The sequence below is a fragment of the Choloepus didactylus genome, chromosome 4 (genome assembly GCF_015220235.1).
Source record: "Choloepus didactylus isolate mChoDid1 chromosome 4, mChoDid1.pri, whole genome shotgun sequence".
NCBI classification, from domain to species: domain Eukaryota; kingdom Metazoa; phylum Chordata; class Mammalia; order Pilosa; family Megalonychidae; genus Choloepus; species Choloepus didactylus.
The window spans coordinates 109,182,283-109,470,640 of NC_051310.1; the positions used below are offsets into that span (position 1 = coordinate 109,182,283).

Here is a 288,358-nt window from a genome sequence, read left to right on the forward strand (position 1 = left end):
CACCTCCACTGTACGCCTTAAGACGCGAGGCAGTATTTACGCCGCCAGCCTCCGGTAGCAGAAGTACGTCATAACTTCGGGCCCAGATGCTTGGAGCAGTGTCTCGAATATAAGTAAATAGAGGAGAAACTGAGAGTTACGATATCAGTAGCAGCTGAGCGTCTACAATGTCCCAGCCAAGTGAGGATTCGTGTAATTCTCACTCAATATAAGTGAGTAGTATTACCTCCGTTTTGCAAAAGGCAAAATTAAGGCGCGGACCAGGTGACAAGCCCAAGATTAAAGTTACTGCGCTGTAGAGCCTGGATTTGGAATCTAGAAGCCTAATTTTAGTGCCGTTTGCTTGTGTATGTGGAGAGGGCTGGGTTTGGGGAATTGTGGATAAATTATCTTCTCCTTTATGTTTGGTATTTCAAATTTTTTACAACTGGTATGCATTAATTACTATATTATCTGAAACTTAATTTTAGCTCGTCTTCAAAAACGGTAATCTTTATAACCCTCCTTAGGTTTTAATGTATTAGAATAGCTACAAGTAAATAACCTGAAATTGTCAAACGCCAACCCAGTAGCCTTGACTCTTGAAGATGAGTGTATAACAACGTAGCTTTCAAGGGGTGACAGTGTGATTGTGAAAACCTTGTGGATCGCACTCCCTTTATCCAGTATGTGGATGGATGAGTAGAAGAATGAGGACAAAAACTAAATGAAAAATAGGGTGGCAAGGGGGGGATGATCTGGGTGTTCTTTTTTACTTTTATTTTTTGTTCTTATTCTTTCTGGTGTAAGGAAAATGTTCAAAAATAGATTGGGGTGATGAATGCATAACTATATGATGGTACTGTGAACAGTTGATTGTACACCATGGATGACTGTATGATATGTGAGTATATCTCAATAAAACTGAATTTAATTTAAGAAGAATGGTAATCTTTACATTGCGTGTACTATTTCCCTCTTGGAATTTACCTAGTTTCCTAGAAAGATGGCTCAAGTTTTTTAGGGAATCCGCTTTATTCAGTCATTGCTATTATCTCATAATCATCCCTGACCAAACTCTGTCATCAGAATCCCCACTTTAGCATCCCAGTTGGGACAATGTTAGCCACAAACGTAAACACATTTTAATATCCCAAATTAAAAAAAAAAAAAGAAAAAAAATTTTTTAAAGCTATAAGGCTTTTTAAAAATAAACTGCTGTTTTGAGTTTTCATCCAAATCTAGGAAGCAATTATTGTGGCATTCTGGTGGAGAAAGGTAAAGCTGTTGAGATATCCAAACATTTACAAAGCCAGAACATATCAGTCCAAAACATTTATTCCCCCACCAGTATGTTTAACAAAAAACTGATCTAGCAAATAAAACTTAAACACAGATTTTTTAATTGCCTAATTATACTATATTAAGAAACCTTTTTAAGTCAAATTAATATTTTGTGCCCCAAATCATTTTATAGCTGTAATAACAAAAGGACCCTAAACTATAAGAAAGATAATTTATACATAAATGCAAAATGTAGACACAAAAGTCGAAAATAAAATGTTAATTAACTGAATCTAGAAATGTATATAAAAATATGTATCACAATTAAATGTTTCATTTATAAAATCTTTTAAAAATTACTCATTACATTAACAAAGAGGAAAACCTATAAGAAATTCTTAGTAGATTCAGAAAGACCAACCCCTTGATAAAATTTGAACACTGATCAAATAAACGCTTAGAAAACTGGCATAAAAGGTACTTTCCAAATCCTGATAAAGGCTATCTACCAAAATCTACAGCAAATTTCATGCCTAATGATGAAACTTAAGAAACATTCTCTTAAAATCAGTAACAAACAAGAATGTCCCCTTTCTCTGCTTCTATTCAATTCCTATTTTAGAGATTTTAGCCACTCCATAAAAGAAAAGTATTAAAATTGGAAAGGTATGAATTCACATTATTCATAGATATGATTATCTACCCAGAAATTCTAAGAGAATTTATGGACAATTCAGAGTAATAATTTGGCAAGGTTGCTGATATTAATATACAAAAATCGCCATTCCTGTGCTCATCAGCAGCCCACTAGAAAATGTAGTATTTTCTCAAAAATATACCTCAGACAACAGAAACAGAAACTACATGGTTTCTAGGGATAAATCTAACAAGATGTATATGGCTATTATATTTTTAATTATAAAACTTTATGGAGTGATATAAAAGGCAACCAAAATACTGATATGCCACGGAAAGACTCAATATCTTAAAAATGGGCAATTCTGTCTATGTAATTTCCATAAAAATTCCATTGGAATTTTCAGTGTAATTTGATAAACAGACTTTAAATTTTAAATGGAAGGATCAAAGGCCAATAGTAGTCAGGACAATTTTTAAAATAAGGGAGGATTTACTTCCCATAAGGACACCAACTTTAGTTTGCCACTGTATGTCTTGTGCCTAAAACAGTGCCTGACACGTAGCACTCAAACAAATACATAATGAAGTGTGGTATTGTCATGAAAATGGAAAAATAGAACAGAGAACTTAAAAATCTACTCTCATATATTTGGGAAACTGGTTATGTCATCTGGGGGAAGGGGTGGTCTCTTCAAAAAGAAAGGTACTAGGACAATTGGTTTCTTATCCATATGGTGGCTGGGAGTGGGGGAAATCTTTAATTCCTTCCTCACACCATACATAAAGTAAAAAGCAAAACTCTGTAAAAGTTTTAGAAGAAAATATAGGAGAATATTATGACATCAAGATATGGAAAAATTACTTAGGACACAAACATAAAGGAAAAAAAATTGATAAATTTGATTGCATCAAAATTTAAAACTTTAAGCAAAAGATACCATAACCAAAATCTTAGAAACTGTCACAGCCAAGAGGAGTCTAAGAAGACATGATAACTAAATGTAATTTGGTATCCTGGATGGGATCCTGGAACATTAAGGTCATTAAGTAAGAAGTAAGGTATGGCTCACACTCCCTTTATCCGGTATATGGAGAGATGAGTAGAAAAATGGGAGTAAATGAATAACAGGTGGGGGTGGTGGGGAGGAAGAGTATGAGATGTTTTGGGTATTCATTTTTACTTTGATTTTTATTCTTATTTTTATTTTTTGGAGTAATGAAAATGTTCAAAAATTGACTGTGGTGATGAATGCACAACTATATGATGGTACTGTGAACAACATAAAGTATGGACTTTAGTTAATATTATCAATATTCGTTCATTAACTGGAACAAGTATATATACTAATTTAAGATGTAATAGGGGAAATTAGGTGCAGGGTATGGGAACTCTGTATTATCGTCACAATTTTTCTGTAAATTCTAATGAGTTCTAAAAAAAAATATTTTTCTTTAAAAAATACTATAAAAAAAGTGAAAAGACCTCACAGATTGGGAGAAAAAAATGGGGCCCAAAATACCCAAGGGATATTAAAGAAGTCCTACATACCAGTGAGAAAAATACTAACTAGTTAAATAGCAAAGATACAAGCAGACAATTCAAAGGAAGAAACTAGAACTGCCAGGTAACACAGGAAAAGATACTGATGCTCACTACTAACAATCAGGAAGTTCAAATTAAACCACTGAGGTATCATTTCATATCCATCAGATTGGCAAAAGACTACAAGTATAGGAGAGAATGTGTGGAAATGTTAGGGAGAAACCACAAAAGGAGTAGAAATGTAAATTGGTAAAATCTGGCTGAAGTTGAAGATATCCATAGCCAAAACCCAGCAATTTTGTTCTGATCTCCCCTACAGAACTCTGAAACATGTGCATGAGGGTCCAAGTACAAGGCTGTTCCCTGCAGCACTATGGAAAATTGGCAGCTGCCTCAGTGTGGACATGCACTAGCATAAAATGGTGAACATGAGCTATGGATAAGTCTCAAAACCAAAGTTGAATGAAAAAATTGCATAAGAAATCCAGTTAGTCCTGGCTCCATCCCTATGTGACTTAGAAAGCAGCACTTTGCTTCTCTGGATCTGTTTCCTCTTCTATGTGGTACAAATGACTGCCGTATTTGCCTCTGGGTTGTACAGAAAATTATTGAAAAGTTTGGAAACCAAAACACTAAATGATGTAAGGTATAATGATCTCAACAGACAAGGCTGTTGAAAAACATCAGAAATTAACAACTAGGGATTAGAAAAATATTAAACTATAAAGATACAGCAAAGTAGTTAAGAGATCTGATGTCAGGCTTGAGCTTAAGTTATCAGCTCCACCATTTAGGACCTAGAGGTCCTTAAGGAGCATAACTCTTGCACCTATAAATTATAGATAATACCTTTACTGGGTACCAGACATACAGTAAGCACTCAACCACAGCTAGTCTTCATATTTATTTAAGAGAACTACTGAAGCAAAACATCAACTGCCCTTGTGTTTCTCTTAATTTTTTGTGGTTCAAGGATTTAGGGGATTCAACATCTTGTTACTTAAGGTAAATTCCATTACCCCAGCTTCCCCTACCATAGTAAAAACTTTCCACCTATTTATTTTCCAAACACCAAGCAATATGTCATTTTAAAAATTGCAAAATAGTCAAGAATTAGATCAATTAAACTCTACAATACCTGCTGAAACAGGATTTAACCTTTACAATGGTAGTCTGAAGCATTCTAAAAACATACCTATAAATATGACATTGCTTACTACTATACTACTACTGAAAAATAAGTGGAGTTTGCTTTTTCCTTAAGTTTTGAATCTATTTTTAGTTAGGACTAATATTACAATTTCACCATTAATAAATAAAGATTAAACTATCATTTTAGTCAAAAAAAAAAAGCTCAGCTTCAAAAGAAATCCAGATTTAGTCAGAGAAAAATGTTCACTCATGCAAAAATGGATCATTTTACCATGCTTGTCAATAGTACTTTTCCTAAATTATCCCAAACCATCTTTTTTCTATGAATGGCTAGAAGAATATACTTAACATGTATATATTACAGTTGTCACACACAAACAAGGTATTGTCCATTTAATATCAGATTACTTAATATTTTCTAGTGTTTTCCTTTTTAAATTTTTTTTCCCTAGTGCTTTCTTTTAATTTACCCCACAAATACTGAGTGTGAGCTAAATAGATGTAAGGTACTATGCTAGGTGCTGGCGTATGTATCGAATGACCATCACACAACCTTGTATTTTCTTAGTGCTTTTTATTTCAACTTTTTGACATATCTAAATGTCAGAAAATGAATATATACATACAAAATTCAAAACAACTTCCTAATATGGTTTGATGATTGGTCAGTCACTGACATCTTCATTTTAAAAGTCTGAATTGTCAAATATGTCTAAAGTGCATTCTTGCAGCTAATCAATAGCAGCATTTGTTTTGTATATAAAACCTTAAAGAAATATTCAGACCAGAGCTGGAAAAGTCACAATAAAAAAATAAAAAAAGCGTGATCTAAATATATTCGTCCATAATCACCCAAGACAAAAACTTGCATGAATTAGTTCATAAGTATACAAGAAATATACCAAAAATAGCATTATAAAAAAGTTCATACAGCAATAAGGAAAAGGGGTCTTTCTCTGCTATTAATATTAAATATGGCAAGAAATTTAATATTAAAAGAGTGTTGAATATTAGATGTCTTTGGAACCATAGGGAAGCTTTGATCTAGGCCAGTGTATTATGTATCCAAGGTCTGTGATGCTCAGCAAAGCTGGAGTTCTATAAGATGAATCAGAGTGCTTTTGGTGTGGCTTTGAAGAAATCAGCAACCCCAATGAAAATGTTCTTTTGTTACTGGGACTGTGTCAGTTCATGGCTTCTTGCGCCTGAAACATAAAAACCAGCTTTTAGGACTGAATTTGCAATTAGTGACACTCACAGCAACTAAATCTTAGGAGGGCTTTGAGAAGAATCCCTGTTTTATGGGAAAATTTAAATCCTTCGGAAAAAAAGCAAATAACTTTTATAAAATATGCTTATCTACCATTAAATTTAGAAAGTAGGACTTCCTTTCTTTGTCTATCTTGTTGCAAAAGTTTTCTATATTGCTCAGGAATACATGTCAAAAATGGACACACAGACCTATATAGATAGATCATGAAAAGAAGGGGTTTTACTAACTAAAATATGGAAAATAGGCCAGATTCCTAGGGATGTTTAAGGCCAGGGGAGGGGAGGGGGCGGCAGGGTGTGATTTCTTTCCTGACCATAAATTCTGCTATTCGGGTTTATTTATTTTATTGAACATTTATTTCTCTAGCAATACCAAGAAGCAAGTCCTAGAGCTGTCATCCCAGACTAAAGCCTTCAGCCTTCTCTCCCTATAGGTAATCTCGGTTCAGCCTCTGAAAGCTTTATGAACATTGGCAAAAAATGAACAATAGCAAACAATCTTCTATCAACTCCTGTTCTAGCAGCTTTAATTGCTCTTATCAAGCCTTCTCAAGTTCTCAGGACTCCTGCTGCCAACTAAAATCTGCCAGAAGGGCCCAGATATTTCAAGGGGTAAACAGAAATCCCATATTTTCTCTTAAAACAAGTAGATGGTAGGGAGAAGGGTGGTGGTGGACATACTAGAGGGAAAACATACACAGCAAAGCCCCAATTACAGTCAATTCTCACTTGGGTTGTGCATGATGCTGATATCCAGGTCCCAGCTGAGATCCTGCTTTCATCTCCACAGCCACAGAACACTGATAGGAAAAGGACAGGAAAGGAAAAGTCAGTGCCTTTCAGCAGTCTATAAAACAATTCTCTTTAAAAACTAGGCTCAACCCATGATGAAATCCAACATTGCTTTCTAGTTCAGCGAAGATATCTATGTTAAAATACCAGATTACTTGCAATTTATTTCTGACATAGGCCACAAACATTGGGAGATAACATGGTTTAAGAAATCATCCAGGTAGCTTTCCTGATTTTACATATGAAGAGGAGTTCTTGAGAAAATTAGTGGCCACTTTCCCACGCTCTTTCCCTCTGAGGAAAGAGGGAACAACACCAGTACTGAGGGAATTCCTGATAGGCGGCTTCTGAGAAGATTCCCATCCACTTGATGTGACTTCTTTTTATGATAAAGGGACACTCTGACTCAATTCCTGGGCCTTGTCCCTCTGCACTGAAAACTGGGTCTTTGAACTGAAGACCTAAGCAAACATCTTAATAGGACTGCTGTGAAGAGGCCTACAGGCTTCCCTGGCAACATGAGATTGTAACTCAGCTTCTTCAAGGAGCAAACAAAAAAGCTACAGCTGTGGGGTTTAAAACATGACACCCCTGATTTTTATTAAGCAGACAAATGTTTTAATTTTTCACCCCTACCCTTGTTTCTACATCGGTCCATTCACACTCTGTACCATCTGGCTGGGCAGCTGCCACAGTGGAAGATCTTCGTTTTCGACTACAGGAAAAGGGGAAACATGATGCAATAATTAATTTTGCATCTAAGAACAGGAAAAAAACTAGAAATAGGGAAATACCATCTATACCCTTTCAGAGAATTAATGATAAATCTTACAGGATCTTCTGTTCCTCAAGAATGAGCATTTAAGAAAATGACAGCCTCTAAAGAGACATCTTTGATGATCACTCACCCACTTGGTGATTCTTGCTTCAAAGTTTCAATATCGGTAAACTGAACAGATTGTCCGCCACCCCTTGTTTTAAAAACATCACCCTAAAGCCAAGAGAAAAGGTCATTGTTACACTTTAATAAACCCAAATGATAAACACACATATAGCATATTTCAAATTGATGTCAAGATAATACTGTTTTATGGAAGCTCCCACCCACAAAACCAGATGGTGTTTGGGACTGATGCGTCTGTACTATTCAAACACTTTAAAAATTTCAGTACATTAACTCTCACTAAACAAAAGACATCCAATACAATATAATTAGAAACATTCATAACTGAAAAATAAAAACCGTATTATTTCAACCTATAATTAAAAACTAAACTCTGCTAAGGATCAAGAAATCCACTGTAAGTTTTTATAAGTATTAAAGCATATACTTTATTGTCTGAGTAACCCGACCACCACCACCACCACCACCAATATTCCAATTACAGTATGGCCTTATTTGTCACTATAATTATAGTAAGAACTATCCTCTAAATTGAATTTGAAATGAAAAGCTTTTGTTTTGTTTTGTCTTGTCCTTTAACTTCCTTGATTATTCACTGACTCTGTGACCAAAAGAAAATCCTACAGGCAGGCAAGTCTCCTTCTGGGACAGGGCATTGGGTGGTTTGGTAACTGAGTAATTTTGACAGGTCAGATTTTAATGTGGGCTTTTTATCTTGAACTGATAGCAAAGTTAGGAATTCTTTGTTCAGGTTTACTTTTTAAGAAGGGGTTAAAACTAAATATACATTAATTAAAGAAACAGTATATTATAGCTCTGGAGTTCCTCTAACAACCCAAAAGAATCTAAGCCTCATACAGAGGAAAACAGCAGATTTAACCCCAGTTTAGCAGATTCACAACCTAAGAAGTTACTTTAGTTTTCTGCTAACAAACAAAAAGATTACATCAAACATTTGAATTCCAGTTGACACTGCCTGTGTGGCATCAAAGGAGTAGCAGGGTAAAGGGATGTTATGTTGACTTTTTATGTACTTGTTTCTCCTGTATAAATTTGTTTTACCTTAATTAGTTTAGTTTCAATCTCCCCATCGGAGGCTAGTTCCTGGTGGGTCAGCATGTACTTCTCACACTTAGCTAGTGCCTTTTCATTTGCAACAGAGACTGTGATGGCATGAGGGACATGTGGCTGCATGACTGTTTCAGTTTGCACGTTAGAGGCAGGCTTATGATCTACCCATCTGTCTCCTGCAGAGCGTGATCGTCTGTGTCGGAGACGAATTGGTGGTGCGTTCTGATCAGATTGAAAGAGCAATCAAGAAATAAGCATAATCCAGAATTAATGTAAAGGTGTTATTAGAAGTGCAGCAGGTTGACTATATTACTTGATGACAATATCAAAACAAATGCGTGAACCTTCTCAAAAGCTAACTATGTTACTCAAGAAATTTAAATGTTCTCTTTATATTTAAGCTTGAAACCCAAACCTCTTTTAATACCACCATATATATATATATTTTTTTTTCCTACCAAGGAACTTCCCTTTCAACAAAGAATGGAAGGAAAAACTCTGGTAGTGCTGCTAGTCCTTCCTGCTTAGCTGATGTTCAGGACAAATAATTCATATTTCATCTTTAGTCAAAAAACAACATTTGTGCCTGCTATTGTGAGGTTATCAATTAGGTCCACAACTCTTTTACAACTGTCAATAAAATCAATAAAAACCCTAAACATATCACAGGCCTCTAAGCAAAAGAGGCACTGACACCCCTATACAAAAATAAGGACAAAAAATAAAAGCTGATGCAGCTATACAGCATAAAATATTAAAGAACATAAGATACAATAACCAGCTATATAAAAAAGAATAAAAGGATAAAGTACTTCTGAACATTTTCAGTTAAGATTTTAAAATGTCATCACAGAACTTCATGAAAAGTTCAAGATACAATAATGGCTAAAACATACCAACTAATTTTTTTCCAAACATTTCATCAAGGTTTCAAGAACCAAAAAAAGAATGTTGTGTCAATCAGTCTCTAACATACAATAGAAAACTAGTTGCTTCCAGTCAAATGCCATATAATCTGGGGAAAGTTAAAATATTAGTATATTCAGCCTAAGAAAAAATATTTCATATCTAGCACATAGTTAATAGTTAGAAGCAATTAGTGATCTTTGAAATTTTGTGAACACTTTCTGTTTATAAAACAAAGTAAATGAAAAAGTCTGTCTCAGCGGCCAAATCCTTCAAAGCTGGTCAATTATCAAGACGCCAATTCCAAAATGCCTATCTGGATATAACTGAAGCATTTTTCCCTACATTAATTACAAGAAACAAATGAAGCACTAGTGACAGCACAAACCATTATTTTACAAAACACAGTCAATAGTTTGTCACTAAACAATGCCTGAAACTTTAAAGCAGAAACTTTCCATTCTTAAAGTGGTTCAATTAAAGTTAAGCAAGTCTGCCTCTTATGATTACCATTTAGCAAAGATGTCAGTCTTCTTTAACACATCTAGCAGTAAATACATTCTGAGACAAGCTTTGGAAAGATGGTAGTCCTTACAACATACTAATATTTATGAAATAAATGATATTTTAATTTCTTTTATAAATTCAGTCCACCTGATTTTTTTTTTTTTTTTACCAAAAAACCCTAAGTTTCTGCTGCACTTCTAAAGAGATTTTGATTTCAGATGAGAAGTTAAAGGATCTCCAGTAAATCCTCTTAAATATCTCATAGCCAATTTAGGCATTACAATAGTGTGGACCAGGCATAAGCAGGCTTTGAATAGTTTTCAATCTATAAACTATCATGAAATAAGGGGATTTACTAGAGTTGATCAGAAAGACCATTCAGCATAATTTGTTCCCTAAAAAGGTATATTAAGGCAAACTCTGGAAAGTAAAGTACATAAAAGATTTTAGAATAATCTGTTGCCTTGGTAAATACTTTGGGATTGATCACTATCCCCTAAAAATTAGGGATGTGGGCCAACTAAATGAACTTTTGTATGCAACCCTAAATTATACAGCAAAAAAATCTAAAGCAAACATTTACTATAAGATTAGAAGAAAACTTCTAAATGAACTGTTAAGATTTTTCTAAATGTAAATTCACAGTGTTACTTGGCCCATTTATCCATTTATCCAGATTCAAAGAAAAATTTCACCTTAATCCCCAAGAACAAAAATATTATAGTGAATATAATTAAAGCCCTTAATGAATGAGGCAGAGCCCTCATAAATTGATAAGAAGGCCTTGAAATTAAAAGCAACTTATTGTACATTCAAACCTTCAAAAGTTACAAAACAACTGGCCTGGTCTCTTCAAAAAGTCAATGTCATGAAAATCAGAAAAAGGTAGGAGGCCCATTTCATATTAAAAGAGATTAAAGAAACAATAATCAAATGGAATGCATGCACCTTGATGGATCATAGATTGAAAAAAAGAAACATTTCTGGGTCAAATGCAAAAATGTAAGGACTGTTTACTAGAGGACATTTACTGAATTAATGTTAACTTTCTTAGGTGGGCAAGGATGGAGATTATGTAGGAAAATGTCCTTTTTTCTAGAAGATAAATAATAAAAAATTTAGGGATAAAGTGTCACTTTTAAAAGATTCAGGGAAAAAACATTTACTTCTATACAGAGTAACAACTGGCAAATCGAGGTAAGGGAAAAAAGATGTTACATACTATTCTTTCAATTTTCTACAGGTTTGAAATTTTTCAAAATAAAACTTTGGGAAAAGCAATTAAAAAAAAAAAAGAAAGAAAGAAAGAAAGAAAAAAACGTTCAAAAGCAGAAAAAAATAATTTGGGGAAAGGGACCCAAAAGAAAAAAAATGGAAAGTGAACACTCATCTTTACTGATTTTGAGTAATGCACATTCGCTTATGCAATTGAAAAGGACACATTACTCTGGGATGCACCAAAATGACCTATGTTCATCGAACATATGAGGCATTATTTCCATTGCCAAACATGTTTTGGCTTTTTCAGATGAAGAGCCAGGCCTCAATTTCAGGGTGATTCAATCTTTCAAATTAACTAACAGAAAGATTAGATATTGTTTAGTTGGAGCCCATCCATCTTTCCATTGAACTTTCTGAACCAAAAAACACAAAGATAAAATCTGTTGCTTCAGCACTTTAAAACAATACTGGCACTAACCCTGCAGCAACGATCCTCTTCTATTTCTATCTCATTTCTGAATGTAGGAACCACCTCCCTGCCTTCAGTCCAGTACATCCCTCGCCTTCTGTCTGACACGACACAAGTTTTACTTTGTCCTGGCTCCTGCTGCCTACGCCTTGCAATAGATGTGACATTGAGAGGTGTGTTGTACGGAGGAATTTTCTGCTCCCATTCCGAAATACAGGAAGCTACAGAAATGCTGCTGCAAGAATTAGAGCGCCTATGGATCTGTGGCTGGCTCATGAGTTGCTGGCCGTTGGAAATCTGAGCAATATAGTTAGTAGAAAGCTAAAAAAATTGAAGAGAAATTAATGAGTAAGACTGAAAAACTGAGAGAAACAATTCATTATCGCTTATAATATATAGAAAATTATTTTTCTATAATTTTAGCACATGACTTAACAGTATAAGGAATTATTGGTACTAAATTACAAAATTTTTGTACTAAATTTATATTTATACTAAATTTTAAAATACTTTGAGGTTTAAGAAATACAATAAGTAGTATAAAACAAAAAAATTTATTTCATAGAACTAGTCCTTTAGAAAACATGTTTTCTCTAATACTGTAAAACTACAAAATAACTTACAGGTACTGGTAATGGAGAAACAGATCTTTGAGTAACTTTTTCTCGATCCCGCTCCCGAGATGGTCTCTCTGGCTTTTCAGTTTTGGGTTCAGTAACAATAGCCTTCAGCTGTTTCAGTTTCTCATCTTTGACCCAGAGTTTATTCTGCATCTCCAGCTGCTTGGCTGCTACTCGACGCTCCTACACATGATCAATGCCAATTGATATTCTAATTCAATCACAACAAATAAATGCACCAGATTACCTAGTCTCTTACATTTCCTGAAAATAAGAGATCTCCTGTTCTTCCTCAGAGTGAACTATGCTTTATAATACTAATTAACTTAGCATGGATTTGGAGGGAGAGAGAGAAAATAGGATAAACTGAATAGTGGCTACTACTGCCAACACCAAAACCCTACCCAAAGTACGAAAATTCAAAAATTTAAACTACAGTTTCAATAAATCATCCAACTCCAAGATAAGCACCACAAGAACGACACTCACACATTCCTTCTCCCACTTCATTGTTGTTTCTGTCACCATGCCTTGCAACCTGGCTTCTAATCTGCGTTTGTCAGAAAACTGTCGCTGAAGTTTCTGATTCTGGGTTTCAAGTTCCTGTTGCAGATTGCGCTTATCTTCTTCATAGATAGTAGTTGTTTTCTCTAAAATCTCAATCTAGGAAGGTAGATCATTACGCTCAATATTTCATATATAGACATTTCACACAGCTATAAAATAATGTCTTTTAATTAAGAATAGTTGTGAGAAGAAAAAAATCATGAAAAAAGCATATTCTCTGCTATAAATTTTCATCTGCATGCCCATCTCCATTCCTAGAAATGAGAAGTTGTTAAACAAGTTTCTCATTGAAAGACAAAGTTATACTTGACTTCAGAGAATTACTTTCCCCTAAAATTAAGGCCCCAAATTTTAACTTTTTAGGTTATTTTCAGAATAGACATGAATGTTTATTCCCCACCCCTCAACCTCTAAATGATCCTCTGTAAATGAGGGAGCAAACATATATTACAGAGTGCTGCAACATCCCCAACAAAACAGTATTTCCTTCTACCCCCATAGGAAAGGGTTAATCCTCAGTTTAATCCTCTTTTACAATCTGATAGATAATGGCAAATACAATCCAATTAACAATTATGGAGTATTTTACATCCACGACACCATGCTGGCATTTTATATTATCTCATTTAATCATTTATTTCATGTAATTACTGAGAAAACTATACTGAGGAAATATTTCTAATAAATTAAAAAGCAAATTTATAACCAAAGCAAAAAATCTAGAAAGTCCTCGAAAAGGCTCACTTATATCGGCAAGAAAACACTCTCTTCAATTGCTAGTCTAACTCATAATTGAAGAATATATTATCCTTTTCTCCCTTTTATGTGTTTCACTCACATTTCTTCTTCTTTGGGTGGGATGAAAATTAGTAAATTGCCAAGTAAAATTTTTAGTAAGCAGCAGTTACCAGCCCATAGAGCAGAATAAAATATACAGACAGCTAAAGCAGAGACCAGTGTTAAATGGTCAGCATACACATCCATTATGATAATGCCCAAAACAAACCTTATATTCTAAAGTTTTGTTTTTCTTTTCCAGCCGTTCTATTTCCAATTTCTGTCCTGAAATCAATTTTTCTTTTTCATTTAGCTTTCCTTGAATGTAGTTTTCCTTATTTAAAACAGCATTCTCAAATTCTTGTAACAAAGCTTTAAAAGTAATAGCTGAAAACAAAAGCACACAGGCCAAGTTTTACTACAATTCCAAAATAACCAATGAAATCAAATTTATTAGCAGATACTATATAAAATGTAGTTACTTAGCAAATTTCTCTTTGAGAATCAGTCTATCATCAGAAAACAAATTTGGAAGGAAATCAGTATTTGATTTTCAAATCAATAAGAGACATTCACAAAAACTTCCTGTTTATTACTGAAAAAATGTGAAGGCTTCCATTTTGCACAATGGCCTCCACTTCTCTATCCCTTATGATCCACTTATCTTCCAGTAAATGATTTGCTTTAGAATAACAAATGTAGAAATAGAAATAGCACTAGATTTGGGATCAGTTAGACACAAGTTGGAATCCCTGGTATACCACTTGCTAGTTATGTGACTCTGAACAGTTTCTTAATTTCTCTGATCATATTTCCTCATTTCAAAACGGGGATTTAAATACCACCTTCACCACAACTTTATTGTGAAGATTAAATTAAAATAGCAGATACACTGACCAAGCACTTATGTACCAGGCTGTTCACTGTTCTACATGGTCTTCATTCCTGATCTCATTTATCCTCCCAACACCCCGTAAGGTAGGGACAATTGCAGGGAGACTAAGGACTGGAGAGATTAAGTAATTTGCCCAAGGATGCAGTTATTAAGATGTAATATATGTCCAAGTGCCTTGCATATAAGTAAATAGTAGGAACTAAAAACAAAGTAGCTATTATTTCTGTATCCATCACTGATAGTCAAAAAAAAAGTGGGGGGGGGGACACCACTTTTTACCTTTGTTTTACTCTCTTGGAATATAAAAAAGGGCTATGGGAAAATATTCCTTGTCAGTGTAATTAAACAATGCCTTGAGCCTCATAAAGTATAGAGAAAAAGTAATCTTCCTTAAAGATGTGTCCCACTATAGAACTCAGATTCACTGCAATTCCTTTAATTTCTGAAGTTAAAATAACTGCAAACAATTTTTGCCCTTACCTTGTTTGTTAAACTCATCAATCATCATTTGTCGTAGGTGATGTCGTTTCTCTAAGGCTTCAATCAGCCTGGGAAGTGTCTGCTCATCATTGATATCCAAAATTTCACATGACGGTAAAGGTGGAAAACTCTGCAAAACCACTTCTGTAGTCAATGGTTCTGTATTGAATTATAAAAATATATATATATATATAAAGTTAAAAAGGAAAGTATGAGCTACTTAGTTATTTAAACAAGTTTAATACTGTAATTAAAGCCCCAGTCCAACCAACAATGTAATTTCTAGAGTCATCAATCAGACCTCCTTTAAAAATGAGTTCTAATAAGTAACAGGAGAAATTTCATTTATTTTTCAGTTCAAATTTTTTGTACTTGTTTCTTGAGGGAAAGGGAAGTAAACAGTTCTCTTATGTAGAAAGAGATTGAAAAAATAGGAAAACAGTCAGTGGGTAAATGACTAACACCAAATCATACCATCTCCAACTGGACCTCCCCGAGCATGGTTCCTATATCGCCGCCCAGGTGTTAAACCACATATTGCCTTGTCTATTGGTCTTGCTACTTCAACTTCTTGGGTCACTTCTGCAAACCTCATGACTTGCTGAGATACAAAACAAACAGACATTTTTTTTTAAAAAAGCATATCCAAGTCCTACAGAAATTATTAAATAAAGCAATATAGGTTGGTTATTAGTTCACAGTTTAATTATGTTTTCCCTACAGAAACCGATTCTTTAGAGGATAAATTAAAATTACCAAGCTTTCTTCATAGTCTTCAGCCTTTGGATTCACACATACAATCATGCGCACTTTTCCTTCCCCGTCAAAGTAGTTCTTGAACAGATGGGTTAACTTTGAATCTCGATATGGAACCATCTATAAATACATTCAAATCCAAATATATAAGGCAAAAAGTGCGCGCAAATGAAACTATACAAATGATTAAAAAAGGCAATTATTTACCTTGTTAGTTCCATACATTTGGTTTTCTCTAAGGACTTCCATACATGTTCTTAATGTCATTAGTGACTGATTAATGTTACCTGATAGAAAAACATATGCAGAAAAGATTTGAAAACAACAATTGAGTAGCTAAAGTATATTGTTTGCCTATAAAATTTATGCTTTATAGAACTAGCAGCTGGAGATTGCAAATTGCAGATTTTAGTTGCTCGATTCAAGAGCTGTCGATGCATGGTCCACGCTCTTTCAATAGCAGTATTTCAGGAGAGGTTAAATATTCATTTTTTAGAGATTCCATCAGAAGGATTCTCCACTGAATGAAATGTTGCACTTACTGACTTATAAGGTTCCTTCCAAATTCTAAATTCTTGAAAGAACATATTAGATGCAGCTGTTTAATAGCCTCATATTAAAATATTTTCTGTAAAGCATGACCACTTAGGGCTACAGTACCATCAAGAAAGATTAAAGTCTCCCCCTCCTCGGGGGGTGGGGGTGGGGGGCTATTGCTATTTCTAAAAGTCAAGTGTCTTAGCTATTTCTCACAGCTAACCTTGTCCCCTGTACATCTGAAAAAGGATTTCTTAGGAGGCAGGCTTGTTACTTCTGATCACCCTTGTATGGATTTCTGAGCCAAGGCAAAGTAGTTCTTGAACACACAGGTTAACTTTGAATCTCAATATGGAACCATCTATAAGCCTCCAATAATGTAGGAATTCTCCTGTGCATAGACCACAAAAGTACATAATACATAAGACTATTCATTTTGGAACCTTCAGCTAACTCTACCATACTTTCCTTCTTTGCCCCTCCTAAACTACAAAACTCATCTGCATCCCCATAGTTTTCCATGATTCATGCATGATTTCTCTTCCTTTACCCAAACTTCCAATGATCCCCTCCTCTCTCATTGTACTCTCAAAAGAATTAATTCCCCTTCAGCCCCAAACCTCTAACACAATGATCCATTCACCTCCCTTACTTAATGAGCTAACGGTTTTTAACCTGGGGTCCATGTTGTCCATGGGAGATTTCAGGGTGTGGTGGTTTGGAGCTATGTATCCCAGAAAAACATGTTGTTAAACTGAATCCATTCCTGTGGGTGTGAACCCATTTTAAGAAGGACCTTTTGGTGCAGTTACTTCAGTAAGGTATGGCTTTGGATAGGTCTTAACGAAACTCAGAGAGAAACCCATGGAAGCGAGAAGCTGAGGGTCTGCGGAACCTAGAAGAGAAGGGAGAGGCCAGGAGAGGCCACCATGGGCATTGCCATGTGACAGAGGAGCCAGGGACCAAGGATTATCGGCAGCCAGACCCAGAACACCAGTCTTGGGGAAGAAAGCATTGCCTTGATGATGGCTTGATTTGGACATTTTTTCTAAGCTCAAAACTGTGAGCTATATCAAACTTTATTATTCATCATTATGCTAGAAGTTCTAGCCAGAGCAACTCACCAAGACAAAGAAATAAAAGGTATCCAAACTGGAAAAGAAGAAGTGAAGCTGTCATTATTGGCAGATGATATGATCTTATATTTGGAAAATCCTGAGAAATTAAAGACAAAGCTAGTTGAGCAGAGTGGCGGGATACAAGATTAATGCACATAAGTCAGTAATGTTCCTATACACTAGTAATGACCTAACTGAAGAGGCAATTTAAAAAAAAAAAAATTCCATTCACAATAGCAACTAAAAAAATCCAAGTACCTAGGAATAAACTGATTAACCAAGGACGTAAAAGACCTCTACACAGAAAATTACAAACCTTTACCAAAAGAAATAAAGAAGGACCTAAATAGGTGGAAAGATATTCCATGCTCATGGATAGGAAGGCTAATCATTGTTAAGATGTCTATTCTACCCAAACTGATCTACAGATTCAATGCAACTCCAATCAAAACTCCAACAATCTACTTTGCAGACTTGGAAAATCTAGTTGTCAAATTTATTTGGAAGTAAAAGGGGCTTCAGACTGCCAAAAACATCCCAAAAAAGAATGAAGTAGGAGGACTTATACTTCCAGACTTTGAAGCCTACTATAAAACCACAGTGGTCAAAACAGCATGGTATGGCACAAAGATAGAGCTATTGATCAATGGAATCAAATTGAGAGTTCAGAAATAGATCCCCAGACCTACGGTCGACTGATTTTTGATACGGCCCCCAAATCTACTGAACTGGGATAGAAGAGTCTCTTCAACAGTGGGGGCTGGGAGAACTGGATATCCATTACCGAAAGAATGAAAGAGGGCCCCAACCTCACACCCATACAAAAATTAACTCAAAGTGGATCAAAGACCTCAATATAAAAGACAGCACAATAAAACTCTTAGAAGATAATATAGGGAAACATCTTCAAGACCTAGTATAGGAGGTAGCTTCTTAGACCTTACACCCAAAGCATAAGCAACAAAAGAAAAAACAGATAAATGGGAACTCCTCAAAATCAAAAGCTTCTGCGCCTCAGAAGACTTTTTCAAAAAGGTGAAGAGGCAGCCAAGTCAATGGGAGAAAATATTTGGAAACCATGTATCTGATAAGAGACTGATATCCTACATATATAAAGAAATTCTACAATACAGAAACAATAGTACAAACAGCCCAATTATAAAATGGGCAAAAGATGTGAAAAGGCATTTTTCTAAAGAGGAAACACAAATAGCTAAAAAACATATGAAAAAATGTCCATCTTACTAACTATTAGGGAAATGCAAATCAAAACCACAATGAAATAACATCTCACATCAATAAGAATGGCTGCCATTAAACAAACAGGAAACTACAAATGCTGGAGAGGATGTGGAGGAATTGGAACTCTTATTCATTGCTGGTGGGAACATATAATGGTACAGCTGTTGTGGAAGACAGTTTGGCAGTTTCTCAGAAAACTAGATATCGAACCTAAGATTCAGCAATTTCACTTCTCGATATATACCCAGATCTGAAAGCAGTGAGTGACACAGACATTTGCACACCAATGTTCATAGCAGCATTGTTCACAATTGCCAAGAGATGGAAACAATCCAAGTGTCCTTCAACAGATGAGTGGATAAACAAAATGTGGTATATACATACGATAGAATACTATGCAGTAGTAAGAAGTAACAAGGTCCTGAAACATATGGCAACACGGATGAACCTTGAAGATATAATGCTGAGTGAAATAAGTCAGACACAAAAGGAGAGATATTGTATGTTACCACTTCAATGAACTCCCTGAACAATGTAAAATCAATGTCTTATAATGTAGATTATTAGGGACATTGTGATAGAGGCTAGTGAAGGGGAAATGATAATTTAATATGTTCAGATATGTTAATGAGAGTGAATTCAAAGGTATGGAAATGGATAGGGGTGATGATTCTTAATGGGATTGTAAGTATCAGAGCTGTATTGAAGATGAATAAGAATGAAAGGGGTTGTTTAAAAGCATGTTTCCCACAGATCAGCACTACAAATAAAGACAGGTTCTTGCATGATATATTTCTAAGGCATGACACTGGTACAGAGAGTTGACAACAGAATGGTATATGCGAAAAATCTACCTATTGCATACTAGGGACTATAATTAATAGGAATACCTTACTAGTACCACACAAATACTAGGGACAAACAATTAAGGGCTGAAAAGAGCTATGGGGTGTTTTGAGTCATGAGAATTGTTTAAAATGAAGAGTGATAAGGATTGTACAACTAACTGATGATAATGTGAGACAGGGATGGATTATTGTGGACAGAACATAAGCTATGTGAACTTGGGAATTCCCTACTTTATAAGTCAAGCCCTTGCTCTTGAGGCTTGCTCTTGTGAAACTTATGGTTGTAAAGGGGAGGCTAAGCCCACCTATAATTATGCCTAGGAGTTACATTCAGAGAACTTCTTTTGTTGCTCAAATGCGGAGTTTCTCTCTCTCAACCCAACTCTGTGAATAAATTCATCACCCTCCCCCTGATGTGGGACAGGACCCCCCAGGTGAATGAGTCTCCCTGGTGACGTGGGACACACATTCTGACAATGAGCCTGACCCTGGCATCTAGGGGTTGAGAGTGCCTTTTTGACCAAAAGGGGGAAAAGAAAGGCAACAAAATAAGGTTTCAGTGGCCAAGAGATTTCAAATTGAGTCGAGAGGCTGTCCTGGAGGTTACTACTACACAAGCTTCAGCTAGACATGACAAATGGCCACAGTATGACAAGCCCAAGTCAACAGTAGTCCCGAAAACCCTAAAGAATACCCAGATCACTAACTGAGACTATAAAAGTTTCCCTCATTAAGTTTATTCTTCAGAAACTTAAATCCTCCAGAAAGCTATGTCAGACAAGTCCCAAAACCCAGAGGCAATAGCCTCTTCAAGAACATCAACCAGATGTGCCCCCTTTTCCCATAATGTCAACATTCCTTTTCAACATGAACAAGTTAGGATGGTCATTTCCTAGACATCCCTAAAGATGGGGAAAGTGATTAAACTAGAGGAAGGGGTAGCAACAGACAAGATGGAATTTAACAAAGGATTATGAATACTGAATATTTATATAATTTTCTTTTTCTTAGTTGCTGGGGTATTGGAAGAGCTAGAACAAAAGAACTGAAATGGGGGAACTATAACCCATAGCATTTTTTTAAATTTCCCCTATAGCTACTTGTTAAATTGTAATTTGAAAATTATTACCTTTTTTGTATATATTTTATTTATATTTCATAATAAGGAAATAACCGAAACTATGGTACTGTAACACATAATATTTTTGGAAATTGCCTATATAAGTACTTGTTAAATTATACTTTGACAGTTATTACCTTTTTGCATGTATGTTATATTTCACAATAAGGAAATAACTGAAACTGTGAAACTGTAACCTGTAACATTCTTTGAAATTTGCTAACTACTTATTAAATTGAACTCGGAAAGTTATCACCTCTATGAATATTATATTCCACAATAAAAAACATGTTTAAATTTAAAAACAAAAAAACTGTGAGCTAATAAATTCCCAATATTTAAGCCAACCCATTCATTGCATGGTATTTGCTTGAGCGGTCCAGGAACCTGAAACACAGTGAGTCTGCTTACTTGGATGGGAAATAAATTAAATCTTATTTTCACTGACCCCTAACTGAAATGTAGCAGTTCCTTCAATTATGAATATAGGCAAAAACCACAGTAGTAGTACCTGTAATTTTATCATCAATAGAAATCACAGAAATTTTGTAGTATATTACAGTTTATTGCAGATATCTCAAGATATTTATGTTCATCACTACTTGGAAATTATTATTAGATCTGCTGCCAAGTTTTTATTTAAGGCATTAATACAGAAGCACACAAATTAATTTAAAAAATATATTTCAACATAATTGGCTTCCTTTGCAATCCTATATATTTTATGTTATACATTAAAAAATTCTGAGAAGGGTCCACCAGCTTTACCTTACATCTATGGCACAAAAAAGGCTAAGAAGCTGGTCAATCTAACTCTACTTCCCAGAAAGAAAATGCTTTCCCCTGCAGCCCTGTAGCCTTTTAGAGTAAAAGCTGTCTGACATTCTACACGATGGTGAATACAGAGAGGCCGGCAACATTTTCCTAGTTCCTCCCTGCCGCCTTCAAATGTTGCTCCTACATGCCAGCCACTGGGTCATTCTGGTGACTATGAGGACAATCACTCTATCATGCCAGAATCAAAGGGCCCCAACCTCTGCCACTCCAGTAAATCATGATCCCTCTTCCATTTTAGCTGCACGACCATGCCCATACCCTTAACCTTGTCACTCAGAACTGCTCTGCCCCAGAAAGGCTGTCATACACTCCAACCACAATCTTCTCTTCTAGTCCCCTCACTCCCCAACTCTTGTCACATCTGTTTTTCAACCAAGTTACCACTGACAGTCCTTTCCATTTTTTCCCCTGATTTTTACTCTCCTCCCAATCCAGTTAAACCTTATTTCCCATCCAGGTTAAACCTTCCTCTTGTGATCTGGATCCCAGATTCCCATCTCTTCTAGGACCTTTCTCCACCAATAATCTTCGCCTTCATATTTATTAACCCCTATTAAGTGCTAGGCACTGGGTATATAATGAGAAACAGCACACATACAGTCCACTCTTAGAAGAGTCAAGTGATTCAGATAGAAAGAAAGAGTCCTTTAGCCCAGGCTGGAAGCAGATCTAATAGTCCTTATTTCCCACCTCTGGACTTCAACTTTCTCATCTCTCTTCAGCATTTAAACCCACTCAAGTCTTCACTCTCTCCGTACACTAAATCCTCAATAATTGTAACCATCATTATTCCTTCAAGACAAAGTTCAAACTTCTTAATATATAGATAAGGGTCTTCATGATCTTGCCTCACTATCCTGACTTAGTTCTCATGGTTCACCAACCCACACCCTCCACTTCAGCTATGTTGATCATGTCATATCTCTCAGGACCTGGTCTGTTTAAAGTGGCTTCTGCCTCTGGCAGGGATGATGTCCTTAATCCTATCCTTTTTCCTATAGTTCACTCCTACTCAATTCCAGTTTCAGCTCCATGAATTTCCCAACCCTACCTCCAGATTAAGTCAGACAGCCCTACTCTGTACTCCCACAGTACCTAAAGGTCACTTCCACCACACTCCTCTGAAATAGTCTAGTTACCTGCCTCTCTCACACACTAGTATGGGCTCTCAAGAGCAGGGCTTTGTCCTTTACAACTGTATTCAATTCCCAACACACAGTGGGTACTCGATAAATGTTTATAAAGTACAACATACACGGCTGTACTAAATGAAAAAATATTTTTAAAAACCACTAGAATTCCCTTCAATTGACCTTTGTGTTCAAAGAATTTTTTCCATCTCCAGAAACTGATTTTTTATCACTATGACAATTTGAATAACTGTTAAATCACTTAATTTCAAGGACCCAGTAATGACCTACAATACCACCAACAGATACAGCAGACTATTTTTTACAATTATTTTAGTCAACCTTCCTCATCAGGGCATTGTAATAGTTCAATATTAAAAAGGTATAGCCAAAGAAATAGAACTGGGCACTCAATTTAGTCTCTAAATTATCAAATTGCAAACAATTATGCTTCAACACTTATCAATAAACAGAAAACTAGCACTGCAATTTTTAAAAATTGTAGCAATAAATAAGTACTATGTTTTGCTCACCAGCTTCACGTAATCTGTTCCCTTCCGCTTTTGTCCGGTTGGTTCTTTCACTTCCAGCAAGATCTACCAAGGACAATTGGCTTATAATGATTTGTTCTTTTTCCTGAAAGGAAGATCATAATGCCAATAACCATAAAATGAGTTTTACTGGTTAAATGGTTCTTTAAATAGATTCAAATCAACAAATTATGCAGTACCTAGGACTTAGAAACCCAAGAAATATTTGCCGAATAAAGAGTCACTCTAGAACAGAGCTATCCTAAAATGTTCTGATACCAGAAATTTAATAATTTTATAATAATGTAGTAATTTCATAATACTCTAATAATTTCTATAAGAATTGAAAGTCAAGAAGTCCACTATTAATATATTAACAGTAGATGTGATTCAGAAGAAATCAAGTAAATAAGCAGAGGCTTGACTAAACCATTTTCTAGTTATTATTGAGTGCTTTCTATAAACCAAAGCACTTGACTAAGAACTTTAAATGTATTACCTCCTTTAATCCTCACAATCTTATGAAGAGGTTCTATTACAGTTAGATCAGACTGCTAATAAATAAAATTGAATCAGAATTCAAATCCTTGCTGTATTTACTCCAGTGGCTGAGTTTAAACTACCATGCTGTACCATCTCTTCCTGCCACCTGAAACCTTCATAATGCCACAATTTCATGATATAATTTACATGGAATTATACTTTAGTAGCTTAAAGTTATTAAATGATTTGTATTTGGCCTCCAGTGTTCTTACTAAGTAATGTAAGCCTTGTAGCATTACAAGGCCCAGGAGTAAATAATGATCAGTCAGAGATAAACAATTTAGAATGCTGGACATCTCTTGAATTGTACCTACCCAAGAAAGTTAATTGCTGAGATTTTAAAACCTTAAACTGAATTTCCATGTGCAAAATGAGTCTTCAGAGATAAAACAATGAAATCACACATTCTTCTCATTTTATCTACTCTATTGAAGAGATTAATAAAGACTTGTAAACCTTTTTCACAGAAAAATGCCCGGTTTTAAGATTCACTAGCCAACTTCCTAAAACTATACTAACTAATGGAACAATTTTTAAAAAGTGTCATCATTATATATCAATTAATTCTAGAGTATCTTTATTGCAATGAAACCTCCCTGATTTACCTCCAACTCCAAAAATTAAGAATTCAGTTTTTACCTGTAAGACATTGTCTCCATCTGCATCCAAGGGAGCCTGAACTAATTTAATATTGAACACACTATGGGAACGGCTGGACTCACGATTCAAATGGGTGTTAGCAATACGTCTCTTTTTCTGGCCTATGATGACAGAGAAATCATTGATAAAACCTGAACTCAGACATTTCATTATACATGCTCTCTACTATATCAAAAAAAAGGACTGCTGTCAAAGTATAGTAGCAACTGTCAAGATTATATTTATAATTTTATAGTTTTCCAATTCTAACTCTATTTCTCACCTCTCCAGAAAACTTCAAAAGCCTCCTCAGTAGACTTCACTTCTACTTCTGTACATCCTGCAACATACATGTTATGGTTCTTGTCTTCACGAAGCAATTTAGATTGTGGAGGTCTATAAGAAAGAAAAAAAACTTAGTTTCCTAAATTACTAATATCTTCCCTTAAGACAAAGACTAAAATGCTGGGTAACATGACATCTATTCTTGTAACAGAAATAAGCAAGTAAGATCCCAGAGAAATACTAAACTTGGATAAGATTATAAAGATATATACAATATTAGTCACCTAACAGGAAAACAGGAACCACTTTGTTTTCAAAGCTCTGCTCTAATTCACAAAGCACATTAAACGACACTTACTAAACAATCAGAGACCAAGGTGGTAAGTAGTATAGCTACATCACATGCACAGGTTAAGCATCAAAATCTAGAATTTTCCTAATTTTAAAAGACCATCAGATAGAGCTGGTTCTGACCTCAGAGACAGCAAAAAACAAATTCAGAAAGAGTGTGGTATATACCAGGAATGGCAATCTTTTCAAAGGTGGCTTTTCAAGTTTTAGTCCATATGATAGGACTCCGTCTTGTGACTGAAAAGAACATTTATCAGCCGTCATCACTCATAGCCAATGGCAGATTTTTCAGGAAGCAAGGAAGGGCTCAGAGGTAGTAGTTAGCCCAGTGCCAATGAGAACCACCTACATGCAAACATGCCACAGATGCCAACCACTAGTATAACTGCACCCTTCTCCTCAAGAAAAGAGCCAACATGATCACATACACAAAATCTGGGTTCCTCATGGGAGTGCTGCAACTGTTCCACCTAGCAAAGGAATAAGGCATGAGTTACTGTTTCTACAGCATCCATTGCACAGCAACAGGTTCAGTCCCGAGTATGGGACTGGGAACTGCACCCTTTTAAGTTCATTCAAAGGAGTTACCAGAAAAGTTACAAGGCACACAAGACACATTTCTTTAAAAATAATCTCATTTATAACAAACCAAACAAAAACCTGGCACATGTACAGAAATGAAATTATTTGGTAGCAATGAATAACATCACAAAAGTTTAGAAAAATGAGTAAAGACAAAAGTAGTCAAGACAACTGACACTTTGAAACAAATGGTAAAGTAGTGAGTTTGATATAAAAAAAACAATTGTTTCTTAAGTTCTCTGCTCCCATGTTATTTCCCTGTAACCTAAACCAAGTATTTCTTTCCTAATACCAACATTCCAAGGGTAAACATAGTTCACCCCAAAAACTCCCATAGAGTTCTCCTCTGAGAAAAGGCTAAATAGAACAGAAGCCCGAAAGGACATAGTCATCCTTCACATAAACTCCTAAATTTAATAGTTTTAAATTCTCTTTGCTTAGCAACTTTCTAATTGTTTTCCCAATCAGTGCAGATGTAAATGAAAGGAGTCTGAATGAAGATACCTGCATCAAATATGATTCTGTGAGAACCACAGAAATACTTTCAAGTATGACCCCAACCAGAATCTAATATTAAGTCCAGCTGTTTCTCTAATAAGATTCCATTAGATATACACACAAAGGTTTATTCTATAGAGATCACTAAGATACCCGATGGTTAGAGGTTACAAAACTTTCAACACTGAGTCTCAGGTTCTTCAAAGGTAGGCCCAGAGCACATTCATAGGGATACACCCTTATACTATTCAAGTCCTTCTCAAAACATAGCCCAAGGCCAAGAGTTTTCAAAAGTAATCCCCAAGATGAATACCTGAGTCACTCTTCTCCTTACAGGCCTTTATCCATTGGTTCCCTAATACAGCTGCATATCTAATGATTAATAATAAAACCACTTATTGAGCACCAACTACATGATATAGAAGTTTTATCATTTCAATCTGACAACAACCCCCAAAAGTAAGCATTATCCCCATTTATAGCCAAAGAAACTAATGCTAATTTAGGTGAGGTGAAACCTTTCCCAAGGTTAAGCAGTTAAGAAGGGGCTTTCTTCACTACTTACTTTGGCTTTATGGGATCAAATGGCACTTCTTCCAACAGATCATATATGTAATTATTATATATTTCAATATAAGAGACAAATACACCATAGACACTATCTTCATCAACCTCTTCTGCTTTACAAAATTCTTGTACATTTATCATATCTGCAAACTCTGGATCTACTTGGCGTCTGAATAAAAAAAAAAAGGCAAAAAGTCTGATTGTCTACATCATGAATCTGTATCACAAGCAAACAATCCCAGGAGAAAACTAAAAGATGTAACATAAATTATTGGCAATTACATGCAGAAATGCACAAAGCAACTTTATTCACAGTGACAGTACACCGAGAACACCCATCTTCAAGATACACAGCACAGCTTTTACACCTTCTCCCCACCCAGAGTGACACCTTCTATAAACAGTGATTCAAGGGCAAAATGCTCAAAACCAAAGAAAAATCTTGGCAAATAAAATTATTTAGAAACATTCCTCAACTTTGATCTCACTAAAGTCAACTGCCAGACCACCTCCCCACTTCCTACGCCTGAGGAAACCACTTTACAAAATCCCATGCCCTTTGGCCAGTATTATATACAAATACAATTACTCACTTGCTACCTGGAGTCTTGGGATTGGTCACAGCTTCTCTTTTCTGTCGTTCTAGTAAAGCATCAACCTCACATTGTATATCCATACTATTCCTATCATTAGATTTAAAAACCTGAAATGAGGGTGAAAATCAGACCATGTTTTTTCTAGAATTTGACTTAAATAGTAAGAAACCTATTTAAGAAATAAGAAAAATATTTCATATTCAAGCATATTTGAGGTTTTCAAAATAGATCCCCCTAAAACTACTGTATTCATAAGTTTCTTAGTCCCTGTATCCACAAGTGAAATGAAATGGTCACAACAAAAAATAATTACACTTACATATCGTTTAGCCTGAAAGGACCCAATACTGTTAAAGATCATGTGCAAACACCGAGGAAGCAACCCTCCTTCCCCTGGAGAACCCGTCATCGTGTAAGTTTTTCCACTTCCGGTAACACCATATGTAAAAAGAAGACCTACAAGGTAGCAAGTCACAATCAGTCATATCTAAAAAATCCTCCATTTGTAATATTTCTTCTTTGTATTAAAAAATACTAAAAATTAACCAGCTCAAAAAATGCAGGTTTAACATTGTTATTCTAACAAAGCAAATCTAATCTCAACTCCAAACATAAATCAAATATATAAATATCAAAGTTTTATCACAAGGGGAAAACAAGAAAAATCCAAGAATCAGACCATTTTTGCCATGAATGAGGTCATCTGCCAAAGGGTTAGCCACAACGTCAAACAGCTCCTTCTGGGTGGTGTGAGTACCAAATACTTGTTTAAATGAATACTGAGTCTGTGAAGAGGGAAAAAATAAAATGCCTCTAAATGGAATTTCCCTGTAACTAGGCTAGAAATACATCAGTTTAAACTTATTAAGAAGATTTTTATGAACACTTGAGATCAAACACACACACAAAAAAACATGAATGGTCTTTAATCCTGGAACCCTTTGTTTCTTAGTGGCACAGTAAAAAGTCATAACATACCTGAATTAAACTAATTGTAAGTTATATATAAATTTTAAATAATATTTACCTTATAAATATTTAATTGTAAGTTAACTATTTATAAGGTAAATATTTTCAGTCACAACTACTGAAGAGAAGGCCTAAAAGTCTTAAATCCACTAATGCTTCATAGTCTAAGACTGGTTTTATTTTAATTGACACTGAAGATCAAAAGGTATTATAATTAGTCATAGTAAAAGATATGTGAAAATCTTCAAGCATTATTTCATATACAATTTTACTGCTTTCTTTTTCATTGTCATTTAAAATGGCACAGCAACTATAAAACCAAGAATTCTGACATACCGTATTTTAAGACCAGAAAAAAAATCTCATCTCTTGAGTTCTAATACAAAATAAATTTTAAATAAATTGTGACCTTTAAGAAAGCAAGAACACTACAATTATTAAATCTCTTTCAAAATGTGATTATTGTAAAATATAACCATATCATCAAAAATATTACCAAACTCCTATTTGGAAAATGAGATTTGGCCATTTATTTAAGTTAAAATGTCTCCATTGCCAAAGGAGTGGAATTCTTTTATTTTAATTTTTGTTATATATTTTCTAGTTGTATTGGATTGCAGACATTGCAATTGTTTCTGCATGTTTCCTGAGTTTCTTGTGGTTTTTGCTTCGTGAATTTCAATGCTAGGTTACTTGGTATATGCATATTCATTAGAATTTATTATGGATTATAGCCTGTCATTGTAAAAAGTCCTCCTTTTTCTTGTTTTATGCCCTTTACTTTAAATTCAACCTACTCTGTTAGCAGTGTCATATATCTTAAGTTTTAGGAATTACCAGTTTTCTCCCTCAAATGGAGATGTATATAATATATATTATATAATAATGGCTATTATCTATTATATAATAGTTTATTATATATTATAATAGCAGTTAACACTTAGCATGCCCAAAGCACTGCCTAGACACAGTAATGTACCATTTCATTCTTACAACCTCTGATGTAGGTATTATTAATTATGCTTATCTTATAAATGAGGAAACAGAGAGATTAAATACCTTGTCCAAAATCACAGGCCTACTTCAGGCAGGCAAACACTCACCTCTGGGAAACTTTTTATTCTAATCCTATAAAACGGCTTCAGAGTTCACAAAAGAAACAAAGATTCTTAGAACTAAAAGGATACAGTAGATGGTGCACAGAGATTGGACCATCACCTGGAGTCCTCATGAACAAACCCTCCTTTCCAGATGAAGAAAACTGAAGCTCAGAGGAGGAACTTGCACAAGCCCAGAGTTAATTTCTAATCCACTGTTCTTCCCAATACACAATGTTGTCCGCAATCCCAAGGTAGTTAGAATTTTGAGTCCCCACCAAACTTTTTGTACCGTTCATGCATGCTCAAAATTAACACTAATGAAGTAAAATTCAGTAAATCAGTTTTAACTAGTTCACATCCTCAAAGGTCTGTTTTTTCATGAAGCCTCCCTGGACCTTTGATTCATATTCAATCCACATTTATTGAGCGTTTGGTGAAGAGGACAACAGGACAGACATGGTACATAGACCCCCGCCCTGGAAGCTTACATTATAACAGGGGAGAGAGACAATAAACAAACAAATGACTACAGATTGTGGAGCTATGGGTTAGAACAGGGGAGAAAGGAGTGGTTCTTATGGGGTGGTCAAGACAGGCCCTTTTGAGTAGAGAGAATGGCCTTGAGGCAAGATGCTGGCTCATCCATTGAACTCAAGGGATTGGATCAGTACTAAGAAATGAGGCTAGAGAGATAGACAGAAGGCAGATTATGCTGGGCATCCCTTTAAAGTCTTGATTCCTTGAAAGGTTTTAGAGAAAAATGATGAGTTCTGATTTATGCTTTAAAAGATCACTCTGGTTGTTCTGTGAAAAATGGATTAGAGAAAAAAATTCAGAGTAGAAGCAGGAAATCAGGCTATACTATGTCTTATCAGTGCTACGCAAAACAGTACCTGTCTGTGATGAGCTGATTACAGAAATTGAGAGTAAATGTTAAGAAATTTCTGTAGCCATTTGATATTGCTGCAACCCAGGACTAATGGACTTATCTCACTGAACTGATTACAAACCGGTTAGGTGTTGCCTAACTCACATGTTAATTCCATGTAGTACAAGCTGTATAACAGTATCAGTCTGTGATGCATTGAAAAAAAAATGCTGTTCCTTCACCACAGTTTGAGAAGCATTGGTCCCAGTAATTAATAATGAGGCTCAAAACTAGAGTGGTGGCAGTGGAGATAGAAATGAAAGGACAGTGTTAAGATGCATTTTGGAATCCTGGAATAGAACTGATAGTATCTGCTGATGAACTAGATATGAGGAGAAGAGGGAGAAAGGTAGGAATAAGGTTTCTGGCTTGAGCAATTTGTCATACCAGTTAATTTTTATTAAGATGAGGAAGTGATTTAAAGGGAAAAAAAAATAAAGAATTTCTTTTTAGACATGTAAAATTTGAGATGCTTATGTGCATCCAAGCAGAGATGGCAAGTAAATGGTTAGATGTTTGAGTTTAGAGCTAAAGAAAAGGTTTAGGCTGTAAATAGAAATTTCAGCATGTTTACCATATAATTGACATTTAAAGCCATGTGACAGTGAGAAGAAAGCCTAGAGAGGACTCCAACTTGGTATTCAGAGGTTGGAAAAGGAGGAGGAGCCAAGAGAGTGTGGTCAGTGAGAGAAGAGAACACTAAACCTTGGAAGAGGAGACAGCAGAAGCAGAGACAGAATACTTCAGGGGAGGAAGGTGGTGCTGAGAAATAGATCATAATGAGGACAAAAGAGTGTACATCAAATTTAGCAGCAAAGAGGCCACTGGTGACCTTTTGAAGGGCAATTTCATCAGAGTAGTGTGGACAAAGAAGTAAGTGAAAGTTAGAAATCTACACTCTCTAGCACACTTGTTTTTCTGCCTTATTTGTATGAGGGTTGCTTGTTTACCCATTGACCTCCCACCTATGTTGCAAGTTCCATAAAGGCAAGAACTGTATCTCACTCATTTTTTAAAATTTCCCTCCAACCTCCAACTACGAGCTGAGCACAAAATGTTTGTTGAAATTAATTCAACTCATTTTGTTCAGTATTTTACTAAAAATGAAAACACTTCCTATGAGGTTGATATAGGTTTACAATGCCTATTATTAAATGTGATTTTAATCTTTACACATAAAATTATATATATTGTAGATGGCTGGCTTATCATTCTGTATTAAAGTATCCCCAACATATACTTTAAAAAGCAATAAACACAAATACCCAGTACAAGAAATTATCCCCTAAAAGCAATCCACTAACCCCAGTACACCAAAGACGTGTCTATACACCCCGCAAATCAAAACCATTTTAGATCTGCTGGTTATAGTGAAATAAACCTTTAAAAAAACAGTGGAACCATACATGAACTTTGTTAAATTTAAAAATGAAAAGGCCATTTAGGAAACAACATTTTGACTAAAAACAACTTGGGTGAAATAGGCATTACCTCCTTATAGTCTCCATTTCGATTTAGTCTATAACCCTCAGGAGTATGAAGTTGAACAGTTGTATTATTGATCACTTCTATACAACACTCCTGATCACGAAAGCTCAATGGGCGCACCCTACAGTATACCTGAAAAGACAGAAAGATGTAAAGAATGAAGAATGAAGGTTGACCTTCTGCCTAATTTTTCACTTAAGCTTTCCCATTCATTCACTCAACATTTGGTGTCTCAGTTTAAGAGAGCTGTAAAACTCAGAGCTATGAAAACCAAAATCCACTACCTGAGATTGCAAACAGATAGATTAGATATGATAGAAAATTTTAAGTGTACATAAAATTCAAGTAAGTTTTGATAAAAAAGGATGAAATTGCACAGCTACTCTTTACTATTCTATGTACAAATAATAGTTATGTTACTAATAATACAAAAATCTGTCTAAAACTCAATATATCACACATTGAGAATTATTTTAAAAGCTGTTAGAATTCTTTGGAATTGGATGGCAAAACTTGCTAGCTTAACCTAACAGTTAACAAATAAGTAAGTACAAGTTCTGAAACTTGTGGTCTCCTTAATCAGCGACAGGGTTGAGGAAATCCTGGTTCAGCTGGTTTTCTCAATTCTGACCCAGGGACACAGACCAGTGCCAGTGAAAGTTGTAACATACTTCTTGACATTTTTTAAAAGCAAGTTCACAAGCCTGAAATTAATGAAGTTCCTGCAATTATAAGTAGGCATTAGACTGAATTAAGCTATTCTATACCAGAGTCTGTATAAAAATTGGCCCCAAGAAGCATAGTTTGGAGCCTTCCTTATTAAATTTGCCATCAGTTACTGTAAGCAGTCCTAAAATGGGAGAGGATGCTCACTCATCCAAGCAGAAAGTTTCCTCCCATCCCAGAGGGTATGAACCAGGTTGAAGAGTATTTTCTAATACTTCAAGTTATAATTAGTTATAGGAGGTATGCGATCAGTAACTGAAGATTTCATTTTACTAGACTAATGAATCCTACACAGAAACAAAATTCCCAACAGCTTAGAACCAGCCTTATGCAATTTGGTACAATCCTTTTAACAAACTAAATGTTCTTTGCCTCCACTTTCACATCTTTTCTCCCATTCCTTCCACATAAGAGAATTGGACTGAAGAATACACATAACAAATCCAAGGGCACCCTTACCCCAACTGGGTCTTTAAGGTTCGTTTGGGATCCTTTCTTCACTAGAGGTTTCCTGGGCGTCTTGGTTCTTCTGGTCACAGATAAAAAATGTTTCAGTTCAATACCAACATATAGAAACTTCAGCTTAATTGATACAAAGACAACCTTCCCAGGGTTTATAAAAGTATTCTTTAACAGTTCCAAAATACTGCCCCCTAAATAACATTAATAATAATAAACTGCATCAAAAGAATGTTTGGGCATGTATAATTAATCTTTGATTAAATCTATATTTAAAAGAGCTTGCATATTTTCTCCAACAACAATTTTAAAGAGCTACTACAAATTTGAAAAAGCTACAGATAACTGAACACACTTATCTTTAAAGGCATTTATATATGTGCATAAGCACTGTACAAACAACCACTGCCATGGAAAACTGACAAGTGATTAATGTCAATAAATTATTAAAATGCAGATGGAAGAATCCATTCTTTCATTAATATTTGTCTATACTTTCAAGGAAAAACTGATCATGAAATTCTCAATACCATCACCCTTTGTCCCAAAATGCAAATTTCTTACTCTCTTAACATAAGTACAATAGAAAAAGATACTTTGATTTACTTCACCATATCTCTAGCATACCACTTTTTCCCACATTTATCTCTAGACTAGATGAAAAACAAACATTAAAATTAAGTGAAATTATTGACTTGGACTATAGGTTATCAGATTTTCCTCAATATTTTCCCAGATGAAACAGAAGCAAATTAATCTTTTTAAGGGCAAAATATTGTGATAGGCTTACTTAAATTCACCTGTTTTTCAGATTTTGGTTTTGGCCTCTTAAAACAAGTTGCCTTCTACAAACGACTAGCTAATGAAGTACTTCCCCAGGAGTGGTCAAGAAATTACGCTCTTCCAAAACTATGTCACCTACTTAGTGAGAAACGTGGGCATGTGCGTTAGGGTATGTGGGCGGGGGTTGTCTGCGACCAAAGAAGAGAGCTAAAGTAACTGGCCCAAATAAGATGCTGGTCTAGGCCTCCGGGCAACGGAGCTAGGCTAAAAGAAACCACGCAGTGCTCTATAATGCCAGCGCTCTCCAGGGACTAAGAGCAATTAACCAATACTTGGCTTGACCTGCGAGAAGACCCTCGACGACAGTCGCCTCCTGACCCTCACTAACTCTGCAAAATGCAATGTTGGGTGCGGGCGGTGGGGGAGGGAAAAGCGTTGGGGGAGAAGGGTGAATGCCAACCCAGTTAACGGGAACCGGGGTCACGACATAACCCACCCAGCCACCCCCCGACTTCGGGCCGACCTTCCCGGCCGGGGCGGGGGCAACAGGCGCCCGGCTCCGGGGTGGTAGGAGCTGGGGGACACCGCGGAGGAAGTCTCCGCGCCCGGCCCTCATCCTAAGCGGCCCCACGTGAAGTCTCCCACTTGGGGGGCCGCAGCCCGAGCAGCACTGCGCCTCGGTCCAGTGGGTGCGGCCCGCGTAGGGCATGAGGAGACACGGGTCCGGGCCCCCTCCCAAACCTCCCGTCCCTCCTGCTCCCAGGCCAGGAACTCACGCTGGCTTCATGGCAGCCGGCTCCGCACTGCCCTAAAGGGAGCGCAGGACGCCGGGCTTGGTCCGGCGGGGCTGGCGTAGATGGCGGGACGCTGGGACGCGCCCGGGACACGGAAAGGACTCCGCGGCTCAGGCGCAGCACTCAGTAAAGCCCGACAGAGGGGCGGCGAGCGCATTTCAAATAGGCCAATCAGAGCCCTCCCGTAGGGAAGGGGCGGAGCCTCAGGGGAAGTGCGTTCTCTGCCGGAAGTGGCGCTCGTCTCCTAGGCGATCGACGCGGAGAGGTCGGAAGCAGTCTGAGTGTCAGAGCTGGAGGATTGGAGGAGAGACCTCACAGATTCTGAAATCCAGTCCCTTCCGATGAGGAAACTGAGGGTTTATTTTCCTACATCACAATAACTTCAATGGAGGGGCAATTCCGGGGTTGATTCACGGGTCTGCAACCCTCCTTAGAGTCTCCCTCTCTGGTTTCCATCTAACCACATCACCTTGGCGTCCTTTCTCTCTCTGATTCCCCTTTCCTGGCTTCCCCCTCTCTGGTTCCTTCAACTCTTTCCTATTTATCTATCTGTCTACGTTATTTTATCAAATTCTTAATTACGTTTGATCCTGGGCAAACAGAGATGAATAAAAGTTGGTCATTGCCCTTAAGGAACAACCTCCAGGACCTATTCTTTCTTTCTTTTTTTAATCTTCATTTTATTGAGATATATTCACATACCACGCAGTCATACAAAATAAATCGTACATTTGATTGTTCACAGTACCATTACATAGTTGTACATTCATCACCTAAATCAATCCCTGACACCTTCATTAGCACACACACAAAAATAACAAGAATAATAATTAAAGTGTAAAAGAGCAGTTGAAGTAAGAAAGAACACTGGGTACCTTTGTCTGTTTGTTTGTTTGTTTCCTTCCCCTATTCTTCTACTCATCCATCCATAAACTAGACAAAGTGGAGTGTGGTCCTTATGGCTTTCCCAATCCCATTGTCACCCCTCATAAGCTACATTTTTATACAATTGCCTTCGAGATTCATGGGTTCTGGGTTGTAGTTTGATAGTTTCAGGTATCCACCACCAGCTACCCCAATTCTTTAGAACCTAAAAAGGGTTGTCTAAATTGTGCGTAAGAGTGCCCACCAGAGTGACCTCTCGGCTCCTTTTGGAATCTCTCTGCCACTGAAGCTTATTCCATTTCCTTTCACATCCCCCTTTTGGTCAAGAAGATGTTCTCTGTCCCACGATGCCAGGTCTACATTCCTCCCCGGGAGTCATATCAGGACCTATTCTTAGATGAACTCATTCTATTTCACATTTTCGACTTTGGCCTCTAAACCAATGACTATTAAGTATGCATCTACATCTGTGCTCTTATGGAATTCTAGTCCCTTCTCCTCAACTTCCTACAGGAACATGGCAATGGTAAGGATAGACATAATTTCATATCCTGGACCAATATTGTTGAATGGTTACAATTGTTGCTATTACCTTATAAAGTACAGTGAATAAGCTTGTAAATACATTATTGTATACAATGCAAATATAAATACATCCCTAGAAGCAAAATTATTGCCTATGTAACATTTCATAGCTATTGCCTAATTCTCCTCCATAAAGGTTGTCCAAATGCACAGTCCCATCAGCCACTTATGAGAGTGCCTGTTTTTCCAAACCTCTAACAACAAAGTGTCATCAAACTTTTCAATAGGTGTTAACCTAATGGGTGGGGAACAATGACATTATAGTTTAAATTTTCATTTCTAATATGATGAATGAGGTTGGTGTCCATTCATATGTTTGAGTCATTTGTGTTTTCTTCTCTTTGAATTGTGTTTGTAACCTTCATGCCATTGTTTCATTAGGTGGTTGGTTTTTCTTATTTATTTATAGCAGCTCTTCATGTATTGAGGAAATTAGTTCTTACCCAAAATATGAATTCAAATATCTTTCCAGCTCATATTTGGGTTTTTATTTTAATTTGTTTGTTTTTTGACAGCTTGGAAAAAAATTTAAAGTAGCCAAATTTATAAGTCTTTTCCGTTCAGTGTCATAGAAGAAAAAGCCTTCCCCTTTCTGAGATTACTTTTTTTAAAATCTCCTATATTTTTCCTAGTCTTTTTATTGTTTTGTTTTTTATGTTTAAGTCTTTGGTCCTTCAGGAACTTATTTGTTGACAAGTGAGAGGCTGGGATCTGTATAATTCAGGAAGTGGGCTTGACTTCTAATTGCTCCTCAGTCTGACTTCTGCCTCAGCCTCTCCACTGGAACTCTATTCAAGAAGATCTTCTTGTTGCTAAAACAAATTGGACCTTCCCAGCCCTTATCTAACTTAATCTCTCAGCAACACTAGAAAATTTGTTCCTCTCTTCACATGTGTTTGATTTTTCTCTTAGAACTCTAGCCCCTCTTTCTCAGCCTCATTTGTGAATTTTCTTTCTTCCCTTAAATATGCTGTGGCTCAGGTTTCTGACCCAGTCACAAGCTGCTTCCTCTCCCCAGGCACTTTCAACACTACTATGGCTGCATGTTTGTTTTCCTAAGCAAAAATATATTTCAAACATATAACCCACAGATCTAACTGCTATCTGGACCCTCCACTTAGGTGTCCCACAGTCACCTCTTATAGAACACACTCTAATCTCTTTCCCCAAACTTGCTCCCTGACCAGTGGATGGCTTGTCAGTTGTACCTCCTAAATAGTCTTGAAACATCTCGCTTATCTCCATCCTCTTGGCCACCACCATCTTTTGGTTGGATGACAGCAACAGTATCCTAACAGGCCTCCCTGTTGTCACCCTCCTTATAGTTTTACCTTTTCCAGAATGCCTCTTCTTTCACTTAGCGTAATGCTTTTGAAGTTCTTCCATGTTGTTGCATGTATCAATAATTTGTTCCCTTTTTATTGCTTCTATTGTACAGATGTATCACAATTTTTCTGTTTACTTGTTGATGGACATTTAGGCTGTTTCCACTTTTTACTTAGTATGAATGAAACTATGATAATTATTTGCATACAGGTTTTTGCGTGGACATGTGTTTTATTTCTCTTAGGTGAGATTGCGCGTCTTGTGTAAGCAGAGGTTTAATTTTATAAGAAACTGTCAAGCTTGACTGGGAGAGTCTTATGCAAATCACTGAAGAAGGCTAACATTACACAGAGTTGAAACCATAAATTAATCCAAACACCCAGCAAGTCCAGCTGAAGGACAATAAACACCAATGATGAGAAACTGCTAAAGCCCAGAGTTTTTGAGGGAGGTGGCAGAGGTGGGGACTGCATTGGGAATTTAAATACACCCAGCATACCCCAGTTCCTTTCCTGGCCCTGCCATTTACTCAGTAGACTAGGAAAAATTGTTTCATATCCCCAAGCCATGTGACTTTCTCTCCCTAGGCCATTTGTAAAATGAATGATTGGATGTTAATGTTTTATATACTCAAAAAATAAATTGACAGTCTTTGGGGGGGGCTGTAAAATGAATTAAAAAAGAAACAAGTGATCTGAACAAGTTATTTCAAATGAATAACGTACTCACACACAGGAGGGTAGATAGCCCAGGTAATTTCAATATGTCCTCAGGCTAAAGAAAAAAAGAACTTGAGTTTTTGAATTCTAATTAGTTGCCTTCTTTTTTGCACAGGCATGTGTTGGTAATTCTGAAATTATATTCTACACATTCTAGAATTGAGCAAGTAAGTAAATATATTATGGATCACTGGAGCCAGTTTTCCCAGTGTCAGAGAAGGGAGTTACAAATATGATAAGGGGGAAGGACAGAATGAATCCTGTGGGGTTGGATTAGAATTAGAGGTATCAGTATGAACTCATGGTTTGATAGATTGATAAGTAGATACAAAAATGGATAAAGATGTGTGTAACTATGGATTAGGTTCACGCACCCTTAACAATGCATGTATGTTTGTGTATATGCATACATATACATCTATTTCCCAGCTCTAACCCCTGAGAGAGTCTAGAAGCAATGACATCCCAGTATTAATGAGCACTCCTAGGGCCAAATCTTGGTTTCTAAATACCGTTTTCCACTAAAAGATGCCAGAGCTCCTTGGAGAAATGGCTGATCTCAGGACTGGAATAGCGGGTGTACAAGCCGAGCCTAAAACATCAGAGAGGAAGGGCTCAAAGAATGATAGGGACATGTCAAAAAATCATAGGAGCCAGGTTGAAGGGATTTCTAGTCATCAAATCTGGGAAAAGTTAAGCATCAGTATAAAAAATGATAGTAAAAGATTATGACCTATTGAATAAAGAATCCAGGAGTCCACACTGACATAAATAACACACACCATACATACATAATGATTTTTGAAACCTCTTCCTTACAGTAGAAAGCCAATTCATAAGTGTATAAGGAATGATGAAATTAGAAAATCATCATTTAGCAGCCATTGTAATAACTGATTCAAGCAAAAATCATCAGTGGATACTAAAACTCACAAGAGAAAGTTTGAGGAACAGGCTGTTTACGTAGTCTCAAAGTATCTTCCCACAAGCTACTTACTGATTACGAGGGAAAAACAGTGGATAACTCTGGCAGACATCAAATGATCAAATGAATACAATGCATATCTCAGATTTTCTTTTTTTATAAAGGACATCATTACGGCAGCTGGTGAAATCTGATTAAAGTTTGTGGATGAGTGTGGTAGTTTGAAGCTGTTATGTACCCCAGAAAAGGCCATGTTCTTTTAAGCCATCCCTAGGGTGCAGACCTACTGTGGGTAGAACCTTTTGATTATGTTATTTCAATTGAGATATGACCCACTTCATTCAGGGTGGGTCTTAGTCCCCTTTCTGGAGTTCTTTATAAGAGAATATAACACATATAGAAGCCTAGAGATGAAATTCAAAGAACCACCCAGAGAAGCTGAGAGGCGGAGCAGCCAGTAGCTGGAAGCAACAAAACCCAGGAGCAAAGGACCAGCAGATTCTGGCCACGTGCCTTCCCACGTGACAGAGGTGTCCCAGAGGTCAGCAGCCTGTCTACAGAGTCCAGGCATCATCCTCTTAACGCCTTGAGTTGGACATTTTCATGGCTTAAGAACTGTAAATTTTAAGTTAATAAATCTCCATTGTAAAAGCAAACTCATTTCTGGTATATTGCATTCCAGCAACTTTACCAAGTTACAATGATTTTGGTTTGGTAAATTTCCTGATTTTGATAATTATACTATAGTTACATAATTCCTAGTTTTTTAGGAAATACTCTGCAACTTACTTTCAAACAGTTCAAAAATATATGTATATGTATGTGCGTATATATGAAAAGGATAAAGCAAATGTACTAGAATATGAAAATTGGGGGAATCTGGGTGAAGGGTACCTGTGAATTCTTTGTACTATTTTTGCAACTGCAAGCCTGAAATTATAAAAAATAAATAAAAGACTGGTTTTATTTTAATTGACACTGAAGATCAAAAGGTATTATAATGATTCATAGTTACAGATATGTGAAAATCTTCAAACATTATTTCATATACAATTTTACTTTCTTTTTCTTTATTGTCATTCAAAATGGCACAGCAGCATAAAACCAAGAATTTTGACATACCATATTTTAAGACCAGAAAAAAATGTCATCTCTGAGTTCTTATACAAAATAAATTTTAAATAAATTTTAAGAAAGCAAGAATACTTCATTTAAAAAAAAAACAAGAATGGTTGGACTAGATGGGCACCTCTTAAACTCCCTTAATGTTAAATATCACCTCGGCTTTTTGCTAAAAATCCAAACTTCTGGGACCCTCACCTGTGTTTGGGCCCAAGAATGTACATTTTATATCACTGAGAAAATTTTAGAAAGGTTGGATTAAATGAACTTTGAGGTCTCTTCATTCTGTGCTCTGGAGGAGGCAAAACTTAAGTCAGTTTTAGAAATCTGTTGCTTGGCATGAAGAGAATGGGAGTGAAGTTTGCCTGGAGTATTTAATACTGGCCGAAGCATTCCATACAAGCCAAGGGAGCACGGGAAAGTGACACAATTGCCCAGGAAGAAAATTTAGAAATTTCAGGGTTCTTCAATAGTCAAAACATCCAGACATCTTCTGGAGTGCCCATATTTCAGGAATGAGTAGCCTGATTTCCATCCTTCCAATAGGACAAGTGTCTTCTGGCATTGGGGCCTTCGCACTTACCGCTGCCTGGTCCTGAAGGACCCCACCCCCACCCCGCTCTGCACCTTGGCAAGGCTGCCTCCTTTTTGCCAATTAGGTCTTTCCTCAGATTTCAGTTGATCAGAGTCACCATCCAATCCCGCCTGCCCTACCCCACTCCTCCTTATTCCATTGCCACACTTTTCTTTATAGCACATACCATTATCTGAATTTATCTTGCATATGGCCTGACTGCCCAACAAGAATGTCAGCTCCATGAGGGAGGGGCTTCATAAGTTTTGTCACTTCTGTACCCCCGGTTCCTAGAACAGAGTCAGCCTGTACACCCCAGGTACTAAATTAATATTCATGGAATGATTTAACAATGCACATGTGTACAAGGACTTATTTCTCCTGGTGAATAAACACGTTTGTCTGCAGTGTGGTAGGTGATCAATGAGGTGATCAAATGAGAAACAGAACCACCTTATCATAATTTTATTTTTTTTTCTCCCACTTAGGTCAAGAAAACCAGACATTAGTGTAAGTTGGAAGAATATCTCTGAATTTGGAAATGGGTCTTTGCCTCTTCAACCATAATGAGCAGCTGAGTAGAAAATTAGAGGCTGGCATTCAACAATATGTTATAAAGCACTGTAATAAAGTGTTAATAGATTAATAAAAAAGGTGGCCATGGTCAAAACCGTTTGGAACACAATAGATACAAATGAAGGGCTTCTAGAACTTATCTGACAATACTACTCTACAATGCTCTACCTTTCCAGAATTTCTCAAAGGAACAAGATTCCTTGAAAAACACTGGGAAATACTGCAGCAGGCCAAATATTTAAATCACTTTGGACTCAAAAATCCTCTAAACATCTCACAACATTCTACTAATAATCACAAATTCATTTCTTTAGAGAGTTACTCTCTAAAAACTGGAAATGGAAAATTAAACCCTTCAATGAATGAAGGGCAATAAAGACCCAAATTGCCTCATTCGAACACATTCAAGTTTTATGACAACGGTAATGCTTTAGAGTAGGAAACGGTTCTCACGCAGGGGAGGAGGAAGAGGTGCATCTCTTTAGGAGTGTGGCCCCTGCACCCAAAGTCCCTTTGGAGACAGTGTTATGGTGAGCAATTATTACCAAGGGGAGTGTGTCACATCTCTTAGGTATAATTGAGACATTAAAAAAAATTTTTGAGAACCACTGCATTAAAAACATCTTCCCAGTGAGGTCTTCAACTGACCCTCTGCCAAACTTTTTGACTTTCTGGGATGATTTGGGCAAAAGTATATCCACAATAGACATCTGATATGTAGTACTCAATGCTTAATGATAATACTCATCTCACATTAGAAGCTTCCAAATGGTATACTGCAAACTGTTTTAAATGTTAATTTGTAACACTTTCCAAAAGTGTACATTGAAGCTCAAGTTCACCAAGCTTACAAATACATTATGAAACACTTAATTATCTTATTCTGTTGATTTAACACTTCATTTTCATCATTAAGCATGACAAAAAAGCAATCTAAGCAAAGATTAAATAATCTAAGTCCTTCAAATTAATCATCCATTATCTTTTAACACTTTCTGAACGAAACTGAGAACATTATTTTACTATCTATAAGCAAGAGAATTTAACAGCCATTATGTCTTCAGCATTAGTAGAAAGGGGTATTTAAACTTTGTTCCCCATAAAACTGAAGTTACAGTAAAATGAAACAGAAGCCCTGCTGGTATAGAATTCTACTAACAATGTCAGTTTGTTGCCAGAAAAACAAATTTTGTAGTGCAGCTTGCAATTAATGCACCAAAGTTTAACTTGCCCATATAATTTTATTTTTTCAGTCTGCCTTCCCCAGAGGAAGTAAACAGACAATAAAACTAATGAAATTGTATTTTCTTAACCACTCTCATCCAATATGAATTGTTACTTGTCCTTGGAGGATTAGACAATGAGCTACTTACAAGGCCATTCAAGGATCTGGTCTGGTTAATCATAGAAGTGGTATTCTAAGATATGGGGGTGTTCCTGAGATAGCACAGTAGACCCCGTATAGTGAGGGAGGCCCCTTAAGTCATTAGCAAGTGCAGATCAGGGGTCCACTGGCCTCTGTGAAAAACTGTTTGCCTCAGCATTTCTGTGCTCCCTGACAACTCCATGAAATACTGATAATGCAACAGATGAGAAAATGCTCCATGTTTTAGTATGATTTAGAGTAGAAAGTTCCCAAGCAGAAAACAGGGGCACGTCCTTAGGTAGTGAATCGCTGAGACTTCAATTCATCAAAACAAAGCCGATAGGCCCCAGGCCTTCCGGAATATCCAACACCAGCATTTCTTCAAGTCTGACCCCTGGCCCTTCTGTGTTAGAATCACCTGGAGGATGTGTTTCAACACAGAGCTCAGCTATGCAAACTTATATTTCAACTTATCTCCCGGTTTTGCCCAGGAATCTGCATTTGTCTCAAGCTCACTAGGTGTTTCTTATTCACAGTGAAGCTTGAGAATGACTACATTTGACCATCTCTTTGGCAAGGTCTTTAACATACTCTGCACATGAACACTAAATTTTACAGCACACTTGAAATGCTGAGGCAACATCAAATGTATGCCACCTCAAAATAGAGCACTTTCACTGGTTCAAAAGATGAAAGAAGAACACAACCAATTGGTCTGAATTCAGCCAACTTGCATAGTTTAACACAGTTTACCTTCACAGGATAATACTTTATGGTATCAAACTAGTCACAGGAAGACATAACAGAGCATATGACATCAGCCATAGGCTGTGGACTCTTAAGAAAATAACTTCCAGACTCCAAATCCATTATGGCATGGGAACTTCCCATTTGAAGGCAGAATAGACTTGTGGGAAGAGAGGATTCTTCTATGCATTGTCTTCACTAGTTGGGGAAAGAAAGAAGACCCCTCTCCAAACCAGGTCTGTTCATTCTGGAATGTCTCTCTCAGCTCAGAACTCCAGTTCCCAGGGCTCCCACAGGAACTTCCTCTTCCTCAAGTCCTCTCCATGAATTTCCCTGCTCAACCTCATTCCAAAGTAGTGGACAAAGTAGCTTCTCCTGGGATAAGCTTTGCCACATGATTTTCATCAAATGGAGCAAGTCCCAGTTTCAAAGAGTAATACAAAGTTACAAGGTTGTTAGGGTTAACCCAACTATGTTTAAATAGAATTGATGAATTAAATAGAATATTAATGATTTCCAGTAACAAGGACTTACTCAAACCAATGTTCCCCTTTTAAAATCACACACACACACACACACACACACACAAAGAAAAGAAATCACACACACGGAGTCAGTGCACGCTTAGAAAAGTTTCCCAGTTAAATACCACTTTGACAATGAACCCATTCAAAAAAGCCAGGACGCCAATCATTATGAATAATTCAGGACACTGAACTGAGTACCATGCCACTGGCTTATGGTGATGAAGATGTGGCAACTTAATGTCGGCATCTGGCATGAACAGCTTATGGTCTGAATCATGTTTCTTTTTTATGTAATTCTGGCTCGGGCATCCGATACAGAGCAGCTGAGAAATAAATTATGTTGCTGAGGCTGAAGATGATGCACAAAAGTAAGGCTCCGGCTATCTGATGGAAAGAAAAGGGCCTGGAGGTGGCCAAGAGCCATTCCTTCCTCTGGGTCTTGTCCAGAACTATGGCTTCCATCTGCATGTGGGTGGCCAGGATCACACACACGTGAAACAGCTGGTGACTGTGACCTACGGCAAACACAAAATGCCATCAGGTCCGCAAGGAAAAGGAATGAAGCACCGACACATGCCATAACATGTGAGCTAACTACATTATGCTAAGTGAAGGAAGCCAGTCACAAGACACCCACATTAATGTTATATGATTCCATTTAGAGGAAATATCCAGAAAGGCAAATCTGTAGAGAAAGAAAGTACTGGCTGCTTCAGGCAGGCGGTGGGAACAGGGATTAACAGTACATGGGCACAACGGATCTTACTGAGGTGAAGAAAGTGTTCCAAAACTGATTTATGGTAATGATTGCACAGTTTAGTAAATTTATTTAAAAAATCGCTGTAAACTTGAACTGGAGGAATTATATGATCATGATCACTACATAAAATATAATTCAACAAAGTAACACTTAAAATGTAAAGTGAGAGAGGATGAAAAGGCCATCAGCCAAAGCAACTGCATTTTAAAAATTACTTTTCTTCCAGGCCTCTTTTCCAGATGGAAAAGTTAGCCACCATGTTCTGCCAAAGCCAGAGCTAATCAGCACAGATTGTGACTTCAACGCCAACGGAGAGACCAGCCTCATTTTCTGTTGGCCACATACAAGGGGGTCCTCCTCCTACAGCTGGTCAGTCATAGACCTGACAAGGAACACTTCCTCTCCAATGCCCATTCACAGAGGGTGAGAGCCCAAGAGAAGGTAATGGGAGTGGGTGGGGGACGTGCTGATTTGGTGGCTGGTGAGAAAAGGAGTCCAATGCCCAGGGTAGGAGACTGCTTTGGAGACAACCTTCAGAAACCAGGAGTAAGATGAAAAGACCACATGAAGTTAAATAAGGATTCTCCCTTGTTTGTTTGTTTTTTTAAATAGTGTTCAGTGTTATATCCCCAGGGCCTAACCCAGAGTAACTTTTCAATCAATAAGGTCGATGCTCATTATTTGTGTATTCTGTGTTTTCAAATTTGCCTAATTGCTAAAATTTATTTGCAACCCTCAAATCAATATCTGTGGTTCTTTTGCAGTCATCTGTGGACATGTGCAGAGCAGTGAAAAACTTCAGTCATTCCAGGCGCACGTTCCCAGCTGAGGTAGAACAAGGTGACACTCTACCTTTTTGTTTCAGATTTCATATTGTAAATAAGTGTCCTTCTTGCAGTATAGTTAGTGACACATTTATTGGATTCTGTGCTTTTTGTTGGTGATTTCACTATTTAAAATAGCTCCGAACTGTAGTGCTGAAGTGCTATCGAGTATTTTTAAGTGCAAGAAGGCTGGGATGTGACTTACAGAGAAAATATGTGTTAGATAAGCTTTATTCAGGCATAAGTTATAGTGCTACCGGCCACGAGTTCAGTGTTAAGGAGCCAACAATATATATTAAATAAGGTGTCTTTAAACAGAAACATACATAAAACAAGATGATGTATTGACTAGTTGACAACAATGTGACCAGAGGCTCACAGGAACCTAATCGTGTATTTTCCCCAGGAGCAGTGGTTCCTTTTTCATTAATTCACTGTTCACAGTGACTTTACAGAACATAACTGCCATGAGTAACAAGAAGCGACTGTATGTCCCAGGAACAACGCAGCCTGCCCACCTACCTCCACTGCTGAGCAGAAGCAGAGTCAGGAGGGTTGGGAATTCTCAAGTGGCTGTCTGATGAGTCCCTTAGGGCAGGGAGCTACCATCACTCTGGCCTCTGTCCCCCAGGAAGAAGGTGTGCCTGGAACTGCCACCCCTCAAGCTACATAATGGGCTACATGTGAATCCAAATCTGTGTATGACATGGCAAAAGTGTTGCTTGTCCAGCAGAGAGCAGTATTCTCCAAGAACACGGGGCCAAACAAAGAGAGAGGTGAATAGCTGCCTTCACCAGCTGAAACGTAAACCTGTCTCTATTAGGGCAGGAGATAAAATGATGAAAGGAGACATCAGTATTGGACTTATCTAAAATGCAGTTGAAGCAGGAAGAGTGATTTCAACACTTCTGTCTACTAGGAATGGGGAGGGGGTTTGCTAAACATGCCAGTCCTGGCACTTCCCACAGAGGCTAACTGCTGCATTGGAGGGGGATTCCCGGGCCTGCCCAGCAGACTCAGTTATTTAAGGAGAGAACTTTCCAAACGTCTTGTTAATGATCTGTCTGCTGCTCTCTGGCAAATGTCCCCCCATAGAGGTGTTTTTCTACTCTTTACCTCTAGGCCTGAGAGAAGGGGAAAGAGGTAAATAAATGAAATGTTATTAAGAAGTCAGAGAGTTGCCAATAAGGCCCAGGGCTATTTTTCCTGCAGTCCCACAACCTCATACAGAGTCACCTCTGCTTAATCAAAGTGATCAGAGTGAGGCTGGGGTGGCTGAGGTTGGTGGGGAGAGGACAGGTTTCTTGGTCCCTCCAATTCCCTGGCCTCTCACGTCCCCCTCTCCTTTTGGAATCTTCCCTCTAAGCATTTTGCTAGTTGCAACCCCTTCTCACAGGAGAGAAGAAGAAAAGGAGATGAAACTCTAATTGGATCAAACAAAGCAAATCCGGCCACATCATATCTCTTAGGTGGCAGAAGATGGGAAATCATGGCCAAATGGGTTTGGGGAGACCCAAGGTTCCTGACCCCGTGATACCTCATCCCAGACACGCTCCCCTCAAAAGCCTGTCAACAGAGGTGACCCAAGGGCCCTCCTCCTGGCCATTCCCAGAACCAGGACAGGGAGACATATTCAGCAGTGTCCCACCCCACCTTTCCTGGACAAAGGAGGGAAAGAACCCTACCAGCAAGAGTGAACTTCTTGGCCCCAACACCTTCCCTCTGCCACACTGGTTCTCAATCTTTAGTGAGCTCACGTTCACCTGGAGGATTGCCCAGAACCACAGTTTCTGGTTCACAGGTCTAGGGTGGGGCCCAAGAATCCAAGAGTCAAACGAAGTCCCAGATGATGGTGACCCTGCTGGTCTGGAGACCACATCCTGAGAACTGCTGCTCAGCCATAATTCCTGGCCCCTTCCCACCCTCCACGAGCAAGACAAAGACACTTTTCCCTCCTCCGCCCAGTCTCCTGCTGTCTGGTACCCATTGCCACCTACATTCCATCTTTCCGCGTCTTCTCCATGCTGCCTTTGATGCTCATTTAACATGAGTTCATGTCCTAGGTAATCACAACTGCCCTGGCCCCCTTCCCCAGGCGGGAGGGCAGTGAGCAGGCCGGCTGCACACTCACCGATGTAGTCGAAACGTCCAGGAGCCAGGCGTTCCGGCAGGTGCGCGGAGTAGAAGAAAGAGGCCAGGAGGGTCATGGCTATGTGCTTCTGGTGGTACGAGCTGGCTTCATTCTGTGCACTCTCCCCCGGGAACAGGAAGAGCTGCAGGTATTTAAAGAAGTCAGGTCTTGAGAAGGCAGACGCGCCTTACGAAAGCCCTCCTCCTTCTCACCTCCCGCAGCTGAGGCCGTGGGAAATTCTGACACCCTCACATCTAAGCTCGCACTTGCTGCCTCCAGAGGCCCAGGCCCTCCTCTCCATGGGTCCATGGCTTGGGGGGAAGGCTCAGGGGCTGGGAGTACAATTCCTATTCTGAGTGTGACAGATAGAGACCCAGAGCAATTGTATTTTAATCCTCTAAATGCTCATGAGAGCCTTCTGGATTGTTTAATTATGAAAAAAAGAAAAGGAAGGAAGGAAAAGAGAGGTGAAGGAGAAGGGAGAAGGAAAGGAAAGAGAAGAAAAGGAAAAGAAAAATCTTTTTAGAAATATCGTTACCCTTCTTTCTGGAGGTAAAACATAAATACAGTCGAGTGGTCTACTGAACACCTGAATTCACTTTTATCCACTGAACTGATGGTCCTAATTAATGTTTGAAGGCCTAGAAATCTCTGGAGGTCCTTCTGAGTTATCACAGGTATTAATTATGTCCATTATATTGATTTAGAGTTAAGTCTAGTTTTGGTATTATTATTGTAAATAACGATAGTCGCCACCACACACTGAGGGTACCAGGCCCTGCCCTTGACTTGCACCATTTCATAGAGCTTCAACAATAACCATCAGGTGAACTTCATTATCCCCATTTTACAGATGAGGAACCTGGCCCAGAAAGGGATGTGCAAACCACTAATAACTGGTGGAGTTGGGATTGGAATGCAGGTCGGCTGATCCCAGAGGCAGTGCTCTTCACAAGGATACTGTTTAGGATCAGACCTCCCTTCCCACCGCCCTGGCCCAGGCCCATGCAGCTGAGTGCCAGCAGCTCACTGCTCTGTGCTCCCGGAAAGTCCACACTGTATAATTTGGTGGGGCATGGGGCCAGCCTGCTCTGTCAGCTGTGGTTTCCTGCGTGTGGCCTGGGCCTTCAAGGAAGGAGTCGGAGGAACAGGCTGCACCCTCATCTCCGGGTCACCCCCAGGCACACGTGGCCAGAGCCCAGAGCACGTGCTCCATGACCCAGCCGGTGGGGCAGGCTCTGCCCCTCCTCTTCACTCCCCGGCCCTGCCATCTCGGCCTCACACACCACACCCACAGGTGCCTCAGGAAGGGCTGCTGCTCACCAGGCGCTGGCTGGATGCCAGGTATTGCTGAGCCCTTTCAGATCAGTTGTTTTATTTAATCCTCTCTACTTCCCTATAAAGGCGGGTATATTGGCCTCATTTAGAGGAGGAAACTGAGGCTCAGAGAGGTTATGTATGCTGCCTGAGGTTGCACAGCCAGTGAGCCAAGGACTGGGATTTGAACTCATGGCCATCTGATTTGAGAGTTCATGAACCGTCCCCCTTCTTGTTGTCCCTTCTACACCCTCTTCCTTCACATTCTCCATCTACTTCCTTTTCATCCTTCAAGACTTTCAAGCATGCTTCATTCTTCAATACTAATTATACATTAATTGATAATAATATATAATGCATTTGTTGGATTCTTGCCTGCACTTTACATGTTACCTCATTTAATCTCCCCACAGCCTGTTTACAGGAGGTGGTATTATCATGCCCATTTTAAAGATAAGAGAAATCAAGGCATAGTTATGGTAAATAATTTGCCCAGGGACAGGCAGCAAGTAAATATTAGAGATTTGCCTCCTGGTCACTCTATGAAACCCCAGGCTGCCTCCCCTGTCCAGCCCTCTGTGATTGCTCCTGAGCCTCCAGTCAGCACTGGCTGCTGGCACTTCTTAGATTGTCTGTCCAGGCCTCTGTGTTCATGCCACTCTGTGTTTATAACCACTCGGCAAGTGCCACTAAAGCAGCACCCTATGTCCTAGGGTGCTGATTCCCTGGTGTTGCCAACAGGCAGAGTGGAGATGTAGCCGGGCCCCTTACCCTGTAGAAGATGGGAAAAGAGTCCCAGGTGTAGGGATAAGCAAAGGCCAGAACCCGTAGCATCTTGCAGAGTCTGGGCTTCGGGACTTCAAGAAACCTAAATCGGGGAAGGGAAAGAGTATCAGTAAATTAAACACACACACATGCGCATACACACACACATACATGCACTGAAAGTAAACGAAGACCGCAGTGATCAATGGAGGTTGAGCATTTTTGCCCAACCTCCTGCAGCCAGCGGCTTCTCCACCAGCTTTTTCCAGTTCTCCTGCCCAATGGAAGTGATTCAACGTCAGACATGAAAAGATCTCAGGGGACCTCTCCTTACTAGGAGAAGTAACAGCATCCAGACTAAGCCAGGGAGGAGGCACTGGGCAGAAACCCTTCAAGGGCCAACGTAATTGCCAAACAACCTTTCAAACATCCAATAACCACCAAAACAGTGGGGCTCGGTGTAGCCCCAGTAACACAGACCCCTCGGACCCAGAACACACGGCGAAGGGTAAGATGCATCTAACGAGTCAGAGTCATTCAGAAGTCCTGGTTCAAGAGGTATTTAATAAAGAGGTTTCTGGAATATTTAATAACCATCCCCAGGCATGTTGTCCCGGGGAAAATGAGTTAATGTGAAGCTATTCTTCTCCCCGTCCTCATGCCCTCCCAACCTGCCTCCAATCCAAAGACAGATGACGCCTACATTGAAATGAGTGATGCTGAAGACCTCAAAGAGAGGCGAGTCCTCCCAGACAGATCAGGACAGGGCCTCAGCCGGTTCGGGCCCAGCCTGGGGAGGCGGGGCTGGGACATGGCAGCAGCGTGGAGAATACATATCGCAAAGTTCCCCGCACAAAACCCTGAGCCTGAGGCTTGGGTAGGGCAGTGCTCGTGTGCCCATGGCAATACCACAGGGTATTTCCAGTTCGTGGCTGCAGAGGGCCAGTGTCCCCAGCGTGGGCACTCTGCAGTGCCAAGGTGCTGGAGACTGTTAGGGCGGCTGTGCTCACACAGTCGGTGGAAACACTTGGGTCCCCTACGCCTGAGCCTGAGTTCTGCCCCTCACCACACTCTCCGGTTGGGATGGGGTCTGTGTCCCACTGACGCTCTTTCTGGCCCCCTCTGCTTCCTCACCTCTGCTCCCCTGGCCCTCGGTCCCAGCCCACAAGCCTCCCTTTCTCCCTCAAACCCCAGCTGCTGGTCCCTACCAGCCCGTTTCTCCCTGGCCAGGCTGTCCCTGCTGCTCTGACCCGGTGCAGCCATCTGACTGCAGACCCCACTGCCACCCATGTCAGGCTTGCACAGCTGCCTCCTGGGCAGTCAGGGAACCCTCCACAAGGGCAGGAACAGGATCTGCATCCCCTGAACCCAGCTCAGAGATGAGTCCAAGGACACGATGTTCACCAGGCTGATGGTATCTACCAGTGCTCAGGGAGGCTGAGCAAAGATGGCCCGATGGGATCCCTATTCCTGGGTCAAAGGCAGCCTCCCTGTGCCCTGGGAGGCCCCATGGCCTCCAGAGACAAAGTCTACATCAGCTTCTTTCCTCACCCTGCCCATAAATCAGAGAAGCACGTGGTGGGCCCTGGGGGGAAAAGGAAGAGGAAGTTCAAGGAGAAGGACAAGAAATAAGGGACTTCAATTCATCATCCCCCAAAACAAGAGCCATGGACATGGATGAAAGCACAAAACACTGGATGAGTGAGGCAGCCCAGTGCCGGGTTACACTGTGAAACGTGTGACCTGGACACACCGGGTTTGCATCCCCACTCTGCTATTTATGACCACGTGACCTGGGCAGGTTCCTTAACATTTGTGTGCCTCAGAATCCTCCTGTGTAACTCAGGGGTAACACCTGGCCCTACAAGATTGTTGGAGGGATTTGATAAAATTTACTCACTGGGTATTAGTGTATGGCACAGAGTAAACAATCACTAAATGGCAGCCATCTACAAATGTGTGGTAAGGGACCATTCTTTCCACCTCCCCATCTTGTAACTATGTTGGACCAGAAAATTGGAACAGGAGGGAACAGACAAGTTCTGGGTGATTTGCCTAAACTCAGACACACTAATAGGAAGCAAAGCTAGGGTGGAAACCCAGGGCTGTTTGGCCCTCAAGTCTCACACTCTCCCCTTGCAGTGAGCTGAGCAGACCTCAGACTCTGCCCAGCCCTGCCCCTTACCTACACCCCCTCTGCCCTAGAGGATAAATGGAACACGCTCCCTCAAGACACCAAGAACCAGGATACCTGCCTCAGTCTTCCCTTTGCAGACCCTGCCCAACCACGGCAGATGCTCCCTCCTTCCCCGTGCACTACTGGGTTAAAAGAGGCTCACTGTTAAAACATGCTCCTTCTATGGCCACTTACACACGAAGAAAGCTGGCTCTGGCTGGTGAGCGCCATCCCCCAAAGCATGGATTTCCTGTGACTTGAGACAACATTTCGCCCGGCCTGATTAAGTGCTTCCCCAGGGGCAAACGGACCAGCCTCTCCAGCTGCAAAGCCGAGTCTACAGGAAAAAAAGGAGACAAAGCAGAACAGAAGAGAGAGCGCAACAGAGGACAAAAAAACAAAACAAAAAAAAGGCAGAAGGACCAGCAGCCTCCAAGAGAGGCCTCCCACCAAGAAGGTGCAATTCCACATCTCACCACAAGGTGTCACCACAGCCAGAGAGTCAGGGAGTGAGGGGCGGGAGCCACAGAATCCTCCACACATCCCCACGCCCCCGAAGTCTACAAAGCCCAGCCTGTTTACGGCAGTTCCCACCGCCCAGGATTGAGGGGTTCGTTTATAGGCAGTCTGGACTCCTCTGCCCTGAACGAGATTGGCAGGAATTTGCCAAACACTGAATTTGGGGAGAAGCTCTGTTAAGAAAGGATCAATTCAACACCAGTCTGTTCTAAAACCAGATAAAAATCTTGTTGCAACCAACATGAAGGCTTAGCAACCGGAATTCTGGAACCAGTGCTTGAAACTAGTGGGTGTGTTGGCTGGTTTTGAAAAATCTTCCTATTGCAGAGACATGTATGTGTTTGTGTATGTGGGTGCATGTTTATGGTTGTTTTGCCATATGGGCCGTGTCCTATTTCGGAGACTACAGGAATGTGGGTATTTCCACGTGCTAGCCCATGGCCCCTACCACTAGCAGTACTTTGACATCTGTCCTAGAACCTTCTACATCCTGCTCTGACCTGCCAGACCCCCTCTGAGGCCTGCTTCCCTGCCCCACTGCAGCTCACTTTCTACCCAGGATGAAAATCAATCTCTCCCTCAGTACTTGTGCCGGTTCGAATGTATTGTGTCCCCCAAATGACATTATCTTTGTGGTCTTGTGGGACAGACGTTTTGGTGCTGGTTAGATTTGCTTGGAATGTGCCCCACCCAGCTGTGGGTGGTGACTTTGGTGGGATACTCCCATGGAGGCGTGACCCCACCCATTCAGGGTGGGCCTTGATCAGTGGAGCCATATAAAACATGCTGACTCAAAGAGACTGAACGGAGTGCAGCTGTGAGTGACGTTTTGAAGAAGAGCAAGCTTGCTAGAGAAGAATGTCCTGGGAGAAAGCCATTTTGAAACCAGAACTTTGGAGCAGACGCCAGCCACGTGCCTTCTCAGCTAACAGAGGTTTTCCGGACGCCATCGGCCATCCTCCAGTGAAGGTACCCGATTACTGATGTGTTACTTTGGATACTTTATGGCCTTAAGACTGTAACTGTATAGCCAAATAAACCCCCTTTTTATAAAAGCCAATCCATCTCTGGTGTTTTGCATTCTGCAGCATTAGCAAACTAGAACAGTACTGCAAACAGGGCTTTTCACTCAGCAAGTACTGGTCAAGAAAGATCAATGTTATATGCCTTGGACCAATGAACAAAAAGGTGGCTACAGTGAATTGGGACATACAGCAAACCCTATTTGTGTAACGATTCAAAGAGGGGTGATAACTCCTTCCCAGGCTTCTTGGGCATTTGGCAGGTACAGTCAGGCCAGGGTCTCCTTCACTTCACCTTGTCCCAAACTCCACAGAGAGTCCATGTCTTCTCTCATCTCCCCTTTCAGATGCTATGGAAGGGGAAGGCAGCTTTCTGGAAGACGTTCATCTAAACTAAATCCCATGCAATAAGAATCAAAAAATTACCCAGGGGACTATAAAGTTCTATATGCTGAGATTTACCTAAATGGTGTGTATTGTGATAGAGTAAATGCAATTTTAAACATAATTTTCTGGTAAGCATTTGAAAAGTTTAAAAACTAGCATTAGGAGTCATGGACATCTTCTGTGCTCAGGGAAGGGGAAGGTGGTCTCTGGCCTTTCCTGGCCACACGGTGGACAGATGGAGTAGGAGGGAGAGGCACAGTAGGGCTTGAAGGAGACAGAGGCAAGCAGAGAAGTTTGGGAAATTGTTTCTGGAATTGCAGAATGTGCAAACTAGAAGGAACCCCAAGGACATCTTCTCAGATGCCCTGGTTTAAGGGGTGGACACTGAAACCCAGAGGGCCACAAGTCCATGGTGGAACAGGTCAGAAATCCAGGGCTCCCGCCAGCCGGTGCCCTCCTCCCACCTGCTCCTGCTGAAGTCAGTCACAGCCAGTGTCGCTCCCTGTGCACGTCATCGGTCTCACTCTTTAGATACCAAAGACAGGGAATGAAAATAGAGAGGAGGACAGGTTTTGTAACAGCAGGGAAAACCACACACGTGGGAATGAACAAGGACAAGGTGAGAAGGAAACCAGAAGGGCCAACAGAAGAGAACATCCCACCCTTCCATTGATACTGGAAATGTGGCCTTTGCCCTCATCCTCCCTTTCCGGTACAGCCCTGCCCTGAGCCACCACTTCAGCCATAGGATTCTCTTCCTAGGCAGATTACCGTCCTCCAGGAGCAAAGGGCCAGACCCTGGGAAGACACATGGGGTGCTTAAAATCCTCAGCCCACCTAGGTAGCCCCTCTCTACCACTCTTCCCCCTTATAGCTACAGGCTCTGGCAATTTGAAGCTCCTTGCTGCTTCCCAATCATGTGCCATTCTCTCTGCCCCCCTCCACCTATCCAAGCTCTTCTCTCCTCTCCAAAGGCCCTTCCCTCCACTGCAGCGAGTGTTCAACCTCATGGTGATGCTTCTCAGAACCCTGTGTATCCAAGCAGGCATTATTTTGTATTATCATTATATGTTTATGTTAGCTCTAAAGAAAATGACGGCTCCATTCCAGGCTTTTTGGGCAGTACACCATCTGTGTCTCCTAGTGCACTGGGTGCTTTCTGAGAGCTAGGACTGCACCTCACTCCTCCAGGCATCCCTGGGTCTTAACATAATGCCTGGGGCATAGCAGTCATTCCAGGAATGCTGGCTGGTTGAAGAGATGGATGGATGGATGGGTGGATGGATGATGGATGGATGAGTAGGTGGATGGATAGATGGATGATGGCTGGATGGACAGATGGATGGGTGGGTGGATGGATGGGTGGGTGGACAGATGGATGGGTGGGTGGATGATGAATGAATGAGTGGATAGATTGATGAATGAATGGATGGGGTAGATGAATGATGGGTAGTGGATGATGGATGAATGGATGGGTGAGTGGGTGGATGAAATAGCCACAGATGTGCCCCATAACAGAAGAAAGACTCCATCTCATTGACAAGGGGAGAGACCTCCAAAGATGGGCATTCAGACAATTCCTGGCCAAGCTGCCCTGTCAAGGGAGTTTGTCCAAAGGCACTAGGCATACCACATCCAAAAAACTCATTCATTATATCTGGCCAATCAGGGAGGACTCCTGGCTAGAAGAAAATAATCTAGCCTGGTGGTTTGTAGTTGATTCACAACCTTTAAAAAAAAAAAAAAAAGGCAGCACATGTTCTAAGAATTTGCATTCTGAGTTCACGAAAAAGCAGGAATCCTGGATCATTAACTCTGGTCTGTTCCATCCACACCCATGAAGCCAGCCACAACCCTCTCTTCCCTCCTTTCTATAACCCTAAATTCCAAACACCAGAGCTACAAAGCTCTGCAGGAGCCAAGAGACGGGGGCAATGGCTTGTCCTTGCCTTGCTTCAGGTGGGCTCAGTTTCCTTCCCCTCTCCTGGCTGTCTGTAGTGTGGTTATTCCTTTTCTATGTGTTGTAGGCTTTACCTCCCCCAAGGCAGGGGCCCAATCTCCTCCCCTGTCCATTATCTGGGCAGCCCTCCCAGCCCCAGCCTGGCAGAGGCTGTGCTTAATAAAGAGCTGTTAATTAATTGCCAGAGTCCTTGAGGAGGTGGTGGAGAAGGAAATAACCCCGACGTCTGATTTTATTGTCCACCCCATCTCCTCAAGCTTTATGGGAGCACTGTGATTTCCAGGAAGAGAGTAGAGTTTACTGCACTCCCCTTCTCCAGAGGCATTTCCAAAGAATGAAGCAGCACAAAAAAACATGCAGAGACTGTGCTTGGAAACCGGATTTCAGCTCCCACTGAAAGCAACTCAGGGAAGATTTCTAGCCTGTCTCAGAACAGGTAAAAGGAAGGCAAGTTGAAGCAAGCATTCCTGATGCTGTTTAAGAATCTATCTTTCATCTAAAAAAAAAAAAAAAAAAAAACCGTTTGTCAAGTTTGGAAACCTTGCCTACCTCTTCCTCAGTCCCATAAAACCTAAGTGCCACCAAAAGGAAGCTAGAGCCAAAATCATTCCAGAGAAGTCACAAGGGCACACCTCACCCCCCTCTTTCTTCCTGACCTGGTGGGGTTTTGGGGTAGAGAATGGAGGGCTGCAAGTAATAATTCTAAGTAGGGAGACTCAAACGGGCCCCCCGGAATTGTGGTCTTGAAAAGAACCAGAGGTTGGAGTGGGGTTGAAGGGGACGACTCAGATGCTTACCTCACACACTTCCTAACCCACCACCGAGGGCGCCGCCCCAGGAAAAACCCAGCACCTTGGCACCATCTAGACAATGGCTGTCTCCCCAGCACAACCATATGTGAGGTTTCCTAAATAATTTAGGGAAGTGGAGCTTTGGGGATGTTCACTTTGACAAAGAGTCAAATAAACTAAGTAGTTATCCCATAACAATGACTTTTGTATCACACTCCAATGAGCTTTCTTAGTGAAAGGAAAAAAGGTAGAGGGAATTAGAGCCAGTGAGCTGGTGGATTCATGGCCATGATGCCCTACGGGGATGTGTTGGACATCTGAATATCATCCGTCATCACAGCACACCGAAGCCAGGCTCACTCCATCACCGTTGGGAGATTGTCTATTTATGGGCACCTCCTCTGGGCCAGCTCTGAGCTAGGGGCTCTGGGTGCATTACCTATAATCCTTACAGCCATTTCAGAACATAGATGTGTTACCCATGTTTTATCAATGAGCAAACTGAGGTTTTCAAGGGGGATAAGTGACGTGCCCAGCAGCAGCACCAGCTACGTAATTTGCAGGGTTCAGCGCAAAATGAAAGTGCAGGACCCCTTGTTCAAAAATTAAGAATTTTAAGACACTGAGAACAAAGCATTAAACCAGAGGTCCTGTGTGTGACTGCACAGGTCATAGGCCTAGGAAGTCAGAAAGAGGAGGCCCATCTGGAACTGAGTCCTCAGCTCCCAACTGCCCTCTCCACTGCTCCCCACCTCGTGCCAAGCCTGCCTCCCGGATGTTCCTTCCAATGGCCCATGCAGCTGCATGTGAGGCCCCCGCCCCCACCTGAGATCAGAGAGCCCAAGTACCTGGAGTAGCAGGAGAGGCCGGTGCTGATGATGGTGTTCAGCACGGCCAGGGCCACGTAGTAGTCATGGAAGGTGGAGGACACTAGCGTGTCGGGGAACACATATGCAGAGTAGGCAATGGCTGAGCCTGGGGAAGAAAGAGCAGCCTTAGGAAAGGAGCTGGGACTCGGCCCCAACTGGCCCCCTTGGGACTGGGTGTCTGGCTTAGCCCTGACCACCTCCCCAGACCCACGAGCAGTCCTGCCTCTACAGCCTTGCTTGTGCCATTACCCCTCCCAGAACATCCCCTCTCTTATCTGCTCACCCAAACCCTATCCTGAGAATGTACCATGGGCTCAGCCTTGTTCCAAGTGCTTTACACATATTAACTCACAGAATCCTGGCAACAACCCTCTGACATAAATACTGCATTTTTCCTCATTTTACAGATTAGGAAACAGAGACACAGGGAGGTTCAGTAAATCACCCAGATTCCCACAGCTAGAAAGTACAAGAGCCAAGCTTCCAACCCAGGCAGTTAGGCAACAGAGTCCACACTCTTAACCACACATCCTCATTCATGATTACAGCCTTGGTGAGCTCAACTTTACTCTCAAAATGTGTACTTCTCACCTGCCCAATAACAGATGGCCCCTTGTGTTAAGACAGCATCAGAGGCGGGGCCCTGACCAGTCACACACAGTCAGCTGGGAGACTGGCCGGCTGAGAGTCGGGGTGGAGGGGCCTAGCCTTGGGTGCATTCTTTTGTATCTTGGGGTTTGTGGGAGAAAGTTTACCTAAGGACATTCTGGAGACCTGTTTGCTGAAGTTTTTATTTGAGAGGACAGGGGAGGTCACCATCCTTTTCAAAGGGGCCAGCTGGCTCCGCCCGGCACGAGGGGTCTGGTCCGGCAGCCACGCCAGGTGCCCTCACCTGCCAAGGCCTCCTCCAGGAGAGGCAGCTGCAGGCCTGGCAGCCCAAGGCCAGAGGGATCAGTCCAAGGTCACCTGTTCTTCCAAGGGCATCAAGAACCTTGGCAAACTCATAGAGTCAGAATCTAGAATACTGGTCAGCAGGGGCTGGGGTGGGAATAGGGAATGGGAAGTTAAGGCTTAAAATGTACAGGGTTCCTGTTTGGAACGATGGAAATGTTTTGGTAACAGACGGTGGTGATGGTAGCACAACATGGTGAGTGTAATTAATAGCACTGAAACAAATATCTGAATGTGATTAAAAGGAGAAATGTGAGGTTATATATATGGTAATGAATAAAAATTAAGAAAAAAAAGTCCATGGAACTGCACTACACAATGTACCCTAAGTTAAAGCATGGACCATAGTTAATAGAATAATTATAAAGACGTGCTTTTATCAATTGTAACAAATATTCCACACCAATGTAAGGGTGGTAGAGAAGAAACCTGTATTGTATGCATGACTGTTCTATAAACCCACAACTTCTCTAATAAAGGGGAATTTTTTTAATTTATTTATTTAATAAAAAGGACCTTGGGACCCTAGCTCAAGGCTGAAACAGGCCATGGGGCACACAGATGCAGCCTCTGCCTTTTATCCCATTTGAAGGATGGAGTCTAGTGAAGCCAAGGGAGGTTTCCAGGGTCACGCAGGCAGAAAAAGGCCACCTTCTTTCCTCGGGAAGGAGCCTGGCCGCCTCTCTGCATCCCAGCAGGCCGCCTGGGGGGCTCCAGCGGGGAAGTGCCCCGGGAGGACACCAAGCTGCCGTATGGGGTCGTTCCCTTCAGGCCCAGGATGCATTCGCAGGATGCGTTCACTCTGTGTTTACTGACTGGGGGCAAACGACAGCAAGGTGTGGGCCAAGTTCTGTGGGCCACATCAGAGTGAGGGGGCCTCAGACCCTACTGGAAACAGCAATGGCAGCAAAATGATCCAGGTCTAAATGAGGGCACTCAGTGAGGGTGGAGGGCAGGTACAGGGGCCCACCTTGGGACCCAGACTTGGCCAGCCAGCCAGGATTCTGACAGGTGCATGAGGGCAGGGAGGGCTTTCCAGGCAGCAGGAGCAGAGACGGCTCTGCTGCTGGGCCGAGGAGAGTGCGTTTCCTCTTTCAGGTGCTAGGGAGCCCCTGACGGATTTTGAGTGGGGGATTAATATGACCAAAACCTAGTGACAGTGTACAGGATGGCCATGAGGAGAAACACCTGGAAACCAGAGAGGAAGCTGGAGCAAATCTCACTCTGGAGGGACTGAGGGCTTCGACCTGGGCTGGAGGAGTGAGAAGGGAGGGGAGAGGGTGGCCACGGAAGATGGAGCTGGGAGTCCGAGGTGGAGCCCAAGGCTCTGTTAGCTGACTAGAACAAGCTTCCCTCAGTGTTTATTGAACCTGCCCAACCTCAAACCCTGGGCTACAGGCTGGAAAACCAAATACCGTGTGAGAGACACATCTGTCTGCAGGGAGTTTTCTCTGCGTGAGAGCAGACAGGACTCAGATAGAAGTGAATCAGGCCTGGGGGCTGGGAGGAAGGTCTCAGAGCAGGGCCTGAGAGTCCAGGGGCTGAGCCAGGCCCTGTGGGGGAGGGAGAGGGAGTTTTGGGGAACAGCGCATGCGAGGTACAGAGAAGGGGAGACCCCGGTGACGGGGGGACCCAGGCAATACGCGGAGTGATGGGAGGGAAGGCTGGGCCAGGCGGTGGCTGCCCGTGTGGGCTTGGGTGCTAATCCTGCTCGGCTCTGGGTTACTCTCTTCACTGCGCCCCCTCATCCAGCTGATAACAGTTAAAGGGAATGGCCACCCCTCTGACATGCACCGAGTGCCAGGCACTGTCCTACCTGCTTCACCTCTATAAACGCATTTTATCATTATCTCAATCTCATGAGGAAGATATTATGCCGATGTTTTTTAATGGATCACAAATTGGTCTTATTACACTGGTAACCTACAAAATAATTATATTCAAAAACTCTATTTAAAAACAAAATTCTTTCTCAAAATAAAATAACCGTATATATTTGAGCAAAGTTTTTGAAGTATTTATATTGGTTATGTGAACCAATATATGATTTCACAGATGAGAAAATTTGAGCTTGGAGAAGTTCAGAAACTTGCCCAAGAGCATATAACTATTGGGGCGGTGGTGGGATTCAAAACCTCAGGGAGTTGGGCTCCAGAACATGGGCCCGTGAGCCTCACGTTCTGCCCCCTCTCAGTGACATGGGTCAAGTGCCCAGCATGGTGCCTGCCCCACAGTCACTACTCCAAAAAGACCCGCTCTTACCATAAACGAGTCAGGGCCAGGTGACTGAGGGTCATGTAAGCAGCTGGCTTTACCCTGGCCACAAGGAGCCTCAACAGGTTTTAAGTGGGAGGAGTGACATGTCAGAAGGTGTGGTAGAAACCCCTGGGGGCAGCTGGCTGGAACAGAGACGAACAGGGAGGGGCAGGACTGTTATCACAGCTCAGGTGACAGACCCGAGAATCTGAGCCAAGACAAGGGGAGATGGAGCAGATTTGCAGGATGTTTAGCAGAGAGGCTCAACTGGACTCCATAACTGATTAGACAGAGCCCTGGAGATAGAGATGGGTGGGGAAGTGAGAGGGAGGGGAACTTGTGGGTTATTTGTAGATTTCTGGCTTGGGAGATCCAGTGGAGGTAGCACCTCTAGCCAGGTGGGACACTGCAGGAGGAGCAGGGGCTGGGAGGAGACAGACTTTCTGGCTGGAGGTTTCAACCAGAGATAGGAGTTTGGGAACATGTTGTCCAGAAGTGTTGGGGGATGGCACAGGCATGAAGGAGGGCACCCAGGGAGCTGGACAATATAAGAGAAGGGGTCCAAGGCCAGGTCCTGAGTTCGCCCATCTAAACGAGGCAGCAGGGGAAGGGGGAAGATGATCCAAGGAGAATGAGAAATGGAAGTGTGGAAGGAGACACAGGGGAGTGATACAACAAGAGTCAAAGCAAAAGCAGGGGTTCCAGGAGGACAGAGAGGCCCTGCATCAAGGATGGAGAGAGACCCCAGATGATAAGGCCCTAAAAGCCTACACTGATCCTAAAAGACAGTTGGGTCCTCAGCAACCACAGTGTCAATGAATGGTGGGGATGAGACAACAGAGCATTGAGGGGCAGGAGGTGAGATGGTAACAACAGCATGTGTGTGTTCATGTGTGTAAGAGAGAAGAGGAAAGAGGATGGAGGAATGGATGTATATAGGAAGCTTCTCAGAGACCACCTCTTGGGCAGTGAACACATGCCCTTGGCTTTTACATCAAGAGCAGGAGCAGGAGGAAGGAAGTGACTAAACTAGGATGCTGGGGGATGGACAGATGCCCACAAGTGGGAGGAGAAAAAAGGAGGCAAGAGGAAGAGGGTGCTGCATAAATGAGGATGTGATCACATAAAGGAAGAGACCAGGAGTTTGGGGGTGCCAGCACCCAACATCATTGGCTTTGGGTTCACCAATCTATTCTGGTGAGACTCTGAGCAATTCTTTTAACTCTTCTGAGCCTTGGGGGAAATGTGGTTTATGATCCCACTCTCCTTCTCTACCAGATATGACAGAGACCGACCCACAAGAACCAGTGGTTAAAGTTTCAGGAAACTTGCAAGCCTATTATTACACGTGGCTATCATTAACAATTAGATTGCACAAACTTATAGTGAAATAAATTATACTAACAAAAGTAATAAAAACTGAATTTACTTCTATTGTATGTGTAGAGTGGAATTACTATGTAATGGTGTGCTTCTGCAGGCCTCTTCCCAACTCTGTGTTCAGGGATGTCATGTTGGTAGCTTGAAATCGGCCAAGTGGGAATATTTACGTGAACAGGACATATTAAGGCATTTGTCCCTAGAGAGCCTGTTGTTAAACAGTTACCAGCACACCTTTGGACCAGCTTCTTACAAACACCAGACAGGGGTCCAGACAGGGGCAGTGTTATTCCTGTGACTCTTCTGCAAACCCCTCCAAGCCTTAGGATGAGCTCAGCTCACAGAGGGGGAAGGCAAGGGCGGGGCCCCACGTACCCAGGCTGAAGAGATTGACGGCGCCATAGTCCAGGAAGTAGCAGATGTGCCGGGCGTTCTTGGACATTGAGCTGAAGGTGTGCGCGCAGCTGGATGCGAGCGGGAACACACAGCTGGTGCCCATGTACACAAGCAGAGGCCAGGAGTAGCTGTCATTCTGGACATCCGTCATGTACAGTGCGGTCACAAACCTCCACACGAAAAACCTGCAACACAGCATGGGGCACTCAACCTCTGTAGCTGGGGTCCCCTTGTTCGCTTTACCTGACTATCCTCACCTCCCATTTCCCCGGAATGACCAATCCCTATGTGTTCTCGCTCTGGTGAAATGCCACAAGCTAGGGGAGGGGTCCTCTTTCACTTGGGAGGGAGAAGTTTGGGAATGGGCGGGAGGGACAAGAAAAGAGCCTTTAAGATTTATCTAGTCCAACCATGCGCCGACCCCCGACCACCTCCGCCATATGATGCCTTTTGAAACCCTCTTGTAGCATCTTGCCCAAGTGATTCTCCAGCTTCAGCTTACACACTTCCAGGGACAGGATGCTCACTACCTGCCAAGGCAGTACTGAGTGTTGGAAAGTTCTCCCTCATTGAACTGAAATCTGTCTTCCTAGAACCTGTCTCCTTTGATTGGCCCTAGTTCTCTCTGTCAGGACCATAGAAAAACAGGTCCATCAAATATTTTAAGGCAGTCTTCATACCCAGCCCCATCCATGAACTTCACATGAAACAACCCCAGTTCATTCCAAATTTGGCTCTTCATCCTCCTCATAGTTCACCTTTGCCCCCTTGCAGGAAGGTGCCTTGAACAGAAGCAATCCCCCAGGTGGGACCTTGAAAGTCTAGCAGGCAACAGGATTATCTTCTCCCTCCTTTTCCACTAAGATTGCATTTAATTTTGAGGGGCCAAGTCCCATAGCCAACACTCTGCCAAGCACAGATCTCGGGGCTCCATCTACATACACAGACATTGCACAGTTCTGCATCAGATCTGCCCAACCCGTACCCCACACATGGGGATCTGACTGCAAACTGCTCCTAGAAAGCCGGCTCCCTTTCCCACTAACTCCTCCAGGGGAGGAGACACTGTGAAGCTTTCCATACAGGGACTGACAGCGTTGCTAAACCCTTCTGGCTACATCTGAAGTCTTTTTATCCTGTCCCAGCAGAAATCAAGCTTAAACTAGTGCTGTTTCTCAAAGCATCTCCCCCTGCCATCTCAAGATCATTCTGTTGTTCCATTTCCTCAGGCCATCTTAACACAGACTTCCCCTTCCCCAAACCTTCCTGCCACTCAGAGCTGGCAGAGCATGGGGGGAGCCTGACGCATGCAGGGGGTGGGCCTCTGCCCACCGGCTCAGCCGTAAAACAGCTGAGAGGGCATCCCACAGGTATCCTCGCTCAGCACGCAAAGACCCACAAACAGGGATGGGCAGGGCAGCGCTCTGTGGTGGCACAGAGCATGGTTCATCCTAAAGGGAATACCATGCAGCTGTCCAAAAGACCAAGAGACTTGTATTTGCTGAAAGAGCAAGATCTCTGAGGCAAAAGGGCAAGGTCACAGGTGCCTGGCTGTCCCCAGAAGAGTTTCTTGGACAAGAAACGGGTCAACTTGGTGGTTCCAGAGAGGAGAACTAGGGTCTTGGGGAAGAACTGACTCGGTTTCCCGCTGCAATGCTATAAATTATTAGCATGTATACTTTTTGCTTGAGTAAAAAATTAAAATGACACCTAGCTGCCATGAGCAGCACCTTAACCAGCCTGCAGTCTCCCAGTCTTGGGGCGGACATGCTTCCTTACAAATCACCCTACTGCCACCCCAAGCCTGAGTTCTCTCTTTCTACCATTGGGGAAGTTTCTGGAACCAAAGAGCCTTCCCCTGATTTATGGCCCCAGGTCTATCATCTGACTTCAGGTCAGGCAAGCTGTACCCTAATCCAGAAGCACCTGGGCCTTCCTTGGAGCCCATCTCCAGTTGCAGCCCACCCTGGGACCCTCATATAGTCTTGTCTTCTTGACGTGATTGAGAATGGAAATCCAGAGACCAGGCACTGCCACAATTTGCCATGCGATGTAAGCAAGCCACCCCCTTCTCTGGGCACATAGATGTTGGCCCCCAGTGGCCTGAGCAGGACAGTGGCCCAAACGACCTCTGATATCTATGATTCAGAGTTGTGACCTCATCTCCGCTCTCCTTCCATTAAGCAGAGCTGTGAGGGGTGTGAAGTTGGTCTTTGGCCCCCTCCTTTCTCAACAAGTTCCCTCTTCACCTTCCTGGCAACTTCCATTTCTGTGTGCTCCTTTCCCAGAGTTTGGGTCTTAGCTGGCACTATTAAAGTGTTGCCCCAAAAAAGTGCTTCCCACTTACTGTGGTTCTCAGAACAATCAGGGAGTGCCCTGTGCCTGGAAAAGGTGCACGCTATCACTCCTGCTTTGCAGATGGGAAAGCGTGATGCTCAGAGAGGATACGTGGCTTGCTCCAATGAGATGCACTTTAAACCAGGCTTCTGAGAGACCTGGAAATCCTCCCAAACCGAAGGAGCTAAAAATAATGCTATCAAGTCAGCACAGGGGCCAGAGAAAGACTAGGGAGCTGTCAGGAGCCCCTCGAATTCAACCAGAGTCCATGCCCTAAAGCTCATGCTGGTAATGACCTCATCCTCACCCACCTCCACCTCCCCACCCACGTGCCAGCAGGGGAGGGGCCCCCGAATCCCAGCCCAGAATCTCAGCCCTCCCAAACCCAGCTGTGTTTTAATGAAGCCCCGGTTCCCAGGGCTCCTGAACGAGAAGGACCATCGGGGGGGCCAGCAGTTACCAGAAGGGCAGCAAGTGGGTCCAGATGTTGAGGGTCTCATTGGTCATTTGAAAAAGGCTGAGGATACAGTCAGCAGCCGAGCTCTGTGGATGCCGGTAGCCAAAGAGAATGCCCTGCTCATGGAACACCTGCAGGGGAGGAGAAAGGGGCACGGAGGTGAGAGGAAGGGGCAGGAAGGTGTCGGAAAGAACACCTCTGCCGGGCATCTGTTCCTCTCCCAGGCTGCGCACTGTGAACCTGGAATGCTCCACCCAAGCCCATGGCCTGTCAAGCCGCTCTCCTCCCCTGCCACCCTCCCTCTTTTCTTTCCTGTTTGCGTCCCAGTAGCTTCTAAAATCCCCTGTCCTCCAAGAAGCCCCCAGCCAGCTGGAGGAGAGAATTCAAGGCCCAGGCTTCCTTTGCGAATCCAGCCTATCTTTGCACTCCCAAGCACACTTACTCTTGGCATGAATATTGCCTAAGGATCGGTTTTTGCATACTCGGCCTGGGGCCTGCAGCCTGGTCCTCGGGTGCTCTCGTGGTTTCCTAACATATATGCTGTCTGTGCCGACAAGCCCCAGATGTCAGGGGCTGGTGGGAAGATCTCTGCAGAAGCTTCCCCCCAGGGCCAAGATATATTCACCAAGGCGCTTCATAAAGGCCTTTTGATGATGAGGACTGTGATGCTGACGCCGGGGCTGCAGGGAGAGGAAAAGACCGGCCAGAACAGAGCCTGCCCCAGCCACCCCCACCCTGGGCAGCTCATGTGGTGAGTCCCTCAAAAGACCCCCCCAGTGAGAAACTCGGACTGGCCGGGTAAATTATGGGGTAGCAACCTGCCAGGAGTAGAAGATTACACCCCCTGAAAATGGTAATTATGAAGACAAATAAGCAAGAGGTGCAAAAGCTCTGGGATGCGGTATTGAGTGAGAAAAAGAAGAATGTAAATTGTATCCCCAACATTATTATAAGAATTGTGGAACTTTAATACGAATAGTAGGCAGAGGCTGGGAAGAATGTGGAAAAGTGGGGCTTAATTTGAGGTAGCAGGATTGCAGGAGATGTTTTTCTCCCTCCATGTTGATTCTCAACTTCCACACTACTGCCGTTTGGAGCCAGAAAATTCTGTGCTATGCAGGCTGTCCTGTGCCTTGTAGGATGTTTACCAGCATCCCTGACCACACACTAGATGTCAGGGACACACCCACTTCCCTGCCCAATTGTCACAACCAAACATGTCTCCAAATTTTGCCAAATGTCCCCTGCAGGCAACATCTCCTGTGCTAAGAATACTGATTTGGAGGAATGTTATTATAACTTTTGAAAGGTAAATTATAAAGTAGGTTAATCAAAGCAAAAAATGATAATACTATTAATCATAATATAAATCAGGCTACAGCAGATGTTAAAGCTTTCCCATTGATTATGAGGATTGTGGGAGGGAGGGAAGACTGGGAGAACTCCAACCTACTCAACCCATCTCTCATTTGGGTTACGAGCTTCTTTGTTTAAGATAGGACCTCAATTTAAAAATATACAATGTATAATACAGGGCATACTATGTCTTGAGGTTCCAAGTCAAAAGGCTGCATTGAGCATTGGAGAACGAAAGGGCCTACTGGGGGAAAGAGCCCAATCTGGGTCACTGGGGTGCATGGCAACCCCAAGCCAACCACATCTCAGTGTCCTCACCCCCAGCACGGAGGCAGTGGCGAGCTGCGTGACCAGTGAGTTCCCTGCCAGCAGTGGCTCCAAGGTTTAGAAAACTCTTAGTTCCATTCTGGGTTAAACTGGTCAACTGGGGGGAAGAGAGCTGGGGGATAATGAAGGTGGTTCATGGTCTAGTGGAGACATACTATTTGAATTAGGTTTGGGGCTTAGCTAATTAAAACGATTTGTTCCAGTTTTTGATTCACAGTTGAGTTCTGCTGATGCCCCGGTTTACAGTGGAAGGACTTCTATAATGGGCAGCACGAATCTTGGCTTTCAGCTCCCCACCCCACCAGGGCTGATGACAAGGAGGCAAATGGGTGATGGACTCAGCCTTTGCGTGGAGGAGGGTGCTGCCTGCGAGGCATTCTGGCAGAAAAATGGTTCCCGGGAGCCTCTTGCTGGGTCTGTCATTCTACATTCACATTTCTTTCTCTCCTCCTTTTTTTTTTTTTTTAATTAAAGCATTGGCTGCTTATTAAAATGCAAAGACTCCAGAAAGAAGCAATTATTTTTAATTATTTTCTCCTTCACATGAATTAGTTTAGCAGGTCCCATTTAGCAGGAGAGCTTATGAAAAAGGGTTAGTGGGGATAAAAATATTGTAGAGCCTGGAGCATGTGGGAGTGGGTGGCAGAGAAATGAGGATGGGGGTACTGGAGGAGAGCTCAGATATAGTAAGGCCACAGGTGGGCAGGGGCTGGAAGGGAGCTGAAAAGGGGGACCCCCCCACATTTTGCCCAAGGTGGTGCAGGGTGTACCCACTCTCCTTCTTTTTGGACCTGGCATTCTGGGGCACAAAAGAGGATGGCGTTGACATAGTCAAAAGCCACAAGGGAACTGAGGGGCCAGGAATCCATGTACTTGACAACCTGACCATTATTTAGGAATCTGGCCCCAGACCTGGGGGGATTTCTTACCACCAAAGACAAGGCTGGGCCCAGGTTAAAAGAACCTGCCTCCCTCTGACCTGCAATCCTGACCCCAGACATGGCTGGGAAGCTGGACATTAACCCAATGACAGATGGATAAAGGACGGATAAAAGAAAGTGAGTCCCTCTGTCCCAGAATGGTGGTGTTCCAACTTAGAAATAAAAGGCTAATATGCCCTGCCCTGCCCATCTTGAACCTCTGTTTTTTTGTTTTTTTGTTTTTTTGACCAAATTGCCAGTTCAAAGGTCAGCTTCTGCTCTGAGCTCTCTAGAGTACAGGAAGGGAGATTTCTCTCATCTTCCCACTCTAGCTCTTAGCAAAGTGCTTTGCATGGAATAGATCTTACACACGTGTGCAACAACCAACTACACTGGAAAACAATTTTGGATTCCAAACTCACTTTGATCCCAAAAGGCAAATTACAATCATTCCCGTAATACTTTGGAGCACAGCCTCATTTCTAAGCACCCACCAAGCCAGCAGGCACCTGCTTATTTGCACAATTGATTTGTGGGACTCCACCCTGCATCCCTGGTTGCAGGCTGGGCAATTTAGAGTGAAATGAAATCAAATCGTGTACAGCCTATTATTTAGAAGTGAGAATCCCCAGGCACTCAGGGTAGAAGGGCACAGCAGCGAGTTTTCTCTCTTCAACGCTGCCACAGGCTCAGCATCCAGGAAACACTCCCTCACGTGGCTAGGACCCCTGTGTAGCTGCTGCCTAATGCCTGCAATTCCGCCATGACGACTTTAAACTTTTGGTTTTTCTAACTATTAAACTGAAAATCACCTTGGGAAAATAATTGGGCATCTCCTGCTAGTGGCAAATAAGAGCAGATTTCGAAAGAAAGAGGAGAGGCAGAGTGGGACGAGGAGGTTGACAGGCGCTACAGCGTGGTACTCTGCATTTCATGTCCAAATCCCATTGTGTCCTCACAACAACCCCATGAGGAAGAGGAGCCTTTTGCAGTCCCCATTTCTCAGGAAAGGAAACTGAGGCTCTGGGAGGTGAAGGCATTTATCCAAGACCCCTGAAGTAGTGGGAGCCAAGCTGAAACCTAAATGCAAGCATCAGACTCCTTTGCCCGGACCCTTTTACGCTCTCACCACTACAACCGCCAACAGCTCTGCTGGGAGATGCAGCTCTCATCCCTGGCCGGTAGTGTGATCTTGGACCATCATTAGTTGGACATTAGTTTCTTCTTTAAAATGGTGAGGTTAGATGGTAAAGTCTCTAAGCCAGCACCTCTCAGACTTTAAAGTGTCTGCAGAGTGCCTGGGAATCTTAATGCAATCAATGAGGCTAAGGGGTGGGGCCCTAGAGCTTGCATTTCTAATGAGCCCCAGAGGATGCTGATGCTGCAGCTAACCCTGATTCCAAAGCCCAGGCTGCTGCCTCAGCATCATGCGGCACCTTCCTGTCCAGAATTCAGTTCATCATGGGAGGGGAGCTTCCCTCTAGGTAAGATGGATAATATGAACACAAAGGCACAGGCATGGAAAGATGGGGCAGGGAATAGAGACCATGGGGAATCTGGGGAGGTGCTTGGAGGCAGAGGGTGTGGGTGGCGGGTCAAGACCTGCTACATCTATTAGAACCTGCCACTTAGGGAGTGCCCATGGTGTGCCTGGCTCTGGGTTGGACACCATCCATTGGCTCTTGCAGGGCCAAGCTTAGGTTCCCAATTAAAAGAGCATAAAACATCACACATGCAATTACTAGAACTGTAAATAGGTTGAATTAATAGCCAACCACTGGTGTTATTAATGGCAGGTAAATGCCATTGGCATTGGTGCACTGTTCTTAAAGAAAACAAAAATGTGTTCACTATTCAGTCAAGCATGACCTGGGATTGTAAAATGTTGCATCCACTTTGAAAAACAGTTTGGCAGCCTCTTAAACAGTTAAACAGAGTTACCATATGACCAGCAATTCTACTCCTATGTGTATATCCAAGATAAATGAAAATATATGCCCAAATAAGAACTTGTACATGCATGTTCCTAGCAGCAAAAAGTAGAAACAACCCAAATGTCCTTCAACTAATGAATGGGAAAACAAAATGTGCATAATGAAATATCATTCAGCCATAAAAATGAATGAAGTACTGATACACACTTCTGCATGGATGAACCTTGAAAACATTATGTTGAATGAAAGAAAACCAGTTACAAAATGCTATACTGCATGATTCCATTTATATGAAATGTCCAGAATTGGCAAATCCATAGGAAAGAAAGCAGATTAATTGGTGCCAGGAGCTGGGGGGAGCACCATGTGGAGTGACTGCTAATGCATATGGGGCTTCTTTTTGGAGTGATGAAAATGTTCTAAAATTGATTATGGTAATGGTTGCACAACTCTATGAACAAACTAAGAACTGCTGAATTGTATATATCTAAAGGATAATTCATATACCATAAAGAGTTTTATGGTATATGAATTATGTCTCAACAAAGCTATTATTTTCAAAATCTTTTCACTAAGAAAATTCAGCCATGGGGTCAAGTTTTGCCCTACACAACCCCAGAGGTTACCATTCATGTAGAATAAAAGGTAAATGGTTTTCTCTAAGAGTTGGGCAATATGGTGGCCCTGCCCAGACAATTTTACAGGTAAATTCTACCAACCACTCAGAAATGTATAATTCTAATATTATGCACAGAATAAACAGGCAGCACTCTTCAACTTATGTGATGTTGGCATAACCTTAATTCCAAATCCAGGCAAAGACAGAATAAGAAGGGAAAATTATGGACCAACTAAAATAGATTTAAGAATCCTAAACAAAATATTAGCTAACGGACTCCAGCAACAGTTTAGAATGATAGTATATCATGACCAAGTTTATTTTAAGCCAGGAATGCAAGGTTGGTTTTACATTAGTAAATCAATCTACATAATTCTTCACAATAACTTAGTTGGATCATATATGATTATTTGAAAAGATATATTGATAGGAAAAAAGGTTTCTGTGAAATTCATTCAAGATTAGAGAAAAAAAAAATTCTAGCAAATTAGGTGTCAAAGGGAAAATCCTTAACCTGATAAAGGTAATTTATACACACACACACATACACCCACATATACACACAACAAACATTATACTAAATGGTACAATGTTGAAAGTATTTCTTTCAAATCAAGACTAAGACAAAGATGCCTGTAATCACCACTCCTATTGCATTTTAATAATCTCCCAAGATGATTCTGATGTTCTTGCTCCAAGCAAGGGCTGGAGAAACCATTTGCCCATTGAGAACGCTCCTTGTTTGCAGGCATCTGAACCCACATATCCAATACCACCCCCTCAGTCATTTATCTGGATATGCTTCCTTCCTTTCATAACAACCTCACAGCTATATTTCATTTTTCTTGGATTTTCATAACATCCCTGCAAGACTGGCCTAACAGATGCTACCTTCATTTTATAAGTAAGGAAACCGAGGCTCACAGAGGTTGAGTCTTCTCTAAAATCCCACAGAAAGAGGCAGAGCTGCAGTCCAAGTCTGGGAACTTCTCCTGCCTGTGCTCCTAAACTCAAGCATCTGGGACAATGACACATGTTTACCCTTTAGTCTGTGAGTCAAGACTGTGGTTACTGAAAGAATCTCAATGTGACGTAAAATGCAGTGGCTTCTGGGCAAAATGTCATGTAAAATTGCATATGGAGTTGCAGCCTTGCCCTCTCTGTTTTGTCTTGAAGTTGGGTCTGTGTAGGAAACAACACCTCAACATGTATTCCACTCCTTGGGATGTCTGTTCACATCATTAATGACCCCTAACATCCCTGCTGTCAGGTACAAGGGAGATTAAAATTTATGAGGCGTGTGCCCAAGGCCCCACCTACCAAGGGAAGGGAAAAGCTGCCCGTTCCTTTGAAAAATCTACAGGCCAGGAACGTGCCAGGAGTCTCTCGTGATCACAAGCCTGGCCATGCCGAGAGGTGTGCCACACTGCCCTGTCTGATGGGTGAGGCTCAGAGAGGTTAGGGAGGTGGCTGGGGCCACACAGCTGGCTGAGATACAAAGGGAGAGAGGGGCCACCTGCAGCGAGGAGGCTCCACAAAGGAAGCCAGAAGGCAGGAACGTGGGTGGAGGAGAGGAGAGCCTTCTTCAAACAGAAATCGAGAGGAGGGAATGCGGGATCTGGTGGAGAGCATGAAGAGACCATCCATGCAGCTAGAGTTGAGGGTCCGTGGAATAAAAACCGCGGAGGGGGTGGGTAGGGGTCAGGCTTGTGAAGGCAGCGGGCAGAGGGGAGGCAGGCGGGGTTCAAGTCTCCAGGCAGGGCTGCGAACTCTCCTTCCAACACGTTCTAGCCCTTGCCGTGCCCTGGAGGGCACAGAAGAGTCAGCAATTACAGGGACAGGCAGCGCTCTTGACTGCTCACCTGGGTTATCTCTGTTTAAAAAATGCTTAATGTTTTTTATTAGTTCATTTAAAAATAACAATAAACTCATCACATGTAAACATAAATAATATTATCATGATAAATAACTGTATTTTCAAAACAAAAGAAATTGTGAGAAAAGGGGCACTGTTTTACATTTTTTGCAAAGCTCTCTCAAGGATTAAAAGCAGACAGCTGAATGCTCATCCTTCCTACTGTATTCAAAACGTTACTAAATGTTGTTTTTGTGGAAGTGTGTGAAAGAAATCCAGCACTGCACAGATAGGTAGGTGGAAAAGGGGGTAATGTTTTAATAGCCTTTTCAGATAATTATGGATATTCCTCAATTCTTCACCAAAACTTAACAAGTGGTATTTTTAATTTATTTATTTTTATTAGAGAAGTTGTAGAAAATAAAGAGCTTCCATATCACCCCCCCACCCCCCGCAAACACAGTTTTCCCTATTATTAACTCTTTGCATTAGTGTGTACCTTTGTTACAATCGATGAAATGGTATTATTATAATCATATGGGTTTACTATGTTGTACAGGTCTATGGTTTTTAAAAATTTTTTATTCTAGTAACATATACACAACCTAAAATTTAGTGCTATTACATTCACAATGTTGTGCTACCATCACCACTGTGGATTATCCCATTTAATCCTCACTAGGAAGCAGAAACTGTCATCATCCCCATTTTACAGAGGAAGAGACTAAGGCAGAGAGAGATTAAGCATTTTGCCCAAGAATACAGTTGCAAACCAAATACTGGAACCCATAGAGCTTAACATTTCTATGTAGTCTCTCTATTTTAAAGGTTCATGCAAGCCATGCATTTATTCGTAATATACCTGAGTCTGTTTAAATACAAAAAAAATGCCTTTCTTCCTAAATCCTCAAATAAAGGTACCCTCCAGGCAGAAGCACTATGTTTCCTCTGTGGATTCACATGCCCAGACCGTGAGGCTGGGAAACCAGAGTGCATGCTAGAGCTCAAGGAAGGCTTTAAAGCAAATGCTGGGTGCAAGGGGTCACATTAGTTCTCTGCCATGTACTAATGCTGTTTTACTAAAAAGTTCCTGCCATCTCCACTGTTTATGAAACACTGGACAGACACATCCATCTGTAGTGCACAGCCTCTCCAGGGGTACACTGATCCTGACTTTCAGAAGCCTTATAGTTATCCAGAGTACCTATGGATACTACTCTCTCTCTTCCACATCTTTCCTGTGCACATACTCTGAACCCAACCCTGATTGAAACAGCTGGGGAAACCCAAGCAGACATCCATAATCCCCACCCCAGGAGTATGCCATAATTTCCCATCGCCATGCTTCTGCTCATGGTGTTCCTTCCACCTGTAATGCTCTCCCTACCTTCCAAATCCTATCCACCTCTCAAAACCCATCTTAAAGATCACCTCCTCCATGAAGCCTTCCCGGATCCCTTCCTCCCCCAAGACGGAAGTGATCAGTCCGTCCTCAGAACCTAGCTGTCCCTCTCTTAGGACACGCCCCAACCCACTTTACAACAGAGTTGTTTGTGCACATGTTTAAATCTTCCTGACCAACAAATCCTGCTGCTTAAGGTCAGGATTTCTACAGCAATTCTCTGTATCCAGCACAGGATATCTTGCACATAGTAGACGATGAATAAAATTTTCATGAGTGAACGACTCAAAGAATCACAGTGAGCTCTCAGCCGCAGCCACTAATGCCCTGTGGGCTCAATCGACCAGTGACTCACCAGGAGGGGAAGTGAATGGCCCAGGGCTCTGCTCAATAGTGTCCTGGGAATGTGGCCCCGTTTTTAATTTGTCTGTTACCTGCACAGTCCTCTTCTCATCCCAAAATGCCCTGTGTCAGTCAGGATTCTTGCCCTCGCCCACAACGCCATCTTACTCGAATCACCTAGCTTTATAGGCTTTTAGGGAGACAGTTTGGCAGTTTGCCTCCTCTTAATCTTCCATTCATGATGCTGAGTTCGTGTAGGAATTATTTTTCTGGGGAAGTCGTAAGTGCTTGGCAATCAGCTGAGTGGAAAGCACCCTCAACTCCATCTCATAACATCCTCCAAGTGAAACTTCCCACCATGAAATAGCACTTATTCTTCTCCACTCAAAAAGGAAGGAAACGACATCAAAATAGGGGTGCAATGAAATGTTTTCTCGCAAGGGACAGAGGCGTTGCGCCAGTTACAAAGCTCACCCTGAAGCGATTTTGCCCTGGCCTGCTTTCAAGAACCCATGGGAAAGTCCTAAAAACAGAACAAAACAAAACAAAACCCTTCTACTCAGCCAGCTGCTGCTGGCTTCATCTCTTCAGCTTAAATCACTAATTCAATGATTACTTTGCTTCGGGATAAAATACAGATGTCACAAGGAATGGCTGGCTACATCTTAACTGGTTTGGGGACCACTTCCATCTCCAGGTTTGCTGTGGGTTGGGAAACAGGAGACGCCGATTTACCCGAGGGAGTCTGGAAAGGGGTCATTGGTGACAGTGAACCGTACAGAACAGACTGGTTGGAGATGGAGCAGAGGCTGAGCCCTGGAACCAACCACTGGAATGAAAAGAGCACATACCTGGGGCATCTGTTCTATGCCGAACAGCCTAGGGAGCTTCAGGCTCAGCATCTTGACGTGGGCTGGGGTGGCCGGCGGGTGGGTGAGGGCTGCTCCCGCTCACGAGGCCCCACTCAAAGTTCTGACATGGCCTGGGGTGCCTCCAGCCAGCTGGTGCCCGGCTGCTTCCCTAAAAGAGGACCGAGTGAAGAAATCCGTCAGTCTCAGTCTAATTCCAGCTGGGTCAAGATGATCAGATTGTTTAACCAGTGAACATACACTTGCTTGTGATGGCAAAATAACCAGGCTTCCTTAAAAACAACAGCAGCAAGATTGTCAGACTGCTGAGTCATTAACTCCAAGAGTGCTGGAGGGAGGTAATTAAACCATAAGATGGGCAATAATAATATTTTAGAGCTGGAAAGGGCTTTAGAGGTCACCCAATGCCCTCTTGTTACACATGGGGAAATGGTAGGTCAGAGAGGTGGGTGACTTTGCCGAGACTGCACAGCTGGTGAGGAGCTGAGGCTACTCACTCCCCTCTCCGTTTGTCTGGGCAAATGTCAACACAAGTCTGGACCCAGCCAGTGAGCAGAAGGGGACTGAGTGCTGTGCTCCCACCCACTGAAAGAGCAGTGGCTTTTCCAGGCTGGATGCAGCTGACTGGAGGTCAGTTGCCCTGAGACACACAAAAGAACCAGACCAGGCAAATCCAAGGCATTTGTTGGAGACAAAGGGACTTGGGGTAAGTAACAAGGTTGCTTAAATGCAGGATTAAGAGTGCTTAACAGCTGTGAGAATGCAAACACAAGAAAGTCAAAGCCCTCAGGAAAGGCCCAGGAAACAGAGAAGTACAAGCTGGGTTTACCAAAGAAAGGGCAAACCTAGGACTTTACCCTAGTCAAGGAGCTCCTGGCCCTCATGATTGCTGCGTAGAAGTCTACGCCTCTTCAGAGCCCTTCCCGAGGGCCTGAGCAACCAGAGGGGTTATTTCCCTGCCTCTCAAGGCCCGGAGATGCCTGAGCCTCTCTCATGGCACCAACCACATTCCACCTGCAGTCAAAGCTAACTGCCCCGGCCTCACCTCCCGCTCAGGGAGGAGCCTCCCGTGGATAGCCGGAAGCCCAGGGTGTAGGCCTGGCTCATCCCAGGCCTTCAGCAATGGCTTGTTTAATGAAGCAAGGCTGCTCATCCTCTGAGCCCAGAAGGCATTTATTGTGTTTGGCTTTTGCAATTCATTTCTGGTTCTTATTATAGTTCTTTATGTTCCATGTATTATTGCCCGGAACTATCTAGCAAAATACCGTTTATTTATATTCCATTGTCATAAATATGTTTCTTAAAAACACTGATAAGCGGGCCATGGCACACTCTTTGTTTTCTTGGTTTTTCATGCCAAAGTTTTCCATGTCTAAATCACCGAGCCTCTTGCATTCCCAGAAGCACTGCTCTTTCACCTACTGTGAGACAAGAGGCGAATGCCCAGTACTGGGGGCAACTAAAGCAAACCAGAAACCCGCAAACAAAAATGGGAACCAAGGCTGGGTCTCCATGGACCTCCCACCTCGGACCTCTGCTTCTCCCTGGACTTAACTCCGTATCATGGTCCCTGCTCTGACAGCACACACCACCGAGGTAGACGGCCAGATTAACGCATGCCAACGTCGGGGGACAGCAGCCAGGTAGGAGTCGCTCGTTTCTCCACTCAACCACTGTTTACTGTATTTTTATCATGTGAAGAGTAAGGGGAGGGGCTAAGTGTATAGTTGACTATTCAGTGTGAGCTGCAGCAGTTTTAACGATAAGGGGAGAATTTGATCCTAAAACACTGGTAGGTTCATGACATGCAGAATAGAGGGAAGTAGGTATCCTCTAGACCATGCTACTCCTTCACTGCACTGGGAAAAAAATGAATAAGACCATCCTTGTCCCCAAGAAATTTATAAAGAAATGAGACTGATGTGCACACAACTAATCAGTAGAGGTCATCTTGGGAAGGAGAGAAACTCACACCCACTCTACAACAAGCAGCTCGTTCTGGACACCTTGCCCTCCTCATCCTGCTCTCTCGCCCCGCTGCCATCTGAGGAAGCGTGGGTGCTGGATACAAGCGCCAGAGTTCAAAAACTGGTGTGCTATTTCCTGTGCAACCCCGGGCAAGTTCCTTAACACCCTGTGCCTCAGTTTCCCCATCTGTGAAATGGAAATAACAGGAGTACTTTCCTCACAGGATGTTCATATGATTAAACAACACCTTGTGGAAAGGGCTTGCCAGCTAAGTGTTTAACAAATATGTGCTCCCATTTTTAATTACCAGATAGAAAAGTTAATTTTCTTTTGTACAGACAAAAAAACTGAGATGTCGAAATGTTAGGAGACTTCCCCCAAACCACACAGCTAGTAGGTAGTTGGTAGGGCTAGGATTTGATTTCTGGATTGCCTGAAGGCCTGTGGAAAGAGGGGTGGGGTGGGGGGAATGTGATGCTTTGTGGGTTGCAGTCATTTGAGTTGAGCATCACAGGCTGTCTCACATCTTGGCCGGTGACTCTGGAGATTGGAGATTTTCAAACTGTCTTCTGTGGTTCCCCAGGTCCTACCCCAAGGACCCTTTTTGGGGGATGGGAGTTGTTCTTGTGGTTAGGAGAAACAGGGAGGTAACTTCCACGCCATTTCAACCAGAAAATGTTCACATTTTTCTGACTTATAGAGGGAACATAATAATATAAGCCCCTTTTTGAGAAGAATATAAGAAGTGTAAATTTCCTTTTAAGAAGGGAAGTAACTGTGATTAGAAGGAATCAAAGCCTAGCACAAAGCACTGAGAGGTAATTTCTCTTTGCTACTGAGAGAAGAGATAAGATACAGAATGTTTACAACCTTGTTTATAACCTAGATGCCAAACGATGACTCTTTGTCTCATCTCTTTGTCTCATCAGGAGAGACAAACTCAGGTAAGAGCAATTGGACTCCGCTGTTTCACAGGCAGATGCTTTCTTGTGTCGTGTTTTCTTGCCATTCAAATGAACAAAGGCTCTCCTGCTAAAACGCTGATATTTTGCATCTAAAATGTAAACCTTTACACTGGTCAAGAACTGTGAAACATCCACAGACGATCATGAAAAGTCATAAAACCTGAGGATAAAGATGTGCTTACTCTGATCATTCCAGATAATAACTGAACATAAAATGGACTCTCTGGTCTTCTTCCCATCACAAGCCTCTTCCCATCACAAGCCAAGTTCTTAATTTCACCAACACTAGAAAACTGCAATGCAATTTCCAGGATTTCACAAAGCAGCTTGGTTTGCTGTCTTTTTTTGCAGAGGTCTAAAAACAAGTTTGAATAAAACAAAAGAGCTTGAAAGAGTTCCTAAATCCAAACACAAGATGAAACTTTGCTATTATTTCAACAGTATACTGGCATTCCATAAAAGAGTTTATATAAAAGAGGTTTCCACAGTTAAAACGTATTTTCTCAATAGCTAAAAAAGGTAAATGGGCTGTAATACACTCTCAAGGCCCTGCTGAGTTTTCCTGAAATAGCCTTAAAAGAAGAAAGAAATAGAAAGGCAAACCATAACAACAAAATCACTATCAAGAATTTCAAACCAGGCCTCTTTGATTCAAGATCAAGCAAAATTAACAAGAAGTCAAATCTGGCTACCTCCTCCCTCTCAAACTAGGCCTCCATCCAGATTCTTGGAGGCCCCTTTTCTAGTAAGCTTTAGCCTGTACACTGTGTATCCCAAGCCTTGAAAAACACCATCACAAACCTTATAACCCACTGGATGTGTTTACATATAAACTGACCGAATATAAGCTGAGAGGCTATTTTCCCAATTGAGAGGATCTTTAAACATGTATAAACTTTGAGGGATACAAATGAACTAGTAATTAGTCTCTTTATAATGTTAATTTATTAATTTAGTTATACATACCTATTTAGAATCCCTTACTAGACCCAACATATTATTTTTAAAATATTGTTTTCTACTCACATTTCATAAAAGTGCATTCAAAATCTCCATATGCACCTTTGACAACAGTAGCTTCATGACCACCAGCCACTTTTTTTGAGTCACCTAACATAGTTTAAGCAAAAAATATTTCCACTTCCATTTAAGTTGCTTGAAATCTGTACTTTTTGAAGCTGTGTTTAATGTTGTTGCTGAAAATTTTCTTCCAAGTCACAAGTATTCATTTCGTTTTCTACTGACTGCAATTTGCTTTCAAGTACTCTCCATGGACAGTGTGATATGAAAATGTTAGTTTTAGTCTCTGTCCCTGGGGTGGTTAGTTAGCATCTGAAAGACTAAGCATAAACACACTCCAGAGGGCACAACTTTGTTTCAACTGGGGTTATTTTTCACATACCAGAGGGTTTACTAATTAGTGCAATGAATGACGTTTGTTGGTGAAATGAGTACAATTAGTGTTATGGGAATCGGTGTGAAGTGTTACAGGCTACAGGGCAGGGTGCCCCAGAGTAGCTGCCCCTCGGAAAGGGCCCGGGTGAGCCCTTTAGGAGGATTCAGGCCACTGAACTCGGAGTTCAGCTGCTGTGCACCATTCGACCACATGAGCTTTCCAAGGGGCACGGGTGTCCCTAAAAGAAGAGATTGCTGGGATTTCACTGGGCTTACCAAATAGTTCACTAGAAGGTTTTTGTTCCTGCTTGCTAAAAAATGTATGTCCAGTAGAACGCAGCCTGAGACTTTCACTGTGTACCCCGGCAATGAGTTTGTGGGGGTCCGCTAGTACTCACCTACCTCTAAATATTGAGAGACAATGGGTTTATTTCACCACACTTCAGATGCTATCTGCCGGCAGTCACACACCACTATTTTGTATACCACTAACACAGAAAAAAAATGCTGCTAATTATAATCAAAGACACTGTTGATTGTAAATGAATCCTGATTTCAGAGCTGTTAGAATGTAAGAAAAATGTATGTTGGACTTGATGAATACAGTAATTAGAATGAGCATTGGCTTAGTTCAGTTGCAAAGGCTTCTCTCTCCGTACTTACTGTTCTTCATTTAAAGGGATGATTAAAAGTCCTTTACAACAAAACCAAAACTTATAACTGGGAGACCATAAAAATGAGTGAAGTTCTGATACATGTGACAACATGGATGAAGCTGCAAAACATTATGCTGAGTAAAATAAGCCAGACACAAAGGGACAGATATTGTATGATTCCACTTAAATGAAATATTTAGAATAAGCAAATTCAAAGAGTCAGAATGTAGAAAACAGATTAAAAGGGGCTGGGGAAAAGAGTGGATAGGGAGTTACTGGTTAATGGACACAGAGTTTCTGGTTTGGATGATGAAAAAATTTTGGCAATGGATGGTGTTGATAATAGTACAACATTGTAAATGTAATTAATGCCACGTAATTGTACATTTAAAAATGGTTAAAATGGCAAATTTTATGTTATATATGTCACCACAATGTTTTTAAAAGATGGGAATTTTGTAGTCTGCTCCATAACTTAGCTATGTTTGTTTTAATTCAAAAATGTATTTTCTCCAAATCTTCCAGAAAAAATATAAATCCCACAAACATAAATAATGCACATCCTGCTGCTGCAAAAGCCCGCCTACTCGGAGAAGCACAGACACACCCTTCTTCCTGTTTTATAGTCAAGATTAAACTGAAGGTCTCTGACGGTTGGTGGGAACTTGGGCACTAATCTATAACAAGACTCCCACCACTACAGGCATAGACGGCCGGTGGGCAGCCAGGGCCTCTCCTCGGCTGACTGGCTTGCACCTGAATACCACTTTGCTACAAACAAGGTCAAATGCCCACCTCAGCAAAATGACAAATGACAACTTCTGAGAGCTCACTATTAATTAATGCTGCCAATGTTGTTTCCATTAATGCAGTGTTTTCCAAACTGTAGGACACAACCTGTCAGTAGGTCTATGAAGTCAATTTAGTGGGTCATGATTAGCATTTAAAAAAGGAATATTAGGGAAAATAATAAAACAGAAAATATTAGAGTATATTGCATAAAGATTAAGTGTTGCCATGTGACATTTTTGCTTTGTATGTTATGTCATGCATGTTTGTTCGCTATGTTATGTATGAATATATGTGTGTACTGGGTTATAACATAAAAGGTATTTCTTAACTGAAGGTCACAATCAAAAAATATTGAAGAAAGGAAACAACACAATGTCCTCAAGTTTCATCCATGTTGTTGCGTGCTTCAGGACTTCATTCGTTCTTATTGCTGAAGAACATTCCATCGTATATATTTACCACTTTTTTTTTCAGCAGTTTTATTGAGATACATTCAATAAAATATCATACAATTCATCCAAAGTGTACAATCAATGATTCACAGTATCATCACATGGTTGTGCATTCCTCACCACACTCAATTTTAGAAATTCTCATTACTAAAAAAAAAAAAAGTTTGAAGAAGTGTGCTGATATCACAGGTTATCTGTATTGATTATGGGGAGCTGTGGATTTTTTTCATCTAGAATCACACACACATGATGATAGGTCTGTTGGCCTCTCTATGCAGACAACAATGGAGGCAAACGGGTTGGAGTATGGGGGAACCAGGGCAACCAGGTATCTAGAAAGTTGACTGGCCAGCAAGAGGCCTCTCCTAGCATCCTCGGTATATTCTAACAGGCACCGGGACTGCCTGAGCACGCAGAATGTTCTAAAGATGAATACCAGCTACTCAGGGCCTCCTGGAGAGGTGTGGCAGGAGGGAGGCACCGGGGCCTGGGAGTTAGGGTAGCTGAGGTCAGGTCTCCCCTCTGCCATCCCCTAGTGTGACCTTGGCTGGGCTGAGTAATTAACCTGGTCTCATTTCTGTCATCAGTGAAGTGAGGATAGTAAATCCTACCTGGCCAGGGCTGTGGGGAGGCTGAGACAAGATAGCGGAAATGAACATACCTTATTCACTACTAAATGCTAACTGAATACCAGTAGTCTTACTGCTATTACTACTGGTGCTGCTACTGTTACTACAGGATAACATTCAGGAAAGCCAGCAACCAGCTGCAACAACTCTTAGGATGGGGGTTTTTAATCCAAGATCCGGGAAAATCCATGATGGGGCTCAGGAAGTCCATGAAGTTATAGGTAAATTGTGCTGGGACTGGGGGTATGCACACACATGTGCATGTATGATGTGTGCTTATGTGTGTAGATACGTGTGCACATGTGTATATATATGTCACTGAGGACAGGAGCCTTGGCTTTCATCAAACTTTCAGTGGAGTCTGTGACCCCAAAAAGGTTCAGAACCACCAGCCCAATGCAGTTCCTAGTGGATATAAGCAAAGCCACATCCTCAAGGTATTTGGAACCCAGAGGAAAACTCCACTCCACGTCAGTAAAGTCTGGGCAGGCTTGGAGTCACTGAGAAACAGAGCCCCTGGGTCGTGCCTGCCAGTCGGTGAATAAGGGGAGCGTTCCTTCCCAGGAACCTGTTCCTGCCTCCAATGCCCCACCCTATAAACTGGCCCCAGTGGCTGGGAGAGGCATTCCCAGCACTCCAAAGAGAAGCTGGCTCTACAGGCTGCACTGGCCTTGCCCTCTGACATGGGAAACATCCACACCCACAAAAACCCAGTCCAACCCCACCGCGGCAACAGGCCTGGTTCTCCCCCACAGATCCAGCTCTCCCCTGGGCTGTAGGTTGGGAGGAAAGCAGGGGGGACCTGGCAGGGAACCGTCAGCAAGCTACCATATCAGGGTCTCAAGGAAGTCGTGGGGGCCATTCAGGGGTGAGTACAGGTTGGGGTGATGCCTACCCCTGACCCCAACCCCTGGAGCTCCCTAGAGAGTCTCTCCACTCTAGCCAGGCCCCAAGCCTAGAATATCTTCCAACCACCTGCTTCATTGTTCTTTGATTCTTCTAGGTGTGGTTGTTTTGGTTTCCACAATTTAGATTCCTTGAAAACAGGGTCTGAATCCCTTTTTATATAATAGAAGAAATTCAATAAAAACTTGTTGACTTTTCTACTCAGAGGCCATTCATTATTCATTCATTCATTTGTCCATCCATCCATGCATCCATCCATCCATCCATCCATCCATTTATTTGTCTATCATTCAATCCTTCATCCATTTAGCAAGTGTGCTGTGTTGCCAGGCACTCTACTGAGAGGTGGGATGCAGAGCTATAAATTACAGCTGGAGCCCTGGGGAAGCTCCCAGGGGAACAAGGAGACACACAAACCAATGACCCCGTGGGTTAGATACTATATGATGGAAACAAAGTTGTATATATCTGGGAGAAGACAACTTCATGTTTGGGTGAGGGAGGGGAGGCTTAGGGTAAGCTTTACAGAGGCAATGACATTTGAATGGAGCTTAAGAGATCAGAATCCCTGCATCTGGGAAGGCGAAGAGGCACAGCTGGCAGAAGGAGCAGCCTGAGCAGAGGCACAGAAGTGTGACTGTACGCAGCGTGTTACAAGAACAGCAAATTGCCCCTTTGGGCTCTGCATTAGTTCCCTTTGGCTGCTGTAACAAATCACCATAAACTTAGCGGCTTAAGCAACATAAATTTATTTCCTTACACTTCAGTAGGTCAGAAATCTGACACAGGTTTCACTGGTCTAAAATCAAAGTGTTGGCACTGCTGCATTTCCTTCTGGAGGCTCCAGGAGAGAATCGGTTTCCTTGCCTTCTCCAGCTTCTGGAGCTCACCTGCGTTCCTTGGCTCATGGACCCCTTCCTCCATCTTCAAACCCAGCAATGGCATTAACTCATTCATTCATTCATTTCTCACATCACATCACTCTGACTGTCTCTTTAATGTGTAAGGACCCTTGTGATCACGTTGGGCCCACCTGATAATCCAGGATGATCTCCCTATTTTAAAGTCAGCAACCTTAATTCCATCTGCAACTTAATTCCCCTTTGCCAGGGCACCTATCATTTTCATAGGTTCCAGGGGTTAGGATGTGCATCTTTTGTGGGGGCTGTTATTCTGTCTACCACAGGCTCCTCTGGCAGAGTGGAAGGTGCATGTTCTCTTCTGGCTAAGAGCTGCTGGGGAGTGTCTGTGGTGGTGGTGGATGGGCAGCCCCACTGGGGATGAGGAGTTTTGAGTTTATTTTCCTTCTCAAACATTTTCCTATTCTCACTCACTCATGCACTTTCAAGCAGGGAAGATAAAGGTAGAGCCTGCAGCTGCCCCCACACCCCCTTTCAGCATCTCTCCTCTCCTGCCTCACAGGCCACAACCCAGGCCTGCACGCTAGGCCTCCCAGCCACACCCTGGGCCTTCTCTGTGCCTGCTTGGGGACAGGGGTGAGGCCCCACCCTGCATCCTCATTTCGGCTGCCCACTGAAGGGTCGGGAAGGGAACAAGGATGGTTTCATTGAGACCACTGCAGAGCCAGAGAGAGCACACTGGGCTTGAAAGACCTGGGTTTCCAGTCCTGTTCTGCTACAGCCCTGCTCTGGGGCATTGGGGAAGCTCACATCCCTTTCTGGGCCTCACAGTGTTTCCACTGGTAAAATGAGAGTCCTGGGCCAATTGAGCTCGAGACCCCAGCTTGGGCCATCTATGGGGGTGACACTCCTTCCCTCAGTCCCTGAGACCACCCCTCACTCCTGCTAAGGATTCAGGCATCCCCTCACTCATAGCTGGGTTTGTCCTCAACCCCTCTCTCTAACTGCACTTGCGAGGACACCATCTCTCTCTTCCCTGCAGCCACGGCCCACCTGAGAGTCATCCAGGCCTCCAACCCTTGCCACATGCTCTGTCCCAAGCTCCTGTTGTCACCTGCACCCAAAGCATCTTCCCTGGAAGCCTCAGACTCAACACATGTGTGGGCATTGGCTCAATTAGTGCATGAATGTTGAAAACCTGCAGGCCCTGACTTAGGTTCCGCGGGAGACATAGACTTCTGAGTTAAATGTCTGAGTGCCTCAAGGAGCTTACAGTCTGGTAGAGAGAAGCGACAGACAGGAAGGAAGGTGGCCATGTCCAGGTATACAGAGAGATGAGAGCTCAAAACTGGGGGGAGGGGAGGGAAAGGCAAAGGAAAGGAGGGGTGTAGGGGACAACAGAGATCTTTAGCTTCTAAAGTGTTTTAAAAAACCAAACTGGGCCAATATTTTAAAAAAATTAGGGGACCTCACATAAAACCTGGCCACCTAGTTTCTCTTGAGAAACCTAAATTCTAAAGCCCTGGGTTGAACTCCCCGCTGGTGACAACTGGCTGCGGCCCAGAAGGGCTGCTCCTTCCCGCAGGGTGCTCTCTCATTTGCATGGCCCCCACCCTCCCACCAGGCCCAGCCTGGTTTGGGGTCCCTGGTGTGAAAGATCAGGTGTCTGATCACAGGGAATTAGCCCAGGTCTCAGCACGCTTAAGTTCCCACCAATAGTGATACCAATGAATCAAGCAAGGAAGGCCAGAGCAGTTTTTGGACAAGTTGAGTTTGATTTGCACAGAAACATCTGACTGGCTATTGAAAAATAGGTGCTTATGTCTTGGAGGAGAAATTGAGGCTACAGATAAATTAAAGAAGCAGAGAGAGGTAACTTTCAAAGTCCAGGGAGCCCAGAAGATCCCAAGGGGTGAGGAAAAGTCAGGTTCATGGGACCGAAGGGGCCAAACAGACAAACCAGTGGTGGGGGTGGGAGTGGGGGCTAGGGGTGGATGAAGTACTCACCCAGTACCTCAGTTTCCCTGTCAGGGTAGAGGGAGGACATGCGGTGGAGGAGGCGATGGGCTGGGCTAATGGAGGATGGATGGTGGGGGCGGCGTTGTGGAACAATGCCCAGGAACCAGCCAGGGAGAGGCGGGGAAGCAGGCAGAGGCGTCCGGTGGGCTGGCTGCTCATCCAGCCCGGCTGCACTAATGCAATCTCCCACTTTCTCCTCCGCTGCTCTGGGGCTGGGAGCAGAAACAGTAAGCTGAAGGGCGTATGTGTGATCATTTATTCATTCATCCAGCAAGTGTTTACTGAATGCCTACATGGAGAACTGGAAAAGTTGCTTCCATTCCTTAAGAGCTCGCATCTCGTGTCGGAAATCAACATTAACAACTGCCACACAGCACATCTGATGGGAAAATAGTGGTTAGAACTAGATGCTTCTATGGGAACTCAGAGGAGGGGCAGCACACTAGGGCATCAGGAAGGACTTCTTGAAGAAATGAAGCCTGAATTGAGTCTTAAAAAATAAAGAGAAGTGCAGCAGCTACGGGCAATAGAGAGCATTCTAAGCAGAGGGTACAGCAGAAGCAAAGGCATGGGGGGAGGAAGAAAGTATAGGATTCGGGGAACTGTCTGTAATTCAGCGTGCAGGTGGTTTAGGGTACGGAGTGGGGGGTGGCCAGGGTGGAGCTGGAGAACAGAGGCCAGATGAAGAACCAGGGTGCACCCATCTGAACGCAGTGGGAATGCATGCACGAAGGGAGCCGGGGAGAGTCGGGACCAGAGGTCTCAGGGATGGTGATGGGGAGAGCTGGTGATGGAGAGCCGGGACCCCAGGTCGGGGCGGCAAAAATTCTGAGGAGAGGATGCAGGCCATTGTCTAATCGTGGCTCCATCATTCACTGTATACCCTTGGGCAGATTACTCACTCTCTTTACTCCTGAATTTTCCTATCAGTGAAATGAGGATAATCAAAGTATTAATGGCTACTGTGAGGATGAAAACCACAGAATCCACCGGACAACCAGCACTCGATAATGGTGGTATTGTTACTAGTGCTCCCGAAACCATCTCAATCTTGCATTAATGCTCCCTCGTGCTCCCTCTGCCCTTGGTTTAAAATTTTGCTTGAAAACCGACTGTTTCCCCCTCAGCTCTGACCTACCTCCCTGGCTGGAGCTGTGGCTAACAGGCGCTCCATGTTCCGGGAGGGCTGAGGTTGCCATGGTGACCTGCCCAGCTTGGCCTTAGGACTCGGAGTGAATGGAGCTTTCTCTTTGTCCCAGTGATCCTTCTAGATATTTACCACTAGGCGATTATTGTACACCCACAAAGAGCTGATTATAGAATGATATTCTCTGTAGAAAAAAAAAACTGGAAACAATCCGAATTTCTGGCTGGGTAAGTTATCCATGCAAAATTGTGCTGTATGGCTATTTAAAATGTCACAGGCCTGTGCTGACAGGAAATGATATCATGACATGTTAAATGAAAAAAATCAAGTTACGGAACAGTATAAATCAACTAATATCATTTATATAAAACTGTATTGCATTTAAGTGCTTGTATTTATGGACATAAAAATGTTTGGAAGGATGATCCCCAAAATGTTCAGAGGTTGACTCTAAGTGGTCAGCTCTAGGGATTTGTTTTACTCTATTCTTTCTACTTTTCTATAATACTAGAGTTTTCCACAATGAGCATGTGTATTATTTTTCACTAACGCAATAATAGTATTAAAAGGAAATAAATGAATGGAGATCGCTAATTCTTGGACAGTCTTGGAGGAGTTCGGGTTGAACATGTCCCTAAGGTGCTGGCATTCCCTCACACCTCATTTTTGCCCCTTCCTCTGCATGTCCCTGTCCTGCCTGCCAACCCATTCAGGGACCCCAGGGCCCAGGTCCTCTGGCCTGACCGCTCATGCATTTGGAAAAGCCACCACATTTTCCTGAACCCAAGGCCTAAGGGGGTTCCTCAGTCATCACCATGGGTGAAAATGGAGGTGGCCAGGGTGCCCTGCTTTGGGAGCACTGGAGAGCTCAGTGGTCAGCAGACATATATTGAGCACCTTCTGTCTGCAGGCCAATACTGTGCTAACCCTGGAGCTGTGTAGAGACATATGGAGATCAAGGCAGACACACCCCACCCTTGTGGGGCTCCAGGAAGGGCTCAGAAACCCAAGTAACTCTTCACTGTTCCAGCAAGGCTCTGCCCTCCTGACTCATGGTCCACACTTTATGCTCATATAACAAACTCATGGGTCCTCTCCAGAAGATCCCAGAACACCCCACTCCTTCACATCAAGCCCTCCACAATCCACCCATTCCCAGCCTCACCTCCCACCGGCCTTGCCATGCACCCCACACCCCATCTCTCATCTCTGCCTTCCACACTCCAGGGACCTTCACACGTCCATCCCTCTGCTCTTGCTGATTGCTCGGGGTGAGGTCCTTTAGATCCATTCTTCAAAACAAAAATCAAACACCACTTGCTCCATGATGCTTTCCAGGGCAAAGTTAGTTTACGTTCTCCTCCAGGTTTCACTGCACTTAGTATCTATCATTCCACTTGCAAACCTCACAGACCAATGCCAGTGCCCTGGCTCCCTCCAGGTGGAACTGAGTCCGTCCTGTTCACTGCCATGTCCGTGGTGCCTAGCCCAGGCCTGGGCACTGTATTATTGTCCAGTAAGTGAATGTCTGCTGATCAGCTGAATGACTCCTGCCAGGTACTGCCCTCTGAACCTAGACGCAAGGTCTGGCCTGGCTGCCCGGCATCTTCCACCCAGTGGTCCCCTCGCTCTATTCTTGAATATTGCAAGTTAGTTCCAAAATTACATGTTTTGCTTGGCCCAATATTTTTGTTAAAAAATTTTTAAAATCTGAAATCTCAACTGTCAAAAAATAAAAGTATGAGATAACTGGGGAAATTTGAACATTGATTGGACGTTTCATGATAATGAGGAACTGTCAATTTTGGGGTGTGATAATGGTGCTGTGGTTATGTTTTTTAAAGGGCCCTTTCATTTAGAAATGCATACTGAAGTAATTACAGGTGGGATGTAATGATATGACGTCTGAGATTGGCTTAACATAATAATCCAATTTGGGGTGGGGGACAGGTTGGGGGGTATAGGTGAAACAAGATTGGCCATGAGTTGGAAATTGTTGAAGCCAGGCATGGACATTGATGAAGCTATTCTCTCAGTTTTAATACACGTTTTTTTAAAAGGAAATAACAGTGTCAAAACAATTTGATATATGAAATATGCATTGAGTCTTATTCAGACATTATGTGGCAATAGACAAGTAAAACTCTGTTGCAAGAATAATTATTACTCTATTCACAGACTTTCCAAACATTTGGAATATCAACATGACAGTTTTGAAACTGTTACAGGAAATGCTACATCAGAATCTCCATCTGAACAAGATAAATCTAAAGAACCTAAATACAAGCCGGAATTGCTTTAGAAACAAGAACTATGGCTCCTTATAAATAAAAGACTGCAAGCCCCGAAAAAATATGTTGAAAGTCCTTGTCAGCGGAAAATATTTGCAGATATCTCACAATTATATCTTCTCATCATTCCCCAACTCGGGTAGTGTCAGGAAAAGCTTTTTCTAGAAAATTTTGTAGGAAAAAAAAATACTTGCAACATGATACTGCCAACATATTTTGATTTTAAGATTCTGCTTTAAAAAGGATCAAATAATATTTCATTTTCAATTTCTCATGACTCATATTCTGTTTCTGAAGAGTGCCGATTTTAATGTTTTGAATACTTAATTACCTGCTTAAACATAATTTTTATAAATTTACATTTACTGGATGTTCTAAAACATTATAGATTTCTATATTTAAAATTACTAAATATTTGGTTTTAGTGAATTTTTAAAATTTTGATTCTGAATACCTTTTGGTAAAATACAAATATGATTTCAGTATTACGTGAAATGCATAGCACAATGGTCCTGGTTATGCAACTCCAGTGTGGAATAACTATTTCCATGGATTGTCAGACGTGGAGGGGGGCGGTGAGTGCCAGGCATCTAGCCCAGCAGTTCTCAACCCTGGACACACACTGGATGCACCAGGGAGCTTTAAAAAATACAGATGCCTGGGTTGACCTCAGCTCAATTAAACCAAACTCTCCCAGAGGCAAGTGGGGGGAGGTAGGGCTCAGGGCCAGGCCGAGACCTCCGAGGGAAGGAGGGCCCACCAGGAGCTGGTCTGCATGGAGGCCTGTAGACCTAGAAGCCGGGCACTTTCCATCAGCCTGGGCTCTTTTTCCCTCTGCACTGCCCAGCTCTTTGGCCCCCGAGGCAAGTCCCTCTTCCAAGGTTGGAAAAGTCCTGGCCAGGTTGATGGAAGGTGAATGCTAATTCTAAGTGCTAAAAGTAGTTTGTTGGGTTCCTGTCTCCACAAAGAAGCCAGATGGATCTGGTTTTGACTCCTGAAACCTTTCTAAGCCTCACTTTTCCTCCTCTGCAATATGGGAATGATGATGTTGACCTGAAATATAGCATCCAGGCTGCTAGGTCTCTACCTTCCCCCAGGCTTCTAATCTGATCAGAAACATAGTGTCTGAGATGCAGCTGCCAGCCTGTGGGAAGGAGCCAGATGGGCAGGAAAAGGAAGGAGGAAGACCCGCTGAAGATCCAAGGCCCCCAGACAGGAGCTTCTGGAAGGCAGGTTTCAGCTCCAACCACAGAGGCCCTGTCCCCATTGGGGGCAGGCCACTCACTCCACAGGCACTGAGCTCCCCACTCAGGGAATGTCTGGGGATGCTAACTAACCCTGGGGCAGGGGACGGAAAATTGGAGTAGCGACAGGATCCTGGAAAACCTCTAATGCAATAAATCTGAAACCCAAACATGCAACCAAATAACCCAGGGGGCATGTAAGAAACACAGAACTGACCCAGAGGTCCCATCTCAGGCTTTCTGAATCAGAATCCCTGGGAGACAGCCTGGGCATCTGCCTGGTTAACAAGCTCATGGGGTGTCCTACACTTGGCAACTGAGGGAGGGGACAGCGACCCCGAGCTTCTGCAATTGTCCACCTTCTCACAGGAAGACAAGGCCCTCACAACCAAAAGCAAGTGCACATACAAGCAGGAAAAGAAGGGAAGCAGGTGTCCTGAGGGGAAAGAGGCAGAGTGGGGGAGTCGAGAGGTGAGTACTGAAGGGGGAGTTTTAAATGCAATTCCACACCTCTCAGTGAGCATAAGCTCAGTGCTCGTGAAGATGAAGAAATCATGGCTGCCCCTTGGAGAGAATCCCTTCTTCCTGTGGAAGGACGCATACCCAGGAGCAAGCAATCGCAGGGAGAGAGACAGACTTCTCTGAGCACCACCTGCCTCCTGACACATCCACCCAGGTGCCTCAAATGCAACATTCAAAGTGAATCAGTATCTTACCACCACTTCACACACACAGCTGCTCCCTCTGCATGGAGATGTCCTTACCCTCCTACCTGATCTGCCTGGAACATTCCAAGTCATCCTTAGCTTTCAACCTGTGCCCCACATCACCAGTCCCCCTGCCTCTCTGGTCCTCTCTGCCAGCGGGCCAGCGGGCCCTCCCCAGTCACCTCTGCTGTGCTTCAGGCTGTGGGGGTGCTCCAGATCACATGAAGCCTCATGCCTTGCTCTCTAATGAATCCTCAGAACCTCATACATCGCCCGACACATTAGGGAGCCCTCGGAAGAGGCCTGCCCAATGCCTTGGAGAGGAGTTCAGAGAAGGGACCCAAAATAAGGATGTCAGGGGGTCAGAGAAGGCTCCTAAAGAAGGCAGCACTTCAGGAGGGTCCCAAAAGAGGGGGAGGACTTGTTTTGGTAAAAACGAAGGAACTGGGTCCTCAGAGAGGCACTTTTAGAGCAAAGAGCTAGAGGTGGGGAGCAGGCTGGCAGACAGTGAGCAGGAAGACCTGCTGGTCCTGAATTCAGAGAGGCAAGAAATGAGAGCACATGGCAGGGGAGTGGGGGGAAGCAGAGCAGCCTGGCACGGCACCCCCTCCCTGGGTGTGTTTCTCCTCAGGCCAGGGAGCTCAGAGTGACCTTCCAGGTGAACAGCTACACCTCCCTCTCCAGACGATTTGCAATCATGAGGTTTTCCTTGGCAATCATTAACCCTGAGCCTCACCTGCTGGGACTGTAGGGAACTGTTAAAAGATAAAACTGACTGGGTGAACCATTTCACATAATTATTACCCAAAGAACACACCCAGCAGGTGAGGGTGAAATGATCAGGGGCAACTGAGAAGCCAGGGAGGTGTGAACTGGCAGAGGGAATAAGGTCACACGACTCAGGGGAGAGGGGCATGTGGCCAGGCCCTCAGCCAAGACTGGGGTCAGGAATGGCATGGGGCCCTGGCAGGTAAGGGTGGGACTTACACAAGGCCCCACTGAGAACAAGGGGCCCAAATGGGCCAGGAGCCCCCGCAGATGCCTCCAGCCTCCCTGACATGCAATCATTCCCATCTGTGAGATGCAGAGTTTGGGCTCTCTCCCCAGAGAAGTCAGATAGACCTGGCTTTGAGTCCTGAAGCCTCTCTAAGCCTCATTTACCCTCCTCTGCAAAGTGGGAATGACGATGTTGATTTGAAATATTGTTTATCGGGCAGTCTACTCCAAGCACCTTATTTTCATTTTACACCCCATTTAATTTTTCACAATATGCCTCTGGGTGAGCACTTTTACAATCCCCAGGATGACTGTCTCTTTGGACTGTTGCAAGCATTAATAAGAGCCCATGTGTAAGTGCTTGGTATACAGTAGGTGCTCAATAAAGGGCAACTGTTGTTATAACGGTGTTAGGACTGGGGACATTCCTTCGTCAGCTGCATGATAAATATCATACAGAATTTATTCTCCTTTCTCCTTCCTAAGCTGGTATTTTTCCTGCTAACTCAATGTCATAAGTAACACATTCCACAATATTTGAATGCAGCAGTGGATTAAGAGCCCCAGTGGCTGAAATGTGACACAAGGTCATTATTCTAGCATTATTAAGTAGAGGCCTCTCTCTCTCTCTCTCTCTCTCTCTCTCTCTCTCTTTTTCTTTAGGGCTGAAGCAAAATGCATTATTCAAAAACCCACGAAGAATGGGAATAATGGTCCCTCTAAATCAGCCCCCATAACGTGCAAGCAGAGCTCGGGAAGTTGCAAACAGTAACCCTTCCCTTCCCAGGCGGGCTTCCCTGGGCTCCCCTGCCCAGGATGTCCTCCGAGGCCCCAGGCTAGTGCCTGGGCTCCTGTTCTGAAGCCTGCCATGCATGGGTCTCAGAACCCAAAAGGCCAGGGGTGGGTGGGTATGGAATCAGTGAGCAGGTGACCGTGGGTGATGGGGAGGATTCCTGGCTGCAGCTGTCTGCAAGCTCAGGTCACCTCTTTCTGCCCACCCCCTAAAGCCCTAACTGCCACCAGTTGTTGTGGAAACTGATTCACTTTGCATGGGGAAGATCTGGGCCTCTATATGAAAAGTGAGAAGAAAAATAATCATTTCCATAGTTAAGACAGTTTTCCCAAACACGTTTCCCCACAGTGCCCCACAGAGTACCACAGGTAGGAAAGTACCATCAAGGCTGAAACACACTTGGAGACGGGTCCTTGGGCTTCTCAGCCCAGGAATGGTGCCCTGGATTGGCATCTGTGTAAGGAGATGTAAAAGTGGCCACCTCTGCAGCGTGAGCCAACGGCAACCCTCCACCCCCTGAGACTGGAAGTTTCATCATTAGAGATTCATTTCTTTGGTCTTGAAGGAAAGGCCTGAGGAAAATGCTGGTCCTTTTGAGGCACAGTGGGGATTAGCTGGAATTATTAGAGAAAAAAATTTTTTCTCTCTCTCACTTTTATATAGAGACTTAGATCTTCCTGTCTGGGCAAAGTGAATTAGCTTCCACAATAATTGGTGGTAGGTGGAGCATCAGGGGGATATATCAGAGCAGGAAGGAAGGAGTGTAGGGGCACAGAATCCAATGCGTTTAGTCCCCGTTCCCTTTTATGGGGAAAAGGGCACTGGGCAAGGAGTCAGAAGCCCTAATTCAATTCTGGCTTGAACTGTCATCCCATTAAAGCCTGAATGACAGCACGAGCTGTCTGACCTTCTTGTGCCTCAGTTTCTTCATCCCAGCATGAGACAATGGAGACAGTGACATCTGCTCTGCTCCTCAGGGATCTCGAGTGGTCCCTGAGATGAAATTAAACAGAGAGCCCCCAGCACAAGCAGGAACTCAGGGAACTTTGCTGAAGGCACAACAGGCCCCACCCAGGTGCTTGCAACCCATTGACTCACTTCAAGGCAGGAATCATTTTCTCCCCAAGAGACCTGCTTCAGCTTCCTCCAGTTCACAGTATTAGAACATTGGAACTGAAACGGGAGCCCAGACAAAGGCATCTTTAATAGCTTTGGTTGAAGAACAGGCCCACCTAATCAAGAGGTGTTTTCCCTTTGAAAGGCAAATCTGAGACCTTTGGACAATGAAGGGTGAGCTCCAGAGCACCCTGGACTGGTGGGGGCAGGCAGGAGGCTGAGCTCCCCTCCCACAGGCCCCGCACAAGAGCTTGACCGCTGGAATTCACTTCCTCAAACTTGTCCACACTTTTTAGTCCCTTAAGGAAATCCTGACAGTGGTAAGCAAGGACTTTATCATTAGAAAAAGGGAATGGTGCAGGCACTAAAAAGGCAAAAAGGATGCTTCCAGAAGGGAGGCCAAGTAGGAAACCCGGGCCCAGAGACATCAGGTAATTTGCTTAGGATCACAAAGCTGGCCACAGGGTGAAGCCCAGAAGCTCGCTTTCTGACCCCTCTCCCCATCTTGGTAGGCTATAACTTAGAGGCAACGTTCCAGAACTGGGCATCTGTCTGGTTCAGAGGAAGGTGAAGTTTAAACTGAGCCAGACTGGGAGGGAGAGGAGGGAGGAGGGCAACAGAGCTAGTCATCCCCACCCTCCCCACCCCCCCACCCCCCACCCCATGGTTAAGCCAAAAGTTCAGTCCTGTGACAGTCAGTCAGGTTCCAGAGAGGATCCAAGAAATGAATACTGAAGTGCTACAAAATATTTCAGAAATCAAAGCCTGCCCCACTCTGCCCCCTCCTTCACAGCACGCTGTTTCCCAACACCACCCTCCACCAAAGAAAGAACTTCAGGCAAGAAACATTATCGAGCCCCATATTGGGGAAAACACTTTGTGACCTACCCCAGAGAAAACTGCAGAGTACTTGGGGGGCAGCAAACGCTCATTTGGAAGCATTTTGAAAGAAACCCAGCCCCTCGCAGAGATGAAAGGTCACTGGTCCATCCCAGTGAGGGGGGTACACCCAGCTTGGGGGTTCCCCCAAGGTCCCCGTGCTTGCAGAGAAGGTCCAACATTCACATGCACACAGTTAGCAGAAGCCCAAGGGGACTGCACAGCCTCCTATCAGTTCCTGTCTTATCTGCTCACCTGTGGCCCCCAGGAACCAATCACCAACCTCAGTCTCCCCTTCCAGGACACCTGACCCTGCTGAATGCAGGAAAGGTAAAGGCTTCCCTGTTGGACTTCCTTCCCCTTCATCACCTTCTTGAGACCCACTGTCTGCTCGAGCTCTTCCTCTTTCAAGAAGTCTCTGCCGCCAACAGCCGCTCTGGGTTCCCTTTATTCTCTGCACTGGAAACTGGTGTCATATAGCATATCCATGAGGGTCCACCAGGGAGGGGAAACAAACACAACAAGCTTATGAGACCCTCAGCACCTGGCCCACCTCAGAGTTCATTAGAGCTCAGTGCATACTTGCTGAACATGACAGTATTTTCCCACAAATTTCGCTCTCAAAAGGTAAACAGTTCTCTAGGCTATCAAAAAAGAGAAATCACAAGGTAGCATGGATAATCACCAAATGCCTGCGTGTGTTTGTGGACTTCCAGTGGATTTATTGGCTTATACCATGTAGGACTGTGATTAGGCCAGCATTAAACAATCCCCTCCAAAAAAAATACCCCACTCTGTGTTTTGAGGCAGCATGGGAACAGGGCCCCCATTCTGATACGCAATGCCGCAGCCAATCATCCCCCTATGATTGCTTTATTCTTTGTGTGTTGAAGACTCCTTGGTCTTCAAAAATTCTTTTCTTAAATTACATACCACTGGAAGGTCAGAGCCAGCAGACAGGTATGAGCACCTGAGGCTGGGGGAGGAGGCTCTGGGAGAAAGGAGGTGCTTCCAGGGGAGAAGTAAAGAGCAGCCCGAGGGCCAAGGCACACCTTGCAGAGCTGAAGCACATGTCACTGTTCAGGTCCTTCATCACAGATGGCTTCACGGTCCAGCCATGAATTCCCAAAGGGAGTTAACACAAAGTCAGATGATTCTTGGGAATAAAAAAAAACTGTTTTCAGCTTTTTGGTATTGGGCTTTTTTTAATTTTATATTGTTTTGCAATATGTTTATTTGAAGGCTTTGTCAAAATGCACAGCCCTCTCATAAAGTATTTTGAGAAGAGGGAGATGGAAAGGAAATAGGGCATGGAGTAAAGCTCACTTGTCTGTTCCAGTAGGACCGGTTCAGCAGAGCTGTTGTTACATGCACTGGAACCATCCTACGTCTTTGACCCCATCACGCCTCCCTCCCTAAACACAGTCAGGTTAATGTCCTCACTGTAGACATCCCTCCAGCCTCTTGTGGTCACTGCTCCCCCACTCCCCGGTGCCTCCCAGTCTGTGCTCCTGCCACTCCCACTACCAGGCAGCTCCTCATCTTCCCTGAGCTATCTCACCCACACCCATGGCTTCACTCACCTGTATGCACATAACTCCCAAATGTTTATCTCTTCCAGATCTCTCTTGTGAGCTCAAGGCCCCACTCAGACATGTCCCAAGTATCTTGAACCCAATATGCCCAAAATGTAACTCACTGACTTTTCCCTGGTTTCATCCTCCATACCTGGGAGACTTCCTTGCCATCTTCATGCCCAAAACCTTTCAGTCGTCAAGCCCAGGTACGGTCCCTCTTGAATATCCCTAGAGTCTGTCCACTCTTCCCCACCTCCAGCACTGCTCATCTATCTGAAGCCTTCTTCATCAGTTACACCAGCTTCCTCCTTGGTCTCCCTTCAGGCCCAAGGCCTCAGAGCCTTTGCACATGCAGTAATATGTGAATACCCTCCTGCCCCCTCCACCACTGCTTTATCCTGATTACTTCTTATCTATCTTCTATAACAGATTAAATATCATTTTCTCAAGGAAGCCTTTCTTGATCCCTAAGCCAGAGGTTCTCAACTGGGAATGATTTTACCCTCCTCTATCCCAGCCCCTAGGAAAATTTGTCACAACCAGTGTGTGTTTGTGTGTGTGTGTGTGTGATGTGAGGGAATCTAGTGGGTAGAGGTCAGGGTTGCTGCTAAGCATGCTAAAATGCACTGGACAACTTCACAACAACAAAGAATATCTGGTCCATAATGTCAGTAGTGCCAAGGCTAAGACACCCTGCTCTAGACTAGGTCATGTCCCCCATGACACACTCTCATAGCACTCTCCATTTTCCCTGCATACCACCTATCATGATTGCAACTAAATCTTTAACTGTGCACAGGTATCGGCCAAGTTCTGTTTTCTAAACTTTATGGGATGCATAAATGACTTAAAGGCACTGGGTCATGTTTATCTCTGTATCTCCACCCCGGTCCCAGTCCCAAGCATAGAGGCTTGAGCTTGGTGTGCAAACGCATGGATTGATATGAAATGTTCAGGGTAGGGATTAGCCCACACTTAGCAGGGCTCACCACGTACCCTGGCCTCCCTCTCCACTGGGACATCTGTGCTACCCAGCAGTCCTTCACCTCATCCTTAGCCACCTTCTCTCTTGCACCCTCAGCACTTTTGGCAACTCCTCAAACCCTCATCTTGGTTCATCTCCATCCAGGTGGTTCCAGAAGCCCCTTAAACCCAACTAGGCCCAAGTGTGTCCCTTCTTCCTCTCATCAAACCACCTGCTTCTCCTGCAGGCTTAGCAGGCAGCAGTGCCCCCATTCACCCAGCTGCCCAAAACAGAAACAGGGGCCCAAGCCCGGCCCCCTCCTCACCTCTGGTTCAGCACATCCACCCTTCAAGTCCTTTCAGACCCACTCCCTTCACAGGTTCAGAGTTACCCGGTTTTTTCACACTTGATCTTCTTGCCTCAGCCTCTTTCCTTTCCCGCCTGGCCTCCAACACCTCTCCTAGCAATGTCCTTCTGAAATGACAGTGGCCTGTATCATGTCCTGATTAGAAACACCTTCAGTGTTCCTCACAGTCCACAGGGTCAAGCCCAAGTTCCCTAGCTTGGTCCAAGACCCTTCATCCTCTATCCCCACCTCACCACCCTCCCCAAACTCCCTGCAATGGCCTCATCTCCAGCCACACCCCACTTTGGCCTCAAGTGCAAACACCACTGCACTACTTCCAGTTTCTTGACATGCTCTAGGTTTCTTGCCTCCCCTCCCCTTACTTTTCCTTACCCTACCTTTCCTCTACTTAGATGCCTGGCTAGCACACGTTCATCTTTAAAACCTAGTCCAAACATCCCTTCCTCTTGTGAATTCTGTATACCAACCCTCCCCCCAGTCACATATGCACGCGTGCATGCTCCCCTCCACCCCCCACCTCACCCCCAATTCCCTGCAACACACCCAGGCTGGAGCTGTGCACACAGGCACCTCTGTCATGCACGGACTGACACTTTTGTCTGTGCTCACAGACTGAGGGTCTCTACAGGCTGGGACAATATCTAATTCACTGCTCACTGGTCCTTCCCCAACATCTAGCTGGCAACCTAGAGCACAGTTCCTTAAGTGACAACTGTGAGAATGAATAACCCAAACCAATTGTTCTGGAGACTGTTTAACACGGTCCCAACCCTCACAGCCAGTTGTTCCCAGAACAGCAGTTTACTTCCAAGATTCATCAATAAAACCCCTCCCACCTCTGGAGAAGATGACTCTTCTGCCTTTCCTCTAAGCATCAAGGTCATAAGTGGGCTTCCGTGGATGAAGTTAATAAACAACTAACCTCGGAGGAATAAACAAAATAAAACCAGAGTAAGTCTGTGTGGGCCTCGCTTGGCCCTTGAGTTAACACCACCACCCTTGCCCCCTCTCCCCTCACCGCCCGGGGGGTGGGCTGATTCACTTCCTGTGTCCCTCCCACAGTAGCCCGAGAGGGCAAAGTGAAAGAGACGCTGAGTCTGAGGGCACCGTACAGATGGTTAGTCACGGCGGCTGCCTGGGAAGGCCTGGGGAGGCCCTTGACCATAATGTGTGGGCCGAGACCACAGGCAGACCCCACCCCACCCCCCACTTCTCATATGACCTGCATCTGGAAGGCAGAGAACTTGGGCTCAGCTCTCAGCAAGAGGCCAGCGGGCCCAGAGCCAGCCTTTTCTCACCCCCAAACCGTCGATACCCCCACCTCCTGCCTCCTCATCCATACACAGTCCACACTTATAAATCAGGGGCTGGAAAGAGAAAATGGTCTCTCGGGTCCTGAGAGGGTCTCTAGAGATCAGTTTATTCAGTGGTGCTTAACCAGAGATGGTTTTTTCCCCGGGAGACACTTGACAATCAATATGTAGAGATATTTTTGGTTGTCAAGAGGGTGGGGGTGGTGATTCCACTGGCATCTAGTGGGTAGAGCACAAGGATGCTGCTAAACATCTTGCAATGCACAGGACAGCCAGCTCCCCACAGCAAAGAATCACCCCATCCAAAGTGTCAGTATGGTGAGGCTGAGAAACCATGATCTAACCCAAGCTCTCCCTTTTCAGATGAGGAAACTGACCCGTCAGTTTTAGAATCCTGGGCTCCCCACCAGCCACATCAGCCTTCAGCTCCCAAGAGTGCAGTGACCAACTCAAGGCCAGTGGTGAGCTGGTGGAGCAGCTGGATTTGGGACACTGGGATCCTCATGTCCACTGTGGCTGGGCTCCAAATCAGTCCCACGAAGGTCAGCCTGACCACCCTGGCACTGGGCTCCAATGAATTGAAGACGAAGAATGCCTTAAGGGGCTATGGAGCACCTAGGCCAAATGCCTTGTCCAAGGTTTAGGCAAAACTCACACTCCAGTTCCCACAGTCCAGAGCTGGGCATGGTCCTGGCCTGGTGTCAAGGCCAGAAGAGAGGGTAATTCTATAAGGTAAAACCTGGTTAGAGGACAGGGTGTGGGTGGGATTAAGCCTTGGATCACTGCTTTGGAGAACACTATTCTTTTTTCTAGATGCCCAAAATGATTACATCTCTCTCACCTGTTGGCTCCTAACTGCCATCCTGCATAATCTCAAAATAACATCTAGAGTCACCTTTCCCCCCAGGAGCCAGCCCCGTGTCTCCCACAGTGGGCCAGGTACCAGGGAGCAGTCCCAGGCATCAGAGCTGATGCTGCAGAACTATTATTTATGAAAGATGGACTCACATCCTGTCACCACAGATGTACTTTTCCATCCACGGTGCTGAAAGCCACCAAACCTGTAGTGATGGTGGCGATAAAGATAGAAAGCCAGCAGACAGGAATGCACGAAGCTGTGTCACAGGTCAGGGCCTCACCCTCTTCAGAGGAAGGGAACTCATGGGTGGTGACGGGAGGCAAGGATGGTGGGGGGTATGCCTGCAGTTGCCTTGGTCACAGGAAGAGGTACCATTTACAGATTCATTTCTTCAGACAAAGCATTATCAATGTTCCCTCCACCCACCACGTCCCATTCCTCCCAATTTTTTTGACAAACCGGCAAAGCTCCTACACATCCTTCAAGGCCCAGCTTCTGGGGACCCTCTCCCAATCCCAAGGTTCAGGTGCATTTCAATCCTTAATTTGTCAAGGCACAATGGCAATAGAAAAAGATGTCTGGGGTCAAAAGCAGGGCTTGGAATAAAAGGTGTGTGGATCTGCACAAGTGCACGGCTTCCTCTGTGATAGGGGTATGTGACCACCTCAGCCTCCAGGCCCTCTGTCTACTTGTTTGTACTGAGGCAGCATGGCCTAGAGGCTGAGGTATCAGGGTCTACAGTCAAACTGCCTGAGCCAATTCTGGCTCTCCCCTCTTCCTACAAGTGTCACCTTGGGCAAGTTACTCCACTTTTCTGAGGCTCAATTCTCTCATCTGTAAAATGGGGATGATCCAGTTTCAACCTCCCAGGGTCATCATAAAGACTAACCAACACACGTAAAGTGCTTGGAACAGTGTCAGGCACACAGCTAACACTTATTCACTGCTTTTTACTGTTTTTAAAGATGCAGCTGATCAGGAAAGAAGGCAGGGTCTATGTCCCCCTTTGGTGCACAGAAGAGGCCTCCAGGGACCTTGGCCTCCAGCCGCCTCATCTCTTATCTACACTCCTGCAACAGTTTCCTGCCTGTCTCTTCCCCTCCTATTGACCCCACAAGACCCTGAAGTTTTGCCTTAAAATGGATAAAATTCTTTTGCTGAAATGATGGCAGCTGGGAGAATGATGTGGGGACAGGGGTTGAAATTGCTCACTGTACATATAAATGTGGATGTGTCTCCCACATTTTCCACATGTTAAAGTTTAGCTCCCACACAGACATTGCCCCTGCACCCCACACTCAAGTTCTCCATCCTGGTTGTTCCTCCACTTAGTGTCTCAGAAAGCCAAGCTCTGGGGTCCTCCAAGGAAACTGCCCTAATCAGATTCCTAGTGAGGCCTCAGAGCCCCAGGCCTTTCCTGGGCCTCAGGCAGAATCACGACCCCACTCTTCCCAGCCTGCGGCATCGGGCATCGGGCTGCACGTGCGTTGCTGGACTTGACCTCCTCGAACTGGTCAGTTATTCCAGGTCCAGTCCATCTTAACCTCTGCCCCCTCCTCCAGGGCTGCCAGGGACCCTGGCTTTGGTCCTTTTTGGTTCTCCAGTACGCCGAAGAGTTTCACCAAAGAATGACTTACTTTCAGTGGAACTGCAGCCTTTGGAAAGCAATATTGGGAGGTTTCTTTTGGGAATAGGCCTACAATGGGGAGCACCCCTCACGGACCCCTCAAGTCACAGGAAAGTTTTTGCCAAGGGGGCTTTTAAGCAACTGGTGCAGGAGACAGAGACCCCGGTCCGATTTTTCTCAAGTCTGACTAGGAGAAGCTCCAGCTCTGCCTCAGGAGGTCACTCTTCTCTGGGCCTCAGTCTCCCCATATATACAATGAGGAAGGGCAGGTTGGATTTATTCATTATTCAACATATATTTCCAAGCCCCCAATACACATCGGACATTGCTCTGATCCCTGAGGATAGAGCAGTGAAAAAGACAGACAGAAAACCCTGCCCTCCCAGAGGGTAGACAGACAATGAACAAGATAAAAAAGTGAAATATATAGGATGTTAGATGGTGATAAGTGCTATGGAAAATCAAGCAGAGAAAGGGGATAGGGACATGGCCTCTAGGCTTATTTCAGCTGAGCAATTCTGAGCCTAAAGCTTTTTCTCTGCTGGGTTCTTGGTAAGAGCTGAGAACTGGCAGTGGAAAGCTGGGCAGGGCCCCATGTGTGAAAATGATCAGCTCTTGGGGTGGGTGCAGGGGCCTGAGCCCCAGATGCTCTCAGTGACCCCATCCAGGGAACAGAACTGACCAGCTCTGGGTGTCTTGGCCTGTCTTGAGGCCAAAGGGCAACATCAGGGTCTGCTGAGGATCCCAGGGGTTACAGAGTTTTGGGCACATAACTGGGCATCTGAGAACACCATGTTTCTCAAGGCAGGGCCTCAGAAGTCCTGACTGAGCGCAGGGTGTCCTTGAGAGCAGGGTGGATGGCAATTTTGGGGCACTGCCATCGAAAGTCTCCTGCGTCCCTCATTGCACCTTTCCCCCACTCTGCCCTGGCTACCTCCACCCACAGGGCCTTCCAGACCCCTGCCTCTCCTTCTTCTGGACCTCCTCTGTATGGGAGAGTGCCCCCTCTCCTTACACGGCACAGGCAAAAGGGATTAAAAATTCGGCATTTCTCACAAATTTCAGCAATTTCTCTTCCTGTAGAGATTATGTTTGATCAATAAGTACTTCTTGCAAATCTAGTGTGTGCCCAGAATGAGGCTCTCTTTCAAAGAGATATCAAGCTGCACAGTCGCTGCCCAGCGGAATTTACAGCCCAGCTGGGGAGTCAGGCTACATACACACAACACATTAAAAAATAACAGTCATCTCGTACAGTTTGCTCTGCAGCCAACAGAGCCCTCTGGACCACTCATTCTCTCATAGAACAATGCAGATTCTATCGTGGCTGTTAGTTTTACAGATGAGGAAATTGAGGCCCAGAAAAGCAAGTTCTCTTCCCCCAATCCATAGGTGCCCTGTGGAGTGGTAAGGAGAGGGAGGCAATGAAGATTAAAGTTTCCAAACAATATTTCCTGGCACGATGGGCAAGACTTTGGTGTGAAGGGGACAAGGGTCTCAGTATGCCCTTGACCTCCAACCAAGGGCAAGACCAAACCGGCTGTGTAACCTGCCTCTCCTTGGCCTGATAAGAAGTGGTTTGAGGGTAGGGTAGAAGGCTGTCTGTCTGGAAAAGCACATGGGATTATGGATGTGCTTGTTGGTTTAAAAAAAAAATGTTGCTCCAACTGGGGAAGAATGCCCAGGAACCTCAGTCAGTGGCGGTGGTGGTTGGCATCTTTCCATTACAGCTTTTCAGAATGCCCTTTTTTGCTCATGAATGGTAGAGTTATGCCAGCTGGGAAAGATCTGCCGTTTCAGGTTAATTCATTCAGTTCTCGCCCGGCACCTTCCACACCCTGGGAACTATGGCTACAGCAGCCAACAAAGCAGGTCCCTGCCCTCCTGCAGGTCTTACAGCTTAGCAAGGTGCTGGCTCCCTCCTGGACGAGTTTTTGATCAGGTGAAGTTTCTGCTTGGTGGGGCCCTCTCCTGGGATACCCCTCTCACAGGAAGACTGGCGGGCGGGAGGGGCGCAGGCACTGAGCCCTGTTGAATCAGAGGCACAGCAAGAAGGGAGAAACAGCTAAACTATCTGGCTCTAGAGGGCTGTGGTTTGAGGTTCAGATCTACCACTTTGCCCTTATCAATTACTTAACGTCTTTGAGGCTCACTTTTGTCTCATCTGTCAATGGAATAACACCTTCCATCTCACTCGTTTGTTTTGGGGGTAAAAAATGACATCCCGGGTGTGCCTGTGTGTGAGTAACCTTGGCTGTTCTCTGATCCAATGACCTCGCCCTATCTGCGCGGAAGGAAGGTGGTCCTGCGGGCCCACGCCCACACACCTGAGCCCTCCTCCCAGCCCTGCTCAAATCAGCAAGGGTCTCCTGAGCGCTTGCTCTGTGCCCCTGCCGGTCCACCCTCTCCCCTGTGTCCACTCTGGGCTTGGGAAACGCTGGTGAGAGCGAACCATGCCCAGCGGGGAGTCAGAGGAGGACGGGGCCTCTCGAGGCTGAGCACCCACTTCAAAAGGGTGCAGAAGGACCCCTTAGACAGAAGGCCCTCCCCTTCCCTTCACCGTGTCTTGCTCAGCCCATTACCGTATCGTATATCTGGCCGGAGGAGGCGGGAAGCACAAACGTTAACATCCCCTAAGAAATCTCCAACTCTGTAGTTCCTATCCAAGGATTTAAGGGTTTTTTTTTTGGGGGGGGGGGGCGGGGGAGGGAGGTTTCAGGGATGCGACCGCAGCCGAGACCCTCCTTCTCCATCCACGGAGGCCGCCGCACCTTCGCACCGGCTCCCGGCGCTGCCAAAGGCGTAGACTGAGGGTGTGCGGGGTGAAGGGCGGGTGGCACATTTCACTCGCCTCCTGGTGCGCGGCCGTCTGGGCGCAAACTTTCAAAGGCGCCCCCTGGGAGTGACCACCCGGCGAGCAAGCCCGGTGGAGAGGGGGCGCGCGTGGACCCGGAGGCGGAGAGGACGCCTGAGGCGGGAGGACCCGGAGGCGGCAGCTGCCCAGGAGGCGCGCCCTCGGTTACCTGGGTTCCGAAGGTCACCGGGGTCCAGTTGAGAGGACGCAGGGGAGGGAGCACAGGCCGGCCGGGGACGGGCACACTTCTCCCGGGCCACGGCGGCCCCCAGACACGCGGGTGCTTGCACCTGGCCGGGCCGGTCCGCGCGCCTATCCCCGCCGGTCCCCGCCCCTCTCCCAAGCGGGGCGGGGCGGCCCCGGGGGAGGAGCCGAGGGCAGCGGGCGCCCTTCCCCTCCCCTCCCCTCCCCTCGTGGGGCCTGCGCCTAAGAACGCGTGGAGACCCTGGACAGCCTGTCCTCCAAAGGGCCGCCCCACCCCTCCCTAGCCTGAGGTGCAGCCAAGTCCACGCGTCCAGGGTAAGTCAGACCATGCGCACAGGTCCCCTTATCCCCTATACCCCTCGTGCCCATATACCCCATGCCCATCCCCCTACCCCCGGGGCTGGGGGCTGGGAACCTGGGGGCCTCTTCAGAGGTCGGACCACTGACCCTGTCCCCTCAGAAAAATGTATGGGTGGAGCACAGGGAGGGAGCTAAAACAACTGTGTACCCTCAGTCTCACCCACAATGTCCTCTTCCCTGGTGAGAGAGGCTCTGGCTGCTCTTGGCCCCTGTTCTCAGTTCCACCTGCTCTCTCTGAAGTGCCCAGGACGTGGGGCCTCGCCACTCCACTCCTCCCTCCCAGGGCTTAGTTTCTCAGGTCACAGGCTGGCAGGTGCTGGGCCCGGATCTCCGCCACCCAGTGGACACCGCGATAAGAGGTAAAGGAGCAGGGAGGACAAAGAAGAAACATTTGGTTCATGGGACTCAGACTCTGTGGTTACCTCCAGGTGCTGAGAAAGAGGTTGCAGCTACCCAGTGCTTTTTATGGATCCTGAATTCTGATATTGGGCCGCTTGTTTTATTGGGTTTTTCTGTGGCTTCACATCTTTTAAGGCCGTGTGTGTGTGTGTGAGTGTGTGTCTGTTCCCCTCACACTAGGTTACCTTGTCCTCTCTGACCTAAATTCTTAGAGGGAAAGCAATTGAGGCTGTGCAAACAGGTAGGCGTTGATCCTGTGCAAATGCAGTTTGGTAAGGACAGCTAGGTACAACGAGCATGAACCCTGTCCCAGCTTGATGCTGAATTCAGAGTGATCTTGGACAAATCTCTCAACATCTTCAAAATGGGGATTGATACTGATAATCCCTGCTTTGCTGCCCCAAGAGTGTTCAGGGGACAAAATGAGATGTTAGATATGAGGCCCTTTGAGGGGGAAGGCAAAGGGTTGCATGATTTCTAGCACCGTCTTTTTGATGCCCGTGAGAGTGGTGGGCTTTGGAGGCACACTGGGAAAGGAGAGGGGTGGGGGAGGTTGGGAAGGGGCTAGAGGGAGGAGGGACTTAGACCATACTATACCTGGAAAATTTAGAGAGTATTGGCTTTAACTTCCCCATTTCCAATGGGAGGAAACTGAGGCCCAGAGAGGGAAAGTGTTAGTAGCAGAACAGGAACGTGAACCCAGGACTCCCAGACTCTGTAGTGGGTTTGGGCCCCCTGTGAAGCCCAAGGAGCTTAAAGAACAGGTAGGATTGGGAGACTTACACGTAACTGGGAGGAGCATTCTAGCCTGGGTGGAGGAACTCAGCCAAGATACTGAGATGGGAAGAATTAGAGCGGAAGGTGCCAGAGCCACGGGGAGAATCTGGAAGGAGGGAGTTGCATAGACCTGTAAAGCCAGGCCATGAGCTGTAGACCCTAAAGGGTCTAGAGAGGAGTGAGCTGCACCAATTGGGCAGATGTGGGCATGGGACATTCCGGGAGAGACACAGGCCCCAAATTACCCCAGGCAAGGCCAGGAAGGCAGCGAGGTGACATGGAAAGAGCACCAGGAGTCAGGCAATCTCTATTCAGTTGTCTTTCTTCTCTGACCCTCAGTTTCTTTATCTGTAGAGAGAGGATAATAACCTCTTTCCTCTCAAAGTTGTGTGGTGAGCAAAGGATAGAATGGATCTGGAAATGCTTTGCAGACTGCAAAGTGATGAGCTAATTGAGCTTTTTTTGTTTTTCCTGAGGGTCTCAATAAACCCTTGTGGAATCGACTTATGTTGAATTGGGCACCTAATCCTCAGATACATAATCTTTAACTATCCCAGACATGCAGCTCCTCCTCAGGTGGCTGGCCATGTCCTCCAGCGGGGACCCAGACTCTCTTTCCTCCTTATATTTGCTCAAAGGTCTTGCCTGACAGCAGGAACCATGCAAAAGAGACCGTCATCCCCACTTAATAGCAGGACTTCAGGGGCACATGTTCTGAGCTCTTTTGCCCGCTAACCCTAACCCAACCCAGAAGCCTGTTCCCCTCTTCTCTCCCTTGGGATGGAGTCATGTTGAGAGTTGAGTAATATCCCCCCAGATAAATATGTCGAAGTCCTAAGCCCTATTACCTATGAATATGTCTTATTTAGAAATAGGGCCTTGAAGATGTGATTAAATTAAGGTGAGGTCATACCGGATTAAGGTGGGCCCTAAATCCAATGACTGTCATCTTTATTAGAGAAAGGAGAGGGAGATTTGGACCCAGAAATATGCATAGAGAGAAGACGGCCATGTGAAGACGGAGGGAGAGATTGGAGTGAGGTGGCTACAAGTCAAGGAATGCCAAGAATTTCTGCCAACCACCAGAAGCCAGAAGACACAAGGCAAGATTCTTTCCAGGATGGAGCTTGGCCCAGCCGACACCTTGATTTTGGACTTCCGACCTCCAGAGCTGTGAGAGAATACAGCTGTCATTTTGAGCCCCTCAGTTTGTGAACTTTGTTATGGGAGCCCTAGGAAACTAATTCACCTCATCAGGGCAGGACTTAGTGCCCCCAATTTGCAGATGAGGAAATCGAGGCCAGGAGAGGTGCAATGGCCTGTCCACAGCGCCGGACCTAGAATAACCACCCCGCCTGCCCCACCAGTGCTGCGCTGCTGACAAGGCTCTTTCCCCCACACCATCTCATCAGGGCTGGAAGTATTAGCTCCATTTTACAGAAGAGGGAATGGCCACTAAGGGAGAGTACGTGGTTTATGGGAACTTCTTGGCAGAGCTTTCCTCTCTGCTGCTTTGTTCAGACATGTGAACATGGGGTTGGGATGGGGGCTGTGGGTGGGGTGACACCTGAAACCTCCCCTGACTGCTCCAGCTCATGGTGATGGTGGATTTTTTTCGAAGCAGTCATGGCACTTGCTGTCTGAGTTACCGCCATTACTATACGTTGGTCACCACTTCCCTGGTCTTCACCATCTTCTAGCTCCCAGAGTCAGCACCAGGCATGGACGCTGCAGATGAGAGACTGAGGCTGAGCCAGGACTTGGGGGTGGGGGTGGGTAGCACCTTCTGGGCAGCCTCTGGTATCTGCTAGGTGCCTGGGGCTCCTGCATCTCCTCTAGGACTAATGGCCTTTTTTTTCTTTTTTTTTAAAGATGTTTTAGTACTTTAATGTTCTTCACATATTCAACATAAAATGCTGATAATGGATAAACAAGAGGGGAAAAGACTCTCCAGCAAAGATCTTCTGGAAGTCAAATTATCACTCTGTTCAAACACAATAAAGAGAATAGCCAAGTGAACAAAAGATGGGGGAATTTAACAGAGAATTTTAGTTTGAAGGCATAATTAGAAGACAAACAACAAACAAACCAACCTTCTCTTCTGGCTATTGAAAAGAGAGTAAGAGTGAAGCAGGAAATTTCTAAATCTCATTTCTGTGAAGCAGCTTATAAAGGATAGGCACAAGTGTTGGAAACATAATGTGACAATGCTCAAGGTCAAGGATTCTAAGAAATTCTAGAAGCCTACATGTATCATTAAGAACCACAGAGATATAAACTACATGGTATTAAAAACAGACCTTTCTATATGAACATACAGTATATGTCACTTTTACCTTTTTATGAGAATAACAGTATAAAGAAAGATCTACAAAACACGTCTGCCTGGAACTCCTAAACAGTCACCAAATAGTCAATGTTGACCTAAATCAATGGCTATGAGCCCAAAAGTCCCCACTGCTGCCACTTGTGAAGGATCTAGGCTCTGCTCCCGACAGGTCCCACCCAACCCCCATGCTGTGCGTTTGTTTCTGCAGAAATAATTAACATAAATTTGCATAATATTACATCCACAGGCAATTTGAATATGGAGATCTAGCTGGAAAAAGTAACGTCAAAGACAAAATAAGCTGGAATTCATTAGAAAAGCAACAGGAAGACTTTAAAAATGCTTCCAGTTTAAGTCAGAGTTAAAGCAGCCTTTAGGTCCACCAGCTTCACAGAGCTGTTGACGTTTTGCTGTCATTCTTTGGGAAAAAAAAAAATCTACAATAAGCACATTCATCTGGGAAAAATACCCTGTTGGTGAAGTTTGTGTAGCCCTTCCCAAGTTACTTTGCTCCACATACCAAGGTTAGGATGTGTTCACAGCTGTTGCATCTCCAAAAAGTTTTTCACAAGGGCTGCCAGCTTCTGAACATCATTGAATGTGACAGCATGATACACAGCAGCCCGGGTGCCTCCCACAGACCTATGCCCTTTCAAGGAGATCATACTGAGTTCAAGAGCTTTATCGAGAAATCTTTTTTTTCTAAAGCCTCTTCTCCTTTGGCATGGCCAGGGTGGAATGGAACATTCATCTTGCTTCTATTCTGGGGCTCCACTGGACATGCGTAGAGTCCTTGAGAATGATCAATAATATTGTAAATCATTTCCAATTTGACAGAGCTGAACTTCTCCGTGGCTGCTGCACCTCCATTGTTCTCAATCCACTCCAGGACCAAGCCATGGTGTAGATGCTGAAGCACAGAGGTGGGTTGTACAAGGGTGTCCCAGCTTGCACTTTGTATTCCAAGATGGAAGGGCACTCTCAGAGAGCGAAGCCCAGCAGGTCATCATGGATGATTACCACCGTGACCCCTTCAGAGCCCTCATTCTGAGCACCAGCAAAAAGGACACCAAACTTGTCAAACATCAACATTGCCCCTTGGACATCAGGTAAAAAATCAAACTCCACTCCGTGCACAGTCTCGTTTGCACAGTAATACACATATGAGGCATCTGGGTTGAGGTTCCAGGTGCTTGGATCTGGAATTTTCCTATAACTTCCAAGTTTGGGGTAGACAGTATTCACAGTCCCAAACTTCTTGGCTTCTTCTGCAGCCTTAGCTGACCCAGTTGCTATCACCATGTAGTCAGCACACCCTCCTGCTTTCAGGCTGATCAGGTTTAAGGGGAGAGCACTAAACTGGCCACACCCACCCCCTTGCACAAAAATCACCTTGTAGTTGTCTGGAATGGCTAACAATTCCCGCACAAGATTCTCTGTGGTGTTAATAATCTTAGCAAAATCCTATGACCTGTGGCTCATTTTGTAGTCTAATAATTCCTTCCGCATCTCTAACAATACCAAGCACAGCAGTTTGGCTGGCCTGCCTGAAGTTGACCACCTGCCTTGGGGCGTCCATGGTGCCGTGACGTGGGCAGCGAGTTAGGGGAGGAGGACACAGAGCACAACTCCAAGCGACCGGGCAGCAAGAATCTGCCACCAACGGTCTTTTAAGGATTGCTTCCAGGCAAAACATTGGTTGTCCCAGTGAACCCGAGAGACCCCTTCTCTGACCCCCAACTCCCTGTCCACCCCCAGGTACCAGCCGTCTGCAAGCCCCAGGCAAATCTTCTCTTTTAAGAGCCCTCTTTAAAGAGTCCCAGAAATGCTCATCACCTTTAACCCAGCAGTTCCACAGCTGAGAATGTACCTCAGGAAACAATTCCCAAGGTTGAAAAAGTTCTTGGAACAAAGCTTTGGCATTATGTCTAATAGCAGGATACTGGAAGCAACCTGAATTTGCAACTCAGGAGCACTGGTTAAGTAATCAACAGCGTGCCCGTTTTAAAAGCTAATTGTGAAGGCTCTGTTGCTACAGGGAAAAACACTGATGATAGAGTGTTGAGTGCAAAATTGTATTGGGCGTGATGCCAGCTGAGAAAAATTTTTATATATGCATGTATTAGAGCTGGAGGGAAATTTGAAAAAAACCCGGAAATGCTCCCTTATTTGGTTTGGGGGATTGTGGGTGATTCTCTTTCTGCTGTCTGGTAATATTGTTAGTATAATAAACTTTGATATGAGTATATAATAATAGTAGCAATAATAATTATTATAATTATGATTGTTGTAATATTATTATAATAATTATGATTATGATTATCATCATGCCTGTGTTCAGGAAAGGTTCTTGAATGTACCTATGCAAGCAGAGGTGTAAATAAGCACAGGTTCTACTGTGAGCTGCACCCTTGGAGTATTTGCATTTCATAGAAGAGCAAGCTTTGGACTAACAGTGACATTCAGGCCAGGTGGCAGGCAGATAAGGCCCTGAAATGACCACATGTAGATATGCCCTCTCCACACACCCAGACCCCAGAACCCCCTCTCCTTGTGGGGCAAGAGAGGAAGGGGACTCCCATTCGTGGAGCGATTACAGGTAACCCAGGCTCTGAGCCTCACCTTCTCTGGACAGTATTTTAGTCAATAATGAGAATACCTGTGGGGTTGGTTTCATTGCCCCCATTTCACGGATGGGGACAGTGAGAGGCTAGGAAAGGTGCTAGTAAAAGGCAGGGTTGAGGTCTGAACTCCTGTGGGTCTCAGCCAAGGGCCAGGTCCTGTTCTGTCTGTTTTGAGGTCTTGCCTCTAAGTGGAGGAGAGCCATTTGAAGTCACCAAGTGCTATGCAGAGCCTCCCGGGGGGCAGGCCGGTGTGGAGAGGATGCTTCTAGAAATCAGGCTGGGCCAGGGTGCTGACCCCACGGAGGAACGGGCCAGCGCTGGGTCTGAGGCTTCTTAAAGTCTGGGTGTGGATGTTTTGAAGTTTTGTGTTCTCAGGAAAGGCTGGAGGAAGCCCAGTTGTTTTTCTCTGTCCCCACCCAGCTCAGGGGCTGCTGGAGGTGGGAGCCCTCAGGGCTGGCTCACTGCACCCCTCGGGGCCTGGCCTGACTCACCACAGAGCAGCTTGGGCAGTGAAGGCTGATGAGCTGTAGGACACACACGGTCTGCTCGCAGCTTAAAGTCCAGATAAACATAAAACATTTATCAGGAGGGGAAGGCTTCACTTTGACAAGAGGATTTAAAGTGATGATCATAACCAACATTTGCCAAGCTCTTGCTGCGGGCCTGATGCCAAGAGCTTTAGACACAACGTCTCACTTAACTTAAGCTCACCCAACCTTTGCTTGTCATTATCCCCGTTTCACAGACTGGAAAGCCAAAGCTGTGCCTCGTGCAAGGTCACACAGCTGGGACCAGAGTCTGTGCTCTCAGTTGCTGTGCCATCCTGCATCTCTTGGTCATCGAAGGGTGCATTTAGAATTTCAAAGATGAAATATGTATACAGTTTTTCCTGAAACATGTCTGCTCTGAGGTTCCCCCCAACACATATCCTATGGCTAATGTTCAAAATATGACTCCCATTCACATTACCCAGCCACCCTCGAGGCAAAATGGTGATTATTCAGATGATGATAGGAGCAGGCATTTCAGCCACTTTTCTTTGGGGAAATAAGGAGTACTTGTAGTCAATTTCATACATACAAATACATTAGACTGGAAGGGACTGGAGAGATCTATTCGTTCCTCTGGGAAAAGTAAGATCCTAAAAGGGCCAGTGACTTACCTGTGGTCACTCTCTGAATTAAAGGTGAGCTTGCATCAGTCATGCTGGGGTTTCTCCCTCTGCAAATGTCTCCATGCAACAGTTCTGGGGGTGGTTTCTGATATGTATACTAGAAGGTCCCTTTGGCTCTAGCCTGTCTCTGCAAGGTTTATTTCATTCTTCTAACACACTGATCTGATCGAGCCACAATGATGGTTCTGGTTTCCAGCAAAATGGAAATCTACTCAAGGCAGCTGTCACAGCTTTCTTCACTAGCAGGTAACTTTCTGAACCATGGTGGGCTTGAGAATACTTCTGAAATCCCTGAAAGACTTCTGAAAGTATTTTAGCTTGGGGAGGGAGTTGCTAAAGAGAGGGAGAAGATAATCGAGGGCTGTATAAATATTTAATTTAGCCCAAAGCTGTTAACATTAATTACAGAACATTAATGTATTTATCATAATATTCCCGAGACTAATGACAAGCAGCCCTTTCTCTGGCTCACATCAAAAGTCCCGACAGAAGGTTCCAGCCAGAGCCTCTTTCTATTATTTGTACCCTCTTTTTCCTCCATTCTCCCAGCCCACACCCTCATTAGACCTTCACCTCCCTGGCATGTCCACAACCAGCAAGGGCCAAGCAGGTGGGACAGATTGCATCATCCCTATTTATGGATGAGGAAACCAAGACTTAAAGGGTGCAGGAAGCTGGGAAGGGCTGGAGCCCAGATTTCCTCACTCACATCCTGAGCATTTTCTGCCCACCCTGGGGTCCACAGGGAGGCCCCAGGACCATCAGGACCCCAAATGTCTTCTCCCTCCTTTGAGTTTAGTTCCTCTGTAGTGACTGGCTAAGGGAGCCACTGAATCACACCCAGAGAAAGGGCCATGCAAGACCTCAAGCTGAATTCACACTTAGCCCTGTCGGGGCTGGGAGCCAGTGAGCCCCAGGATGGGGGCTGGTTGCCAGGCAACCTAGAATTAAAGTCAGCCCCCACCCCACCCCACGGCCTCAGCCTGGCACTGCTCCTCACTCACCCACTTTATCGGCAGCAACATCTTCACCTGCATTTACCACTCCGGGGTCAGGCCCTTTATGTGTTATCTCTTATTCTTGGGACAGCCTGCCGAGGCAGATGCTGTCATCACGCATCACAGACAAAGGAACCAAGGTTCAGAGCGGTTAAGTGACTTGTTCAAGCTCACATGCCTGGCACATGGCAGAATCAGGACTTGAACCCAAAGTCCATGTTCTCTTCGTGACCCCAGATGCCAAGCTTACAGCCTTACCTTCTGATTGCTGGTCTGGTGCCCAAGTGCCTGGTGGGGGCCTCTTGGGGAGCTCCCTCCTGACCCACTCGAGCCTCATATTTGAGCCTCACCTGCCCACCGCTCGCCACACCTGTCCACAGAGGAACACCGTGGGGGCTCATCACTTCTGGACCAGGTCAAATGCTATCAGCCAGGTCACGATTCACAGAGCAGGGAGGCTGCGTCTGTCCCCAATCCCTTTCTTCGTTCATCCCCCATTCATTCTCTCTACAGACCTCTGCTGAGCATCTCTTCTGTGACAGGCACTGCCTTAAGTGCTTAGAGATACTTGGGCAGGCCAAATGATGCCCTCCCTCCCCGAAAAAGCCCACGGCCCAGTCCCTGGAGCCTGTGAATATGTTACGTTACATGGCAAAAGGGTCTCTGCAAATGGGATTAAGTGAAGGGTCTTGAGATGGGGAGATTACCCTGGAGAATCCGAGTGGGTTTAGAGGAATCACAAGGGTCCTTATTAGAGGGAGATGAGGATCAGTGTCAGAGAAGATGTGATGATGGGGGCAGAGGATGGAGCGGTGCAGGGCCACGGGCCAGGAATCTGGGCAGCCCCTAGAAGCTGGGACACACAAGGGAACAGTCTCCCCTAGATCCTCCAGAAGGAACGCGACCCCATGGACACCTTGATTTTAGCCCTTGATTTCAAAATGTAAGATAATAGATTTATGTTTTATACCTCTAAGTTTGTGGTGATGTTATAGGAGCTCTAGAAACTAATACAGATACGAAGATAAATGAGAGGTGATCCCTATCCTCAAGGAGCCTTTTATGGAGACTTGGCAGGATCCCCCGGGGGCTTGTTAGACACAGGTTGCTCGGCCCACCCACAGTTTCTGATTTAGGACATCTAGGGTGGGGCTGAGAATTTGCACTTCTAACAAGATCCTAGATGATGCTGAGGCTGCTGGTTGGGGACCACACTCTCAGAACCACTGGTGTAGAGCAGCGGCCCTCAAAACTTTAACAGGCACACAACTGTACTGGGGATCTTGTAGAGATGCAGGTTCTGAATGTCACTGGTTCATTTATTTGTTGACGTGTGCATCATCTGCCTCCTCTGCTAGAAGCTAGGGCCCATGGGAACAGGAGGCTGCTGTTTCAGCCACTGCTGGGTCCCCACAGCCTGCAGAAGGCCACAGGTACTCAGTAAACATCTGTTGAATAAATGGGTGAATGGGCATGGGTCTGGGGTTCATGACAGATGTTTAGGCCACAGTGATGTGGTGTCTTGGATGCCCTTGCTGATGCTGTGGAAGTGAATGAAATCCCACCAGGACAGAATGAAGATCATGAAGGAACAGGCAGCCAGAAGAGACCCCAAGGACCCCCAGCCTAAGGGCAGCAGGGTGCCAGCAAGGGAGCCGGAGCCAGAGGCAGCCAGGGGAGGAGGCAGTCCCAGAAAGGAAGTTAGCGCCAGGAGCTGGAGCCCAAAAGGGGAGTCTGGAGAAGGCCACTGGAAGGAGAAACTTAATCATTTACCTCCCGTGGAAAGCTTTGGGGTTGCATCTCCGATGTGAAAGGCTGCATGATTCAGGAGGGCGTAGGGGCTCTCAGATGGGCATTGTTTCTCTCTGCTTAAAAAATTTATAAAAGTAAATGTGCATAGATAGGAAACGTTTTTGGAAAATTCTGGAAAGCATAAAGAAGAAAATGAAATCTCTGATCACCATATTCGGAAGTGAGCCCTATTTATATTTTATGCGTTTCAGTCTTTAATACATCTGTACAAAACACACATACACAATTTTCCTTCAAATTTTGGCTCATAATGGATATTTTTAAATCCTGTGTCTTTTACTTAATGCATTGTTCCAAATTATTTTTCATATTATATGGAAATAAATAAAAATTTTGAAAGCTGGATAATATACTCTTGTACAGATGCACCATAATTTATTTAACTAATCTCTTATTTTTTGGCTTTTAGGTTGTTTTTCATTGTGGTTTTATTTTACATTACCCTAAGACTGATGATGTTGAGCATCTGAGTGTTTATCTCCATTTCTTCTTGGTTGAAGGATTTGTTCAAATCTTTTGTCCATTTTTTAATTGGGTCATTTGTTTACTTATTTCTTAGTCTTTTATATTTTCTGGATACAAGTCGTTTGTCAAATATATGATTTATAAATATTTTCTGTCAGTCTGTGATTTGTCTTTTCATTTGCAGTGTCTTTTGCAGAGTAGCAAAAGTTTTTAATTTTGATGAACTCCAATTTATTCTTTTTTTTTCCTTGTATAGATTGTGTTTTTGGTATCTAAGGATTCTTTGCATAACTCAAGGTTGCAAATATTTTCTCCCATATTTTCTTCTAGAAAATTTTATAGTTTTATGTTACATGGGCCCCATTTTGAGTTAATTTTTTATAACATGTATGCCATGTGAGGTCCTTGTTTTTGTTGCAGTCATGCACTTGTACAAAGCACATGGGTGTGTATTCTGGGGCTGGACGTTCACTCAAGCACGTCCCCACTTACACACAGGATGAACACAGGAATACTTGTTAGCACCACACTAGCAAGTGTTAAATAATTTAACACAAAGGGAGACATTCCTTGGCAAGAAGCGTCCGAGGCTTGGGAGCAGGAGATCTCAGCTCTGTTCCCAACTGCCCCTGACTCTCTCGGGAACAAGTCATGGCATCCACGGCCCTCAGTTTCCTCATCTGAGAATCAGCAGTAACAATCTGGACCTTGCTGAGGTGTTAGAGGGACATGTGATTTGGTAGCAGGATTCTGGACACGCCCCCAAACTTACTGCGGAACTTCTCTGGGGTGGGGAAATGGGCGGGAGCGGGAGTCGCGGGTGGAGGGACAGGAATTCCTTGATGTGCTTCCAGGCAGCGGTATCTCTGGAAACCCTGGGAAGCAGCTACAAAGGCTGCTTGCAGTGACCTTGTTGTCTGTCTCTCTGAGGTGAAAGGGTTTCCATTGCAATCTGAGTGATTAAGGTTAGAAATCGGAAAGCCTTTCCGTCTGCCAGGGCTGTGCAAAGCATAACTGAGAAGATGGTGGGGAGGGTAGCCGGGTGCTGGGGTTTTCCTGATTAAGTTGTACAGACAGCCTGCCTTCCCCGCGGGAATTACCGCGGGCCTGAGCCAGCCTGTGATCTCCCTCGTAAGCGAGCAGGATTCCGCGGGACGGGACCAAGTTGACCTGCAGGTGGCGCGCTCGTGCCGGCTCAGGAGGCAGCCGGGATGCGGTAGGTCCTGCTCTGTAGCAGGGGCTGCGGGCGGCCACGCTGGTCCCGGCTCCGGACCCGCAGAGTCTCATGCTGGGCCTCACGGCCTGAAGGAATAGAAGATGTGGCTGCTGTATCATCAGTGTGAAGACGGAGAAACCCTCCAAAGACAATTGAGAGCCCCTTTCCTATGGACCTTTCCTGGGGCGGGGCAGGCGCACGGGCTTGTTTGATCACGGTTAGGAATACCTCCTTGGAGTTAGAAAAACCTATTTCAAATCCTGATTCTGCGGCCTCCCTAGCTGGGTGCACCTGGGCAAGTCCTTAGTTTCTCTACTTTCCCACCTGCAAAAAGCAGATCGTCCCTCCTGCTTCGTAGGATTGTTAGAATACATAATAAGCATTTAGTAAATGTTAGCAATTACTGTTATTCAGCAAACGTGATGTGTCAAGGAATCAGGAAAGGTCCTGTTGCCAAGTAGATGGACAATGAATGCTAAAATCACAAGTACCTTTATTTTTATAAAAATAATTAATGAGTTAATTACAGTGAAAAAGATTAAATTGAGAATTACAGATTTATTGAATAATTTTTATTTTAGGTTTTGATATTCATTTCTTATAATTTGTATTTTTCCTTTTAATTTTAATAGATAATTTTGAATAATCTAGAAAAAATATTTTTTCACATTTTCAAAAAAGTTAATATTTTACAATTAATTTTATTTAAATTTCTATGATTAAAATGCATTCAAATTTTGTTCTCTGAATATAATTAATTTTATTTTATCCCATGGATCATTGAGAATGAATACAAATAGAGATTATGATAGAAAGAATAATTATGAAAGTGGAGCTCAGGGATAAAAAGGCTAAAAAGAAAAAGAAGTAGAAAATCTTGGAAGAGGAAGTTGGCCTAATTTTTTTAAAAATTGCAAATAATAAATATGAGCAGATTCACCTACACTAAAAAGAAACTAGGCATATAATTGCTAGAATAAAAAAAGAGTTGAATAAACAGCCAACCATAGAGGCCTTCAATGAAGACAAACACTGATAGAGAACACTGATGGGATGTTCTTAAAAGAATAAAACTATGTGTCCTATATTCAGCCAAGCATAATTGGGGGGGGGGGGGTAGGCACTAATGGCATAATACTGAGAGAAAAGAAAAAAATAAAATCTAAGTTTAATAGAAATGACTTTAAATTTTGATGGTAAAGTAGCCAAACATGTAAGTCAGACAAAAAATAATGAAACAAATATTTATCTAGGATGAGGAATTCAAAGTGAGATAATTAATTGTTAATTAATTGGGTAAAAGTGAGAGAAGAAATCATACATAAATTTTTTAAAAGTAAATGGTTCAATTAGATCATCTTAGGGACAAAAGCCAATTTAATGACTAACTTATTGTGTGAGTTCTTGAACTACAGAAAAGAGGAAAAAAAAAGTAAAAACTAAGGAGTATTTCATTGGTTTTACACCTTTTGTAAAAAGTAACAGCTTTGATTTAAGTGGGGAACTGAATTAACAGCTTTTGATTTTAGACAATGGTTTAAGCATTGATTAAAAACACTGTTGAGGGTAAACCTATGATGCCACTAACATGGTTAAAAAAAAAAGTGTACGAGCCAGAATTTTCACCCAATTGTAGAAGAATTCTTTGTGCTGAGTATGGAGTATGGTTTGAGTTCTTACTAGGAGGTGTGGCCTCAAATACGCCAGTGAATAACACTCTTTGGGCAATTCAAAGATTTTATATGCTATTTTCTTGGTCTATCCCAAGATAGAATATCCTGATGAAACACATATCAAATTTGACCTTACAACCACTCTCATACACTAGATGGGGATGCCAGCCAAATGCTCTTAAAGCAATCAGATATAATTTGGACAAGATACAAGATGATTAGAAGAGTTCAGGGAAGGAATGTAAGATTGTCACAGAGCAAATCATAATCTTTAACAAAAAATGAAATTATGTACTGTCTATCATTATTTGGTATGAACCTTTGCTTGCCACTAATAATGTTAGCAAAAAGCTATTAAAAAAAAACAAAGAAATCTAAATTTGGATTGAAAATATTTTTTAAATGTTTAGAGAAAATGGATTTTTTTAATTGAAAGATTTTATTTTGTTGCATTTTACAATATATGCAATAAACATGATATTCCAATAAAATATAAGGAATTTAGAACAGGAATGAAATGCTTATATGACTAGAAAGACTCACATTCAGATCATTCAGATAGTCTTCCCATTCATAGAGAATATTTTCTGGTCCCTATAGATCAAGGCAGAGTCCTAACTGAAGAGAGATTTGAAGAAATGGGCAAAATACTGGTACTCTTGGTTTTCTTTATAATATCCCAGCATTGAAGAATTTGGAAGAAGAACCTAAGAAATACTACATGGATTTTCAGTGCAACTTAAGGAATGTAAATTAACATACTGCTTTTTTCATTGAGAAAGTCTTGCAATGAAAAACGAAACAGTGTGGTTAGGGACACCTTTGTCACAAGCTCCCCATCTCACCACAGACCAGCAACAAGCATACTATGGACTGGTATTTTGAGTAGCATGGAGCTAGATACTGCCTTAAGAGATGTTGAAAACTATGATTTAAGTGATAGCAATTTATATGGAAAAATTAGAATATTGTGCAAGTCTTTTGGATAATGATGTTGTCATATATGGCCCATTATACTTTTTGACCATAATATATAAAATCTATGGTTAATTTCTGAGTCTAAGTACTGCTGAAAGGAATATATTGATAATTCCAGTTGCTATTGCCTCAGCTAATTGAAGTTTCTCCACATGGAATTTAATGAAAAACTATCTAGAGATAATGACTCAAGAAAAATTGTCTAATTTGGCATTTATTTCAACAGAACACAATTTTTAAAAAAAATATGGAAATAATATAATTAGAATCTTACTGAAATAAAGGTAGACAAATTTTATGAAATAAATGAATAATGTATAAATTATGTTTCTTATTTTATTGTTCATTCGAACATCACTAGCCCACAAAAAGAATGCTCAGACATATATAATAATGATTAAGTTCTGCCATCTTTGTTATTATTTCAGTCATATAAAAATCATAGCTTTACAACTATTATTCACTTTTATAATTATGAAGATATATTTCTCAAAGTAGGAGAAGAAAATATTTTTAAGGGCTTGTTAGCTTGACCAATAACTTTTTTTTTTCCTTTTTTGATTTATTTATTTTATTTTTTTTAATTAAATTCAGTTTTATTGAGCTATATTCACATGCCATACAATCATCCATGGTGTACAATCAACTGTTCACAATACCATTATATAGTTGTGCATTCATCACCCTAATCTATTTTTTTTTATTATTAAATTCAGTTTTACTGAAATACATTCACACACCATACAATCATCCATGGTATACAATCCACTGTCCACAGTATAACATAGTTATGCGTTCATCACCACAATCTATCTCTGAACATTTTCCTTACATCAGAAAGAACCAGAACAAGAATAAAAAATAAAAGTGAAAAAAAGAACACCCAAATCATCCCCCCATCCCACCCCATTTGTCCTTTAGTTTTTATCCCCATTTTCCTACTCATCCATACACTAGATAAAGGGGGTGTGATCCACAAGGTCTTCACAATCACACTGTCACCCCTCGTAATCTACATTATTATATAATTGTCTTCAGGACTCCAGACTGCTGGGTTGGAGTTTGGTAGTTTCAGGAATTTACTTCTAGCTATTCCAATACATTAAAGCCTAAGAGGTGTTATCTATATAGTGCATAAGAATGTCCACCAGAGTGACCTCTCGACTCCATTTGGAATCTCTCAGCCACTGAAACTATTTCCTCTCATTTTGCATCCCCCTTTTTTGACCAATAACTTTTAAATATTTATGCAAATAGTAGGTAGGCCTCCATTTGTACTCTTGTTCCATGCCCCAGAAATATTAGGAGCCAGCCTGATGGTCTCTGCTGACTGTAAAATGTTACACAGGTGTCTTTTCCCCCCTTCTTTCCAGAGGCTCTCAGGCACAATGGGAAAACAACCGGGTTTGAAGCAGGAGGACCCAACTCAGTAGTCTTAGTTCCCTTCAACATCCATTAAACAAGGATGATACTTCTTGCCTCACTGCACTGTTTGGGAGTCTTAGGAAATAGCGTACATGGAAGTGCTTCATAACCCGCAGAGGACTGGAACAGTGAGATTATTCTCCCATGCTTGACACGTGGTTCCATCGCCTTGCCTCCTTTCCAAGGCACTGGCTCGCTCCAGCTGCTGATTCAGTGGGAGCTCTAGGCAGCCGTATTTTACTACCGTAGGATTCCTCCTAAGCTGCAGTTGACTTCAGGGCAGTCTAGTGACCTGTGGCATCTGACCTAGTACACAAAGAGGAGCTGGAACAGGAAATGCCCTTATGATCCTATCACTTGTTCCCCTCTGGACGCTTTGTCAGGACATTTTGAGCTGGGGTGCGTTGAGCAGCCTAATAGTGCTGCTAGAGCGTCTCTCCTCACAACTCTGCCTCTCCTCCTGCATCACCCCTTCCCTCTGTCTCATAAATGTAGTCAAAAGCTTCTCATGGTTAAGCTAAGAAACAATTACAAACTCCAATATCTTTTATCCAGTGCAGAGAAAAATTGGAATGGTGTATTAGGTAGCAATTTGTAATCTACTAAAACTCAAGAGAGAATCAAATGTTCTTGACAAAATTTAGAACAAAATTTGACCCAGGGAAATGGACTTGGTAGAAATAAAGGTGACAAAAGAAAACTCATAAAGGCAGAAGCTGCTATCACAGTGATATTTGATACTGACAAAAATTTAACCTGTGAACCAACTTTATGATATAAAATTGAAGTGAAAGAATTGTTGTGAATAAAAATATTTTCAGTAAACTGAAAATGAAAAGGGGGAAAATTGGAAACAGCTTAACTGAGCTTTATGGAAAATTGATCAAGGAATTAAATTGACTTAATGCAGTCCATTCCGGAAAACCCTTTTCCAAGGAAAATTCATCAAAGCTGGCATACACTTGATTTGCATGTTTGCATTCAAAACGTCTCCAGGGGGTCCTTGGTGGAATTTTCATTGAGAAACAGTGAGAGCTGGTTCCAGGTGGGGTTACGACTGAAAGGTCGGGGGGTAGAGCCGGGGCTGGGGGGATGTGCTGAGCAGAAGGAAGCCAGGGCTGCACTATGACTTTCGTGGGCACAGGCACCTTCGTGGGCCCCTTTTTCTATTAAAAATATTAAAACTTATATTGTTTGATTACATTGGTATAAAGGTGAATATAAACCAGGCTGGATTCATTACTTTATGTTTATATTATTATAACCTTTTTTCTTCTGATTTTAAAAGAAATCAAAATGGAAATGCTTTTGTGGGTCCCTAGAAAGTACTGTGGGCCTTAGGACTTGTGCCTAATGGACAGGACAGCCCTGGTGCAGTCCAAGGGGCAGCAGAAGAGCACGGGCTGGGTGAGGTGAGCCTCGGGGAGGGGAGGAACGGAGAGAGAACCGGGACTCACAGGAGTGACGCCCGTAGCCTGGTCTTCCCACAGGGGCTCTGTCCTTCCCAAGGCCTGGGTTTCCATTCATGTACCTCTTCACAGTAAACTTACGACCTCCCAACGAGTCCTGGGTGTATTTCTGTTCTTGAAACCTAAAGACCCTAACTAAAACATCCACTCAATTCCATGTCCCTTCCCGAAACCTGGAGAGCCTTTCTCAAGACAAACTCACTCTTCATGGTTGTTGGGCCTTTGCTCTCTGCTGTGAAGGAGTCAGTCGTGCATGGGTTTGCCTCCTTGACTCAGTTGTGTGCTATTAGGTGCTGAGATAGGGTCTTTCTTTTTAAACCCACCTCCCTGCCATTCAGCCCATCAACATGCCTGTATTGAGTGTCTACTGCGTGCCAGATGCTGTGCCATAGGCCCTGGGAGCACAGCACTAACCAAGACATGGCCTGCCCTCAAGGGGCTCCCACAGGGTCAGCTATGGCAGGGTTCCTCAGCCTCTGCTCTGTTGATGTTTGGGGCCAGACGATTCTTTGTTGTAGGGGCTATCTGTGCATTGCAGAGTGTTTAGCAGCATCCCTGGCCTCTACCCACTAGATGCCAGCGGCACCACTACCTTCCGAATTGTGACCACCAAAAATGTCTCCAGACATTGCCAAATGTGCTCTGGGGGACAAAACCAAGCCAGAGCAGATTCTGGGAGCATGGCTCTTTGTGAGGCGCCACGGGAACACCTGTGGTTAGGACTGGAGGGGGAGGGGGAGAGATGGCTCTGCATGGGGGACTATCAGGGATGCTTCTGGGAAGAGGAGCTGTTTTACTTGGACCTTGAAGCTGAGCAGACACTTGGCAACTAGCTGTTGCATGGAGGAAAAGAACTGTCGAGTAAGACTGAGGAGAAATCAGTTCATATTCCAGAAGAAATGATTGACCTTGGTAGACAGATCTCATCAATTGTGGGAAGACTGGGTATCAGTTTAGCCACAGTCCCCATCATTCCCCATTACCCACTGGCCCAATTATTTATTTATTATCTTTTACCTCAGGTTTCTGAAGGCTTGTGAGTTTGTGACCTTGAACTATGGGCTCACTAAATATAAAGAATAGAGGTATTTTTCTGGTGATGAAGACCCTGGCTTTTATAGAATTGTCCAAAGGTCTCCCCCTCCTTCCTGAAAGAGCTTGGTGGGCCAGGGGTCTCTGCAGGTCCCTGGAGGAATTTTGTACTATCAGCAAAGAGAGATCCAGGGCTGAGTTCTGGTCGCTTTTCCCTCTCAGTCTATTTTTAATTCAGTTAGTAATTAAAAATATGAATGCACTGTGGAATCTGCTTATAGTGCAGGTAGGAGCTGCGGCTGTCACCAGAGGGCTGGGAGCATTGATTTAAGGCTGCATGCAAAGTGAGTAACTTTGTGAACCGGAGAGAAAAGCCTCCAGCCTTCCACCCATTAAGAGGCTGCTTTGGAGGACAGGAGGTGAGGAGAGAATTGCAGTCTGGAGGAGGCAGTCATCTCCAGGCAGGGTGGGGGGGATACTGTGCAAGGCTGGTGTGGTTCCTACACGGGGACCCCCACCACCCTCCTTCCCCTGGGCCTGGGCCCTCTGGCTGCATCCTTGCTGCCTCCCAGCAAACCACTCACTAAAGAGGGTCTGCTCGCTTCCACTGTTGTTGTTTCCACCGTTGTTTTATTGTTGATTTTGGAAAAAGAGGATATCAAAGCCTACCAAGAAGGAGCAGCACTTCCCAGCCAGGCAGCTGTGGACTCAGTTCTCAACATTGACTAGATGTGACCTTGGCAGGGACAGGGTCTTCTCATCCTTGCTATCCTGGTAGGTAGCACATGATTGGTAAGAAGAAGGAGTTCAACAAATACTTAGTGAAAAGATTGCATGACCTTGAGCAAATTACTTAGTGTTTCCATTTTCTCATCTATCACCCAGAATCAGGCTTCCAGAGTTGTGGTGGGTAATAAATGAGATCTAGTTTGAGGAGCATGTGCAAAGGGCTTGTTCTCTCTCCCTATTCCTAAATACAAGTTAGCAAGAAACACTGATCCAGAACCAGACTTTGTTGTACCTAGATGCTAAGAACTCGACATATTTTGAGTTCACAAGAAGCTACTCAGCTCATTTCCTCTGGGGAATATTTCCAGATGGAGATAGCATGTCTCTTTGTCGCTTGCAGGAGCTGAGAAGATAAGAAACTTTCCTTCAGAGTATAGTGCCATTGATGGGATTTGGGAAGCGGCTTGGTGCCCCAAATCTATTCATTTGAATTGCAGGTTTTGAAAAGGACAGCGCAATAGAATAACAGGCAATAAATTAAAATCTTCTACTTTTGCCATGTATTTGCTTATGAACCTGACCCCTCGGAGGAATTTACTTCCTTTTCTCCTCCTCAAAGAGATTAACACTGTTTACTAGATTTTCTGAATTGAAATGGGGCAGCCATTTTTCTCTCAGTAATTTCACTAGGTGCAGATGAGAACAGAAGAAACTCCCAGGAAAGCAGTAGATCTTCCTGGTGCTTAGATGCAATGAATTTTGGGTTGCCTAATCACATCCTATCCAAACTGTGTGGTTAACACCTGTTAATGGGCTGCTCTATTTCTGATCCCTAACAGGACTTTTTTCTTCTCCTTTTGTTGTCTGTGCTACTGCTCCTCAATGGCTTGTTTTGCAGTTTCATCATTTCACAAAATCCTTCCACTCCTGGAAATGGATTAGCAAAATTACATAGTGTTGCTGCTATTTAACATTCAGGAAATGCGGCATACACATGCAAGTTATCCATCATTCTTACCAGATGGCAAATGTATCTTTTCTCAAGAGAAACTGAGCAGCAAACATTCAAATTCATCACCAATACAACATTTAAATTCATATCCATTTTCAATTTGACATCCTTAATGAGTTGGTATAATGGAAACCAATTTTTATCCCTATATTGTTGACTTTGTAACAATTTCAATAATGCAGATTTGGGATTTAAAAAAATCACAATTTACACTTTTAATATACTTTATATCTATACTTTTTTTCCCATAACCTCAGAGTTCTACATTCAGAATGTGCTAATGGAAGTGACACATGGGTAAGAATAAAAATCTAGTTACTAAAGTTGATGTCTATATTTTTTAGCACCACCATTCAAATCTAGTGGTTACCTTTATATATATATAATATATTATTATATATATTAAATTTTATTGTGTTAACTCATAAAATTTGCCATTTTAATAGTTGTGCCAGTTTGGATGTTTTATGTTCCCCAAAACTCCAAGTTCTTTGATGCAATCTTGTACAGGCAGATGTATTATTGATTAGGTTGGAACCTATTGTTTCCATGGAGATGTGACTCAATCAACTGTAGGCAAGACCTTTGATTGGATAATTTCCATAGAGGTGTTACCCACCCATTCAGGGTGTGTCTGAATTAAATCACTGGAGCCATATAGAGTTCACAGGCAGAAGGAGCTCAGAGCAACTGAGAGTGACATTTCGGAGAGAAGCTGCAGCTGAAAGACACATTTTGAAGATGGCCGCTGAAAGGTGACACTGACATTTTGGAGAATGCCATTTTGAAATGCAAGCTGGGAGCAAGCAGACACCAACCATGTGCCTTCCCAGCTAACAGGTTTTCAGAGGCCATCGGAAATCCTTCGGTGAAAGTACTCTGTTGTTGGACACTTTATGGCCTTAAGACTGTAACTTTGTAACCAAATAAACTCCCTTTATAAAAGCCAATCCATTTCTGGTGTTTTGCGAAATGGCAGCATTAACAAATCAGAAAAATAGTGCTTACCTTTTGTTAGTTTATAAAAGACATTTAGATTAATTCATTCTCTGAATATTTATTGGACTGGATTACAGGCAATTGAAGCCCATGGAGTGAAGGAATCAGCTCCTGATGCTACAATGACAGAGTCAGGGAGCCCTGTCTCCTGAGTCCCAAGTCTAGATTTCTGCCCAACTAATGTTCCCTAAAGATCTGAATTTTGGAATTATCTGGTTATCATCAATTTAAATGGCAACCCTGGCTGATTCAGTTTCTGTGCACTCAGGTTGAAAAGTGGTCCAGGTTAGAGGAAAATATAACACTTATAGTGTATTTTTCTCTAAAATGGAGACATTGTCTTATTAATTAGGGCTCACTGGTTACAAATAACAGAAAGCAAATTCAGCCAACTTAAGCATAAATGGGGAATTTATCCCAAGGATACAGTGGTATCTCATGGACCTGAGTGGAATGGCAGGTTGTCTCAGAAATGCATTGGATCCAGAGCCTGGAGCAGTCTACATTTTACTCTTCCATCTCTGCTTTTCACTGCGTATCTGCAGTATCTGTATTTATCCATTCCAATTTAGGATTCCTCAGGAAGAGAATGATTGGCTCAGCTTGAGTGAGGGACTCACCCTGGTCTAATCAGTCATGGCTAGAGTCAGGATCACACAGCACACAGCAGTCATCAGCGCCCTGCGGAGACAAAGGGGGACTTCTCGGAAGTAAGAGCTCAGACTACCAAATAAGTCCTTTGGATATGGAGGGTCTGTTGTGCTAAAGCAGAATGACCAATGTATGAACAGTCTGGCTACAAGTAGCACACCCAAAGCAAGACCAGCCTGAGACCTTAACCTGACCAGGACTGCTTGCAACCTTACGGCTATTTGCCAACTGAGGATTAGCGAAGGAATAGATGTCAAGAATGCTGATTAGCAGAGTCTGCTAAAATCTGTGCACCCATCAGTTGGAAAAAGGTGATTGTGATCAGTTGGCATTCCCTTATATAAATGCTGCAGAATGTTTATAATCCAAAAAAATAATGTGCAGTAAAACATAACACAAAGCAACTGGCCTCTGGTTTCAACATGTATTGAGGAGCCTAAATTACTACTCTCAGAGAAGCTTCTTGGGCAGGAAAAAGATTAACGTTTATTGTTCTGGAAAAGAGACAAGTATAGAAAATACAGGAAGGACAAACTCAGTAAATGTAAATCAGACAAAAATGAATTATCTGAGGGGAGGATTTATGGGAAGATGGCAGAGTAGGAAGTCCAGAAACCAGTCCCTCCACCAAAACAACTATTTAACTGGCAGGAACTGTCTGAATCAACTATTTTGAAGCATGGAGTCTAGTGGAACACTGTGCAGCAACCAGGGAAGAGCTGGAGGAAGAGTTTGGTAAACTGCAGTAAATATTGGTGAATTTCACCCTCCTGGCAGCAACTACCATCTCCCATCTGCCAACTATGTGGCAGGCAGCATTGGGGACTGCAGCCGATTCCTGGTGCAGCTTGCTGGTGCCAGGGTGGGCAATAAGGACCTAGTCCTCCAAAATCCAGGTGTCTATGGTCCAATCGGTGATCACAGATTTGGATTAGCTACTTCAGATGGCTGGGGAGCTAGCTCTGAGGGTGGCCATTGTTCCAAACCCCCTCAAGCAAAGCGGCAGGGGAGAGTCTTAAAGAGGCAATACATAATTTCCCCCCTCTTCTCTTTCTAATCTCTGATTGGAAGCAAAATATTTTGGAAAAGTCACAAATTGATGACTCCAGCACTGAACAACAACAGCAAAAACCTAATCATCCCTGAAGAGTGGAGAACTAGATTTCCAGAGTTATAACAACATAATACTCAGAATGTCCAGTTTTCAACAAAAAAATTACAAAACAAAGAAACAGGAAAATAAGGCCCATTCACAGGAAAAAAAGAATTTGCTAGAGAGCATCCCTGAGAAATCTCATATATTGGAACTAGAAGCCAAAGACTTAAAATCAACTGTCTTAAATATGTTCAAGGAGCTAAAAGAATCCATATAAAAAGAACTAAAGGAAATTAGAAAAACACTGAACAAAATAAAGAGAAAAATTATAAAAAGGAATCAAACAGATCTTTTGGAGCTGCAAAGTACAGCAACTGAAATGAAAAACTCATGGATTTTACAGCTCGTTTGAACAGGCAGAAAAAAGAATCAGTGAACCTGAAGACAACTGAAATTGTCCACAGTGTGAGCGGAAAGAAAAAAACAATGAAGAAAAATGAACAGAGCCCAAGAGATCTGTGGGATACCATCAAGCATACCAGCATATGCATCAGAGTCCCAGAAGGACAAGAGAAAGGGGCAGAAGAAGTATTTGAAAAAATAATGGCTGAAAATTTCCCAAATCTGAGGAAAAACATTACTATACACATCCAGGGAGTGCAATGAACTCCAAGCAGGATAGACTCTTAGAGATCTACACGAAGATACTTCATTACAAAACTGTCAAAACCCAAAGACAAAGAGAGCATTGTGAAAGCAGCAAGAGAAAAGCAATTTGTCACATACAAGGGGTCCCAGTAAGATTCACAGCAGCTTTCTCATCAGAAACCATGGAGGCCAGGACAGTGGGATGACAAATTTTAAATACTTGAGGAAAAAACCGGTCAGCCAACAATTGTATACCTGGCAAAATTATCTTTCAAAACTGAAGGAGAAATTAAGACATTTACAGATAAATTATAGCCGAAAAAGTTCACTACCAGAGGACCTGCCCTTTAAGAAAGGCTAAAGTGAGTCCTTACGGCTGAGATAAATGGATAGTAGATAGTAATTCAAAGCCATAAAAAGAAATAAGGAACACTGGTAGAGGTAACTACACAGGTAAATATAAAATCCTGTATTATTGTACTTTTGGTTTGCAACTGCATTTCCCCCCATATGACTTAACAGGCAAATGTATAAGATAACATTTTAGATCTAGGTTAATGAGAATACAACGTATAAAGATGTAGTCTGAGACAATACCAATATAAAGGGAAAGGAAAAGAGATACATAGGAGTGGATTTTGTATACTACTGAAACTAGGTTGGTACTAGTCAAACTAGGCTGTTATTAGTTTAAGATGTTAACTGTAATAAGAAAGGTAACCACTATGAAAATAACTAAAAAATATAGAGAAAAGGAAAGAACGGAACCAAAATGGCACACTACAAAAAAGCAACTAAATACAAAAAGGGCGAGAATGGGGTAACTACAATGGAGTTTTAGATTTTACACCAAAAGCACAAGCAACAAAAGAAAAGATAAAATGGACTTCATCAAGACTAAAAACTTTTGTACATCAAAGGACATTATCAAGAAAGTGAAAAGACAACCTACTGAATGGGAGAAAATATTTGGGAACCATATGTCTGATGCGGGTTTAACATCCAGAATACATAAAGAACTAAAACTCAACAGCAAAAAGACAAACCACCCAATTAAAAAATGGGCCAAGGATTTGAATAGACATTTCTCCAAAGAAGATACTCAAATGGCCACTATGTGTGTGTGAAGATGGTCAACAACACTAGCCATTAAAGAATGTAAATTAAAACTTCACCCTGTAGAATGATACCACTTCACACCCTGTAGGATGGCTATTATCAAAAAAACTGAAAATAACAAATGTTGGTGAGGGTGTGGAAAAATAGGAACCCTTGTACATTGTGGGAATGTAAAAGGGTGTAGCTATTGTGAAAAACAGTTTGGCAGTTCCTTAGAAAGTTAAATATAGAATTACCATATGATCTGGCAATCTCACTCCTAGGTACAGATCCACAAGAACTGAAAGCAGAGACTAGGACAGATATCTATACACTAATGTTCATTACAGCATTATTCACAACAGCCAAAAGGTGGAAGCAACTGACGAACGGATAAACAAAATGTGGTAATACCCACACAGTGGTAATATCTATCCAGTTTAATATTACTCAGCTGTTAAAAAAAGTGAAGGGCTGGTACATGCTGCTACATGGACAAACCTTGAAAATATGTTGTGTGACATAAGCCAGACTCAAAAGGTCACATGTTGTATGATTCCTCTTACACGAAATACTTATTGTAACAAAATTCATAGAGACAGAGAGCAGAATAGTTGTTACCAGGGGTGGGGGGAGGGGAAATGGGGAGTTATTGCTAAATGTATATGAGTTTTGGTTTGGGATAATGAAATAGTCTGGAAATAGCAGTGAAAATTACACGGTATTGTCAATGTACCTAATATCAAGAAATTAACTACTTAAAATGGCTAAAATGATTTTTGTTATATATGTTTACCACAATTAAAAATAAATAATTAAAAAGGAATGACCTGAATTATCATGGGAAAGGGATTCCTCACCCCTGGCATGGGCATCTCCTTCTGCCCATGTTGCTCTCTCCTCTTCTTCCGCCTTTACCCACCCCTGGAGTCCCAGCTTAGGCTCACACCTTCTCTGACTTACTACACAAGTTAGCATTTCAGTTTCCTGAAATTGTTTGGTATTCTCAGGGTGGATTCCCATTTTCTTTGCTCCCTTGTCTTACAAGACCTAGTAGGCCTTTAACATATGTTGCCTGACTAATAATGGGTGGAACAGAATTGATGGTCCAAAATCTGCTTGCCGGGCTCAAATAATCCTAAAATAATTAAAGAAGAAATAGAAATTTCCATGTAAATATCTTTCAAGATAAAAACTTTATTTTACAATTTTATAAAGCAGCTTTACATTAAGCACAAACAATCTATTTACTTTGTATAGAAACAAAATACCTTTCCATCTGCAAAAAATCAAGTTTTGCTGTATATAAAACTAACATGTGCACATTGTGCTTAAACTGCAAAGTCTGTACAGCTTTACAAAGGACCACCCTTCAAAAGGGCATCCAGTAAACACTTTATTGCATATTTAACACATGGTATATAACCCACATGTACAATGGAGAAGAAACAAGAAAAACAATTACAAGGATGAAAATAGCAGCTTTCAGTGAAAATTTGCACACTGATCAAGAAAAGGACTGCCACCTCTGGAGAGTTGTGCTTGTGTGTCACTTTTGTATTTCCCCACGTGCACTGGATGGTTCTTGGATGAGGCCTTTATGCACAATAATTCCTAAAGGGTTCAACATCATGACCTTCATCTGGAAACTTTTGAATGCTTTTACAACTGAAGTGGCAATAGATTTAACAAAGCTAAATCAAGACACACAAAAAAATAGTATCTATCATCTTGAATCAAAGAAACATTTGAAGAAACAAAGCAAAATAAATCTTAAAATACCCTCCCTGCTCTAAGTTCAGAATAAGTAAACATTTTACATTATTTAAACCCCAGAAAACACTGTAGGTGTTTAGGGGCAAAAATGCAATGGATAGCCTAGAATAGTGTTCCTCCAAGTTAATGTCCCCCTCCCCCATCACCTGCATTAGAATCACCTGAAAGCTTGTTAAAAATGCAGATTGTCAGGCATCACAGGCAGAATAAGTGAATATCTGGGATCTGCACTTTAATAAGCTCCCCAGGTGATTCTAAGGCATCCTAATGTTTGAGAATCATTGGTCTGTACTGGCTATGCTGCTACAGGTTCAACTTACCCTCTTAGAAAATTCTGGGATCATTAAAAAAATCAAGCTGCTGCTGCAATGTGGAAGGCGATATGAAACTATGAGCACTGAAATAGCAATGCCATTTCTAGATCAAAATGTCTTTCCCTCTTCAGTGGAAAAGGACAGCCGCATTGTTAAGGCACTGGTAATTGTCACAGAAGCAGTACCACAATGTTCTCATTGATCCCCCTAATCGAAGTAGGAGCATGCAAACACAAGGCAGAAGTCTGGACCATTCCAAATAATATCAAAACAAATACAATGAAGTAAAAAGGGTTCCCAGATTGGAGAAAGTTTCAGTTAGGCCCTGAAAATAAAAATGAAAGAGTCCAGATGCTCTTGGTGAGATATCTAATGAATAAGAAGCACACAGTAAAAAGCTAGGGGAAAACATTAACCACAGCTGTTTTTGTTGTGGGCAAAATAAAAAGTTGTGGTCACATAAACTTGGAGTTTAAGCTTACTTTTCTATGGCCAGTTTAATATTGTCCTCAGGGTAGATCCATCTTCTTTGCTCCTGCCCCTTCTTGAAGTTACCGTATGTGTATGTGTGTGAATATAATTTTTTTCCTGACTTATAAGTAGTGCTTGGTAGGCAGAATTCAATTAGGATATAGTATGTAGGCAGGCTGATCTATGCACCTGACTCTTGATGTGCATTTAATAAGGGTCACAGCTAAACCCCATTGTGTTTGTCAGACTCAGTGCCCTGAGAGTGTGGAGTCTCATATTTCCCATCTGCAGAAGTTATAGTATTGATTTAGTGCATTGCCATACACTAAAAAGCCAGAGCAAAATCAACTCCCCTCAGTTTTGACCTCATGCCTGAAGCCCAACAGCAGACCCTAACATGGTATAAGGGCTATAAAACCTACTTACATGAGGTGTGTCAGATATATAACCTAAATAAAGGTCTGATAACACATGTCTAGTAAATGCAGTAGTGTCTCTCAAACTTAAAATTAAGTTTGCAAAGAAAAAACGAGAACAACAGAGTTGGTGGTTTGGAAAGCTGATGACCAAGAATGAGCAAAATAGGAAAAACCCCTGCTGTGATTCTAGTCTGTAATACATGATCTAAGATTTTTCCTCAAAAGGTGGAAAAGGGGGCAGTGGTGGTAGACTTACAAAAATTACTTCTACCCAAATTTAGGTTTGTAACAAAATTTCCCAAATAATGTTATACCAAAATGGAAAAAATTCTCAAGTATAGTCTAAAATGAAATACAAAATTCTAGATGGGGAGGGGGAGGGATATATTGATTATCAAACTTTTACTGATTGTAGATCAAGTTTCATAAAACAGATAAACATTTTTGTAATTTCTTGTGCAGTCAACAAGTTTCATTTTAGTTGTGCTTACATTACAGAACTGTGAAGCCTGAACACTGGTTGTTTCAAATTTACACATTTTAAGAAAACCATAAATTCAAAATATTCTCCATATATAACAAATTGAACAAATGCAACAAATGCTCATTTGCCCCCAAGAAATTAATCTATAGGAAATAAACATCTTTTTAAAAAGTTGCACACACTCCATTATCCAGCCTACAAGTACAAATTTACTGTATTACAGCACATTATTTGTTTTAAAAGTCTGCTTTCAACATAAACATAAATAATCACATTTTAAAAGAGTTCCATACTAAGTTTTCAGGTAAGTGCTGGTCAGTTGGCCAGTATAGCTACTTACCATTGTCTTTTCCAAACTGAGAATAACTGGACTATCTGTGGAACTATACAGGGTTATAAGCAAGGTAAAGTTAAACAACTTTGTTCAGTCCATTGACTAAACACTTTTCTGCTCCAAATGTCACCTACATTTCTAAACACCCAACACGTGGAATGCAATTGTCTCAGAAGACTTGTTTTACAGATCACTTACCGCTTGAATGTAATCCACCAAAACCTAGTATACAACCTTTTAAAATGTGTCTATGCTCTGCTGAGATAGAGCCCTGTAGTTTCTGTGTACTGCACAGACTGATAAATGATTTTGGTTGAGCTCTAGTTGTGCTTTGCCCTGCTGCCTTTAAGGTAGCTTTTCCATCTCTTGACAAATTCTTTGAAGATTGGGGACTCATCAATGGTACTAAGTAGCTGCAGTTGATTGATGTGGGTGGTATGATAGTCCCAGCGGGCCAGGTTGGGAGCGATGCCAAGCATGAAGTGACGGAGGTCATAGATTGTTCCTGAGCCAGTGTCGTATAAGGGGAGCATGGCCTTAAGTGATTCCATGCCACGCTCATACAAGGACTTTGCTTCCTTCCCGAGTTTTTCCCCTGCAGTTTCTTTTAAGTCATACAGCCCAATTAAAGAATACATAAAGCCATTTAAAACGAAAGAGCTAGGTGTGGTTGGATATTCTTCATACCAGTCATATTTATTCATAAACACAGCTTTAACTCCATGCTGCTCTGATAGAAACTTGTAAGGGGCTGTTGCCCTTAAAGCTGAATTGAGGAATATATGGTCTTTTGTCAACAGGTAGGCCCTGACTAAGGTAGAAATGGCTTGGCCCTGGGCCATGGCAGAGTACCACCCTGGCTCTAAAGACCTGAACCCTTCCCCTAACTTGCGGGTCACCATAATTGGCCAGCCACCTTTCTCATCCTGGTTCCTTACCAGCCAATCGCTAGCAGCGAAGAATGCAGCCATGTGGGCTGTAGCAGAGATGGTGATGTTGTCGAGGAATCCCTTCCCTTTTGCAATTAACCTAACCACTTTCTTGGGCATTATTTTGGTTGGCTTGACAGCTTTTGTGTTGGAAAGACCCACTCCTTTCCTGAGATCAGTGACCAGGTCCCTGGTAACTGTGCTCCATGAAGTTCTAGGCCCAATGCCATAGTATATGTCTCTTTCTTTAAAAGCAATTAGCTGGGTATTTGAGACATAATGTACAGTGAAGAGCTGATTTTTTTCTGTGGTCTCTAGAACAATGGACACACTTCCATTTGTCAAGAACTTGAGGTCAAATGAAATAATAAAATCTTTTGTGTTCCCCAGATGCAGAGACACACCTTCACTAGTTTCTGTAGGGGAGAAATATACCAACAAAAGACTGGTTAGAATAAACGCTCCCTCTTTTCAATCTTAATGCAATTCTTCCTTGACAATCATTGACTATACAAAATTAACACTTTAATTTTTGTGTCTCAGATCAGTATTTTCTTTGTATTAAACACATAAAAAAATGACAGAACTGGTGAGTCCATGATGGCTTGTGAGCATTAGGCCAAAGCTCTTAACGTTTGCCCTGTTTGGTTTATATTAGAGAATTAAGAGCAAATGGCTAAGATATTGTTGATAATACTTCCTTTTATAGCTCTAATGCTGGCTGATCAAGAGTCACAATGACTGTTCTAGAATATCCATTCTGCAAAAAGAAAAAAATAGCTAAAAACTGGTTCAATACTTAATACTGTAAGAAAGAGGTTAGAAGGAAGAATGATTACACATGAATTAAAATTTTTATTTAGCTAACATTTAATATGTATTTCCTATGTGCTAGGCATTGTTCTGACTGCTTTAGATATATTAACTCATTTATCCCTCATAACATTTACAAGAGGTAGGTGCTATTATTATTCTCATTTTACAATGAGGAACTAAGACACAGAGAAGTAACTTGCCTAAGGTACAAAGAGAGTATGTGGTGGAGCTGAGGTTTGAACTGGCTTAGTCTGGCTCCAGAGTTCATGCTCTTAATAGTGATTACTCATTTGATACTGAAAATAAGTTTGTTTTCAGGTATTCACTAGAACTGTGAACAAAATTTCTAGAAATTAAGCAATGGGCTCATATATTTAACAAAAAGCAAGGGACAAACGGGAAAAGCTTAGGCTTTGGAGTTAAAGAAAATTTAGATTTGCTCTACCACCTACAAGCTTTGAGATCTCCAGTAAGATATACCTCTTTGAGCCTCAGTTTCTTCACATTTTAAATAAAGATAATATTACTTTGCAGAGTAAATGTGAGAATTAAAAAAAAAAAAATGGATAATGGTCTGACCCATAACAAATGATAGTGATTATTACTATTATCATGCAACCATTGGCTTCAGAGACCAATAAAATAGTAATAGCTGTCTTATCTGGCAAATTATCAAATAGGACACTGGTCTTGCATATCTATAATATGATGATAGTTGACTCCTATAAAGCTGGATACTGCTGTTCTGGACCTACTAAGAAAAGAAACTAGCATATTAAAATCAAACAGCAGCAACAACAACAATAAAAATATACTTAGTACAAATTTAAAAATATTCAAGATAAATATGAGATCTTCATCTTCATAGAGGTCACATTTCAAAATACATTCACATGTATTATCTCATTTGATTCTTACAATAATCCTGAGGCTGGTAGGATAGGAATTATCTCCATTTTAGAGATAAGGATATGGTGGTTTTGCAAGGTTAAATGATTTGCCCAAGGCCAAAAGCTATTCAGTGGCAGAGCTAGGACTAGAATACAGGTTTTCTGGACCCAAGTTCAAAGACTGTGAAAAAGACAAATGATATTAGAAATGGCATTCCCATGGGAATAATCAATGGAAGGGTTATTTCTCTTAGACAAAGCCATATCTAGAATCAGATCTGCTTTCAGGAATCCTTGAGGAAATCTTTAGTGTGTCACCAGAACCAAAGATAGGAAATGTGAACTGATAATGTAAAAAGTGTGATCAGCTTGGAGAGAGTTAGCATGTTGAGTTGATTACTTAACTCTCGCCACATTGGTTTCTACCAGAAATACATTTGGCCCAAGGCTCTTAATTACTTCATTTGAAGGAACAGTTATGGAAGGTATATCAACATCTTGATAGACTTATGGATCAAACGATGTTTTGGGTGACTTTTTTAAAAAGTGATTTCAGAAGTATACTTCTAATAGAGTAAAAATACATTTTCATGATAAAAATGTCAACATGCAATCTCTCTCTCAATTAGTATCATCACTCTGCACCTATAGAAAAATGGAAGCTGATGTTCAGTACAACATCCCTGAAACACTGCAGGATTCTGAATCGACTTACAAACCATCCAAGATTAAATTATATTCAGCAGAGCAGACTATTTTGAGTGCTCCTTATTTCTTCATTCTTAGGGTAATGCCTCATTAATCAGACAATGTTATTAACTGTGACATCCATTCTGGCCAACCTGGATAACAATGACCCATCATTAGGAATCCAAATGGGAAGAAGCTGAAAAAGTACCTATTTTCTTCCCAGAATTTCATTCTGATTTTCACTTTATAAATACAAATCTGATGAAATGACATGGTTCAATCAATTCTCTTATGTCTCAGTGTAACAGTCCAGTCCAATGAAATCAGTAATGAATGATGTCACCTTTTTAAAAACTATTAATTTTCCTAAAACCTGAACACCACCAGAGGGGGTTAAGAGCCACATAAGACAAGTGACAGAGAAGTCACAATCCCCAGTTTGAATCAGTCAACCATCACCATCTTTAAAACAATCTTATAAAGTAGGCCTTTTAATTCACATTGTACAGATGTATAGAGAGGTTAAATAAGCTGCCAACATCAAATGGGATGTGACTATAGTTGTGGCAATCAGTTTGGAAAGACACCAGGCAAGGTTCTGAGCTCTAGTGGAAGGTCTTATATTATCTGGAGACCCCTGCTTTAAATCTAACTGAAAGCTTTGGATTTTCTATTGTTTGAAATCTATAACCCCTCTTCTCTCTGAGAAGTTACTTCCAACAATAACTATATTTGTCTATTTTTGGTATCTACTTTAGGCAACAAAGGATGATGAACAGTCTTTAAATCAGTGTCTTTATATACAATACAAACTGTTTCCTTCATTCATCTAATCAACAAATTTACTGTGTGGAGTGAGGAGAGGCCCTTATCAGCACCCTGAGGAACATGGAGAGGCAGGGTCAGTCAGGGGAGAGAAGCTCACAAGAAGCCTGGGAAAGAATGGCTGTAGTGATAGAAGAATGTGAGGTCATGGAAACAAAGTGAAGAGAGGACTTCAGAAAAAGGAAATAGAGGACAGGTATAAAGTTTCAATCCATTCAATTTTAAAGTAAGGAAGAAGAAAAAAACATTCTTCAACAAATAAAACAATAAAAAATATGCTGCAGATTCATATTATGGTTCTTTCCCTAGATGGTTTTATTCCCTTTTCGGGAAAAAATTCAGTGCCAATAAAGAAAAAATAAAGGCCAGTTCCTGATTCCCCACAGCCTTGACTCACTCAGCCCTATGTTTTTATGTACCAGTCCCAAATTCCTTCTCTGAATCACTCATCTCCTAAGGCCCCATTTACTATATCTATGTTTCAAGAGAACAGTCTCATCTCTTTGATTCCTCCTCCCGCTTTTAGCAACAACTCCCATGTAACTTCATCTCACTCTCCCTCACTCTCTTGTATCAAATCCAACTCCAGACACCCCGAGGGTGTCAACACAAGCACCCCATTCCCATCCAGCACACTCCCACAAACAGGGTGTCCCAACTCTGTGTAGCTGTGTAGCTCTATGTACTGGAATATCACAGAATGCCATGGGAGAAAAGAAGTTTAAGTCACAGAATAAAAATTAAAGGTCACCCATTATTTACACTGCATTAAGCACTCATAAATCCATTACTTAAGGCCATCTAGACTGAGTAGATTTGTATTGTGGCTTTCAAGGTCTGTGAATTACAGAGTCATCAATAAAGGACAAGGAAAGAATACAGAAGAGGTCTATAAGACCTTTCTTCTCTTTTTATTTACCACTACAAGGTTGGCGGGACAGAAGAACAAGATCTGTTGTTGACAACATTTCCCCATAGAGAATTAAGCCTGAGGTGCTAACTAAAATTATTTCATTGTCTTTTTAAGTAATGGACTTATTAATTCTCATGGATATTGATTAATGGGGAAAAAGGCATTACATCCTAATTAATGAGACTGTCACAGTAAAAGGAGAAATGTTGCATAAAGTTAATTTGATTTTATAAATGATTTTATTAATGAAAATGGTTTTATATGAAGTTTGAGAAAATGTTGCATAAAGTTAATTTGATTTTATAAATGATTTTATTAATGAAAATGGTTTTATATGAAGTTTGAGACAATCTAGTACATTAACAAAACTCAATTTGGGAAGCACGCCTATGTTTGGTAATGCTACATTATTTTGAATAAATAAAAAGCTGCAGGTACAAAATAGGCCAAGGAAAGAATGGCTCTCTCCAGAAGTAACAATTTCTGACTTAATGCAAAATAGCTTAAAAATTAAAGAATAAATAATGTACTGAAATATTTAAAATAAACCAAGGAACTTTATACCTCTGGGATACAGATCCCTGGAGGGAGATACACAGCATGCACTAACTTGGATCTTAACACCCAACATATGGCCTGGCTCTTCACACAGCAAATATTCCTTTTCATAACAGTAGTTTTAGCTGTTCCTTAGGGGATTCACTTGGGTGACACCATTTGTTTCCTTATAATCTTAATATAAAGAGTCTGCTAATGTGTTTTGTAAAACCACATTAAAAATTTTAAGGGAGTAGCAGATACCATAAATAAACATAAAATTAGTAGACACATATAATACTTAACTCACCTGGAGCAATAAACTGTTTAACATTGGTGAACCTAGACTTATCAGCCACACTAGCTATAAAGCAGCCCTTTGGCACAGTCCAGTCATTAGGCTTACTGTTTCTGTACTTGTCTTCTGCTGTTTCATATATCTCTATGTGAGGAGGTTTCTCAGTTAGATTCTTGCTGTAATGACTTAACCCATACTGTGCAATCTGAATGGGGTAGAAATAGCCTTGAGGTCCCCATTGTGTAGATAATGGTACACCTATAAAACAGAGAAACAAAATGAATAATCACATCAAGACATTTACAAGCCTATTCTGAACACTACTCTCCACTGTATTATTTCTGGAGAATATTACAGAGTTAACAACTTTTGAGTTTCCTTTTTATATTACCGTCATAATAACTAAAAACTAGTAACAAATTAACCAGATACGTATTCATTCACATTTATTATTTGCTGACAGCAGTGCAATGGTATAAAATATTTTAAGGGTTGACTTCATGTAAGTTACTTTCATTCATAGCTATGGATGTCATATTTTGTACTCCTGTTTCATATACTTAAATTCTGTACAATTTAGATGCATATTGATAATGTTATCAAAAAGTTATATTCTAGAATATTAATCCTGAAATTTTATTAAACATTTGCACTTAATCAAATTAACTACATACTCATCTTTCCCTCCAATGTCAAGATGTGGACAAATAACTAGGCATATAATCTGATGGTTGAAATATTTGCTTAAGAAGCCAGTTATGACTAGGCAACTCAAAATATAAACACGGTTTGCAATTCTTTTACATTCTCTTCATGTCAAAATGTAATTCTTGATGATAATCTAATAAGAACAGATAAACTATGGAGGGTAATCTCAACGTTATGGGAATGCTCAGGAATGATTATGGTTTGTAAACTTTCTTGGATATAGTAAGATCATGTTGGAAGCAATAGAGTTATTTTAGGTTTTTTTTTTTTCTCTTATTCCTTTGTTTTCTTAGGGGTTGTTAATTTTCTTGGGGTATGGAAGGAACATGTTGGAAGCAATGTAGTTATTTTAGATTATTTGTTTTTCTTACTCCTCTGTTTGGACATGGTTTATTAATTTTCTTGGGGTATGGTAGGAACATATTGGAAGCAAAGTAGTTATTTTAGGTTACTTGTTTTCCTTAATCCATTGCTTTGTTTGAAATGTTGTGGGGTTTTTTTGGTTGTTGTTTGCCTGTTTGTTTTTAATTTTTTGATAAACAAAGTTAAAAAATTGAAAAAAAATCAGTAGAAAAATGGGAGTAAAAACTAAATGACAAATAGGGTGGGATGGGGGGATGGTTTGGGTATTCTCTTTTCACTTTTATTTTTTATTCTTATTCTGATTCTTTCTGATGTAAGGAAAATGTTCAGAAATAGATTGTGGTGATGAACGCATAACTATATGATCATACTGTGAACAGTTGATTGTATACCATGGATGACTGTATGGTTTGTGAATATATTTCAATAAAACTGAATTAAAAAAAAAAAAAAAGATACCACTGTAAAAAAAAAAAATGTAATTCTTGAGAACAAAGACTGCTTTTAAAAAAGAATTAAAGTAGTATATTTAACCAAAGGTTTTTGAAATAATTCATTCATGGGTTACCTTTTGTAAAGTTCTGAGCACCACTTTAAACGTTCGACATTAATGTTTATTTTAGTACTTTCCTACATTAGGAAACCAATGATACTATATTGCACAGAATATCGTATTGTTGAATCACACTGCATATATTGAGAGATAAATCCTATCTGTAGTTCTAAAAATAAATGAACAAGCACCTGATTGGCACAGGAATTATGTGTGTTTTGATGTAGTTTCAAAACAAATTATGATTAAGGAATTAAGAGATCATAAAAGCTAAGACACCTAGGCTACAGATAAGCTTTTAAACTTTTGTATGTTTTCCCCTAAGGGGGAGTTTTCTTTCAAAATTCAAATAGAATTATCATTTAATAAAAGTTAAGTATATACAATTTCATTAAAGACGGGTGATGGCTACAATGTGGAACTGGCATGAGAATTGATAGACTAATCAAGAGGACAGAATAGTGAGCCAGAAATACTCCAGTATGCAAAAGAATTTAGTATGATGATAAAGATTACATCACAGATCAGTGGAGAAAAATTCAATAATTAAATATATGTTGGGGAGAAAATTTAAAATTAGTCCATGACTTTGTACCATTTACCAAAACATAAACAAATCTAGCTGGACTAAAAAGTTAAATGTAAAAAAAAAAATGAAATCATAAAACTAGGTGAGAAAATATAAGTGAACAGTTGATCATAGTATGGGAAATGACTTTCCACGCATAAAAGGAGTAAACACAAAGGTCCAAAAAAAAAAAATCTTTAAATTTACAAAATAGAATCAAAAACATTAAAAATGAACGTTAAATTAAAAGTAAAATTAAAAGACAACAAAATTGAAAAGATCTCTAAAAAATATGACAAAAGGCTGCTATGCTTCATGCTCACACAGACACATTTTTTAAAAACAAAACACTAATCACAATAGAAAAATGGGCAAAGAACATGAAGACAGGGCTAACAAGCATATGAAAAAGAAATATGACCTTACTAATTGTTAAATAATGCAAATTATGAGATCTCTTTGCAAACAATAGATTAAAAAATAATGTTCCATGATGACACGAGTTGGGTAACAGATGCACTCTTGCACTCTGCTACTAGGAGCATAAGTTGGTTCAACCTTTTTGGAAAGCAGTTTGGCAAAATGGATAAGAGTTTATATTCTTTGAAATAGTAGTTGCTATTTTTTTGATATGGCCATTTATTTCCTAGGAAACTAGGAAATGAGTAAATTTAATTAATTTTAATTAATCATTTAATTAAATAATTGAGAATATGATTAAACTGTAAATGAAGTTTAATTATGAATATTCGTATGCAATGAACTACAGTTCAGTGTAAGTTGAGAGAAGACAGTGTCTGTGCCTTGTCTCGTTCCATACCCTTAAACTTCCAGAGATGACATGGCTAATCTGGTATAAGACTGCATTGATATACTGATGGGTCCACTGGATGGTGTCCTTTTCCCATATCCTCTCAGGGGGTAATAACTATATATTTTTAACACAAAATTTCTGGCGATGCTATGTCTTGACTTTACTGGTCAGAATTTTAGATTCTGAGGCAGGGAATGGAATAATCCTATTTGACCATGTATAATCTTATTGCAGCTCTTAAATCATGCCATCCAGAAACATGCCCCAGGTTCCTCCCTGCTGAGTCAGTTATGAAAGGTCTCTTGACTTGCTATGTACTTGCTGTATAATTGAAACCTCCAGTTGCTTATTCCTCAACACAATCAGACTAGAAAAATGTAAGTGGAACAGACAGATACCAACCTTCAACCCCACTTATGCACTTGACTCTGTCTCGGACTTCCACATTGTAGCCTTCAAAGGACATAAACACGCCATCGGGGTGGTAAGGGGCTCTCTGTGCATAGACTTTGGAATAGCTATGAGAGAATTCAAACCGATCATAGCCATCATACTGAACCACTTTTCCATAAACATCAAAATATTTCTCTACCCAAGTGAATGGAAGAAAGACTTCATTCCCCTCCCGTCTCCCTTTAATTGTATGTTCATCGTTTATGAGACAGTCAATTTCTTCATATTTGAGCCCTAACACCTTGCTCCCCCCATTGCTATTGAAGCCCGCCACCACAGGGGGGGCTTTCTGCTGTTCCTGAGGGAATGCCTCCTCAGACTGCTGTCTGGCCAGGTGGTTCACATAGTTGTTACTCTCAGATGCGGCTGCTCTTTTCTCTAATCCATCCACTCTGAAGCCATTACTCAAGTGTCGTGGAAACTGGATCGCTTTGTCGCTGGAACATTTATTCCACAAAAGTACTGTGACCAACGTGAAGAGTGCACAGATGATAATCAATGTCTTGTAGTTGACCCGAGCTGCCAAGCAACGCATATTCAGACCATACCTATGGAGGCAAGAAGAAAAATTCATGCAGATGTACTACTGAAATTTCATAGAATAAGGTTTTTTTGTTTTTTTTTTTTTAAATGTTTAACAGCCTTGTTAGGACAACTTTATTAATTGCATATAATCCAATGAGGCTTAAAGTTACCAACTTAAACTTTTCAACATAGAAAAGGGAAAGGTAAGAGGTGATTCCCCCACCCTTTGGTAAAATAGTCAGTATAATCCTCTAAAGTACAAACTTCCTCAGTTTGCGGCCCCCTTAGTCTCCCAGTAATTTCTCCCCTATGCCTCTGGGAAAAAAGAAATACCTAATAGTCTCATTTATTAAATATTTCCATACAAACAACGTTTAAGTATTTATGATCTAACATTTTAGTAGCTTTATAGAAAAATAATACACATACTGAAAGAAAAAAAATTATTTCATTCTTAATTACAAATGGAATGTGCTTGCTTGTTAGGCACTATACAATTTCTCAAACTTTGGATTACCACCAAACTCATCTCCTATTCCACACTTTTTTCACATCAACTGTAGAAAACCCTGAATGCAAATATATGACATCATCAATCTAATACTGAAACTGTGAACTACCTCAAGCTAGCAGTTGACACAATGTCCAAGAGAGTCAAGTATCACTGCATTTTCATCAAAAATTTAAAATGTGCTGGGGTACCTCAGCACAGAGTTTGGTAATTATGACTCTAAATTATGATCTTGGCAAGAGATGAAATGAAAATATTCTAGTTCAGTGGGTCTCAAATTTAGTAAGCATCAGAATCACATTGAGGGAATATTAAATCAGATTACTTGGCCCCACCAACAGAATTTTTGATTTAGCAGGTCTGGAGTAGGAACCCCAGAGTTTTCATTTTTAACAAGTTCTCAGATGATGCTGAAACTGCTGGTCTGGGGACCACAATTTGAGAACCACTGTACTAGCCCTCTACTTCCTCATCTATTAATTTAGTTCAAAGGGTTTTGAAGCATTCTCCAATAGAATCATAGGGTGTTCAAAAGACCACGATAGGAAGAGGGAGAAAAATCTAGTGAATGGAGTCCCCTGCCTCTCAGGCTCCCTTTAACCAAAGAAGTTCTGCTTTCATCTATTTTCTGTATTGGGAAAGTATGGAGACAAAGGCAGTCATGGAAAAATTGGGAATAAATACACTTCTGTATTTATAGCTATTATCATGCTTAATACTGAAAGACTGAATGCTTTCTCCCTAAGATCAGGAGCAAGACAAGGAAGTCTCCTCTTACCACTTCTACTTAACATTGTACTGGAGGTTCTAGTGGGGGCAATTTGGGGAAACAAAAAGAAAGAAAAGGCATTCAGATTGAAAAGGACAAAGTAAATGACATCCTATATAGAGAAAATAATAAGGAACACACACACACATATACGTACACTATGAGTTAGTACTCACAGTTAGTAAATGAGTTAAATAAGGTGGCAAGATATAAGTATAAAATATAAAATTCAGTTGTGTCTCCTATCCACTAGAAATGAACAATCTGAAAATGGAATTAAGAAAACAATTCCATTTATAATAGTATCAAAGACAACATAATACAAAATATTTCAGAATAAATTTAACAAAAGTGCAAGATTTATAAAATGATAACTATAAAACATAGCTGAAAGAAATTAAAAACCTAAGTAAATGGGAAAACACCTCATGTTCATGGATTGTTAGACTTAATATTGGTAAGTGGCAATAGTCTCCAAATACCTACAGATTCAATGCAAGTCCTATCAAAATTACAGCTGCCTTTTTTTTTTTGCAGAATTTAAGAAGTTGATTCTGAAACACACATGGAAATTCAAAGGACCCAGAAAAGCCAAAACAGTTTTGAAAAAATAGAACAAAAATTGGAGGACTCACATTTCCTGATTTTGAAACATACTACAAAGCTACAGTAATCAAAGTAGTGTGGTACTGGCATAATGATGGACAAATAGATCAATGGAACAGAATTCAGAGTCCAGAAATAAGCTCTTATACTTATGGTCAATTCATTTTCAATAAAGGTGCCAAGAAGAGTCTTTTCAACATATGGAGCTGGAACAACTGTATATTCACATGCAAAAGAATGAAGTTGGTCCTCTTTCTTACACCAGATACAAAAATTAACTCAAAATGGACCACTGACAATAATGTAAGAACCCAAATTAGAAATTCTTAGAAGAAAAAGATAGGAATAAACTTAGCAATCTTGGGTTAGACAAATTCTTATACTTATTAGGTATTCAAATACTAAACTTGGAAGAAAGAGCTATAATGCAGGGAGCAGAAGAGAATGTAAAATACAAAAAAAAAAAAGTATTATTCAAATACTTTATTAGGTCTATTATCCAGAATATACAAACAATACTTGCAACTTAATTATAAAAAGACAACCCAAAGTATATGAATAGATATTTTTTTGAAGAAGAAATACAAATGGCCAATAGCACATGAAAAGATGCTTAAATCAGTCATCAGGGAAATACAAATCAAAACCAGGAGATACTACTTCACACCTACTAAGATGGCTATAATAAAAAAGACAGTAACAAGTGCTGGTGAGAATTTGGAGAAACTTGAATCCTCATACACTGCTGGTGAGAATGTGAAATGGTACAGCTGCTTTGAAAAACAGTCTGGCAGGTCCTCAAAAAGTCAAACATAGAATTACCATATGACTCGGCAATTCCACTCCTAGGTATTTACCCAAGAGAATTAAAAACATGTCCATACAAAAATAGGTATACACATATTGATAGCAGCATTATTCATAATGATAAAAAACATAAATACATGTTTTATGATTCCACTTACATGAAATGCCCAGAAGAGGCAAATCTATAAAGACAGAAAGGAGATTGGTGGTTGTAAGCTGAGGGGTTGGGTGGAATGGAGAGTTACTGCTATTGGTATGGAGTTTCTTTTTGAAGTGATGAAAATGTTCTAAAAATTGATTGTGGTGATGTTCGTACTACTCTGTGAACACACTAAAAACCAACGAACAGTACCCTTTAAATGGGTGAATTGTACAGGATGTGAATTATATCTCATTAAAGCTGTTAAAAAAACTAATGGTCTATAATTCTTAAATAATTATTGCTATTTTAACTTACTACTTCCTTCTAACTTGTTACAAATCATATCAATATTTTGGCCTTTTTAACAGTTAGAATTCATATCCATTTGAAACATTTGTATGTATGCCCTTTATGTCATCCTTTTGAGTGACCTTACAAGGGTAACAATTTTGACTTAACTTCCCGTTAAATATGGTGAATAGAATTTAGAATTTATCCCTAAGCCCTACTAAAATGAAATTTAAAAAATTAAGTGTATAAAGTGTATAAATATAAAAGACAAAGAACAGAAGAAAAGGCCAGAGCAGGTGAGAGATGTCATCCTAATGTTAGAAGATAGAAAGAAGCTAAGTTATATTTTATATAATCAAGCAAAGAAAGCTGAACCCTAACTGGTGTGTGTGTGTGTGTGTGTGTGTGTGTGTGTGTGTGTGTGTGTGTGTGTGTGTGTGTGGTGGGGGGAGGGGATAGGCCAGTGAGGGTGGGATAGAGCATACTGCAAAACTCTGGGAAGGATCATGAATTGGAGGCATTAGGTACTACTGAGAGCAGAGGTATTAGATGGAACTAAAACAGGGGAATTTGTTAACTATAAAGAGAATTTAGACTCAGACCTGTTCTGGACACCTATGAATGCTAGCTATAGCTGAAAGTATAGGTGAGATGCCACACTGAAAACAAGGTATTAAGCAAAATCTGAAAGCGAGTGCCTCCAGCGCCATTACTCAGGTTTATATCTCACCCTGTAGTCTGGAGACTTTCTCTCTGGGAAAACTGATCCCTCCAAATCCCAAAAAGACCTAGGGATACCAACATCTGGAGGTCACTCAATGAAACAGCTAGTGTCTCTCTGCCAAAAAATCAACCTGTGAACACAGGTTAAATGTGAATGGTCAGCCAAGGATAACTGGACAATTGAAAAGCAAAACTGAAACAAAGAAACTTGGAAGAAAGAGCTATAATGCAGGGAGCAGAAGAGAATGTAAAATACAAACAAATAACCATGAACCATTAATATCCTCAGAGATAAAAATATATCCTCAGAGATAAAAATATATATATATATGTACCCATTAAACAAGAATAAGATGCCATACAAAATGAATATTAAGAAATGAACAGTGAACTTCAGCAAATAAATTGGAAGACATAATTCAACAGAAAGATCAGAAACCAAAGCTGAGGAAATCTCCCAATAAAGAGAATAATAATAAAAAAAAAAGATTTAGATATTAGGGAAAGAAAATTAGAGTATTAGTCTAGAAGGTCCAACATCTAACAAACAGGAGTTCCAGAAAGAAAGAACAAAATCATCACCAAAATAAATATTTCTCAAAACTGAAGGACATATATCTCCAAGATTGAAAAGGTTCACCTAGTGCCCAACACAACGAATGTAAAAAGACCCACATCAAGATATGTAATTGTGTGTGCTCAGCCCTCTATCATGGAACTTGCCCTTATGGAGCTTGTTTCTGCAAACGAGAGGCTAAACTTGCATATAATTGTGCCTAAGAGTCTCCCCCTGAGTGCCTCTTTGTTGCTCAGATGTGGCTCTCTCTCTCTAACTAAGCCACCTCAGCAGGGGAACTCACTGTCTTCCCCCCTACATGGGACCCGACTCCCAGGGGTGTAAATCTCCCTGGCAAAGCAGGATATGACTCCCGGGGATGAATCTGGACCCGACATCGTGGGATTGAGAATATCTTCTTGACCAAAAGGGGGATGCAAAATGAAACAGAATAAAGTTTCAGTGGCTGAGAGATTTCAAATGGAGTTGAGAGGTCACTCTGGTGGACATTCTTATGCACTATATAGATAACACCTCTTAGGTTTTAATGTATTGGAATAGCTAGAAGTAAATACCTGAAACTATCAAACTCCAACCCAGTAGTCTGGACTCCTGAAGACAATTGTATAACAATGTAGATTACAAGGGGTGACAGCGTGATTGTGAAAACCTTGTGGATCACACTCCCTTTATGTAGTGTATGGATGGATGAGTAGAAAAATAGGGACAAAAACTAAATGAAAAATAGGGTGGGATGGGGAGGTGATTAGGGTGTTCTTTTTTATTTTTTTTATTCTTATTCTGATTCTTTCTGATGTAAGGAAAATGTTCAGAAGTAGATTGTGGTGATGAATGCAAAACTATATGATGGTACCATGAACAGTTAATTGTACACCATGGATGATTGTATGGTATGTGAATACATTTCAATAAAACTGAATTTAATAAAAAAAAAAAAGATATATCATTGTGTGAAATATCAGAGGACCAGGGATAAAGAGCATTAAAAACTCAGACAGAGAAAAAGATCAGACACAAGGATCACAAGGATCAAGAATCAAAGAATTGAATTTCTCAGCACCAACATGTGAAGCCAGAAGCCAATTCCTCTGGTAATTCTGAATTTTATCCATAAATTTTTGTGAAAATTTGTTTCTCTCTTGTTACAGAAGACCCTATATAACAGGGTCTTGGCTCACAAAAACCTAAAATATTACAATCTGGCCCTTGACAAAAAAAGTTTGCTCTTAGATGAACTGGTATGTACTACTTACTGGCTATTTCTAATCCCTTCATTTGGGCAGTGGATGCCATCCTATCTCCTTGGCTCAAGGATACTGATCTAACAATTATCCCTTTGCTCTTCTTCTATATCAATTGTTCCCTTTCATGCGTTTTATTCCCACAAATGCAGAAACATCTTATTTCTCCCATCATAAATTATAACAATAAGCTTACCTTAACCCCATATGTAGTTACAATTATCCAATTTCTATCGCCTTTTATGCAGTCTTCTTTTCCTACCCTCTAATTCTGCCTTCTGCCAGTTTTTGCTTCATGTATTCCAGAGTTCTGTTGTTAGTTGCATATATTTGTAACTGTTATATCTTTTTGTTGAAGTGATCTTTTTAACAATATAAAATGTCCTTCTTTGATTGTAGTAACAGTTTTTATCTCAAACTCTATTTTACCTGATACAGCCACTGTATATTCACTCCAGCTCTCTTTGACGATTTTTCCCTCATTCTTTTACTTTCAACCTATTTGTACCTCTGAATCTAAAGAGGGTTCTGCTATTACAAATACCTAAAAATGTGAAGTGGCTTTGCAATTGGGTAGAGGCTGGAAGAATTTTGAGGCCTCTGATAGAAAAAGCCCAGACTAATTTGAAGAAAATGTTGATACAGATATGGATATTAAAGGTGTTTCTGGTGAGGGTGCAGATATAAGTGAGACTGTAGAGAAGGTCTGTATCATCTTAAAGAACATATATATTGCCAAGAACAAAACACTGGTAGAAAAATGGATGTTAAAAGTTGCTTCTGGTGAGACCTTAGAAGGAAATGACGAATGTGTTATTGGAAACTGAAGGAAAGACGATCCTTGTTAAAAAATGGCAAAGAATTGGTGAAATTGTGTTCTAATGACACATGGAAGGCAGAACCTGTAAGTAATGAACTTGGATATTTAGATGAAGAGAATTCCAAGCAAAATGTGGAAGGTACAGCCTGAGTTTTCCTTCGTGCTTATAGTAAAATAAGAGAGGAAAGGGATAAACAGGACTGAACTGTTAAGCACAAAGGAACCAGCAGCAGATGATTTGGAGAAGTCTCAACCTATCTATACAGCATGCTCTAAGCCTAGGGCTAGAAGAGGCTCTATCAGGACCCGCCCTGAGCTTCCAGGAGTTGAGTCCTGTGGCAGACTGAGTTATGTACCTCAGAAAACTTGTCCTTAACCTTAATCCATTTATTTGGAAAAATAACTTCTAGGGCAGAATCAGAAGTCTGGACTGAAAATATCTCTTCGGGCTAAGAGAGAAGGGTTGCTACCCTGGTGCTCAGAGAGGGTGAGGCCTATACCCTGGTGTTCAGGAGACCTTGGTTACCACCCTGGTACTCAGAAAGAAGGTACAGAAAGACCTGTATCACAGCATCTGGGAAAAGTATGACCGCTGCCTCAGTGCTTAGAAAGGATGGGGCCACTGCTTCAGCAGGCCCAGAAGATAAAGCATTGGTCCACAGATAACTTTCAAACCTTAGAATCTAATGGAGTTTGCCCTGCTGGGTTTCAGACTTTTTTGGGACCTGTGGCCCCTGTTTTCCCTCCAATTCCCCCTTTATGGAATGGGAATGTCTATCCCATGCCTGTTCCAACAATGCATTTTAGATGCAGACAACTTGCTTCCTAGGTTTCACAGGTCCAGAGACAGAGAGAAATTTTGCCCTGGGACAGACCACGCCTATAATTGATTTTGCTGAGACAATATACTTAGAGTTGTTATTTAATAGCTTAAGGATTTTGGTATATTGGGATGGGTTAATGTATTTTGCCTGTGGGAAGAACATATCTTTTTGGAGTCCAGAAGGTGGACTGTATAGACAGAATCATGCCCCTCACAAAAGACATGTTCTTAATCTGCATTCCTGTGTGTATGACCCATTTGTACATAGGACCTTGTGAATATGTTACTATTTGTTAGGGTGTGGATAAATTAAATCATGTGGTTCTTAATGCATATTACTAGAGAACCTACAAAGAGAAAATGTGGATGCAGTCAGTCAGTAAAAACTAGAAACTGGAAGAAGCCAGAAGACACATTAGTCAAAAGTCAGAGAAATCTACAGGACAAGAACATGTGACAGAGGCAAGGATGCAACCCAAAAAATCCCAAGGATTGCAGCAAGTCTACACCAGAATGCTATCGACTTCAGGGAGAAAAGCATGGCCTGTTGAGAACGTGACTTAGATTTCTAGCCTTCAAAACCATGAGACAACAAATGCTTGTTGTTTAAGCCAACCCACGGTGTGGTATTTGTCATAGCAGCTCCAAAAAACTAAGACAATGTCCAAACCAGTCTCCCTGCTTCTACCTTTGCCACACTACTCCATCCCCAAGGCTATTCTCAACAAAGCAGTCAGAATGATGCCTTGAAATATAAACCAGATCACGTCATTCCAGTCCTGGTGGGAGAAGAATTTGCTGCTGCTGCCCCCGCTGGACATATGATGTACCAGCCACTTGTGATTGCAATGTGAGTAGTCACAGGATGCTTGTTGCTGGCTGGGGTCACTGGGAAACAAGGAAATTATAGGTTGGTTACGTGTGAAATGTGTGGATTATTTCAGCCTGCTGAGACTGTAAATGGAGTGGTGTGATTGGTCTTTGCCACAGGAGTGCTATAATTCATTGTATGGTGTAAATTCACATTTATTTCATTATTTGTAATCACACCCCTTTTCCAATAAACAATAAGATTTGGAAAAAACACACACAAAAATGAAAAAAAATGTTTAATGAAAAATTAAATAAGGAATTTTTGTTTCTCAACAAAGTTGATGGTAAATATGTAATTCACTCATTTTTTAAATTCCAAGGGAAGGTAAACTTGGAGTTCTTTGAGTCCTGGCATGTCTGAAAACACCTTTATTCTGTTCTCACTTTAATCAATAGTTCGGCAGAATACAGAATCCTCGCATATTATTTTCTTTCAAATGTCGTACACAAGGCTTTACTGTCTTAAAGCATTAACAGTTACAGATGAAGTTTGATTTGACGTCTGTGATGGTTAAGTTCATGTGTCAACTTTGCTAGGTTATGGTGTCCAGTGATTTGGTCAAGCAAGCACTGGCTTGATTATTACTTGGAGGGTATTTTGTGGATTTAAATCATCAGTCAGCTGACTGCGTCTAAGGCTATTCAATCTACAATCAACAAAGGAGACTGGCTTCAGCCATGAGACAAGTCCAATCCTGACTGAGAATGAGTTGAAGTTCTTTCAGCATTCAGAAAGAAAAATTTCTATCTGTACTTCAGCCAGCCAGCTTCTCCTGAAGAAACCATTGAAATCTTCATCAGAGTTCCCAATTTGTGGCCTGCCCTATGGAATTCAAACTTGCCAATCCCATCATTGTGTGAACCATCTGCCAATTGCCATAATAAATCTCATAATAAATATACAAATACGAATACATATACATATACATATTATCTCCTGTTGGTTTTCCTAGAAAACCTTGACTAATAAAACTTCTCTCTGGATATTTTGTTTATCTTAAGACTTCTGCAGTTTCAAAAGAATGGGCCCTGGTATGATGCTCACTTCACTATATCAGCACTTGGTGTGCTCTTTCAACCTGAAAACATGTGACCTCCTATTCTTGTTTAAAGGATGTAATATCTTTTTGCATCTCTGAGTATATTAGAGATTATATATTCTTTTGTTGTACCATTCTCTCTGATTAGCTCTATTTTCTTCAGTGGCAATTTTTCCTGGTTATTTTAGTCTCTCTCTCATGGAAGTAGTTTTCTTCATATGGCTGGTTATCTGTGATCACTAATGCATATGTAAGACAGAATGACTCATTAGTCAACATAGATTTCCTGTTATTGTGAATAATGATAGACTAGACTACTCTCCTGAGGGGGATAAAGAGAAGGAGCTCTATGTGGGTGGGGCACAAACTGACTGGCATTGTTGGTTTAGGGTGAGTATGTAGATAGTCAGCAGACCTTCTAAATACCAGAATGAACTTTTTTTTTTGAAACCCCTGGGGACACAATGGGCCCACTAGAAGCTTTAAATTTGCCTTTCCCTATCTCTCTAAAGAAAATCTGCTTAGTGTTTTGCCTGGGGCTCATGTCAGCTATCTGTACAGGGTGAGAGAAGCATGATTAGGTGAGGAGAGGTAATAGTTGTGCCTTCTGACACCCCAGATACAGATCCAGAAATATGTTCAATTTTCATTCTTTGGTAACCCTAGTTCAGTGATCAACTTCAGTTTCATTAATGGTGAATCATCCAGATATGGTGTGTCACCTAATAAATTATAAAGTATAGATCATCCATCATATATTCCAGCCAAAAATGTTTAATAACTCAGATCTCTTCTGTCTTAAGATTGAACTTCTAATTAACAGGAAATACAAGAGGCAGAAGAAAAAGTTAAATGAGGAAGCAACCAGATACTTTCAGAAGGAGGGATATCATGCATTTCTCTTTAATAAATTAGCGGTATGAAAAGACAAAAGGGATTAGGTTAGATTTTTATTTTTTCAAAGAAACTTAGGGGATATAACAACTAGATGTGCAACTTGACTGGGAAATTTGACCATGGACTTGATAAAAGGTAAAGATACTGATATGGAGATTGTTAACTGAAAAAAGGAAGTTACAATACAGCACATATACCAAGATTCATTTTAGTAAAATAATGCATAATAGGTGTTTATTTTCTAACTTCCTATGATTACATTTACTGCTTTTTTTAAACCATAAAAACAGAAAATAAAGAAGAGCAAAGTCAATTTTGTTAAAATATTGAAAGAAAAATACAAATTATACATTAAAAATGTCAATTAAAATTTAGTTTTCAAAATAGGCACTGGCATTTTTTGGCAAGTAGGGGGAAATATAGGGGAAGATAGAAGAATGATGGAAAGAAAGAAAAACCTGAGTGATGATATTCAGCATGAACTACCAAATAGGCTTATCTAGGTAAATAAGAGATTTTTTTTTTTTGTAGGTTGTTGCTCAAATTACAGAAAATTGACCATACAAATTTTAAAATTTCAAAGAATAGAATGCATTTACATTCTACAAAGTATAAATGAGTGATTTTTAAAGTTAAAACCAGGGTTTTGCTGCCCTCCCCTCTATGTGGGACCTGACTCCCAGGGTTGTAAATCTCCCTGGCAATGCAGAATATGACTCCCGGGGATGAATGTGGACCCGGCATCGTGGGACTGAGAGCATCTTCTTGACCAAAAGGGGGATGTAAAATGAGACGAAATAGTTTCAGTGGCTGAGAGATTTCAAATGGAGTCGAGAGGTCACTCTGGTGGACATTCTTATGCACTATATAGATAACACCTCTTAGGTTTTAATGTATTGGAATAGCTAGAAGTAAATACCTGAAACTATCAAACTCCAACCCAGTAGTCTGGACTCCTGAAGACAATTATATAATAATGTAGATTACAAGGGGTGACAGTGTGATTGTGAAGACCTTGTGGATCACATCCCCTTTATCTAGTGTATGGATGAGCAGAAAAATGGGGATAAAAACTAAAGGACAAATGGGGTGGGATGGGGGGATGATTTGGGTGTTCTTTTTTCACTTTTATTTTTTATTCTTGTTCTGGTTCTTTCTGATGTAAGGAAAATGTTCATAGATAGATTGTGGTGATGAACGCATAACTATGTTATCATACTGTGGACAGTGGATTATATACCATGGATGATTGTATGGTGTGTGAATGTATTTCAATAAAACTGAATTTAATAAAAAAAAAAAAAAAGGCACAGTAAGAAAATGCCCTATATTTATAAAACTCTACATTTTGGAGGGATAAAACTTAGAATTTCAAAGTGCTTTGTTTCACTTTCATGATCTCAGTTGATTTACAAGACTGTTCTTGCTAATGCTGCTGGAATGCAAAACACCAGAAACGGACTTGCTTTTATAAAAAGGGGTTTATTTGGTTACACAGTTACAGTCTTAAGGCCATAAAGTGTCCATCATCAAAGGGTACCTTCACTGGATGGCCAATGGCATCTGGAAAATATCTGTTAGCTGGGAAAGCACGTGGCTGGCATCTGCTCCAAAGTTCTGGTTTCAGAATGGCTTTCTCCCAGGATGTTCCTCTCTAGGCTGCAGTTCCTCAAAAATGTCACTCTTAGTTGCTCTCGGGGTGTTTGTCCTCTCTTAGCTTCTCTGGAGCAAGAGTCTGCTTTCAACAGCCATCTTCAAACTGCCTCTCATCTGCAGCTACTCTCTCAGCTTCTGTGCATTCTTCAAAGTGTCCCTCTTGGCTGTATCTCAAAATGTCACTCTCAGCTGCACTGAGTTCCTTCTGTTTGTCAGCTCATTTTTATGGCTCCAGTGATTTAATTTAGACCCACCCTGAATGGGTGTGGCAACACCTCCATGGAAATTATCCAGAGTTATCACCCACAGTTGGGTGGGGCACATCCCCATGGAAACACTCAAAGAATTACAATCTAATCAACACTGATACATCTGCCCACACAAGATTACATCAAAGATAATGGTGTTTTGGGGGACATAATACATTGAACTGGCACAAAGATCCTCTAAATAAAAGGAACTGGGGGCAAAAAAATAAAAAAAAATAAAAAAATAAAAAATAAATAAAAAAATAAAAAAACCACCAGGGTTTTCTGTTGAGTGCTGATAAACTTCCTATATACTTTAAAGCATCTGCCACATCCATGAATTATATTAACCTTTCAGTCAAAAAAAAAAAAAAAAACCTTAAAAAAAACTCATAAAATCAAAATTCCTGAAACCTTTCTCTTGCTGACACTAAGGATTTATTTGATTAGCAACATAATCCAATAAAAATTGCTTTTTTTAAGTTTGGAGGTCAAAAACAAAATAACTTTCAGTAAGCATTGTAAGAAACCTGTAGAATAACTTCTTTACAGAAATGGTTAAAAATTAGGGATGCAAAATCTAACTTAGTTTTCATTTGGGAAAACAAATCATTCTCTTCTAAAATCATTTATAATTCAAAGATTTATGATACTATACATTTTAGGTTCATTTTCCCTAAATAAATATTTCAAGTAACCATTATAGTAATTCAGTAAACATTAAGAACTGTGGATAGCACCGTAAGTTTAAAATATATAATGGATATCAGTCAGCAAAGAACAATCTTTCAGTAAATTTTTTAAAGATTTATTTTAAGGAAACTATTGTTAGCTTTTTCTTTCCTCTGAAAAGCATAGATTAAGGCTTACTTGAATATTATTTTCTTTTTTATATATCTAATACCTTATAATTTCTTTAATGCAATTTTATTGAGATATTCACATACCATACAAACCATCTGAAGTATACAATCAATGGTTCACAGTATTATATTTCATTTAATTCCTTGTTACTGAAAATAGAAGGAATAGTATTTGCTCATTAAAGAATCAAACTAACTGACTGATTAAATCAGCACTTATTCAGCAGCTTCTATGTGGCAGGAAAGGCATTGTCCTTATCTCTAAAGGACAGTTTAGTGGGATACACAGTTATAAAAAATAACACTATGAGATAACTTTAAAAAGGCATGTAAAATATGCTAAGGAACACAGAGAGGGAAGCCCTTAACTTTCTCAATGTAGGGAAATGTTAAGGGAAGCTTCAACATGGAATGCAGATTGACAGCCAATTTTGTGTCAAGTCCATCTTGATACTCCCACATCAGGGTATCTGTACCTACTTACTGTTCCCTCTGCCTGGAACTCTCTTTTCCCAGATATCTATGTGGCTTGCTCCCTTACTTCACTCAGGCCACTGCTTAAATGTCAATTTATCAGAGAGGATTTTCCTGACTACTCTATCTAAAATAGCAAATCTCATCCTGCCACTCCTTACTCTATTTTTTCTTTACATTATTCATCACCACTTGATATATTACATTCTTAGATTATTATCCATCTCTAGCCACTAGAATTTAAATTCCATGAGGGCTGGGATTTTGTTTCTCCTGGTTACTGCTAGACCCCCAGTACTATAAGAAGGTCTGGCTTACAGTAGGCATTCAACAAAGATTTTTTAAATGATTGAATGGTATTAAGTATGCAATTAAAAAAAATAAGCCATTTGAACTAAACTTTGTTTTCTTTCTTGTATTTGAGTATTCTGAAATCATACTCAAAATAAAAATGAACATAACTGACACAACAGAATATGGATTGTGCTGCTATAATGTTGGCCAACTCTTTAAAACAGATTTACAATTTAATTACTCTTGTAAATAATGTTCCATCTGTTTACTGCTTGACAAACCAAGATTTAAATTATACAGTCAAATGGTTAAGTATTCAGTGATTGATTTAACTCAAAGAACTGCCTAATATTTTTGATGGTCGGGATCCTTCCAGTAATGTAAACAAGTAGACTTCTCTGGCAGCTGTACACAATAATAGGACAAAATGGGAAGGTAATTTGCTGGTCCATTTTATTTTTTAATAACAAAGATAAAATCATCTTTGATACAAGTGGTTCAAAATGCATCAAATAAGATTACATTTCTAGGCAAACATCCCATAGAAACTGAGAAGTACATACGTAATACATTATGTTATTCACATTTTACAGATGAAGAGATTAAAAGCCCATAAGAGAATTCACTAAAGAGAGGAAAGAGAAAAAGCCAAGATGAAAACCTATACATGATAATAATAAAAAAAAAATTGTGTTTTCCCTTATTTAACAGTTGATGAAACTGGGGCTTAGTGATGTTAAGTAATTTACCTAAGGCCACATTATTATTTGATGGTTCATGAACTACTATTAAGGAAGGTATCTGAACTCAACTTTTAGTCTGATTCCAAAGTTTGTGCTCTGACTGAAATGTAAGAGGATATCTTTAATCAGGTATATAAATTATGTATTTCAAAAGCTGAATTATACCCTTCTCCAGAAGACATTTTAATTTATAACAGGTTACCATATTGTCTGCTGAACTTCAGACATTAATAGATCTTGTTTTAGACAAAGTTTGAATTTTGACCTTGAATCAACAGTTCACACAGGTAAATGTGCAGTTTTAAGAAAGGTTATCTAGTTGCTCCAAAAATTTATTAGCATTTCTGAATGAAGCTACTGGAATTTTTGAATTTTCTTCAAATCCAATGCCATAATCACATACCATATTAATATTAAAAAGAGTAGAAGAGTCATAATTATGAATCTGTCTATATACATAGGGTCCAATAAATTTACCTGATCTTCAGGTAGATTATGCTAATTAAATCCTTGAAAATAGTATACCACCTCCACCCACTACAAATCCAGCAACAGCTTACAAATGCATTACATTCATTTCTGCTAATAATTATGATGTTCTTATGTAGCTTGCTGCAATAAAACCTTTCCCAAGAGATATAAATGGAAGTTTAACAGTTCTATCAGTCCATGTTAATCTGAGGCATTGAAAATAATGTACTGATGCCCTAGAATCCCCAAGGTGGCAATATATATACAGAGAGAGAATAACTAACGTACTACTAGACGTTTGGGTGTAAAAAAAGGAAGAAATCTTGAGATAAAAATATTTTCTTATCATGATTACCTCTTTATTAGCCATGTCAAGAAAAGGAAATATAAGTGCTTTAACACTCCCTCTGTCCCTCTACTTAGTTTAATTTCTGGCAAGAATGCATAATCCTGGATACAGACTGGAATTAATCTCAGAATGAAAATTACCAGTAACATCAAAGCTCAAATTTATCTTCTTGGTTTACAACCAATACTTCTGCTTTATCTATTCACCTATAAACATTCCCATTACCATGAAAGGAAAAAAAAACAAAAGAACAAAAAACCTTCAACAGTATAAGTATAAAGAAGTACCATTTAATGAAGAACATGTGAATTACATAAAAACTCAAAAGAAGTCAGGGGAAAAGGTATACTTGTGGTACTATGCTTTATTTGTAAGGAGACCTATATGACCACCTAGTAGCTTCCATTAGCCCAGAGGGTGGCAGTTATATTCTAGGCCTACTGGGCGATCCATCTGACACACTTACTTTCGCAGCGAAATCTTAGCGTTGCCAATAGGACATCAAAGCCATTCTGGTTTTCTGAAGGGCAGCAACCATAAACTAGGTAGAAAGAATAATACAATGAGCACTGGTTAATTACTTTAAGCAGTGAAGTACTGATGTTGACCAGCACCAGACCAACCACCTTCCCATACTACTAGAAGAAAAGAAGCTCTGCTTGCACAAAAGCACCAATTCAATTCTTACAGGAGCAGTATGATAATGAGCTAGTGAACAGACTAAATTCAATGAGTAAAGTACTGTACTTGGTATTACCTTCTATTTAGTTTACTAAGGTCAGATACTGCGGAAAATACAAAATGTTTATGATACAATCTCTGCTCTCAAATGACTTAAATGAAGAAAAATTCATATTGAAAAATATGAATAAATTATAAAGTAAATATAATCAATAAATTTGCAAATCATATAAAAGGAATGTGGCAGGTAATTTGGAAAGCAAAAGACAGCTGAAAGAGCTGCACAGAGAGAATTCTTATTTGAGTTGAACCAAACTGGTATATACAGGTCTTTGAGAGGATAATAACAACCATTAATGAGTCTTTATCAAACAGGATAAATATATTTATAGTCATAGGTTTCCTTATCTACAGCACAAAGTATTTTCATATTCATTACGTAATTTAATTGCTGCAATAATTCAATGAAACAGGCAGGAAAGTGAGTGCTATTTTTCAAAAGAGAAAACTGAGGTTTAAGTAGCTTGTGGAGTAAAACTTAGAATCCAGATCTTTTTGATACCAAGCACTATTACAACAGTGAAACTGAAGCCCAGAAGGCCAAGTATTATCCGGACAGAAATATGTTTCAAGATTTTCACAGGTGATTCTGCTGATCAATTAGGTTTTGGAGCCAACAGACTATATCTATGGTTTTTAAATTTTATTGGGCATCAGAATCACGTGGAAGGCTTGTTCAACAAAGATTGCTGTCCCCTACCCCCCAAGGCTTCTGATTCAATAATCTTGGCTCAGGACCAATAATCTGCCTTTCTAACATGTTCCAGATGAACCCTATGCTGCTAGTCAGGGGACCACACTTTGAGAACCACTGTTCTTATACCATATGCATTAAGTACATTTAACTAGTAGGTACTATTTGAAAATGGAAATATGCGTGCTGCCCATACACAGAACCATTTTAGGCAATTATGAAGATTAAAGTCACTGATTTTTGCAAAATAATTAATCCATATGCCAGTAAGAGTGACTTCAGCTAACTTTTTTTTCACTTTTTTTTATTAGAGCAGTTATGAGTTTAAAAAAAAATGCAGAAAATACCAAGTTCCCACATAGATAGCCCCCCCCACACAGTTTTCCCTTTTATTAACATTTTCATTAATACGGTACCTTTGTTAAAATTGATAAGCCAGTATTTTTATATTACTAATTATAGTCCATAGTTTACATTAGGTTCACTTTGTGTTATATAGTTCTATGGCTCTAAAAAAATTAATTATGGTAACAGACATACAACATAAAATTTTCCATTTTAATGACTTTCAAATATACAATCCAGTGGGGTTTTTACATTTGTGACGTTGTGCTACCATTACCACCATCCATTACCAAAATCTTTGCAACACCCCAAGCAGAAAATCTCTACCAATTAGGCATTGCCTCTCCATTCCCCATACCCACCCATGGGAACTGCTATTCTAACTTCTGACTCTATGAATTTGCATATTCTAATTCTTTTATCTAAGTGAGACCCTTTAGTGTCTGGCTTATTTCACTCAATATGATGTCTTCAAGATTCTTCCATGCTGTAGCATATATCAGAATTTCACTTCTTTCTATGGCTGAATAAATATTCCACTGAATGTATATAACATATTTTGTTTATCCACTCATCCATGGATGGTCACTTAGGTTCCTTCTACCTTTTGGCAACTGAAAATAATGTTGCTATGAATAGTGGTGTGCAAATATCTGTTCAAGTCCCTGCTTTCAATTCTTTTGGGTATATACCAAGAATGGGATTGCTGGGTCACAAAGTAATTCTATGTTTAACTTTCTGAGTAACCGTCACCAAACTGATTTCCACAGTGGATGAACCATTTTAAATTACACCAGCAACGTTTAAGGATTCCTATTTTTCCCCATCCTCGTCAACACTTGTTATTTTCTGTTTTGTTAATAGTAGCCCTCTTCTTGGGTGGGATGTGATACCTCACAGTGGTTTTGATTTGCATTTCCTAATGACCAATGATGATGCTGAGTATCTTTTCATGGGCTTATTGGCCATTTGTGTAAAATGTCTATTCAAGTCCTTTGCCTATTTTTAAATGGGTTGTCTTTTTTTTTTTTTGCTGAGTTATAGCAGTTTTTTTATATATCCCTGAATATTAAATCCTTATCAGCTATAAGGTTAGCAATTAAGTTCTCCCGCTCTGCTGGTTTTCTTTGCACTTTCTTGATAGTGTCCTTTTATGTACAAAAGTTTTTCATTTTGACCATAAAAAGTTCATTTTATCTCTATTTTTCTTTGTTGTTGTGCTTGTGCTATTATATCCAAGAAATCACTACCAAATCTAAGGTTATGAAGGTTCCTGCCGATGTTTTCCTCTGGGAGTTGTAGGGTTTAAGCTCTTATGTTTAGGTCCTTGATCCATTTAATTTTTGTATGTGGTGTGAAATAGGAGTTGAACTTCATTTTTTTGCAAGTGGATATCCAGTTTTCCCAGCACCATTTGTTGAAAAAACTGTTCTTTCTCCAAAATTAATACACTTGGCACCCTTGTCAAAAATCAGCTGGCCATAGATGTATGGGTTTATTTCTGAAATCTCAATTCTATTGGTCTGTATGACTATTCCTATGTCAGTACCACACTGATTTGAATATTGTGCCTTTGTAACAAGTTCTGAAATCAGGAAGTATGAGATTTTTAACTTTGTTCTTCCTTTGCAATATTGAGTTGACAATTCGGGGCCTCTTGAGACTCCATATGAATTTGTGGATTGGCTTTTCCATTTCTGCAAAAAAGGAAGCTGGGATTTTGATAGGTATTTTGTTGAATCTGAACATTTTGGGTAGCATTGACATCTTAAGTATTCCTACCCATGAACATGGGATGTCTTGACATTTATTTAGGTCTTCTTAAATTTCATTCAGCAGTGTTTTGTAGTTTTCAATGTACAAGTCCTTCACCTCCTTGGTTAAATATATTCCTAGGTATTTTATTCATTTAGGAGCTATTGTGAATGAAACTACTTTTTAAATTTCAATTTTAAAATTCTCATTCTGTGAGATACGAAGAAATCCCTCCTCTTCAATTTTTTTGAAAAGTTGAGAAGGACTGGTGTTAACTCCTCTTTGAATGTTTGGCAGAATTCATGAGAGAAGCCATCTGGTCCTGGACTCTTCTTTGTTATGAGGTTTATGATTACTGATTCAGTCTCTTCATGTGTTGTAGGCTGTTGAGACCTTTTTCTACTTGAGTCAGTTTAAGTAAATTGTGTGTTTCTAGGACTTTGCCCATTTTCTCTCGATTATCTAATTTGTTAGCATTCAATTGTTTATTGAATTCTTACATTCCTTTTAATTTCTGCAAGATAAGTGGTGATGTCCCCCTTTCATTTTGAATTTTTTCAGTTTGTGTCTTCTCTCTCCTTTCCTCCCTTATGCTACCCCTTTTCTCTCTTTTTTTCAGGTAACCTAGAGGCTTGCCAATTTTATTCTTTTCAAAGTACCAATTTTGGTCTCACTGATTCTCTCAATTGTTTTTCTATTCTTTATTTCATTTATCTCTGCTTTACCATATTACTTCTTTTCTTCTACTAACTTTAAGTTTGGTTTGCTCTTCTTTTCATCAGTTCCTCCAGATGTGAAATTCACATCAGTTCCTCCAGATGTGAAATTAGGGTACTGATTTGAGATCTTCTTTTTTAATATAGGCATTCATAGCTATAAATTTCCCTCTGAGCAATGCCTTTGCTGTATCATATAAGTTTTGGTATGTCATGTTTTCATTTTCATTTACCTCAAGATAGTTCCTAATTTCCTTTTTGACTTCTTCTTTGACCCAGTGGTTGTTGAAGAGTATCTTCTTTAATATCTGCATATTTGTGACTTTTCCATTTCTCTTTCTGTTATTGATTTCTAGCTTCATTATACTGTGGTTGGAGAAGATATATATAATGATTCCAACCTTTTAAAATTCATTAAGATTGGTTTTGAGACCTAGCATACAGTCTATCCTAGAAAATGATCTACTGTACTTGTGAAGGTGTTTTCTTTTGTTGTTGGCTGAAGTGTCTATATGTCTGTTAGATATAGTTGGTATTTTATATCATTCAAGTCTTCTATTTCCTTATTGATCTTCTGTGTAGATGCTTTTTTCCACTGCTGAAAGTGGGATGTTGAAGTCTCCTAGTATTAATATAGAACTGTCTATCTTCCCCTTCAAGTCTATCAATATTTGCATCAATATTTTGGGGCTGTGCTGTTTTATCTTCCTGTTGAACTAACCCTTTTTATCAGTATTAGTGTCCTTCTTTGTCCCTTGTAACAGTTTATTTAAAGTCCATTTCATCTGATATTAGTATAGCTGCTGCAGCTCTCTTTTGGAGGCTACTTGCACGGACTATCATTCTCCATTCTTTCACTTTCAATCCATTTATGTCTAGAGAAAAGTGAGTCTCCTGTAGACAAGATTTAGTTGGATCATGTTTTTGAATTTGCCAATCTCTGCTTTTTTATTGGAGAGTTTTATCCATTTACATTTAAATTAACTGCTGATTATGTAGGACTTTTTTTCTGCCATTTTTCTGTTTGGTTTTTGTTAAGTCTTATAGTCACCTCCCCCCCCATTCTTCCATTACTACCTATTTACATATTTATTTGATATTTTGTAGTCAATCATTTTGAGTCCTTTCATTTACTTTTGTGTATATTTCTAGTGTCCTTTCTTTCATTCTGTACAACACTGTTTAGCATTGCTTGTAGGGCAGGTCTAGTGGTGATAAATATCCTCAGCTTTTGTTTATCCAGGAGTATCTTAGTTTCTGTCTTAGTTTGCCAGGCTGCTGTGACAAAAACCACAAACTGCCTTTGGCTTAAACAGAGGTAATTTTTTGGTTCATGTTTTCCAAGGATAGAAGGCTGGCTTTCTTCTTGGGTCAGTAGCATTATGGCTGGCCAGCAATCCTTGGGTTCCTTGACTTTCCCATAATATCGCAGGGTCCTCTCCTCCTTTTGGTTTCCTGCTGACTCCCGATGGCATTCTCTCTGTCTCTCCACATACATTCACACTAACCATTACTATGACTGCTTTTAGGTGCTTATTGCCTCTGTCTTTTTCTGTGCCCTGGTAGTCCTCTACAATGTTCAGATCCACTGAGTCTCCCTGGAATATCCCCTGATACTTTTTCTACACAAGGCTGTAGACTGGCTTATAAGGCCACCAGTAATCTGGATCAAGGCCTACTCTGCTTCATTGGCTACACCCCAATCAAAAATAACATTTTCAAGAGGTCCTACCTACAATGGGTTCATACACAGAGGAATGCACACCAAGATTGAGAACCTATCCATATGGGAGTAAATAATTTTTGAAAGACTGTTTCACGGGACATAAATTCTTGATTGGCATTATTTTTTTTAGCACTTTAAATATTTCACCCCACTGCCTTTTTGCCTCCACGGTTTCTGATGGCAACCGGCACAATCTAATCAGAATTCCATTGTATTTGACAAATTGCCTCTCTCTTGCAGCTTTCAGGATTCTTTGCCTTTGGCATTCAACAGTTTGACTGTAATGTGTTTGGGTGTGGGTCTCTTTCAGTTTATATTTTTTGGGGGTTTGTTGGGTTTCTTGGATGTATATATTCATGTCTTTAGTTAAATATGGTACATTTTATTTCTTTGAATATTCTCTCTGCCCTTTTCTCTCCTTTCCTTCTGGGATTCCCATAATGTGTATATTGGTATGACTGATGGTGTCCCATGGATCTCTTAAGTTCTCTTCACTTTTCTTCATTATTTTTTTCCTTTCTGCTCCTCAGTCTGAATAATTTCAATTGTCTTGTTTTTGAGTTCACAGTCTTTCTTCTGTCAGCTCCAATCTGCTGTTAAAAAATTACCTCTGGAGAATTTTTAATTTCCAGTACTATGGATTTCAACTCCAATATTTCTGTTTGGTTCTTTTTTTTAAAGATAATTTCTCTCTTTATTGAAATTCTCATTTATTATTTTCTTGATACCCTTTAGTCTGTTGTCAGTGTTTTCCTTTAAGCCTGTGAGCATATTTAAAAGCATTTAAAAAAAATTTTTTTTTAATATATATCCAAAGTCTGGTCTTCTTTTATTGATGGTTTGCTTATTTTGTTCCTTTGGATGGGCCATGATTTCCTGTTTTTGTGTGTGTGTGTGTTTGCCTTACCACCTGCTGATGCACACTGTACATTTTAATGTATTATATCTGGAATTTAGTCCCTGAACTGTCTGTTCCTCAAGTTTGTGTCCAGTTAGTGATATGACACAGATTTCCTTGAATGCCAAGAGCTAACAAAAACAACACAACAATGCAAAAAACACCTTTAACAGTCTTTGCAAATTGACTCTGTATTGGCTGGTGCTCTTCTTCAATAAAAACCAGTAATCCTTTGCCCTAGGCCACTGTGATTTGATTGTTTCCTACACTGATTTAGTTGTCCCCAAGCTGCTTCTCTGTGGAGGGCAAGTTCTGGGGCAATGAGCCAAAGACGAATATCCTGTTTCAGTCCTTCAGGCTGCCACAAGATAGACTAGCTCAGATATACATACACCCAAGTAGATGGACTAGGGGTTACTTTGCTCCCTCTGGGACCCATACTGAAGAGCACAGGCTGACGCACACTGAGTAGGGGAGGGATGAGCACCATTTTTAAGTCGCCTTTTTCTTGATTTGGTGCTTGCGAAGTTACTGCAATCCTTTAATTGTTTTCTGGGGTTCTGAGGGAAATGGTTCTGTCAGTTTTTACTAGTACTTCAAAGATTCTGTAGGAGAATAGAATCCAGGAGTGCCTCCACCACCATCTTGGTTGACTGGCTGAATTAATGTTCTTGCTTTCTATAATTAACAAAACAGGGATTAAAGAATTAGCTAAACTCTAAGACAAAATCATACTTGAAAGAAAGCTGTAAGCTCTCTCTTTGCATATTGAAAAATCTCTCAGTCAGCTGGAATGTTTTTAAATAATTCTTTCAGAAGGATAGGTGAGTAGAATATACTTTTTTTTTTTTTCACTGAAAAAAATTTTTTAATTCTCTTTCGTCCTGTCCTTTGTTTTTTGTTTTTTTTTAATCATCATTTTATTGAGATATATTCACATACCACGCAGTCATACAAAACAAATTGTACTTTCGATTGTTTACATTACCATTACATAGTTGTACATTCATCACCTAAATCAATCCCTGACACCTTCATTAGCACACACACAAAAATAACAAGAATAATAATTAGAGTGAAAAAGAGCAATTGAAGTAAAAAAGAACACTGGGTACCTTTGTCTCTTTGTTTCCTTCCCCTACTTTTCTACACATCCATCCATAAACTAGACAAAGTGGAGTTTGGTCCTTATGGCTTTCCCAATCCCACTGTCACCCCTCATAAGCTACATTTTTATACAACTGTCTTCGAGATTCATGGGTTCTGGGTTGTAGTTTAATAGTTTCAGGTATCCACCACCAGCTACCCCAATTCTTTAGAACCTAAAAAAGGTTGTCTAAAGTGTGCATAAGAGTGCCCACCAGAGTGATCTCTCGGCTCGTTTTGGAATCTCTCTGCCACTGAAGCTTATTTCATTTCCTTTCACATCCCCCTTTTGGTCAAGAAGATGTTCTCCATCCCACGATGCCGGGTCTACATTCCTCCCCGGGAGTCATATTCCACGTTGCCAGGGAGATTCACTTCCCTGGGTGTCTGATCCCACGTAGGGGGGAGGGCAGTGATTTCACCTTTCAAGTTGGCTTAGCCAGAGAGAGAGGGCCACATCTGAGCAACAAAGAGGCATTCAGGAGGAGACTCTTAGGCACAAATACAGGGAGGCCTAGCCTCTCCTTTGCAGCAACCGTCTTCCCAAGGGTAAAACTTATGGTAGAGGGCTCAACCCATCAAACCACCAGTCCCCTATGTCTGTGGTCATGTTAGCAACTATGGAGGTGGGGTAGGCGAATACCCCTGCATTCTCCACAGGCTCCTCAAGGGGGCACTACATCTTTTTTTTTTTTTTTCCTTGTTTGTCTTTTTCCTTTTTTTTTTTTTTTTTAACTTTCCCTTCTTTTTTAAATCAACTGTATGAAAAAAAAGTTAAGAAGAAAACAAACATACAATAAAAGAACATTTCAAAGAGACCATAACAAGGGAGTAAGAAAAAGACAACTAACCTAAGATAACTGCTTAACTTCCAACATGTTCCTACTTTACCCCAAGAAAGTTACATAATATAGCAACATTTCAGTGAACTTGTTCCTACTACATCCATCAGAAATTAACAGACCATAGTCATTTCTGGGCATCCCCAGAACGTTAAATAGCTTATCTGTTCTTCTTGGATTATTGTTCCCCCTTCCTTAATTGCTCTCTACTGCTAGTTCCCCTACATTCTACATTATAAACCATTTGTTTTACATTTTTCAAAGTTCACATTAGTGGTAGCATATAATATTTCTCTTTTTGTGCCTGGCTTATTTCGCTCAGCATTATGTCTTCAAGGTTCATCCATGTTGTCATATGTTTTACCAGATCGTTCCTTCTTACTGCCGCGTAGTATTCCATCGTGTGTATATACCACATTTTATTTATCCACTCATCTGTTGAAGGACATTTGGGTTGTTTCCATCTCTTGGCAATTGTGAATAATGCTGCTATGAACATTGGCGTGCAGATATCTGTTCGTGTCACTGCTTTCCGATCTTCCGGGTATATACCGAGAAGTGCAATCGCTGGATCGAATGGTAGCTCTATATCTAGTTTTCTAAGGAACTGCCAGACTGACTTCCAGAGTGGCTGAACCATTATACAGTCCCACCAACAATAAATAAGAGTTCCAATTTCTCCACATCCTCTCCAGCATTTGTAGTTTCCTGTTTGTTTAATGGCAGCCACTCTAATCGGTGTTAGATGGTATCTCATTGTGGTCTTAATTTGCATCTCTCTAATAGCCAGTGAAGCTGAACATTTTTTCATGTGTTTCTTGGCCATTTGTATTTCCTCTTCAGAGAACTGTCTTTTCATATCTTTTGCCCATTTTATAATTGGGCTGTCTGTACTACTGTCATTGAGTTGTAGGATTTCTTTGTATATGCACGATATCAATCTTTTGTCAGATACATGGTTTCCAAAAATTTTTTCCCATTGAGTTGGCTGCCTCTTTACCTTTTTGAGAAATTCCTTTGAGGTGCAGAAACTTCTAAGCTTGAGGAGTTCCCATTTATCTATTTTCTCTTTGGTTGCTTGTGCTTTGGGTGTAAAGTCTAGGAAGTGGCCTCCTAATACAAGGTCTTGAAGATGTTTTCCTACATTATCTTCTAGGAGTTTAATGGTACTTTCTTTTATATTGAGATCTTTGGTCCATTTTGAGTTAATTTTTGTGTAGGGGGTGAGGTAGGGGTCCTCTTTCATTCTTTTGGATATGGATATCCAACTCTCCCAGCCCCATTTGTTGAAAAGACCATTATGGCTCAGTTCGGTGACTTTGGGGGCCTTATCAAAGATCAGTCGGCCATAGATCTGAGGGTCTATCTCTGAATTCTCAATTCGATTCCAATGATCTATATGTCTATCTTTGTGCCAGTACCATGCTGTTTTGGCAACTGTGGCTTTATAATAGGCTTCAAAGTCAGGGAGTATAAGTCCTCCCACTTCGTTTTTTTTTTTTAGAGTGTCTTTGGCAATTCGAGGCATCTTCCCTTTCCAAATAAATTTGATAACTAGCTTTTCCAAGTCTGAAAAGTAGGTTGTTGGAATTTTGATTGGGATTGCATTGAATCTGTAGATGAGTTTGGGTAGAATTGACATCTTAATGACATTTAGCCTTCCTATCCATGAACATGGAATATTTTTCCATCTTTTAAGGTCCCCTTCTATTTCTTTTAGTAGAGTTACGTAGTTTTCTTTGTATAGGTCTTTGACATCTTTGGTTAAGTTTATTCCTAGGTACTTGATTTTTTTAGTTGCTATTGAAAATGGTATCTTTTTCTTGAGTGTCTCTTCAGTTTGTTCATTTCTAGCATATAGAAACATTACTGACTTATGTGCATTAATCTTGTATCCCGCTACTTTGCTAAATTTGTTTATTAGCTCTAGTAGGTGTATCGTTGATTTCTCAGGGTTTTCTAGATATAAGATCATATCATCTGCAAACAATGACAGTTTTACTTCTTCTTTTCCAATTTGGATGCCTTTTATTTCTTTGTCTTGCCGGATTGCCCTGGCTAGCACTTCCAGCACAATGTTGAATAACAGTGGTGATAGCGGGCATCCTTGTCTTGTTCCTGATCTTAGAGGGAAGGCTTTCAGTCTCTCTCCATTGAGTACTATGCTGGCTGTGGGTTTTTCATATATGCTCTTTATCATGTTGAGGAAGTTTCCTTCAATTCCTACCTTTTGAAGTGTTTTTATCAAAAAGGGATGTTGGATTTTGTCAAATGCTTTTTCAGCATCTATTGAGATGATCAATTGATTTTTCCCTTTCGAGTTTTTAATGTGTTGTAATACATTGATTGTTTTTCTTATGTTGAACCATCCTTGCATGCCTGGAATGAACCCCACTTGGTCATGGTGTATGATTTTTTTAATGTGTCTTTGGATTCGATTTGCAAGTATTTTGTTGAGGATTTTTGCATCTATATTCATTAGGGAGATTGGCCGGTAGTTTTCCTTTTTTGTAGCATCTTTGCCTGGTTTTGGTATTAGATTGATGTTAGCTTCATAAAATGAGTTAGGTAGTGTTCCATTTTCTTCAATGTTTTGAAAGAGTTTGAGTAAGATTGGTGTCAGTTCTTTCTGGAAAGTTTGGTAGAATTCCCCTGTGAAGCCATCTGGCCCTGGGCATTTATTTGTGGGAAGATTTTTGATGACTGATTGGATCTCTTTGCTTGTGATGGGTTGGTTGAGGTCTTCTATTTCTTCTCTGGTCAGTCTAGGTTGTTCATATGTTTCCAGAAAATTGTCCATTTCTTCTACATTATCCAGTTTGTTGCCATACAGTTGTTCATAATATCCTCTTATAATTTTTTTAATTTCTTCAGGATCTGCAGTTATGTCACCTTTTTCATTCATTATTTTGTTTATATGGGTCTTCTCTCTTTTTGATTTTGTCAGTCTAGCTAGGGGCTTGTCAATCTTGTTGATCTTCTCAAAGAACCAACTTTTGGTGATATTTATCCTCTCTATTGTTTTTTTGTTCTCTATGTCATTTATTTCTGCTTTAATCCTTGTTATTTCTTTTCTTGTACTTGGTTTAGGATTGGTTTGCTGTTCATTTTCTAGCTTCTTCAGTTGATCCATTAGATCTTTGATTTTGGCTCTTTCTTCCTTTTTAATATATGCGTTTAGTGCTATAAATTTCCCCCTTAGCACTGCTTTTGCTGCATCCCATAGGTTTTGGTATGTTGTGTTCTCATTTTCATTCGTCTCTATATATTTAGCAATTTCTCTTGCTATTTCTTCTTTAACCCACTGATTGTTTAGGAGTGTGTTGTTTAACCTCCAGGTATTTGTGAATTTTCTAAGTCTCTGATGGTTATTGACTTCTAATTGTATTCCATTGTGGTCAGAGAATGTGCTTTGAATAATTTCAATCTTTTTAAATTTATTGAGGCTTGTTTTATGTCCCAGCATATGATCTATTCTGGAGAAAGTTCCGTGAGCACTAGAAAAGTATGTGCATCCTGGTGATTTGGGATGTAATGTCCTGTAGATGTCTGTTAAATCTAATTCATTTATCAGATTGTTTAGGTTTTCAATTTCCTTATTGGTCTTCTGTCTGGTTGATCTATCTATAGGAGAGAGTGATGTGTTGAAGTCTCCCACAATTATTGTGGAAACATCAATTGCTTCCTTTAGTTTTGCCAGTGTTTCTCTCATGTATTTTGTGGCACCTTGACTGGGTGCATAGACATTTACGATTGTTATTTCTTCTTGCTGAATTGCCCCTTTTATTAGTATGTAGTGGCCTTCTTTGTCTCTCAAAACATCCCTGCATTTGAAGTCTATTTTATCTGAGATTAATATTGCTACACCTGCTTTCTTTTGGCTGTAGCTTGCATGAAATATTTTTTTCCATCCTTTCACTTTCAGTTTCTTTGTGTCCCTGTGTCTAAGATGAGTCTCTTGTATGCAACATATTGATGGTTCATTTTTTTTGATCCATTCTGCGAATCTATATCTTTTAATTGGGGAGTTTAATCCATTTACATTCAACGTTAAAACCGTGAAGGCATTTCTTGAATCGGCCATCTTATCCTTTGGATTATGTTTACCATATTTTTCCCTCTGTCTATTAATATCCTTTATTGTACCCATACCGAATCTCTTTAGTACTGAACCTTTCTCCAAGTCTCTCTGTCCTGTCTATGTTTCTCTGTCTGTAGGGCTCCCTTTAGTATCTCCAGTAGGGCAGGTCTCTTGTTAGCAAATTCTCTCAGCATTTGTTTGTCTGTGAAAAATTTAAGCTCTCCCTCAAATTTGAAGGAGAGCTTTGCTGGATAAAGTATTCTTGGCTGGAAATTCCTCTCACTCAGAATTTTAAATATATCGTGCCACTGCCTTCTCGCCTCCATGGTGGCTGCTGAGTAGTCACTACTTAGTCTTATGCTGTTTCCTTTGTATGTGGTGAATTGCTTTTCTCTTGCTGCTTTCAGAACTTGCTCCTTCTCTTCTATGTTTGACAGTGTGATCAGTATATGTCTCGGAGTGGGTTTTTTTGGATTTATTCTATTTGGAGTTCGCTGAGCATTTATGATTTGTGTATTTATGTTGTTTAGAAGATTTGGGAAGTTTTCCCCAACAATTTCTTTGAATACTCTTCCTAGACCTTTACCCTTTTCTTCCCCTTCTGGGACACCAATGAGTCTTATATTCGGACGTTTCATATTATCTATCATATCCCTGAGGTCCATTTCGAGTTTTTCAATTTTTTTCCCCATTCTTTCTTTTATGCTTTCATTTTCCATTCTGTCATCTTCCAGGTCACTGATTCGTTGTTCAACTTCCTCTAGTCTTGTACTATGAGTGTCCAGAATCTTTTTAATTTGGTCAACAGTTTCTTTAATTTCCATAAGATCATCCATTTTTTTATTTAGTCTTGCAATGTCTTCTTTATGCTCTTCTAGGGTCTTCTTGATTTCCTTCATATCCCGTACTAGGGTCTCATTGTTCATCTTTAGTTCTTTGAGTAGCTGCTCTAGGTGGTGTGTCTCTTCTGGTCTTTTGATTTGGGTGCTTGGGCTTGGGTTATCCATATCGTCTGGTTTTTTCATATGCTTTATAATTTTCTGTTGTTTTTGGCCTCGTGGCATTTGTTGAACTTGATAGGGTTCTTTTAGGGTTTGCAGACCTATTGAAGTCCTTATCTCTAATTTATCAGATCTACAGCTTCGTGGAGTACACTTTCTCTAACTAACCAGCAGGTGGCGTCCACGAGCCACCTGTTCTCCACAAGCCAGATCTCCCCTGCTTAGCCTTTTTGGTGAGTGGGGGAGTGAGTCTTGTGGGGCCCAATTGGTGTACCAGACTTGCGTGTGTAGTTGGTGTTGCCTGCCCTGTATGTGGGGCGTGTTTCTGGGAAGTCGGGGAGGGGGGTTGGCCCTAACAATCAAATCTCCCTGATGATCCTAGAGTTTTAAAGCTGCTGCAATAGTCTAATCCTTCAGTTCAGTCCTGCCACAGTTTGTCTCTGCCACTGACCCACAAGTCTTTGGTATTGGCGTATGGCTCCTGAGACTTGCAAGTGGGCCCCTCTTCCAGGCTGTGCACCCCGGGTCCTCTGTTGAGGGATGACTGTGCTATGTCACAGGTGAGTGCCGTCCCCCCAGGGCAGTTCTGGGCTGCTGGGCTGTGTAGGGAGGCTCCCAGTCTGCTCAAATGATGGCTGAATGGGGCTTTGTTAATTCACACTGCTCCACCTTCCCAGCTCTGGGAGATTCAGCTGAGGTTGCAGGGAAGGCTAATGTCCACGCCTAGTTTTGTGGTGTGTGCCTGTTATTTGAAGCACTTCCGTCACACTGGGTTGTCTGTGGCAGCTCTGGGCTATGGGGCTGGCGATGGGCAGGAGTGTTTCCTGTCCACCAGGATGGTGGCTGTGAGCGGACACCCCCCTTTTCTTGGGAAGTTGTGTTGTTTAGTGAATTTTCTCAGCCACTGGATTATTGCCTTTTGTCTCAGAGCTCTCTTAGTTCTGCTCTTGACTTGACGTGCCCAAATTGCAATTCTTTGAAGCTTTCTGTATTGTGCTTCTTAGAGTAATTGTTTTAGAAAAAAGCAAAAAGGATTTAAAAAAAAAAAAACAAAAAAAAAAACAAAAAAAAAACGGCCCTCCTCAGAGATCTAATGGGTTATTGAAATGCTAATAGACAAAGCAACCAGGGCCATTAAGGAAAGGTGCACAGGGCAGAGAGATCAGCTTTGCTTCGGGATTTGCATATGCGCCTCAAGGCCTGAGCTCCACCCTTCCCCTTTCTGTGTTCACCAGAACTCCAAAAATCCTCTGCTTTTATTTTGGAGTTTTCCGTGTTGTTTTTTTTCTATGCCTGTCTCCTCTCTGCTGGGCTGGCTGCTCTCAGAGTCTCTGGTGTCTGGTCTCAGTCTATGGTTGGAGTTTGAATCAGTAGAATGAGTTTTCTATAAGAGCAGCCACTGCAGTTCTCCCTTCTCCTTCCCGGAGCTGACAGCCCCTCCTCCCCCGGGACTGAGCCTGTCAGGGAGGGGCGCGAGTCCCCTGGCCGCAAAAACTTACAGATTTCGCTGATCTCAGCAGTTCCACGTTTTCATGAGTGTTGTATGAAGTATGCCCAAAGACAGATTGCTCTGTGGTGTCCAGTCCACGCAGTTCCTGGCTTTTTACCTACTTTCCTGGAGGAGTAACTAAAACTTACAGCTCACCAGTCTGCCGTCTTGCCCCGCCTCTCCCTTGTCCTTTGTTTTTGCAGCAAAAAATTTAGGTCCGTAGGCCTAATTGCTTTTTTTTTGTATCTGATGCTCACGAAATGAAATTCCGGAGCCCAGCCTTGACAGTGATTGCTTTTATAATTAACTAAAGGAATCTAAGGAAAGGAGACACTTCCCTCTCCTGGGGCTGTGGAGGGAGAGAATATACTTTTAACCCTTGCAGAATCTCTTCAAGTTTGTTCCTTTTGATACAACTCAAGTACTGTTTGATAGCTTCTTTGTATTTTTATATGAGAAGACATCCCAGGTCCATCAGGTACATTTCCTGCCCAAAAACCTGAAGCAGCCATTTCTTCAAAGACTCCTAATTCCTTTCAGTGGGACTATCTAGATTATTTCTAATAGAAATTTCTTGACATTTCTGGTATATGAACACCGTTTTCCATGCTTCCAGTGCTGGTGTACAATTTTCAGATACATTTACAGTCTATGGGTCAGTTCAATGGCAACTGGAGGTGGGATTAAAGGGAGTCAGATGTATGTACCCATACTGCTACCTATGTATGTTAGAATTAAGTTCTGCTGCTGATAAAAGATACCAGAAATAAACCCTTTAAGTTATAACAAGTTATTTTTCATTCAAGTAAAAGAAATCCAGAAGTAGGTGGTCTGGAGCATTAATGCAGCTACACATTCATCAAGGACAAAAACACTTCTATCTTTCTACATTCTATGATCCAATAAGCTACTGAAGCCTCAGCCATCATGTCTGTGTGGAAAGAAGTAGAAAGACAAAGAGCATCTTTCTCGGTAGAATCAATTCCCTTTAATGACATTCCTCAAATTTTTCAACATGACTACTGACATTTCATTAACCAAATTTTATTTACATGGCCACCACTAGCTCCAAGGGAGGCTAGGAAATACCTTTTGTATTCCAGGTAGCAATGAGCCAAGTAAAAAAATCAGGATTCTGTTACTAATAAGGAGGGAATAATAGATACTGAGAGGAAACTAGAAGTCTCTGCCACACCAACTCATCAGAGAGTCCTTCCCAAAGAATAAATTAATCACTCTCTTCCTTTGTAGTCCTTTACTTACATCTCAGTTACAGAAATTCCTGATGTCTGGTTTACAATTAGTCATATACCTAGGCATATTTTATTTAATTATTTTTCCTACTGATGCCTATCCCAATGTCTTATCCATTGTACGAGGAATAAATACTAAATTAAAATGAGTCTTATTCAGTCACATTGAAGACAGGTATCTAGTCTCAGTGTTTACAGTCATGTTTGTCCTCAACCTAATCTATCGGCTTGTGTTAGCTGTATGACAATCTAGTTTTACCATAGTCCAGGATGTGTGCTAAAAATCAGCTGCAGCATTCCATGGGTGGGTCAACCCTGCTACTCTAATCTATCCTTAAACTTTTGTGAGACAAACAAAACAAAACAAGGAAACTCATTTGAATAAAAAGGGGAGTTGTTCTTTTTTGGGGGAGGAGGAATACAGGGACAGGAAATATTTAATGAGCACTTTTAACATATGTTAGGCACTGTACATATGTTCAGTTACTGAAAACAGGATGGGTAGGGGGAGGGTGTTCAAGAATATTATTATTTTTAATGCAATTTTATTGAGATATATTCATATACCAGATAATCATTCAAAGTGTACAATGGTTCATGCTATCATCATACAGTTGTGCATTCATTGCCACAATTTTTGAACATTTTCATTACTCCAAAAAAATAATAATAAAAATAAAAAAGAACACCCAAACATCCCACACCCCTTTCCCCCCCTATTATTTATTTATAATTTATCTTTATTTTCTTACTATCTGTCCTTACACTGGATAAAGGGAGTGTCAGTCTCAAGGTTTTCACAATTACATAGTCACACCATAAAATCTGTCTTAGTTTGCTAATGCTGGAGAATGCAAAACACCAGAGATGGATAGGCTTTTATAAAATGGGGGTTTATTTCACTACACAGTTACAGTCTTAAGGCCACAAAGCATCCAAGGTAACACCTCAGCAATCGGGTACCTTCACCGGAGGATGGCCAGTGGTGTCCGGAAAACTCTGTTAGCTAGGAAGGCAGCTGGCATCTGCTCCAAAGCTCCGGCCTCAAAACGGCTTTCTCCCAGGACGTTCCTTTCTAGCAAGCTTGCTTCTCTTCAAAACATCACTCCCAGCTGCACTCTTTCTTCCCCCCGAGTCAGCTCATTTATATAGCTCCACCGATAAGGGCCCACCCTGAATGGGCTTTTACCTTTGGGAAGACGGCTGCTGCAAAGGAGAGGCTAGGCCTCCCTATAATTGTGTCTAAGAGCCTCCTCCCGAATGCCTCTTTGTTGCTCAGATGTGGCCCTCTCTCTCTAGCTAAGCCAACTTGAAAGGTGAAATCACTGCCCTCCCCACTACATGGGATCAGACATCCAGGGGAGTGAATCTCCCTGGCAACGTGGAATATGACTCCCAGGGAGGAATGTAGACCCGGCATCGTGGGACGGAGAACATCTTCTTGACCAAAAGGGGGATGTGAAAGGAAATGAAATAAGCTTCAGTGGCAGAGAGATTCCAAAAGGAGCTGAGAGGTCACTCTGGCGGGCACTCTTATGCACACTTTAGACAACCCTTTTTAGGTTCCAAAGAATTGGGGTAGCTGGTGGTGGATACCTGAAACTATCAAACTACAACCCAGAACCCATGAATCTTGAAGACAGTTGTATATAAATGTAGCTTATGAGGGGTGACAATGGGATTGGGAAAGCCATAAGGACCACACTCCACTTTGTCTAGTTTATGGATGGATGAGTAGAAAAATAGGGGAAGGAAACAAACAGACAAAGGTACCCAGTGCTCTTTTTTACTTCAATTGCTCTTTTTCACTCTAATTATTATTCTTGTTATTTTTGTGTGTGTGCTAATGAAGGTGTCAGGAATTGATTTAGGTGATGAATGTACAACTATGTAATGGTACTGTAAACAATCGAAAGTACGATTTGTTTTGTATGACTGCGTGGTATGTGAATATATCTCAATAAAATGAAGATTTAAAAAAAAAAAAAAAAAAAAGCTATATAGTTACACAATCATCTTCAAGAATCAAGGCTGACTTGGCGGCGGCCACTGGGCAGACCGGACTCCTCTCGCCTGCGCACCTCGCTTGGCTTCCTCTACAACCATGTCTGACAAACCCCATATGGCTGAGATTGAGAAATTTGTTAAGTCAAAATTGAAGAAGACGGAAATGCAAGAGAAAAATCCACTGCCTTCCAAAGAAACGATCAAACAGGAGAAGCAAGCAGGCGAATCGTAATGAGGTGTGCGCCGCCAATATGCACGGTACATTCCACAAGCATTGCCTTCTTATTTTACTTCTTTTAGCTGTTAACTTGGTAAGATGCAAAGAGGTTGAATCAAGTTTAAATGACTGTGCTGCCCCTTTTCACATCAAATAATCGAGAACTACTGACAAGGAAGGCCGCGCCTGCCTCTTCCATCTGCCTGTCTGACTGGCAGGGTAGGAAAAGAACTTGCATGTTGGTGAAGGAAGAAGCTGGGTGGGACGACAGTGAATCTAGAGTAAAAGCAAAGCTGGTCCAAGATGCCCTACAGGCTGTAAAATGCAGTTTAATCAGAGTACCATATTTTTGTTGTTGTTGTTCAAATGATTTTAATTATTGGAATGCCCAATTTTTTTAATATGCAAATAATGTTTTAAAACCTGAAAAAAAAAAAAAAGAATCAAGGCTACTGGATTACAGTTCAACAGTTTCAGATACTTCCTTCTAGCTATTCTAATACATTAAAAACTAAAAAGGGATATCTATATAATGCATAGGAATAACCTTCAGAATGACCTCTTGACACTATTTGAAATCTCCCACAGTTTTATTTCTGTCCCCCTTTTGGTCAAGAAGGCTTTCTCAATTCTACAATGCTAGGGCCAGACTTATCCCCAGGAGTCATGTCCCATATAACCAGGGAGATACACACCCTTGGGACCCATGTCCCACATCGTGGGGGAGGGCAGTGAGCTTACCTACAGAGTTAACTTAGAAAGGCCACTTCTGAGCAACAAGAGGTTTCTAGGGGTGACTCTTAGGAATAATTATAAGTAGGCTTAGATTTTCCTTTGCAAGAATAAGTTTCATAAGGGCAAGCCCCAAGATTGAGGGCTTGGCCTATTAAATTAGGAGAACTTAATGCTTGCAAGAGTATCAGGAATTTCCCAGATGGGGAAGTTTAATATTTCCACATTTTCCCAAAGTCCCTCAAAGGAACTTTCAAATACTTTTTTATTTCTGCCCAAATTACTCTGGGATGTATTGGGGCATCACACCAATCTGTACAAACCAACAAGATCTCACTCACTATTCGAGGTTCCATGTAACCATGGTATTTGAATAAACTGGCCATACAAGTTAAATTAGGTAGTGTGGTACAGAAAATATAAATTTTGCACCAAATAAACATCTCTTCCTTTGGTCTCACATAGAAGTTGAAGTTTTAAAACACAGTCAATACCATCCTTTACCCTTTGGCCTGATTTGCCTTAGTCATAACAAGAATCAGCTTCATTTATATCTCTAATTAAACTTTTATCTCTTTTACAGCTGTTTTAAAAGTTGCTGAATGGGGTAGTGCTGACTTTCATAGCTACAGAACTCTAGATCCGAGCCTCAGGTGTCACACAGATAGCTAAAGTTTTAGGGAATGACCAGGTTATACACAAGGAGCTGAGCATCTCAAAATTTAGAAATAACCATAAGAACTCAGCAATAGATGTGACTTCTGTAAGAGCTTACAATCTAGGTAACTTCCCCTGATACTATGCTTTTGAATTCAATTCTCAAGAATTTGCACATTATAGTTAGCCCTTATTAGTGAGGTGTTGTATATAATACTTGTCTTTTCGTTTCTGGCTTATTTCACTCAATATACCGTCCTCAAGTTTCATTCACCTAGTTGCATGCCTCACAACTTCATTCCTTCCTGCAGCTGCTCAATATTCCATTTAATGTATACATCAGAGTTCGCCCTTCCATTCATCAGTCTATGTACCTACCCTTAGGCCACCTCCATACATTGCAAATCGTGAGTACTGTCACCATACACACCAGTGTGCAAATGTCCATTTGTGTCCCTGCTTTCAGTTCTTCCAAGTATATACCTAATAATGGGGTTGCAGAAGCGTATAACGACCCTGTATCTAGCCTCTTGAGGAACCGTCACACAACCCTCCAGAGGAGCTGCACCGTTCTGCTTCCCTACCAACAGTAAATAGGCATATCCCTCTCTCCACATTTTCTCCAGCACTTGTATCTTTCTGTTTATTTTTTGAACAGTTTTATTCATACACCGTACAATCTATCCTAAGTAAACAATCAATAGTTCCTGGTATAAGCACATAGTTATGCATTCACCACCACAATCCATATGAGGACATTTTCATTTCTTCCACAAAGTAAGACAAAGAGGAAAAAAAATGAAAAATTAAAAAATAAAAGAAAATAAAAAGGAGAAACACCACCACCAAGAATCCTATAACCCTCCCTTATATCCCCCTTACTGACATTTAGCATTTGTATATTGTCTTTGTTATATTTCATGGAAGCATAACACAATACTACTGGCTAACTATAGATTCTAATTTGAATTGATTGTATTTTTCAAGATACCATCCCATTTTCAACACATTGCAATGCTGACACTCATTTGTACTCCTTCACGTAAAAACATTCTTATATTCATACATTTAATCACTATCATTGTACATTCTAGGTTTCACTAAGTTTATTTTTCCTTCTGGTGTCATACATACCCCTAGCCTTCCTCTTTCAACCATACTTGCACTCAGCTTTGTTCACTGTACTTACAATATTGTGCTACCATCAGATATTACTGTGCTATCCATTTCTGCATCTTCACAATCAATCCTGGTGAACATTCTGTACTCTTTCAGCATCAAATGTGCACTCTCTATCCTCTTTCTACCTCCCAATAACCTGTGTTCTCAACTTTAACTCTCAAAGTTCACTCATTAATGTTAGTTCGCATTAGTGAGACCATACAGTATTTGTCCTTTTGTTTCTGGCTAATTTCACTCAACATAATGTCTTCAAGGTTCTTCCACATTATTCCATGTCTCATGACTCTATCCTGCTTACAGCTGCGTAATATTCCACTGTGTGTGTATACCACAGTTTGTTTACCCACTCGTCCATTGATGGACATTTGGGCTGTTTCCATCTTTTAGCAATTGTGAATGATGCCACTATGAACATTGGTGTGCAAATGTCCATTTGTTTTCCTGCCTTCAGGTCCTCCAAATATATAACTAGTGATGGGATTGCTGGATCATATGACAATTCTATACTTAGCTTCCTGAGGAACTGCCACACTGCCTTCCATAGTGGTTGCACCATTCTACATTCCTACCAACAGTTAGTAAGTTTGCCTCTTTCGCCACATCCTCTCCAGCACTTGTAGTTTTCTGTTTTTTGATAATGACCATTCTAGTAGATGGGAGATAACTCATTGTGGTTTTGATTTACATTTCCCTAATAGCCAGTGAAGACGGGCATTTTTTTGTATGTTTTTGAGCCATTTTTATTGCCTCTTCAGAAAAGTGTCTTTCCATGTCTTCTGCCCATTTTTTAATTGGATTGTCTTAAACTGTTGAGTTGTAGGATCTCTTTATATATTCTAGGTATTAAACCCTTATCTGATATGTGGTTTCCAAATATTATATCCCATTCCATAGGCTGCCTTTTTACTTTTCTAACAAAGTCCTTTGATGCACAAAAGTGTTCAATTTGAGGAGATCCCATGTATCTATTTCTTCTTTCATTGCTCGCACTTTGGGTCTAAGGTCTAGGATACTACCTTCTATCATCAGATCTTTAAGATATTTCCCTACATTTTCTTCTAAAAGTTTTAGGGTCTTAGCTCTAATGTTTAGGTCTGTGATCCATTTTGAGTTAATTTGTGTATAAAGTGTGAAACTGGGGTCCTCTTTCATTCTTTTGGATAAGGATATCCAGTTCTCCAAGCACTATTTATTGAAGAGGCTGCTCTGTACAGTGGAGATGACTTCACTGCCTCATTAAAGATCAACTGTCTGTAGATGAGAGGGTCTATTTCTGAACACTCAATTCGATTCCATTGGTCAGTATATCTATCTTTTTGCCAGTACCATGCTGTTTTGACCACTGTACCTTTGTAATATGCTTTAAAGTCAGGTGGTGTGACACCTCCCACTTCATTTATCTTTCTCAAGATATTTTTAGCCATTTGGGGCTCCCTGTCCCTCCAAATAAATTCTATTGCTTTTTCCATTTCTGCAAAGTAAGTTGTTGGGATTTTAACTGGTATTGCATTGAATCTATAAATCAATTTGGGTAGAACTGACATTTTAATTATCTTTAGCCTTCCAATCCATGAACAAGGTACGTCCTTCCATATTTTTAGGTCTTCTTTGATTTCTTTAAGCAATTTTTTAGAGTTTTCTGTGTATAGATCTTTTGTGGACTTGGTTAAATTTATTCCTAAATATTTGATTATTTTGGTTGCTATCGTAAACGGAACTTTTTCTGGATTTCCTCCACAGATTGCCCATTACTAGTACATAGAAACACTGCTGATTTTTGTGTGATCTTGTACACTGCTACTTCGCTATACTCATATTAGCCCTAGTAGCTTTGCTGTAGATTTTTCTGGATTTTCTACATATAGTATCATGTCACCTGCAAACAGTGAAAGTTTTACTTCTTCCTTTTCAATTTGGATGCCTTTATTTCTTTTTCTTGCTTAATTGCTCTAGCTAGAACATCTAGCACAAGGCTGAATCACAATGGTGACAGTGGGCATCCTTGTCTTGTTTCTGATTTTAGAGGGAAAGCTTTCAGTCTTTCCCCATTGAGTATAATGTTAGCTATGGGTTTTTCATATATTCTCTTTATCATGTTGAGGAAGTTCCCTTCTATTCCTATCCTTTGAAGTGTTTTCATCAAGAAAGGACGTTGAATTTTCTCAAATGCCTTTTCTGCATCAATCGAGATAATCATGTGGCTTTTTCCCCTTTGATTTACTCATTACATTAATTGATTTTCTTGTGTTGAAACAGCTTTGCACACCTGGAATAAATCCCACTTGGTCATGGTGTATAATTCTTTTAATGTGCTGCTGCATTCCATTTGTGAGTATTTTGTTGAGGATTTTTGCATCTATATTCATTAAAGACATTGGTCTGTAATTTTCTTTTCTTGTGGTATCTTTATCTGGCTTTGGTATTAGAGTGATGTTGGCTTCATAGAATGAGTTAGGTAGCTTTCCCTCCTCTTCAATTTTTTTGAAGCATTTGAGCAGGATTGGTACTGATTCTTTCTTGAATGCTTGGTAGAATTCACATGTGAAGCCATCTGGTCCTACACTTTTCTTTTGGGGGGAGCTTTTTGATGACTGAAGCAATCTTTTGTGATAGGTTTGTTGAGGTTGTCTATTTCTTCTAGAGTCATGTTGGTTGTTCATGCTTTTCAAGGAAGTTGTCCATTTCATTTATGTTATCTAGTTTATTAGCATATAGTTGCCCATAGTATTCTCTCATTATCTCCTTTATTTCTGTAGGGTCACTAGTTATGTCCCCTCTCCCATTTTGGATTTTATTCATCTGTAGTTTTCTGTGTAAAGATCTATTTTTCTGTGTATACTTTTACTTTTTGTCAGCCTAGCTAAAGATCTGTCAATTTTATTGATTTTCTCAAAGAAAAAACTTCTGGTTTTGTTGAGTCTCTCTATTGTTTTCATGTTCTCAATTTCATTTATTTCTGCTCTAATCTTCATTAGTTCTTTCCTTCTGTTTGCTTTGAGTTTAGTTTGTTATCCTTTCTCTAGTTCCTCCGGGTGTACAGTTAATTCCTCGATTTTTGGTCTTCTTTTTTCATATAGGCATTTGGGGCAAAAAATTTCTCTCTTAGCACTGCCTGTGCTGCATCCCATAAGTTTTGATATGTTGTGTTTTCATTTCATTTGCCTCGAGATATTTACTGATATCTCTGGTAATTTCTTCCTCGAGCCACTGGTTGTTTAAGAATATGTTGTTTAACCTCCATATATTTGTGAATTTTCTGGCCTTCCACATGTTACTGATTTCCAACTTCATTCCATTATGATCAAAGAAACAGTTTTATATAATTTCAATCTTTTTAAATTTATTGAGACTTGCACTGTGACCCAATATGTGGTCTATCCTGGAGAACGATCCATGAGCACTTGAGAAAAATTGGTATCCTGCTTTTTGGGGGTATAATATTCTGTAAATGTCTAAGTCTAGTTCATTTATTGTACTATTTAAAATTTGTTTCCTTATTGATCCTCTGTCTAGATGTTCTATCTATTGATGAGAGTAGTGTATTGAAGTCTCCAACTACTACTGTGGAAGTGTCTACTTCTCCCTTCAGTGTTGTCAGTGTGTGCCTCATGTATTTTGGGGCACTCTGGCTCAGTGCCCATTCCAGTTTGCTAAAGGTGCCATTATGCAAAATATTAGAAATGGACTCGCTTTTATAAAGGGGATTTATTAGGTTACAAATTTACAGTTCCAAGGCCATAAAAGTGTCCAAACTAAAGTATCAACAAGAGGATACCTTCACTGAAGAAAGGCCGATGGTGTCCGGAACACCTCTCCTACAGGTTTTGATATGCTATGTTCTCATTTTCATTTGTCTCTAGATATTTACCAATTTCTCCTTTGACCCACTGTTTGTTGAGGAGTGTGTGGTTTAAACTTCATATATTTGTGGAAGATCTGGTTCCTTGGTGGTTGTTGATTTCTAGTTGCATTCCACTGTGGTCAGAGAATGTGCTTTGAATAATTTCAATCTTTTTAAATTTATTAAGACTTGTTTTGTGCCCCAACATATGATCTACCCTGGAAAACGTTCCATGGGCGCTAGAGAAGAATGTATGTCACGGCACTTTGGGATGTAACAATCTATATGTCAATTAAGCCTAATTCATTTATCATATAGTTTACGGTCTCAATTTCCTTATTGGTTCTCTGTCTAGTTGTTCTACCTAGAGAAGAGAGTGGTGTATTGAAGTCCCCCATGATTATGCAGATGTGTCTACTGCTCCCTTTGGTTTAGCCAATGTTTGTCTCATGTATTCTGGAGCTCCTTGACTGGGTGCATAAACATTTATAATAGTTATTTCTTGATGAATTATCCCTTTTATTAATACATAGTGACCTTCTTTATCTCTTATGACATCTTTGCATTTAAAGTCTATTCTGTCTGATATTAGTATAGCTACCCCAGTTTTCTTTTGATTGCAGTTTGTGTGGAATATTTTTTTCCATCCTTTCACTTTCAGTCTCTTTGTATCACAGGGTCTATATACAGAGTCTCTTGTATATAGCATATCGCTGGTTCATATTTTTTAACCCAATAATTGCTCCAAAATTTGTGTCTCTTCTGGCTTTTTAATTTGTTCATTTGGCTTGTCCATATCTTCTATACCCTTTAAGTGCTTTGTAATTTTCTTCTGGCTTTGGAGCATTTGCTTGTCTTGATAGGGTTATTTGGGGAAGTGCAGAATTGAGTATATAATTTGGTTTGCTGGAGTGCAGTTTCCCAAGTCTACCAGCAGATAGCGTTCTTGAGGCACAGCCTGCTGGAGTAGTTTCACTAACCTACCAGCAGGTGGAGCTCTCAAGTAGATCTTCCCTGAACTTCTCCTGTAGGGTATGAAGAATCCATCCGAGTGCCCTGGGATCTCCATGTGCTCTGGGGAATCCCAGTCCTGGGGCTGCGATGTGAGCCTGGATCAGGTAGGCAGGGAGCCTGATTAAGGGCACTCTGCAGGTGGGACATGGGCCCTGCCTGCCGGTTCTCCGCCTGCCCTGCACCCAAGAGTCTCTGGGTTGTGGGCAGGGGCTCCCCATCACCAGTATGGTGCCTCTCCCTTCCTTGCTTCTCACCACTGCACACACACCCCCAACTTCTGCGGGGGAGAGCAATTGCAACCAGCCGGGCTTCCTCACCAGAGCTCCTGCCATCCAGCTGTGGAGGACCACCTCCCAGCAAACCATCAAGGTAGGGGAACCTTAGCGAAGAGCCGCTGCTCACTCCCTTGCCCAGCAGCAGTTTTGCTGCTGCTGGCTTGGGGGGTGGGGTGGGGGTGGGGGTGGCAGTCCAGTCGGGAAGAACTCACCCCGTTCCTTGAGCCGCTGTTTCTCCTCCGTTTTTCTCGGGTATCCCCTTCACGTACTGTGGGGTACCCTCTATGGCTGGTCACACCCCGGAACCACCGTCCCTGGTGTCCTCTGGCCCCTTTCTAGTTACTCTGATGGAGGAGAAGCCCCATTTTAGCACTTTCAAAATAAAAACTCAATAGTTTGACTCTCATTGGAGACTGAATCATATCCCCTACAAAAGGCATACTGAGGCCCCAACCCCTAGTACTATGGGTGTGAGCTCATTTGTAAACAGGACTTTGAAGATGTTATTAGTTAAGGTGTGCCCAAACTGAATGATAATGGGCTTTAATCCACTAGGCTGAAGTCCTTGTAAGCAAAAAGGAAATTGGACAGAAGGAGATAAGCCATGGAGAGCAGCCAGAAACTGGAAGGCAATGGAAGCCGGAAGAGAAAGAAGACATCACCATATGCATTGCCATGAGACAGTAAAGCCAAAGACCAAGGACCACAGGCAGCCAGCCCTGGAACACCACCATGCCTTCTAGGAGACCAGACTTCTCCTAGTCTCAAAACCATGAGCCAATAAATTCCCAATGTTTAAGCCAACCCATTGTATGGTATTTGTTTCAGCAGTCAGGAAGCTAATACAACACCTTATATATGCTGAAACAATTTCTCATAAAATGTAATCATACTTGAAATATTTTCTATATTTATTGATGTGAGAATGTTAATATGCTGGCAATAAATGCCTATAGATAAATTAACACTAAGTGCATTATAGACCAATAACGTAATGAAAAAGCTAAGGAAAACTCTTAAAACTGACAACAATTTTACATAAAGTCATTAATCTAGACAGTATAACATTACTACAGGTTAAAACACCATTAAAATAAAGATGGTTTAATCATTCTGCAAATAGATTGTATTGATTTACCATAAAATTAGTTTATTGACAAAACAGTTGAAAGCATTATTTGCAATTAAACAGTTTATTTTGCAAATATTATACTAAGTATCACTTCTAAGAGTTTAATTAAAACTGGATTATTAAAAGGTTACTGTAAATGTGTTGAATTTTTGGAAAAGTACTTTTACTGCTAGTAGCAATGAAGACATGTAGTGTTATTTCTGGTTCACAGATGATTTTTGTTTTAAAAAAAAACTATTAATTATCACCAATTCATGTCCTTTCTGAGACAGCAATTGGAGATTTAGCCATATGATTAGCATTAATGGGTATTATGCTGGCAGTTCCTTCATACAACATGTATAATATAAGCTTTTAAAACTTGAAACAGTTGAAGAAACACTGCATAAAGTTGAGGTGATCTCAGTCTTGTCTAATTATTAATTTCTTCCCAGAGGCTAAGAAATTTAGAGGGATTTTCCTAATAATTTTCATTACCTTTCTATTCTTAGGAGAAGCAGTTTAGCATAGTGAATTGAGTGTAAATTTTTAGACTGGAAGACATAGGTTCAAATCCTGACTCTGCCACTACTAGCTGTGTTACTTGGAAAAGTTGCCTCTATTTATAAAATGTGGGTTACTATACTTAATTTGTAAGTTAATTGTGAGGATTAAATGAAATAACATGAAAAGTAATGTGCCTGACTCAGTCTACCAAAGAACAGCTGCTCAAAAGAAGTTAAACTCCATCTTCCCCTGCAAGTCCTCAATTTCAGAAATGCTGATTTCAACACTGGGAGGTAAAGTTTATACTGTCAGCTGTCATACATGCACATCTGCCTGCAGCTGCCATTATTAGTCTTGGACTCTAAAGCATACTCAACTGAAGTTGCAAAGTTCACCTTTCAAGACACCTATAAATACGCTGTAAGTAGGCTGCAATCAAGACCTTCAAGAACAAACAAAACCCCTTTCTTTCCTCTTTATTTCCAACTGTTCAGGAGAAGGGGCAGAGAAAATAAAATACATATTTGTAATATAGGTATACATAGTATTTTTTCCTTTCCCAAGGCTTGAAAAACACTTTTTTAAAATTTATATCTTGTTTACAAACAGGGCCTGAAAGGGTAGAACAATATAAGTTATAGACAGTAACCAGAGTAGCTACCCAGGAAGGTTTGTACTTTCCAATTTAAAACTTGTTGATTTAAATGCTAAGACAGTGCTCATCATAAAAGCAACACTCAGTTTAGTCACTAGAAATATCAGTGATGTAATCACACTAACAAATAGGACATTCAAAGAGACATGCTCAATTTTTAAAGCAAACAAGAAAGTCATGTTCCCATTTGCAAAGGCTTCTAATACTAAAATTATTTTCAGAATCTGACTACTTAAATAAAATATTTTTTAGGCTGGCTTTCTTCTACTAAAATAGGGGATAACTCAGTTAACTAGAATCTGTTTTAAAAGAATCAATCACATTACCCAAATGATGTGATACAAATACTATCTTAAGGCATACTGTATTTTCCCAATTTAAGCACATATTTTATGTGTAAGTTCTTAAAAGGGCTATCTACATCAAACGAATAGAAAAGCCTATTTAAACAACATGGCATCCCTATACAATTAAATATAGGCCTTTACAAAAGAGGTATAGTAAATATAAAGCTCAAATAGGATAAAATTTGATATATCTTTATAACAATTCTGATAAAACCTAAATGTAAGCTATGATTCAATTATTCATTGAATTAAAGGTCATTTAGCAGTTGTATTTGAAAAGCAAGAAAGGAGGTGATTTTATTAATTCAGCTCAATGAAGCAATATATTTTTAAGCACGTATTTTTTGGGTTGTCAGTCAGCTTAAATGTTTATGTAAAATGGCCTAAGTTTTTAAAAAAAATGCATTTGTAATCTTTTCCATCTAATATTAATTTACTGGTTATAAGAACATATCAAAGGTTGCATATTTTGACAGACATCTAAAGAAAGTATCAGGTTTATTTGTTTAACAGTTACAGGTTAAAAAGATCTCACCTAAAACCCTAAAATTTCTTTGTTCTAAAGTGACGACTGTTGACCCAAAGCCAACCTTCAGTACTAGCAGAGCTTCTTATCTTTTACCTAATCATACATGTCCTTTCAGTCATATCTAATCTTTGAATAGATTCCTATAAAGCAATCTAGCTTTAGACAACAAAAAAGTTACCACAGAAAATCAAATACTCAGCTATATTAAATACTACACATTTTCTGTCCCATAATAGACACAACCAAAACTCATGTAACTCATACATGGTAGTTTGAAGCTCTTATGTATCCTAGAAAGGGCCATGTTCTTTTAATCCATTCTTGTGAGTGTAGACCTATTGTGGGTGGGACCTTTTGATCAGGTTATTTCAATTGATGTGGCCCACCTCATTCAGGGAGGGTCTTGATCCTCTTGCTGGAATCCTTTATAAGAGGATAAAACACATACAGAAGCTGAGAGATGAAATTAAGAGATGCTCACAGAAAAAGCCCCAGAGAAGCTAAGAGGAAGCCACTGAAGCTAGAAGCTAAAGCAACAAAACCCGGGAGAGAAGAATTGGCAGATTTCATCCAGTACCTTGCTATCTGACAGAGGAGCCCAAACTCGCCAACAGCCGGTCTTTGAAGAAGGGATTGTACTGTTGATGCCTTAATTGGGAAATTTTCACAGCCTGAGAAATGTAAATTTGTAAGCCAATAAATCCCCATTGTAGACACCACCTTAATCAAATGATCAAGGTCAACATCATCAGAAATAAGACATACTGACATCACATATTCCCCAAAATCAAATGCTGAGAAGGGCACATTTCAGTGGTATTCCTTCCCAAAATCTGTAACTTCGATCTAATTATGAGTAAGCATCAGAGAAATTCAAGTCGACATTCTACAAAATACATGACTAGTTCTGTTTAATATGATCAACATCATAAAAAATAAGGAAAGACTGAGAAACTGCCACAAACCAGAAAACACTAAGGAGACACAACAATTAAATGCAATGTGGAATCCTGGATTGGACCCTGGAACAGAAAATGGACACTACTGCAACTGGTGAAATTCTAATAAAGCATGGAGTCTGGTTAATAGTAAGGTACCAATGTTGGTTTCTTGGTTTTGAAAAATGCACTTGGTTTTGGTAATGTAGGATGCTACCATTACAGAAAGATGGGTGAGGGATAGAAAGGAACTCTCTGTATTATCTTTGCAACTTTTCTGTAAATCTAAAATTATTCCAAATAAAAAGTTTGTATATATTTGTTTAAATGGCCAAAAGAGTTGAACAGACACTTCACCAAAGAGGATATATTATGGCAAAAAAGCAGATGAAAAGATATTCAACATCATTAGCTATTGGAAAATGCAAATTAAAATCACTATCAGATCCACTACAAAATTATAATGGCCAAAATTAAAAAGACTAACCATACCAAATGCTGACAGGTATATAGAACAACTGAAAATCTCATACAATGCTGAAGAGGATATAAAATGGTAAGCCACTTTAGTTTCTTATAAGGTTAAACATACACTTACATATAACTCAGCAATCTCAGTCCTAGGTATTTACAAACGAGAAATGAAAATTCTTGTTCATACAAAAGCCTGAACATGAATGTTCACAACAGCTCTATTCATAATCATTAAAAACCGGAAACTATTCAAATGTCTTCAATGAATGACTTGATAAACAAACGGTGTTACATCCATACAACTGAATACTATCCAGCAATAAAAAGGAACAAATATCAACATGCACAATTATATAAAACTCAAAGGCATTATGCTGAGTAAAAGAAGCCAGTTTCAAATGATTACACACTGCATGATTCCATTTATAAGCCACTTTCAAAAAGAAAACTTATAAAAACAGAGCAGTTGCCAGGGACTAGGGATGAGGCGAGGGTGCGACTACAAAGGGATATCAAGAGGGAGTTTTTTGGCCTAACGGAACTGTTCTGGACCATGACTGTGGTGGTAGTTACAAGAATCTGTATGCATTTTAAAATTCATCACTGCGTACAGAAAAGGACAATTTTATTGCATGCTTATTTAAAATATAAAATATCTGATAAACAAAAAACCTTAAGTCATCGAGGCATTTCCAGCATATTTAGTTTGGATTTTATCATCTGTAAAAATCCTCTTGTTTATTCTGCCTCCTTTAAAGATAAGGCAAAGGACAAATGTCTCAGCTCAGTTCCTGACATGTAGAATCACTGGGGGATCAATAACCTAAATGTCAATTCCTCTAGGCAGTGTATCAACTGCATAGGAGTCTAATCTGCTAAAAACCACAACCCCACCTAATTGAAGAGTAAATCCTGACATCTGCTTAGTGGCATCATAAAAAAAAGGCTTTCATTAGATTTTTTTTTTTTAAATAATACTTATTTAAAACCTGGTAGAGAATTCATGGGCATGTGTGTGTGTATGTGTGTGTGTGTGTGTAATTAATTCCACTTCAACTGCATAAAGAGCATTCACAAAATGAAAAAAGTAAAACATAATCATTTGTTTCCACCTTTATTATCAGGGAAAAAAATGAGCTGCTTTGTTTGAATAAGTGAGGTTAGAGGAAGCAAGGATATAAACAAGATAACATAATATTTCAGAATTAATTCCACACTCCTCTGCAAAATTTATTTACCTTACCTCAACTAATATAGAGTGGTACTACAAGCTTCCAGTGAATTATTGCTATACCATAATACATTTGGTCATAAAACTTTAAAATCCATAAACTACAGTAATTAATTTAAATGCAAAAGGTTAAATACAAAGGTACTACTTCTCTGAATACCTTTATTATATTATTTAATCTATCCAATTCCTATATTTAATATAGGTACTTTCTTAAAATCATATTCACAGAACTATTTTTATTTAAGATAAACAATGTTTATTGTTTTTAAGGATACTGCTATTCTCAGTTGTGCTAGTATCTTTAGCAACAATTTCAAGCTGCTATATTTGAAAAGAAACAGAAAAAAAAAACAAAACCCCAATCTGCAACTGCATTAATTTCAAATAGAAAACAAAAAGCCTCTGTAAAGAACATTTTTTGCCTTGAGGATTTTGTTTTCCTAGTATTACATTCAATTAGAAGTGAAATGGCCTGCTTCAAGAATTTAGGTTTATTTTCTCTAGAAATATATTTGGAAAAATGTGACTTACCATGTCATTTCTAACTGAAGCCATTTGTGCATAGTCATGGTAATAGTTTACTAAGGTCAATTTAGTTTTGACATCCATTAAAACAGCACCCACTGCAAATCTGTAGGTTTACTGGTCCATGTAATCACCTCAGTAGATGTTCAATTTATTAAACAATGGCTGCTTTAATAATTCAAATCTGACTTCCAAAGGATGCAATGCACCTGTCAAAAGCTTTCAGTAAATCAGTAAATTTCTTCTGCCTCTCTGTGGCACTGCATGTATTTTAAGTAACTCCTCTTTTTCAATGTCTATAACCACAGCATTTTTTTCTCCTCTGTTTTTTAAAAAATAAAGAAAACCTCAGTCATTTTTACTATTGTACCATTTACTGTTAACTTCCAGCTTTCTTCAAAAGCTTCCATCTAATAAGAATTTTTATTTACAAACTAAATCCAACAAGATGCTACACGTTCTTAGACACTGAGTTGCCAAATTAAAAAGTTCACAGAAATCAACATTATCCAGTAATATTTTAAAGATTACAGTCCACTAAACCCCTTACTTCTATAAAATAAAAGTAGTTATCACCTTCCTTCATTCAAGTTAATATTATATAACATTATCACAATTACCATCTCTACTAAGCAATCAAATGAACTTTTCATCCACTATTCCAAAAGCTTTTCTTTCAGAAATGAAGTTTTGTATGCAATATATTTAGGCTATCTGGAGACAGAGAGAGTCAAGTTGACAAAAGATTATACTTAAACAATGTGAAATTGCCAACGAATCAGAAAGGAATTTTGGATGGAGAGTTAGAATATACTGAAATTAAGACCACCTGTGGATTTACATTTTGTAGCCCAAACTTGAGTTACAACTATATTTAGCCACTTGCTAGTAGTTCTGACAAAATGTTTTGTGACCATCAAGTTTAAAATTAATGGGTAGATTCTATAAATCTCAAATACCTATGCTTCCTCCAATCTGTCACTGCTAAAGTTCCCCATTGCTGCTCTGGGAAATCTGTAATTTCCCAAAGCAGCTATGGGGAACATCCAGAATTTTACCATTGACTATCCTGGGAAAACAGAATAACTGTCTTTAGATGGCTTTGAACAATAGACAGGCAGGTAGAATAATGGCCCTCCAAAGATGTTTGTGCCCTCATCCCCTGAAGACTGGGAGCATGTTACCTTAATGGCAAAAGGGGTTTAGATTTAAGGTTAAGGACCTTGAGATGCGGAGATTATCCTAGATGATTTGGGTGGGTCCAATCTAACCACATGAGTCCTTTAAAGTGGAAGAAGATAGAAGAGTGGATCAGAGAGGAAGAAAAAGGAGGAGGAGATACTGGAATCATAAGAAGGCCTCAAACTGTTGTTGCTGGCTTTGAAGATGGAGGGAGGGGGCACAAACCAAGGAATGCAGGTGGCCTCTAGAAGATGTGAAGGATCCAGCAATGAAATGGGGATCTCAGTCCTACAACTGCAAGAACTGAATTCTGCCCAAATCCCAAATAAGCAAGGAAACAGATTCTACCCTAAAGAGTCCAGAATGGAACCCAGCTCTGATTACATCTTAATTTTAGCTCTGTGTCTTAGTTTTACAGTACGGCTGTAACAAAGTACCATAGACTAGTTGGCTTAAACAACAGGAAGTTATTGTCTCAGTTTTGCAGGCTAGAAGTCCAAAAGCAAGGTACCAAGTTTGTAGTACTTTTCTTATGGTGGCAGTAGAAAATTAATATATCCCCCTTCAGTCTATTCTAGCAACCTCCATACTTAGCCGCTTCCATAAAAGATCTAAAATTCTAAATGCTTCTAAACACAATCTCCAATTCTTACCTCTTCTACTTCATACTTCCTATATTTGTCTTTATAATGGAAAGGTCTTGTTTAAAAGAATATCTTGAAACAAAATGTCATTTATCAATCATGATTTGATATTTTCTATGCAAAATGTTTGGTAAGCATTGTACCAAAGAGCACATGACAGCACAACAGAATGGTTATAACCACATAGCCAATTTCACATTACTTGCAACATGCAGTAACAAGGACATATGCAAAAATGTCTTCTTAAACAACCCAGTTTGTCAAATTACTGATTAACTTACTTCCAAAGGAAAAAGCCTTTTGTTTTTAAATCTGAATACATTTCTTTGCCTCACTATATTTATACACTTCCTCGAAAATAATAAAAAATAAACAGTCTGTTTAATAGTAATTTGAATTTTATCTAGTTAAAACAGCAGCAGAACATGCCACAACACAGATGGCAGAAGACTTTCTCCTTGCCTGATTAGCATCAAAGAACTATGTCATGGTTAAGAGGAATTTTGTTGCAGATTATCTCATAGACGAAATATAAAGTAGTGAAAGGACAGCCTTATTAAGAAGGCCCTTTTGTTCACAAAAATCTTGGGTATCACTTAAAGATTTTTCTTACTGTCCAGATAAAACCTAGCCAAATGTGTGATTAAGGAATCAGAATGGACAAAAGTCTGTACTATTGATTTCATTCTGGTTCCAATTCCTTAAGCATACTAATTCCCTGTGGAATTACAGGTTCTCAAGCTTTGCTACACAATGGGGAACTTTGGTACACAGTGGGAAACTTAAAAATCCCAACGCCCAGTTTACACCCCATACCAATTTTTTAAAGAATCAGAATGTCTGAGGATAGTAATCAGGTATAAGTATTTTTTAAAGATCCTTAAGTGATCTCAAAATGGTTCATTACTAGAAATGTGGCACAGTACAGAGCACTGAATGGAATCAAGAGGTGTGGGATTTGGCACTGGCTCTGCCACTGGGCAGCTTGGGTATGTCATTGGGTAGCCATTCTGTCATCAGTAAAAAAATGGGACTGACAAGTTATTTTTAAGATCTAATGTATCATGAGACTAGCATGAGATTCCTTAACTCTCAGCTAAGATTAAATTGCCTCAGCATTTAATTTATGCAAAAATAATTCAAAATCCAAAATCAGATGCTTATTCCAGCCTGTTGAGAGCATATATTATAGAAAAGATAATTTTATATTGGAGGATCAAATTCAGCTATACCTCAATAACACAGATTCTGATATATCTTTATGTCCATCCAAGTCATAAAAAGGTATTTATATTGGGAATAGGCTGGGAGCATTTTCTCACAATATAGCTTGCTATTTGCCTATTTCCTGATTTTCCATTAAATTATTTACTGCATGCATTCTGACTTTTTCAAACATCATCTCTGTTTTAGAGGTAAAAATAAATGTGAAAAAGTGTTTTATTTAGGTGCTTTGCTAGACATATACAAAGGGAGGGTGTAGTAGGGATATAAGGAAGGGTAGTGGACACAGGCGCTGAAGTTATTTAAAAGAGGGAAATGTGAGGTACAAACATTAAAGTAGAAATATAATGGCCAATTTGGAAATCTATAATCCAGTAGGGCTGGAGCACAGAGGGTAGAGATGATTAATTATTCATCTTCCAACTTGAAAAGTACTCAAGCATTTACAGGTAGCATAAGAGTCAAAGAGATCTACAGTGTTAATACATAGTATAATTTTAGTCATCTCGTTACAGTAAACTCTCAACTTCCCTTAGATTAAGGATCATCATTTTATTATGAACTATCACTGAATATGGATAAACTGGCCCACACTCCAAGATAGAACGTTGCTAAGGCCAATGTTTCCGCCTGTGCAACAGATTTCATTCCCTCCCACTTATTGAAAGAAACTGCTCTTCTATCTCACCTGCACTGTCAAATATTCTCTTTCTACTGGGCCATTCCCATCCCCACTGGATCAAACACAACCCCCCCCCCCCATTAACTACTCACCATCAATACATTTTCTCCTCCCATTTTCTCTTGACTCCATACCAACCAGGCTTTTTTTCCCAAACCAATCTGCCACTTATTAAGGTCACCAAATATTTCCATATTATGTATTCAATGCTTTACCTATAAGCAGCAGTTGACAAAATAACTACCCCATGAAATATGTGCCTCCTAGAACACTCATCTCTCTAGTTTTCATCCTTCTTCTTTTCCTTAGTTGGTTCCTTATTTCTCTACCCTTTAAATAATGAGTGATACAGAGCTCAGTCCTTGGATTTCTTCTCTTTTCCACCTATACTCACTCCAGCTAAAGGTGGTTTTCTACAGTCTGAAGGCTTTAAATATCTTCAATAAATTAAAACTACCAAAATTATTTATAGATGATAGCCTGGTCCTCTCTCCATAATTCTTTCTAATATATCCAACTATCTACTTAAAATTTTTGCTTGGATGTTTAAGATGCATTTCTTAACATGTTCAAAACCAAACTCCTGAATAACACTCCACCACCACACCTACAAACCTGCTCCTCTCTCACAGTATTTTCCATCTTCGAAAATGGCAACTCTAAGCTTCCAGTACCTCAGGTAAAAAATCTGGTGTTACCCCTGCCTCCTCTCTCTCTCCCTCTCTCTCATAACTCTTAATCATCAGCAAAACCTGTTGGCTTTACCTTTAAAATAGAATCCAACCATTTTGCACTAACTCCAACGCTACCAAGCTTACCTGGAATATTGCAATAGTTTCCTAAATGATCCATTTCTGCCTTGAGCCCTGCTCCCTCACCAAAGGTGATCTTTTAGATAGTAAGTAGGCCATGTGATCACTGCTCAAAACTCCAGTGGCTTCCTTTCTTAGATTAAAAGGCAAAGCCCCCACAAAGTTCCTTTAACAAGCCACCATTACTCTGGCTTCATCTACTACTCTATCCAAAGCTCACTCCACTTTAGTCATACTGGCCTCTTTGTTCCCTGAACACACTAGGTACACATTTTCCTTAGAGCCTTTGCACTTGCCGTTCCTTAGAACCAGAATGCTCTTCCCTGAGATATTTGCATAGATTGTTCCTCCAAATCTTTGCTCATATGTTACCTTACTTTTCAGACCTGCCCTTCCCACACCTCCCAACAGTCCCCATCCCTCTTCTCTGCTTTATATTTCTCTACAAAACTTATTGCTATCTGACATACTCTATTTTTTCTGTTATTCTTATGTCTCTGTCCACTAGAATGTAAGCTTCATAAAGGCAGGAATGCTTCTCTGTTTTCTTTACTGCTGTATGCTGCTGTAGAACAGCGTCTGGCAATAGCAGAAACTGTATAAACATTCAATAATTGACTGAACCAATCAAGGAGTTCTAACATAGGGAGTAATTTGAATAATTTCAAAGATACAATATTATTCATATTTCAATCATTGTGATTTATGTTCTGACAGATTATACTCATACTGGGCTTATATTAAATTGGTTTGCATTCTCTTGAATACAACCTAATTAGGAGAGGAAGAATAGTCTAGAAGCACCCTAAGCAGCAAGGAGCAATCACACTGATTTAAAGAAAGAATTTGCCGTGGATAATCTGAAGTGGAAAATTCCCACGCAACATTTCACAGAATCTAACTGTTAAGAGTCTGCAAAGTCTAGGAAAAGATGAAGTAAAAATTTCAATCAAATTTCATCAGTACAAAAAAAAAACAGAAACTTTCAGGAGATTTTCAAAATTCTTTCACAGGTAATTTATAATCTCCACCTAGGATAACATCATGTGTTTTCTATCTATTTTCCACCCTACATGTTCTTCATTTTCCTTTTTCTAAACCATCAGTGATACAGATAAAATACTTAAATGAGAAATTAGATTTACACAGTTTTCCAAAGATAAGAACAGGACCTCACTGAATTGAAATAAGTGATTTTTATAAGTATCATTTTTATTTGTCTAGTGCTTTACACATTTTCCAAAGTGATCTCACATCTTCCTGACATCTGCATCTCTTACAATCTTCACATTGAATGTACAACAGGCAGACAGATATTATCACATCCTCCCACAAATGCACACATATCCAAATCATAAAGGGGAAAAAATGAGTCTCAAGAAATAACTGACTTGATCAAGGACACAAAACTGTAAGTGGTTAAACCTGGATGAAGTGCATTCCTCTGAATCCAAGTCTACTGTTTTCTATTATACCATATTATTTTATCCAGTGAGTAAAGAAAGGCATATGTCTATAAAGATCTGATTATACAAATTTATTTCTTCAGGATTAGGGATTTTCATAGTCCAATTCTTAATAAAAGTGCTTTATAGATGGTACAAATGTGCTAATATTCTTGTTTGAAAAAGGGGGGAAGGGAGCCCAAGGTAAATAAAAAGTAAAGAAAAATGAATATTCAAATTAGTAGTAACATGAAATTAATAGCACCTCTCTGCACACAGGATCAAAGCCTTAGAATCTTAGAATAAGATATTTAACAAAGGCTGTTCCAGGTAAAATCACTTATTAGTACTGCTAGAACTCAGACTTAGATCTCTATCTGAACAACCTTGGGAATCTGGACTAAAAATAATGATGAATTCTTTTTGCCCTTCTCCCCTAACAGTTCAGGTGCAGATAAATAAATAGTTCCATGACTCATTTCATCTGCATTTTCTGGTCTCCTTTAATATTCCAAGAAAATAAGAGAGAGACAGGGATTGCTTTATCATTACAATTGCATGAACACCCTGAAACAATCCAAAAGTCAACCAAGAGCCAAAAGAACTCAAAAAGAGTACATTTCATGTATGATCAAATGCTTTCTTCTTTGTAACATCAGAACCCAATTGTGAGTCCCTGACCCATATTAAAATTCCTCCTAGTACAAATCTAGATTCATTTCTGAAGCTACGTCAGGCTTACTTGGGACTCTCAAACTACAAATATGGCTGTAAACCTAGTGGGCAATAGCTCACATGGAATGAAAAGAATCTGACCTAGGTGGGGAGAGCCATTTATTTCTAAGTCCAGGGCAAACTAACCTAAAAATAGGGAAGGCTTCAGTACACTGGTTTTGTCTCTTGTGGAATAGTACTAGTTATTTCAGATAATCTTTTCTGCTTTCTTCCACTTTGCAGGCAATATTATGGGACTGGCATGTTACATTAGACATTACTACAGCTCCTGTAAGAAAATAGGTGGTAGGAGAGAAGTTAAAATAATTTAACTTTGAAGGTGAAAAAGACAAACCTATTCCAAAGGAAATGTGTGAACTAGTTAAGAGTGGTTTGGAACCAACATCCTAGGTAATGAAAGTGATCTTTGCCTGAAATAACCACTGCAGAGCCTGGACTAGAGTGAGGCAAGCAAGGTATCTAGGGCACACAATGTAAGGAGGTACTCACTCTCAGTATAGTACAAGTAAGTGTTGGTATCTGAGAGTGAGTGCCTCTCTAAATTTTGGTGCCCTAGGTGCCTCATTGCATCACCTTAGTGCAAGCCCTAATCCACTGTGGTGAGAATCACACACACACATACACACACAGATTTTTTTCCATATACATTCATCATAGACATGTCAGTTTGTTGTATAGCTACAGTAAGTACCTGAGCAGAATTTTTTAAGTAAGATGACATCGTGATCACATTCAGGCTACTGAGTGTGGCTATTTCTGAACATAAGAAGAAAAGAATAGTAGAGATAATCAAACATATGAAAAGAAGCAAATGGAATGTCTAGAAATGAATATTACAGTATCTGAAAAAAAATCATTCAGTGGGATTAACAGCAGATTAGACATTGCAAAAAAAAAAAAAAAAAAGAGTGCGAGAGAGAGGGAAAAAAAGACACTACCCCAAAATAAACACAGTCTAAGAGACTTGTGGGAAAATATCAAGCAGTCTAACATATGTATAACTGGAGCATGAAAATAAAAAGGGTGGAGCAATATTGGAAAAAATAATTGGCTAAGTGACTTTTAAAGTTGTTGAAAACTACAAACTCACAGTTCCAAGAAATTCAAGGACCCCCATGCAGAATAAACACACACACACATAAAACAAGTCAAATCATAAAAAATTGCTGGAAACAGCGATAAATAAAAATGTTAAAAGCAGTCAGGACAGTGTGATTGTGAAGACCTTGTGGATCACACCCCCTTTATCTAGTGTATGGATGAGTGGAGGAATGGGGATAAAAACTAAAGGACAAATGGGGTGGGATGGTGGGATGATTTGGGTGTTCTTTTTTCACTTTTATTTTTTATTCTTGTTCTGGTTCTTTGTGATGTAAGGAAAATGTTCATAGATAGATTGTGGTGATGAACGCATAACTATGTTATCACACTGTGGACAGTGGATTGTATATCACGGATGATTGTATGGTGTGTGAATGTATTTCAATAAAACTTAATTTAATAAAAAAAAACATAAAAAAAAGCAGTCAGGAATAAAAAAGGCACATTATATACAAAGGAATAAAGATAAGAATCATCAAAGATTTCTTCTCAGAAGGTATGCATGCTAGAAGACAACAAATTAAATCTTTAAAATACAGAAAGGAAGAAACAAGGCAGCCTAGTATGCAGAAAAGAGTTAAGATAGCAGGCCTCAGACTGCTATCCTTAGAAAGGCCTGCTTGAAGGTTAGTCCTGGTTGGTGCCTAGGAACTTGGATTTCAGATGGGTCCCCACCATTTCCTAACTAATAAGGGTTGTTTACTGTGCCTAAACTGTGCAAATAATACGGTTTATGCTCAACACCTGCTTTCCTTTGGGGAAAATGAAATTTTGGTAGTACAGGCAGAGAGTGACCAGCCCCCAATAAAAACCTTGGAATCTGAGTCTCTAATAAGTTTCTCTGGTAGGTGACATTTCATATATGTTGTCACAATTCATTGTTGGAAGAATTAGGCACATCCTGTGTGACTCCGCTGGTAGAGGATTCTTGCACCTGGTTTCCTCTAGACTCCATCCATGTGCTTTTTCCCTTTGCTGATTTTGCTTGTATCCCTTTGCTGCAATAAATCATAGTCATGAGTACAACTATATGCTGAACTTTGTGAGTACCCTTAGCAAATCACCAAACCTGGGGTTGATTCAAGGGACCTCAGGACACTAGAATTCAATGCGCAGCAAAAATATTTTTCCAAAATGTATGCAAAATACTTTTTCAGACAAATACAAGCAAAGAGAATTTGTTTTCAACAAACTTCACTATAAGAAATGTTGCAAAAGTTCTTCACAGAAAGAAAATCACACAAGATAAAAGTGCAGCTCTGTACACAGGAATAAAGGGGACTGGATTGAATAAATATGTAGATAAATATTAAAGATATTTCTCTCTTATCTTTAAAAATCCTTAAAACTGTTTAAAGTAAACACTGTAACAATCTATTGTGGGGTTGTACCATATATAGAATAAAATGTATGCCAACAGGTGGACAAAGGATGGGACAAGGGAAATGAAAGCACACTGTGGTTAGGCACATGCATTACAGATGAAGTGGTTTATTATTATTTAAAGTGAGACTGTGGTAAGTTAAAGATGCATACTGTGACCTTAGAACAACTGCCAGGAAATGAAAAGAAGAAAAAGAAAACGAAGTACAGTTAATAAGGCAACAGAGGAGACAAAACGGAGTACTGAAATGTATTTAATCAAAAAAAAAAGGCAGAAAAAGAAAAAGAACAGATGGAACAAATTGAAAACAAGTAGCAAGAGGGCAAACATAAGACAAATCACATTTGTAATCACATTAAATGTAAGGTCAGAACTTCCTTATTAAAAAGAAAAAATTGTTAGACTGGATAAAAAAGTAAGACCCAACTATATGCTGTCTTCAAGAAGCCCAGTTATAATATAAAAACTCAAATAGGTTAAAATTAGACTGTAAAGATTTACCAGGCTCAAACTAATCAAAAGAAAAGTTTTGCTCTTCAGAGTTCTCAGAAATGAAAGGTGAAATCTCCCTTGCTAGTAACAAACAAATTCCACCCACATTTCAGTACGAATCTTTGGGGTTTTTCAAAAGAATAATGTTCCAAAGAGGAAAAGAACAGAACGCATATGAGAAAACAGTCAATAACTAGAATAAATAAATAAACGTACCAATTACAATATATAAGCAACATGTATTTTACAGCCTACTCCATGGTTGAACTTTTCAAAAAACAGCTTTACCTAAGAAAACAGGGCAAAAATTTGAAGCTAAGTAAAAAAATCCTAGGGAATACTTGAAAAGTAGCTACTTAGGATATACTAACTAGAATCAAGTATTCAAACAACAGTTCTATGATAAAACTTCCTCATTTTATTCACTAAGCATCTAATTTCAAAAAACCTACACACATCCATATTGTCTATTGATGTAATACAGGTATTCAGAATCTAGGATCAATTATTTATTTTTTAAAACCAGAATCTCCCAGATTGTTTAGGTTTCCTCCCTTTAACTTCCTACCCTTTGATTAGTATAAAAATAAGGCAATTTAAAATTGTGTGGTACTCTATACTTTTCAAATTTCTTTCACATCACTTTAACTCCCACAAAAACAATTTGGTGAGACGGTAAGTAGCACTGTTTGCAGCTTATAGAGAAGAAAGTTGAAGGTCTGAGAAATTAAGTGTTTTGCTCATGAATACACATAACTGGAAAGCAGTGGAGCCAGGATTAGACCCTTAACCATAACCCAGCTCATTTTCTACTTTACCACAATGCTTCAGGCAAATTTCTTTTTTTTTTTTTTTTTTTTTTTTTTAAAACATATACATTTATTAAAGATTAAACATTTCTAAATGCTTTGACAAATTGTCCTTAATTCATTGCATTAACTAAATGTGCCACCTATTTCTTCTGAGAGTTACTTTTGTTCTTGTACATTACTAATTCAGTTTTTTTTTTTTATTTTATTTTTTTATTTTTTTTTATTTTTAAATCATCATTTTATTGAGATATATTCACATACCACGCAGTCATACAAAAACAAATTGTACTTTCGATTGTTTACAGTACCATTACATAGTTGTACATTCATCACCTAAATCAATCCCTGACACCTTCATTAGCACACACACAAAAATAACAAGAATAATAATTAGTGTGAAAAAGAGCAATTGAAGTAAAAAAGAACACTGGGTACCTTTGTCTGTTTCTTTGCTTCCCCTACTTTTCTACACATCCATCCATAAACTAGACAAAGTGGAGTTTGGTCCTTATGGCATTCCCAATCCCACTGTCACCCCTCATAAGCTACATTTTTATACAACTGTCTTCGAGATTCATGGGTTCTGGGTTGTAGTTTAATAGTTTCAGGTATCCACCACCAGCTACCCCAATTCTTTAGAACCTAAAAAAGGTTGTCTAAAGTGTGCGTAAGAGTGCCCACCAGAGTGATCTCTCGGCTCGTTTTGGAATCTCTCTGCCACTGAAGCTTATTTCATTTCCTTTCACATCCCCCTTTTGGTCAAGAAGATGTTCTCCATCCCACGATGCCGGGTCTACATTCCTCCCCGGGAGTCATATTCCACGTTGCCAGGGAGATTCACTTCCCTGGGTGTCTGATCCCACGTAGGGGGGAGGGCAGTGATTTCACCTTTCAAGTTGGCTTAGCCAGAGAGAGAGGGCCACATCTGAGCAACAAAGAGGCATTCAGGAGGAGACTCTTAGGCACAAATACAGGGAGGCCTAGCCTCTCCTTTGCAGCAACTGTCTTCCCAAGGGTAAAACTTATGGTAGAGGGCTCAACCCATCAAACCACCAGTCCCCTATGTCTGTGGCCATGTCAGCAACCCTGGAGGTGGGGCAGGCAAATACCCCTGCATTCTCCACAGGCTCCCCAAGGGGGCACTACATCATTTTTTTTTTTTTTTTTTTTCCTTGTTTGTCTTTTTTTCTTTTTTTTTTTTTTTTTTTAACTTTCCCTTCTTTTTTAAATCAACTGTATGAAAAAAAAAGTTAAAAAGAAAACAAACATACAATAAAAGAACATTTCAAAGAGACCATAACAAGGGAGTAAGAAAAAGACAACTAACCTAAGATAACTGCTTAACTTCCAACATGTTCCTACTTTACCCCAAGAAAGTTACATAATATAGCAACATTTCAGTGAACTTGTTCCTACTACATCCATCAGAAATTAACAGACCATAGTCATTTCTGGGCATCCCCAGAACGTTAAATAGCTTATCTGTTCTTCTTTGATTATTGTTCCCCCTTCCTTAATTGCTCTCTACTGCTAGTTCCCCTACATTCTACCTTATAAACCATTTGTTTTACATTTTTCAAAGTTCACATTAGTGGTAGCATATAATATTTCTCTTTTTGTGCCTGGCTTATTTCGCTCAGCATTATGTCTTCAAGGTTCATCCATGTTGTCATATGTTTCACCAGATCGTTCCTTCTTACTGCCGCGTAGTATTCCATCGTGTGTATATACCACATTTTATTTATCCACTCATCTGTTGAAGGACATTTGGGTTGTTTCCATCTCTTGGCAATTGTGAATAATGCTGCTATGAACATGGGCGTGCAGATATCTGTTCGTGTCACTGCTTTCCGATCTTCCGGGTATATACCGAGAAGTGCAATCGCTGGATCGAATGGTAGCTCTATATCTAGTTTTCTAAGGAACTGCCAGACTGACTTCCAGAGTGGCTGAACCATTATACAGTCCCACCAACAATGAATAAGAGTTCCAATTTCTCCACATCCCCTCCAGCATTTGTAGTTTCCTGTTTGTTTAATGGCAGCCATTCTAACCGGTGTTAGATGGTATCTCATTGTGGTCTTAATTTGCATCTCTCTAATAGCTAGTGAAGCTGAACATTTTTTCATGTGTTTCTTGGCCATTTGTATTTCCTCTTCAGAGAACTGTCTTTTCATATCTTTTGCCCATTTTATAATTGGGCTGTCTGTACTATTGTCATTGAGTTGTAGGATTTCTTTGTATATGCAAGATATCAGTCTTTTGTCAGATACATGGTTTCCAAAAATTTTTTCCCATTGAGTTGGCTGCCTCTTTACCTTTTTGAGAAATTCCTTTGAGGTGCAGAAACTTCTAAGCTTGAGGAGTTCCCATTTATCTATTTTCTCTTTTGTTGCTTGTGCTTTGGGTGTAAAGTCTAGGAAGTGGCCTCCTAATACAAGGTCTTGAAGATGTTTTCCTACATTATCTTCTAGGAGTTTTATGGTACTTTCTTTTATATTGAGATCTTTGGTCCATTTTGAGTTAATTTTTGTGTAGGGGGTGAGGTAGGGGTCCTCTTTCATTCTTTTGGATATGGATATCCAACTCTCCCAGCCCCATTTGTTGAAAAGACCATTATGGCTCAGTTCGGTGACTTTGGGGGCCTTATCAAAGATCAGTCGGCCATATATCTGAGGGTCTATCTCTGAATTCTCAATTCGATTCCATTGATCTATATGTCTATCTTTGTGCCAGTACCATGCTGTTTTGGCAACTGTGGCTTTATAATAAGCTTCAAAGTCAGGGAGTGTAAGTCCTCCCACTTCGTTTTTCTTTTTTAGAGTGTCTTTAGCAATTCGAGGCATCTTCCCTTTCCAAATAAATTTGATAACTAGCTTTTCCAAGTCTGCAAAGTAGGTTGTTGGAATTTTGATTGGGATTGCATTGAATCTGTAGATGAGTTTGGGTAGAATTGACATCTTAATGACATTTAGTCTTCCTATCCATGAACATGGAATATTTTTCCATCTTTTAAGGTCCCCTTCTATTTCTTTTAGTAGAGTTATGTAGTTTTCTTTGTATAGGTCTTTGACATCTTTCGTTAAGTTTATTCCTAGGTACTTGATTTTTTTAGTTGCTATTGAAAATGGTATCTTTTTCTTGAGTGTCTCTTCAGTTTGTTCATTTCTAGCATATAGAAACATTACTGACTTATGTGCATTAATCTTGTATCCTGCTACTTTGCTAAATTTGTTTATTAGCTCTAGTAGGTGTATCGTCGATTTCTCAGGGTTTTCTAGATATAAGATCATATCATCTGCAAACAATGACAGCTTTACTTCTTCTTTTCCAATTTGGATGCCTTTTATTTCTTTGTCTTGCCGGATTGCCCTGGCTAGCACTTCCAGCACAATGTTGAATAACAGTGGTGATAGCGGGCATCCTTGTCTTGTTCCTGATCTTAGAGGGAAGGCTTTCAGTCTCTCACCATTGAGTACTATGCTGGCTGTGGGTTTTTCATAAATGCTCTTTATCATGTTGAGGAAGTTTCCTTCAATTCCTACCTTTTGAAGTGTTTTTATCAAAAAGGGATGTTGGATTTTGTCAAATGCTTTTTCAGCATCTATTGAGATGATCAATTGATTTTTCCCTTTCGAGTTTTTAATGTGTTGTAATACATTGATTGTTTTTCTTATGTTGAACCATCCTTGCATGCCTGGAATGAACCCCACTTGGTCATGGTGTATGATTTTTTTAATGTGTCTTTGGATTCGATTTGCAAGTATTTTGTTGAGGATTTTTGCATCTATATTCATTAGGGAGATTGGCCGGTAGTTTTCCTTTTTTGTAGCATCTTTGCCTGGTTTTGGTATTAGATTGATGTTAGCTTCATAAAATGAGTTAGGTAGTGTTCCATTTTTTTCAATGTTTTGAAAGAGTTTGAGTAAGATTGGTGTCAGTTCTTTCTGGAAAGTTTGGTAGAATTCCCCTGTGAAGCCATCTGGCCCTGGGCATTTATTTGTGGGAAGATTTTTGATGACTGATTGGATCTCTTTGCTTGTGATGGGTTGGTTGAGGTCTTCTATTTCTTCTCTGGTCAGTCTAGGTTGTTCATATGTTTCCAGGAAATTGTCCATTTCCTCTACATTATCCAGTTTGTTGCCATACAGTTGTTCATAATATCCTCTTATAATTTTTTTAATTTCTTGAGGATCTGCAGTTATGTTACCTTTTTCATTCATTATTTTGTTTATATGGGTCTTCTCTCTTTTTGATTTTGTCAGTCTAGCTAGGGGCTTGTCAATCTTGTTGATCTTCTCAAAGAACCAACTTTTGGTGATATTTATCCTTTCTATTGTTTTTTTGTTCTCTATGTCATTTATTTCTGCTTTAATCCTTGTTATTTCTTTTCTTGTACTTGGTTTAGGATTGGTTTGCTGTTCATTTTCTAGCTTCTTCAGTTGATCCATTAGTTCTTTGATTTTGGCTCTTTCTTCCTTTTTAATATATGCGTTTAGTGCTATAAATTTCCCCCCTTAGCACTGCTTTTGCTGCATCCCATAGGTTTTGGTATGTTGTGTTCTCATTTTCATTCGTCTCTATATATTTAGCAATTTCTCTTGCTATTTCTTCTTTAACCCACTGATTGTTTAGGAGTGTGTTGTTTAACCTCCAGGTATTTGTGAATTTTCTAAGTCTCTGATGGTTATTGACTTCTAATTGTATTCCATTGTGGTCAGAGAATGTGCTTTGAATAATTTCAATCTTTTTAAATTTATTGAGGCTTGTTTTATGTCCCAGCATATGATCTATTCTGGAGAAAGATCCGTGAGCACTAGAAAAGTATGTGTATCCTGGTGATTTGGGATGTAATGTCCTGTAGATGTCTGTTAAATCTAATTCATTTATCAGATTGTTTAGGTTTTCAATTTCCTTATTGGTCTTCTGTCTGGTTGATCTATCTATAGGAGAGAGTGATGTGTTGAAGTCTCCCAGAATTATTGTGGAAACATCAATTGCTTCCTTTAGTTTTGCCAATGTTTCTCTCATGTATTTTGTGGCACCTTGATTGGGAGCGTAGACATTTACGATTGTTATTTCTTCTTGCTGAATTGCCCCTTTTATTAGTATGTAGTGGCCTTCTTTGTCTCTCAAAACATCCCTGCATTTGAAGTCTATTTTATCTGAGATTAATATTGCTACACCTGCTTTCTTTTGGCTGTAGCTTGCATGAAATATTTTTTTCCATCCTTTCACTTTCAGTTTCTTTGTGTCCCTGTGTCTAAGATGAGTCTCTTGTATGCAACATATTGATGGTTCATTTTTTTTGATCCATTCTGCGAATCTATATCTTTTAATTGGGGAGTTTAATCCATTTACATTCAACGTTAAAACCGTGAAGGCATTTCTTGAATCGGCCATCTTATCCTTTGGATTATGTTTGCCATATTTTTCCCTCTCTCTATTAATATCCTTATTGTACCCATACCGAATCTCTTTAGTACTGAACCTTTCTCCAGGTCTCTCTGTCCTGTCTTTGTTTCTCTGTCTGTAGGGCTCCCTTTAGTATCTCCAGTAGGGCAGGTCTCTTGTTAGCAAATTCTCTCAGCATTTCTTTGTCTGTGAAAAATTTAAGCTCTCCCTCAAATTTGAAGGAGAGCTTTGCTGGATAAAGTATTCTTGGCTGGAAATTCCTCTCACTCAGAATTTTAAATATATCGTGCCACTGCCTTCTTGCCTGCATGGTGGCTGCTGAGTAGTCACTACTTAGTCTTATGCTGTTTCCTTTGTATGTGGTGAATTGCTTTTCTCTTGCTGCTTTCAGAACTTGCTCCTTCTCTTCTATGTTTGACAGTGTGATCAGTATATGTCTCGGAGTGGGTTTTTTTGGATTTATTCTATTTGGAGTTCGCTGAGCATTTATGATTTGTGTATTTATGTTGTTTAGAAGATTTGGGAAGTTTTCCCCAACAATTTCTTTGAATACTCTTCCTAGACCTTTACCCTTTTCTTCCCCTTCTGGGACACCAATGAGTCTTATATTCGGACGTTTCATATTATCTATCATATCCCTGAGGTCCATTTCGAGTTTTTCAATTTTTTTCCCCATTCTTTCTTTTATGCTTTCATTTTCCATTCTGTCATCTTCCAGGTCACTGATTCGTTGTTCAACTTCCTCTAGTCTTGTACTATGAGTGTCCAGAATCTTTTTAATTTGGTCAACAGTTTCTTTAATTTCCATAAGATCATCCATTTTTTTATTTAGTCTTGCAATGTCTTCTTTATGCTCTTCTAGGGTCTTCTTGATTTCCTTCATATCCCGTACTAGGGTCTCATTGTTCATCTTTAGTTCTTTGAGTAGCTGCTCTAGGTGGTGTGTCTCTTCTGATCTTTTGATTTGGGTGCTTGGGCTTGGGTTATCCATATCGTCTGGTTTTTTCATATGCTTTATAATTTTCTGTTGTTTTTGGCCTCGTGGCATTTGCTGAACTTGATAGGGTTCTTTTAGGGTTTGTAGACCAGTTGAAGTCCTTATCTCTGATTTATCAGATCTACAGCTTCGTGGAGTACACTTTCTCTAACTAACCAGCAGGTGGCGTCCACGAGCCACCTGTTCTCCACAAGCCAGATCTCCCCTGCTTAGCCTTTTTGGTGAGTGGGGGAGTGAGTCTTGTGGGGCCCAATTGGTGTACCAAGCTTGCGTGTGTAGTTGGTGTTGCCTGCCCTGTATGTGGGGCGTGTTTCTGGGCAGTCGGGGAGGGGGGGTGGCCCTAACAATCAAATCTCCCTGATGATCCTAGAGTTTTAAAGCTGCTGCAATAGTCTAATCCTTCAGTTCAGTCCTGCCACAGTTTGTCTCTGCCACTGACCCACAAGTCTTTGGTATTGGCGTATGGCTCCTGAGACTTGCAAGTGGGCCCCTCTTCCAGGCTGTGCACCCCGGGTCCTCTGTTGAGGGATGACTGTGCTATGTCACAGGTGAGTGCCGTCCCCCCAGGGCAGTTCTGGACTGCTGGGCTGTGTTGGGAGGCTCCCAGTCTGCTCAAATGATGGCTGAATGGGGCTCTGTTAATTCACACTGCTCCCCCTTCCCAGCTCTGGGACATTCAGCTGAGATTGCAGGGAAGGCTAATGTCCACGCCCAGTTTTGTGGTGTGTGCCTGTTATTTGAAGCACTTCCGTCACACTGGGTTGTCTGGGGCAGCTCTGGGCTATGGGGCTGGCGATGGGCAGGAGTGTTTCCTGTCCACCAGGATGGTGGCTGTGAGCGGACACCCCCCTTTTCTTGGGAAGTTGTGTTGTTTAGTGAATTTTCTCAGCCACTGGAATATTGCCTTTTGTCTCAGAGCTCTCTTAGTTCTGCTCTTGACTTGACGTGCCCAAATTTCAATTCTTTGAAGCTTTCTGTATTGAGCTTCTTAGAGTAATTGTTTTAGAAAAAGCAAAAAGGATTTAAAAAAAAAAAAAAAAAAAAAAAAAAACGACCCTCCTCAGAGATCTAATGGGTTATTGAAATGCTAATAGACAAAGCAACCAGGGCCATTAAGGAAAGGTGCACTGGGCAGAGAGATCAGCTTTGCTTCGGGATTTGCATATGCGCCTCAAGGCCTGATCTCCGCCCTTCCCCTTTCTGTGTTCACCAGAACTCGAAAAATCCTCTGCTTTTATTTTGGAGTTTTTCGTGTTGTTTTTTTTCTATGTCTGTCTCCTCTCTGCTGGGCTGGCTGCTGTCAGATTCTCTGGTGTCTGGTCTCAGTCTATCTATGGTTGGAGTTTGAATCAGTAGAATGAGTTTCCGATAAGAGCAGCCACTGCAATTCTCCCTTCTCCTTCCCGGAGCTGACAGCCCCTCCTCCCCCGGGACTGAGCCTGGCAGGGAGGGGCGCGGGTCCCCTGGCCGCAAAAACTTACAGATTTCGCTGATCTCAGCAGTTCCACGTCTTCATGAGTGTTGTATGAAGTATGCCCAAAGACAGATTGCTCTGTTGTGTCCAGTCCACGCAGTTCCTGGCTTTTTACCTACTTTCCTGGAGGAGTAACTAAAACATACAGCTCACCAGTCTGCCATCTTGCCCCCAGGCAACTTTCAACAGAGAAAAAGGAGATAAAAATCAAATCACTAAAGTCTCTATGTAAATGGTAGCTAAATTAATTACCTGGATGCGAAAAAGTTTAAAAATTATTGGGTGAAAGGAGGTACAGATTCAAATTTGCCAACCATCTCCAATCTTTTCACTATTCCTACAATGTTTCTTTTTCAAGAAAGAAGTGTTTAATAGTTGCTGTACTGTTCTGCATGACAGAAAGCTCTGAACATGGGAAATTAAACCAACAAAATATGAATAGGCATGTTTTAACTCATTATAAAAAATATAACAGGAAAAGAATGGATTAAAAAAATATATCTCTTAAAGAACTAGAACACAACCAAGGCAGACACCGTAGTAGGCACTGTGGTTGACTTCTTCAATACCCATTCCATAACTCTGAGTGGCAGCATCTTGGAGAACTGCTCAAAGGGTGGGCCACCCTCACTGCCAGGAATACATTCAGAAATTAGAAGAACTGTGCCCATGAAATATAAGAAGAGGTTGGCAGATGACTTCTGGTTAAATGTGTCTTTTTGTTAGGAGGAAGCCGGATTTTTTCTTTCTTGTAGAACACATGGGTAGTTCCAGTGCCACTGGCAACCATTCTACAACTATGAAGAGAATCCTGCCTTGATATGAAGCTTTTGTGGATAGCAGAGTGGAATCTTTGGTGTCTTCAGTAAGGTACTAACCAAATAATCCTGAAGCCTACCTATCCCCTGTACTTCTGGTTGTGTTAAGCTAATAAATTTCCTTATTGTTAAAGGCTTTTTGAATTGGGCTTTCTGATACTCAAAAGTGGAAAGAGGCCTAACTGATACAGACATTAATGAGGTAATATGACTAGCTAATGAACTATAAAAAAGGTGCCTAAGAATCATAATGCCTTCTTTGTTATTTTTTTTCCCTTGGTTATTCTTAAAAATTCCGAACCCTGTTATTCTATTAGTAGGCAATTTACATATAGTATTCTAAACAGATAAAACAAATTGGAGAACAAGCTTTGGGAAAGGAATGAAACAACTCTATGCTTATTTTTTTATAATTAATATTATTTTCTGATTTGGATTTTCCTGAAAGACTGGGGGGGGGGGCGCGGGCGGTTCCTGACGGAGGTGAGGCATGCACTACATGCCCAGAACTACATCTAAATTGAGAAGGTGGTTGGGAACCGGCAACAAAAATCATTATTACTGGTTCAGAATCAATCCTCGGAAATATTAAGCCATGCCCTACTGATTTCAGTCTTGGGGCTAACATTCATTTCTATGAAAAATTTCTGGATGCTGAAACAGAGAATGCTTATAAATTCTAAGTGACACTAAAATAGATACAGTTATAAAGACATCAAACAGAGATAAAACTTAAAATTCCAAACTGCACTATAATTTTTACTATTTGCCCAACAAGTAATATATTCTATGTCTCTGTTAATGGTGGTGTCCCCTCTACTTGGAAACTTTACTAAGCCTGCTGTCAGAATCACTAATGACTTCTACATTAACAAATATATTAATCAATCCTCAGTCCTCATCTTATTTGAACTATCAGCAACATCAGACAGTAAGTATAGTTCATCACTCCTCTTTGAAACACTTGCTTCACTTGTCTTCCAAGATACTGTGCTCTTCTGGTTTTCTTCTTATTTCACTGATTGCTCCTTCTAAGTTTCCTTTACTGGTTCCTCATTTCTCAGACCTCAAAACCTTGTAGTTCCCCACATTTCAGTCCTTGAACCTTGTCTCTCTACACTTAATCCCTTGGTGAATTTATCTGGTATAATTTATTTAAACACCATCTATTCACTGAAGATTCCCAAACATAAATCTCTAACCCACACCTCTCTCCTGAACTCAAGACGCAAAACAGTCTTTTTACTTAGATGCATAACACATATCTCAAATTCATCTAATTCGAAACCAAAACTTCTCCCTCCAGACATTTTCCACCCACAGTTTTCCCCATCGGAGAAAATGGGTAATTCTACCCTTCTAGTTGCTCAGGCCAAAATCTTTGTGTCATCCTTGACCTCCCTTTTTACCTTCCTCTCTCTCTTTCCCTCCCTTTCCCTCCCATCCTCAACAAATCCTGTTGACTCTACCTTCAAAGTACCAATTACTTACCACTTCCACTGCTACCATACTGGTCCAAGTCATCACCTCACCTAGATGACTGCAACCACCTCCTAAGTAGTCAACCTGCTTCTGCTGTTGTCCTCCTGCAGTCAATGCTCAACACAGCTGCCAGAGTGGTTCTTTAAAACATGTCACTATTCTGCTCAAACCTATCCAATGTCTTTCTTTAACACATACCACTCATACTAAAGTTGAAGTCCTTAAAATGACCTATAAGAACATGCCCGATCTATCTATCCACCACCTCCATCACCATCCATTACCTTTCTGACTTCATCTCTACTACTCTCTCTCTGTTTAATTCTAATCCAATAGCTTTATTTGATGGTAAATACTTCAGGCATGCTCCAGCCTCAGGGACTTGGCATTTGCTATTCCCTAGGCCTAGAATGCTTTTTATTTGTCTGCATAGCTCATTCCCTGACTGCCTTCAGGTTGTTATTTAACTATCACCTTCTCAGAAGGGGTTCCTGGCCATCTTTTCTAAAAGTACAAGTCTTCTCATATTCCCAACCCCCCTTCTCTGCTTTATTTCTCACTTTACAACTTATCATCTAACATACTGCATATCAACTTATTTATATTGTTCATTATTTGTCACCCCCACCTAAAATGTAAGTTCTATGAGGGAAGGGATTTTTGTCTGTTTTGTTCACTAATGGGTCTGTTTTGTTCACTGAAGGCCTAAAACAGTCAATGCCTGGCACAAAGTAGTCACACAAATACTTGTTGAATGAATGAAATCATACCCTCCAAGGATGATGCCCAGTTAACCACTGTATCAAGATTATATTGATGAGACATGAGAGCTAAGGAGTTAGCAAAAAAAAAAAAACAAAAAAAAACAAAAAAAAACAAAGATTATATGGAAAGGAACCACTGAAAAATATCCCTCTCAACTTTCTTATTTTACACCGCTAGTTAATTAGTAGCTGAACAAAGCAGGATCAGAACTACAGCCAGTTTTCCTAATAACTATACTAATGTTCTTTTCATGAAGATTTTTCTGATCACTCTTTTCTTATCTTTGATCACTCTGAATTCTTAAAGTAAAAAAAATGTTCTGTTATTTTTGCACTTGCCATGTTCTGCTCTGTGTGCAGGATTATTTGTGTATCTCTATTACCATCCCTGTAAGACTATATGCTCTTTAAAGACAGGAATTCTGTCTTGTCATTCTTAATATCCTTAGCATTTAGCACACTACTTTACTCTCAGCAGAGCCTCAAAATGTTTGTCAAAATGAATATGTGAGAAAGTTAGACAAGAAAAGGATTAAAGTCAAATAGAAATAAGCACTAGGAAATAAACTATTCTGTTTTGATTTGACAATACTGAATCCAAAGAACCAGAGAAAGTCACTGACTGATGTAACAGATCATACTCATAGGCAGGTTATATACCTAAAGCCTACAATATGAATTCTTAATTTGGGATACATGAGTAGGCTTTTCAGGGAATCTGTGAACATCTTGATATCATACATAAAATTGTGTGTATGTGCATTTTCCCTCTGGATCACAACTTGTAAAAGATTCTCAAAGAAGTCTTGAAAAAAGCTGATCTTAAGTAAACTTTTTAAGGAAACCATTCTGAAGTTTCCTTGCTTGATATTTTCTAATGTGGCCCTGACTGACCAAGTACTTCTCAAGAATTTAATGAATGAATCCAGAACACATTTTTACAATTCAAATTTTATAGTTCTTCATAATCCCACGGCCAATCAGATATCTAACTACAGTACTACATTTAAGAGCTAAATTGATTCATATAAGTCGCACATTGATTTATCTTGTTTCTAGAATAATAAATTCCAAAAGTATGCCAATCTATGATTTAAAATCATAGTTTAACATCTTCAATATATTTTCTAGACCACAATAAAAACCAAAGATTATATCACTATGACATCACAGATGGTAATGCTGTTTAGAAGGAAGGACAATTATTACCCCCCCGGGGGGACAGAAGTAAAACAACAGCCAGTTGGCAGCTCACACATGTCGCTTATCTGCTGGCTCATCTTGTTGGCATGAGGCAACAGCCAAGCCTGCAACTCCTCTACCTTCCCCCTGGATCCTCCTTTAACCCCTCTGGCTCCTGGGTATGTACGTTCAGCTCACGGCTTCTGCAGGTCACTCACACCACTGAGGTCAGAGGCAGCAAAATCTGACAAGGTTTCACAGTCCATCCATGTGAGTCTCAGTTCATGCCTGTGGGTTCCAGCTTGTTCTTCCTTTCCCCCACTTAATGTCCACCTTCTCTCCTGACTGCTTTTGCCCTATAGACTTCAAGCTCTAACATCAGATACAAAGAAAACAGCTTTACACAGAGTGCTTAACCAAATCACACAAGTAGTGGAAAGTCAAATCACTATAACAAAACTCTTTAGATAGAAATATGGGTGAATAAATAGATAAGGTGGCATATACTATATATATTTTGTAAAGATTATATATTACATATGCACTATATACATATGTATACACATAAGGATATACTATGTACATAAATATATCTCCTAGTGGTTCCACTTCTGTGACTGAACCTTGAATAATATAGACACCAAGGGTCACAACAACAACCAGAACAATAGTGACTTGAACAGAAAGAATATTCAAAGAAATAATGGACAAAAACTACCCAAAATTTGATGAAAGACATGAATCTATGCATTCCAAAATCTCAAGAAACTCCAAGTTGGATAAATGCAAAGAACTGCATACCAAGACATATAGAACTGTAGAAAGACAAAGAGCAAATCCTGAAAGCAGCAAGAGAGACGCAACTTGATGCACCAGGGATCCTCAATAAGGTATGAGGATGATAACATCCTCTACCTTCCTATTCCTCATCAGAAACCATGGAGAGCAGAAGGAAGTGGGATATATTTAAAGAACTGAAAGGAAAAAACTGTCACCCAAGAATTCTATATCCAGCAAAACTATCCTTCAAAAATGAAGGAGAAAATAAGACATGCCCACAGAAATAAAAGCTGAGACAGTTGTTGATGAAGACCTACCCTACAAGAAAAGCTGTAATGATAGGTGTCCTGGTTTGAATGTATTATGTCCTCCCAAACCCCATCATCTTTGATGTACTCTTGTGTGGGCAGATGTAGCAGTGTTGATTAGATTGTAATTCTTTGAGTGTTTCCATGGAGATGTGACCAACCTAACTGTGGGTGATGGCTCTGATTGAATAGTTTCCATGGAGGTGTGGCCCTGCCCATTTAGCATGGGCCTTGATTAGTTTACCAGAGCACTATATAAGCTCAGACAGAAGGCGCGCGCTTGCTACAGCCAAGAGGGACACTTTGGAGAATGCACAGAAGCTGAGAGAGTAGCTACAGATGAGAGACAGTTTGAAGATGGCCATTGAAAGCAGACTCTTGGTCCGGAGAAGCTAAGACAGGACAAACGCCCCAAGAGCAACTGAGAGTGACATTTTGAAGAGGAGCTGTGGCCAAGAGAGGAACATCCTGGGAGAAAGCCATTTTGAAACCAGAGCTTGGAGCAGACACCAGCCATGTGCCTTCCCAGCTAACAGAGGTTTTCCGGATGCCATTGGCCATCCTCCAGCGAAGGTAACCAATTGTTGATGAGTTACCTTGGACACTTTATGGCCCTAAGACTGTACTGTGTAACCAAATAAACCCCCTTTATAAAAGCCAATCCATTTCTAGTATCTTGCAAAAAGGCAGCATTAGCAAACTAGAACAACAGGATACTAGACAGTAACTTCAGTCAAACAAAGAAATAAAAAACACCAAAATGGTAACTACAAAGGTAAATAAAAAAGCCAATACTATTGTATTTTGGTTTGTCTTTCCTCTTTTTTCCCTATACGAATTAAAGACAAGCATATAGATGTCATCAACATGGCAACATAAACAGCTACTGAAAACTTCTTTCCAGAGAGCCAATGAAAAAAAAAAGGGCAATTCTGAATTGTTCGAAACTCTGGAGGAAGACATAAACTGGAGAAGGAACCTGCAAATGTTGAATTGAAGAAAGAGAAGAAACATCAGGCAGGAGTCTTCCACATCAAGCCAGATTTGGGCCAGCAAAGTGAAGGCATAGGAATCTTACACTTTCAGCTAACCTGTGTAGATGCAGCCTGTGCTTGGAGGCAAAGCAGCTTCCAAGATGATTAAGTTACTGAACAGCACCATCTTCTGGACAGATGATGGAAATTGAAACACTTTTAAAAAGATTCTCCAGACCCTTTCTTAAGACCACAGGAGCTAGTCTGCATGTCCTATATGGAAACCCAGTCCTGTTTTGGCTGAGCAATACAAAAGACCCAACTGTTAAAGCAGGGCTCTAAAACAAACCCAGGTCTTGCTGACTGGCAGAAAACAGAGCACCACTGGATGCCAGCAGATTTGTATTACCACACACAGTGAACCTCTATTACAATACCCAGTGAACACTGGGAGATGCCCAGTGACTACCTCCCATCCCTGTGGCAGACCACAGTGGATGCCTGATTCGGGCAGGAAGATTAGGGGGCAAAGCCCATCTGACAACTGGCCAGCAAGAGAAACAAAGAAAAGATAGAGATCAAAGACAACCAACAAGAAAACCCAAGACAAAAGAGAGAAAACAACCTCCAGGATAAGCTAACCAAGAAAATCAGATGCTTAGCCAGCAAAAAATCATGTGCCAAACCAGGAAACACAAAGATATGGCCCAAAGGAACAAACTATCAACTCAACTGAGATACAGGAGTAGAAACAACTAATTAAAGATGTTCAAACATAACTTCTAAATCAAACCAACGAGTTGAAAGAAAATGTGACAAAAGAGATGAAGGATATAAAGAAGACACTGGGTGACCATAAGGAAAAATGCATAAGCTTGAAGAAACAAATGGCAGAACTTATGGGAATGAAAGGCACAACAGAAGAGATGAAAAACACAGTGGAAACACAACAGCAGACTTGGTGAAACAGAAGAAAGGGTAAGTGAACTACAAGACAGGATATCTGAAATTCTACACACAAAAGAACAGAAAGGGAAAAGAATGGAAAAATATGAGCAGGGTCTCAGGGAACTGAATGACAACATGAGGTGCATGAATATAGGTGTTACAGGTGTCCCAGAAGGAGAAGAGAAGGAAAAAGGGGCAGAAAGAAAAAGAGGAAATAATCAATGAAAATTTACCAACTCTTATGAAAGACATAAAATTACAGGTCCAAGAAGCCCAGCATATCCCAAATAGAGTTGATCCAAATAGACCTACTCCAAAACACTTACTAATCAGATTTTCAAACGTCAAAGCAACAGAATTCTGAAAGCAGCAAGAGACAGTGGGACGCCTCCGTCCGACCGCTCCTCCATCTGTTTCCCCCCCATGCTTGGAAACTCTCAAGAGAAGAACACCCTCTCAATTGTTCCTAAGATTGGGAGCTGGAATTTCTCCTTACCCTATACACCTTCACTAGGCTCATTTTCTTAACCTTGACACTTACTGTCATGCTATTCAAGGGTTATAGGGTTATGTCCAATAAATTCTCATATTTCCTGAATGTCTTCAGAATTTTAATTGAAGTAATATAATAACTGGAAAACAACAATTTACTTTGAATAGAAGCCCCAGATGAAGAAACAGTGAAAGGCTATCATCAAAATGAAGGTCATTAATTTTACTGAAGAAGGCAAATTGATCACCAGTATGATAATGCTGGCTTGATTATTCTAAGAGTGAAACACCTGCTGGGTACGAAAAATATTTTGTATAGAGAATAGAGAATACAAAAAAATAAAACTAATGATTTTAAGTTAATTTCCTCTATGGCTCAATTAGACACTGCCACAGACATATTTCTTGAATATCTGTAATATATTTTACTTTTTTCATTAACCATTTTTGTGTTCACATTAACATAACAAAGTAAAACGTAAACCACTGGCACTTTTCAGCTTACTGGAATGTATCTCTTGATTTTTCTTTATTCTTATTAGAAATTTCTTTTTGAAATAAGCAGTTTAAATATCTGCTACTTTTGAGGACTACTTACAAAGAAATTGGCATATGCATAGAAAACAACCAGAAGGAAACTCCAGAATTTGACAGTGGTAGTGGAATGTCAGGATGAATGATTCTTTTTCTTACTTTTCAGTATTTAAATTGACAGGTTACTATCATTTATAAATTTTATAATACATTGGATGAAGGCAAAAGTAAAGATACATTGGAGATAAAAGTAGAAATTAAACAAACGGAAGTTCTGCATAGAGTTTTTCCATTTCTGCTATTAATTGTTTCCTATATATTAGCTGAAATTCAAATGACAACTGAGTTTCTGAATTTTAATTATTCAATAGTTTTCATGCCCTAGTCAAGGAGTCCTCAAGGGGCTTATAATATTGATTTTTCAAAAAAACTTACATATATAAAGCAGTGAGGAAACAATTCACAAGAGTAGGAGATACAGTGCTAACATAATACCAAACTGTAAGAATAAGAAGAAAAATACCAATATTGGATGGAGGTACCTGAGAAGACTTTAAGAAATAAGTCTGGGTCTTTTACGGTTATAAAAGAAAGGAGAAGGTATTCTTAAGATGAAAAATATGAACAAAGACACAAAGGCAGAAAAGCTCCATGTTTCTTCAAAGGACAATGAAAAAAAGAGCTTATTAGTTCCTTTTGGATTTAAACACCTGAATTATTTAGAAGGTAACCTTTGGCTTCCATTTTTGGTACTAACTTTTTTTTTAATGTAGAAGGTATAAATAGGTAATTAAAATATTTTGATTTAATGATACCTTTATTAAAACATATTAAGAAAAACTTCAAATATTCTGTGGCATTTCTAAAACAAACCTTAATAAAACTTTCATTTCCTGTGGAATTATAACTAAACTTTTAAAAGATCGTCTAGTTAAACTAGTTTTACATTCTAATATTGGTATCTCAGAGAGGTATCATTTTCTCCAACATTTGATGCTATACAAGGCCATAATGTATTGAGAATAAGTGATTTGCCCAAGAGAAAGTTTTCCTATGGAGAATTATAATCAGTGATGAAATTTTTTAAAAAGCTTGGAGTCAGAAAGTTCTTGGACATAACTTCATTAAATCTTAGTACAGGTTTTAATGCCTTAATGAGAGAATGTCCACTCCATTTTCATTTCGATTGTTAGACTGGTCTTTTTCATTATGAACCAATATTTCCCTTCCTCTTTCATTCACTGTTCCTAGTTCTAGTCTCTGGAAATGCAAAAGATATGTTTAATCCCTCTTCTACATGCCATTTATTCATGTGTTTCACAGAATCACAGATTTGAGTCAGGAAGAACATTAAAGACGATATAATTACCCAATTTAAAAAGCATTAACATATACCTCACTAAAGTCTTCTTTCTTCCAAGCTGAACAATCTCAAATGTTTCAATTACTTAGCAAGTCTCTGTTTCAAGACACTGCTTCATTCTGATTTCTCTCCTCTACATGTATTATTTATCAATGTCCCCCTTAAAATGTGGCAAACAGAAACGAAAACACTAAGCCAGATGCAGAGTAAAAATGATAGCCAACTGTGTTTTAGACAATATGCTTCATAATAATGTAGCATAAGTGGGTGTTAGCCTTTGGGGCAGTTAAAATAAACCACTGACTCATGAACTTCTGACAAATAAGGAGACAGACACCCAGGCATACTCCTCTGCTGCTGCTGCTTTTCTTTTTTTTTTTTAAACTGCTGTTAGTTCTCCAAGTCTCCCATCCCATATTTGTTCAGAATCTTTTTTAAAAAATCAGTTGTAGGGCTTTGTTTGTCATTATCACATATATACATGTGAAATATAAAATGTGTTATTTCTAAAAATATTTTCTTAGATACAGCCTGTTGCTCTAATTATTTAAAATTGGGGATGAGGGGTGGAGATGGGATCCTGATTCTGTTACACAACATACTAGTTCTCTCAGAATTTTAAGAGTAACTGATAAAAATCTTGTTTAGGACATGGGAGAAGATAGGGTTTTGAGGCACACCACTAAATAATGTATTGCTGTTTAATTTTAACATCTGCCCATTAATCATCAGCCTTTGGGTATGGGCTTTTAATCAATTACAAATACAGTTACCTATGTAATTATTCAGACCACATTTTTCTATCTTGTCTACAAAGATATCATAAGAGGCTGTCAAATGCTCTCTGTATAGCTCTAAGTGTCCCTTTCCTCAACTGTAAAATGAGGACTAAACGCGATAATCTTTGTAAAGCATTTAACCCAGTGCCCAGCATATAATTAAAAATCCAGTAAGTATAGCTATAATTCTTCATATGCTGTGGCCAGAGCATCCCCTGGTGTTCCTACCGGTTCACTTACTCTGTAAGAAAAGGAAGTGAGGTTAATGTGGTACGACTTGTTTTTTGCAACCCTATGCTGGCTCCTAGTGATCGGTGCCTTCTTTTCCAAGTATCTGTAATACAACAATATTCTGCTTGAGAATTTGTTCAGAAATGATGCCAAGCTCACCAGTCTATTATTACCTGTAACCCTTGTTTTCCAACACTGTACCTATGTCAGCAGCTAAAACACTTTCCTACACACAGAAAAGTGTCCAAAAGGTTTGTTGACTTTGCTTTAAAAAAAAAAAAAATCTGGATTCATTTCTGAGTTTTGATAAATGTACCACAGTTATATAAGATTTTAACATTAGGGAAAGCTGGGTGAAGGGTATAAGGGAATTCTCTGTACTAGCTTTGCAATTCTTTTGTAAATACATAATTATTTCAAAATTAAACATTAAAAAAAAATCAGGATCATATTTTCCCACCTCTGACAAACTCATTCTTAAAACTCCCCAAATACCACCAATCACTATTAGGTGCAAATTCTTTCAGCAGCTCTTACAGCCTAATTCATATGGAATCGGAGACACAAATTCCAGCAAATGCAAACTCTTACAATACCCTTAACTCACCTGAGCTATACAAAGAGTTAGTTTTCAGTAAACAACAGTCACCCACCCCCCACCCCCCCATTTTATTTTTGGAAATAAGGGCTTTAGAAAATCTATCCCCAAAGCAAGTATCTTTTCTCTAAAGCACTAAGCTCTGTAGAACCCAGTTAAAGCCTCTGACTCCTATTGATTAGATCACTCACTTAGCACTAGCATTCAAGTCAAACTCAAAGATCTTTGATGTATGAAACAAATTACTACTACACTATTAAATAAAGATCTTTAAAAATATATTTTAAAGGTATAATTTTTTTAATGTTTATATTGTGGCTGATTGGTTTTTAAATAGGTAAATAAGTGTTTAGGAAAATGATAAATTTTATTTTGCAACTATTCAAGCTCAAACTTTCATTGTTAAGCAACGAAGTCATGAAAACACTGCTAAAACCATTAACTATAAAGCAAAGAAATCTTAAAATGCTGAAGAATAAACTCTCTTTTCCCTAAATGTTCTCCTAAATACCTCCAAATAGCTTTTGACTTTTTAAGAGTTTCTTTCAGGTATCAAATGTCTAATTTCTAAAAACTTGGCTTTCCATTCTGGAACAGTACTACAGAATCAGTACTATAAACAGAAGTGCTATTGTCAAAGAATCGACCCAATAATAAAAAGAGCTAAGGCTACTTGTCTTATAGAAAATTACTGCCAAATGCCGCCAGACCCTGATGCTCTTTCTTCTTGGCCTGTAGCCAGATACTAATCATTTTCAGACCCTTCCTAATTTTTAGTACACAATATAGTATACAATAGCACATGTGAACCAGACAGTATTTTAGTATATGTTGTCCACAATTTGTCTGATGTTTTGGTATGTAAAAATATACACATTTACATGCACGTATATATTATTATGCACACATACACATATATACACATTCATATATATGATGTATATATATATATGTATCTTTGGAGATATACATAAGAAACTGATAACAATGCTTGCCTGTGGGGCAACTGGGTGGCTGGAGTGTAGGACAGGACAAGAAGGGACAACGACTTGTCCCTAAATGCCTGTTTGGGCCTTTGAATTTTGTGTGTATTTTTATAATATCTATTCCCAAAAAAGTATTTATTAAAAGAAATAACTACAATAATACGACATTAATTCTGGTTGAAGCATCTTTTACAAGACAATGCATGAGGTGTCCTTTAAGAAGTCTATTATAAATATTTTAATATTTAATAATAAAATATCATTTAAAAGACATTTACAATGGTCAACCTCACTTATAATCAAAGCAATATAAATTAAAGTAATACCACTTTTGCTTATTGTTTTAGTTTCCTAGACTGCTTAAGCAAATACCACGAAACAGGTCTAGTTAAAACAATGAGAAATTATTCGCTCACGGTTTTGAGGCCGGAAAAATGTCCAAATCAAGGTATCATCAAGGTGATGCTTTCTTTCAGCTTGTTTCCTGTGGCTTTCTCTCTCTGTGTGTCTCAATTTCATTCTCTTATAAAGGACTCCAAGAATAGGATTACAACTCATCCTGACTGAGGTGGTTCACAGCTTAACTAAAGTAGCCTCATCAAAGGGTCCTACTTACAATGGGTTCACACGCACAAGAATGGATTAAAATTAAGAACATGTTTTTCTGGGGGTACATACAGCTTCAAACCACACTTACCAAATTAGAAAGGTTTTAAAACTAATACTCAAATTACTCAAATAGGCATAATCTTTCTAGAAACAGTTATGACAATATCTAATAGTTTTAAGGTCTCACCTCTTGACTGAACATTTTTATTTCTACCTTAAGAAAATAATCAAGTATGCAGACAAAGATTTATAGACAAAGATTTTCACCAATGTTATTAGCAGAGGAAAAATATGTTCAATAATAAGGAATGACTAAAACATCAAACATCTATTCAAGAGAACATTATGCTGCTATTAAAAATTATGTTTTGAAAAAATTTTTAACAGAGTAAGAAAAAATTCATGATATAATGCTTGGTGAGGGATAAACAATATAAAAATGAATAAATATACTCATGGGGAGGAGGAAAAAAGTACACCATAATGTTAACAGTGGTTATCTGGATTGAGGCATTAGATTTTTGTTTTCTAATGCCTCATATATTTAAATATATATTTTAAACTTATTTTAAGTTTGCAACATTGCAAAACTGATGGGGTATTTAAATAGCTAAATAAACCAAGTTAAAAACTTCTAATTAACAACATTTTTGGAAGCATAAGACAAAATAACCCAAATTATCATGTATCACTAAGATCATTTCTGCCATCCAGTAAGTATTAGTGGCTACTTTATTTTTAAACCTATATAATAAAAAAGAAAACTTCAGTCTACTGTATGATTTCTATTATATGATAAAATTTGAACAAAATTAATCCCATGAAATGGGACCAATAATGTAATTGAGTTAAATTCTAATACTTATTAGAATAAATAATATCCTTGCAAGAACATATAACATCTAAATTAATAAGGATAACCAAGCTTTCTCTTTAAATGAACTGAGTCTGTTAGTGGGAAAAATAATACTTATTAATAAATTGATAAATTATTGCTGAAACATTAGCAGCTCAGTATAGTTTTAATTACAGATGCAGTTTAACCCTAACTGCCCACCTAAAGATTATTTCTACCACTGCTGTCACTCAGAAATCACAAATTTGACCCTTCAAGGGATTACCACAGCCCTAAGTCCAAATTCTTTACATTGGTTATAAGATCCTTTATAATCTGGCCCTTGCCTTCTCTCTACTTCCTCCTCACTTGCTTTCTTTTTGTTTGTTCATTTTGTTTTGTTTTTTAAATGCAATTTTATTGAGATATATTCATACATGATGTAGTCACCCAAACAGTACAATCAATTGTTCACAGTATCATCATATAGTTGTGAATTCATCACCACAATCACTTTTTTGAACATTTTCATTAAAATAAAATAAAATAATGAAATAAATAAGAAAAAAATGAAAATACAAATAAAAATTTTAAAAAAAGTATGAAACACCCAAACCATCTCATACTCCTTTCCCCCACCCCTATTATTCATTTACTTTATGTTCCCCTTTTCTCTACTCATCTGTCCATACACTGGATAAAGGGAGTGTGAGCCACAATGTTTTCACAATCACACAGTAACACCATATAAGCTATTTAGTTATACAATCGTCTTCAAGAATCAAGGATACTGGACTGCAGTTCAACAGTTTCAGGTATTTCCTTTGAGCTATTCTAATATGTTAATACCTAAAAAGAGATATCTATAAAATGCATAAGAATAACCTCCAGAATGACTTCTCAACTCCATTTGAAATCTATCCACCACTGAAACTTCATTTTGTTTTCATTTCTCTTCCCCCTTTTGGTCAAGGATGCTTTCTCAATTCCACAATGCCAGGTCCAGGCTCATCCCCGGGAGTCATGTCCCATCTTGCCAGGGAGATTTACACCCTGGGAGTAATGTCCCACATAGGGGGGGAGGGCAGTGAGATTACCTGCAGTGTTGGCTTAGAGAGAGAGGCCACATCTGAACAACAAAAGAGGTTTTCTGGGGGGTGACTCTTAGGCACAACTATAAATAGGCTTAGCCTCGCCTTTGGAGTAACAAGCTTCTTAAGGGCAAGTCCCAAGATCGAGGGCTTGGCCCACTACAATGGTAGTCCTCAATGCTTGTGAGAACATCAAGAATTCCCCAGGTGGGGAAGTTTAATATTTCCAGTTTTTTTCTCAGTCCCTCAAGGAGGCTTTGCAAATACATTTTTATTCTCTGCCCAAATTACTCTGGGATGTATCAGTGCTTCATGCTAACCTGTACAAACCAAGCAGATCTCACCCCCTATTCAAGGTACCATGTAATTATAGTGTTTGAATAAACTGACCATGCAAGTTAAATTATATAGTGTGCTATAGAGAACACAGATTTTCTAGCAGATAAACATCAACTCCTTTGGTCTCACAAGTTTTAAAATACAGTCAATATCATCCTTTTCCCTTTAGTGTGGTTTACCATAGCCCTAACCGAGTCCATTTTGTTCATATCTCTAATTAAAGTCTGATCTCTTTTTTAGCTTCTTTAACATTTGCTGTATGGGGTAATGCTGACATTCATAGCTGCTGAACTCTGGCTCCGAGTCTCAGGTGTCACACAGAAACCTGAGGTTCCAGGGCCCAACCAGGTTATACACAAAAAGCTCAGCATCTCAGAATTTAGAGACAACTGTTACAACTCATGAATAGATGTGACTTCTGTAAGAGCTTACAATCTAGGAACCTTTACCATAAGCCTTCCCCTGATAACCTATGCTCTCAGATTCAACTCTCAGAGTTTGCACATTATAGTTAGTCCATATTAGTGAGGTGTGATAATGTTTGTCTTTTCAATTCTGGCTTATTTCATTCAACACACTGTCCTCAAGGTCCATTCACCCAGTTGCAAACCTCAACAACCCTCAGTTGCTTTCTATGTTCTAGCTCAGTGGCTGGCAAAGCTCAGCAGCATCTCCATCACTTAAGAGCACTTTAGAAATCCAAATTTATTAATTACTTAATCAGAATATGTGAGGAAGGAGTCCAGGAAACTTTTAACAAGCTATCTAAGAGATTCATATGCACATTATAATTTAAGAACCACTGCTCTAGCCATCCTGAATTGCCTGCAGATTCCCAAATCTGCCCTGCCCTGCTCTCTCTCTGCACATGCAACTACCTACCCACAGTGTTCTTTTACCCCATTCCCTACAGGGACCCCATCTGCCTTGACTCCTCATCTTGCAAGTCTTAGCTTGGAAATCACTTCAAAAGGGAACTGAAAGGGAAGAGGAGAGGTAGAGCTAACTTCTCCACTGTGAAATAATGACTAGGAAAGAGCATGAAGGAGGCCTCTCAGGTCTTGGAAATGTTCTATATCTTGCTCTGGTTGGTGGTTACATGTTTACACATGTAAAAATTCACGGAGCTTATTTGTTTATGATTTTAATTTAAAACATTTAAGTTTTAAATGTCCTATAAAATAAAATATGAGAAAATTTCACTTTCTCTACACCTGAAAAAAAAAAAAAAAGATGCTAAACCAGATGAACTTCAAGTTCCTGTTTTAAAATTCCATTCTATTATTCATTCATTCAACAAATATTTGAGACCTACTTCTATCGGGTACTGCTCCAGGTGCTGCAGATACAGTATTGATAAAAGAAGCAAAAATCCCTACCCTTATAGACCTTACATTACAGTAGGTCTAGAAAGACAAAAAAACAAAAAAAAAAATACAGTGTGTTGGATAGCAAAAAACAATGCAGAAACAAAGCAAGGAAAGGAGATAAGAAGGGATGATATAATTTTAAACAAGGTGGCCAGGAAAGGCCCCACAGAAAGGGTGATATTTTAAATAAGACCTGAAAGAATGAGGAATTTAGGCATTTGGATATCTGGAAGAACAGATAGCAAATGTAAGAGCTTTACGGAACTGTGAGAAAAGGTAGCTGAAGAGAAGTGAACAAGGGTGAGAATAGTAAGAGTTGAGATTTAAAAAAAAAAAAAAAAGGAAAGAAAATGAAAGAGGGAGAGAGCATTATGCATACTTTGGCCTTTCCTCTACATGAGGCGGAAAGCTAATGAAGATTCTGAATACAGGAATAGCATGATCTGATTACATTTTAACAGTATCAGTCTAGCTGCTAGATTGGGACACACTAATGGGTGGGGGGTAGCCAGTGGGTATGACAGAAACAAGAAGACTACTGAAGAATCAGGCAAGATTATTGGTAACCTGGACCAGGTGGAGCAGCAGTAATGGCGAAAACTGGTTGGATTCTGGATAGATTCTGACGGCAGAGCCAATAAGATTTGTCCCTGGATTGGATGTGGGCATAGAGAAGGAGGAGTCAAGGATACCCAGATTTCTGGGCTGAGCAAGTGCAAGAATGGAGTTGCCATTTACTGAGTTAAGACAAACTGTGGGAAGAGGAGGTATCTGAGTAAAGTTGTGATTCATCATAGTTGTCTTCAAAACTAGATTATCTTCCTGACTTACTGATTTTTTACATCAAAAGCACCATCATTTCCCAATTCCTTTCTATGACCAGAATTTTAGAATAAACCTCAACCATTCACTCTCTCCAAAACAAAAAGACACCAAAGTATTTTCAAGTCTTCCTTAACTCACCATGTCAAAAGAGTCGCTCTCTTTCATCCTATTATGCAAGCAGTCTACCAGGATCTCAATATTTAATAACCAGACTAATTCAATGGCTTCTTCTCCCCAGTCTTTTCCTCCTTCCGTACCACTCCAATTCTTCATTAAAGACTAGCTTAACTGAAATCTCTTCTATTTAGAAACCTTCCGTGAACACTAACCCAGGCCACACTTATCTTCTTCTGAGCTCCTAGAGCTCAATCACTTATGGTATCTTTATAGACTACCTTGCAATTAAATATATACTGTCTCCCACTCCCATATAGACAAAGCCTCTTAAGGGCAGTGACTAGATTTTATACTTCTTAATATCTGTATTAGTTGGCCCATGGTTGGCACTTAAATGGTCACTGATAAGGCTGATGCAAATAACAGCTTCAGCTGGCATAAGATCAGTAAACTGTGGATAGATTTTTTTATAAGGAAAAAGAGAAAGAAAAAAGAATGGGGGCATATTCATGTGTCATGATCCCAAGTCAGAATTTTCTTTAAACCATGTTCTTATAACTCTCAGATCCTCAGCATCACTTTTCTAAAAGTCACCCTTGTCATTTTTCTGGAGGGAGAAATCAGACATCTGGTATTCCTTTCAAAACAATGGTTTTACACACCAGTGTTCACAATCAGCTAAACACAGAAAATCTTAAAAACCAACTATCTGTGTGGTCTTGGGCAAGCCAACTACCCTGTGTACATCAGTTTCCTCATACACTAATGAAGAAGTTGGAGTAAATGATCTCTAAAGTTGAATCAATCTCAAATTCTCTGCTTTAGCTTCTTTGGAAGAACTGAATGGCTAAAATTTTACTACCTATGTCTTCAGTTTATAAAATGGGTAATTATCTGTTAATTATTTTAAACACAATGAACAAGCACCCATATTCAGAAAACAGTGTAGTACTGTGGAAAAGCACAGAATATGGAGTCAGACAGACCTGGATCCAGTCATAATCCCCTCTCACTAAATATAAGACCTGAACAAGATATTAAATCTCTTTGAGCCTGTTTCCTCATATAACGGAAATACCATAAATTTCTTGGGATTTGTTTTCAAAATTAAAAGCAATGTATGTAAAGCAATCACCAAGCCAATATAAACATACACACATACTTGCAAAAATCATTTTCCATACAGAAAGCAGCCAAGGTAAAATATCAACCAAATCAATACTCATGTACAAGATTTGAAATATCTAAACTAGTTCATATCTTTCCTAGCAATTTTAGATACAGGGATGAGTAGTTGCTTCAAAATTCTGCAAGTCTTTTCTGTAAGTTTAACAGAGTAACCCTTAACTCCTGTAGTGCTGGGAGTCTCGCTTCTTAAATAAGAGGAAGCACTTCAGTTCTATTATGAGTTTGTGGTCAAAGGGGCAAGAGAAGGACATAATTTAGAAATCCTAAAATTTTAGAAAAATAGGATAAGAATGAGGTTTGGGTTTAAGTCATCTCGGCGATTATGAAGGCATTAATCCTATCATCAAGAATTGAAACATGTAATGAGATCCAAATATTGTATAAAGAAGCAAAAGGTATTCGAAAAATAGTAAGACAAATATAAACCTGCCTTTGAGTCCAGGAGGAGAAAGAGTCATAAATAATAACAGCATACTAATGAATACAAGAGAATGAATGAACAAGACACAGAGCATGATTAACCCAGAAAGTTGAGAGAGGACCAAAGGACAAAGAAGACCTAAAAAGCAGTAGTAACTGAACTGTATACTTGTAAGTGGTTAAATCATTAATTTTACATTGTAAAAGTTATCAGAAATTAAAAAAAAAAAAAAACCTCTCTGTTCTGGAGGAAAAAAAAGCAGGTACTATTTGAGTTGTACCTTGAAAAATCAATACAGTTAACCAGCAATAAAGAGGAGAACATATACAAGAGCTCTGAGTCAGGAAACAGTATGGCTCATTCAGTAAACTGCTCGTATTAACACAGCTGAAGCCTGGGATTTATAGTGGGGGAAACACAGGAGATGAGCCAGATGATGAAGGGCCTTGAAATGATAAGACTAAATACTGTAGGTAATGGAGAAGGATGGTTGTAAGAAAGAAGCAATGAACAGATCAGTACTGTAGGATGATCACTTTGCCACTAGGGTAAAGGATGGATTAAAGGGGGTCAAGCCTGAAGACAACCGATAGAGACCTTATTCTATACCCAGAGTTAAAGGTATCATATAGATATCCCATTAGAGAACCAGGAATCAAAAAATAAAAATAAGGTATTAACAGATAAAGCTATATTATCAAAAGGAAATCATTTAGCTTCATGAATGTATATTCTGGAATTAAATATTTCCTACATATCTCAAAAAGGAAGACGCTTCTGAAATTAGGTATGATATATAAAAATTATATATAACAAGTGGTATCCTGAGAACCAGCCACTCTTACGGCATTTATTCCTTTTTGTACATATAATACTGCAGATCTGCAACATAAAACCCAAGGCAATAGAATCCTCGAAATTGGATCTTATATTGCTTACCAGTGGGGGCTCTCTTGCTCTAATACTATGCATATGAAAACTGAGGCCTTGAGAGACTAAGGGGGTTACCCAAGGTCACATGGTCAGTGGCACCAATGAAGATTAGAACTCAAGTCCTAGAAGATGCTTTAGCATATCATATTTATGATTCTAGAATTTTGAATGATAAACCAAAAGACATCTTGGTACTGTCATTTTCAACAATGTAATAGTGAAACTAAAGACCTATCATTATATTTCATATGCCCCACAAGAAAACACAACTATTAGATATGCATATGTTTGACAAAAATACATCTCTTCCTAAAGTTTGTGCCACAATTAAAAAACCAGCTCTCTCATCACACAGACACACCCTAAACTTCTCTAGGGAGTCTAAAAACTTCTTAAATTCAGGAAACAATTAAATTTGAAGAAGACCTAAGATTAATTTATCTTTATATAATTAAATATCCAATAATCTAAGTAAATTTCCACATTTCACTTTGTCTTTTTCTTATTTTGTTGTGCTTCATATTTCATTCTACCCCCTAAAATTTTTAGATCTTTTCTTTCACTGGAACTCACAAGTAGACGTGGCAACATTGACAAAAAACTTATAAGTACTGTATTTCACAAATTCCATGATGGCCAAAATGTTTTAATTTTTGGACTCTTCTAATTTACACTTTAAAAAATGTAACGTCTGCTCACTGAAACAGATACCAATAACAGAGAAATATAAAATTACAAAATAGTGCTCTTCCATGCCTCTGCAACTACCTCGTGAAGAACCCCCCCCAACACTGATAAGTTTGATGTGTATGTATCCTTAAAGACTTTTTTATGCTTACATAAGACGCTAATCCAACTCAATATATATTTAATACCCAAATGCTACTGATCATAAATTTAGTCCTTTCTTTAATAATTCAGAAAGTAAATCATTATCTTGCTTGGTTTCTGGTAATCATGACTGGCATCAATTATTTTATCATCCAGGGGTTATATTAAAAAAAAAAAAAAAAGTGAGCTGAACCTCAATTATCAACATCACAATTATTTTACGTACTTATTTGTTGTCTTTGTCTCCCTCTTGATGTAGGCTGCAAAAGGACTAGAATCACTGTACCTCCAGGCTGTGAGATAATCATATACTTGTTGATTGATCAATCAGTGCTTACTTAGAAATTATGAAATCTGCTTTTTAAAAAAGCTATTGAAATCAACTTAATTTTCGCATTTATTTCTCTCAAAAAGATAGTCAGAAACAAAAGGATTACTTAGGTTTTTTTGACTTTTGTTCCAACCAAACTGATCAGTTTTGACAGCTGTAAAACTCAACCAGCCATTTTGGTTTGAATTATAACCAAAATCAAAACAGAACACCTGAATTTAAGCAAAAAGAAAAAAAAAGTTACATATTGCTATGCAAAATTCACATTAAAAAAAAATGACTGCAAATTTCAAGGATTAAATACATTATCCCTAATCTTTCTGGTTCTAAGATCAAAAGAAATGTCATTTTTTTAAAAAATGTCACTAGATTAAAGATTAAAGCAGTCAAAATTCTTTGTTTTGGGAGGCTCAAATTTGTCTGTTTACCTAAAATTACAGATTTATAGAATTACTAGGAGTATGGGGTCCACTGCCTGCCACATCAGACTTCATTCATAGGCCTCTATCAGAGTATGGAACCACTGTCAGGCAAACACACAGACTTTCTGACCATACATTTTTTTAAAACCAAATACACATAAACACAGGTCATTTTATTTGAATTCCACATAGGTCTGGGTTACTTAACACGAACTCAGCGTAAGATCAAAGAATAACTGCACCTTTACAATTAAACTGTTAAGCAGGATTGTCTAAAAAGAACTCCACTGATCATCCTTACAGGCTTCAGGCTACACATGTTCACAGCTCTAGCTCTGGGACTTCCAATTCCAATACACTATTTGGAGACAGCACTTGAAGTTATCCCTCTCCACAAATGCTTTTCAAAGAACAGAGAGACGACAGGGCACACTTCCCGACACTACTGGATTCTGCCTAACTCTCCAGCAGGACTTCAGGGCAGATCTGATAGTGCAGGATCAGCAGAGCAGGCCACCTAGAAGGAGAAGTCAAAACCACACAGCCTTACGGACCCTCAGCCGCTGACACTGTATCCACGCTCGACCTGCCAACGCTCACCTCCTAAGGAACCTACGGATTACTACTTGCCCACATAAGGTGCTGCCACTCTCTAGCTCCCAGAGCTCTAGCGAAACCAGCACGCCCCCTCAGGGATCCCGGGGCAGAGAAAAGAAAACTGCAGAACCAACCCACTATTTCTCCAACTAGGCAACAACACGGATCAATCTCCAACTAAGCAACGTAAATCTCGTCTAGAGAAAGAAAACATTCCAGGTTTCTGAACAGCCACAGACTGTCTACTTGGTTGGCACAAGATGCCACTAAAGCCCTCTCCCGCCCCAAACAGATCCAGAGCCCGCTGAGCCGCGCCCTCTCCAAGATCAGGACTGGACCTGCTAACTGTACCCCCCGCCCCCGTCGCCCCCGAAAAGGCTGGCGACCATGCCAAGTTACCGCCCCGCTCTGGGCAAAGCAGAAACCCCAGCAGAGACGCCGCTCTCTGTCGTACACCCTTCTGCCCCAACAAACGCATCAACGGGGCCGACCCCGGCCCCTGAAGAACGTAAATACATCGCCCTCCCGCCTGGAGACTTGGATAAACAGACTCTCGCCCGGAACTCGAATACGCTGCCTTTTCATTCCAAGAATGCCAAACAGACGCCCATCCCCGCTCAAGGGACCCCCGAGACCCCAATGATCTGTCCCTTCCGAGACGCGGAACCTTGCTAAACTGTGTTCTCTGTCCCCAAAGAGCCCGGGGTACCCAATGAATGGATCTCTCGTCCCGGAACCCCGCTATACCACCCCAAAAAACCTCGGGACCCTAATAAATCCTCCTCGACCCCTGGGACCCTCTATGCCGCCACTCCCTCCCTCCCCCAAGCCGGAAGAGCCCCAGGACCCAACAAAACGCCCCCTCACCCCGAGGAGCCCTGGCTCCCGCTACACCGCCCTTCGGCACCCGCACCCGGACCTCAGCACACCGCCTCCTCGCCCCGCGCACTCCCGAACTCAGCCAAGCCTGGCACCCACCAGGCAGCGCCGAACCGCCGCCGAACCGCCTCCGGAGCCGCCCCCGTCGGGAGCCCGCCTGCCCCGGCTGCTCCTCTTCCCCGCTCCCCGACCGCTCCGCAGCGGAGAGGCGCTAAGGGCTTCCTTACCTAGGCGGCGTCGGAGGGCGAGCGGACCGAGGAGCCCTGAGGAAGCGAAAGAGGAGGCAGAGAAGGGACGGCCCCAGGCCTGCGACCTGCAGCAACTCCCAACCTCTCCGCGAGGAGAGCGCTGTGTGAGCAAACCCTACCACTCCGCGCGGCAGACACCAAGCCACAGCCGAGCCCGCCGCTCTTCCCGCGAGATCCCAGCCACCGCGAGGAGCCTGGCCACGGCAAGGGGCGGTAGCGGCGGCTTCTAGAGTGAAAGCCCTCATAGCCTATCGGCACGGAGCAGGAGGAGGGACTCGGCTCCGTTACGACCAATTGTAAAAGAGAAAAGGTGATTCGCCCCGCTCACCGCTCACTCCCCTGTCGGGCTCCCTTGGCTCCCGCCTCTCGTCAATAAACTAGGGGCAAAGGTATCTGCGACCTTAAGTAGCCGGAGGCAATGAATGTTCACTGGAAGGTAACGGGCAACATGGCTTGACTTGTGTCTGATCGTGCTCAGCCGTCGTAGATACACCTGGTTCGGGGAAGAGGCCGGTCTACGCGCGGCTGTGGGCTGAGGCGTGGTTACTCTTGGATACAGCGCGGCCTGAAGTGGCGCAAGGGATTCCCATTTTCCCAGGTGAAGTCGCACACGCCTCGGTTTACCGGAGTCTGAACCTCCGTTGAATGCAGATTCTCCCTTTCCTCCATCTCGGCCTTTTCTCCCTCCCCACCTCAAACAGAGCCCCATTGTTAGGATGCCCGTGCTTGCCAAACCCCAGCTTAGGACTTGTGGTCTGACGAAGGACTCTTTTCTCATTCATGCATTTATTTCTACTTAAAGCTTTCCAGAAGGGTTAAAAGTAAATCTCACTTGAATCACTAGCATAGCAAATTCCAAAATCGTATGAAAAGTCGTATCTCCTGGAACGCACAGGACACTGAATAAATGTGAAAGAAATCTATGAGGAATGTGATATTTAACTGTATGAAATTTGGATCTGTTCCAGAAAATTCGGACTTTCCTGTCTTTTCCTCTGGAATGACAGCCACTCTCTTCACACTTAAATCCCGTCTCTTCATTGTTATGCCTATCCTGTAGCCTTCATTCATCTTACCCACAGCAGGAAGTGCCCTTTTTCCTCATCAAGGTTAACCCTCCACCTGTGCACAATATTCGAGTCATTCCCAGACTGTCTTATCAACTATCTTTTCCTCGTTACCAATTTCTCCCTCTAACCTAGCACCTTTCTCCCACAAACATGCTCTTCTACCCCATCCTTTGAACAGAACAGGATCACCCTACCTCTTCCACCCTCTCAAGCTACCCTATCTCCTTTCTTCTCAGAATCAAGCTTCTGGAAAGAAACATTTAAACTGTATTTGCTGTCTCCATTTTCTCATCTCTTATTTTCCCCGCTACAGTGTTGCTTTTGCCCACACAATCTTCTGTTCTCTCAGTGGTCATAAAAATCCTCTTTCTAATGGACAGGTGGTCTGTTTTTAGGCATCTTTCCCAATGACCTCTGCAACCTTTGGACAACGCTGACTGTCTCCTTTGGTTTAATGCAGCTCTGCCTACATTCTCGTGATCCTCTTCCTATTCTTCTGACAAAGAAGGATACTTTAGTTTGAAAACTGTTGCATATTGAGGTCTCCTTATCTTATAGCCATACCTTGTGACTAATAAGAAAAAAATGGCCGCACATTGTTTCACTCCTTGAGTGGCAATAAGTGGCTTAAACAAAAGGTGTTAGAATCCAGAGGAGGAGACATGACCATGAGACTTGAGCTGGGTTTTGAAACAGTTGGTTGGTTCCATACAAATGCAGAGCAGAAGTTGGAGCCTTTTAGAAGGGAAAAATTATGTGAGCTGAGCACAAAGGAAAGGGTGTGGAACAAGCATTAGTTTGCTAATGCTGCCAGAATGCAAAACGCCAGAAATGGATTGGCTTTTATAAAAGAGGGTTTATTTGGTTACACAGTTACAATCTTAAGGCCATAAAGTGTCCAAGGTAACACATCAGCAGTTGGGTTCCTTCGGTGGAGGATGGCCAGTGGTGTCTGGAAAACCTGTGTTAGCTGGGAAGGCATGTGGTGGCGTCTTCTCCAAAGTTCTGGTTTCAAAATGGCTTTCTCCCAGGATGTTCCTCTCTAGGCTGCAGTTCCTCAAAAATGTCACTCTTAGTTGCACTTGGGATATTTGTCCTCTCTCATCTTCTCCAGAGCAAGAGTCCGCTTTCAATGGCTGTCTTCAAACTGTCTCTCATCTACAGCTTCTGTGCTTTCTTCAAAGCGTCCCTCTTGGCTGTAGCTCCTCTTCAAAAGTTCACTCTCAGCTGCACTGAGTTCCCTCTGCCCATCAGCTCATTTGTCTGGCTCCATTGATCAAGGCCCACCCTGTATGGGTGGGGTCATGCCTCCATGGAAATACCTCATCAGAGTTATCACCTACAGTTGGGTGGGGCACATTTCCATGCAAACAACCTAATCCAAACATTCCAACTTAATCCCCACCAATGTCTGTCCCACAAGATTGCATCAAAGAATATGGCTTTTTCTGGGGGACATAATACATTCAAACCAGCACACCTGGTTATAAATTGACCTGTTTGGTAGATGGAAGATTCCTGCAGAACAACAGTGGGAAGTAAGATTAGAAAGGATTCAAAGAATAGAAGATAAAAGTCCTTGAATACCAGGCCAAACTGGTTCAACTTAATTCTGTATTAAGTAGGAATCAGGACCAACTCTAACATTTATAAGGCCCAAAAAAGGGCTACATGTGGAGGCCCAGATAGCGAATATATAACATTTATAGCAACTTGGAACACCAAATTTGAATTTAAAATTCTTTTGTCTTCTCACAATTCCATGCTAGAAAAAGGCAGGTCATAGAGAGATGGTTCCCACACAGAGCCTGCACTCTATCCTTCACTTCCCACAGCCATTTCAACCCTACACTGCAAGGGGCTACACTCCCTGCATATTCCACCCCACATGTCCAAGTTCCATTCCTACTTTCCTCCCCAAAAAACAGTCACCCCTTGGTTACTCCTTGGGTCCATGGGTCCCTATCTCAGGATCTAGAGGAAGAATCAGCACAGGCCCTGGAAATGAGCTCAGGGCCATTTGGGCAGGGAATTCTGGCTTCTGGGTACCTGGAGTGAGGTCTGAAGGGGTAAAGTCAGATGTGGGTGGGCACTTTCCTTTAGATCAATGGATTCCTGCCTGCTAGATAGGGATGCAACCAGAGGAGGACTAGAGGGGAACCCTTTAAAGCACAGGCCCTTCCCACCTGCATCTAAAATGGTGCTAACAGAGCCACCTAATTTCTTTAGTAGGGTACTGACACGTATAGTCAATCTATATCTTGAAGAATTAATCTGTTTTTCTATGTTTCCCACCCACTCTGTGCTCACACTGGTGTCTCAATGGCAGGAAATATACTGGAAAGAGAACTCTATTCCTAACTCTGTCCTTATGTGGCATCTTCCCTCCAACACCCAGTTTCATAAATTATGCCATTCTATGATTCCCTTATTAATTAGTGTATCAGAAACCTGGATGTCTCTCTCAGTGTGGGAAAATGGAAAAGACATGAAGAGCTCTCAGCCTGGAATAAAGCTTGGAACATTTATATTTGACTTCTAAATAAAAATGCTTTGAAAGTAGAAAGTCTTGAAGAGGCCCCATGTGAAGGGTACACATCCAGTATGAGTACTGAAAAGGCAGTAAGCCACCACAGACGGGGGCCACCCCTCTCACCATCTGTCTTTATGGCACAATGCTTCACTCTGTGGCCTGACAGTCACGCTCTGTTCTTGCAACCTCTCCATCTGGTACCAAGTGGTCTCTTCCTGACGTTGTGCAATAAGAGCCACCAAGGAGCCAGAGCCACTACAGTTTCTAATTTAGAGACCCAAACCTAGAATTCTGCCAATGGATTCTGCATACCTCCCAGTGGTGCTGTGGATGATTTTAGTGGAGACTTTGGTGCTCACTTGATTCCAGGACTCATTCTCCTAGCCTCATTCTTAGCATCTGTGACTGGTCTTTGCCAACCAGCAGCACAGCAGAACCAGCTGGCTTCGTACTCAGGTCTTACCATCTGCTGCCTGTGTTCTGACCTATTAGTCTAGGTAAATACAGCCAAACATATATATTCCCATTCAAACCCAGTCTTACTGGTGTCCCGCTCTCTGAGCACACCTTGAGCCTCCTGGTCACTGCATATTCATTAGGACCACAGAAAACGGTAATGTGTCAAAAGCTGAAAGAAGAAATCTAGCTTTCTCATACTCAATTTCCAGTCTGTCCTCTTATAGTCCTTGGGGACACCTATTGGTTAGGTTGGAAGGCTGAAAGTCTGTGTGAATTAACCTAAGATTTAGGGAGCAGTATTCATCCATCCATTTGTTGACCCCAGACTAAATCCCTGACTTTGGTTTGGTTTTGCAGATGCCCAGTCACAAGGAGTGTAAACCAAGAGAATTGTGGTGGTTTTAAAAGATGTCCCCAAATTCTTTGATACTTCTCCCTTCAAGAGGTATTCCCTTGAGTGTGGACTGGACCGAGTTACTCAGTTCTAACACATAGAATATGGCAGAAGTGACAATATGTGACTTCTGAGACTAGGTAATAAGAGGCATTGCAGTTTTTCTTGCTTAGTCTCCCTGTCTAATCACTCAGTCCAGGGGAACCAACTGCCATGCTATAAGGATTTTCAAGCAGAGCTCCATGTTGGAAGAAACTTAAGCCTCTGGCCAATAGCTGTGTGAGTGAGTTTCTTGGAAGCCCTGTCCAGCCTACAGGCAACTGCAGCCCTAGGCCACCATTTTCACTGTAACCTCATGGGAGACTCTGAGCTACAGCTACCCAGCTGAGACTCTCCCAGACTCCTGGCCTACAGAAATTGTTTAAGGTAATACATGTGCACTGTTTTAAGTCACTCAATTTTGGGGTCATTTGTTACACAGCAATAGATAGTTAATACAAGAGTGTTGAGAGTATCAGTCTATCCCCACAAATATCTAAAAATTCACAACTTACTAATGATCAGGCACTAATGTTATCTAAAGAACAAAAGACAATGGATTTGTAGTCATAATTTAACACATCTAAAATTCAAGGGCTGCAACTCCAAAAGAAAGTGGGAGAAATCATTTGTTGGTGAGAACAAAGATTCTGGTATCTTCAGACTGTTAACAACATCACAGCAATTGGAAATAAGAGCAACTGTGAAGTCATTTGAAGGCAGTTAATAGTCAGTCTTGAGCACTAGGGAAGCCTTTCACTCCCCAAACCATAGTGTGTTTCACAAACATACTATGTGTTCTGGTTTGCTAATGCTGCCGGAGTACAAAACACCAGAAATGGATTGACTTTTATAAAAGGGGGTTTATTTGGTTACACAGTTTCAGTCTTAAGGCCATGAAGTGTCCAAGGTAACACATCAACAATCAGTACCTTCACTGGAGGATGGCCAATGGCGTCTGGAAAACCTCTATTAGCTAGGAGGGCACATGACTGGCATCTGCTCCGGAGTTCTGGTTTCAAAATGGCTTTCTCCCAAGATGCTCCTCCATAGGCTTCAGCTCCTCAAAAATGTCATTCTTAGTTGCTCTTGGGGCATTTGTCCTCTCTTAGCTTCTCTGGAGCAAAAGTCTGCCTTCAAAGGCCATCTCCAAAATGTCTCTGTAAGCTGAAGCTCCTCTCTCAGCTCCTGTGCGTTCTTCAAAGTGTCCCTCTTGGCTATAGCAAGCTCATTCCTTCTGTCTGAGCTTATATAGTGCTCCAGTAAACTAATCAAGGCCCACGCTGAATGGGCAGAGCCATGCCTCCATGGAAATTATCCAATCAGAGTTATCACCTACAGTTGGGTGGGTCACATCTCCATGGAAACACTCAAACAAAGAATTACAATCTAATCAACACTAATACGCCTGCCTACACAAGATTGCATCAAAGATAATGGCGTTTTGGGTGCCATAATACATTCAAACTGGCACACTATGCTTATCCAATCTTGTGGGGAAATATATGTTTCCATGAAAATAGAGAAAAAATTTCAAACATCCTCTTACCCATCCAGATTAAGCATAAGAGTTGAAAATTCCATCTATAGGAGCCCTGTCAAAATAAAATTGACATGCTGACACCATTAAGTGCCCATATGAGAGTAGAGTGTGTTTGACAGCAGGAAGATTGATATTTTTTTCCTGAATAGTCTATATTTCTGAAGTCTTAACATTGTCAACTAAGATTAGGTGGGAGAAGAATTTCCCTATTAAATTAAAAATGAAGAAGAATCACATAAAAAGGAGACCAATTAGCTGAGTTATGTACATTGCCTGTCTAAATTCATTTTACAAATGTAAGAACCATATAAATGGGCCATACATAGAAAAGAGTCAAATAATTTGCAAGTTGACCATATGATAACTTACAGTTAAGAAAATATATTTGAGATACATTTGCATCTTTGTGATTCCACGGATACTATGGTCTTCTTTGTTCCTTAGGAGTGAGGGCATAAATGAAGTTTTTGAGCCATAAGACCCAGAGCAGCTCTGAGTTCTATATCCTTACCTCAACCCCTCACTATCAAATAAAAAAAAAAATCAAAATCAACAAATACTGGATGGATGGTTACTAATTGTAAGGCATTGTGAAGAATGCAAAGTATCAGCCACAATTCCTGCTCTATAAAGGCCTTACAGAATAGGCGAAAATCAGAAAAATACAGTGCCAGTATTATGTTCTCAATCTTTAGCAGAAAAATTGATGAAAAAGCGTCCTTGGCAATTACTCTTGATTGCCTGGCCAACAGCAGGAACCCCTTTCTTCCTTGCTAAGAGAACCCTGACTTTGTTCATCAATATTCTCAGCCAAGGAATGAATCTTGTTTTAGCAGCTATTCTATTCCTCTATGCCAGATATTCATTTTTCTTTGCCTCCTCTCCAGGTGATTCAAGCTTCCTGGGTGGCCTTTAGAAAAGTTTTTTCTTTCTGGGAAATATCCCTTTCTACCTGCTGCCTTCTTCCTTCTGTTTGGAATTTGGGTATGAAGATGTGGTATTTGGGGCTGTGACAGCCGTCCAGTGGCCATGCAGAAATAAGATCACGAATGATAAATGATAAAAGAATAGTGTAGACAAGAAGAGCAACAAAAATGCAGGGCCAATAGAGACCAATTACATTTGGAATGATATTATGGATATATATATTATCCATTCCCTCATCTTCTGTCTGGCACCCATTCCCTCTTTTTCTGGTAACAGTATCTCCATTTTCCTTGGGGAGCCACGCAACCCTCATTCTTAGTTCATGCAGTTCAGTGAGGCTGACCCACACATGGGTTTGGGAGTAGACACATGACCCAGACCTGGTCAACCAGAGCACCATGTTTCCTAGCTATAGCAATAGGTTCAGGATGAGCATATGATCCAAGCAAGGCCAATGAAAGCCTTCTCTAGGACCTTTGTTGTAATTTTTAAGAAGCAAAAGTTAGTTTTCCCTGAGGTTGTTAAGCTGGTAGGATGTAAGCCTTGAGTTTCCAGGGCTACCACATGAATCTGATTGGTGCCTACTCCCTGGTTATCCTTACACAGAATGAAATCAACTCACAAGAAAGCAGAGACAAAAGAGAGACAGAAAGAGAACTGATAATATCTTACCTAAAGTCATATCTAACATCTATCCCTGGACTTATCAATTACATGAGCGAATAAATTATATTTTTTATTAAACCAGTTTGAGATTTGGGCTCGTCACTGGCAACTGAAAGAGTCCTAACACAGGTGGCCAGGGACTGGTGTACAGAGAAAAGTGTGATACAAGCAGGACTCTCAGGAAGGAAATAATTTTAATAAGTAGATAGGGGGTTGACTTTCCAGATGGAGTAAAACTTGTAAACAAAAGCTTAGAGTCAGTGAGTAAAGTCTGATGGAAGAAACAGTTCACCCTAGAGAGTAAATCAGAGTCAGGGTCAGATTATGGAAGGGCTTGAAGGCTGGAAGGATCTGAACTTTATTCTGAGCAACTCCAATCCATCAGAGGCTTTTAAGCAGAAGAGTGGAAGTCAAACCACTTGTTGGGAAAGATTAATCCAATAGAATCTCACAGGTTGGATTAAAGTGGGGAAAATCAGGGCATGAGACAATGAGGGCAGAGCCCAAACACAGATTCTGCTCAAGAAGAGCTGATCTGAACAGTAGGTGACCACTCAGTAGAGCAGACCTAATCAGTTTTTATTACCAATTAAACTCTTGATGAAGTTTTTATTTAAAGACACAGTATTTAAAATTGGTCATATCTACATTCTGATATTTACTGAGCAATTGACTCTGAACCCAGCACTCTGCTAGATGTTTGGTACATAATAGTGGACAAGATAGCTGTGAAGCCTAAGTTCAATGACGTATACTTCCATAAGACAAATAACTAAACGTAGCCATGATAAGTGCTGAGAAGATTTTTGAGTACTATGCGGTTATCAGTCAGGGAGCCTAATCACTGTCTGGTTAGGTCCCTGGGAGTCAGGGAAGGCATCCCAAATGAAGTAACATTTTAGATGAGAACTGAAGCAGAGGGAAGAGTGAGCATGGTGAAGGGGGTTGACTAGTAGAAAATACCAAGTGGAAGCATCCTAAAATGAGATTGTATTTTGATCAAGTGTCTGCCAAAATCCTAATGCGGTTTTCCTCCAGTCATGTGTAAAGAGACTAAAGAGTTAAGTAGGAGACTGGCTCATGCAGGGTCTTATGTGCTGTGAAAAAGATTGGGCATTTTACCCTAAGAGCAATGTTAGATTTATTTCTGAGGTTGGCCATTTGCATTCTCTTATTGGATCACAACAAGGAGCAATACCTGCCCTTCCAAGTTCTAGGAGGTAACTGAGTTTACAGAGAAGGCTTTGGATGAAAGTTTAGTTCCCAGTGAGAAGCCGAAGATGGGACACAGCCTCATGTATATTCGAAGTAGGTGGTCATCAGAGGGTGTGACTATAAGGTTTTGGAGATCTCCTGTATGGTGGTTTGAATTGTGTAGCCCAATTTGGACATGATCTTGGTCTTGGTTCACATTCTGGTGGATGTGAACCCACTGTAAATAAGATCTCTTCAAGGTATTACTTCACTTAAGGTGTGGCCTAACTGAATCAGGCTGGGCTTTAATCTGGAGTACAGGAGACCTTTATAAGCAAGGTGAAAGACAGACACAGAGAGAAGCCAGGAGGAGCAGTTAGAAGTCAAAAGTGAACCCAGAAGAGAAAGGAGAAGATGCTGCCAGTGCATTGCCATGTGACATAAACAACCAAGGACCAAGGATTGCCACCAGCCAGCCCCCGATTGCAATGGATATAGGGAGAAAGCATTGCATTGCTGAGGCCTGGATTTTGGACTTCTCCTAGCCTCAAAATGGTGAGCCAATAAATGCCCATTGTTTAAACCAACCCATTGTATGGTATTGTTTTAGCAGCTGGGAAACTCAAACACCCTACTTTGAAAATACTTTCCCTGCTTGCAAATCGATGTCTAAAATTCCTTGAAAAGGAAATGCCTTGATACCACAATGAGAGATTGACGGTCAAATGTCAGTTCCTCCAGGCAAAGGAACACAGCAATTTACATTTGCACTAAGGTGCAAACAACTGATCCCTGAACATTTCTGAGAGCAGGTTTTGAAGTCACCGAGTGTTGGAGGGCAGGAGGGTGTCTGATAGCAAAGGAGGAAGAAAAGTCCCAGAAAGGGGAAATGGATACACAAAAGAAATACTGGAGGCACCTGAGAAAATAGTACATGTTGAACAAATATTTGTAGGAAGAAATGAAAGAAAGGGAGAAATAAATTTCACAATTTTATTGAGGCTTGTCTTCTCTTTCAGGCAAGCAAATTGTCTCTTTTCTCCCTGAGCCCACAGATACCATGCATCTGAAAGACTAGGGGCAAAGAAAGAAGGGAAGAAAGCACAAATATATTTTCCAGAAGCCCTTGGGGTACATGACTCATGGTTTGTAATCCAGTTAGCTGGTCCTGGGACTAGGAAGTCAGACTATGTATGGCCTTGCCTTTAAGCCCTGATTAGAAAGACATAATACTTTTCCCCGGGATAGCCAGAGCCTGGGTAACAGGCAGAGTGTGAGCCCTGTGAGAATAGTGGGCAGATAACACCAGGAAGCAGATACCATATTTCTGTGCCTGCAAGCTTGAAGCCTAGCACCTGGATTGTGGTGACCCTGCATCTCTGAGGCCTCGTTTGCAGAAGCACTGACCTTCTTTTGACATTCTTTAGAAATACATGGAACAAACTGTTCATGAGCAACCCCCAGAGGTTTTGTTTAAACAGCCATATTGAATCATTATTACTGATTGTGTGTCATCCATACCTGTAGACTTCTTCAGATATGTTGAGGCAGAAAAGAAAGTCTGAGAAACATGGCTTTTGAGTAGTTAAGGATGGGTTCTCTTTTTCTTTCCAGGCAATACAAAAGACAAACCTCCTATTTTCCTCATGTACTTTTCAACTAAATATGTATTTTTATCATATTTTTATAAGCTTCTACTGTCAGAATAAAAAATACTTCTGGTCTAGCTTTGTAAACTCACTACCTTAATGATAGCTTGACCTTTCACTGATTTCAAATTAACCAATAGGGAAACAGTAAATAACCTCAATTAAAGCATTATCTTCATTAAAGATTATTAGATGTGTAAGAAAAGGGTTCCCTGAAAACTAACCTGTGCTGTTTGGTCATAACAACCCTGGAATTTTGAAGGAAGCATGATTGAAGGTTCCAAAACTGAATTTGGTGATTGGATTTCTCTGCAAAATACGAAGCATGTTAACAATGATTTCTTTTCCCCAGTGTGTTCTAAAGATTGTTTCCATGGTGATCTACATTGTTTTGTCTAAATTATTCTCCATCTAGATATTCACAAAGTACCTATCACTAGAGTATCTCTTCTCTGAACAAGTCCCCAGGAGGGGAAAGAGAATATTTCTTGGAAGAAATGAAAGGCTTTCACTTGTCAAAAAGAGCCCCATTTGCAAGATTATATGGGGCTTGAGGTTCTCCCTAGAGAGCTTTCCCCTGGGATCCACCTTCTGCTCAGGTAGTGGAAAGGCATGAACATTGGCCCACATCTTCTGTCACTTCTGAAATGTCTTCTGAGGAGTCCAGACCTTTCCAGACTTTGGACAAATGGTAAACTGGGGGGCTGGGATGGGGGCAGGCTGGATTGGGAGGAAGTAGAAAATAGCTGTCCCCACTGTGTAGCAGAGATAATGTAAATCAAACCATTCGTTTTTTTCCTGGGCAGAAGCAATGAACACCTTCTTTGCCAGCCCTAAAATCTCCTGAGATATCCTTTGCTATTTGTTTTCCCTTGTCTACTGGCTGGCTGAATGAGAGATTCCTAGAAGAAGGAGAGACCACAGGATGGAAGGAGGCTGTCTGTCGCATACTTGAACTGATGTGAATGAAAAATAAACCTTTAGTTGTGTTCAGCTTCTGAGATTCGGGTTTGTGTATTATGGCAGTTGGCCTGTCCTGACTTTGATCAATTAGATATGGCAGATTTTGGAATAGACTCAGCAACAGATGGCAGAGGAAGTCCACGCAGGAAAATAAAGCTCAGTGACCAGAGATGAGATGAACAAGTAAGATGTCACAGTCCAGACTGGAAGTCAGTGTCTTCAAGGTGGTATTAGAAGCCATAGACTGACATTGGCTGAGAAGGGCAAGAAGGAATCTTGGGATCCAAGGACTGGGGCTCCCACTGGACTCCAGGCCCGAGAACATAGTTTGCACAGTGATAGCAAGACAGAGCCGCCATACCAAAGGAAGCAGCTGGAGCATTCAGAAAAGGGAATCAGGAAGGACAGGGATTTGGGGAAAAGGATGATAAACATAGACCCAGTAACCTAGGACCATGGCATTAGGCAGAGGCTTGAAGACAGGAGAATGAGACAAGCACCTCTTCCCTGGCCCAGGGGCCATGGCAAGGGAACAGAAGCGGTAGATGCGGCATGGAGAGCTCAGTGCTGATCTTTGGGGTACAACTGAGGGAGGGCTTGAGTAAAGTTGCACTTATAGGAGGGCTCGAAGTGGCCTCAGCAACCACAGTCAGAGGGCTACAGGGACAGGGAGCAAAACAAATCAGTACAATGGGAGATCAAAAAATCAGAGCTTAGAAAGAGAGAAAAAAGGCAGGAGGCCACCTACAGGTTCAGGCAGCTAGAGATGGCGAGAATAAGGGGTTTAAGGAGTAATCTGAGAAAAAGCAGCAAGAAAGAAGTTTAATGATCAGCCAGCAGTCTCTAATACCAGGTCAGGTAAACTTCAAGGATGACAAAATAAGTAGGGGACAAGAAGGGGCACTGATGAACCAAGAAGCCAGGCAGTAACTGATACTGATCAACAAGGAAAAGATGTCAGTCATCCCAAGGAAACATCCCCCTTCCTCCTTTGTAGCACTATCAATGTACTATGTCAACGTATTAGTAAGGCCTGGCTTTGCCTGAGCATCACTATAACCCACATGTTCTCATACAGAAAATCAATGCTAGCTTCATTCAGCGGGTAGGAGCTGAAATTATCATTCTAGCTGTAGGCACTGGACAATCGTCTGTTACTTAAGGCACCCATAAATGAGATTTTATAGGCAACTGCAAGGTTGTTAACATTTATATTCTGCCCCCATGCCTAAGAGTTTGACTTGCTGTATGTGAAGGATAAAATTCCTTCAAGTTGATCATTATAGGACATATTGTATTTAATTGGGAGAAATGGTTAGCAGCTCATGGATAATTAAGCTCTCATTCAAAGGCCAAGGGAGCTCAAAATTACCAAGGATGGTACAGACAACTGAAATGGCACAAGGAGTTGGACAAATGGTTAATTCAAACCAGGATTCTGTTTCTGGGATGGAGTGGTAGATGTTTTCCCCACAATACTATTCCTCTAGACTGGGATTTTACTGGTCTTAGGAAAGATCTCTGCAATATTCTTTTTGTCCATAAGCTGAAATTGAGTTTTTGATAAAATATCTCCAGGAAAGAACATGCTATAGACAGTCTCATTTACACTGGGGTGTAAATGACTGATACCAGACACCTTCCAGAGTAGATTTTTTTTTTTTTTTGCTTTTTCATTTTTATTGAGATTGTTCAGATACCATACAATTATCCAAAGATCCAAAGTGCACAATCACTTGCCGCTGGGTACCCTCATACAGCTGTGCATCCATCACACTTAATTTTTGTTCAATTTTTAGAAACTTCTCATTACTCCAGACAAGAAATAAAGTGAAAGATGAAAAAAGAAAAGGAAACTCTAATCCTCCCCATCCCTAACCAACCCCCCTCAATTGTTGACTCGTAGTATTGGTATAGTACATTTGCTACTGTTTATGAAAAAATGTTGAAATACTACTAACTGTAGTATATAGTTTGTGATAGGTATATAGTTCTTCCCTATATGCCCCTCTATTATTAACTTCTAATTGTATTGTCATACATTTGTTCTGGTTCATGGAAGCGATTTCTAGTATTTGTACAGTTGATCATGGACATTGCCCACCATAGGATTCAGTTTTATACATTCCCATCTTTTGACCTCCAACTTTCCTTCTGGTGACATATATGACTCTGAGCTTCCCCTTTCCACCTCATTCACACACCATTTGGCGCTGTTAGTTATTCTCACATCTTGCTACCAACACCCCTGTTCATTTCCAAACATTTAAGTTCATCCTAATTGAACATTCTGCTCATACTAAGCAACCACTCCCCATTCTTAAGCCTCGTCCTATATCTTGGTACCTTATATTTCATGTCTATGAGTTTACATATTATAATTAATTCCTATCAGTGAGACCCTGCAATAATTGTCCTTATGTGTCTGGCTTATTTCACTCAGTATATTGCCCTTGAGGTTTTGTCATCAACCTATTTTTTTTTTAATATGGTTTTGTTCACTCACCATACATTCCATCCCAAGTAAATAATCGATGGTTCTCTGCATGGTCATACATTTATGTGTTCACCACCTTCACCACTATCTATATAAGGGCATCTACATTTTTTCCACAAGGCAGGAGGGAGAGTCAAAGAAGGTAGAGAGGCAAAAGTAAGAGGGAAAAGAAATGACAGCTAGGAAGCAGCAAAAGGAAAAACAACCTTAAATCAAAGTAGAATAAAGAATCAGACAATACCACCAATGTCAAGTGTCTAACATGCCTCCCCTATCCCCCCCTCTTATCTGCATTTACCTTGGTATGTCACCTTTGTTACATTAAAGGAAGCATAATACAATGATTCTATTAGTTACAGTCTCTAGTTTATGCTGATTGCATCCCTCCCCCAATGCCTCCCCATTTTTAACACCTTGCAAGGTTGACATTTGCTTGTTCTCCCTCGTAAAAGAACATATTTGTACATTTTATCACAATTGTTGAATACTCTAGATTTCACCAAGTTACACAGTCCCAGTCGTTATCTTTCCTCCTTTCTTGTGGTGTCTCACATGCTCCCCACCTTCCTCTCTCAACTGTATTCATAGTTACCTTTGTTCAGTGTACTTACATTGTTGTGCTACCATCTCCCAAAACTGTGTTCCAAACCATGCACTCCTGTCTTCTATCACCCTGTAGTGCTCCCTTTAGTATTTCCTGTAGGGCAGGTGTCTTGTTCACAAAGTCTCTCATTGTCTGTTTGTCAGAAAATATTTTGAGCTCTCCCTCATATTTGAAGGACAGCTTTGCTGGATATAGGATTCTTGGTTGGCAGTTTTTCTCTTTCAGTATCTTAAATATATCACACCACTTCCTTCTTGCCTCCATGGTTTCTGCTGAGAGATCCGCACATAGTCTTATTAAGCTTCCTTTATATGTAATGGATCGCTTTTCTCTTGCTGCTTTCAGGATTCTCTCTTTGTCTTTGACATTTGATAATCTGATTATTAAGTGTCTTGGCATAGGCCTATTCATATCTCTGCTGTTTGGAGTATGCTGTGCTTCTTGGATCTGTAATTTTATGTCTTTCATAAGAGATGGGAAATTTTCGTTAATTATTTCCTCTATTATTGCTTCTGCCCCCTTTCCCTTCTCTTCTCCTTCTGGGACACCAATAATACATACATTACTGTACTTTGTTTCATCCTTGAGTTCCCGGAGGCGTTGCTCAAATTTTTTCATTCTTTTCTCCATCTGCTCCTTTGCTTGTAGGCTTTCAGGTGTTTTGTTCTCCAGTTCCTGAGTGTTTTCTTCTGCCTCTTGAGTTCTGCTGTTGTATGTTTCCATTGTGCCTTTCATCTCTTGTGTTGTGCCTTTCATTTCCATAGATTCTACTAGTTGTTTTATTGAACTTTTGATTTCTGCCGTATATATGCCCAGTGTTTCCTTTACAGCCTCTATCTCTTTTGCAATATCTTCTCTAAACTTTTTGAATTGATTTAGCATTAGTTGTTTAAATTCCTGTATCTCAGTTGAAGTGTACGTTTGTTCCTTTGACTGGGCCATAACTTTGTTTTTCTTAGTGTAGGTTGTAATTTTCTGTTGACTAGGCATGGTTTCCTTGGTTATCCAAATCAGGTTTTCCCAGACCAGAACAGGCTCAGGTCTCAGAGGGAAGAAATATTCAGTATCTGGTTTCCCTGCGGGTGTGTCTTAAAAAATTGCTCCACCCTTTGATGCCTCGGTCACTGTGCTTTTCTGCCCAGCAGGTGATGCCTGTTATCCTATAATTCTTGACTAGTGTGAGGAGGTATGGCCGTGTTCCCCCAGGCTCTGGAGTCTGGTTCTGAATGGAAAGGGCCCCACCCCTTTCCTCCAGAGAAGACAGAGCCCCCAGGTGGAGGTCATTAGCATTTCAATGGTCTCACTCTCTGCTTGTGCTGTCTCCACCCTTCCCCAAGTCACAGCCCTGGAAACTGAATATGACTGGGGCTTTCTCCACTGAGCAGAAAAAGAAACAGATAGTCCCCTTCAGACCCAGTCCAAGGCGACCCTCTGGCTCTCCAAGGTCAGTCGTCACCCAAAGCCTCTGTCTGTTTTTTGGGGCTGCGTACCTGTAGTGAGCAGTTCACACTCGCTACTTAAAACCCCAGTTGGAGCTCAGCTGAGCTATATTCGCTTGCTGGGAGAGAGCTTCTCTCTGGCACCACGAGGCTTTGCAGCTCGGGGTATGGGGGAGGGGGTCTCACGACTTTGATCTGCAGGTTTTACTTACAGATTTTATGCTGTGATCTTGGGCATTCCTCCCAATTCAGGTTGGTGTATGATGGGTGGATGGTCTTGTTTGTCCCCCTGCAGTTATTCTGGATTATTTACTAGTTGTTTTTGTTTTTTTGTAGTTGTTCCAGAGGGACTACTTAGCTTCCACTCCTCTCTATGCCGCCATCTTGCCCCGCCTCTCCCAGAGTAGATTTTAATTGTTGAGGGGCAGAGAGCAGGGTCTCAGAATTGGCGATAAGGTGGGACTATGAGGAAGGTAAAGTTCACAGAAAGGGGGTAGGTAGGGATACTACTAACCTCAAGTTACCTCTTTAGCTTCCTCCCCTGCTAGTCTTCCCAACTTTCACACCTACCCACCAACACCAAATACCTATCTTTTACAAGACATATGACATCCTTTTATGTCTCTGTGCCTCCGGTGTGTATTCCTTATGCCCAGGACTATTTTCCATCTCCACCTTCTCTGCCTGGGCAGCCTTTACCTCACCCTTCAGGTCCTGGTCAAATGTTATTTCCCTGTGGAGCCTTCTAATTTCCCAGGCAGTGCCCCTTTCTGCTTCCTCTGTGTTCCAGCAGTGCTTTGTTCAGGCTCTCCTTCAGCAGTGGTTATGCTGGATATCTTCTCTGCTAGGCTGTGAGGCCCTCAGTGGTAGGGACCATTGCAACTTGTCTCTGGATTCTGTGTTGAGCGTTGGACTAGGCATCTAACTTCCCCAAAGATGGCTGCTGAATCAACAAAAATTTTTCTACTTCACAACTTCCCTCAAAGTTCAACTCTCTCCTCAGACTCCACTCTGTATGCCTGGCTCCCTCTTGGACTTGGCCTTCATTTTTCTCATTGATAAATTGGGAGTAAATACACTTAGGTGGAAGAAGATAAAAGTGAACTCCTGAAAGAATTGTTTATATGGCCTTGACTTTGGAAAGGATTGAAACTTTACTGAGTACTGATTATGTTCCTGATGCTGGACTAGAAACAGGGAAGAAACATGAATAACCTTACCTTTCACCTTAATTTTAATGGAATTTATATACATTTTCCATTCCAGTTTTCTGAGAACAGGTAAAATAAAAATATCTCATTCCACTAGAAGATATTATTCTGTGGGGCTAGTCATGCAGCATCATTATGATAATACATACAGAATCAGTATATTCACTAAATTAGTGACCAGTTCTCTTAGAAAAATAAAACCCAGAATGGAAAGAAAGCAGCATGGTAAAATAGAAGAAGACCAAAACTCCCAAAGAATTTGTTCTAGTCCCAGCTCTGCCCTTAGTAGATATGTACCAATTCTTCTTTGTTTGCCCCTTCATCTTTCAAATGAAGAGGGTGTGACAGATTGTTTTTCCCGAAGTTGTCCTGACATTATCTCCCATTCCACATGCTTTTCTTACATTGTGACATCGATTCTTCTCCCATCTTGTCCTCTCCCTTGATCCTGGGTGAAAATCTGTGACTGCCTCAACCAATAGAGTATGACAAAAGCAACACTATGTGACTTCTGAGATTAGAAGATAAAAATGCTGTGTAATTCCACCTTGTTTCTGGGACATTAGTTCCTGGAATTCAGCTGTCATTGTGTCAGGAAGCCCAAACTAGCCCACTTGAAGAGACCACAGAGACACAGAGAGAGGCCATGTGAAGATGTTCCCATCAACAGCTCAGTGAATTCCCAACAGACAAGTAGCATCAAAGTGCCAGACATGCGAGTGAAGAAATGTCCAGAAGTGTCCCCAACTACTGAGTCACCCCCAGCCTTTGAGTATTCTCAGCTGAGGTCCAGATATCAAGAAGCAGAGACCAGCATCTGCTGTGCCCTGTCTGAAGTCCTGAATCCATGGGCATAATAAAAGGGTATTTTACACCATTGAGTTTGGGGGTGGGGGGTGGTGGTTACACAGCAACAGTAACTGGAATACATGGTAATATCTGTCCTGTCTGCTTCACAAAGTTGGGAGGATCAAGTGAGATTTGTTTGTATGACTGTGCCCCGTACATTTTTAAGTAGTCTACAAATAAAATCAAGTCACTTACATGGAACGACACTAACCTCCCTATCTCCCTGCCCCTGCAAGCTCTGAGGCACTTCTGTGGAACCTTAAGGACTTGGAGAACTCAGTTTGAAATCCACAGATCTCATCCAATGCCTCGTCCTACAGATGAAGAATCATAGGCCCAGAGTGACTTGTCCAAAATCGCACAATGACTCCGTATTTGTTTCAATTTGTAATGCTGTCTCCAAAAAAAGCACTATTTAAGGTAGGACCATCCTCTCCCTTGTCTCAGAGCCGGTTGCAAGCAGGGACAGGCAAGATCATTGTGAGAGATTTCTTTTCAAGTCTCCTGTAAACACTTTTAGCTGTCACACAAGCATGCCAAGACAAGCCTATTTCATTTCCCTCTTTCCCTCCCCTCCACTCCTCCGACTCTGTCTTAGAGCATAGATCATTTCATTGGGTAAAACAGAAAGAACTGAGCCACATGCTCAGCATGGAGCTCTGCAGACTGTCAGCTCAGTGATGAATGAAGAGCTGAGCTTACACAGAAATCTGCCTGGTTTGCGTGAAGCTCTGTTTGGTCACCCATAGTTGGTATTCATGGAGGGTTCCTAATTGTCACTTGGTGATGGGGTGCTGCACTGTGGTTGAGTGCATGGGGGCCTCTCTCTGTTATTAACCTTTATGTTGCTCCTCTAGCAGTGAGAGCAGAGGCAGGCTGAGATTCTGATCAAGTTATATTTAATGTGCTGCCTCTTTTATTTGGCTAATATCCTAACTATTTCTATGGAAGGAAGAAAACTAAATAACCCCCAAACCAAACCAAGCAGAAAAGACAAAAGTGAAAATTACTAACCCGAGTACGGTAATGTCGACCCTTCAGATGTGATATGTTCTTATACCTGGGAAGGGTCTGTGGATATTGATGAAGGATCCCTGACATTCTGAAAACTACAGATCTGTAAATCATTGAGTTTGAAAGAGGCTTTGGTGCCTCTCCCCTGAAATAAGGGTGTTGTTCATTTAGGATTTATGACTCTAGGGAAGACGATTTATCTAAATGGCTACAGAGTACATTAATGGGAGACTTTAGTGTTCTCCCATCTAGAGAGGGAGACATGGGGTTAGGGGCTTTACACAGGAACTCAGGAAACTCAGGTTTAAATTAGCTTCTGAAATCTATGGATAAAGCAATTACTGAACAGTCACTTGGTTAGAATGTTAGTGTCTGTATACCCAAGGAGAAGATAATGAATTATCTTGTGAAAACAAAGCAAAACATTTATTATGGTGTCTCATGGCAGCATGTCGGGATTTTAAATTTTAAAAAGGTTAAAAATGAGCATTTTTAAAAATTACTATAAAGTTCATGTTCACTGAAGAAAACTTGAGGAATAGAGAAAAGTTTAAAGGGAAAAAACTAAATCACCCATAATCCTAACTCGCAATGATAATCATGGTAAATTAAGGTAGTCTTTTTTCTGTTGAGTATGTATGCACACACAAACACACATACACACATGCACACGATTTTATATAATATATATGTAATTTCAAACTAAGATCCTAATATACTTCAGCTTTACATTCTGCTTTTTTTCTTGACAATGTATTATGTGATATTAAAAATTCTTTGAAAGTATGTTTTTTAAAGCTACATAATATGTAGTCATGAATATGTACTATTCCCCTATTACTAGACATTTAGTTGTTTCTAGTTTTCATTCTGCATCTGAAATTTTATTTAGGTTAAATCCTATAAGTGATATTCCTGGATGAAAAGATACAGACCGTTTTAAAGGTACTTGTCACAAATGGCCTTTACAGTTTGTCAGTTATTTTCTTTTCTCTTATGTAGTAGACCACAAGTGAGCTATAGGACCTTAGCCTGGCTTTTTATCTCTCCTTTAAGAATGATCGTTGGGTGTGTCATTCTCCTCCCCAGTGCCCCATTCCCATAATTCCACAATTTGGTTGTTAGCCCTTGCGTCTAGTTACTCTCATATTTTACATGGGCATTTGTTTACTCAGTGTTCCCTGTACATGTCTTGTCTTTGATTCCTGCCCTCACATTTTCCCTTTTCTCCCCTTCCGCAAAATCCCACCCATCTTCAGGATCCAGTTTGACTCTCCTCCCCCTCAGAGCCTTCCCAGGCCACTCTGTCCACTGGCTTCTCTCCTACAGAACTACTCCATAATTTATGATCCTCGCACCACTCCTCTGACAATTAATCACCACTTACCAGCTGTATGACCTTCAGTAATCCCAGAAGCTTGTCTTGAGAATTTAATGAGATCAAACCCATAAAATAAATACCTATCACGGTGTGGGGCCCACATTGCATTTGAGCAATAAATGGAAGCTGTTGCCATGATTGTGGCCAGTGTGACTTATGACACATTTCTCCTGTTTAATGTTACATACACCCTCCTATACTGTTATTTGATTTTCACATATGTGAACCTGGGTCCCAAATTTGCTGAGGGCAGCTTCTCTACGGCACCTAGAAATATCCTCTCAAAAGAAGCTCATAGGTAATATTGTTGCTTGTAACCAAATTGGATCATCCAAGTTCTTCCCCCCCTGGCTTTCCCCACCTAGTTTTGCTTCTTAGATAACCCTGGAACCCAAAGATTTTAAATTTTCTATCTCTTGCTTGACTCTCTAAGCTGCTGAACTACTTAGCTAGATGAAGGAGGATGTAGCGGTTCAGTGCTTAGAAATTATCCTACTTTTATATTGAGGGGTAGAAATGTGATGTGTATGTGTTTCAGAGTTTCTGAGTTGGAAGGGAGCATAGACGTCACCTTGTCCCTTGTAACCATTTTCCAGATACGGGGAGATACCTTAGTGCCATGGAAAAGAGCCTGAGTTGGTTACTAAAGGCCCAGGCTCTGTCTGATTAATGAAGCTATGAGTCCTGGACTGAGCTACTTCTTTCATAAAATGAGAAGGTTCTACTAGATAATATCTAAGGTGCTTTCCAACTAAATTTTATAAGTCTATGAAATCAAAGCCCAGAGAGGTTAATAAATTTGCTCTAAATTATGGAGCTGGTTAGTGGCAGAACATGGAGTAGAATAAAAATCTACTGACAGATACCAGAGGTTTGTTAGCCGCTATAGTCTATCTCCCCAAACAATGAGTACTTCCCATGTGCTAGACCCTAGAAGGGATCACAATGTATAAGCCAGGGCCCCAGCTCTCAGGGAGTTTACAGTATAGCTGGGAACCCAGACACAATCAGAAGATTACAAACCCACGCAGAATGTGAAACTGCTAGGTTGTTCCCCGGTATCCATTCTCCTATTTGCTCACACAACTAATAGGAAACCCCAATTTTAACTAGGCATGTAGTGACCCAAAATAAAGTTACTTCTCTCCACCTTTGTTGCAGCTAAGGATGGCCATGTAACTAAGTTCTGGATGGTGAGATATGAACAGAATTATTCTGAGCAACTCCTGGGTCGTTGCTCTTCCTTATCCCCTTTTCCCTTTTCCCACTGGCTAGAATGTGGATGTGATGATGAGCCAATTTGGATGGCAGTATCCCAGGGATGAGCAATATGATATGAGGAGCCTGGGTCCCTGGAGCATCAGGGACCCAGGGATTCTGGACTGTTAGGAAAGACAAATATATTGCTAGGTATTTAATGAGACAAAACTGTTATGTGGAGTCTCTGTTACAGCTTCTTAGCTAACATCCTAGCTAATATATGTGCCAGTTCAGATCCAAAGGTATTAATGGGATACAGACAAGGGGATATACCTGGGAGCTGTGGTGGTCAAAATCTTTATAGAGGTGAGGGGGTGTGACCTGAGTTAAAAGAACAGTGGGTGGAAGAAGAGAAAAGCCAATCTAAGTGAAGTCCATGGCAATGAGCAAAGCTGCAGAAATGGAAATAGAGATGGTGATGTGAGTTGAATTGTATCTCCTGAAATTGTATGTTCAAGTCCTGACTCTTGGTTCCTGTGAATTTGACCTTATTTGGAAATAGTGTCTTTGCAGATATAATCAAGTTTAGATGAGGTAGTAGTGGATTAGGGTGGTCCCTAATCCAATGACTGGTGTCCTTATAAGAGGAGAGAAATTTGGACACAGAGAAAGAGACACACAGGGAGAAAATCAGGTTGCAAGGAAGGCAGAGATTGGAGTGATACAACCACAAGCCAAGGAATGCCAAGGATTGTTGGCAATCACCAGAAGCCTGGAGAAAGCCAAGGAACAGATTCTCCCTCAGAGCCTCCAGTAGGAGCCGATCTTGTCAACACTTTGATCTTGGACTTCTAGCCTCCAGAGCTGTGAGAGCATACATTTCCCTTGTTTTAGAACTACCCAGTTTGTGGTACTTTGTTATGGCAGCCCTAGGAAACTAACACAAGTCATCAGGGCAGGACTTAGTGCCCCCAATTTGCAGATGAGGAAATTGAGGCCAGGCAAGGTGCTGTGGCTTAGGAAACTAAGCCTAGGAAACTAACTCAGGTGGTAATTTGGAAAATTTAGACAAATGGTTTGTGTAAGGTGGTGGTTTCCAAACCTAAGTGATCATCAGAATCATTTGGGAGGCTTAAAAATACAGATTCCTGGGTCCCAGCACCAAGTATTATGATCTCAGTAAATCTGGGATTGGATCCAAGAGTTGGTATTTTAAAGCTCCCAGGTGATTCTGATGATGGCAAGCACTGTGTCTGGGGTAAGAAGCAGCTAGAATGGGACCAGGTTATAGAGAGCCTCAAACACTATGCTAAGAATCCATTGCTCCCCATGAATGTGCTCGGCATCACCTAAACTTCTTAGTTTCTGTTTCTAAAAATAATTTTCAGAGAAGAGGAATTCTAAGAGAAAGCCCACATGGTATCCTAGAAACAACTGTGTAACCTGGTACATGAGCCTCAAATTCTTTACCAGGAAAAAATAGGGAAATAAGGATTGCTGTGGAGATGAAAAGGCAAAATGTGTGCACAAATATCTTGCTCAGCATAAACACCCAATAACGTAATTGAGATGCTAGTTATCCTGCATGTGTCGCCACACTGTGCTCTTCCTCTGCCTGCTGTGTCCAAGGTGGGATGATGGTGAGGGGAAGTGGCAGGGCAGGCCACCTGGAGACCAGGATCATGGTCCTACCTCTGGCACCCACTCACCTTCGACCTTGGGGCCCTTGCTGTCTGCTAGAAATGGACCACGCCGTCATGAGTAATTGCCCCCGGATAAATAATTCAACCCTGTTATTATTTAGCACTCTGTGGTCACTGCTGGAGACCGGCCAAAGTCAGGCCAAGCCGCTGTGGCACTGAAGAGCTCTCGTGGACTCCCCTGCAAGCTCAGCCTTCAGCCTTGATTTCCATTAGTTCAAGTTGGAGGAGAGAGGGCACATTCTGGAAACTCCCAGGGCTCTGCATTGTGACTTGGAGAAAATAAAAGGACTTAATTACTTTGAGCTAAAGTACATGGGCATTTGACATTTTGAAAAATGGTTTTATGACATTTCTTTGATAGGTCTAGACAAAGGCAGCTGTTTATACTTCAGGAAAGTGACAGAAAAGGAGAAGGAGAGAAAGCAAGTGAGGGACCTTGGCATTTTAATAACTCTTCCTTATATTTGTGGAGTGCTTTATACTTTTTAAAACACCTTTACATTCATTATTAAAGTATTTGATTTTTACAATAGCTTGACAAAGGAGGGGGGGGCGGTGAAGAAACTGTCTCTTACTAGCTTCATAAGCCCTGGCAAATTATTTAATTTGTCTGACCTGAGTTTTCTCTTCTTTGAAATGAGAATATTGTCTGCTTTGTAGACTTGTGGTGTAAATGAAATGCAAATGGAAATGAAGGCCCTAGCACAGCTGCTAGCACAGGGCAGATGCTGATTAGCTACGAGTTTCCATCTCCTTCCATTATATAGATGAGGAAACCAAGGAAACAGAAATAATATGAGTCCATAAAGCGAAAGGAACTGCTGTCTGAGTGATGCCTCATCCAGGGATTTTTCTCACTTTAATATATAGACTCTCAGGAAAGACTCTTTCAAAAAACAAAACAAAACCCTGTGAGTCATATTTTCCCTAAATTTCATACCAGGAGTAGAGTCTGAAGTGGGTTTGTGGGACTTTTGATGAGCAGGGTGGGAGGCAACTGGGAGGACGGAGCCTTGCTGTGGAAGGGAACAGCCAAGCAGGTGGGCGAAGGGAAAAGGAAGCTCGTAGTGGTGAATCTGGCTTCAGGAAGCGTATCTCCTCTGCCAAACTTCCAGTGGAACAAGCTGGCACAGCACACAGTATGAAAAGCATCCAGAGCTAGAGGAAGTTGCATACATCAGCTGGACACAAGGCTGGGAGGGCCTGCCACAGCAACGGATCACAAAATTACAGCTGGAAATTATCTCGACAGACTGAATGAAATGAATAGGAAGAAATCCAAAGAGCCTAAACCCAAGGTCATGCATTGGGTTCAAAATTTCAATAGCACAGTATAGTGAAGAAGAAAAACTGGCATAAAAGCAGAAAATGCATTCCACCACCTTTCTGAATTGGCAGCCAATCAGGAAGAGCCTGATGTAGTAGAAAGAACACTGGATCAGGAGTTAGGAGCCCATTCTGTCACACTGTATAAGATGTGAGGCTTTGCACAGCCACTTGACCCCCCTGGATCTCTGTTTCCTTTTCTGTAAAATTAGTGGAGTGAGCCAGTAGCATGCAAATAGAAGCTAATGGAAACTGAGGGTGCAAAAGTAGGAGTATAGTGATAATTTAAAAGAAGGCCAAGCTCACTTCAATTGCTGAGCGGATCTTTTTGTAGTAGTCAGTTTGGGGGATAGAAGACATTTTTAGGGGTCTATAGGAAAACTAGAATCCATCCAGAGAAAGCTCTTCAGAATTGTGAGAGGTCATATTTGAATCTGGAAAAGCTGAGAGACTGGAAATATTTAGCCTGAAGATGAAAATCCTGAAAAGGAACATAAGTCTAATATCAGAAAGGCTGCAGCTCAAAAGATGAATTAGGCTTATCCTGGGCTCTAATTTTTGCAGTCGGGACAAAGTGGGTCAACTTGAACTCAGCATATGAATTTGCCTCAGTGGAGCAGGGACAGGAGGTCCAAGAAGAAGACAGAGCTGGCCATCACTGAAGGTGTGGGCCAAAGAGGGGGATCCAGCTTTGGAGAGGCTGTGCACGGGGTTTCTGCATTGGGTGAAAGGTAGAACGAGAGGTGTTCCAAGATCTCTTCTAATTCTGACAGCTGAGAAATCAAGTTGAAGAAGGAGCAGTGAGGACTGGAAATGAGGCCAGTGAAAAAATGAGAGGAGCAGGGTAAAGGGAGGTAGTGAGGGGATTGCTGCAGGCAGTGATAGACCAATTCACCAACAGGCAAGAGGCAAAACAACATGGCTGGTGAGCTGCTCTGCACAACCTGAATGTGGGACAAGTGATGAGGGTGGGAGCAATGGGTCACTTGGGCTCAGTGATTGCTCATCTGTCTGCTTTGCCTTTTAGACTGCTAAACCCCCAAGAACATGGATCCTGTTTAGATCTCTCTGCTTCTCTATCAGTTGGCTCCTGGCACCACATCAGACATACCTCCAGTGCTCAATAAACATCTTGTCAAATGACTACATGAATGGACAAATCAACAGTTGGAGCTCAATAAACAGTTATTTACTCAATTAATTAATTAATGGAAAATTGACCCTGTCTTTCATTTTGATCTCAAGAGGGTGAAACTATGAGAAAAGGAGCTCATGTTGGAGACAAAGATAGGGTAATGAAAAATAAGGAAACAAGAAATGTGTTGGGGTACATGGGAGGAAGGGGGCAGAGAAAGAAAGGGGTGGAGAGGAAAACAAAATGTAAGTGATGATCAGTGATAGAGGGCCATCAATACTGGCTTCCAGGAACGGTGCTCTATCCATCTGTTCATTTATCCATTAACTTATTCCCTTGACCAGTCTTTTTTGAAGGACTCCTAGAGCTTCAGCTTGCACTAAGTGCAATAGAGGAAACAATAAGGCATAAAATCCAGCTACTGCTTCTAAGATTTGTACTGGAGGCAGCTCATGAAAAGCATCCTTCTCAAAAAAAAAAAAAAAAAAAAAAAGTATAAGATGCATGGTAGCTCAAACTCATTCACCAACTTTGTGGTTTCTTAAGCTGCCAGAGGCAGAACTGGAGGGGAGCTCTAGGAATACACAAAATATTTCTCTGGCTGCCTCCTATCCATTCTAGGACACCTCAGATTCTGCCGTGGTAGGTAGTTCTGAGTTCTGACTCACCCCAAAGGGTGAGTCACTATGTTTAGTGGGGCTTCAAGGCACCTGACACCAGCCTGCTCACCCTCTCTGCCTGGCTGTGCTGAGATCTTTGGTCACCACCAATGCCAAACGCAGCAGCCACAGAGGGTACTCGCCAAAGCCTGATGCCTCGTGGGTGCCACTGAGGGTCCTGCTGTTGCTGGTGCTCTCTGGTGCTTGTGCTGAAGCTGCCCATGTCCAACACTTGCCCATACCCCATGCCTGACATGTCAATACCTGGCATGGGTATTCAAGCTGGAGGCATTATCTTCCCTCCCACAGCTGCAGCAACTGCTGGCTCCAAAACAGCAGTCATATAAGACAATCAGCATCCATGACCATCATTGTGGAACTGCTGATTTAATTTTTCTTTTTTTTTTCTTTTCTCTTCTTTTCTTTTCTTCCTTTTTTTTTTTTTTTTTTTTTTCTTTTGGCAGTCCTTCCTTTCAGGACTCAGGCATCAGGCCACTGGGGGTGGGGCAGACCTCATCCACACCCCAACTCCCTGCACCATGAGCCATTATCCTTGAAATTTACTTTCTGTGCCTCCCTTCTCTCTTCTCTTAGGATGAATTCTTTTCCAGAAAGTTCCTTGATTCCTTATGTAAATAAACCCTAGTGGGCCTGTTCCAACTACCCATCAAACATTCTGGAGCCCTAAAGTGACCACTGCTTGGGCTCAAACTAGGAGCCCCTCACTATCAAGGGATGAGCCAAATGAATTGTACAGACAGTTGTCTAGGTCAGGAACGGAAAATGGGTTTTGTCAGACTAATCAATTATGCAGCCTGGAACACCATGTTGAAGATTCTTGGCCATTATTTAGGCTTAGCAGAATAAAGTGCAGAGCAGTAATTTATTACTGATGTTTGCCACATGCATGGGTAAGGAATGTGGCAGCATGCATGCCCTATCTATGCCCTCCCTGGTCTAGGTTACTGTTTGCTTTTGGAGATTATGAGTGGGAAGGAAGGGAGAGAGCTAAAATTTGTTTATATAAATACTTGATCATGGCTTTCTCATTAAATCTCACAGCCCCGAGGAAAAAAGGTATTATTAACAACCTCTTTTACAGATGAAAATCTGAGACTCAGAAAAGGTAAGTAATTTGCTTAAGGCCAGACAGCTACCAAGTGGCAAAGCCAGGATCTACACTGGGTTTACTTGACTCTGAAGGTCATGCTTTGTCTACCATGTAGTGCCTTAGTGTGTGGATGGAAGTGGGTTGGACCACAGGACCATTGAAGACAGTATTGAAGACTCTGGTCTTATCCTAGACAGAGCTTTATCCAAGCACCATATGTAACCAGGCATGTAGGTAACTCCCCGTGGCAATGATGATGTCTGATGATAATGATAAAGACTGTGGTGATGTTGCCTAAGTCCCCCTCCTCGTAAAGGGTTGGACTTCACAGCAGCAGAGAATGGGTTAGTTGCTCCCAAAGGTATCTTTATATGTGATGGATTATCAGACTGACTCCTGAACATTTCAAAATGCACATATTCATCAGCATTATCCAAGCCCCACAGGAGCACTAGGCCAGAAGATTCACCCAAATGCTTTTCCTAAATGCAGAGTCTGTCTTTGTCTTTCTTGCTGACACCCATCATAGAGGGCCAGTCACCTTTGACTGCTGGCTGCCCTTGATCATCTAGGCAGATGATCTGTATGCAGCCTACAGTCTTCCTGTAGCATGTTCCAGCTTAATAAAACAAATACATAGGCTTATCCCACACTCATGTACCTCCAAATCCAGCCACTCTAATTAGGAGTGTGTCAAGGTTTCACAGGAGGCAAGTAGAATATACTCCAGTGTCCACCCTATTCCATGGACAGACTCCTGACAATTCCCCCTTCCCTTTCTCTGTGCTCCTCTGGGTGCAAGAAGTGGAGTTATAGCCCACGTCGTTACTTTCTTCAATCACCATTGGAGTATCACTGATGGACTGAGCTCTCAGCCCAGTGCTAATCATGTGGGAAAGACAAGAAAAAATGGAATTCACAGGCCCTGCCCTCAAAGAGATGAGACCATGTAGCATATAATTAAGTGCTGGATTTTAAAGCAAAAAAAGAGATAAAAATGAAAAGTCAGTGGTAAATTTAGACCTGAATTCTCAGGGAAACCCTCATAAAAGTTGGCAGGGGTGGGGGAAGATTAAATCTGGTTCTTAAAGGAAGGCTAGGATTAAAATTTGGAGAGAGATCAATCTGGATTTAGGTCTGGGCTCTGTCCCTCACTAGGAATTAGGGTAATTTGGGGCATGTGCCCTCACTGAGCCTCATTTTTCTAATGTATAAAATAGGATAATCACATCCCCTCATAGGACTGTGGTTCTGGCTCCTCCCAAGTCTCAGCCCTCCTCATCTGTAAATGCCATCTGGATGACTGGCTGGACTGCAGGGCAGGTGCTGCCAGCTGACAGAGTAACAGTCACTGGGGCCTGGGGGCAACTCTGCCCCTCCTGCCACACTCCTTCCCTCTCCTCAGCTGGATTGGGGAAGAGCCTGGCTTTTGGGTCAGACCCCACAGGGTGCCACCTCCCTCCTCAATTTCACAGCAAGAAGCAGGAAGCTTCCTGACATGACAGATGCTAACTGAAGGCCCTGGGACAGGATGGGAGGGCGCAGCATTGGGCAGAAGCCACAGGCCTGTGCCTGCTAGGAGAGAGCGGCTGGGGGCAGGTACTTAACAGCCAGTGTGGGCCCTGGAAGCCAATGGGAAGGTGAGGGCCTGGGGACAATAATAGAATCACAGAGCCTTAGCAGAAAGAAACTTTAGCAATGCTGTACTCTAACCCCTGCTCCCATTTTACAGATGAGAAGACTGATGCCCAGCATCACACACTTGTAAGCAGCAAAGTGGGAGCTACAAGCCCTGTATTCTTATTCTCAGCCCAGGCCTCTTTCCACTGACAAATGTATAGCTTACTAAGAGTATTTGCTCAAGCAAAAGTTATGGGAAATTTTGTCAGTCTGTAAAAATGGATTTAACAGTCCCTACTTCATGGGGTTCTTTTCAGGGTTAAAGGAATAACTATACAGTATGGGCTTTCCTGAAATTGGTTTCATCAGTTGGACCATCCTGTTGCTCCTCTTTGTTGGTTCAGACTCACTAATTGATTTTTTTGTGGATGGAAGAAATGCTCCGACTGGTTATTGATCAGCTCAGAATGAGGACTTTTGCCTTTGTGTTAGCCAAGAGAGAATAGATGATATGCTGCTGACTGTGTATATAAATTTATTTTACTTCACCCTGGGGACCAGCTCAGAAATAAACAAAACAAAACAAAACAAAAAACAAAACATCTCTTCCAGTGCCCTCCCTGCCTACCCAGGAACAGGGAGAGTGTGGGCAGATAGCCCAGACAGCCTTCCCAAGCGCCCCATCCTCTGGAGTAGCCCTGTCTCTCAGGAATGCCAGGAGGCATTGCTCAATAACTGCCTGCTGGATGCCTCCACCTAGAAACAACAGGTCCCAGCTTGAAAGCATCATCTGCCTCATAATCTGGCTCCCTTTCCCAGTTGTACTTGTGGAGACAGGATTGCATAATGGCTAAGGATGTGGTGTCTAGAAGCCAGACTGCTGGGTTCCCATTCCAGCTCTACCACTTACTTGCTAGGTCACCTTGGTCTGGTTACTTAATCTCTCTGTACCTCAATTTCCTTATCTGGAAAATGGGGAGAATTATGGTACCTACGTCATAAGATTGCTATGAGAATTACATTAGTTAATACATATATAGCACATAGTAAGCCCAATATAAGTGTTAGCTATTAGTATTCCCAGAGTTCTGCCCACAGGAGCCATTCTTACTTTTCTCAGGCCCTAAAATGTTGGGTGGAGTTGGCTCCAATCGAACTGGTCCATGACTCTGGGCTCCAAACATGCTTTCTACTTCTGGTCTCCTTGCCTTAGTTTATGCCATAGCCTCCTCAGGAATGCTCATCCCCAGACTCCCATTCTCTATCCCCCACCCCCATCCTCCATCTTCTTTCCCATGCTTTCTCCAAAGTCCAACTCAACCCCTTCTCCCCCTCTGAGTGCCCCATGGACCACTGCAAAGAGCAAGCTTTCCCTCCTCTGAAACTTTCAAGCACACTCCTCTGACTTCCACAAGGTCCACTCTCAGGCGCTGCCTTGCACTGCTGGTTTCTCTGTTTTTCTTCAGGAGGAAGGATTCACTCTGCAATTTTTTTTTTTTTTAATTTCAGACCCTTGGATTTAGCTGCTTACCATTGGTCAGCTCTCCTAATAAGGCCAGTCAATGCAGACAGTAATACCCTGTTCCCCTTCCCTTCCTTTAGCATTTTAAGTCCCTGATGAACTTTCAAGGGTAGTTAACTTTTTAAATTGTATGCCAACATTTTCTCCATAGCAAAGGCCTTGTGGGCAATGATGAAGCCCATCGGCACTTTGAGAATTGCTCAGTAAAGACAGAACTGAGTGACATCCCTTCCAAAGGGATGGGCAGGTGGCCCCCAGGCTGTCTCACGGGGCAGTTGGGCCTGGTCCCAGAGTTGCTACATCCAGAGGAAGTAAATCTCAACTTTTCTAAGGCCCTGTGCCCCAGTTTCTTTGATCTTACTTTGCTTTCCTCTTTCCTTGGGGCACACTTAGGCCCAAAGTGGCTCTTGCAAGAAACTGTTAGAATCTTGCTCTATCAGGGCCGGAAAACTGGCTCCCGTGAGAGCTGGTACAGCCTTGATGGATTCTGCCTGGCAGGGGGACCACGGCCCAGTTCTTCAATCGATACTGCTCAGCAGAAGCCTTTTCAGAACAGAGCCAAAAACATAGCAAGAGTTTCTTGCTTAGTAAATGGACCTTTGTAGAGTGGGGATGGTATTTTCTTTATTTCTTTTCTCTTAGTTACTTGTCAATTATTCTAGCTTCTCTTTCATCCTCTCTTTTCCCTCCTCTCTCTCCTTAACACAGTAAAAGATTTAGTATCCTCTATAGTAATAAAGCAATAGCTTTTAGCTTTGCTAGACCTGCCTCAAATAATTTTTGGAAGGAGATGGGGCATAGCATAAATGGATGGATGAATAGATGGATGAATAGGTCACTGCAAACTAAGCACATGGCACTTAAGCTTATCTGTCTTATTCTCTTGTAATGAGTTTCTCCTTATTTCCTAAACTCATTAGGACAGGGACAAATTAAAGGCTGGCCAAGCCTTCCTGACAATTCTATTTTCTCTAAATTGGGAATTTCCACACTCTTATTGTAGGTTGGGTTTGTCAGGCTATTTAATCCTTCCTGGGCAATTCATCTGTAATTTAAGTACCTGGTCACCAGGAGGCAGGTCAGTGGTGCCCTTTTGTGGCCTGGTATCCAAACGTCTGGGGTTTCCATAGACAACGCTAAGAAACACAAAATCAACTGTCACTGTTTACCTCCCTCTTTTAACAGATGGGGAAACTAAGGCTTTGTGGGATTTAATGACTGGCCCAAGGTCATGCAGTGAGTTAGTGACAGAGCCAAGGATAAGGGAGAAGAACAGAAATTTCCTGGAGCCTGGAGCAGGGTGACTTGGGACAAGAGAGGGCTGTGGAGGAAGCCCCCATGGCTAGAATCTCCAAGGAGCTCCCAATCACACTTCTAGCCCAGAACTTTAGCCTCTTTCCTCTCCTAGCCTCTAATATCTATTTTGCTGACATCTATTGAAAAGGACAGGGTGAAGGTTTCTCCTCCTTCAGATACATTTTCTAAAGGCAGAGGAAAAGAAACAAGAGTAGAAAAAAAGGCACTAGGAATATCTTTAGTCTATGTCTGAAGAGTAAAAGAGTTTGTGGAAACTGGGAGAAAAAGAAACTAACATCTTTGCATAGTCCAGACAGCCATAGGAGTGAAAGAGGGTCTGGATCTGGGTTGCAAGGAGATAGAGACTAGGCACTAGCTGGCCCTTGGCCAGAATGCCTGGCTGTACCATGCCTGGTGCCCTGGGCCTCAGCCAGAGGTCTCCCTGGGTCCTCAGAAATCATCCCACCCAGTAGAAAACACCTACATGTGGCCTCAGTTCTATTCCTCTAGGGGCCTCCATTTCTGAGTCCCTAAATGATCTCTCAGAATGGGATAGGCTATTTAAGGAATCTCAGAAAATGTACCCCTACAACTAACTGCCCTGACTCTGAAAACTGTTGATCAGAGATTCATTCCTTTGCCTAAAACAAACCCCAGAGTCCATCAGTATCCCCTGGAAGCCTGTGAAACTAAGATTGCTGGGCCCTATCCCAGAGTTTCAAATTCAGGAGGTCTGGGGCAGGGCCTGAGTGTGTGTATGTCTAGCAAGTTCACAGATAGTGCTGATGCTGCAAGTCCTCATATTGAGAACACCTGGCCTAAAGTATTGCCCTTTCCGCTGGATCCATCTTTCAGGAGAAGTGGCCTGGTGAGGCGAGAAGAAGACTCAACTAAGAAGTAGGCATGCAGGACTTGACTCTTGCTAGACATCATTGGGCAAATCACTTCACCTTTCTAGGACTGTAAAGTTAGGGATTTATTAAACATTCTTTCTGTGAATTTTTTCCTAGCTACATTGTGAAATTGATGATTTGTTTTTGGAACTGTGCCACCCCCACCCCCTCCCCCAACTCCCTCCCACTAGCATTGGAATTACCTGGGAGTTAGGCAATGCAGAATCTTTATTCAGCTATCATTTTGAGTAGAGACTGCTGGATTTTCCTCCCCAAACCATTCTCTCCTTCTTTTAGTACTAGATTCCCTGATGAATTGCCAGTCTCATAGCACCCAAAATAAAGATTACCACATCTCCCAGCCTTGTGGTCAGATGTGACCGTGTGACGAATTCTGGTTATTGGATGTAAGTGGATGTAATGTGTAAAGCTTCTGGTTTACCTCCCTTAAAGGGAAAGGGTGTTTTCTACACCGAGCCTTTCCTGACCTCCGTCTGTAGAAAAAATGGTATGCCAATTTCATTTAATCAAAGAATATTTATTGAGCACCTGCTATGTGCCTGGCACTGTTGTAGACACTTGGTACACACCTGTGAATAAACAAGACAAAGATCCCTGCCTCAGTGGAGGTTATATTCTAGCAGGTGGAGACATACAATAAACAATAAATGTAATAAATACATAAATTATGTAGTATATTAAAAGGTGCTAAGTGCTATGGAAAAAAGAAAAAGTTGGGAACAGAAAAGGAGGAACTAAAAGTGCAGGGGGCAGGGGAGGGGCAAGTTGCAGTATTAAATCAGTCAACCATGTGGGCAAGGGCATCATCCTAGGTGATGGCAAAGCCAGGGTGCCTGACACCTAGGAGCCACTTTATCAGCTCTCGCTATTTGTGTTCAGACTATTAAGTGTGAGATAATTAAACTTCTATCTTGCTTAAATTATTGGTCTTTGGGATCTTTGTTATAGCAGCTGACCCTGTATCCTGACTCATACTCATTTACTGAGTGTGAGGCAATCACCACACAAGGCATCAAGGAGCAGGCATATAGCTTCAATGTGTATGATACCAGCCACTGTACACAGCAAGTCAGATGGAGAGAGCTTGATTCTCTCAGTGCTCAGGGTGGGTTTCTTTGGGTGCTGGACACAGACTGTGAGATGAGCTCTAGTACTGTGCATGTGTTGGAGAACACTTGAGAGAGGAGTTCTTCAAACGCTGAGAACAGCCCCTCCTATAGCACTTCACTCTTTATGAAATGGGTTTGCCTATTCTTACATCAGCTAGTCTGAAATCAACCCACAAAAGAAATAGACATACAACCACAGGGAGACCCAAGAATATCCCAAAAGCAACACACAAACAAACAAGGCATGACCCCAATATCCAGGCTATAGGTAGAGGAAACAAGGGGTTATGTCTGTATGTGAAAGAGGATAAATTTTACCTGGGCTTTGGCTTAGGAAAATAAATTTGGTAAGCCCAATGTTGTGAAATATGAGGATTATAAAATTTCCATTTCTCTGGTGTTCCAGGAACCAACGTGCTGGGGGCCTCATGTACATTATCTTGAATCACATACCAAGGGTAATATAAAAATATTTAACAACCAGAAAGACGCAGACACCAACCTGTCAGGTCTGACCCTGGCTAAAGACCCTGAATTCAGGTCTTGAGGCCCCTGCCCCATCAGACCATTTGGCTGCTGGTTCTGTGGAAATCTGGGGGTCCTGGAGGAGAGGCTGGGGTGGCTGGAGTGTCTGGGGGTGAGGGAAATCCAGGGGCTTAGGGCAGTGGTTTTTCACCAGCTAGTATGGACATACTTCAATATTCTGACAACTGGAACAACCATGCTGATGTACCCTGGCTGATTAACAGCCTTGCAAGTTGCGTGCTGATAACCTCATTTTCGAGATGAGGGAGCCAAGGCTCAGAGGGGCAAAGGGATTTCCCTGAAGGCCCAAGGCTAGTGAGCGAAGTTCTTGGCTGGGAAAGAAAGGATGTCAAGGTGGCTGGAGTTTGGGAGTGTGTGGGCCACAGACTGTAGGGAGTAAAGGGTTTCAGCTAGGAAATCTCCCCTGACAGTTTTCATCCAAGGAGCTTAGAGAAAAGCAGCCTCTCATTGCATAGCTTACAAGGGGGATCTCAAAACAGCTTCCTCTTCCCCAGGGAGCCCTGAGTCTCAAGTTAAATACGAGGGAAAACTTGTCAGCCATGTCCGGACGCCAAGGCCTCCCTCCCCAAGAGGGACAGTGCAGCGTTCCAGCTAAGCCAGGTCCAGCTGGGCAGCCCTGTGTGCAAAGAATGGAATGTCCAGATACTGCCGGGTGGAGGGACAGAGAATGGAACATTTCAACGTGGCAGGAAAGGCCTGGCAGAAATCAAACCAACTGGCTGGTCACAAGTATTTATGAAATATTTGGCAGGTAGAGCATTCACAGGTGAAAGAGGTCAGCTCTGGCTCCTTTCAGTGGGTTTGAAATCATGCAGATGGAAGAGGGGAAACTGAGTTTCATCTGGATTGTACATTAGGGTGCTGATTCCAATCGCCATACCAAACTTCCATTGCTTAATAAAATAAGTTGGCAAACCACCAACTTCATTCAATCACTGTAATTTAATGACGAAAAAACTAAGGCCAGAAAGGGACAGTGGTTGGCTATAGCACAATGGGTGTGGGCCTCCTAATGTCCATCCAATACTTTTTCCACCTGGCCTCCCGTGTCTTTACCATGTGCCCAGCTCTATGCTTAAGAGGATGGAGAGAAAAGAAAAATGGTGCACACCCTCATGGGGTGAGCAATCTTTGTTGTGGAAAAGGATTGAAATACCCAAATCTGTCATCCCTGACTGGATTATGCCTGGCAGACAGTGTAGGCTGCAGAAGCTTAGGGAGGGAGAGGTCAGTTGGTCTGGAATGTTGGGGTCACAGGATGACTTGAGGTTGAGTGGGACTCAGAGCACCAAGAAGCAGCAGCGAAGATACCGGGAGGAGGAACAGCATGAGAAAAGAGGTCAGCAGGTGGGGCGGAAGAAAGACTCCAACTACAGGGAACTTGGGACTTAGCCCCGCCTCTGTCAAATCAGTTAATGCTTCAGACCACCATTGTTTCTTTTTTTAAATACATTTTTATTGTGAAATTTAACATATATAGTGATAATTTTCAAAGTACAATTCAACAAGTAGTCAGGGAGCAAATTTCAAAAGAATGTTATGGGTTGCAGTTCTACAACTTCAGTTATTTCTCCATTTTTAAATATATATATATACACAGAGAAGTGACAACTTGCAAAAGTACAATTTAACAAGTAGTTATATAGGTAATTTCAAAGAATGTTATGGGTTACAGTTCCACAGTTTCAGTTATTTCCTAATTGTGAAATATACAATATATATAGAAAGGTGATAACTTTCAAAGTACAATTCAATTAGCTATAGAGCAAATTTCAAAGAAAGCTATGGGTTACAGTTCCACCACCTCAGCTATTTCCTTCTAGCTACTCTAATACCCTAGCATCTAAAAAAAATATTTGTATGAAGACTCAGTATTTGTAATCCTTTGTTAAATCCCATCTTGTCTTTTGTGTCTGGCTTCCTCTCATTTAAACACTTTCTCAATCTTCAGGAGTGTCTAAGCAGTGACCACCCTAACTTGTTCATGTTGAAAAGGGGTGTTGACATTATGGGAAAGGGGGATGCATCTAGTTGTTCTTAAAGAGGCTGTTGCCTCCGGGTTTTAGAACTTGTCTGGCATAGGGACACTCTGGTGGATTTATGTTTCTGAGAGGTAAACTTAGTGAGTGAATCTTTTATAGAATCTCAGATATGGACTTAGGTATTTCAGGACTGCTGTTGGTTAGGGCTTGGCATACTGTGGCCATTTGGGATTATCTAGCTGGAGCTTACATAAGAGAAACCTCCAGGAAAGCCTCTTGACTCTATTTGAAATCGCTTAGCTTCTGTAACCCTGTTATTATTATTTTACCTTTCTTTTCCCCCTTTTGGACAAGAAGGCATTTTCTATCCCTCCATGCCAGGGCCAGGCTCATTACTGGGAGTTGTGTCCCACATTGCCAGGGAGCTTCACTCCCCTGGGAGTCATGTCCCATGTAGGGGGGGTGGGTAATGAATTTATTTGCCAAGTTGGACTTAGAGAAAGGCCACATCTGAGCAACAAAAGAGGTTCCCTGCAGGTGTCTCTTAAGCATAATTATAGGAAGGCTTAGCCTCCCATTTACAGCCCTAAGTTTCACAAAAGCAAGCCTCAAAATTGAGGGCTTGACTTATTAAAATTTGCTTATTCTATTTATCTCTACTCAGTGAGATCATACAAAACAAGCTGTCTTCAAGGTTCATCCATGTTGTTGCATGTACCAGAACTTCATTCCTTTTTATGGCTAAACAGTATTCCATTGATTGTATATAACACATTTTGTTTATCCTTTCATGTGTCAATGGACACTTGGGTTACTTCCATCTTTTGGCAATTGTGGGTAATACCACTATGAACATTGGTATGCTAATATATGTTTGAGTCCCAGATTCCAATTTTGGGCAGCATGAACCTAGAAGTGGGATTGCCATGTTGTATGGTAATTCTATACTTAACTTTCTGAGGAACTGCCAAATTGTCTTCCAGAGCAGCTACACAATTTTACATTCCCACCAACAGTGAATAAGTGTTCCTGTTTCTCCACATCCTCTTCAATACTTATTTTCCATTTTTTTTAAAATAGTAGCCATTCTAGTAGTTGTGAAATGGTATCTCATTGTGGTTTTGAATTGTATCTCCCTAATGTCAAATGATGTTGATCATCTTTTCAGATGCTTACTGGTCATTTGTATATAGTCTTTGGAGAAATGTCTATTCGAGTTTTTTTTTTTTTTTTGCCCATTTTTAAAATTGGGCTGTCTGTCTTTTTGTTGTTGAGTTGTAGGATTTCTTTATATATTCTGGATATTAAACCCTTACCAGATATGAGGTTTCCTAAATATTTCCTCCCATTCTGTATGTTGTCTTTTTACTTTCATGATGAAGACCTTTGATGCAGAAAAGTATTAAATTTTTTTGAAGATCCATTTATCTTTTCTTTTCTTTTGACATTTATATGTTTGGTATAAAATCCAAGAAACCATTGCCTAACACAAGGCCCTGAAGATTCTTTCCTATGTTTTCTTCTAAGCATCTTGTAGTTTTGGTCCTTATATTTAGTTATTTGATTCATTTTGAGATAATTTTTGTATACAGTGTGAAGGAGGGGTCCACATTCATTCATTTGGATATGGATATCCAGTTTTCCCAGGATTGTTTGTTGAAGAGATTATTATTTCCCCCATTGAGTAGGCTTGGGACCACTGTCAAAACTCAATGGGCCATAGATGTGAGAGTTTACTTCCAAACTCTCAATTCAATTCTGTTGGTCTGTATGTCTGCCCTGGTGCCATTACCATGCTGTTTTGATTACTGTAGCTTTGTAATGAGTTTTAAGATCAGGAAGTGTCAATCCTCCAACCTCATTCTTCTTTTTCAAGAGGCTTTGGCTATTTGGGGACTCTTACCCTTCCATATAAATTTGATGATTGGCTTTTCCATTTCTGCAAAGAAGACTGTTGGAATTTTGACTGGGATTGTATAGAATCTGTAAATCACTTTGGGTAAAATTGACGTCTTAACAATGTTTAGTCTGCCAATCCATGAACAAGGAAAATCCTTCCATTTATTTAGATCTTTTTGATTTCTTTTAGCAATGTTCTATAGTTTTCTGTGTATAAGAACTTTACATCCCTAAGTAAGTTTATTCCTAGATATTTGATTCTTTTAGTTGCTATTGTAAATAGAATTTTTTTGATTTCCTCTTCAGATTGCTCATCACTAGTGTATACAAACACTACTGATTTTTGTGCTTGATTTTTTCAAATGCCTTTTCTGCATCAATTGAGATGATCATGTGTTTTGTTTTTTTTTTTTGTCGTTTGTTCTATTAATATGGTATATTACATTAATTGGTTTTCTTATATTGAACCATCCTTGCATACCTGGGGTAAATCTCACTTGATCATGAGGTATAACACTTTTAATGTGCTGTTGGATTTGGTTTGCTAGTATTTTGTTGAGGATTTTTGCATCTATATTAATAAGGGATATTGGCCTGTCTTTTTCTTTTCCTGTGATATTTTTATCTGGCTCTGGTATGAGGGTGTGCTGGTTTGAATGTATTATGTCCCCCAGAAAAAGCCATATTCTTTGATGCAATCTTGTGGGGCAGACATATTAGTGGGGATTAAGTTGGAATGTTTGGATTAGGTTGTTTGCATGGAAATGTGCCCCACCCAACTGTAGGTGATAACTCTGATGAGGCATTTCCATGGAGGCATGGCCCCACACATTCAGGGTGGGCCTTGATCAGTGGAGCCATATAAATGCGCTAACAGGCAGAGGGAACTCAGTGCAGCTGTGAGGGAAATTTTGAAGAGGAGCTACAGCCAAGAGGGACACTTTGAAGGAAGCACAGGAGCTGCAGATGAGAGACAGTTTAAAGATGGCCGTTGAAAGCAGACTCTTGCTCCAGAGAAGCTGAGAGAGGACAAATATCCCAAGTGCAACTAAGAGTGACATTTTTGAGGAACTGCAGCCTGGAGAAAGCCATTTTGAAACCAGAACTTTGGAGCAGACACCAGCCACATGCCTTCAGCTAACAGAGGTTTCCCAGACATCATTGGCTATCCTCCAGTGAAGGTACCCAATTACTCATGTGTTACCTTGGACACTTTATGGCCTTAAAACTGTAACTGTGTAACCAAATAAACCCCTTTTCATAAAAGCCAATCCTTCTCTGGTGTTTTGCATTTTGGCAGCATTAGCAAACTAGAACAGAGGGTGATGTTGGCCTCATAGAATGAGTTAGGAAGTATTCCCCCTCTTCAATTTTTTGGAAGAATTTGAGAAGATTGTTGTTAATTCTTCTTGAAATGTTTGGCAAAATTCACCAGTGAAGCTTTGTGGTCCTGGGCTTATTTTTATTGGGAGATTTTTGATTACTGCTTCAATCTATTTACTTATTATCGGTCTGTTGATATCCTGTATTTCTTTTTGAGTCAGTATAGGCAATTTGTATGTTTCTAGGAATTTGTCCCTTTTATCTAGGTTATTTAATTTGTTGTCATGCAATTGTTCATAGTATCCTCTTAAAATCCTTTTTATTTCTGTAGGGTCGGTAGTAATGCCCCCCTTTCATTTCTGATTTTATATATTTGCATCCTCTCTCTTTTTTCCTTGTCAGTCTAGCTAAAAGTTTGTTGATTTTATTGATCTTTTCAAAGAACCAACCTTTGGTTTTGTTGATGCTCTCTCTATATATGTTTTTAATTCTCTGTTTCATTTATCTACACTCTGGTGTTTGTTACTTCCTTCCTTCTGCTCACTTTGGGTTTAGTTTGCTCTTTGTTATTTCTTTCCTTGTGTTCACTTTGGGTTTAGTTTGCTCTTCTTTTCCTAGATCCTGAAGTTGTGACATTAGGTATCTGATTCCAGATATTGTTTCTTTTTAAATGTAAACACTCAGAACCATGAGTTTCCCTCTCAGCACTGCCTTTTCTGCATCCCATAAGTTTTGATATGTTGTGTTTTTTCATTTGCCACAAGACATTACCAAATTTCCCTTGTGATTTCTTCTTTAACCCATTAATTGTTTAAGAACTCATTGTTTAATTTCCACATATTTGTGAATTTTCCAGTTCTCCCTCTGTATTGATGTCTAGCTTCATTCCATTGTCATCAGAGAAGATACATTATATAATTCAATATTTTTTAATTGATTGGGACTTATTTTGTGACCTAAGATATGGTCTATCCTAGAGAATGATCCGTGTATGCTGGAGAAGAATATGTATTCTGCTGCCATTGAGTGAAGTGTTCTATATAGGTCTGTTAGGTCTACTTGGTTTAGAGTGTCACTAAAGTCTTCTATTTCCTTATTGATCTTTGGTCTAGATGTTCTATCCATTATTGAATGTGGTATATTGAAGTCCACTACTATTAATGTAGAACCTTCTATTTCTCCCTTCAGATCTGTCAATATTTGCTTCATATATTTTGGGGCTTTGCTATTAGGTGCATATATATCTATAATTGCTATGTCTGCTTGTTGAATTGACCCCTTTATCAGTATATAGTGATCTTCTTTGACCCTCTTAACAGGTTTTGACTTAAGGTCTATTTTATCTTATATTAGTTTAGCTACCCAGCTTGTTTATGGTTATTGTTTGTATGGTATGTATTTTTCCATCATTTCACTTTCAACCTATTTGTGTTTTTGAATTAAAGGTATCTTATAAATAGCATTTAGTAGGGTCATGATTTTTTTTTGTTTTTTTGTTTGTTTGTTTGTTTGTTTACCATTCTGCCAGTCTCTGCATTTTGACTGGATAGTTTTTACATCTAAATTTAAAGTAACAATGATAATGCAGGACTTTCTTCTGCCATTTTTCTATTTGATCTTTGTGGGTCTTATACCTTTTTTATCCCTCAATTCTTTCTTAATGCCTACTTCCACCTTTATTTGATTTTTTTTTATGGTGTACCATTTTGAGTCCTTTCTCATTTTCCTCTGCATATATTTTTCAGATATTTTCTTTGTGGTACCATGGAACTTAAATTGAACATCTTAAATCTACAATCACAATTGAGTTGATACTGACTTAACTTCAACAGCACACACAAACTCTGTTCCTTGTGGTACTTGTGCTGAATTATATCTTTATACACTGTATGTCTAAAACTATATATTTATCATTTCTTTTTATGTATTTGCATTTTAGAACATATAAATACAATACAATAGTATTGGCATTTATAATTACCCATGTGGTTACCTTTACCAGAGGTGTTTATTTCTTTATGCCACTTTGAACCAATGTCTAGTGTCCTTTCCTTTCAGTCAGAAGAACTTCCTTTTGTATTGCTTGTAGGGCAAGTCTAGTGGTGATGAAATTCCTCAGCTTTTGTTTTAGGGAATGTTTTAATCTCTCCCTTATTTTGAAAGACAGTCTCACCAGATATACAATTCTTGGTGTCAATTGTTTTCTTTCAGTGCTGTAAATATTTTATCCCACTGCCTTCTTGTCTCCATGGTTTCTGATGAGCAATCAGCATTTAATCTTATTGAAGCTCCTATGACCATAATAGGTTACTCTTCTCTTGGATATTTCAGAACGTCTTTGATAGTTTGACTATTATGTGTCTGGCAATGGTTCTCTTTGAGTTTACCCTGTTTGGGTTTCACTGAACTTCTTGAATGTGCATAGTTGTTCTTCGTTAAACTTGTGAAGTTTTCTGACATAATTTCTTTGTATATTCCTTATGCCCCTTTCTCTCTTTCTTCTCTTCCTGAGACTCCCATAATGTGTTTATTGGTATGCTTGATGGTGTCTCACAAATTCCTTAGGCTCTGTTCACTTTTTTTTTCCAATCTTTTTTTCTTTTTGCTCCTCAGTCTGAGTCATTTAAATTGTCTTGTCTTTCAGATCACCGATTCTTTTTTCTGCCAGCTCCAATCTGCTGTTGAGACCCTTTAGGGATTTTTTCATTGTGGCTATTGTGGTCTTCAACTCCAATGTTTCTTTTTGGTTCCTTTAAAAAAAATTTTCTCTTTATCGAGAGTTTCATATTGTTCATTCATTGTTTTCCTGATATCCTTTAATTCTTCCTCTGTAGTTTCCTTTATCTCCTTAAGCATATTGATGATTTTTTTTAAAAGTCTTTGTCCAGTATTCCATAGTATGATGTTGTTTATTAATGGTTTCTGGATTTTTATCTTTTTCCTTTGAATGGGCCATTATTTCCTGTTTCTTTGTTTGTCTTATAATCTTTTGTTGAATATTGTACATTTTAATATTTTAAAGTGGAAAAAATTGTAGCACCCTGGCCCTGTTTTGGAAGGAGCAGAGTAACCCCTATATGCACCCTGGGGAGCCTGTATGGCAGTCTCAATCTATCTAGTGGCAGCCTGAAAAGACTGAACCAGGCTCACCCTCTCAGGCGCACCTTCCCAGAACTTGCCCTGCAGGCAGACACAGCTTGCAGATTGTTAAAGGGGGGAAGAGACAGAGGAGAGAAGGAGAAAAGAGTAAAAAATAAAGAACAAGGAAGAGCAATGAAGCAGATGGATTATTGGAACATACACAGGATTTGTTTGACAGTTAGTGATATCTCCAAAACACAGTACTCAGCTGCTGTAGCTGTGGTGCATAATGTTGTTTTATGGTGATTCCTTGGGGAGGAGGAGGGGTTACATGTGCCCCAGAACAGCAGACCCTGATTAAACTTCCCCATCATGCATCCCTGTTCTCAATTCACTATTGCTTTCATTTTTTTTCCTTTCCCAGCTCTCCCATAGCCTATTTTTAGAGTCCCTTAAATTTCCAGAGCACTTCAGCTCTTCAACTCCATTTAAGTTCCCCACTGAGCAGGACTACAGTTACCTGGTGTGCAGGTTGGCCACACCTCTCACACCTGGTTTATTACAGAAGCCGGCCCAGCATTCTGACTGGGGCTGTGTGGTTCTCTGAAGACTTTCCCTTCCCTGGAGCCCCACAACCTCCCAAAGACCCAGCTCTTTCATCCAGCCTCTCCCTAGTTTATTTTCTTCTCAGGTATGGGACAGATGGTGATTGCCTGGTGGATGTTAGGGTGTCACAGAAACATTCTCCACTTCAGGTTATAAGAATTACAATCTCCTAAATACCTCTTATGTGTTTACACAGTTTCAAACAGCCCACAGTTATTATCCCCTTGGAGCCTGGGATGAAGAGGAAGGGGTGAAGAGAACTCAGTTCTCCTTTGAAGTTGGCAGGGCATTGGACCACAGAGAAAACTACAGCCCCCGGTAAATGATTTGATCAGAGCCACAGGTAGTCATTGTGCTCGGGCTCCATGCTCAGGGCTCCATCATGACTTCTCTGGGCCCTAAACATGTTTGCCTCTGTGGGCCCCTTCCTCCATAAAATTATTAAAAACTATTTTATGACTGTGTTGGTAAAACACTATTGTCTATTCATTATTATTATATTCATCTATTTCTTTCTATTTTTAATATAAATTAAATTAATACCTGTCCACAGGCCCCTAGAAGTCCCTTATGCCTAGGCACTGGACCTGCCCAGCCCCATAAATAAGTCATCCCTGCTCCTGCTACCTCCCATCAAACACCCTGTGCGTATACTCCACCACCCGATTTTCAAAGTGCTCTCAGAGATGTGGAGGGAGATTAGGTCATTAGGAAAAAGATTTAGCTCATTAATAATGTAAAATACCTGTGAGCCTCACAGAACTCCAGCTGGGAAACACACAAATGCTACCACTGACCTCAGAAGTAGAGCTCAGGTCCCCTTGGGGAGCTTAACTTCTTTAAGTCTTATTGACCCTTAGTCCCCAGCGTCTCACCCAACCCTGAAAAAACCAACTTTGAGATCTTTCTCGTTCAACAAACATCTGTCTGGAGCTACTCTTCAAAGAGTGCTCTCTCCTCCTTCTCTGCTCATGAGTAGACAAAAAGGACTCTTATCAAGAAGATCAAGAGAAGGTGCATTATGACCAGTGATGGCTCCAACATTCCACAATAATATTGTGAGACAGTTCAATGAAGAGGCTATGTTACATCAGTGTGCAAGCCTCTGAAAATCCAAGAAAATGGCTTCAATAATTTTACTTCAGGTAATTGTAGCCTTTTGTGCCTTTGGGGAGGAAGGGCAGAGGTGGCCAATGAGGGTTTTACACATACTACCAGGCCCCCTGCTTATATTGGAGCAGACGTTTCCACTCAGTCCCACGCTTTGTTTGGAGACGGGAGTCTGCCTGGGAATCTTTCACATCCCTGAGGACACAGTGTTCCAGGTGGCGCCTGCAAGTCCGCTGACGTTAACATCCCAGTAGAGACCCATGAGCCATTTGGTTCCGTCCTTACTCCCCCAACTCTATTTAATTTTAGATAAATATGTGTCTAAGAAGTTTAAACAGTACTACACCTTTTATAACCCCTGAAATATTTATGAAGTATATATCGTTGATACTATTTTACAAAGGCAGAAGCTTGAGGCTCAAGAAGGTTAAATATCTTAATCTAGAAACATAACAGCTAACAAACGGTCGAGTTGGGATTAGAATCCAGACTCACTGACCCAAGCTCAGAGCTCTGCCACAGCTAGTTAACACCAAGGATGGCTAATAGCTTAACGGGAATGTGGATTCTGATAGGGACTAAGCCCTTACATAGAGGATGAAGCATTGACTCTGGAATTCCTGGCAATGGGGAACTTGGGAAAATGCCATATCGTTAACCCAGAAGCACATCATATGAGCCTGCTAGTGAGACTGATTCTTAATTTGTTCTCCCATCAAAGGCTCAAGATGTTGTGTGAAGGCTTTGAGAAGAAAGGGAAGCATGCTGCTCTGGGGAACACATCTGTTTCTCCAGGGGCACATCTGTCTCCCTTGAAATGCTGTTCGCTGCCTGCCTAATGGCTCCTTAGGAGACCTGGGAAGTGTCTGGACAAGTGTCAGGTCTCCAGGGTAGCCCCTGAATACTTTATTGACTCTCTTCTTAAACCTACAGGCAGGTGTTACAGGAAAGCTCACCATTTTCCATTTCTACCAGTCATCTCCCTGTAGAAAACCTTTAGGCCTGTGGGTCATGCACCTCAGAAAGGTTTGAATGAAGTCAGGGAAAGATGGGCAAAAAGAATCAGTCCCACATAGAGAAAGCTGTGCAGCTATGAAAGATGTTGGTGAGGCTGGGCTGGAGGGCGAGACCCTGCAGGGCAGGGCCAGCCCCTGTAGGACAGAGGCAACCAGATGGGTGGAGTTTCAGGACAGGTCTTTCTTCTTGTTTGTGCTCCTCCTTCTCCATCTCAGCATTTTATTCACTTCTTTCCTGGTTCACACCTTTTGGCTACACAAATCCATCTGTGGCACCTTCCCCAGACCATGGCACTCCATCTGGACCTCTTGTCTTTGGGCAATGAGATGGGAGTGGGGGTGGGGAGAGGATTGTGACATTCATTAAGCACCTATTATGTGTCATGTACTTTATATATCTCATTTCATCTTCAGCCCTTTGAGTTGGTTATATAACCTGAATTTTACAGTGGAGCAAAGGAAAGGTGAGAGAGATTAAGTAATGTGCCCAGAGCCACACAGCTAGAAGAAGGAGATAGGGATCTTCCCGGGACTGTCTGATTGCACCACACCAGACAAGAGTTTCCATCCTCTTCCCTGTCCCTGTACTCCACCGCTTCACAGCCCATCAAGCTGAGAAATAAATTGGATCTATGACATTGATGAGGCTGCCCCTCCTGGGTAACAGCTGTCCTTCAGCAGAGTTTCCAATGTATCAGAATCACCTGCAGGGCTTGTTAAACACAGATCCCTTCCTCCCCCAGACTCTGATTCAGTAGGTCTGGGGTGCTGCCTGAGAATTTACATTTCTAACAAGCTCCTTGGTGAAGTGGATCCTGCTGTCAGGGGGCCACACTTTGAGAGCTGCCACTCTAAATCATAAGATTGAGTCTCTAATAGTGGAATTTCAGGCTTATAGCAGGAAAATATTTGAGCTCAAGGGATTTTCCCAGACACCCTGGAATCATACCAAGTTGGCAGCTGCCTCCTCATCCCCATGTAGAATGCATTTGCTAACGTCTTTGATGTTTTTCAAGGTGGAGCCAGAGAATGTCTTCTGAACTTGATCTTTGGAGAAGGGAACCTCGGTGCCTGATCTCTAGCCCTGGTCCTGCTGAGGGCTGGAACTGCCAAAGCACATGGGAAATAGCCAGGACAGCAGCTGTGGAGCTGAGCTTTTCACTAGCTGGAGCCCTGTTTGCCCTCAGGGTTGAGTCTGACGGGGCAGACAGGCCACAGCAGATGCCGGCTCAGCCAGAGCAGCTGTCCCCACCTGCCCAGTAATCGACACAAAACAGTAAGGGGGTAAAAAGGTAGAATGACTCCTCACCTCAAAGGCACACCATGGAGGGCTGAAGACCTGCTCCACTGCCTGACACACCCAGGGTGCAAGAGGGCAATTTCATGTTCATCCAGGCATTTGTTCTCAGAAACACCCTCCTTAAGAGGGTGGGAACCCCAGGTACAAGAGGAGTTAGGTAATTAAGGCAACATCTTAATGACCATGAAGGCTCAAATATCAGTGGACCCCACCCCTCAGAAAAAGAGTTAACACTCATTGGGCTTTTACTACATTCCAACACCAGACAAGGCACATTAGATGGATTATAGCACTTACACCTCGCAACAACAGTATGAAGGATTTACTATCCTCATTTTACAGATAAGGAAAGTAGGGTTCAGAGAGATTGAGGAACTTGCCTAAAGTCTCAGAGCTAGTAAGTTGCAGAGTTGGGACTTGAGTTCAAACATGCCTGCTCCAGGCCCCATGCTGTCTACCCTCCTGCCTCTCTTCTGAGCTTGGATTCCCACTGTTCATCTGTTCATTCATTCACTCATGCACATGTGCATTCCCTCACTTAGCAATCATCCTGGGTTCTGGAAGTAAGAAGGGAAGACACAGCCTTTTCTCTCAAGGAATTCGTAGATATAAAGAAGAGAAAAAGTAACAGCCAAACACCATCAGTGATAAATGCTGTGACACACAAAGTACAGGGGATGAAGGAGTCAGATGAGGGCACCTCACCCATTTGGGGGGGAAAGGGCACTGGAGACATCATTAGATTAGAGTTGGTGATACTGGAACAAAAGGAATGAATGAATGAATGAATGAACAAATGAATGAGTGAATGAATGAATCCAGTCTCCTGATCCCTCGTGAAGGGCTGGTTCATTCTGGATGCAGCAAAATATGAAGGCAGACACTACCATTTAGGATTTGTGAGAGTTTCCTATTCCAGTGGTTCTCAAACTTTTTAGCACATTGGAATCACCTGAAGAGCTTTGAAAAATCCCTGTGTCCTGACCCATGTCTGACCAATAAATCAGACTCCCTGGGAGTGGGTCTACATAGCAGTATTATTTCAAAGTTGCCAGGAGATTCCAATGTGTAGGTGAGTTTAAGAGCCACTGCCCTAGACTGTCCATCAGTGCTATGCTAGAGAGCTAACAAGCTCTTACCTACTTCTTTCTCCTAGCTCCCACTGAGTGAGCTAAGGTTGGAGGAAAACTAGAGTGGGTCCCTGGGGATTGCAGAGTCTCATGTAGGGTTTCTTCAAGGCCTGGGAACACTGGTTGTGCTTTTGTGACTCTTTACAGTTGAAGGTTGAAACTTCAGAAAGAAAAAGTGGTTGTGAGAAGCAAACAACTAGATAGATTACATAGAGTGAAGTTGTAATTCCAGGTTTGTATTTGTCTTTAACTCTCTCTCCATATACATGCACACTTATATAGGCAGGTCTCTGGATTTGGAGTTTTGGTTACTAGCAAAGCACTTGGTGCATCTCAAGAAGACTTGGAAGAAACTTTTTTTTTTTTTGGTAAAAGAATAGTAGCAACAACAATAAAAGCCATTTTTGAATCCTTACTAAGTGCTGGGCAAAGCCAAACTTTAATCCTCACACCAATTTCAAGAGGCAAATATTATTATTATTCCCACTTAAGAGATGAGTAAATGGAGTCCCAGAGAAGTCCATTCTAATAGATGGAAGAACCAGGATTTGAACCCAGATGTTTCTGACTCCAAATTCTACCTACTGGACCATGAAGCCTCCACTGTGTATAAAGGAGTCATTGATTTAAAAAGGGAACTTTAACCTAAATTTAAAAGGGATGAAAGAAGTCCAGATAAAATTGTAAAACAAGACTCAGTAGAAGTATTTCTCTTCCATCAATTTTTTTCTCTCTCTATTTGATCATTTCCATCAGCAAATATGCAAAATAATATCTCTCATCTTAAAAAAAAAAACCATCCCTTGACCCCACTATACCCTCCAGATATTGCCTTATTTCTCTGCCAAGTTCCTCAAAAGTTGTTTGTACTGGTGCAAGAAGGCTGTGTGTGAAGTGAACTGCAGAGGGGAGGGATGGGAAGATTCCACGTTTAAACGGAGAGCTTTTCTTGTCTTCCTTCTCCCATTCCTCTCTTTCTCCTTGCCTCCCCAGGAATGATTGCATCTGTCCTGGGGTGGAGCAGGGGCTGCAGATGGCCAGATGAGGGTGATGGGCAATAGGGAAGGAGGCTGAGGGCTGAGGCAGTGGCCTGTGTCCTGCTCACTGGAGGCAGGGCAAGTACTGTCCAAGGCCTGGTAGTTGTTCAGACTTCATTCTTCCAGGACAGTTACAATCTGGGTTTCTTATTTGTGGAAAACTGACCATACACTGGACATTGAGCTAGGTGTTTAGCATATTCTATCTCATTTTCTTCTCAAGCAATGAGGTAGGAAATCATATTTTACAAATAAGGAAACTGAGGCACATAGAGGTAAAGTCCCATCCCAAGACACCCAGTACATGTCAAACCAGAACTTAAATCCAAGAAGGGGATTTAAAGGCAACCTGCCCTGTTGCCTTGATCCCAAAGAGTATGTGGGTTGAGGGAGAAGGCAGCTCAGTATCACGGCATGTGATCAACAGATCCAGACATCCTATAGCCACACACATCAAGTGGAGAACCTGAGGCAATTGTTTCATAACAGGATGGAAAGAAACATGTGAAGGGAAGTAGAGGTAATCTAGGCAGCCCTGGGGGGCTTCCCAGAGGACAGAGGATTTCTGGATTTCAGGACTTCTCAGCTAAGAGGCAGGTCAGTGTGGTGGTGGTTGAAAAAGGGGATAGGGACTCAGCTTGGTTTCTAACCAGGCTCTGCTTGCCAGCTCTGTGGGTTAACTTCTCTGAGCCTCAGACTTCTCATCTCTAAAATGGGAATAACCTTTCTTTATAGGGTTGTTGTGAGAATTAAATGAGATAAAATATGTCACTTGGCATAACTCCTGGCATATAAGAAATAGTAGCTTAACAAATGGTAACCTGCTAGTTATAGAAAAGTGGTTTGCCTTTTGGAGGCTGAGGGAGGGGAACGATAGCTTAGAAATGAGTAAGGCTGTTTCTTTTCATCCTCAGACCTGAGAAGGGTCAAGTTCAATATCCCTTGGACCATACTCTTTAGGATTCTTAGAGAAGAATCCAAGAATTCCTGAAGAATTCATAGAGATTCTTCATGGATTCATGGAGAATCCCAGTTCCCAGGCTGCTAAAGGAAAGATGTTTCCTAATGTCTGAATGTGATTTATTTCCCTGTGGCTCCTCATGAAGGAAGAACGAGAAGCTGCATCTATCTAGAGACATTCAGAACTGTCTGCCCACTCCCCGCTCCCCACAGTGGCTGCAGCGTCTCTGGAGTGATAACAGGGTGATCTGTAACAGCCAGGGAGGTAGTTTAGAGCCAAGAATATCTCAGGCACAGCTGACAAGAGACAGCTTTAAAGTGCAAGCACCGTGTCAACATGTGGTTGCTGCCGAGGCTGCCTGCCTCGCTGAAATCCCTGCTGCCCGCCTGCCCACCACACGTTGCTCCCAGGAGTGGGCTTCCTGGCTCTCGCCACATCTCAGCTTTCCACCTGGAGCACAGGAGATCAAAGAAACCGGGGTCATCCTTTTTCTGGGAAGGCTTAGAAATAGCATCACCTGTTAAGCAAGACGGGTTGCAAGAAGCAGGAACCGCAGGCATGGTCCCTGCTTTCAAGGAATGTACTATTCACTTGAGAGCGCACAGGGAAATCACAAAGCATGTTATTAAGGATCAAAAGGAATGTCCCAGACAATAAGCTTCTTGAGCCGTTTGAAGGAGAGAGATCACAGTAGACTGGAATGCAGAAGGGAAGGCTTCATTGCAGACGTGTGGTTTGAGCTGGGTCTTGGGTAAGAAGGATTTTATTAAGAGAGAAATGGACAGGGTTTCCAGGTGGCAAGGCTGGCATGAGCAAAGAAAGTGCAGGGCATGTTTGGAAGCCAATTTGAGCTGGGCCACCTGTTTGTGTGATGAGCAGAGGCAGATGAAGGGGGCGGAGAGGTGGTGCCCACTGGCCACAGCAGGCGTTGAAGCCCAGCCTGTGACAGGAGGGCTTTAGGCTTGATTCTGTAGGCAGTGGGGAGCCCGGGCAGGCTCTGGGAGTGGCCTGTTAAAGCTTGGCAGAAGTGTGCAGGGTGGATTGTGGGGAGGAAGGCTCCAGGCAAGGAGGCTAGAGGCAATGCCATGGTACAATGAAGCAAGTCGTGCTACTTGTGGCAGCCACAGGTAGAGAGAGCCATAGGTAGAGAGTTGTAGTGTTCAGTTGGAAAATGTCTTGAAGGGGGAACATGACTCATTGCCCATGGGAGCTGAGGGGGAGGGAGGATTCCAAGGGGATTCCAGCTTAAGTGTTTGGAAAATAGGTGTCATAGAATCAGCAAAGGAAATCAAGTAGCGGAAAGGGGGCTAAGTTTTCTGGGTAATCATCAGGAAATGCAGAATGCAAACCATGGTATGTGGAATAGGGAGTGAGGAATCTGGAATGTGATCCAGACACAATGCCAACAATGTCACGATACCCATCAGGGAGGCCTCAGCTCGAATGCACACCCGTCGCCACATCCTCGGCCCCTCTTCTTCCCTCCACTCTAGTCCTGAGGAGCAGCCCCACAGACAGGCCCAAGACTGCCAGATGCTCCAATCCCAAGTCATCATCTAATTATTTCACACCCAAATAATAGGAGCCATGAAATAATGATAGTGTTGCCCCCAATAACAATTGAACAATAAAATGGTTAATTATGTTTATTTTTAAAAATCTGTGCAAAAGGGAGATTTTCAAACAGTTGGGCAGACTAATTGAAAGCTAATGCTGTCACCCAATTGAATTTCAAATGAATTTTACATCCATAGTTCATTTTGCTAATTTCATTCTCAGCATCCTGTAATTTGTTGACCATGATTGATAATTTCAGTGAATAATATCTGTGTTCCCAGACCATTTCATAATAGAAAAGGCCACACATGATCATAATGTAAACAAATACCATTTACTTAAAATTTCAGCACCTACTTAGTTCATAGAAGGTGTTGGATCAGCAGAGCTAGCTCCGAGATTCATTTTGGGGTGACCTTCATGGAAGGGGTTCAATGGGTTCCTGTACCTTTAAGACACCAGGCTACACCCTCACTTCCGTCATGAGCAGCCACATTAGTGATCACTGTGGTGTTTTTTCCAGCAAAACAAAACGTACTTCTCCAACACATAGAATTCTGGGATTTGGGGTCTAGAAATATTTTTTGGATGGATCACTGGCTGTGCTAGTGTTGAGAACTATATGAGTGCCTGTCGGGAGTGAGGAAGAAAGGTGAAGAGAGGCTTATGATAGAGCCAAAGTAGTGTCTTCTGGATAGAACTAAAGTTAAAATATACATATTTCCCAAGGTCTGGCTACTATTCTCATATTTCACTGCCATCAAAGTCACCTGGGTGCTGGTTTAACATGTAGATTCCCAGGCTCCACTCCTCAGGAAATTTGGAAGGGACTCTGGAATTTGCATATTAAATAGCACCCAAAGTGGTGCTTGCCACATTGAAAAACACTGTTCATCCATAAATATTCACTGTGACCTGCCTTGAGCCCTTTTCCCAATTGTTTCTGATCCACTCTATTCCTTGCTGCCTCCTCGCCCACCCTCAAAACAACTTTATGAAATACAATTATTATTATTATCCCCATATTATGGTTAAGGAAACTGCGGCACAGAGAGGTTATGTAATGATTGTTAAGTCCAGATTCTCGTAGTGGACAGATCTGGAAAATAATCTTGATTTGATTCCTACTAAGTGTGTAACCGTGGGCAAGTAAGTTATAACCACTCTGGGTCCCAGGGTTTTTAACTGTAATTGGGAGTACTAATCCCTCCCTGATAGAGCAGTAAGTGGAATTAGGTAAAGTACTTCACATAATGTCAAGGGCCCAGTCAGCATCCACTGAACTACAGTCATTATTCTTGGCTGCCGCTGTGAATGTGACCCATCCAGAATGAGACCAAGAGAAGCAAAGATCATGGAGAATGAGATGGCTGGTCCTGACTGGGGCCGTGGAGGAGGATTTGAACTTCATGGAAATGTGATCTGGAAAAATTTCTTTTATTAAAAGTTCCATTTAAAAGTTCAGTTATTTTTAAAATGTATTATTCTGCAGCAATAGTTGCACAAATGTGAAAATAATTGATAGACAAGGTCCCGGCATTGTTTGAAACATCAAGGATTGAAAACAGCCTAAATGTCCATTAATTCAAGACTGGTTAAATCATTTTAAGGTTCACGCCTACCATGAAATGCTATGCCACTGTTGAAAGAAATGAGGAAACTCTTATTATTGACATAAAATACCTTCAGGTTTCCAAGTCAAGTAAACAGCCGAGATGATAGCTAGACAGATAGGTAGATAGAAGATAGGGATATAGTTTAGAAGGATAGAAAAGAAACTGATATCGTCAGTTGCTACTGGGGAAGGGAACTGAGGTGGGGCTAGATGGGGGTTGCCACTAGTTGAGTTTGGAAAAGTGGTAGGTAGAACAGATGGGGGAGGAGTAGATCAGTTCAATTTTGAAAATCTTAAATTTGAGATGAGTATTAGGCATTCAAGGGGAGATGCCAAGCAAACAGATGCATATAAATGCTGGTGTTAAGGAGAGATTTTTAGGCCAGAGACATAAGTTTGTGAGTCACCAGCATATAGATGGTATTTAAAGCCATAAAGCCAGGGAGATTCTCTCAGCAGTGAGTGTGTCAGTAAAGAGAAGATCAAGAACTTGTGCTAGGCCATGGGCAGAAATGAACTCTCTGGTCCCTTTTCTCAACTAACCTATAGCCCAGGATGGAAGACAGATAAGTAAACAGATCAGTGCACAGAAGTGTCCCAATTGCCAGCTACATTCTTTTCTAAACTAGCACCCAGGCTACTGTGGGTGAAGGCCACTCTCCATTCACACAACCTCCAAGTGCCCATTAGGTCAAGGCTTCTGTTATTTTTGCTTTTTTTTTTTTTCATTTTTAATAGATTTAATTCTTAGTGTGTTCTATGTTTACAGAAAAATTGTGCAGAAAGTATAGAGAGCTCCCCTACCCTCACACAGTTTCTCCTATTATTAATATTTGCACTCATATGGTATATTTGTTGCAATTGATTAACCAATATTGATACATTATTATTATTAACTAAAGTCCATAATTTATATTAGGGTTCACTCTGAGTTGTACAGTTCTATGGGTTTTGACAAATGCATCATGTCATGCAGCTTCTGTTTTTACAGACTTCGATTAATCATAATTTATTTAGGCATTCAAATGTGTAAATACTCAAGAGCAAGAAGAGGGAAGGCAAAACCCCTGGTGGTTTGGGTAAATTCTCTTACTCTCTCCAGAAAGGAGCTGGCCCATGGCACCCCCAACTTCATCTCCACAACAGCAAAGAATTCTCATTTATGCTTTTTTTTTCCCCACTCTAAAGGTCAGACAGGCACAGCTGCTCAGATCAGAATAATTCTTCCTACCCAAGCGGCACTGCCAACCTCTGTCCCCTTCAGCAGCCTTCAGCACCCATTCCTATTTGTTGAAAGATGAGAAAACAAACATACTGACAGGTTTTATGAAATATTCCGACCCCCAAATCCAATATACTGTGTGATTCAAATCTATTCATACTCTTAAAAAATTAAAATCAATGCTTCTGTTTATAGCATGGCCATTTGTTCTTATTGAGTTTGCCTTCACAATGAAGAGATGGTAAAGTCTCTAGTGAGAGCTTTCTCCATTCAGGAAACTTGTGTGTTTTCTGCAGATGGTTGATGGGGCCAAAGTCCTAGCATTGCAAGGAGGAGTCAGTACAAGGTTGGCAAGGCCAAGGTCAAGAGTGTTATATTCCTGTGGCTCTCAGTTTAGTTATGTTTTCATGACCACAGATAGCAAATCCTTGAAATTATGGTCTTGGAGTATAGGAAGGCAGTAATTTGCCTTCACTGTGGGGGATTCAGTTGGTTTGATGGTTGTTTGTATGTCAGCTTGGTAAGGTTATTGTGTCCAGTGGTTTGGTCAAGCAAGCACTGGCCTGATTGTTACTATGAGGATATTTCATGGATTTAAATCGTCAGTCAGTTGATTGCATCATTGGTGATTACATCTACAATCAAAAAAAGCAGATTGCCTTCAGAATAAGAGAAGTCTCATCCCATCTGTTGGAGGTCTTAAAGGGAGAAATGATGATTTCAGCCATCAAAAAGAATTCTATTTCTGCTTCAGTCAGCCAGCTTCTCCTGGGGAATTAATTGAGACTTCATCAGAGTTCCCACCTTGCAACCTGCCCTACAGAATTTGGACTTGCCAATCCTCACAGTCACATGAGCCAATTTCTTTAGTAAATCTCATATTTACACACATACATATCTTGTCAGTTCTGTTTCTCTGGAGATCCCTGACTAATACAGTTGGCATAACTAATTTGTAAATTATTTAAATTGTGCATATCCTCCAACCTAGTCATTCCTGGTATGGGAAGAGATCCTATAAATGTCCTTGCATAGATGCACATAATATATTGCAAGGATTTTACCTGCAGTACTCGTAGTAATAGCATAAACAACCTAAAAGTGCATCCACAAACACATT

General features: G+C 40.9%; 4 protein-coding genes and 1 pseudogene across 16 annotated transcripts; 1 reads left to right on the forward strand and 4 right to left on the reverse strand.

The window, feature by feature from the left end:
• Positions 1-5,151: 5,151 nt before the first annotated feature.
• Positions 5,152-34,827, reverse strand: KIF23 (kinesin family member 23). 4 transcript variants are annotated; one of them, XM_037833548.1, is made up of 24 exons: positions 34,487-34,826; positions 32,928-32,997; positions 31,746-31,874; positions 27,937-28,042; positions 27,577-27,713; positions 27,255-27,364; positions 26,660-26,830; positions 25,443-25,484; positions 24,662-24,774; positions 24,379-24,500; positions 23,200-23,302; positions 16,042-16,121; positions 15,835-15,954; positions 15,553-15,679; positions 15,079-15,237; positions 13,933-14,090; positions 12,849-13,022; positions 12,363-12,542; positions 11,749-12,060; positions 8,628-8,858; positions 7,570-7,652; positions 7,298-7,376; positions 6,599-6,669; positions 5,152-5,802 (listed from the first exon to the last, which is right to left on the reverse strand). In XM_037833548.1, the coding sequence occupies exons 1-24, from the start codon at positions 34,495-34,497 to the stop codon at positions 5,787-5,789; spliced, it is 2,904 nt and encodes a 967-aa protein (XP_037689476.1). In that variant the 5' UTR covers positions 34,498-34,826; the 3' UTR covers positions 5,152-5,786. The 4 variants fall into 4 exon arrangements, with proteins under 4 accessions (XP_037689476.1, XP_037689479.1, XP_037689477.1 ...); XM_037833551.1 differs by lacking the exon at positions 11,749-12,060 and having other exon boundaries at positions 34,487-34,827; XM_037833549.1 differs by lacking the exon at positions 25,443-25,484 and having other exon boundaries at positions 34,487-34,825.
• A 5,081-nt stretch (positions 34,828-39,908) lies between these two features.
• Positions 39,909-104,483, reverse strand: PAQR5 (progestin and adipoQ receptor family member 5). Of its 8 annotated transcripts, XM_037833559.1 has the most exons (11): positions 98,338-98,369; positions 97,460-97,605; positions 95,646-95,749; positions 94,963-95,059; positions 74,761-74,929; positions 65,158-65,285; positions 62,340-62,545; positions 57,357-57,483; positions 49,660-49,756; positions 47,572-47,713; positions 39,910-44,371 (listed from the first exon to the last, which is right to left on the reverse strand). In XM_037833559.1, exons 5-11 carry the CDS (start codon positions 74,809-74,811, stop codon positions 44,130-44,132), a joined length of 993 nt encoding a protein of 330 aa, XP_037689487.1. In that variant the 5' UTR covers positions 74,812-74,929; positions 94,963-95,059; positions 95,646-95,749; positions 97,460-97,605; positions 98,338-98,369; the 3' UTR covers positions 39,910-44,129. The 8 variants fall into 8 exon arrangements, with proteins under 8 accessions (XP_037689491.1, XP_037689487.1, XP_037689485.1 ...); XM_037833557.1 differs by lacking the exons at positions 97,460-97,605; positions 98,338-98,369 and adding an exon at positions 104,324-104,483; XM_037833560.1 differs by lacking the exon at positions 97,460-97,605 and having other exon boundaries at positions 98,338-98,376.
• Positions 104,484-108,726: 4,243 nt separating this feature from the next.
• LOC119531837 lies at positions 108,727-109,925 on the reverse strand (annotated as a pseudogene).
• Positions 109,926-130,499: 20,574 nt separating this feature from the next.
• On the reverse strand, positions 130,500-233,018 carry GLCE (glucuronic acid epimerase). Of its 3 annotated transcripts, none has more exons than XM_037833552.1 (5): positions 232,806-233,018; positions 158,687-158,761; positions 142,427-143,025; positions 139,031-139,276; positions 130,500-134,465 (listed from the first exon to the last, which is right to left on the reverse strand). In XM_037833552.1, the coding sequence occupies exons 3-5, from the start codon at positions 143,010-143,012 to the stop codon at positions 133,441-133,443; spliced, it is 1,857 nt and encodes a 618-aa protein (XP_037689480.1). In that variant the 5' UTR covers positions 143,013-143,025; positions 158,687-158,761; positions 232,806-233,018; the 3' UTR covers positions 130,500-133,440. The 3 variants fall into 3 exon arrangements, with proteins under 3 accessions (XP_037689480.1, XP_037689481.1, XP_037689482.1); XM_037833553.1 differs by lacking the exon at positions 232,806-233,018 and adding an exon at positions 232,567-232,612; XM_037833554.1 differs by lacking the exon at positions 158,687-158,761.
• LOC119531839 (thymosin beta-4-like) lies at positions 176,997-177,510 on the forward strand. The gene has a single exon (XM_037833564.1). It carries the CDS (start codon positions 177,012-177,014, stop codon positions 177,144-177,146), a length of 135 nt encoding a protein of 44 aa, XP_037689492.1. The 5' UTR covers positions 176,997-177,011; the 3' UTR covers positions 177,147-177,510.
• Positions 233,019-288,358: the final 55,340 nt, after the last annotated feature.

Excerpts from the sequence above, each read along its gene's own strand:
- KIF23 (XM_037833548.1), bottom strand. Across the intron at positions 23,303-24,378 it reads ATGGAGACAATGTCTTACAG|GAAAAAGAACAAATCATTAT; the intron begins GTAAAAACTGAA and ends TCTTCCTTTCAG. Across the intron at positions 7,653-8,627 it reads TTGAAACTAAACTAATTAAG|GGTGATGTTTTTAAAACAAG; the intron begins GTAAAACAAATT and ends TCTTGGCTTTAG.
- PAQR5 (XM_037833555.1), bottom strand. The coding sequence starts at position 74,811 with ATGCTGAGCCTGAAGCTCCCTAGGCTGTTCGGCATAGAACAGATGCCC. Across the intron at positions 65,286-74,760 it reads GCATAGAACAGATGCCCCAG|GTGTTCCATGAGCAGGGCAT; the intron begins GTATGTGCTCTT and ends CCTCCCCTGCAG. Across the intron at positions 57,484-62,339 it reads CGTCAATCTCTTCAGCCTGG|GCTCAGCCATTGCCTACTCT; the intron begins GTACGTGGGGCC and ends TTTCTTCCCCAG.
- GLCE (XM_037833554.1), bottom strand. The coding sequence starts at position 143,012 with ATGCGTTGCTTGGCAGCTCGGGTCAACTACAAGACATTGATTATCATC. Across the intron at positions 139,277-142,426 it reads GTGCATAAGTGGGGTTGAAG|GTGTACCATTATCTACACAA; the intron begins GTTGGTATCTGT and ends TCTGTTTTATAG. Across the intron at positions 134,466-139,030 it reads TAAACAGTTTATTGCTCCAG|AAACTAGTGAAGGTGTGTCT; the intron begins GTGAGTTAAGTA and ends TCTCCCCTACAG.
- LOC119531839 (XM_037833564.1), top strand. The coding sequence starts at position 177,012 with ATGTCTGACAAACCCCATATGGCTGAGATTGAGAAATTTGTTAAGTCA.